The sequence below is a fragment of the Besnoitia besnoiti genome, chromosome VIII, assembly GCF_002563875.1.
Source record: "Besnoitia besnoiti strain Bb-Ger1 chromosome VIII, whole genome shotgun sequence".
NCBI lineage: Eukaryota > Apicomplexa > Conoidasida > Eucoccidiorida > Sarcocystidae > Besnoitia > Besnoitia besnoiti.
The window spans coordinates 1,360,583-1,579,700 of NC_042363.1; the positions used below are offsets into that span (position 1 = coordinate 1,360,583).

Here is a 219,118-nt window from a genome sequence, read left to right on the forward strand (position 1 = left end):
TTGAACAATTACCCGGCGCATTGCCGCACGAGGTGAGAGAGGCACCGAAAAGCCCACATGCATCATGCTTTGCCTCCCATTCACAGAGAGACACGCACAAGCATACATATCCATACATACGAATATCATATGGAAACACATATATGCTTCGGTAGGCCATCATTTAAGAAAAAGAATATCTGCAGCGTAGGCTCGCGGCAGTCCTTTTTTCTCACCTCGAGTTGCTCGTCGGTGTAGGCTCCCTGCATGAGAACCGGATGGTTACAGATGCGTCGGAGGCGGGCGAGGAGAGAGTTGACAAATTTCTTTCGCGACGCCAGCGTAGCTGCAGGCCCCTTCGCCCCTGCATCTGCGGTCTCCGCCGGGGCGCTCGCGCCCTCCTCCGTCGCCGCTGTCGTCGCATCGTCTCCACCTGCTACGGAAGGCTTTTCTGCCTCTTTCTTCTCATTTGAAGCCTTCTCTGCGTCCGTCTTCTCACTCGCAGACTTCTTATCCGTCGCGCTTGCCTCGCGCTCCAACTCGCTCGCTGTCTCAGTCGCTTGCGCGGCCTCAGCGGCGGGCGCCTGCGCTTCCTCCTTCGCGGGCGCAGCGAGAGCTGCCTCCGCGGAGCCCTTCTCCGCAAAGGCCGCGGCCTCCTCCGCGCTCACGGCGGCGTCGGCGCCCGGCGCCCGTTCGTTTTCAGGTTTGTCTTGGTCTGCGGAGGAAGCGCTCTCCTCGCGCGCGCCGCCGCATGCCGCAGCGGCTGCGCCCTCTGGCGGCTCCGAGGAGGCGCCCGCCGCAGCAGTCGCAAACGTCTCTCTGTCTCCGCCGCTCGCCACGCTGGCCTCGGCAGTCGCGGTGGGGTCCGCCGTGCAGGGCGTCGTGGAAGACGACGAGCCCGTTAACTCTGAAGTGAGTTTCTCGAGAGAACGGGTTAACTCGGATTGCCATGTCTGAATCTCCTGAATATACAACTCCCTCTGCCTGTCGAGCATCTCGCAGCGCAGCACGACGTTCTTCTTCTTCGGCAGGCAGCCGAGGACTTCGTTCTTGAGGCGACGCAGAATGAACGGCGACAAGAGCCGCTGAAGACACTCGACTTCAGCGGATTGCTGCGACGCAGCGGCCGCATCGCCATCTTCCTTCTCTCCTCTGCTCGAGGCCGCCTTGCCCGTAGAAGCCTTGTCTCCTCCGCTCGCCAGCGCACTCTGAACCGACGTGGGCTTGAATCCACCGGAAGTCAAAACTTCTAGCAGACTCGAACTCTTCTGAGACGCGGCCGCTGGCGACAAACTCGCCGCACAGGCGCTCGACTCCGAGATCGCGCCGGCGCCTTCGCCCGCTGCGCCTCCTCCCGCCTCAGCCTGCGCATGCGCCGCAGGCCTGTCTCCTTCTTTCTCTCTAGCGGAGGAGACCGACGCCGCCGAGGCTGTCTTGCAGACCGCCGCGGCGGACGTCCCCTCGCCCTCCGCCGCGCCGGTTTTCGCCTCCGCCCCCCCGCTAGCAGATCCGTCGAGCTCACTCTCCGCTTTCGCCGCAGCAAGCCGTCGCTGTCTCTTGTGCTCGGCAGCCTTCTCGCGCCGCGTCTGGCGGTAGAAGGCCTTCAGGGCGAGATCCAGGGAGTCGCCTTCGAAAACGGCAGGCATGAGGAAAAGGAGGAGATTCCGCAGCTCCGCAGTGCGATTTTGAATCGGCGAGCTGAAAAAGAAAACAAAAACGAAAACAAAAAACACACGTTGGAGTCATTGTGCTTCCTCAAGGCGCCAGGCCGCCTCGCGCGGGGACCGCGTCGGTAGTCATACCGCAGGGAGAAGGCAATTCCTCGCGACTGCGAACGGCAAGCGAGAACTATTGAGCCCATGCACATAAGGGTCATCGACGCTTTCCAGAGGCGAGGCTCGGACCGCGGCGCCCCTGAAGAGAGAGAGGGAGCAGGAGGCTACCAGTGGAGGTCTGGAGAGAGCGCAGAAGTGAGGAGGAAGCGCCTTCGCGGTTGCATGGCTCGGCGTCAGCTCTACAAGGAGACTTGTCTGTTTGCTTACCCGGTGAGGAGGAGCCTGCGGTCACATTTGAGGACTTTGTTGAGTTTTTTGTAGACGAGGCTTTCTTTGTTTTTCAGCGAGTGCGCTTCGTCGACCACGAGGTAGGAGAGCGGGCGGATTTGCTTGAGGTACTGCATGTCCCACTTGGAGGTCAGCGTGTTGAGCGAGGTGACCATGACGAGGATCTTTTCGTCGCTCTCCATCGCGTCGAGGAACTGGAACGCCATCTCGCGGCGCTCCGTCTGTTTGCCGTGATACTTCATCACGCGGTCCGGCGCGAGGAAGGGCGCCCAGACTTCCAGTTCCTTCATCCAGTTGTCAAGCAGCGAGGCCGGCGCGGCGATGATCGTCGGACTCGTCAGCCGCCCGCTCTGATACAGGTAGTTCAGAAAGACGCACGTCTGCGCAGTCTTCCCAAGCCCCATCTCGTCGGCGAGGATCCCATTCCGGTTCGCCTCATGCAGAGTAACCAGCCAGTGGACGCCGCAGCGTTGATACGCCTTGAGCCGCTCCACAGCCGACATCGTGTGTCGATCCAGGTCCGCAGGCAGCGCGAAGGACTGGTCCGCGTTGCAGCGCCCGCGACCAATCTTCGCCGAGATATCCGCGCGCCCGGCTGCGTCCCGACCTCCCAGCGCGTTCACCAGCCGCGCCGTCATCTCCGCGCTCTCCTGAAGACACTCGTGGAGCGCCTCCAGCGCGTCTTCCTCGTCGCTGCTTTCTTCGGACTCCGACGCCGCCGACTCCAAGGAGTCCTCCACCGATACACCCGAGCGCGTGGCCGCCTCCTGACACGACGCCTGCTCGGGAGAAGAGGCCTTCTCCGCTTCCCGCTTCGGCGCGGAGCCCGCCCCCGACGAGCGACTCGGCGCGTCGTCGTCGCTAGACTGCGGCGAATGCACGCGAATCAGCCGCCGTCGCTTGCCCCTAACCTTCTTCGCGCTAAGAGGCGACGACGCCTCGCCAAGCGATGGCACTCGACTCGCCTCGCTGCCCTCTGGCCGCAGCGTCCCTCGCCGCCCCTCCTTGAACGCCGGCGACGACTCCAGCGCCGGGTCTGTCTTCGCTTTCTTCCTCTCGCGCGCCTCCTTCGTGCCGTCTTCGCGCTCGCGCCGCCGGTCATCCCCGACTGCGCCGCTCGCAAGAGCGGGCACTGCAGCACTGCCCTCCTTCTCTCGGCGCACGGCAGGCGCATCTTCGCGCGAAGACGCGCCGTAGAGACGGGGGTGGCGGGAGGTCAGCCAAAGGCCTGGCTTCGCGTGCGCTTCGTCCTCAGGCGAGCTGTTTGCACTCCACTCCTTGGCCCCCCCCCCAGCTGAGAGTGCAGCGGCAACGCAAACGACGAGTGCAAACAGGTGAGACGACTGGACGTGTTGCTGCAGAGAAACCCCGAAGGTGAGGGCTGCGGGGAGCCCCCTGAAAGGAAGCCTTGCTTCTCCGCGTCCTCCTGTCTCGCCTCGCCGTCCTCTTCCCCCTGCGTCTCCTGCTTCATCTCCGCGTCCTCGTCCTTCCTCGCAGTCGCCTTCTCAGCTTCCTGCGCGCCTCGAGACTCGAACAACGGCGGCGCGCACACACAGCTCGCCGCGGCTTTGCTGGGGGAAGACGAGGAGAGCTCTGCGGGCCTGCAGGGCGTGTCGCCCGGTGAAGGAGCCGTGCACGGATCTCCTCTCTCCCCCTCTTCTCGCGATTTCGCATTCTCAGCCCCCTCGCGCGCCTCCTCCTCCGTGCCGCGCCCTTCGGAGCCCGAGCCGCGTTCAGGCTTCCCTGCAACTGCGCCGGACGCCTTCTCCGCTTCGGCCGACCCGCGCTTCGCAAAAAACGACGTGAGAGTCGAGCGAGACGACCCCGCCGGACGGCGGGCCTCGACGTCCCGCTGTCGGCCGTCGCCCTTCGCCTCTCGCGCCTCCGGAGGCGTGAATCCATGCCGAGAAGAAGCATTGCCCGCTGCCTCTCTTCTCTCTCTCTCTCTGCGGCAGGAAGACGCAGAAGTCGGGAGCCTCGGGGCCCCGCGCGGGGACTGCGGAGACTTCCGCGAGGAGGCGGAGGCAGCGGCGGAGTTCTCTCGCTCAACCGCGCCGCTGCAGGGGCCGCTGCGCGGCGAAGAGGACGACGCTACCCCAGAGCGCCTTCGCTCGGCGGAGGTCTCATACCTGGCGCCGCCCTCGCCTGCTCGATCAGCCTCGCTTTTTCCCGCCTCCGCAGAGTCCTTCGTCTCTTCTCCGAGGTCGAGGAGCTCGTCGGCGAGCTTGCGCGCGCGAGGAATGCGCGGCAGGCCGTTCACCTGTTGCCGCGGCGTGTCATTCTTGTTTCCCTGAAACATATAGCGCTTCCAGTCTACGCAGCGCGCCGACATGGTCACTACAAGACGTCGGGGAGTGGGAAAAGAGGAACAGACGCAAAAACAGGCGCGTACGCGCGTCGACGACCCGCGACTCAAGCCGAGGGACGCGAGGGAGCGAGACAGCGACTCGAGAACGCAGAGATACCACGACAGGAAAGGCCTCTCGAAGTAGGTTGGACGGACATCGGGCGAGGAGCCCGCGTGCGTGCGGAGGGGGACGCGGAGACAGCAGAGGCAAATCGACAGAGAAAGCGGTATCTGTTTTCTTTACAAAAAACGTGGGAATCGTGTACAATGTGACAAATGCAGCACAGAGCGCTGTGCTGTTGCGTGCGTGACACGGTCGGAAGGGAAGTTGGCGGGATGATGCCTCGGAAACGGGCGTTCTAAGCCGACATGAATAGGGCTCGAGTTGACCAGTACACGACATGCAGGCAATACAAATGTAAAGAGACGCGGACTGCATTACCTCACACGTGTCTCCCGAAACGCGCTTCTTCCCGCGCTCGCAGGCCGCTGCCTTCGTCCTCTCAGCCGGCGCGTTCGAGGAGTCTAGCGACCCCGTCTCCGTGAGTCTTTGGAGGAGGAACTCGCAGGGAAAAACCGAGGATTCGCTAGCCACAACCCACAAAGCAGGTAAAAAAAAACACGGAAGGGTGGGAGAGATGCAGACTGGTCCCCGCCTTGCCGGCGGACGACGGGGACACAGAGGCAAGAAACACCAGCTGGAGGCGCAATTTCTCCACAGCCACACGTCCGCGGAAAATGAGAGTGAAAAGGTGCCTTCCCGCCGCCCCCGTCTGCAGATGAATCGATTTCCTGCGGTTTCCCGGCGACGCAAGGAGCAGCCGAAAAAGGCGGGGGGTCTGGGCGACGAAGACATGCATGCACGCGAAGAGACACAGGCGGCGAAAGGCAACGATGGAACTGCGCATCTGTGTCTCCCACTAAAATGCATGTGCACCCATGCTCATAAACACATATTGAATATGTATTTATCAGTGTGGCGCAGGTCCGCGTGCGGAAACATGCACATGGACGCTTCGAAGCTTGCCTTCTTTCTGCGTTGCAAAGAGACGGGCAAGATTCTGCAGGAAGGACGATTTCTGCCGCGCAGCGGACGACGCTGGGAGAGAAGAGGCCCCGAGCTGGCGCACAGGAGAGCAAAAAGCGCAGAAACTCTCGAGCGAAGGGTAGCGGCTGTGGCGTGCGACAAACGGTGGCGGCGCATAGGCAGATGCGGGATGAAAAAGTTGAAGAAGAGAGGCGAGGGGGCGGTCAGTGACGCCTCTGTTGCGCTGGCGACCGCTCGCTTGTGGGATACTCAGCCGCTGAGCACAAACACTTTCTGCCTCGCACGAAATTCGCATCCAGGCTGACGCCGGCAACTTGTAGTCGCTTGGATCCATGCGTCCATAAACAGCGGGAGGGACGCGGGCGCTTCGCTGAGGAGCTTCTGCATGACGAATGCACCAAGCGTCTCTTTCGTGAGCTCTTCCCATCGGGCCTCCGTACCTGGAAGTGCGCGTTAGCTTCTGTTCAGCCGAGACATCTGTATTCTAAAAAAGAAGTAATGCATGTGGATATGCGCAAGTTGGGACACTTCTTTGCGGTAGAGGATACCATCGATGCGCACTTTTCTCAATGAGGTTGCCTTCGATGTCTCGCTGCAGAGGCACAGCCTATCGCAACTGGCGAGGCCAGGCCCCGCTTTCAGGAGTAAACGGCAGACTTTCAACTAACTTCTTGTCAGTTACAGTATGTGCTCTAAAGGCGCATGCCAGCGACGCGTGAGCGCATAGGACGACAGCCAAGGTCGCATGATTCGAACCAAGAAGGCGCCTTCAGTGAAAACAGCACTGCAGGAGACACACGGCATAAAGGCCTACGCAGAGACTGCCACCAGTGTATACATACATACATACATACATACATACATACATACATACATACATACATACATACATACATACATACATACATACATACAATACATACATACATACATACATACATAAACATACATACATACATACATACATACATACATACATACATACATACATACATACATACATACATACATACATACATACATACATACATACATACATAACATACATACATACATACATACATACATACATACATACATACATACATACATACATACATACATACATACATACATACATACATACATACATACATACATACATACATACATACATACATACATACATACATACATACATACATACATACATACATACATACACACATATGCATATTTGTAAGCAGCTCCCCTCCATGAGGTATCCAGGGAAAGAGTAGAAGGCATCTCTTTGAAAAGAGCACCACACTTACAACAGACGCGCCCGTGCTAAACCTGCGGCGGTGCCTCCCCTTCTCCTGAATCCCGTTCCTGCCTGTTTCTGCGTTCTGTGAAGCATGCACTCAGACCCGTTTCGAACGCCCATATGCGTCGGACGTCTCTTTTACTCCGCAGTTGCGCGCTCATGAGAAACAAGAGGGGGCGCCGGTCGGTGTGGCATCCGCGGCGCCAGGGGGGCGTTAGTCACAAAGTGAGTGAGGAATGTAAGTTGAGCTTTTAGGCTAAGACAGCGCCCGCCGCAAACCTCTGGTAGGCGCCTCATTCGTAGCTTTATCTGACCATAGTATATCTCGACGCCTGGCATGTTTCTACAATTTCATAGCTTTATCTGACCATAGTCTATCTCGACGCCTGGCATGTTTCTACAATTTAACCCAAGGTTTGCTTTCCATCCCCCACCCCCACCCCCACCCCCTCAATTTCCATCTGTGCATTGTCACGATGGAGCCAGCACTCGAACTGCAAAAACAACTGCGCTACGTGCGCAGCTACTAAGCTATGAAAGTGTGAGTCAGGTGTCCTTGGAGGAAGGGCAAGTTCTAGATTGTTTTCGCTGATGCCCAACAAGCAAGAGCGTTACATTGCCTTGCAGCTCATTTAGAGAAAAGAGTAGTTTTCACGGTGCAATCGTAGCAAAGGGCGCTACTACGCACGCCTCATGAGCACGACTTTACAGCTTCGTTATACGATGGAACACAGCCCTCATAATCGGCGGTGAGTGTTTACGTGAATGTCCACCGCATGCAAAACCGGATACGCTACTTCGCAGGCAGCCAGCGCCTCGACGGCAGCTTCACAGACATGCTGTTGATGATGAATACCGCAGGCTCTGCTGGTTGTGAAAACCGCGAAGCAGAGGCAGTGGATGTTCATCCTTTGTGCTTCACCTCTACCGTCGAACTCACATTTCTGTGGGAGCACTCCCGAGTCATGCGTGTTTATGCCCTCTAGTATGCAGCACCAGGGAAGGACGATGCCAGTCTGGTGTCTGTTTTCCTGACGCCTGGATTCATGATGGAACCCGACGCGATTGCCAGGCCGGTGACCTGCCCACGAACTGGCACAGACGTTTCAGCAGACAGCACTCAACGCGTCATACTCCATTTCGAAAAACGAGCGAAGAGCGTGTTGTGTCGAGCAAGATGCTGAAACTGCTGGGTAAATTGCTTGTCTACCCACCAGAGTGCTATGTGTGTTGCGAAGCATTTTCAACCAGACCTCCGAATCCTATGACTACTATGCATGCCTCAGCCGTGCTGGAGAGCCAGGCGTTGGGTTTTGAACAAAAAACATGAGACAATGACCTACACAGCGCGCACCGCGCGACGACGAGGACACCCAGTATCTCAGCCTCTCCCTCATATTCTAGGTTCGCGCGTCGATCGCGAATGGTGAAAACAGGACACCAGTAGACACGCATGCACATGGAGGCGGCAGCCAACCCCAGAAAAAGGACTATAATTGGCTGTTCGTTTTAGCGCACACACATGGAGACGCTCGAGAAGCATAGCCAAATCTCGTTTACAAGCTGCCATCTTATTTTCGTTTCTTTAGTTGACGCCACACCGATACACAGCCGTTTTGGTTAAGTTTCATTTGCCGTTCCTCTGAGCGAGTGTGATTCGCAGTGGCTGCAGCGCACACAGTCCGTCTTCAGCCTCGCATTCCGATTGTCTCATTTTTCGCATCAAGTTTCGCATTTAGCACTTTTTGTTGGCGTTCCTGACTGGAATTCACGCACCTGTGTTGTCACTCAGGTCATAGAGGCAACCCGTGTGCTGAGGCCGGCTAAGCTGCATTCCACGAAAACCCGCGAAGCCCATTCTTCCCCAGCAGCCAGACTTCCATGCAGCTTGTCACTCGGAAAGACCCCTGAAGGGTCACCCGGCTCCGCGCCCGACCTAAGTCGTTTCTGCGTCGCTCTTTCTATCCGCTTGTGCCTTCACCCTCTTCGTTGTTTCCTCGTCTCTCGCTCCGCTTCCGCTGCCTCCTGGCGCGTGGCTGTGCGCATCGCTGAAGGACATAAAAACCGAAACCACATGTTTCAGACGATATTGGAAGGACGCCCTACAGAAAGTGTCAGGCCTGCATCGACGAACAGCGAGAACGGCGAGGAGCTGCGTTTCGCGGGTGTTTTTCGTGAAGTCTCCGGGACGGAATGCACACGCGTGCAGGCGCCGACACGCGCAGTGGCGTGACGGCGATTTTTGTAGAGAAATACCGAGTTGCATGCGCGCGGAAAGGCCCGCGGAGCAACGTATTCGTCATTTGCGTGCGTTAAAATGTTGATATTCTCACGTAGAGAGTGCAACACAACGAAGGCCGCCGCGACGCCGACGACGGACCGCGCGTGCAACAGCGCCAGGCTTTGAAACGTAGAACGGTTGCCAAAGTGAAAAGCTACCGAATTTAGCACAACTAATCGTTCTTCGGATCTGCGGCCGCATGGCAGGGGCCAACTGACCCCCCACATGCGTATAGGAGGCTAGCGACTGGTAACCCCGCTCTCCAGGAGTCACACCACGAATCATACGCGTAATGACGCATATTCACTGTTACGCAACTAACATTTGCATGCGCATTCTCCAACACTCCTTAGCACTCTGTGAGAGCTCGCCGGCGCATCGCCACTCCCCAGTTGCCCGCTTCGATGCGAATCCAGCAAACCTGCTGTCGTCGGTACAAACGCGTATTTGCATGCATGTATATTCATGAATGTGTATACATATATTGGTTCAAAGCTCGCTGACAGTCTCCGTGCGGGCCCTGGGATGTGCTGACTACCCGCTGCTAGCCCTCCTTCCCGTCCGGGAGTAGATGTACGCCTGCGACCCCTACGCAGCTCGAATTCGCATCAATAAGCACATACCTCCTCCCCGCAGATACACATGGTTGCGGCGGTTTTCGCCGGTTCCTAAGGCTCGCTGCGGCACGATGCACGCGAACGCGCAGGCAGAACCCGACGCGCCGTCTGCGGTGGACGGCCAAACCGTGGCGTGGGTTTTATCGCAGCTCCGGCGCCGGCAGCGAGAGCTGGAGCGCGCAGGGGCCTACGAGGAAGCGGACGAAGTCTCTGCCTCGATCGAAAAACTCGAGACATACGAAGAAATCAACAAACGTGAGCAGCTCAGGACACTCCACCTGCTCCAGCGTCTGTGCGTCGCCGACTCGCACAAGGAAGAACGTACCAAGTTTCAAATCGCATGGGTAGGTGCGCGACGAAGCATCCAACCGAACGCACATCTGCTGGAGAGAAGGGGGGAGGGGGGGGGGGGGAGAGGAGGGGGGACGTCACCGGTTGGTAGCCCTAAACAAGCCTCTTCAAGAACGCACCACGCTTCCGCCAGGGCCGTAACGATATGCCGAGGCGCAGCGGCATCACCAGGCAGCCAAAAAAGCTGTTTGCCGTTCATCTGTGTATCGACTCACGCTGGCGATTGAGTGGAAAAAAGTTGTTGGAGCGCAGCTGGCTGGCTGCTGCACCGAGAGGCGCCAGACAAAGAAAGCTGCTTCACTCGCATTCCCTCCTGCTAGCCTCACCGACGCCTCTGCGGGAACCCGTGAAGCCGACGCTGACTGTGGCTGAAGTTCCACTGTGCGATGCAGGAGAGGAACGTGAAGACCTTCGAAGAGAACGCAGGTCTGGCATGCCCTCTGAGCGTTTTCCTGCAAATAAACTCTAACCGAAAACCGGGGTTTTGGGTGCATATACACGCATACGAGAACTTAGAGGCGACGCAGAGTCCCTGGAGTCGCACAACAGATCTACACGGGTGCTTGAAGCCACGATATAGGCACACGTGCAACACAGCGTCACGGAGAGCATTGCTACGGGCGCGCAGGAGCCCTCCCTGTGTCGCACATGACAGCCTCTTTGTAGACGGATAGGCATCCTCAGGCCGACTCGCTTGCACGACAGAAGCGCGTATGTGTATGACGACGTGACATGCGCAGAGTTCTTTGTCTCTGGGTTTTGGCCTCTCCCCAGCTGCGATGGAACGCGAGCTTCGAGCGCGCCATCACCGCGAGCTTGTTGTGTACGTCGAGAAAATCTCGTGCGATGCTCAGCCGCGGGCCCCGCGGTGGAGCGCCAAGCTGCTGGCGTTGCGGAAGCAGGAGAGTCTGCAGGCCAAAGCGAAGAATTACCGCCAGGCGAAGAAGACGAAGGAAGCTGCGGACGCACTCGAGATGCGCGAGCTGCACCAGTGGAAGCGAATTCGGGACGCGCAGATTCAAAGGAAAGAGGAGGCGTGGAGGAACAAGCAAAAACTCGAGATGCAGGGTCTCCTCGCCCGCATCGAAAGCGGACGACGAGAGCTCCTCCGCACGCGCGACGCCGCGCAAGAGATTCTCATCAGACGCTATGCGAACGTCGTGCATCAACTCGAAAAAGAAGTACGTGCGAGACACCGAAACGAGACCAGGCAGCCTTGACACCGCCCGTCACGCCACGGAAGTCGATTACTGTTTTTGAATTTTCGTTAGTTTGGGAATAACCCTCTGTAGCGGAGCCTAACTCGTGCCTGGGGAAACCATAAAACTCCGACGAGTTTCTACTTTCCTGGACTCCCGTGTAGAAGACAGGCACTGAGGACTGCAGCTTTTGCAAGCCGGAGCCGGAAAAAGTTCACATTCTAGATCAATTGCTGTAAAGGAGGCGTGTGCGACTTTTGTCATGCTCCATGCCCGGTGAATAAAAAGGCTGAACTGCGCTGGCTGAACCATATTAACAGTGAATCCATTTCGTAAGTTTTTCGTCTTTTGCTTATGTGCTTGCTCCCCGTGCGCTTTTTCTCCTCTTCTGCAGCAAAAGATCACCACACTCAAGACTTTTCCGCGCTCCCGGTCCCGCCTATCCGTGAACTGCGCCGCGGAGGTGTAACTACCTCTTTTCTCTCTGTATTTCGCATTTATCACGAAAGCAAATGATACATCTGGCACTGGATATAGTCCGAAATACAGATACAACGATATAGTGTTTGCATGCGTGTGTCTCTACGATCAGAAACAGAAACATATATATATATAATGACTTAACACACAACTCTGCGCTTCAAGATGCGCGCAGTGCCTACACGCTTGCTGCTGGCCTGTGGCTGCAGAGTGACTTTAGAAGCCGGAAGTGGAGGATTTGGCTTGACGGAAAACTGCCGCCGTGCTAGTGATACGCTAAAACCGGCGTATCGCAGCGCAGGTGACTCGAGAGCGGAACGCGCCCAGACACTCAAAAAGCATCCACAAATTGCCTACCATATGTACAGTTCTGCGCAGCGACACTGCAGGGAACTCTTCTGCGCAAAATGTGCACTGCCAAATTAAAAAGGAAAAAACACACTCGGCCACTTAGTGCGGCGGGAGGCATGCAGAATGGCATCTTTCAAGCATTCAGACACTCCCACCGCATGCGCTCCGCGTTTTTCGCGTACTTTTCGCGGGGGCCAGTAACGCCGCAAGCGAAAAGAGGACAATTCCTTCACTCAATTGAGGGCCGCCATCTGATTTTGACAGCAACTGTATCAGCATCCTCCAGCGTCGGCTTTTCTGGTGTACGCACACTCTGTTCTCCTTCCCTTTCTTGTGCGTTCCGGCGTGCAACTTCTTTTCTCCCGGTGTGTGGCGAGGACCAAGAAGACAACCTGGCGCGAGCTTAGATTCCCTTTCCTTCATTTGTCTTCCTCGAGAAAATCACTTCGCGTCGCTTGAGTGAAGCACATCGAAACTCTCGAGCTTCTCGCAGGACGAGGGAGGATCCTCTCTCAGCGTGAAAGCACGGCAATCGGCAGGACCCGATTCCACACCGAAAACACGTGCGTTACGTGAAAGTAGAGCAGGGGGATCGCCTGACACGTGAGGAATTGAAGAAGAGAGGAGAGAGAACGAGAAGAGGGGACTACAGCTGAGGATCGTGTCGCTGTCGACTTCGAACAGGCGCATCAGCCGTGAGCTTCGCGACAGCGCCAGCCGTTGTGTACCCCTTGCCGCCGATACCGCTGCCCCGAGGCTATCCGAAAAAGAGACTCGCTTCTTTCTTCTCGCAGAACGAAGCTGAGAGATACTCACGACGCTTTTTCTGTTTTTTTGCGACCGACGATGACGCCGCCTCGTCAAGACAAGCCCGCAGAGCGCGACCCTGCGGCAGCTGTCGCGGACGGAGATGAGGAAGAACCTGAAAAGCCTCTTCCCGACGAGGGAGGAAAGGAGCGACGTGCGGAGAAGGAGCTCGCCGCTCTCGGCGACGGAGATCGTCACGACGGCGAGAGCGGCGCGATGGAAATGAACGATTCGGTAAGACATCCGGCGCCTCGAAGTCTAAGGTGTATCCCTTAGACTCGCGAGCCTGACTCTGCCAGCCCCCCCGCGCGCCTGACTCTGACATCCACTGTATCACCTCCATCTCGTCCTCCTGTTCCTTTCTCTCGAGTCATCTTTATATCTCTACTTGTGTGTCTCTTTTTCGGTGCATCGGAACCTTTTCTTCGACTTGCAGAGCTATCTGCTGCGCTGTGTCTCGCCCGAACCGCCCGCCAACTTTCTATCTTTCTCTTTCATCTGTACCCAAGTGCAACGACAAATCTATATGACCTCTGTATCGCGACGCGGGCGCGCCGGTGTCCGCGTTCACGACTTTTACGCACGCATGTCTCGGTAGTCGCTGCTGGACTCTGTTTTTCCTCAGCAACGCGCGGCGCTGATGAACTCGCTGAATCGTAAGGACGTGCAGAGCGCGGCTCACGTCGACCCGAAGGCAGTTGCCGAAGTGAAAGATCTGCTTCTGCTCCCCGCGTCGGTTGCAGAGAAGGCCCTTCGCTCGCAGGGCGGGGACGTCAGCAAGGCCGTGCGACAGTTCTTCTGCGGCGAAGAGCAGGACGGCGAAGGCGTCCTCGGCTGAGGCCGTCGCCAGGGACAACGACGGACGCCTGCTCAGAAAACGAGCCGGAGTCGCGGTTGGTGGCGAAGGCTGCCGCGGCCTGAGCCGCCCGACAGGAAGACGCTCCGCGGGAAGACCGCTGGATTTCGGAATGGCTGACTGCGAGACGCCCGCGTTCGCTCTGCTTTCCGTCGCAGGCGAGTTATTCTCTTCGTGCGAGGGCACTCCAGCCAAGCCAGAAAATGAAGCGTGGAGCGTAGGATGCTGAAGGCTGCGCGGGCGACTCCGTTTCGACACAAGCGGAGGCGAACTGCCTTCCAATCCCGGCAAGCCTTTTCCGCGAGGGCGAGAGGCAGCTCTGGCGGTAGAGAGACGTCTCTCCAGCTGGTCGTTTGATGGTTTTTTTTTCAGTTTTTTCGAAACATGTCTGACACGCACGCTTGCGCAAGAAGCCAAGAGGCGAAGGCGGACGGCGAAAAAGTGCACAGTCCTTCAGACTTGTCGTTGATGAGGTTTTTCTGTCGTCTTCCGCTCGATAAAGGCTTGCCTCTACCTGGCGCATGCGTGTCGACCCGTTGCGCCCTGTCCTCGTTGTGCGTATACGTAAAGCCCTTCCTGTCTACATCTGTTTTTGTTCTTCTGGATAGGTAGTTCTATCCATATGCGGATGCTCCTTCTGTGCACGCTTGGGGAGGCGCTGCAGAGACGGCCTCAGAGGCTCGGGCGCGCGGACGTGCTGAGCATTCCTCGTTGCTGAGGTTTGACGTTTTGCTTTTCTGTTCAAAGTGTCGAGAGGCGCGTCCTTAAGGGAATCCTGACCCAGTTCCCAACGCGCCGAGGTTCTGAAGAGGCATCCATGCGAGGGCCTGTCCCCCATTTTTCTGCTTCTGTGCAACAACGTCTGTAATCCAGACATTTAGACCTGCCACTCTTGTGCTTCTTCGTCTTTTCACGTAGGAACATAACCATTTCTATATAAATGTCGGGGTCTCGAGAGCATCTTTAGGCCACAGACGCCCAGCAGCAGACGTGTTTGCTGTATCTGATTGAGTGAAGCATACAAGGCTAACTTTTGCATGCGTCTCCGCCCTTTTCGCAAGCCGAGGCAGTGCGTCTGAGGGCGCTGCTCTGAGAGGAGGGCGTCGCTCCCGCGGCGCCTCTCCACTTACGAATCCGCACAGTTCCAGCGAAACTTCCTTCTCGCACATTCGTGTCAGGCACGGAACAAACACTCGCAGACCGACTGAACGCCGCTATCATCACGCGTCAAGGGAACAGAGGCATCGCTGTCCCGCCTGTCCTTTTGTCTCTCTCGACTCGCCTTCTCTGTCTCGCCGCCAGGGCCTTTGCGGCGCAGAGACACATAAAACTACATCAAAAAGCGACTGAAAGCCTTCTCCGCAGCTGTGTGAGGGCGGAGGAAGCCTGGGGGGTTCGCTCCTGAAGGCCTGCGCCCAAACCCTTCATCGCTCAGGAGACACCTTTTACTCAGAAAGAGTTGCATGACTGGGGCCCTCAGCCGCCCTTGGCTCGTCGGCGCGGCCGCGGCAGCCTCAGCACTTCGAGGGTGAAACGGGGCCTTGCGTTGGCTGGTTGCGGAGTGAACTGCGAGACGTAAACGGAGACGCATTCAGTTCAAACACGTGTGGGTAGCAGCATGAGTAGGCGCGCCTCACCCGGGCCTCTTCAATACGCGTGAGGCTTCCGCGTTTTTCGCCTCGAAGGCCACAGATATCCGCGATAGGCAACTAAAACATCGAATACACGCACAGACGTCCCGAGGCCCGACTTTTTATCGGCTTTTCCAGGGGCCTGCAGTGTACGTACCCGCCACTGCCGCGTCAACCTCTTCGCCGCTTGCACTGCTGATGTGTATTTGCATTTTTGCAGTTTATTCTTTGTTCCTCCTGCCTCGAAACAGCTTTCGGCCCTCTCTCTCGTGGCTGGGGCGCCTCTTCTCTTCTTTTTGATTCGATACAGCCGCCTTCCACAGGCTTGCCGCGTCGGGGGGTCAGCTGCGGCGGCGCATGCGCTGAGACCGCCTCAGAGTTTCGTTTGGCGAAGTTCTGAGGCCTCAGGATCCTCACGCAAAGCAGGCGCCAGCCAAACGTGCAGCAAACGCGTTGCCATTTCCTTTTTGGTTCTCTGAAATGAGGCGCGAGGGATCTTTCACGTCATTTTTGGCGCTGTTCTGATCGCCCTTCGGAAGGAAAGGAGAGGCCAGTTGCTTGGTGTGTCTGCCGCTCTGTAGCGTTCCCTGTGAAGCTACACACTGTTGCTCAAACGGCTCGTTCACATGCCGCTGGCGGACGAACGCCTTCCAGTGGCGGTTTCTTTCCATTTCCTTTTGATTTCGCCGCGGTTTTCAACAGTGAGGAGCTACACCGAAGAGAGCCGTGAAGAGCCTTTCACGTCTGCCTCCGCCTCTTCTCTCAGGCCGTGCAGCCTGCGTGTTGCTTCGCAAAGTGTGTCGCGCCCGCATCGCGCTTTCCCCCTTCTCGCATTCGGAAAGGCCCTGATCTCAACCCGGTGCGGTCTCCGGTCTCTGAAACGCATTCCCAACTTTCTCCTCTTTAATTTGCAGCGAGGGTGAAGCCGGTGTCTTAGGGTACGGCTGTCTGTACGCTGAACATCGCTCGGAAGAGGACACCAGCTGCGCGCATTCTTTCTTTTCGCAAACTCCAAGATTGTGCATCGAAAACAAGTAGACCTCTGCTTCATCTTCGTCGGGCTCTGCTCCGCCCTCTCGTCTCCTTCTTGTCTGTGATCCATCTCGTCTCTCTCCCCAGCGGTTTTCGTCTCCTCCGTCGTCGCGCCTTTCGTTCTGTACTTCGCAGTCTATGTCTCGAGGTACGCAGAAGAAAGTGATTCTCTGCGGCTGTTTTTTTTTCGCTTCTCCGCGCCACATAACTCTTCATCAATGCTCCGGCAGCCACAGCAGTGTCTTCCTGTCGAGCGTGCCGCTGTCGGAGTCTTTCCTTCGCCTCCTCCGCTCATCCTCCGTCTCCACTTCTCTCGTTAGTCCTCGCACGCCTTCTCGAGTCTGGCGCGCCGGCTGCGCCGCTGCCCAGCCGCTGCGTATGCTCGCCTTCATCTTTTCTTCTCACCTTTGAACGAACTCAGGGCGTCTGGGGGAGGTGCTCCCTTCCCTTCTTTCTCGTTTTTCGTCACGTAGACTCTTGGGCCGCTGGGCTGCACTGCGCCTCTATACCCGTTTTTATGCGCATCTGCTCATGCCTGGCGCTCTGCCCAAGCCGCACGCGTAGAGGCTTTCTCATCTGTTTCTGCCGACAGGACTCCTCTGCGTGAGGTGCTTCAGTCTGCGGAGTCCTTCCGGTTTTCCCCTCCTTTCCTCTCCATTTCGCCGTTCAACTGGCGGCGGTTTTTGTCGAGACGCAGAGGAGCCGCAGGCTCCTGCTTCGCGTTCAGATGCTCCCACCAAACGCGCGGAAGTCGCGCTAGGGAGAATAGGACGCCTTCGAGAAGAGAAGAACGCCGCAGAGAGGGGCGAGGGGCGGGCGGCTGAAGGTCGACGCGCCTGAGAAGAAGAGAATTCGGGGGGTTAGAGAAAGGTCGAGCCAGAGGGCTTCTGAGACGTGCAAGTCTCGCGAGAGGGAAAAATGGAGCCGCCCGAGCGCGGAGGAGCGCAGAGCAGCAGCCATGGATTGGTGTTGTCGCTGCGCGCCGGCCTCCTGAGCTGGGCGGTCGCTGCAGCGGCGTGCGTGCACTCGCTCATGCGCACGCGATCTCTCCTCGAGTGGATACGCGGAATCGAGTGAGTCTCCGAACGTCTCTTTCCTCTCTCCTCGTGCCTTGCTCTGCTGTGCATAAGTCACTGCCCTTCAACAGGATCCGTCTCTCTATGCTTCGCGGCAGAAGCCCCTTCTCTCTGCTGTGTAAAGGGTCGTGGGCGGGACGCGACGAAACCCTAAACTCTAGACGGATGTTTCGGGCTTGGCAGCATCACGCAGGCTTGCGGGGGGCACGTCTGCGGCTTCCGCGGGAGATAAGCAACGGAGTCCGCCACCGTGACTGTATGCGTCGTATTTATGGATAGGTGCTGAAATATGTGTATATGACATGCAGTGCATCCACGCTTGAACATGCCTATGGGGGTTCACGACGCGAGTCACTAAGTACTAGCTTGATGGTGTCAAACACAGAGGCAGCTAATTGGATTATCGAAGGCCTTGCAGTACTAGGAATTAGTAGTACTTACATACATGCGTATGTATCTGCGCGCATGCATGGGTAGGTCTCTGCGTCTGTAGTTTCGAGACTTCAGGCGCGACGCGGATGCGACAGACGTGCGCGGGCGTTTGCAGTCCGCTCAGATTCCTCGTCTGTGCCGATGAAGAGCGTGCCTCGAATCCGCCTGGGCGCGCTCCCTTGAATGGCGTCTGTGCGACTGTAGAGAGTGCTTGCGAGGTCGAAAAGCGAGTGCGTTTTTGCTTGTTGCGAGTCAGGTCGCTTCTGCTCTGCTGGGTTCTCGTCGCGCTCACGAGCTACGTCGTCATGGAAATCTCCACGAGGCTGTTCATCGGCAAGCTCCGCGTCTTTGAGCGAAACCGCGCAAAGGAAAAGATCTTCGAAAAAGCGGTTAGACACACCGATATATATTTCTATCTCTATCTATATACGCATGGGTGTGTGTGCATGTACGTGGATGTTTGTAGATGTGTGCATGTACGCATGCATGTATATGTATGTATGTATGCATGTATGTATGTATGTACGTGTAGTGTATGTGCGTATGTCTGTCTGTCGGTCTGTCTGTCTGTATGAGTCCTCGTTTTTCCATGGTTTCTTTGTTTTTTACGTGTATGTCTCTTTTCGGTGTGCGACATGCGCGCCGTCTCCAGGTGAGCGAGAGACGGGATTAAGAGGCGAGGGCCTGCGACAAGAGAATTCTGTTTTTCTCTCGATGCATTTTCTTCCAGACGAAGAGGCAGAGATGCGTCATGTTTCGCGCGTTTGTGACGCTCAGGTACAAGCTGCGATGCTCGTGGTAGGAATCTCGTACGACCTCCGGGAGAGCCTTTACTGGGTGATTTGGGTAAGCAGCAGTTCGTTTTTTTTCGCGTTCACCGCGCCAGCTCTTCCTCTTTGTCGCAGGCGTCTAGAAAAACAGGGGTTAGGCCTTAGCCTCGCTTGAGCAGTGCTTGTGCGGGTGTGGGTATCACGTAGTCACCTTGCCTCGGTCGGGATGATCAAAGGCACTCACGAGGACTCGAGGACGCAGGGGGACAGCGCCTGCGCGTCGCTGAGTCTCCGCGGAAACTTAGCAACTGCGCAGGAGCAGGCTGGCTGTGGGTGCGGATCCGCACGTTTTTTTCAGCTCACTCCGCCGGTCTTCATGGAGGCGTCACTTCGCGTGGTCAAGGATCGCCTGGACAACCCCATCCCCGCGGAAGCCACGCGCAGCGACTCCAGCGGCCTTCCGTTTTTCCTCTACTCGCTTGTGATTCTCCTCGGCGCGCTCGCGTGGACCCTCGTCGGCTCAGGCGTCTTCTACGACGCGCACGCGAAAACCAAACTCATTCTTCTCTACGATGTGAGAGCCTGCTCTCTTAGGGACTTGCCGCTCCGCACACAGAGACGCGTGCAGCTGGGCCCCAGTCTGGCTGCGTCTGTTTCTGTGCGTGGACAGAGAAGAAAAGGACGGGAGAGGCCGGCGACGGCGCTGGCTCCCCCTCGCCAGCTGCGTTTTCAAAACAGAAAGCGGATTTCTCCAAACTTTGCGCGTTCTGACAGAAATACGCTCCGCGCTTTGCTGAGTTTTCGGTCTCTCTTCAGGTCACTGCGCTCACGCTCTCGTGCTTCGCCGTGCAGCTGTCTCTCCTCGTCGCGCCGCACCACGTAAGGCTCGGGGGCTTGACGGTCCCTGATGAATTCCGCAGCTCTCACTCTCGGGTCGGCTAGGCTCCTTTTGCAGCCCAGGCAGTTCTCTCACCGCACAACCTCTGTGTATCTACCAAGCGATCTATCTATATCGCTCTATCTGCATCCATCTATCTCTCTGTCTACCTGTACCTGTCTGTCTATAGATATTTAGGCATGTGTGTTGTTTTTGTTTTCTGCGCTGCCTGCAGACGTACTGGTCTGCAGTTTTGGTCTCGACGCAGTTGATGCGCATCTTCACGGGGCTGCTTCTCGTCGCGCAGCAATTTCTCGTCTGGCAACAGGGCGCAAGCGGCCTCCTTCACATCGCTGACCTCCTCCTCTTCATGCGCGTCAAAAACGCCTTCGGCGTCATACACCAAGCTGTAAGCTTTCGAACCACCTGCATACATATATATTCATATACACGTGTACATATATATATGCGTGTGGACGTGTGTGCATCGGGAATCTGCGCACTCTAGTTTCCGCTGTGTATGTATATATGCATATGCATCCTCTTGCTGCGCACGTTCTCTCCTGCGCTTTGAAAATTCATCTGTTTCACGGCCTCGCGTGCCGTGATCGGCGTCTGTTTCCGCGAGTGTGCGCCTGCATCACCCAAGCTCCTCGGACCGACGGCGGCGTGTTTTATCCGCATGCGCGTCGCTGTCGCCGCGTGCGTGGGAGGTCAGGTCGACAGGAACCCGCTCTTTGGGCACGCGTGCGATCTTTGCGTTCCTCTTCTTCTCTTCTCCCTGGCGACGGCTTCCGCAGTCGCAGGCTCTCCGGAACCACGTGCTGGTGTGCCGCACGCTGGGAAGCGTGCTGCCTGACGTCGAGGGCGAGGAGGACGAGCAGGGCGACACGCCAGCGGCCTCAGACCAGTTCTTCTGCGTGATTTGCCGGGAGACTCGGAGGCGCGGAGAGGGCTTCAAGCGTCTGCCGTGCAGCCACTCCTTCCACTTCTCCTGTCTGCAGCAGTGGCTGACAGCGAGCTCCAGCGTCATCTGTCCCATGTAAGAAGCCCTCTCCTGCGAGGCCTCGCCTTTCGCGCCGGCGAGCACGCGCGGGAGTCACCTGCTCACGCCTGAATGCGCGGACTTTTCTTCAGTGCGGAGATGGAGTTGCGTCTATATGTAGATGCACTTGCGTCCATCGGTGTCTATCTATCTACCTGTCTGTCCATAGGGTCAGAGGCGGTGGAAGACTCGCAACCTCGCGACACGTGTCCTCAGGCAGTTTTGGATCTTCCACTTTCCGCTCCGGGACGTGAATGGTTGCTTAGACGTCGCTGACCGCTGGGACAGACGGTGCACATCGGAATACTCACACGCGCGTGCAGACTTTGTGTGCGCAGAGAGAGAGCAACAGCCAAGGCGTGACGTGTTCTGAATTCATGTTCAGGGTTGTTTCCCTTTCGACTTGTAAGATTATCCCTAAAAGTCTCACGTGTTGTAATCCTAATATAAATGTATTGCGCAAAGGACGCCTCAATTGCAGGCGTGTGGTTGATGGTCCAGGCGCGCACTTGTATTTAGGGGGGGAGGGGGGGGGGGATCGCGTTAGTTCTTGGGAAAACAACTTCTGAATCACCAACATATATTGGTACAAAGAAGTTCTGGGGTGTTACCTTTCCCTCTTTTTTTCAGCTGCCGCGCCCCGGCGTTGCCGTCCTCGGCGCGCGGCGCTGAGTCGAGGCCTTCTTCCGCGCGACCGACGACAGAGGCAGAAAGAAGGCCTGCAGGCCGAGAAACGCATGCGCGGGATGCAAGAGGAGCAGATGGAAATCAAGAACTTTCTTCTGCTCTCTCCTCTTCGTCTTCGTCCTCTTCGTCTCTTTCCTCTTCGTCTTCGTCCTCTTCGTCTTCGTCCTCTCCGTCTTTTTCGTCTTCGTCTTCGCCCTCCGCTTCTTCCTCTTCCCCGTCTTCTTCCCTTCCTTCCTCTGCTTCTTCCTCATCTTCCGCTCCATCATCTTCTTCTCCGTCAGAGTCTTCCTCTTCGTCTGCAGTGTCTCCTTCCTCTGAAGGGACCGGGGCTGCGGCTTCCACTTCCGGCAGCCCCTCGTATGCACAGCGGTATGAATCGAGTTCCTCCTCTTCCGCCTCTTCTCCGCCTTCGTCGGACCCCGCACCTGCTGCAGGCCCTACTGGACTGGCGCCTTCTCTCAGTTTCTTACCTCCTTCGCCTGCTTCATCTTCGTCTGCCACTTCTTCGAATCGTGAGTCCGACGAACCCGCTGCGCCGCCTGTTCAGGTGCCTGCAAGCGTCTCTGTCGGCGCCTCAGAACCGTCTCCTGTCTCTTCCTGCTCCGCTGCCGTCTCGGGTCGCGCGGCTGCGTCCGCGCCCCCAACCGAGGCGGCTGCTGCAACGCCGGGCCTCGCCCTCGCTCACGCGACCTCGGCGGCGTCGTCTCCTTCCCGCGCATCCTCTCCTGCTGCGTCTCCGCCTTCCTCGTCGGCCGATCCCCATTCTCCAGCGTCTGCTGTTTCGGCGGTTTCTTCGTCCGCTGCAGCCTCGCACGCACCTAGCGCCTCGGGTTCGCTTCCTTCCTCTGGGGCCGCAGCGGCTGCGTCGCTCATCGCCGCAGCAGCTGCCGAGGCCGCGGCTGGGCGGCCTCAGCGCGACGACGGGGCGACGGAGCAAGTCGCGGAGTCTGAAGACGACGAATTCGACGGGGGTAGGGCCTCTTTGCTTGTTTGAGCGACGAAGTGCCCGTGAGCTGACCGTCGCCACCGTCTTTCCATTTCTGCGTGTTCCTAGAATACCTCGCGTGTGCGCGCCACCGCGATTTCTGCTGAACCAGCCGCTTCTCATGCATCGCCGCGTCGCTTGGGATCCGTGGAAGCGGACGACGCACAGCCCACAGTCAAGGCGGAGGCTCAAAAACACAACACATGCATTGATATATATATATATATACGTGTAGGGCTAGGTCTGCGTGTATAGGTGCATCTGCGCCTGCCGACTCGGGTGTTTAGCTTCTGTACTGCTCTCGCGATGCTTCGGTGGACGACAGGAGGGAGAGGCCTTCGCGCGGCGACGATGCGCACGCCTGTCGAAAACCTGCAACTTCTTTTGCTGTTCCTGTTGGTGTCTTTTCGTGTAGAGCCCTATACGCCGCTGGTCGTCGTCGTGGCCTTGCCCTCTTCGGACCCGCAGACGGTCGCTGCAGCCGCGGACCTCTTTGGCTCGTTCTCTCCGATTCCTCCCTCGGTCGTCGCGACCGCGGTCGCGGCGCAGGCAGGGACAGTCCCTGTGGGGTCGGGGACGGGAGGGGCGACGGCGACCGCGGGGGGCCCGACCGCGGGGACGGAAGAGTCAGTTCACCCAGCGGGGCCGAGCGTCCCCTCTTCTTTGGCCTCACGCTCCGGCCTCCCAGGAGGCGAAGAAGGAAGAGGCCAAGAAGCCGAGCAAGTAGAGAGGCAAGACGCGGAGGGCGTTTCTGGGCCTCCGTCTGGTCCTGCGCGCAGCGACGAGGAAACTGCAGCAGCTGTTGCTGTTGAAATGCTTGCAGAGGAGTCAGCGGCTCTCGCAGCGGAGCCCGCGATCGCAGCGGCGACCCTTTGGGGCATGAGGCACGTCACCGCCATGCGCCTCTCACCCGTTGCAGCCTTCCACGTCGAATGTAAGTCGACCTACAGGGCCAGGGATACGTTCCCTCCGTGCAGGCAGGACTGCAACGGCGAAGACCAAAGGCACACGTGCGGGTGCACGCAGCCACACGCATACTCACTCACAATGTATATATATATATATATATATATGCATATACATGTATATATATATACACATTTCCACGTGTGCATTGATACGAGCCCTGACGCGAGGCTACGGGCGTCCCTCGTGTCCGCGAGCCAAGGCCACGCGCGAGTAGCGCACCGTTGCGAGACTCACGCAGCACCTGCAGATCTCACAAGTTTCCGCAGCTTCCCACCACAGTTGCATATTCCTGTGTGTAGATACGTTTAGCACAGAAACGGGCAGGAAGTTACCGTGCACGCCAATGCGCCTGAGCCCTATATCGCTCTTGTCCCAAGGGGCGGACTCTGAATCCTTTTGCAATACGTTTCTTTTTCCTCGTGAGCAGGCGGAAACTCTCGCTCCGGGGTTCTCTCTGCCTGCCTGAAATAGTGGCCGCCTGTTCGCACTCTTTCCATCTGCTCAGTGCCGGAATTCTTCTTGACTCTCGCGGGCTACCAAGCCCCGGGTCTCCTAGGGCGCCTTTTTGATCGCATCGCTCGCTACCTCATCTACCTGGCAGTAAGTGGGAGTCCGCATTGCGTGGCGTCCTGCTCTACCGACGCTCGTAGCCGTCTGTCGCGAAGCTCGTCGCCTACTTCGGACTCTCGCTACCGGCTTGGCGCCATACATCTACGTACATGCTTAGATGCACAGTATATAAATATTTATATTTATACATGTTTTTTTTATATACGCATAGCCGTATGCGAGCTTGTTGCGGCCTCAGCGTGTGAGAGCGTGTCTGCTTGTCTGTGCCGCCGGGCGGCAGTGGGTATGCTGCATCCATAGGTCTCTGTTTATTGCGCGTCTGAAGGGATATTTGCCAACGGCTCGTGGAGTGAGGATGTATTTGCTGTGCTTGTGCGTATCAGGGCGTTCGCGCGATTCCCTTGCCGCCTCTTCCGCGGCTCGAGGCCGCTGAGCCCGCCCCCGCGCCGCCTTCGCCTGATCCCTTGCCCGTGGTCGCTCCATCGAGTGCATCGGAAGCGCCGAGTTCTGCCGCGTCTTCCTCCTCGTCTTTGTCTCCTCGTCTGTCTCCTGCTGCCTCCTCGGCCGCGTTGCACGGGGGCACTTCGTCACCGTCGTCCGCGTCTCTCGCTTCACCCGCCGCTTTTTCGTCTTCTCTCCCTCTGGGCTCTTCATCCCAGTCTGCATCTCACCGTCTGCCTGTCTCTGCATCTTCTCCTCTTTCGCCTCCTTCTCTCGCTGCGTCTGCTGCAGGCCCTTCCCGTGCACCGCAGTCGTCGACGTCTTCTGTCCTTCGTTCGTCGCCTCCGCAGGACGTGCGGCAGGACGCGCGACGTGACCTGCCCTCGGACCGAGAGGACGTCCCCCCGCCGACGTTGCTTCCAGCAGACAGCCATGCGAGGGAGTCGCAAACCGACGGGGGATTGCACGGAGAGAAGGGAGAACTTCAGGATTCCTCCTCTGGTCTGCGGGCAGCCCTCGCTTCCGAGCCACGCGCCCAAGAGGACAACGGAGACGATTCACTATGCGCGCAAAGGGCGAGGCACAGTCGCGAAGAAGCTGACGAAGGGAGAAAAGAGAGTTCGGAAAATCACGAGTGAAAGAACCGCGCAGACGATACGTCGCCTTCGATGTCCAAATTCACGTTGCATAGCACCAAGGCTGAACAAATTAGTGGAGGAAAGAAGAGTCGTCAAACATCTATACAAGGGGCGAGTGTTATGGTTTTTCGAAGGGACGTCAGCGCTGTGTGTGTGTTTCCGGAAGACAATCCTCTATGTGAAGCTCCCACTTAAGAGGTTTGCCACTTCTGCCCCAGCAGCCACCCGCCGCGTTGCTACTACGCTCAGCGTGTGACTCGAGTCGTGCTTCATTGTGTTCTGAATTGGGACTGGCTTCGATCATCTTTCGCTTTCGCGGAAGGAGACGTGTTGCAGAAAAAGAGATGTCGATCGTGGCAAGCTGACCGGAGACGGCGGTCTGCTCGCCAGATAGTGTACTCCCACATCTTAGGTTGAAAATGTGTAGCTTTAGGTTTGCGGAGTCGCAGAAGCGCCGCGAGCTCCAAGCAGAGAAAGGCACTAGCGGTTTGGAGTTTTTAGCAGAGTGTGATTTCGTGCCCAACACTGAATGATAGAGCGAATATGCACCAAGCGACGCCTCCTCCTGCGAGACTGTCTATTTCGGCAGTCCCATCCCGACGATGTTAATATAGGCCAACTCAGCCGACAGCCTCACACGAGCTCCTAAACTTCTGAGTCGCTCATGAGGGGAGATTCTCCCGCCGTCGGCGCGCAGGAGGGAAAGCCCGCTCTGATTAAAGGCCTGAAAAAAACCGGGCTTCGAAAAGTGCCTGCTTTCAAACGGCCCTTGCGTTCCTTCTTCACTTGCAAAGCTGTTAAAGCCCTCCTACATAGCGTTCCAGCGACGAACTCTCCGTCAGGGGGGTTTTTTGATTACTCTCGTGCTACACACCAGCTGCATCGTTGAGGTTCTGGAGGCGCAGACACTGCACTGCGACGACTTTTTCACTTCACGTGGACACTTCTTTGTTTCAACTGTGAGCCCGGGGCAGTGGACCAGTAGAAGGTGACTTACGGCCCCTAATGCGCGAAGGACAGGGACCCGCCGCTGGGCTGCCGACGTATGCCGCGTTTCTGCAGAGTAAGGCAAGCATTTTGACACAACCGGGTGTAAATCTTAGTATCAGTGGGAATTGCAATCTATGCCGGTGACTGCAGAGTAGGGCAAGCCTTTTGACACAACCGGGTGAAAATCTTGGTATCAGTGGGAATTGCAATCTATGCCGGTGACTGCAGAGTAGGGCAAGCCTTTTGACACAACCGGGTGAAAATCTTAGTGTCAGTGGGAATTGCAATCTATGCCGGTGACTGCAGAGTAGGGCAAGCCTTTTGACACAACCGAGTGAAAATCTTAGTATCAGTGGGTTTCGCGTTGCAACTGGTGATTGCCCGCCGTTCAGCAATTCTAACAAGCCACGTGCGCCGCTATCCAGAGCGGTCCTTGCGCTTCGACCGCCAAAACGCAGAGTGAATACCAACGGGTTCTATGGTGTGCCGCCAAGGCCGCTAGAGCTTCAAACGCTTGACGACGCTCCCAGCCGATTACCGTGAGATCGAAGCGGTGAGCGAATTTTGCGAGCTGTTACAGTCAGCGGCAGCAGCGCAGATTACACCTTTCACCTGTCTGCCGCCACCCCGTCTGCCGCCACTGGTGCGCGATCCTATTTGCCTTCTACTCCTACTTCTAAACAACTCCGGATTCTGTAAAATCGCGCCGGTTTACGGTACTGGAGCAGTGCGAGCTACCCGAAAGGCGCAGGGGAGGATGCACCGCGGGCGCAGCTGCAGCTGTCTCAGCTCGCCCGCAAAGTGTGCCGATTCGCATGCCGCTCGATTCAGCGATGCAGTGCCGGCCCGCCCTTCCTGCGAACTGACCTTCGCGTCTTGGAGCGCAACGGGTTCCGCAGAGGGCGAAGAATTCTGTCTGGAGGCCGCGCTTTTGTCGCCTACCGAGGTCCCACACATATGATTTGTGCAGGGCTTGCCGTACAATAGGCTCTAGTTTTATTTTACTGCCACTGCAGTGCCGGTTCAGTTCGAGTCTGTATCTTCTTCGGTCGCGTCCGAACGCGTATGTTGCCGAATCTCCAGGCACCATGTCACGTCCGCAGGGCCCCTCAAGAAATGGCGGGGAGAGAGTCGCGACCTCGCGGTTTGTGGAAGACGACGACGTGACAGACGACTTCGTCGCTCCGCCGGGAGACGCTGTCCGCGGTGCGAAGCTTTTCAAGAAGCACTGCGCGCAATGTCACTCGATCTTTCCCGACGGCCGACATCTGATTGCGGGCAACACCTCCTGGGGACCGACCCTCTGGAATGTGTACATGAGAACAGCAGGTGTTGAGAAGGACTCCGCCTGCTCGCCAATCAGCGCGCACATCACCGATTCGGGAGTCGTGTGGAACGACGCCAACCTCATGCGGTAGGCGCACCTGACGGCGACGCTATAACAAATTCATGTCTTCATGCCTCCAAAAAAATGACCCTGCGCGACAGGCGTTACACCTGACAAATGCGCCGTGGGACGCAGGTGCCTCGGATCTGTAAAGCGCTGTGTATGCCGCAGTTGTCTCATGAGAATCAACAGCGTGTTCGTATCTGCTACCTGCTCATTCTGCAGTGTTCCCTAGCCGTATCTTTCTTATCCTCTGCTCCCCCCTTCCTCCCCTGTAGCGATGAGTCGCATTTCTGCTGTTTTCTGAAGTATATGGAGCAAGACGAGTACGCGAGGATGCAGGGGGCATTCGTGCGTCCGTTCCTTGGCACGGAGTCCAGCCATCGACGTGTTGACGGGGTTTCGGCCCCCTCTGAGAAATATAGGGGTGTCCACGGAGGGCGTTGCGTGCGTTCAGGTACATGAAGAACCCGAAGATGTTCATCAACGGCGTCGTCGGCATGAACTTCTTCGGAATTAGCAACTTCCAAGACCGAGTGGACATCCTGCACTATCTTCGCACACTGACGTGGTCGCATCCGAACGGCAAGAAGATCCTCGATATCATGTCTTCAGAGAACGGACCGAAAGCATGAGGGAGTTGTGTAGAACAGTAATCCTTGAAACGGGAACACATTTGCGAGCTCGCGGGCGGATGCTCAGAGCTGCGAGATCTTTGGTTGAACCTTCAAGAAGGTCTCCGTTGTTTCGCCGCGTTTTTATGTAAGGGATGAAGAGCTAGTGTCTTTTTGTCATCCACGCAGCAGCATTTGTGCGTGTATAGGTTCAGCTTTCTCCTTGGTAACTTCTCGTGACACACCGCGTTGCAATGCACGCTTGTTTGGTCAAAGGCCAAGATCCCCAGTGTGACGAGTAAGGAGACGGCCGCGACCGGGACCGACTTTCCAGCCTTTTGAGAGGAAATCAGGTGGACACGACGCGTCATGGGGATTTTTCAGGCTGCGTGAGCGATTTACTGATATGTCATGTGAGCGTTAGAGCAGCGGCGGGGAAAGGGGGGAGGGCGGCGAGGCGGTTCACAGAAGTTGTTTATTAAACTTCCGCAAACACGAGCCTCCCTCCTATGAACCGAAGTTCTGGTGGGGATGGTGTTGTTTTTGTGGAACAGAACGCCCTCCGAAACGCACGCACTGCCACTTCATCACCATAGAGCGCGTGCGTTCGAGACAAACAGAATGGGAAGTCGGCAGTCCGCCTACATACAAAGCACCGTAGAGACACTTTCTGGAGCTTTCTTGCTAACACGCGACGAGCAAATCTCAAGGGCGGCGTGGAGGGCGAGAATACCGCTTTTCTGGCGCTGGGGAGAGGCTCTCACCGTACACGAAAAATATTTCCGTTGTCCGCGGTTCGCATGCCATTGTCATATCAGCCGACGGCAGTATCCGTGCCACGAAGTCAGAAGCGGGGCGCGCACTCGCTGTCACGGGCGCGCGTGGCGCTATAGAGGTAAACTGACAACGCAGGTTTCGCACTGATCTGAATGTCGTTTCAAAACGCATAGAAAGCGATGAAGCCCCATGCCATGATACAGTCGACGATGCTTCTTTAGTTGCTGCTTAGTTCACGTCAAGGTTATGCCATCTGCTGCAGATATTGAAGGAAGCATGCACAACACTTATTGTTTCCGCCACGTACGACCTTCAGATAGCAGAGTAATCCTGTACTATCAAGTCAGGGGCACTTCTGTAACTGGATGCTCGGAGAAGGGGTAAGAGTGTGCCGAAGCGCCCCGTTGTGCACTAGACTGTAGACATGCGCCGCACAACCTGCGTAACCTTGTACTCCATATTTGTCAATCCTCTCCTACAGTCGGAAATTTGAGATGCTCCAATGCACTGGTTTTATGAAACAGGTTAGCGGGGCAAGGGGTGTGCGTAGGTGCACGGCTGCAACACAAGGGTGGAGGGGGGACGACACCCTCTCAGAAAGCAATGTCTCGTCAAAATTTTCTCTGGAGGCCGACTCAGAGTCACTCGGGGTTCTGCTACGCACCCCTCGTCATCACCCTGGAGGTGCTCGCATATCTCCTAATTCCGCGGAGGCGAAGAGGCAAGTGAAGGGGGGCTACGTGCAGGTGATCCGGTGGCGCCCTGATTGACAACGTCCTCGGCAGAGTTGTCCTGCCCGAAATCATGAGGCCTGTGTACTGTATGAGAGCTATGCCTCATATGGGGACTCAGCATGTATTATGCGATCGGTAGGAAAACAACAGAACTCCATGGACTAGGAACAGTACAGAGGCGGGCTGTAAAACCGCTGCGGGTCTCGCTTGAACACGTCTCGGAAATAGCGGCTACGCGTTAAATCTAGATCATCCTTTGTTTTCTTGCATTGGTTTTCCGATTTCGAGTTAATGCTTTTCGCTGCCGGAGTGAAGCATCTTGTCCGTGTCTCCTGGAACGTCTCATACGGAAGGGGCAAAATGGCTGCCGGTTCTATTTTAGGTGCTTCATCGAGTGGCTTTGCATGCCTGGCGTAGTGCAGGCGAGCAACATTCGCGAAAGATCCGGCTGCGCACTTCGGCTTGGGTTTTAGAAAAGTCGAAATCTTTGCGAGTATGAGCTTCTCTCGCATGCCTTCACTTGGGCAACATGTTCCTCGTAGTGAACAGGCGCATGCGCCGAGAGGTGGAAGCGTTGCTTGTGTATCAGGTGCGGACGCGACGGTACTTGTCCGCACACAGCTACAACCCTCGGTTCCAGCCTCTGCGCTTTCCACCTTACATGGCCACCGCCCCAGACTTGCTCCCATTCCGTGAAATGAAGCTTGGCTGATCTATCGTGATAGTTGACCCGCACGGGACATGGACAACGCTGATCGCAACCTCCATGTAAACCCTGTTTCAGAGAAAACACACCTGGTACATTCGTTCTTCCGCAGACCACGCTTGCGGACGCCTGCTGAGACAGTGCTTGAGGGCTAAACATTTGGCAGCAGTTTCCCGAGCCGACACTGGCCCTGTGCAGGCGTCTTTACTCCCCCCCTGTGTTGCTGCTTTGAACACTGCATCGTCTCGAAATGGTCTAGAGTTTTCGCTCGGTACACTTGCTTTAGCTTGAATGAAGCAGCTCATTTGTGGTTTGTAGCCGAATTCGCGATGCAGACCGTATCAAGGAAGGCACGTGCAAAGCATGGTGATATGCTCAGAAGATCCCGATGAGAATTGCTCTCGAGGCTGCCTAGTGCTGTCCTTCCCAATATTTCCTCTCGAACGGGGTTCAGGACATCGTCTCACACATCTCCTTCGCCACTTGCGGCAAGCAGCGAGGGAAGGAGTATCACAGAAGGCGGAAACAGGCGGTCGCGACAACCATGCGCAACTGCGTGCGAGGCGGCACTCCAGAGATACGCGCCTTCGTCTTGGCTTTTGTTCGGATTTTCCTGTCTTTCCTGTCTTGTGTATTCTCGTCCCACAATGTGGTTTTACAGCTATCTACGTCATCCAAATGATGTGCCGTCGCTGCGCACTCACACACGATCGAGTAACATTTTTCTACGCCTGGGTCCGCAGTATTACTTGCCTGAAGAGGAGCGCAAAAGTCTACTAGTCCGAACATGTCACTTGATCTACTACCTCGCGAACCTGCTCTTTCTGACAACTCTGACAACGTACACAACCCCGAAAATTCCTTCCAATCCCTCCACCACCGTCGCGGTGAGTCCAATCTCGAGGGTCACCGCTCGTCGATTCTGTCTGCCAGCGTGCCCTCCTTGATCCAGACAGCGCAATATTAACTTTCCACACAGACGCAGCGCTTGCGGACGGCGTGCGAAGCATGCCATGACCCCGGAAAAGTCAGCGTTGAAACCTGTGTGGCTGCTCTCCTCACTTTATGTGCTGCGTCCTGCAGCTTCTTTCTCAGTTGTTTCCATTCAACTCGATCGACGAGTGCAGCAACCGACTCAGCTGCAAGGTCGACTGCGTCTTGTACACGTTTCCCGGCCTCGACTGTGCGACCGACGCGAAAGCGCGCCTGACGTTCGGCGGCAACCTCTACTCGAATCTGTATTTCTACAAGTACCCTGGGGACAATGTGCCTCAGCAGAAGGAAGCCCGAACCGCCTGGGAAACTTGCTACAAAGTGATGCGGGAGACGACGGGTCCCCTCCAGTACTTGAAAAATGACAGACAAACCGTCGAGCGGACGCACGTCTGCTTCGCAGGCTGCAAAGCCTCCAGCTCGGTGACCTTCTCTCAAAAGCTAACCGATGGCAAACCCGTAGTCTTCAGCCCCGGCACGAACTGGCCGCATATGCCGCCGCCGGGCGCGTCGGCGCAAGACACTCGGCCGCCGGTGAGCCGCGTTGGCAACTGCCTCTGCTGAGAAACAACATCTCTCCTATCGAGACGAAACCTAGGCTGGGCACTGCGAGGCGCTTGCAGGGGCGGATGCCCGTTCGCCGCAAACGACGCATCAAATCAGAGAGCTCGCCTGGACCACACCACGATCATTTCGTCACCGCTGTCCTCCCTGGTTTCCTGAAATTTCCTGTAACTCAGTGCAACCCCGACGAGCCTCCATTCCTTCTGTGCGTCGAGCCGACGGATGCATGCGAGCCTGTAACGCTCCCACATCAAGTCTGTATCGCAGGTAAGAGTTGCGCAGAAGACAAACTCAACTCGATTACCAACTCTACTGCCGTTCGACGCCGAACCTACGGTGATCTCTCTAGCCTAGGCGAGATTTGGTGCAACACCACCGAATTCTCCACGTGCCGCGTTCGAAAATCGCCTGTCTTCTTATGAAAGATGAGCTGCAGGGCTCTCCGCAAAGCGGATTCCGCAGACCTTTGGGCTGCGGCTGAGGAATCCGCTCCCTCACTGCGCAGCCGTGCGATCCGGTGAGCCCGCGAAGCATCGACGTCCTCACCCGCGTGACAACGGATGGCATTTCAGGCGCCTACTGCGGCCAGAGTCTCCGTGCTGGGAGTGACTCTCTTCTAAGAGAGCAATGCGTGTTAAGATATTGTGTCATTAGCAGGAAAACCGGTCGGACACTGCAGAGAAAGAGGCCGTTCGCCTGCGTCCCTGCTTCGCTGGCGCCTCGTATGTGCATGCAGACACCGGATTGTGTTTCGACATCGTCCGCGTCTTCATCGCGGTGGCGCTTGGGTACGATCGGGGTTTCGCGCGTGCCGCCGTTCCCTCACAAAGGACTGGAGTCCGAGGCCGAATGCAGTGGAAAGACACGCATACTCCGCATAGGGAGCGAAGAATACGTAGTGCAGACAACCGTCATCTGCCGGAATGTGACACCTAAATCGGCTTCGACTTTTGCATACGAGCGGACGCCCGACGAAACACCGAGTTGCTTAACGTTCTTCCGGCGGCTACAGTAGTGAAGCTTCAGTGGGGCCGGCTCTGCCGCACGAGAGCTGTGCGCGCACTGAGGCCGGCAGATCTGTTGCTTCTTTTTTTCTTCCACGCAGGCTGGTCTGGAATGTCGTCCTCGACGCCTTCATCGCCTGGTCAATGTCGATCGATGACACGGATCCCCAAGATCTGGGGCGAGCGGCCTCCAAGTGCACGCTCCAGATAATCGCCACGGCCATCATAACTTCCACGTTCTTCTTTCTGATCGCCTCCATGTCGAGGTAGGTTGGACGCGCCTTTAGAAAGCTTAGCCGCCCTGTGCTCAAGCCTGCGAGGGGTAGAAAATTCACAGGAGAGGCGGAGACGCCATCCGCGTCGAGCCTCGCACGTCTTCTCTGGTCGCAAGTGATACCAAATCTCGTTTTAAATCACGCAAGAAGGGACATAGTGAGAGACGTCTTTTCACTGCCGAAGATCACCGAAATGCGCAGAGGCCAGGCTCCTCTCGTCGCCTGGCTCTCCCCGCTCGCTGACGAAACACGCTTGCGCCTCCTTCTTCACTTTTTAGGGGTCGCATCCGCTGCGGTTTGCGATGGCGCTTGCGAATATCAAACTCATGTGAAATTCCCTTTCTGGTCGCTGTATCCGTGCAAGAAGAAAAGCCGCTTCGCCGCGCTGAGTGCACACCAGAAAAGGCGTTGAATGCCCTCTGGAAAGGGCCTGAACGGCGGAGAACGATGCGCGCGTTCACGAGACATACAGAATACCGTCAAGGCACCGAACGCGTGTAGGAGGGGAGCGCGGTTTTCCTCTCAGGATCCTTGAGATGGACGCCGACGTGGCTCGCCAAGGCACCCTCTGGACCTCCTTTGTCCTCGTCGTTCTTGTAGACCAAATTCTCAGCTTCCTTTTCAACATTCTCATCTGGTAACTCGCCGCAGCGCCCTTCAGACCTGACACCCCGCAAGGCCCCAGTCGCTGTCTTGTGCCTGCATGCATGAGTATACGGACATGCACACACAGATATATATATATATATATATATTTGTGAAGAAGCCGCCGGTGCGCTTAAAAGAAGTTGTGCGGAGGGCAGGGACACGGGCGAGTATTTGCGGAGACGCTGACTGAGGAAAAGGCTCTCTGTTACTCGCGCGTGACAGAAACAGATAAGGAACAGAGGGGGGCGGTGCGGTTGTGGAGGTTTCAGAGCAAACCAAGAACCATGTGAGAAAAGCATGCGCCTCCAACATGCAGACACCGCCTAATCTGAGAGAGCACCATGTCCGTTTGTAGAAATATATATATGTATGTATATATATCCACAAACGCGCGCCTGTGCCGGGAAAACATGTTTCTCTCCACAAACATGCTCCGGTGCATCTCTATACAGTCTTCTAAGAGTGAGGCAGCAGGCGCATCGAGCTGTGGCGATTTAGGAGGCAGCTTTAGGGCTGCCGCGTGCCTTTTCTCGATCACGATTCAGATGTCAGAGTCCAGCGAACAACTCCTTTGGCTGTTCATTATCATGCTCGGCTCGCCCTAAACCATAAACCCCCCCCATTTTCGTGTATGATATGCGGCCCTTTTATCAGGTACGCGATGCTTCGGCGCTGCGGTCGCCAGGTGCCCGACGAGAGCAAGTTTCAGTACAGGATTCATCCGTCGCCGGTGCTGGTGAAGATCAAGAAAGGAACGCGCAAGATTGTGAACTACAACGGCTTCGAGATGCTCTTCACAATCCTCCTCGGCTGGATGGTCGTTGATCTCACGTGCCGCATGATTCTTTGCCAGTTTTTCTACGATCAGCCGACCGTGATTGCGCGGGTAAGTGACTCAAAACGTGCTGCGTCAAAGTTTTTGCGGCCAGCAGGGCCAGGTATCGTTGTTTTCAACCCCTCACCTTAAAGCAGCTATCCTCTCTACAGCTGACTCGCGATTCTCTCGGAATGCCAGGCGCCCCCCCCCTTGCCTCGGCCTCTCGCGCAGACAGGCTCTCGCGTGCTGCTCAAACTTCAGCGGGATCTTTGATCTTTTCGGTGTGCCTTGCAAAGCTTATCATGATGAAAATACGCAGCAACTGCGTGAAGACACAAAGATTCAGTTTTTAACAGAACACATGCCCTCGCGCCTGCTCGCTGCTGCGGTGACCCCAGGCCGACCGTGTGCTGGAGGTCGTGGACTTCATCATCCTCATTCTTTTCATCATCGAGATTTGCCTGCGCATTGCGGCGGACGGCCTGAAGACGTACTTCTACGACCCCATTAACTGCATCGACTTCTTCCTCGTCTTCTTCGGGTTCATCATTCGCATCGTCGACTTTTTTGTGCACATCAACAAAGGCCTCGGAAACGTACGCGCGACATTCCCGTGACACAGAACGAACACATGCGCGACCCCCTTTGAGGAAAGGGCTGAGTGTAAACGTCAAAAAAGTTTCATATATATATAGTAAGTATAGCACTTTTTTACAGCAACCGTATAGTCACACTGTCTATGACAGAACTCACCCCTCTGGTATTGACTGGTCTGCCCTCTCCACCGTTAAAGCCTAGAAAGAAAAAGTCTGCTATATAGATCACTAAATGTCTATGTACACACATAAGTAAATGTAGACACCTAGGATATACAGCCACCCTTTCATGGATATTGGCGAGAATACAGAGGCTTTTTGCCTCACATCGCCTAGAAATGAGCGGATTTGTGAGGCCTCTTGCGCATTCCAGCGCGGTTGCGGCTGCCGGGGCGGTTGCAGCGATGCTGTTTGGCTCACTTGGCGTCGTGTGACACCACAGCAGGCTCCATTCGAATCAGCTGCCTCGTTTTCGTGTCGCACAGTCATCGTATTCGGATTGCATAGGCTTTACGAGAAACACCCGACGCCACTTCCGGCGGAGGGAACGACAAAGCCGTAGCGACGCAAAGCTAGGCGTGCTGCGAACGTAGAGTCAGTGCAGCATCTGCGCGGAAGACTTTCCTCACAGCGACGCGCAGTCCTGCTCTCACTCTCAGAATATACGCCCTTGGAGGAGAGTGGCGTTTGTTGTGAACTGCGTACCCCTTCATGAAACAGCAGTTACGCAATGACGCACACGCGAAGGCGGTGCGAGTCTCCGCTGGAGAAAAATCTCAAAAATGAACACCACAAGTGTGTGGCGCATTGCCGAAATCACTAACGGCCCCGTGAGCACGGCGCCGTGCTCTGCATTCTGAAGGAGCTACAGTTTTGTGCCCGCAGAAACGCTGAGTGCTGCGCGTCTGTGACCCTCAGGTCCTCTTCATTCTGAGGCTCGTTCGCCTATACCGCCTCCACCGTCCGCCGTCGGGCTCGCTGGCCATCGGAAAGAAGGAAGTCTTCACGAATCGCGTCGAGCGCATTGTCGCCGTGCTGAACAAGACGCTGGAAATCGAGGTAGGACCCGGTGAATGCGAGAAGGGGGCAGACTCCCCAGCACAGTAAAGAAAACGACGCACAGCGAGCAGAGAGAGCCGGCGTTGCGAACTCGCCGTTTCGCGCCTTTCTCTCGCTGACTCGCGCCGCCGCGCCGCATACTAGGGCTCTCTGAGCCGCATGCAACTATCGAGTGTGTATATGTATCTATTTATATCTCTATATATAGATATGCTGGAACTCGCGTGGGCTGTTCCTGTTGAAGTACCTACAATCCGAACACGATAGCTATGCGACACGGGAACAGGGCCTCCGTGTTTCTCCCCATACCAGGCCGCAGCTTCCGCCACAGAAACCTGCGACAGCACTGCCCAGTCACCCACTCACATGGGAATATCCCATATACAAATATACATATATATATACATATATATATAAGCACGCGTGACAGTTGCATTTTGCGTAGTGCATCTGACCTCTAGGAAGGTCGATACGCCTGGCTACCTCTGTGCACATGAATGTCTTTCTCACTGCAGAGAAACTGTGAGAATGCGTGAGGCCGTCCTGGTCCTCTGTATCTTCCAGCGGCCTGATGTACGCACGAAATTCAGAGACACATGCGTGCGTGTGTGTGTAGTCACTCGCATATGCATATATATATATATATATATATATATATATATATATATATATATATATATATATATATATATATATATATATATATATATATATATATATATGCGCGAAGAAGTACGCTATGTGGAGGGTGCGTCACATCTGGTGTTTTTTTCTCATCGACGCAGAGAAGCGCGAACTCGTTTGTGCGGCCTGGAGTGTGGTGTGACAGGAGCTGACTGCGCGCGAGCAGGACAGCGTTAAGTGGCTGGTGCAGACAGTGTCATCCGGGAAACTCTACGAGATGGGGTGAGAGCTGTGTCTTTGTTGCGGGTGCTTCTCGGGCTTGCGCCTCCGAAGCTTTAGAGCCTGCCCGACGGCGGCCTCAACGAATCAAGAAATATCGAAAAAGCACGTGACGCTGCAACCGGACAGTTCGCGAGCAGAGAGACAGAGGCAGGCCTCACAGATCACATCCGCGATGGCGGCGGCCGCGGCGGCTGCGGAAGCTTGCTTCAGGTCTGGGATTGCCTGCACGGTCAACGCGCCTGAGGACGAGTCTGAAGGATCATTTCGACGCACCGGCTGGTTCATGTGTGCCCGACAGGACGGAAGACAAGAAAAAAACCGACAGCCACGTGCAGGCTTGGATGTCCATCACATCGACGCAGGTAGGTTCGCCCCTCACTGCGCGTTGTTTGCACGGAGCTGTCTCTCGATTCGTGTGTCTGGCTGCACGGCACGCCTTTGGCGATAGGAGGCACAGAACTTAGATCTCCAAGGAGCGAGGCATACTCTGACCTCTAGGCACTCGACACTCACTGCACGCCCATGTAAACCTAAACATATACATATATATATATATATATATATATATATATATATATATATATATTTGTGAGCACGCAGACGTATATGCAGGCCAAGCTGGATACCTAAACAGGCGATGCGCTCTTCGCTGTAGGTCCGGCGCTACCATTCTTGTCCGCATGACGCGACAGTGCCAGTTCCAGCACGCTGCATACAGTTTTCTCAAACGCTTGTGTAGAAGAAGGCGAGCTGATCCAGCGAACAGATGCCTTCGCTGGCCTGGGACTGAGTAAAAGCCTCATGTAGGCTCGTCGGTTTTTCTATGCGCATCTTCAAAGTCTCAGAGCGCGAACCAGATGGCGGACGACATGGAGAATATTCTGTTGGAGCGCGTGAAACAGATGACAAAAGTGAGTGCAGAGGGAGGCAGAGCGAGCGCAGCTATCACGGAACAACCGGATATTTGGGAAACGACGAAAAACTTCGAACTTCTAGTTCGGCGCTGAGGCAGCTGCATTGCGCATCTCCCGCCTTTTAAGCGTTAGAAAAGGATATGTTTCGATTGCTCATTGTGCGCTTGTCGTTTTCCGGCGACACGCGCCCGCTGCAGATTCGCTTCTTCGGAGGTCGCTGCGACCCTTCCACCTCTTCTGACTTCGATTCTTGCCACTGCACCTTCGTGCAGTCGATTAACAAGGGGAAAAGAGGTCTTATCACAATCTTTCGTTTCGCTGCGCGCATGTTCGCCTTCAAGCCCTGTGGCCTTCTGGGAATGTAGGCGGTCGCCGACCTAGTCTGTCGTTTCCGCATAGAGGCATCTATCGACCGCAGTTTACGTGTTTGGGCTCCAGCGAGCGTTGAGAGCCTCAGGAGCTTCACCCAGGGTGTGTGGCGCCCCTACTCCAACTTGAACCTGAAAAATGTTTTGAGTTTTCCCGTAGTGTGCTTCCTCAGGGAGGCGACGCCGAGACAGACATGCCTGCTGTCCTGCTGGTCGAGTGTGGCATCGACGTCTCCCTGGACCACGTAAGCACCAACCCCGGGAAGCCGAGTTCGATAATTCACTTTTTTCTTGCGAGGCCCCCAAATAACTACGAGAATCTGCGCTCAGCTTTACCCTGAAGTGCGCGTCAAGTGCAGGCGGAGGCAAATACACGTATGTAGAGAAGTAGAGAAAATGCCCCTCTCTATGAGGGCATGGCAAACCTCAACGCTAGAGGCGTGGCGTTCTGCGAGCCAAGCTCCAGGATGCGAGGAAGGCTTTTCAAGCTGGGCTGCAGTGCGCACTTTGACACGCCTGAAGAAGAGAGATACTGTATTCGTTATCATCAGGGTAGCCCCGGCTGCTGAGACGGGGCGGGCGGCTTCTGTGTCTCTCCGCGACGTCTGTTGAGCGCCGTAGCTCTGCCGGCGTCTCGTGAGTTTTTTTCGGCTTGCGTGCGACCGACTCTACCAGCTGCGAAAGAACGCATTACAACGTGACCAACGCTTCTTTGAGAGGACGAAAAACCCTTAAATTTTCTCCGAATGCAGTTCGATGTGCATGTGCGCGACTCAGGCTATCGAAGGCTACCTGGCCAACAACCTAATCACGTGGAGTTTTGACGTCTTTCGATTTCATGCGGTATGGGCAATTCTTTCCATCCCTCCTCAGATTGTCTGTGCGTGGACATGCATTCAGCGTAGTTTGCTGCACCTACTGATGATGACTTGTACTGAGCCTCATGCGGGAACTAAGTATTTTGAGTATTGGCGACGCGCGGAAGCACTCCATTTCCTTCGAGAGGCAGCAGCTACTCACACACCGAGTTGGCACCTGCGTGTCTCGGAATTCGTTGGTTTCAGTGAAGCATGCGCAGATATGCGTCCCCAATGATTCCTCAGAAACAGAAAATAGAGAGCTTACTAGGTGCGACTGGCGACGGTCTGTAGAGGCAACGCGGGAAGGTGATGCGCGTTGAATCGGTTCTGCCTAGCCGTGGCAGAGGGAGCCAGAGCGAAACCTTACGACCCGTGATTCGTGCAAAGTTGACTAAGAATCTGAAACGCACCTAGCGTTTTTTCCTCCCCTCCATCTATCGGTGAACCTGTCGCTTCGCTGCAGAAGTTGCACGCGAAACGCGCGCAACGGAATTCCATTGCAGCGGATCGCCTCTCAAACACACACGGCTAGCCTTCCAATAAAAACGAAAAACGCAGCTGGACGCGCGAGACGAAACTAACTAGATCCGCCCGCCCTCAAGCGGCAAGTCTCTCTCTGCAGTCTCCGTGGCTCTTCACGTGAGGCATGAGGCTTTGGGGCTCGGCCTGTATGTTATCTGGGGGAACGAGGATTTCAAGGAGTGCGGCCTCAGGTTGTCTCTGTTCTCCACAGATCGCGGGACAGGCAGCTCTACCCAAGTTGTTCATTCGCTGCCTGCAGCACCAGGTATGCGACAGTCAACGCGCAGGCGGGTCGCCAGTGCGCAGGTGCTCGCAGACCTGCTGCTACACTGACGAGCCTGGGTCGTGCTGCATCCTTCTTCAATCTTTCTTGAAGACTTTTCGACGAAGTCGGATTTCTGCCTTCTCTCTGTCTCACACGAGCGCAGGAAGTGTGTTCGCTGTTCAACCTGAAGATTGAAAACATGCTGCGCTTCGCAATCGAACTCGAGAAGACGTCCTTCGCGACCACGCCGTTCCACAACTCGATTCGGTCTGCCGAAGTGCTGCAGGCGATGCACTTGTTTCTGGCGTTCTTTGACTCGCAAATAAAGGGCTTTTTCAACTCGCGGGAAATCCTCGCGGCCCTCCTCGCCTCCGTAGTCTGGGACTACCAACATCCAGGTTTCTCCTCCGCGTTTCTGATCAAAACGCAGCACGCGATCGCCATGAGGTGAGTGCTCAGGCTGGTCGCCCGTCCTGCCAACGCCCCTTTATTTTCATAGATCCTCTGGATGTATCCGCTTGCATCTGCAGACCTGCACACACGTGATGCAGAGCTTCTTTCGGCTCGAAGAGAGATGCAGGCCGCGCACGAAAGAGAGTCTACCCACACCTAGGATGCCTCTATGGGTGTGTAAAGAGCAATAACAGCATTGGAGTAGTCAGCGTCTCCCCTTAACGCTGAGCCGACTGCAACCCTACACATCGCGGCGAGGCGAAGGCGGCTTCGGGGGCGGCATGCTTCAGCGTAACTCTGCTCATCGTCGGCCGCCGCCACGGGCCCACCAAAAAATTTTGAGACTCTACATCAACACCGAGTGGCGGGCAGAACACTTTCACGGGAGCGGCGAGGGCCAGAGAGCGGACCTGCAGAGTTAAATTATTCTTTTCTGGCGCTGTGAATGCCCGCCTGGGGACGCGCCTTCGTTGCGCTGCCTCGGATGAAACGGAATGCGGAGAACCCGATGGAGACGCGTTGCATCTCATTTCCTCTCTGCATGCACTTAGTCAACACCTTGCACATACACAGGAGCACTAGAAACCCCGATTTGAGCAGGCGAACGCGAAACGATTATTTCAACGGTGTGGGATGCGAGCTCGAGAGACGCGGCTTCCAAACGCCTTGTGCATGCAAGAAAAAGGACGCCGCATTCGCGCAGCTTCCAGATCTTCCAACTGCAACTCTTTTCCTCTTGACGCGTCTCTCGGGATGCCTGTAGCCAAAGCTTCTCAGGCGTGCGGCATCCCGAGGGAGAGCCGGAGCAACAGACCTGTTCAATCAACACGCGAGTCTGAGGGGGGCACCTGTTTCTCCCCTGCATCGGCTCTCACCTCTCTACTATGTGTCTGCACTGTAAACTCTGCCTTTTTCTTGATAAATGAGGCAAAACGCGCCCGCAGCCTCCGCAGATCCGACGCTTGCTGCGTATGGCATGGTTCTTCAGATACAACGACAGAAACGTGTTGGAGCATCACCACGTGGCCGCGGCCTTCAGCCTCATGCAGCGGCTCGGCGACAACGACCCCTTGCTCGTAGGGAAAAAATTCACACAGCTCCTCAAAACACAGGGAAAAAACGTATCCCCAAGCGACAGGAACGATCCTGCCAGGCTCGTGACTAGCGGTCTTACGGGCTGCCTAGATCTGCTTTTTCGTTCGCCGCCGAGGCTTGCGGCAGCCACGCTTTTTGTTGCGAAGGGGGCACCTGCACGACGACTTGATAGAGCAGATCCTAGGAAGCAGGTGTGCGCCGATTCCTTCGTCGTGCCTTCACATAACAGAGGTGCATGCAGTCTGCTGGATTCTGGGCGCAGAGCCTCGAATACGACTCGCCGTTCCTTTTACCCGTGTTGATAACTCAGGCCCTTCCAGAGGATCAGTACATCGCTCTGCGGAAAGTCGTCATCCTGCTCGCGCAGGCTGGCAGCCGAACGGTGAGTCGCCAACGCAGAACTTGGAGTGGCTCTATCTGAGACTTGATTCTCCTCAGAGTTTGTGAGTTTTGCGATGCGAGTAGAGAGAGAAGAAGCGTGTTGGGCATTCCGCTGCGTATTCGAGATCCCTGGACGGGCTCTGTTCGGGGGCTGTCTCCTCCGCGCTGCTTGCTGCTTGTGGCTGAGAACAAACTGAGACTCGCCAGAGCTGTTTTTCGTTGCGATCCAAACTGGAAGGCAAATGCGTGACGGGGCGTGAAGCGCCTTCCTGAGCATGGCAGTAGCTTTCTCGCATAAACACCAGAACGCAGGGCGCGCGTTCCAGTGAATTGCCTCGCTCCTGCCATTGTCCCTTTATGATTTATTTTTCCCTCTATATGCCTCTAACACGTGTCGAATCGCAACGCAACTCACAAAGGTTATCTCTCTGTGTATGCATCGATGATTTCCATACTCATGACTCTCTCTTTACGCGTGCGCATATTTATATCTGTCAGGCTATGTAGAGGCGCTGCGTGCGCTGGAGCGCAGGCGGCTTTGTCGTCTAGCCCCTTTGGTTTTGCTGAACTTCCATTCTGTTGTGAGGCGAACCATTTCGGTGGCTCCAAGAGTTCTCCTTCGTAGTTTACTTAGTATTCCTGTCGCGGGTCACACAATATTGCCATCTGCATGGGAGGAAACAGACAGGTGCGGGCAAGGTGTTTCTCGCGTTTTTGTCAGAATCAGACCGCCTGCCTATCGCTGTTGAAGACGAAGATGCAGCAAGCGGAGTTTCCGCGGTCGATAACTGAAGACAAAAATATCATTCTCTGCAACTTGATGAACGCGGCGAACTACTCGTTCCTCGGCAGACCGCTGCAGCTCTACATGCAGTGGAGCCAGAAATACATGGAGGAACTCTTTCTTCAGGTGAAGATCACGGGCTTCCCTCTGCTCCTAACCAGTTGAAAATTTTAGTACCGGTAGGAATTGCAATCATAGTAGTCATAGCAGAGAAAAATAAGCTCGGGTATCTACCTCTAGACCGACTGTCATCATATGATGTGCCCATACTAAGGAACCTAGAATAGAAATGCAATCGATAGCTAAGATCATAGATTGTCCACCGAAGACAGATTTTGCCGCCTTTGGTTGCTCGCCTTGATGCTACCTTCCTATCACCGAAGCCTCGACGCCGCCGAAGCATGCGGCTTCTGCATAAGATCCAGAAGGATACCCTAAATACATTCACGCAGTGTTTCCACGTTGTGGGCACACTTGCGTATGTGGCGTGTTCCTTCGTTGTTGAGCCAAACCGCACTCGAAGTGCTAACCTTCAGGACTGGTGGCCTGTACCGAGGCACCCGATCATGCAACCAACGCATGCGCAGCTTCACGGGAGGCAGGGATGCATGGCGCCAGGCGGTACCAGTTGCTGCAGGAACGCAGCAAAACGCACCGCCAATCGCGGCGAAGCAAGCTGCGCGCTCAACTGCGGCGTTTCCATTTTGTGCGGTTTGAGCAGGGCGACAGGGAACTTGAGCTGGATCTACCAATCACAAAGAACTGCGATCGTCACACGGCCTCTGAGGCAGCCGTTCAGCTTGGCCTGATTGACGGCTGGGCGATCCCTATATACACCGTGAGCTTCCGCCCTGCGAAAACGCCTGCTGAGAGCTCTCTTGCCTGTAGTGACGGCTGTGTACCCACGCTTGGCTTCGAGGGATGCATTTAGGGCACACCCGTTGAGCATTACAGAAAAGCCTGCCCCGGAGTAGGACTCCAGGCCGAATACGTGAGGAAAGCAAAAAGGCGAAATGAGCGGATGCGACGACAAAGTGGAGTCTAAGTTGATCTGCTTGTCTTGCAGACGCTGTCGCAAACCCTGCCGAAGCTGAACACTATCGTAATCCCACACCTGAAACGAAACCGGTGAGACCCTAAAAGAAAACTGGCGCACCTGCAGGCCGTCTTGAACTGCGGAGCTACGCGTTCTCTCAGCGGCGCCCAGATGTCCACAAGATTTCTGCAGGCCCTTAGGAAGATGGATTACTGCAGGGCGAACTTCGTTTCGGGCTGTGGGGTGCGCGCTGGAAAAAGCCTGCAGCATGCTGCAGGCTCAGAAATTGCATGAGGCGACATCTACGCATCCTACTGCGCACGCGAGGAGGACCACACACATAGCTACGCAACCCCCGTCTCCTCTCTTTCCGTGTCCCTCTCGCCGGTCTGTTTCTGCATGTTCAGGGAGTAATCTCTGAGAGAGGTTCAGACTGCCGCCCTGCGGAGACTCTCTCTGCCTAACCTAGTCCGGTGCATGCGCTGCGCTGCTGTGTAGACGTATCCTCCTCGCGTCGTGAGAGGCGCCGCGGTGGCGCTTTCGGTTCGTGTTTGCAGGCTGCATTGGCTCGACGAGCAGGAGGACGACAAGCCGAAAGAAAAGCAAGGTAAAGCGATTTCCCTGAAGCGGTATTCCAAGTCGAAGCAAGGATCCACGGAGGGCCCCGGGAACGGAGAGGCTTCAAAGCCTGGCGCACCCATCGGCGAAGGCGCAGACGGAAGCATGGGCACAGCGGAGCTTCGGCCAAGAGCGATTCCGCTGTCAGAAGCTGACTAGGGTGCTCGGGTTGCTCACGAACTGACTCTCTGCTATCACTCGCGGTCGCCGGATAGGCCAGGAACGCACCACGCTGCATTTTCGAAAGACGCAAATCTTCAGACTCGTCTTCCCTGCTTCACGCAGCGTTTCGCCCGCGTCCACGAACCCCGGTGCCTTCTGCGGACCGCCACACGCCTCGGCTGCGTAGTCCACACCAGCCATGCAACATACGCAGAGCGCCACTGGCTCCCAGACGTCACGGAGGCCATGCCCACGCAGATCGCACACATGGCGTCATCACGTCGTTCTGTATGTATCCGGCTTCACAAGAGGAACGTCGACACACGTCAAACTGGAAAAACATGCCGGAGAAAGCCTTTCTCCAACCTACGAGTAAAACCTGCAAACACACAAACCCCGGGCTCGTACCGTGTCCGCGCGCTGCGCTGAAGCACTCGCAGCCCGACCCACACTCTGGGAACGCGGCGAATCGAATCCAGCAAGCCTCGACACACATGCGCACATCGAAGATGAGCCCACGAACGCGACGTTGTGACAGTCTCTTCCAAAATGCGTCCGTGTCGTGGAAAATGGAACCCCTAGTTCTTCAGCAACCAGCGGACGAACTCTCCAAAAGACCAGTCCCCAGAGCTGACGATGCGGAGACAGTGCCGGTAGCCTGCGCCGTACACTGGGTCTTTGCTCTCCTTCATCTTCCACAGTCGGTACCTCACAATGACAACTTCGTGCTGCATGCCTGCGGGGGCTGCGGCGTCTGCCGGGCCCTCTGAGTAGTCGCCGCTCGCCTTTGCGCTCTGCACGCGCCCACCCGCTGCGGCGAGCTCAGCGCCGAATCTCAGCAGCACCTCTGCTGCAGCCACGTTACACGCGCCTTCCTCGATAGTTGAGTCACCAACCCCTCGCTGCTTGCACGCCAGATAGGCATGCAGCCACTCGTGGCCAAGGTGCTGCATGACCATGACTCTCGGGATGGAGCCCACAACGCAGACTCTCTCGACCAGCCGCACGCTGAGTCCGCGCGTCCGCGTGCCGCTCATCGTCCGTATTAAACCCCCCGCAAACGAGCCCGCCCTGAGGAGCGCACCGGCGGCAACCGCCGCTTCGCGCCCAGGCCGCCGCGCGTCTTTTTCGTTCTTCGGCAGCGTTTCTGCACGCTTCGGGACGGACTTCTCCTGCGCCTGGGTCTCCCCTTCTAGCGCCGCTGCGTACGCCGCAGCCATGTCGAAAAGGCCCTGACGAACGAGCGTCGACTGGTGCTTCAGCCGGACGTGGTCCTGGTCGCCCCCGGAGGAGCTCGCCGCGCCCTTGCCGGTCGCTGCGCCCGCCGCCCCGCGCGCGCCGTAGGCGTCGCTTTCGCTGCGCGCAGCTCGGGCAGCTTTATCCAGCTTCACATGCGCCTTCACTTCGTCTTCGAAGCTTGCCGCAGCCTCAGGCGCGACCATCATGGTGACGACTTGCACGAAGCACCGACCAAACATAGCGCGGGCGTAGGGGGTCGCGGTCCCTGCCTCGAGGGAGCGCGGCATCCCCTGCTTGGGGCCAGCGACGCGTCGACCCGCAAGCGCCGAAGCACCTGAGCTCGCCCCTGGGGGTCTCCGAGACCCAGCGGCAGACCGCGGCCCTCCTGCCGCGCCCGCAGACGCCGTCAGAGAGGACGCCTTTGACGCAGCTTTGCCGCATGCAGGGCGGCCTTCGTCGGCGTTCATGTCGCTGAAATCGACGAGCTCCACAGGCACCCCGAGGCCCTCGATCTGGGTTGAGACAGCCGCGGATTTGACGCCTCGCTTCATTTTCTGCGGCGGCAGCGACCTGTTTGCATGCGTGGAGGTCGACTTCACAGTTGACGGGACCGCAGAGCCTTGGCCGCGGGCCCGGAGAGGGGCCGCGCCTTTCGCACCCTTGCCGCTACTCGTGTTGCGCAGCTCCTCTTCATTGACCGTTCGCATCAGCTGCTGCAGGCGCACCATGTCCGCAGTGAAGGTGAGGCCAGCCTGAGAATACATCTGCAAGACCCACTCGCACGCGGCGCGGAGTTCCGCCTCGTCCGTCACCTGGGGCAGACTCGCGCACTGTCCGCACACAACTCCCTTTTGCTCGCCGAGCAGTTCCGACGAGGCAGCCGCGCCGGCAGACTTCTTCGCGGGAGTCTTTTTATTCGAGGACGCCGCGAACCCGCCTTGGTCTGAGACGTGCGCAGGAGGCCTCTTGTTTCCCAGCGAAATGGCGGTCGCCAGATTCGCGGCCGGGATAGCCTCCTTGGTGACTGCGCGAGGCAGCACCTGCTCTCCGTCGGCTGTCTGGTACGCGACGCACCGCCGTTCGCAGCAGATACACCGTGGAACGCGTTCTGCGCACCACGTGCAGCAGAGGCCTCCGTGCTTGGCTGTTATGGTGCCTTGCTGCGACACCCCGTCCGCGCCGGCTGTGTGTGACGGCAGCTTCGCCACCCGCCTCTCTGCCCCGAGGGCGGCGGCGAGGCCGGCGGGGAGCGGCAGAAGCGCTGGCACGCCCGACAGGGCCGCCTCGTAAGTGTCGAGCTTGCCGAAGAACGCGTGGATCTCGTAGCGCCCCAGCAGGGGCTGACGGCAGCAGCAGCACGCGAGGCAGCTCGGATGGTGAGGCCTGCGCTGCTCATCAAAAAGCATAATCATCTTCGAGTCGCCGCGAGGAGAGAAGCCTCGACCACAGGACGCGCATGTCGTGCAGGCGACATGCTGGTACACCGTCGTCTCCTCCGCTTTGACGCCGCCTGGCTTTCATCCTGCTCTCAGACCTTCTCCTCCCGCCGCCTCGGCGCTTTTCTGCGTCCCGCGCTGTCCGCGGTTGCGATGTCCCACGGGCTCTGCCTTCTGCTTCTCTCCGGCTGGAGCGGCGTCTGGCAACGCAATCTTTGCATCGTGGAGGGCTATGGGCAGGTGACACACCGCGCAGGGGCGTTCTTTGCACTTTGCATGGGCGACAAAGTACTGGAGCAGAGCGGCTTGGGTCGCCGGCGCCTTTCTGCCGGCGGCGCCCTTGGTCGCCAGCCCTCTACCCTGCGAGGCCGCCGCTTGACTTCCCGTCAGCACCTCCACTGCGCTCTGGGTCGATATGACAATCGGACTGTCTTGCGCGGACGCGCCTCCTGGCGGCGGATCAGAGAGCGCTTGGCCGCACTCTGAGCAATGCAGACAAGTCAAGTGGAAAGGCGCCTTCACAACGGCGCCGTCCGACGCGAGGTCCGCGGACGCTTTGCCGCGGGCTTTGCGCTGCTGAGAAGTCGCCGACGAGGACTTGGGCAGCGTGACCGCCAGTTCCATGAAGCGCTGTCCGCCCTCGATGCTCTTCCCGCACGCTGCGCATTTCGAAGGACCTGTCGCTCGATTCGCAGCCCCGGGCTCTTCGCCGCTCAGTTTTTCGGGGCTGCGCGTAGAGGTTAGCGGACGAGCTCGGTCGCGGGGGCCGGCTCCCGTTCCTTTTTGGCCGCTTGGTGCTCTGGACGGCCCCCCGCGGGCGCCGGAGGTCGGCGCCCCGTTTTCGCCGCTGTGTCGGATAGTCCCGTGGGAGCTGCGCACGCCATGTCGACTTTGGGCTGATCCCCTTCTCGCGGGAACGCCTCCGCTGCTTGCTCCCGAGCGAGCCGCGGAAGCTGTCCGGCCTCCGCCGACAGAACTGGGAGGACTCCGCAGCGAGGAGCCCGCCCTGAACTGGTCGCTGGCGGAGGCGATGGGGACGACAGCGCGTCGAGCGGGGGGTGTGCTCGCCATGGCGCTTGGAAAAATGGAGGGCGCAGGAAAGTCGAGGCGGAAGCAAAACTCGTCAGCTACTTCTCATGGGTCCCCGTGGCACGTGGAAAATCGGTGGAACTATCCGCCCGTAGATATACTGCTGCCCGATGCTCCGAGCATCAGACCGCGACACGAAGCTCCCGGCGGGATCTACGCGTGGCAGCACGAATGCATCGAAAACAACGACACCCGAAAGTGAGGCCGCCAGAAAGAACTCCTCGGTCAAATGCAAATCTGAAGTCATCCAAATCTCTCGACCGAAAAATCCACCATCGCAGCCGCGCTGCTTCAGAAAGAGGCGACGTGTCAATCGACTGTCGACGATTGCGCGTCGATGAGCATGCGATTTGACGAATGGGCGGTGACACACAAATATCGGAAGAAAGCCAACCGTTTTTTCTCACACATTAACATTTCGCCACCGCAACAAACCTGGAATACGATGGTCGAGCGGTATGCCACGAAAAAGGCCACAGCAGAGTTTATTAATTCAATCAGGTGATATCGTGGGAGCTAGCTGTTACATGCGACGTTTTCGACAGACCAATGGTCCGGCGCGGGCGCGGTCCGAAGCCCTGGCGTGACGCCTTCGCATTTCTGGGCTCCTACTCTCATTTTCCAACGCTCCTTTCCGCTATCCGTTCCTCCCTCTACGGCCGCTTTCACTCGTGCTGCGCAGGCGAGACAGGATCCGCGGCTGAGGTTGCTGCACCAACCACCCGTGGGTTGTGTGAGGCATGACGCCCTGCCGCACCGAAGCTCGTCGACCGGCTTTGAAGAACTCCGTCAGATAAAACACTCGCTGCTCTACACAGAGACTTGCTCTCTAATGCCTATTTCCTCATAGTCCGAAATATTCCAAGCGTGGAGGACGGTCATGCTAGGTGAGGCATGCGACGTCTAGCCGTTCCCCAACGTGCGAGTCTCGTTTGAGGTTCCAACTCGAGGGGCCTCGTGCCACTGTCCCTTGATCTGAATCGGTCGCTGGAAGCACTATGACTCATTGGAATGTGTTACGCGCTCCACATGCAAACACGCTAGACTCTAATAATGATGCTGCGCCATCGTGGCTCGCCTGGTGCCTATCACCTCAAAAACTTGCGCGTAGACTGCTCTCTGTGCTTGCTGTCGGCCATCGAAGGCAGTACCCGTACTCCCGCAGGGCAGTTGTCTTCCACATCCTGTCAAACAGAGGAAAAAACTTGAACTATCCTTTCTGTGGCTCGCCTGCTGGAAAAATCCCTCTGTAACGAGACGCGCAGGGCCCAGCCGGCAAGTGATCCTACTTTCTGTGTGGACATGCGGACATCTTCCGCGGTGGCGCCACAATCCTCTGTGCAGCAGTACGAAGGAGGCTTCATGGCTCGTTTTCTGCGACAGCAAGGCTAACTCGAGCGAACCGACGGGAAACGCCGGGAAGCCAACCAGAACGCCTGGTCTCGCAACTGTGCACCACGTATCCAGCGTTGGGAGCTTTCCTCAAACAGAGCAACCCTTAAGTCCAGATTTGGGAAGCTCGACATTAGAAAGGGCCGAGGCTGACGCCGGTCGACAAACGCAAGCTCGAGACTGCGCCGTGCCCCATAGAAAACGGTCACTGCCTACTTTGACAAGTCTCCAAGGTCAAGGTTTCCCTGCATTGAATACTCAGGGACTCTCCAGAGGAGAATATGAACACAGTCCGCCAGAAAACAAAAACCCCTCTCTCCCACGCAAATACTCACAACATACATCTATATCTTCAGCCAAAATATCTATCTATCCATCTATGTGTCTACATGTATATATATATATATATATATATAAGGCCCCTCGTGTGCATCTTTTTTCATGACTCCAGAGATCCTCTTGGCTTGCGTGGAACTACATGTGGCCGCACTTACATGACCTCGGTCGCTTCACAGACGCATGTATGTATGTTTATATGTGTTTAGTCGTGTCATAAACATATACGTATATATGTTAAAATATATGTTTGCATGCAAACAGGATAGGTGCGGGCCCCCTAAAACAGCGGTGTGAGGATGCCTCGGCGCCTGCTAAACGACACTGCGAATGAGTATCCAAATCCTCGCCGCGTGAGGCCTCGCATGCTCGCGACTTCAGAGCCGGCGGAGCCTGCTTTCCAGAACCGCGGCTGCCAGCGCCGTGGCGCCTGCAGTGGCCCCCGCGCCCACCAAAACCGATGTGGTCGCCACGGCGGCGACTGCCGCCTTCTGAACCTGCGAACTTTTGCCTTTCCCCGTTTTGCAAAAGACCGCAAAGTGCTCACAGTTGTTGAAGAGCAAGTGATAGGAAGGGAACGACTGCTCCACAAACGCCTCCTCCGCGCGCTGCATCACCGTCTGCAGAAGCGCCGCCAAAAGACAGACAGAGGCCGAGACTCAACGGGCATGCGACACGGAGGTCTAGCCAGGGGCACAAAGCGAGGTCAATGCACCAAAGTAATATTCATTGATACTTGTTCATAAATGTATACTTATATATATACATATATATAAACATATTTATGCGTACGTAGATGCGGTTGTTGTGTCGGCAAGTTGAGCACAACGAATGAAAGAAATGGACTTCCTCCGCAGATCGCGCCTGCGCGCCCTGCTTATTCGCGTTCGCTGCGCCTTGAATCTAGACATCCCGGCCTGAATTTCTCATCATCCACTGTACGGATGCGCATGAACGCGCACTATGTAGGCGATACCGCATAGCCGTAGTCATACACAAAGTGTGTGAGTTGCTTTTTGCAGCCTGAAGGACGAATAACTCGCAGCAAAATTTCGCGTCCGCATTCCGCCGATAGTCGTCCATTTGTAGCGAAGGCACCATAAACTCCATGAGGAGATCGAAACGCGAGAGAGACGCCCTGAAAGAAGAGACTTACGAACGGATGATCACACTGATCTTCCTTGTAGCGTTTGACGCGAAGTGCTGAGCGGCCTCGCCCCATGAAGCGTCGGATGGAAGTCACGCGAACTTTCGCACTTCGCTGATTCGCGAGCAAAGCCCACACGCCTTGTCGCTCGTTGCCGCTTAAATGGAACACTCGCCCTGAAACAGTTGGCAAACACAGACAGAAATGATGAAATCAAGCTCCAGCGACGCAGACACCTCGACGCGCATGCAGCAATACGCGTAGACACGTCGGCTACCGATCTATCTCTGCAGTAATTAACGACGGATTGTATGTTAGTACACTCCTGCATCTGTGTGCGCTTCAGCGGGGGCCAGCAGATGCCTCGCAGCCCGCGTCACACACAGAAAACAAAACCGAGAGGAAATTGCCTCTCGGGGCTCACCGTGACCCGCGTAGATGCCGTGGTGAGTCGCCATCGACCTGAGCACCATCGGGACATGAAAAACCGATTTATCATGAGACAGATGCCTCGCTTAGACGCACGAGACACCTCGAGAGCAAGCTTTTGCACGCCTCCGGAGTACTCCTCACACGCATGCAACTATTCCCCCCACGCAGACGGGGGAGTCAGAGGGCTGTAAAACCGCAAAAAAGTCGCGCAGCTCCATAGGCGAAACGCGACCGATACAGATATGCAGTCAGACGGATTTGAGAACGTGGGTGTAATACACGCGTTAGGCGCATGTCTTGTGCCCCCGGTTCGTTCTCTCGCGGGCGCCAGGCCTCCCCGGCGTCGCCGTACAACTGATCCGCGATGCAGAACTGTATAACCCGAACCAAATTACAAAGACCATATAGTTCTTAGAACGCTGAAGGTCAGTACGTAGATAGTGTCTGAGCGACGACACCGAAAGCAGGTAGAATCAGAATGCACGCCTCTGGATGAAGGAAGACCCAGAGTTGGCGCGAGTCGTTCACGCGCAAAGGAAGAGCCATGAGTCTGTGATTATTGTCTTACAAGATGCCTCGAGGCTTGATCGCACGGTAGATGTGGTCGCCTAGCCTGAGTGGAATGGGGGTGACGCATGCGAAGCGAATGCCTTCGAGTTCCGCGAGCTGCGCGAGGTCGGTGCCGCGTCGCATGACAAGGAGCACCGGAGGGCTGCTTTGGTCGCTCCGCGTGTCGACCCAGTCGTCGCTGTTCTCTTCTTCTTCTTCGTCCTCAAAAAGGAAGTTCTGTCGCAGCAACGACGCGCGCACACTGCACTTCTGGGCAACTCTAGCCAGCCGCTCTTCTTCGCGCTCGAACTCGCCGTCCTGCCGCGCCGCGTCCTCTCGAGCGACCTCGCGTGCCGCGGCCAGCGCAGCTGCGGCGAGCGACAGACTCGCTTCGCCTTTGTTCTCGCTTCCTTCTCCCCGCTCCCCGCAGCGAAGTGCCCCGGCTGCCGAGCGAGAGGCAGCCGACGCGGAGGCCGCAGGAGGGTGCGCCTCAGACCGAGCGCTCGGGCTGGCCTTCACCTTCGCCCTGGACTTCCCCGCCGAGTACAGAGAGGCAGAAGAAGACGTCCACGCGAGAGAAGAAGACACGCCGAGCGGCGCGGCAATTTCCTCAAAGAACGACGCGGAAAACACCTCGCGTGTGAACGGGACGAGGGCGTTTTTTCGCGCCGACGCACCACGACCCCCCGCCGCGCCCGTCTCTCCGCCCGCGATCCTGTCTCCGCCGGCAGAGGCCTCTTCGCCCTCCTCGTCTCGCACAAGCGCCATACATGAGAGAGGCAAGTCGTTGAGAACGATGACGCCCTGCGGGCGGCGCCGGAAGATCGCGAGGACTTCCCGCTCGACTGCGGAAACGTCCACGGCGGCGCATGTCTCCTGGGTCTCCTCAGCCGCCCCACCTCCGGCCGCGGCGTCCTCGGGGGAGACGAGGTAGTCAGAGAGCCGAAGGACGACGACGGCGTCCGCAGCTTCGGAGGGATGCATCCTGAAGTAGAAGCGCGCCTTCGCGAGCGGCCCAAAGATGCACCGGGTGATCAACGGATGACACAGCAGGCGTGGCTCCCCGCGGGCGCCCTGCTGATACTCGCCGCGCGACCACGCCGCCGCCGCTGCAGCTGCGCCCGTCAGACTCTCACGCAACGTCGCGCGACCCTGACCGAGAGCCGAAGAGTACGAAGAGGAAAGAGAGGAAAAAGGGGACGAAGAAGAACACGAGGATCCGCTCGTACCCGCGCAGGGTGACGCGCATGAGGAAGGCGACACGGAGGCGCCGGCGGTCGTACAGCGGGGGGGGGGGAGCGCCGCGGTGGTCTCTTCGGCGAAAAGCGCGTCCCGGCTGTCGTAAAGCCGCAGTGTCCCCACCGCAGTATCTCCACGTCCCCGTTCCTTCTCTCCCTGAGCCACGTTCGCATCGGCGCTGCCCTTCGGCGCAAGCGACAACGGAGAGGACGGCACTGTCTCCTCTTGTGCAGGCGCTTCGCCAGGTCGCGTCCCCCGTGTCCCGCCGCTCTCGTCGGCTCCTTCCATCCGCAGTGCCCCCTCCTCGCGGCGACCGGCGTCTGCGGAGAAGGAGGAGGACGACGCCGAGACGCGTCCTCGGTCCGCGCTGCGCGCGCCGCGCGGAGGCGCAGCGCGGGGCGTGCAGACGACCTTGAGTGAGCAGGTGGTGGGAGGGTAGTTCAGCAAGTCGTAATCATCAAACACGAGCGCGCCATGCATGTCAAAATCGTCGAGTTTCGCGTCGTCGCAGAGCCGCGCTCCCCCCCCGAGGCCCGAGCCGCAGCTCCGATCTCGCCGCCGGCCGTGGCTTCTTCCCGCGCGGTGCGCGGAGAGTCGCTCTGCGCGCGCGCCGAGGAGGCAGCAGGCGAAGCAGCCGCAAGGAGCGTCTCTGTCTCCCGCGAGGAGGAAAACAGGCGATGGAGATTGTTCCTCGCGGTGTACGTCCGGAACTCGGCGGTGGCTGCGCGATGCAGCGACGATACCGCCGACGCGAGCGAGGCGAAGCTGAAGGAGGCCGCAGGCCCTGCGCCGCCCCGAGGTGGAGGAGGCGCCGAAGGCCCTGCAGCCCCCTCGGACGCGGTCGCGGCGGGAGACCCGCCCACGCCGAGTGCAGTCTCCGCGAGCGGTCGATTCGGCGAGTCCATGGGGCGGGGTGGAGCCCGAAGCGACCCAAAGGAGCCGGCGCACGCGGGCGAATGGGCACGAGGGTCAACAGAAGAGGAGGTTGAAGAGGGAGCGGACGAGGTCGGAGACGCACGCCCAAAACGAGCCCGGGAGACAGAGGACGACGCGGCGGGTCGGAAGAGTGAAGCGAGGAAAGTGGGGAATTTCGCGGAAACGCGGCGGAAGGGGAAGTTTCTCTCGAAGAAGAGGCGCGTAGGCGCCAGTTTACGAGTCGCGCGCATACAGGCGATCCCCCTCTCCCGCGGACGCGAAAGTAGCGAGGAGACTTCGTGCCTACACCGACTCCCACGCTCAGTCACCTGACCGGAAACGCTTTGCAAGGGGAAAAAGAAAAATCGACTCACAGCCCCTCTCGTTGCCAACGGAGCGAAGGAGGCATCGACCTCTCAGACAGAGCAAGGCTGAGCCCCCGGCTCGGCGTCGCGAATCCACGACTCCACGGAATATCTTCCTGTCGCACGCCTCTCTAGCCTGCAGGAAATGTCGAAAAAAGAAAAGGAGGCTCGAAAAAATTTCAGGCAATGCAGGGGATAGGGGTGACCCCGCCGCAAAAGGCACTCGCAACTGTGCTCATGGTCACACGCGGACGGCTTTGCATGCTGCTGCATTTCGTTTTGGAAACCGACGCGCTGCCAGTCTCGCACAGAGACCTGCGAAGATGCCGCCCTGACGCACAGATAGGCGACCACATCATATTGACTCATCGTTTCTGGACTGATGCAGTCATTCGTTGCTTTGTTTCTCTCTTCAACGTACACATGACTCAGGGCCAGCTCTTCCTCAAACTGACTCCCTTCGGCGTGAGCACACAGGCAGACAAGGAATTCACGCAGAGAGATGCTTGCTTGCTCTTTCTCACGGTTCGGTCCCGCCTCGTGTAACCTTTGGGCAACCTTAAATTCTCATGCATGTGTATTTACACATACACGCTCTGGGGTCTATGTTCCAGTCTGTATGAGTTTTAAGCGAACAAAACTACAGATCAATATCCAAGGGCCTAAGGCTCACAGCGCCACGGCTTCGCGGGAGTCCTATACAGAGGGAGATTCTCTGCCTCAGTGCAAGATGCGGAGCTTGTCTTTCAAAACGAGTTCTTGTCCGTGTCTCCGAGCACGCAGCAGCCTTGAGGGAGCTTGAAGCCATCTAGGCTCGTTGCTGCTAGAGCTTTGCCGCAAGGAGAGCGCCCGTAAAGTTTTCCAAAAACACAAGTCGTGCCGGGTTTTCCAACACGCGTCACGTCGCGCCCATCACACATGACCACGTTGACGTACGCGGCGCCGCACAGGGACAGACACGCGCCGGCGTTCGCGCAGTCTGTTGGGAGAACTGTTATATTTATAGATATATAGATATAAATATATAAATGTATATATATGGAGGAAGACGTCTAAGGTGAGCGCCAGGGGACTTTTGTTAGTCCTCCATGGCGAGACCCCAGAGTGGATGTGTAGCGGGCTGCACTCGCATGCCTTCTCAGTTGCTGTCAGCCGGACTCTTTACACCGCTGACTCTCCGGAAGGAGCCTGTTACATTCCGCCTCTCCGCTGTAGTTGTCGAGCGGAAGGGAACCGGGCGACGCGCGTGAGACGAGGCAAGCGCGCTGCCCCCGCGCCTGTTGAAGGGTCTTCGCAGCACCTGGCGAAATCCAGCGCCTCGTAGCCTGACGCCTGCATAAGCGAGTCACTTCTCTCGCGCACGCCTCTACACGACGAAAGGCATCGTTCAGCGTGATGGATGTCTACCCCGTTCGCATCGCACAGTTATGTTGCTGTATGTCGACTATACGCGCTGAGACCGAGGCACCAGCAAGTGGCGCACGCCTTCTTCAACACATACGTATATATATATATATGCGTATTTGTGTGTATATATATACATGTATATACGTATATATATATATATATATATATATATATATATATATATATATATATATATGTTCTTCAGCCTGAGACCGAGGCACCAGACTATGGGCGTTGCTCATTCCTGGAGTCCTTCCAACGAAACAACGCCCACTTCTCTGCACGAGGAATTAAGATAAAATTGCATGCGCGCGAGACCGTAGACCCAACCGGACTGGGGGCCGCTGCATCGAGTGGAAAAGCGCCGCCGCATACCTATTCATATATACTGATGAGTTGGAGAAGGCGTGCGCGACTTACTGATGCGTCGGTCTCAAGCTAGAGAGAGAACATATACATATATATATATATATATATATATACATACATACAAATACGTATACATATATATATATATACTTATGTGTTGGAGGCTGCAGGCACGGCGTGCTAGTGCCTCGGTTTCGGGCTGAGGGAAGGCATCTGCGCGTCGGCGCGGGCGGCAATGATCAAGACTTAGGTAGTCATTGGTACACACACACTGACAAAGAGGAAGGGGACGACGTAGCAAACGCTCACGACGTCGTGTGGCCTCGTCCCGCGCCTTTCATCGCTTCTTCCCCTTCAATGACATGAACCACGCAGCATCACGCAAACACACACACCTGCTCTCGAGCTGAACCGACTCGGGTCACTCTGGCCTCCTCCACACCTAGAAGCCGCTGACACATAATTATACATATACGCACGGCGCCTCACCAGGAATTGAGAGGAGGAATCAGCTTCGCCGAAGCCGCTTCCTTTCCATGGCGTACGACATATCTGCGTTCCTTTGCAGACTTGCATCACCTCTCCACAAGCAGGACGCATGCGCAGCTCGCCCGCCGCGCCCACTCCCCCCTCCCTCCTTCTCCAGCCCCTGCGACATCGGCTGGTTCTCTGCATTTTCTCTGTCCTCACGTCTGTATGTGGAGAGCCTGCGCGCGTGAGCTTCTTCTCAGCGCCTTTCCAGCATGAAGCACACGTTCGAAACCTTGAACCGTCTTGTAGACGTCGCCTGCCTCTGTGTACGTCTGCCTCCCGGCCTCGATTGCCTTCCCTAAGGCCGAACGCTCCTCCGTCCATTTCCAGACGCTGCGGCCTCTCTATGCATCTGCGCGCCTCGACGTGTCGCGGTTCTCCCCGTACGCACGCGCCTTTGGCTTTCTGTCTCCCCGAAAGGTCCTCCTCCATCCTGTCGTCGCTGCGCCCTCCCCCTCGCTGGACTCACATGCCGCCGCCCTGCGGCTCGCTCGGCTGCACATAGCTCCAGCGTCTCTCCTCCGCGTTGCCAGGTCGCTCGCTGAGTGCCACGCTCCCGGCGTGGTAGCAGGGCGCAGCCGCGGCGGCGGGCATCGCAGCCCCGAGCGGAGAGCTGTAGGGCACGTACGGCGCCGGCAACCTGACCAACTGCGGCGAGAGGACGGCCGGGAACGCGTTCGCAGGCGCCGCATACGACGAAGCCGAGCCCAGCGCCGGCGAGGCGTAGGGCGCCGGCACGAAGGACCCCGGCGGCGGAGACACGGTGCGGTAGGGCGCCGGCGTCACCACGGGCTCTAAGGCAGGCGAAGGCGCTTGATACTCGATGGACACGCAGCGCTCGCGGGCCTGTGCAGCCGCAGGCGCGGAGGCGCCTGCGCCGCCCGGCGAGGCGAAGAAGAGCTGCGGCGAGCCTGGCACGACCGCGGCGGGCGCGGGGCCCGCTGCAGGCGACGGGTACGGCCCCACGGGCGCCTGCGCGGGCGCGAAGGCACCTTCGGAGGTGAACGGGAAGGGGGAGCCGCTGCCTGCGACGGTCTGGCCGTCGCGGGCCTCTGCGGCGAATACCACCTGCGGCTGCGCGTGCGGATAGGCCTGCGCCGTGAGCGTCGGCGACGGCGCACAGGGCGGGAAGCAGCAGGGCACGCCCGCAGCGCCGTTGGCGCGCGCGAGCGCCGCGGTCGGGCTCTCGTGCTCGGAGCCGTCGTCGCCCACACTCTGCGCCGTCGGGGGAGCCGCGAAGGCCGAAGAGGGCAGCACGAAGGCCTCCTCCGTCGACATCTGCCGCGGCACGGATTGCATGGTAGCCGAGAAGGCCGGCGACGGCGAGTAGGCCCCCGGGGCAGCCAGTGGCGATGGCCGCGGGACGGGCGCGCCGCCGGGAGACCCGAAGGGTGCCGCGAACCCCGCGCCCGACGCATGCGTGGCGGTCGCCGCCGGCGCCCCAGAGGCATACGAGAGGGAGGGCGACATGTGCGCGGCCGAGGGGGGCAGCGACGGAGGCGGCGCGGGCGAGGAGGCGAGCGGCGTGGAGGCGCAAGCCGCGAGCGCCGGCGGACACGCGGAAGGCTCGCGGAAGAACGAAGTTGGAAGCGTGTTGGACGTATGGACGACAACCACCGGCTGCATAGGCCCGCCGTCGGCCGGCCCCGCCTCCGCCCGCGCCCCGGAGTTCGTTGGGTAGTAGACGCCCTGCAGCTCCGCGGACGGCGCCGGGCTCGCAGACGAGGTCGGAGACGCGAAGGCCACCGGCTGCCCGTACGCGCGCCCTGGCACGCTGCCGCTGTGTGCGGGCGCGGTCGCCGCGTAAGTGAAAGACGGCGAGAAAAGCGGATTTCCAGAGGTCGCGCCGTAGACGAGTGAAGAGGAACACGGGGGAGGGGACGCGGCTCCCATGTCCCCGCCCCCTCCATGGACTGCGCCTTGCTCGCCGGCTCGCTTCTTCTTGCAGCTGCTCGCCTTCTTCTCCCAATCTTCGCACGACGCCCCGGAGCGGCCGCTCGCAGTCTGCCCTGCCTCGCAGCCCTCGCCGGCGGCGTCCCCGGGCGCAGTCAACCCAAGGACGCTCGCGCTCTCGTCCGGCGCCGCGTCGGGGCCCTCCACCGCAGGCAGCGTCGCAAGGATTTCCTGTTCAGCTGAACGCAGAGCCAACAGCAAACGCCAAAGAAAGCTCTCGTGGCTCGCCCCAACGCGATGCGCACACGCTGCCAGACACTGCCGCGGTTAAGCCACTCCTTCGCCCCCCCCACCCCCCCCTTCTTCCACGTCGACGCAAGCATCCCAGCGTGTTTTCAGCTAGACTCCACCGAGCACGAATATGAGGTTGCTTGGGGCACGTGCGCAATTTGGCCGATGCGGTTGGATCCCATGCCCGATCCAAAAATACACCTGTCTCACGCGGACAGATACACACAATAAATGTTCACGCAAATACGGTTACATAGGTACACACGTACCCTACGCGTCCGGATGAGTGCTCCCCTCCGTAGCCGCTTGGGCATCGCCTTTCTGTGGTGTGTGTCGCTCACCTTGCAGCTCGCGGGCGAGCGCGTCGGGGGGCAGTTTGCGCCTCCACAGTTCGATTTTTTCAATCGCATAGAGGCGTGACTTCTGAAAGCCGTGCTTCTTCACGAGGAAGCGCCGAGACTGGACGCCGATCCGCGCTGTCCATGCGAAGGTCTCCGCCTCGAAGCGGACGCCGTGTACGTACGGCAGCTCCATCGCCTTGTTACTCAAGCGCACGACGCGACTCACAGAAAAGTCCTGCGCACCCGCCACACAAAACGCCTTCGTCATACAGACACAGAGCTCTCGACTCGCGACTCACGCAACTGCCCACCGAACTACATATATCTATATATACACACATGTGTGTATGTCTACATGCAGGAATGGTCTTCATCACAACAGATGTGCGTCCTTGGATGTCTGGTGTCTGTTTTTCTCCCACGTGTGTGGTAAGGCGGCCCTCTTGTTGCGGTCGCTGACTCTCGGCGCGCGTCGCTGCCTGCGTTTCGCTGACTCCGAGTGGTTTTTGCGCGCATTGGCGGCTTCCTTGCTCGCGTCCCCTGCTCCTGGTGCTTACGTTCTTGGCGCCCTCCCATCGGCCTACGACGCGCGTGACGAGGTTGTAGGCACCTCCTGGCCTGCCTACGAGACCAATCGTCACGGCGGGCGGCGGCTTCGAGGCGCTGTTTTTTGAGCCTTTGCCGTCGGCTTTCCCTTCGCCGTCGTCCGGCTGGGGGCTGTCCGCCCGCGCGGACGCGTCGTCGTTTCGCCTTCGCTTCTTGGGTTTCTTCACGCCCTTTCCGTCGTCTCTGCGCTCCTCCCCCATGGTTTCCGCAGTGGACGGTGTACGTACACCCGACGGCCCGACGTCGGGCTCGGGTGTAGTTACACCTGCGAAGGCCGCCGGCTTCACCCACGCGGCGGCCGCTTCGCCCTCGGCTGGCTCTGTCGCGGGGACAGGTGTGCGCATAGGAGCCGAAGCCGCGTAGCCCTGCGACGCAGCTGCAGAAGAATCGGCGTCCAACGTGGAAGAGGGGGCGTTGGAACAGTGCGACAGCGCGCCGACAGTGTCGTCCGTCTTTGTGCGCATGAGGGCCTGCGTCTCTTTGTCTGGGCACACGACCTCCTGCTGACTCACGCGGCAGTCGGGCGAATACGCAAACATCGCGCACGCAGACGCGGGCGGCGCAACGTTCTCCGACGACGTCGCCACAGCCGCACCTGTAGCCTGAGTGGAGTACGTCGCGCCACGCCGGACTCCTCCCTCCGTCAGCGAATCAACAAATCGCCGGCCTGCATAGAAAGAAGAGCACGAAAGATAGTGAAGCCACGCGTACACCGAGTTGCCCCCCATTGGCAACGATGCCGCCGACTCCCAACACGAGTACATCCTTAGCCATACGTATATATATATATATATATATACTTATCTACTGCGCCTTACGCGTCGCGGCAGATCAGATCTAGAGTCATTTTCACTCGGGAGAAATGCTCCCTGCCGGAGTTTTGCGTGCTCTTCGTTCGGGCGGCAAACAAGCAACTATATGTAGCTTCCTTGCAGTAGTGCCCTCCAGAGATATATATATGTCTATTCTTTCTATTCTTTCGTCTGGAGCCGGGACTGGATAGAGAGGGGCCTTACAGTTCGCTGCAAACAGCCGCGCCTCTTTTTCTGCATCGTCGCTGCCCATGGTTTCGACGGAGAAGATGGTTCGCACTCGCGCACCGCTGCTAGTGGCGCATGCCGCGTCGCCAGCGAATCGGCCGCGGCATCCGTCGTCTGCCTTGCCGAAGGCCGGGTTTCCATTCACTCTCTCGAGCTGCGCCGGGAAGGAGTCGGCCCCCTGGTCTGCGGCGCCGCAAAACGCCGCGTGCTCCACCTCCTTCTTCACGTTCTCTTGCCCGCACGACACGCCCGCGGCCTCCGAGACGAAGGCCGCAGGCGCGAACGAGGGCACGCAGTCGGGGCTCTCGAGGACGGGCTTCGCCATCGGATCGGTCTCCGCGTCGCCTGGCGCCGCGAGAGGAGATGCTCCTTCTCCTCGCGCGTCCTCTGTTTCCAAGTCTCGTCTTCGCGTCTCCTCGCTGCCGCCAGCCACACCTGGTACGCGCGCCTCGATCTCTTCACACCCACGCTTCGTCCCGTCCTGCGGCTGCGCAGCCGTGACTCCGACCTCCGCATGAACGCCCGGCGCGGAGACAGGGCCAAAAGCGGACGCGGGGGGGGGCGTCGCCCGGGAGAGAAGGAGCGACGACGCCCCAGACAGCGTGTAGACGGCCGCGCCGCTGCCTCGCTCGCCTTCTGCGTCTGCGGAGGCTGTTCCCGAGCTCCGTCGCCGCAGAAAGGGTTTGAGAAGCATCTCCGGGGCGCCGCACGCCGATGTCCCAAACGTGGCCGGGACGTGCTCTGGAGCGGGTCCAGACTCGCACCCGAGAAGACACCCCACAGCAGGTTCCCTCTGCGGGCCTCCGCGCGACTCGCAGGCTGGAGAGACGCCGGCGCCCCCCTCCGCTGATGCATCGGTGGGCGACTTGGGCTGTAGCAGACAAGGCGAAGACGCCGAAGAGGCCAGCCCCGGCGGAGGCTCCGAGAAGGGTCTGGGCAGATACGTGAAGGACTGACTTTGCGCCAAGGCGCCTTCTCCCGAGACCCCGAGCTCGTCGCCGCCGGCGCTCTCTTCGCTGCGCGAGCTGCGCCTCCTCCGGTCGCCCTCCCCCCAGCGCGGCTCGCCGCAAGCAGGCGGGAAAACCGAATCCGAGAAAGCCCTCTCTCCGCCGCTGCTCGTCGTCGCGGGCGCGGGCTTGTCCACCGGGTCGAGGCAGACGGCGAACTGCGAATCCAGCGCCGAGACAGACGCCGAGGAAGCAGCAGGGAAGACTTGCTCGCGCAGCGCGAAGGGGGCCGCTGAGAGAGGGCCCCCGCGGAAAGGCGACGAGGCGCCTGAGCGCTGCAGATCCCCCCCCTCGCCCAGAAACAGAGACGAGAGCGACAGACGCGGCGACGGACAAAGAAAGAAGCGACCCTGCTCGCCTTCCCCGGAGTCATCGAAGCTCCCTGCATCTCGCAGCGGCACTCGCGCCGGCATGTCGAGGTCAGTCACGACAAACTTCTGTTCACCATCCGGCTGCTTCGCCTTGGCGCGGATGGCGTCCTCCTCCGCGCTCACGCGCCGCCCTGCCGTCGTCGCCCCTCCAGCGGCTCCTGCGTCCGCGGCGGCTGTCTCCGCCGTCTGCGCGGCACTCGGGTCCGTGGGAGGCCTTCCGCCCCGCGCGCTCTCTCCGCCGCACTTGGGCAGAAATGAAAGCGAGTAGGCGCGGACGGAGGTGCGCGGCGAGCTGGTCCGCGAGGTCGCCGGCGTCCCCTCCGGCGAGATGTGCTGCAGGGAGAAGACTCTCGCGACTCTTGGCGTCGGACTTACGGCATCGCCTCTCTGCAGCCTCGCGACCGCACCCGCGGGTGGCTCGGCCTGGGGGCCTTGAGCGTCCTTCAGCCGCCGCATCGCTTGCAGCTGGAGCGCCACAGAGCGGAGTAAGGAGATGTCGCAGTGCGAGGCGAGATCGAGGGGCTGCACTCCGAAGAACGGCAGGAACACGGTTGCGTAGTCCGCCAAGTCTTGCCGCGAGCACGTGTGAAGCAGCGTCTCGACGTGGAAAGCCATTTCCTCTTCTTCGCTCAGGCGCGGATCGAGGCGCAGCGACGGCGGGCACGCGGACGAAGAGACACACGTACTTGGCGAAGCGACGGAAGTCTGAGGCGACGCGTCGTCGCCCCGTTTCGAGACGGCCTCTTCACTAGCCGCCATGTCCTCGTCCTCCGCGTGCTGCAGTCTCTCCACGGCATCGCCCTGGCCGTCGCGCTTCTGGCCTCCCGGGCCTCCCAGGCCTCCTGTCTCCGCCTCGCCAGCCTGCAGCAGGCCTCCTGCCCCCGGCCTGCTACGCGGCAGCGCCGACGCCGGCAGCCCCTCGCGAAGCACCTTCGCATGCAGAGCTGCCGGCGACGCGAGCTCTCTAGCGCCCTTAGCGTTCCCCGAACACAAGTCTCTCCACAGCTCCATCACCGCGCGCCCCGTGGGCGGGGTCGCGGCGTCGCCGTCGCCTTCGGTCGCTCGGGCTCGCCGCTCCTTCTCGCCGCAGTCGACGGCGGCGCCCTGATGCACTTTGCAGAGCTCGCTGTCGGGGAGCCTGGCGGCGGCATTGTCGTGGGCGCGAAACAGGGCGCTGCGAGGCGTCTCCTCGCGCCCGACCGCGTTCGCGGCGTGCGGCGAGCCCGCGGTCGCCAGCACCGTGAAGACGGTCCGCGCGAGATGCGCAAAGATCGCACGCAGCCCGCCCAGGGCTTGGGTCGCAGAGGGGCTCTTCTCCAGGCCCCATGCGGCGGCGGGCGGGGCGGCCTTCGCCTCGTCGCCAGGGAGAAGAAAGGGGAGAGCGGGGGCGGTGCGAGGCTGGACAAGGGGGGGCGCGCCTGCCGGCAGCGCGAGTGACGCGGCGACCGGCGTGGCGGCTCTATGCACCGCGGCGTATGGCGGCGGCGCGCAGGCTCGCAGGGAATCTGGAGGCGCCAGCGAGCGGACGGACAGCGAAGCGGAGGGCAGCGGAGAAAACGAAGGAAGCGAGGAGGCGGGGACGCGGAGAGGCGGGGAGGACGAGCAAGGCGTGTTGATGTGCGACGCCGCGACGGGCTTGTAGCCGACGTGGAGACTCAGCCCCACGGGCGCAGCCGGCGAACGGGGCAGCAAGCCCGCGGCAGGCGCCCCGAAGACAGGCGACGCCTCACACGACGCGCCGATCGGGCGACGAGGCACGCACAAGGGCGAGGAGGGCGTGGACGCCGGGTACCCAGGAAGCGACTGCGTAGGCGAGCCCAGGTTAACGGGAAAAGAAGGCGTTTGCCCGTGATCTTGATCGGGGAGCACATGCGAGCCGCCCTCAGGGAGAGGCGGCGGAGGAGCTGCAGAGACAGCGCGGAGAAACGACGGACTCGTCGCCGAGGCTTGGTCTGCAGCGGCTGCTTGCCGCCACTGTGTGGATTCCGCAGCCGCCATCGCGCGCGGTACGACGCGGAGAAGGAGGAAAAACACACAAGCACCTCCGCGTCGAGATACACTTAAACGCTACAGGAAACCCGCAACAGCCAGAGCCCACGCGACGCACCCCGGGGATGCAACTGCCGACGTCGTTCTCCCCCGAAGCACAACGTGGACGACTCCCGTCAGCTCCGCGCTGACGCAACTCGAAAGCGACGCCAAGCTGACTCTGCGAGGGGGACACGACTCTCCCTGCAGCCGCGGGTGTAGATACACCAGTTATCCGCAGGACCGAAGCGGCCTCGAGCCGCGGAAACCAGAGTTTCTGCGCACGCGGGCAATCGCTCCTGGATACACACGTTTGCTGGCGATTCGTTGCCGCATCAGCCCGCAGTGTGCACTCCGCAGTTGCAAGCGCGCGCCGCCTGATGATGCCGGTGTGTGCCTGGGGCCTTCTGCAGCCGCGAGGGCACTTCGTTAGCAACAGTGCGCTTCGAAGTCGTTTTTTAAAGACGCGATACGCTTTCACAAAACGCAGCTACGCACACACTGCGCGGCGTCCGCCAGCGAACCCCAACTTGCGCATTTAAATTCGAATCCGCTAGGCGTTCCGTTGCCAAGGATCGTTGACAGTTTAACGCAGCGCATGCATGCGCGTTCAAATATGTAAGACAATTCACATGCACAGATGTGTCTCACACAGAAGCGAGTCCCCGCTACGAATGAACGAATAAAACGCAAGCAAGTAGCCTCGTTCAAAAATACAAAGAAGCCACGCGCGGGCGAATGGACAACCCAAGAGAATGCGCGAAGGCTCTTGGGCGATAAAGGACCAAGAGGTCAAGGAAAGAATATAACGATTGACTTCTTTTCCCTCTGCCGTCCAAGAAAAAGGGCGTGTGGTCGCCTCGTCATGAGAGGCCTCAGCGCCGCATTTTCACACGTTTTCTGTAAATGCGAAGGAACAGTCGATTCGCGAAACGAGGTCTTCCCGCCTCGCGACCGGAGTGTGGGGTTTAGGCAGCTGACAACTGGTCCCAAAGAACTTCAGGTTCTGCTGCCGGTGCTACGAAAAAGCAGACAAACAGACAACACACGCAGGCACGCCGAAGCCGTGCGGCAACGGTAAACGACGCTCCACACCCGCAGCGCCGGAAAAGCAGCTCCGCCGCACAGAAAACGCCGCCACCAAAAATGGAAGCTCTCCAGTCATGGAGAGGGAAACGAACTTGTAAAGTCGCTCAGCGCTTTCGTTGTGTAAAACCGCTTATGCACACGGGAAACCCGTGAAGATACATGTCGGTCAAGCCACGCATTGAATCAGTTTCGCCTCTTGCGAAAATGGGGGAGGGGGGGGGGCGGGGAGGCTGGGGCAGCAACAGCTGAAACCTGCTCTTCAAGGCATTCAGGACGGCGCTGCTCGCAGCGAAAAAAATGGAGTGACCGACAGGAATCGACAACGGACGGCTCAGAGGCGTGGCACATACGGCCGGGCGGCACGGGAGCGCAGAGGCGGTTGAAAAGGACTGAGAACCTGAAAAAAAAACGCGCCTTCGCCGCTGTGGAGAAGCTCCGAGGTCGCAGGGCTCTCGGAACATGAAAACGTCACTCGGGCTGGAATAAGGGACACAAGTCATGCACACTCGCGCGCCGGCATTTGCCGGGCGACCGTAGTTCGGGGCCTGGAGAAGAGCGGCATCTTCACGGGGGTTGTCTGCGCGTATCCTCGACCAATAAAATTCCTCCGGAGCAAGTCCTTGCCACGCGGGACGGAAAAGCCGGAAAGGAGCTACGGAAAAGCGCACGGCCTCCGTGAAAAAGCCGGAAACACGGAGAGCGCGACCTGACGACGCGCGGGGGCCGCCTACGGAGAAGGGCTAAAAAACCACGAAACACGAGGAAAGCTGCAAGAGAGAACGCACGCGCGCTAGAAAACGTGCGGAAACGAGACGCACAAGGCTCTTTTTCGAGCGAGGGAACCGGGAGGACGAGCGGAGACAAGAACGAAGCCAGTTGCTTCCGTGTCGTGCATGTTCATTAGAGAAGAGACCGACCCACAAGCTTGACCCCGAAAGTCAATGTACGCGAGAAGCAGGAGCGGCCGATATTCTTCCTTGCCGTTCCCTTTCCCCTGGGAACTATGCAGAAAGCCTCCACGCGATTTCTGTTGGGGCCTTCAAGCGATTTCACAGGACGAGAAAAAGCATTCGCGATGAAAACTTGAGAGAAGGACGGCCGACCCTGAAGGACAATCGAGTTCCCCTTGCCCCGCTGTGTTCTCCCGTTGGGATCGGCAGCTGGGCTGAAACGCCGCACACAGTGATGTATGCGCGAAGTCTCCCGAGGCCTTCGGCAAGGAGACGAGAAAACGTGCTCACTCCCAGCTGCCGCTCCGTGAAAACACGCCTGCTCTGCACGGAAGGCCGGGTTTCTGGAGTACTTTCCGTCAAACAACTCCAGCGACGCCGGCGACGTTTTACCATTTGGGTGGGGTCGCGCGGTAACAGAGGCTCCTATCATAAAAAAAGACATGCGCCTGTCCGCTTGAGCGGGTCTCGCCACAAAACACCAAGTAATCCACACAGGACTCGCGTACATGCCAACCCAAACTCCTTTGGAGCGGACTGCACGTCTATCGAGTGCAAAGAAACCCCGAGCATGTTGCATCCGCCCGCCTACCTACCGGCAACATTGCTGGCGCCACGTGATTTAGCTCTCACCCGGAATTCACGCAGAGAAACCCACACGCGAAGTTCTACACGCAACTACATCATTTCGGCAGACAAATGCTCTTTCCCCTGCGTCGGGAGCGGAGTGAAGGCCTTGTCAGTGCGCGTTCAGAGTCTGCAGCGCCCGCCGCGCGCGCGGTATGCACTCTGCAAACGGTCTGCTGTTTGGAGACTGCTTTCTGTGATTGGCGGCACCACAGCGTATCGAATACCTGATCAGGCTCTAGTGAGGGCGGAACTGCCCAAGAAGAGGGTGTAAAGTCGTCCTTTGTTCACCAAGATTGGTGCGCAGGGGATGGGGTCGCGGGACTTCTGCAAGAGCTGCGTTTTCAACATGATGTGCACGGCCTCAACGGTGCTGCAGAGTCTCTCAGCGCACGGCCGTTCGGGTCACAACAGAATACGATACACACAGTGTCTTGCACGGCAACAAGCGTCCTTCTATTGTGAAAGGCTGCCTTGTTCGTTCAGCCAGATAGTCGCCTCCAAAGTGGATGCAGCTCCTTGGGAAACGCGACGGGGTACTGAATGCAAACTCCTGCCCATTTCTCCAGCTCCCTGCAACAAACGTCTCTACGAAGAAAACCAGAGTGCTTGCGCCACGTGTGTCGCATGGCATTTTGTCCGCAAGTCGCCCTACAGAGAGTGACTGCGATGTACGTAAATTTGCACACGGCTGCAGCCCCTTTTTTGCGGTGCGGCAAAGAGGACCAAACACGTCGTCGTGTTTCCCATTTTCGTGAAAGATATTCGAATGCGCTAGACGCAGTACAGATCGACACTACGTGGTTGGAAACTTTCAAACCCTCCGCACATCCGTGTGTGTCATATCGATAGGTACTTCCCAATATGCGTATAGAGATCTCCCTCTATGAATGATGTACACATGGGTCTGCCCACGGCCGTTCACTTCTGCCTACCCACTCTGCGCCTGCTCATACACAAGCACGCACTGATAACCTGGCCTCTCTTACTTTTTTCTACTTGTTCGCGCGCTACGCAGAGGGCTCTGTTTCGCGGCCGCCCCCGAAGCCGCTTTGAATCTGCTAGAGACTCTGCGGCCGCAGCCCGCTGCTGCTCACGTGCGTCTGAGCTGGATACCCCGAGTTAAATGGACAGTGCAGGCAGTCGGTCCTTAACGTATAACCGTGGGCGAACCTCGGAAATAGCTGCCTTCACATGTGGCGGCACACAAGGTGTCTATCTGTACAAAACCTGCAGAACCGCCGAAGCTGGGACGTAGACGCTCGGCGCGGGGACCTAAACGTTTCATTTTCCGGGAGCGGCTGTAAGAAAAACCCGACAAATCACACTTTACCCCGCACACGACTTCTGGCGTACGCTTCTGGTGAATGGCGGAGCAGTACAACGTCCTCCTCTTGCCTTCACACCAGCTGCGGATCTGTCGCCCCTTCTTTAACGGGGAGTCCGAGGGTGACGCAAACTTGGACATCCTAGCCGTTCCGCTTGCCTCTGGTTGCCCGCGTTTACGCGCGTAAAACCAAAGGCCTGGCTCTCTGGGCGACACGCGTACTTGTGTGGTGCGGCGTGCGTTGTAAAACTGGCATGCGCTTGCTTAAAAGCAGACTTTTCCGCACGCGCTGGCGTTGGCGAGGTGTCAACGCCGACACACGGGTGCTCAACCTCTGGCACCTTGTCTTCCAGTCTCTTCGATCCCTGCGGTGGCTTCCAGCGTTCAAGCGTTTTTCTATGATGTGGCCAAGCCCAGAAAAACGATCTTGCGTGCCTTTCACTGCGTGCGTGCAGAGCAAAACTCCCTGAGAAGCGTCCGGTTTTCTTCACGCCTACGTGGGTGTGTCTGCGTACTGCCAGCCGCGCGCCACCCGTGACCACTCCGCGCCTCCCCAGCGCGTTTTTCGTCCATTTTTTCGTGTTTCTTCGTGTGAAGACGAGTATAAAAGCTCTCATAAATCCCGCCCGTCCACTTAGGTACTGCCTTAACCGATTTCGTTCAATTTTGTCGCCCGTCTCTCAAGATGTCTAACACAAAGAAGCGCGCCGGCGCGTCGGATCAGGGCGCTCCCTCTCCTGCTGCAAAGCTGCGAAAAACCGAGGAAAACAACGTGCACGTAAGAGAAGAAACGCATGGGAGTTCACCGCGAGAGGGATTATGGACACCATAGCCATCGACATCGATAAAAACACAAAGGCAGCTGCTGGTTACTGTCCGGTGAACGAAGGAATTCCGAAGCGGCCGCCTAGTGCAGCACACTAGATTTTTTTTTCTCGCGGTTCGCTTCTGTACGCATTTTGCATCTGTATGTGCATCACGTATGTCGGTGAAACTATGCTAATCTGTGCAGCCGTGTAGATATATACGCGCCTGCCTCTCTATGAATTTACATTCCTCTCTGCGCAATCGACATTCGTGGCGTGCCAGAGGTTGACTTCATCTCGGCACCCGAGGCGCTGCTAGGCCATTCGTCGCCTCCTTTCACGTCTCTTGTCGTGGCGCACCTCTCTAAAACAGCCTGGTTCCCCGCGCAGGCACTCTCGGTGAGGCGCTGAGCGACTCGAGCCTTTCTGCATGTAGCATCTTCCGCTTCCAATTCTGGCTTCGCTCCTCCCCGCCGCCCATGATGTTGTTTGTTTCATGCCTGCGTCCTTCTCGGTAGGAGAACTCTCTGGAGGCGCTGCGCAAACTCTCCGTCGTCGTCGCCGACACGGGAGACTTTGAGAGTCTGAAAAAGTACCTGCCGCAGGACGCGACGACCAATCCTTCGCTGCTTCTCAAGGCGGCATCGATGCCGCAGTACGCGCATCTGATGGACAAGGCGATCGAGGACGCGAAGAAAGTCCACGCGAAATCCGAGGTAAACTCTGCCCGACTTGGTGTGTGTTGTGCTTTGATCTGCTCTGTGGCTTCTCTTGTTTCCGTTCTCTTCTTCCTTGCCTCATCTTCCCCGCCAGCCTGGACGTCGCTGCCTGCGCTTCGTGTTGTCCGTGTGCTCACTGCGCTCCTCCTCCGTCGCCCCTTTTGTCTCTCTCGCGTTCTTCTAGGCTCTTCTCGCACGTGCCTGTCTTGCACGCCCCGTGCTTGCCTTTCCTCCTGTCTTCTTCCTCCTTGATTCCCTTCTTCTCTCTCGCGACGCGCATCGCCTCAAAACGTGCTGCGTCGCCTGCCGCGGTGCCCGCTGCGAGCTGAGAGTCGTTTATTTCGGCTGCTCTCGGGCCTCTTTGCGCTGCTTCTGCTCGGGCTGCAGTCTGCGGACGATGAAGCCTTGGTAGAGGAGGTCATTGATCAGCTGTTTGTCGCCTTCGGCGTCGAAATTCTGAAAATCGTCCCTGGCGTCGTCAGCACCGAAGTCTCCGCTGCGCTGTCCTTCGACGTTGACGGTGAGAGAATCTGGGCGACAAGAATCACGCCATGCGTCCGCGTACGCTGTGCCGTGTTCATCTGCTTTACGGACTGTGGGAGCACACGTCTGCCTATCTACCTGCCTATTCATATATCTATTTGTCTATCCTTTTCATTATCTATTTTGTGTTTGTCCAACTATATCTGGCTACATATACACGCCTGTATACAGGTGTACATGTGTGTGTCCGCGGGCACGTTGGAAACCAGTACGTATAAGGCAGGAGGGGCGTTGGCTTCACACCATTCCCCCTTCCCCCCCCCCCCCCCCCACCCCCCCCTTCCCGTGAGATGTAAGAACGGCTCGGTAGAGTTCTGCGTATTCGGAGCTGCTTCCTCTGGAGTATGTGGAGGGCTGCCTTTTTGTGTTGACATATGCGTGGAAGCGCCGCGACAGAGACTGGGCGATCGCATTTGCTTGAGTGCATTTCGTCGCGGCATCTGTGTAGTGGACGAAGATGTGTTGTACGTCGCGAATTCCTTTTGATTCGTTGAGAAGTGTGTGCGGATGGCGGTCTCTCAGCGTCGGTGGCGAAGGCGCGGAAGTTGATTCAGATGTACGCAGAGCGCGGCATCGAGAAGGAGCGCGTTCTGATCAAACTGGCGACGACTTGGGAAGGCTGCGAAGCCGCAAAGATCCTCGAAAAAGAAGGCATCCACTGCAACATGACGCTTCTCTTCAGCTTCGCACAGGTAAACCGCTCACGCATCGCACGACTCATACCTAAACATATATATATCTATATATATGTATATGAGTAGCTTGGTTTTCGCCATGCATGTAAACGCGCGTTCAAATAGAGAGCGAGAGAGCGAGACGCGCACACGGCGGTGCCGTGTGGGTGTGGGTGTGGGTGCGTGTGTGTGACGGCGGTGCCGTGTGCGCGTCTCGCCCTCTCGCCCGCGGTGTGTGACGCGGATTGCCTCGTTGAAAAAGTTGAGTGTGGATTTCGTTTTGCTGTTTCTGTCTCTCTCTGGCAGGCTGTGGCGGCCGCGGAGGCGCGCGCGACGCTGATTTCTCCCTTCGCGGGTCGCATCTTGGACTGGTACAAGAAGAATTATCCCGAGCGCCAGGCAGAGTTCGTCGGCGACAAAGACCCTGGCGTGCAGACCGTCAAGCGCATCTACAACTACTACAAGAAGCACAACTACCCCACGACCGTCATGGCTGCCTCCTTTCGAAACATCGGTGAGCGGTCGACGCCGCCCTGCGCGCCGCAGGCAGAGGCGCACGAGATAGAGAGACCTGGGAGGCGGGGGACGCGTTCTCGCCTCCCCGCCCCGCGTGTTTTCTCTTTCCTTTCACGTTTCTTCTGCGGAATTAGACTGATGCTGCACCTTCGTGTGTCTCCTTTCTCCAGGCGAGATCATCGCCCTCGCAGGCTGCGACAAAGTCACGGTCGCGCCGGCGCTGCTGGAGGAGCTCAAGTCGCAGACGGCGCCGGTGCCGCGAGCGCTGAGCCCAGAGGCCGCAGGCCATTCCGCCTTGGCTGACTCGCAGAAGAACTCTTTAAAGGTTGAGCGGGAAGCTGCGAAGGCGCACAGCAAGAGCGAAGATGTGAACGGCGCGCAGAGTGCCTCCGGGGACGAAGAAAAACTGCATCTCGATGAAAAGGCTTTTAGGTGGCTGCTCAACGAAGACGCCATGGCGACTGAGAAGCTCGCCGAAGGCATCCGCAGCTTCAGTAAAGACCTCATCACGCTCAAGAACATGGTTCGCGAGAAGCTCGTAATGAAGGGCACTCGCGCGTAGACGCCGCACAGAGCGCGACACACTCGCACGCATACGCATTATGGAGAGGACGCCCTTCATGCGTGGCTCTCCACGCCTCAAAAAACTTTCGTATATACATGCATATATATATGGATGTATTATATCTCGATACGGCGCACAGGCACGAGCATCGAATGGCAGCTCTGTCTAGGCATGTATCTGTATTCGTATGCACGTAGAAGGTTCCCGTAGTCTCACTTTACACGGGTTGGGTGCGCTGAAGAAGGCGCTCTGCGAATGGCGCGCGATCCGACGAGGGGAGGGAGGGAGGAATCGACAGGCGCCCAGGCGCACGCGTCCAGAGGTTCATGGGCCTCTCTTCTCGCGACCAGCTGAGGGGCTTCCAGCCCCCGCAGATGCAGATCGATCTCCGAGGGAAATATTCGCTGGTTTTTCTTCTACACTGAACTACCATCTATGTGTGTGCTTTTAGGCGCCAGTCTTGGCGCGCCGCGATGCTATATGTAGAGATATATACATGCACAGCATATGCCTCTCTACGCGGAAGGAGTTTTTTGTGGGGGGTGTGCCGAGGGGTTTGCCGCGCGCGCGTTTCTCGAGAGGAGACCGCGCGGCTTTCTCTCTCCTTCGCTGCAGAGCATCGGCGTGTTCCTTCGTGTGCACCTCCCACGTGAGGAGAGCGTCTTCGGCTCCCAGAGTCTGCGAAGGTCTCTGTTCTGGTTTTCTTTTCTTCGCGCCCGAGAAGCAACGGGGGGGGGGGGGGGGGGAGGCGAGAGGCGTCTCTGCGAAGGTAGTCTCTGCATAGTTTTGCCAGTTTCTGTTCTCGTATTTTTCCCGCGTACTCATATGCGAATGGCTACCAGCAAGGCCTCGCGAAAAAGCTGCCGGCATTCTGTCGTGCGATCGTGAGAACCAGCGACCCCCTCGAGCAGGAGAAAGCGAGGCTGAGCTGCAGAAGCAGACTAGTCGCCTCGGGGTTCAGGTTCGCAAACTTGAGATCTATGAATCAATGTCCTCTCTAGCACATCATAAAATACTTTATTTATACATATAGGGTGTCTCCGTCTAGTGCACGGGACAGGCGCCCCGACGCAGCCATACGGGCCCATTATTGGATATATCCTCACATGTAAGTAAATATGTAGTCATTTATATATATATATATATATGGAGTACGCGACTTCTCGCATCGCAGCCGCCAGAGTTTGCTGTCAGATTCAGAATGATAGGTATTTTTTTGAAGTCGGTCTCTAGACGCGGCCTTCTCGTGGTTCCTTCGCGTACAGGTGAAGGAGACCTGCGCAGCCGCGCCGCCGCCAAGCGCCTACCGTCGTGTATATTACGCGGAAGGGGAGCTTCCTCGTCTCATCACAGCGTTTCACTTCGCTACCCTGCGCAACCTGCATGCGCAGGCATCCCTTTCCCCCGCTCTTCCGCGCGTAGGCGTTTCTGCTTGCACCAAATTTCAAAAAAAAAAGTTTCTTCGCCGGGTGCGTCGGCGCGGCCGACGCTCAACGCTGCAAGTCTATCGTGATGCGAGAGTCACACGCCGGAGGCGCGGTCTAGTTCTAGCGAATTATGGTTATAATGAGACGAAGACAGCTCTTCCGTCGCCAACGAGGTCTGAACAAGTGTTGTAGCGAATATGGGAATTTGAGTTATTGCCGTAGAGTGAGGATTGAGGCGAACCCGAGACTGCGAAAGGCGTGTCTAGAGTAGAACAACCAGCGAGGCGTGTTTCCAGTCTGAATCGTTAGTGTGGAGATACAGACAATACACCGAGGAGAGCAGCGGAGGAAGACAAGAGCTGTGACGAGGCAAGACGGAGAGCAGAAGATAGAGACGCCGTTTGGAAGAGTGACAAAGGGAAGAGAAGACCGCGGAAGAAAGGCACAGCCCGAAAACAGATCGTGCAGCAAACGCAGAAAAGAGGAGAGGACAAAGCAGGCGAAGAATGAAGCGAAGAAAGAGCAGGACAAGCGCAACTCCACGCGCAGAGAAAAGTCTCTCCAAACCATATCTATAGTGTCTTGCTGGTGCATGCACGCGTGACAACACCGTATGTACGCTAGGACAGTTTTTTCTAAAGATTGTTTCGCATTTTTTCCGAAACAACGGGTTGGAAAACGCACCTTTCCTGTTGTCTTCCACGCATGCACTTTGCTTTCGCTTTCCCTGGGGCTTTCCAGGTTTGGTGATTGTCTGCTGTTCTTGTCTCGGCTCTTCACCCGCGTCGGTCGCTTTTTTCAAGTATGTCACAGGTCCTTGGAGGCACAGCCGTTCTCCCCCCTTCTTTGCCTGGATCGTGCGTCGATGCGGGCACTGTCTGTTACATTTCTTGTCCCCGCCTCCATTTTGCAAATATGAAGGAGGTCGGCTTTATCGCTGCTTTGTGAGAGCGCCGCTGTTCCAGGAACCGGCAAGACACGAAGAAGAGCATTTTCTTCGCGAGCATTGCGTTTCCAACAGTAACTAAACCTGTGTACGCACACGAGTCCACGAGTTTTCCCTTGTCCCTTATGCTTCTGCTTGGTTCGTCCCGTCTTTCTAGGCATTCCCTTGTGTTTTTTTATTTTTGACTTTTTTCGCGTCTGTCTCCTCTGCCCGTTCAATCTATCCACTCGCTCCCACGCTCCTGACCCAAGATGATTCCACGGCGTCAGCGCGAGATGCGGAGCCGCTCCTGAAGGCCTTCTGTCGCTCGAAACCTTTCGCTTCTCCCGCACTCGTCCTTCCGTGACTCTCTCGCCTGGTGCTCCCTCTCTCTCCCCTACTCGCGGCGTTTCTCCGCTCTAGCGGTTTTCCTCGCGTTTCTCTGGCCTTTTTCAGGCCGCTGCACCCATGGCGGTGTCTAACTCGGCTCCGCTGCCCCTGCTTCCCGCTCTAGCGACGCCGGCGCTCGACGAGAAGTGGTTTGGCGAATGCTCCTTTTTGCTTTTTTCTCGCGCGCCATACAACCCGACGGCGTCGACTGAGCAGGTCTTCTCCATCTCCCCTGCCAGCCTACAGCAGTCTACTTCATCTCGTCTCTCAGCGGCGCCTTCCTCTCAAGACGGCGCGCGCGGCCCTCCCGACCGTCTCTCGCTTGCGTCTCCCTCTCCGTCCGCTGCTTCTGCTGTCAGCGCGCGGCTGAGTCCGCAGCTCGCCGAAGACGAAAAACGCTTCGGCGCGCTGCCGCCGCCCTCCTCGGACCGGATCCTCGGCGCAGCCAAGAAGGCGGCGATCCTCTGGGGCGAGAGGGAGGAAGAAGCCCTGGAGGCCGACGCGAAACCCGAGAAAGGAACGGACCGCGCGAAGAAGATCTTCAACAAATTCTTCTCCGAGGATCATGAGGTGGGGCGCGGCTCGAGAGACACTCTGCCGGTGATGCCAAGCCTCGATCCCGCTGCAGCCTTCATTTCTCGGGTGCCCTCTAGACGTGCTTAGCCGGTACATGCATCCACATCTACCTGTTTTACCGGTGAATATACATATATTCATATATATTTTATATATATCTATATATGTATATTGCTCTCGAGGTGGTAGAGCTTGCCAGTTGGCCGTGCCGCCGTTGGAGGTATGCGGCGTGCGCGTCTTTTGAGTTTCCGCGGCGATTCGTCGAGCGATTCTGCGCGTTTTCCGCACGCCAATCCTTGTCTTCTTGTTTTTCTTGTCATCTTTCCTCAGGAGCGTTTGATCGCGGCAGCGAGTATTGGCTTTCTCTGCTCGGCCCTGGGCGACGGCCGGCGGGACTTTATCTCTTTTCTTCTCTGTACGTCTCGTCTGTCGAAACGCCGCGCTCGCGTAGGCCTGCGTACACGTCTGTCTCCTGGCCTCTGTCGAGGCCGCGCCACAGCTCAGCTTTTCGTCTTTCCTCTCGAGCCGGCGTGACAGCGACGGTCTCGCGGCTCAACGCGCACCTCGTCCGCTCACTGCTCTAGTCGCTCAGGCGCGCCGTGTCTTCCGTCCCACATGGGTGCGTTTTCGAGTTCTGGTGCTTCCCATGTGGTGCGCGCAGCCTTTATCGAGACTGAGGACGACTCCTTAGTGCTGGAAACAGTCGCGCGGGAGCTGCATGCGCTGCTCGCGGAGGCCTTGCCGAATCCGGAGGCCATCGTGGCCTCTGCGCGCGCCGACCCCGAGAGCTGCGAAGTCTCGCTCTTCTTCTCGCTTCTCCACGCGCTTCTTCTCACTGCCGACGACGCCGTTAAGGAGGCGGCCGTGGCGGCGTCCTTCCACCTCTTCAGCGCCGCGCGACTGCTCGCGCCCGCCTCCGCCGAGCTGCCGGCGGTGGAGTCGCTTGCGGAGGACGCCGCGGTTCTCTTCCGCGCCATTTTCCTCCCGAGGCTGCTGCAGATGCTTCAGGGCGGCCTCAGTGCGCAGCGCGTGGCGGCGCTTCTTCTCCCTGCCGCGCTGTATCACCTGCGGCTGGTCGCGGAGTTGCTGCCGCGCAGCGACCCGCGCGACGCGGGCAGCTCCGAGGCGGGACCTGACCTGCGGCCGTTTGAGCGCGAGCTTGACCGGCTGGTGAGCGAGTACGTGATGCTCTGCGGCGAGGGAGCCGACGCGGCCGCGGCGCCCACTCTGCAGCGCGAAGCAGGCTCTCAGCTGCCCCTGTTTGTGACCTTTTGCGCGCGAGTGGTCGGGGGGGAGCGGAGGAAGGCGCGCGCCTGCGCAAGCGCCGAGCGCGCGGCCTCGCTAGGCAAGACGCGTCTCGTCGAGAAGAAGACCCGCGGCGCCGAGGAGCCGGAGAAGAAGGGATGCGAACAGGACGGGGGCAAAGAGGAGAGAGCGACGACATCCGAAGACGAAGCAGAGCCGCAAATCGTCCAGGCACTGTACGAGGCGACCTACTTCTTCCTCCGCGCGTCTGCGGTGAGGTTGAGGGGGAAAACCGCGAAAATTTCGACAGAAAAAAACGAGGCCTTGTAAAAGACGAACGACTGTATACGTGCTGACAGGGGTTTCGAGGGCTTTTTACAGGCTTCATTTCCGCTCCCGCAACGCCATTTCCACTCGCGAACGCCGACGCATTACGTGTTTCGCGTGTTCAGTTGCATGTGAATGGATGCGCGGCAGCTTTCCAGAGCGCATGGACTCCTGTTTAAGGAGCGTGTGTTTCCAGGACGCACCGAAGCTGCAAGGCATCAAGGCGCTGGCGACGATGGCTGAAATGGACGCTGCGGCCTTCAGAAGCATCGGAGACAGTCTCCTTCCTGTTCTCTGTGGTGAGGCTCGCTTCCGTCCTGCACTTGGTCTCTTCTTCTGCCTGTGGGCGCTCTGCCGTGCCTTCGCCTCCGTGCTGCTGCGCCAAGCGGCGTTCCGGCTTTGCCTTGCGGGCTCCACGTCCCGCCCTGCCGCCTCTGCGTGTGCGTGCGACTGCAGCGGATCCGAGCTGGCGAGTTCGCGCGGCAGTCTGCGAGGCGCTGGACAAGCTCGGTCGCTTCCTCGTGGCGACCGCCGCGGAAGACGGGAAATCGACTGACGCGGAGGCTGTCTTCATTCCGCCGGCGGCGCTTGGACAAGGCACCTGCCTCGTCTCCGTGCTCGCTCAGTTCCTCAAGGACCGCGACGTGAGTCGACCCAGAAAGAATTCCTCGCGACGCACGGCCGCAACGCCTAGACGCGCGCAAGAGAAGCAACAGACGCGCGCCCGGCGGCTTGGCGGCTGCTGCGGAGGCCGCCGCGATGCTCTGCTTTTTCTGGCAAGCTGCCGCTAGGCTCTCACGCGTCCTGTGAGGGGGGGTGGGGGATGAGATGCATCAGCGCTCAGAGCATTCTGCAGCACTCCCGGACATAGAGCTAGAGACGAGTCTAGCTCTTGCGTCTCGTCTATTTTCTCTGGGACCTCCCGTCCTTATGGTGTGTCCTTCTGCGTCTGTGTGTCTCCCAGCTGAACGTGAAGGCTGCGGCGCTGCGGACGACGCGGAAGCTGGTCAAGGTACGAATGCAAAGGGGGAAGAAGATGAGAGAGAGGAGAGGGCGCGCAGCGAAAGGCAGACAGGCGAATGCGAGGGTCACAGGGGAGGCGGAGTTCCTGGAAGATGTGGGGAGTGAGCACAAGGAGAAAATAATTCTTGCTAGAAAACGAGACGATCTGCATGCGCCGCAAGAACAGAGCAACGGAGAGGGTGCAGAAGGACAAAAGATGAGAGCGGAGGAAGGATGGAGGCAGACATGGAGAGAAGAGAACGCATGAGAAACATATGGGGTCATGCTTTTCCTGCAGATGACAAATAATTGCACAGGCATCATGCAAACATTTCTTGAGGAAGGCGAGAGTCTCTTCAACGCGGCGGGTGTCACGCAGAGCGCTCCGATCCTCGGTGAGCGAGCTTTCCATTTTTCTTTTCTGGCTTTTTGGCTTCGTTCCTTTTTATAGCAGCTGGAGGTAACTGCATGCAGCTTTACACCTACACAAATAATATATGCACAGGCATACACGCATATATATATATATATATGAATATGCATACACATGGACATATTAGCGTATATTTAAATAAATATATTATGTATGTGTGTACGCATGTCGTCGCCGCTTCACGTGTGACAGACGTTTGTCAGTTTCGTCTAGTTTTTTCTTGTTATTTCTTGCATGCGTGGGCGGCGTGTTGGGCGTGATGTCTTTCCAAGGTCCCTCGCATGCGCACTTTTGCTTCACATCTTTCGTATCTTTTTTGTCTGCCGTTCAGTGGAGTGTATGGACACCCTGTGCGCTATGGCGGGAGCTGCCACTAGCGAGGAGGCCTCGTGGCAGCTCACGGTTTTCGCCTTTCCGCTTCTCAGGCAAGTTTTCTTTTTGTAAAAAGCCGCAGTTCATCGATCCGGTGGCGAGCCTGTGGCACACCTGCGTGGAAAGCGCGGAGGCACCTGGTTGCTCTTTTGCAGTTTCACATATGTTTGTATTATATACGAATATATGTGTTCTTGAGTACAGACCCTGGAGCTGCGTACGTCGGCCTGTTTGTTTTTCTCCACACACGCAGGTGGACAGGGCAATCCGTGAAGTAGACAGGTGCTTGCATATATTTCTATGCATGCGTGTCTATTTAATTTTTTTTATTCATTTTTTTAACTGAGGCGACGTGCTTGCTTGTGTGCGGGTGTCTGGGGGCGGGCAGAGCCCTTCTGGATCGCTTCAGCTTCAGAATTTCCTAATTCTTGTTTTCTTCAGAGTCGATGACTGGCACGTCGCGATGTCTTTCCTCGATAATCTCGCGGTCTTCGTGTCTGCTCCGCCCCCGTCGTTTCTCTCGGTACGCAACCGCCGCGCTGGACGCTTTGCTCTGTCTTCTTGAGAGACAAAAGAATCGCGTCTGAGATGACCTGCTGTCGCCGAGATAGAGCACTTCGGGCAGGGCGTTCGCAAGTCTGCTGCTGCCTCTGCTTGAAAAATTCTCTCTCGCCTCCGTCGCCTCATCCTGCTCGCGGGCACCCTGGCCTTTGTTTGCACAGAAACATTCGCACTGTTTTGCTCTCCACAATATACCTAATTATAATCGTACTTGTAATATAAATCCGTTCTCTTTGTTGAGACTGGGAGCTTAGGTGTGCGGCGCTTCTGTGCGGAGTTCGCGGGGCGCTGAGTCGGGTCTGCGATATTCGTGAGCGAACGTTTTTTATGTGCAGGTTCTCCTTACGCGGCTCGACATGCTTGTCAACTTGCCTTCTTCCCGCTGGCGCATCCGCGCACGCATTCTCCAAAAAATTCCACTTCTTCTCCTTGCGCCTGTGAGTCCCTTTCTTGAAGCGCCTTCAACTTTTCAGGCCCGAAGCTCCGCGCAAGCGGCCCGCGGGAGTTTTCTATCAGCTTCCTCTGTGTAGCGGACGCGCATGTGTCGCCTCGAGGGAAGCCATGCATAAGTCCTGCGAACGGGATGAATCACACGCCCATCTCTACATGCGCGGCTCCAGAAGGGGACTCGGATCTTTTTTTCTTTTGCGCTCTCCTCTCGCGCAGCTCGATTCTGGGCTGTTTTGTTGCTGCAACCGCCGGGTGCGTGCCTTGCCCGCCTGAACGCGTTGCATCTCGATATCGAGTCGCCACCTGTAGAAAAATATCCTCTCGCCTCACTCGGAGGAGTGACGTATTCCGCGCCTGCGAGCGGTCTCCTGAGAATTGATGTGGGCTTTCTCTGGCGTGCGCAGCTTGCGGTGGCGGAGTCCTTTTTGGCGAGCTGACCTCGGAAAAGCTGTTTTTTTTTGTTTGCAGAAAATTGAAGAGGAGACGGCGACGCAGTTCTGGTTGCTTCTCGTTCAGCTTCTCCAAGATGACGGTAAGGGAAAATTCCTTAACCCATCCATATGTCTGAGGAGTTTTACACCCTAAACATGCGCAACTTCAACTGAACGCAGGCGCGAGTCTCAGCCGGAATAGTCACCCTTCCCCGATGCGGGCGTCCTTGCTGACTCAGATCGCAGAGGCCTTCGCAGCGGAGCGTATAAAGGCAGTGTTTGAGAAGCATGCAAGTCTTCAAAACGCGCCGGAGAGGCCTCTTCAACATCAGAGAGATATCGGGGCTATATGAAGTCGACTCTTGCCTCTAAGAGGAGACTTATCTGAGGCGTCGCTCTACAGGACTTGCGCGTGTTTATCCCTTGAGCTAGCCTTCCATCACTGGCCTAGACGCATGTTTGTGGGCTGATCCGCTCTCGCAGTTTTGCAGGTGTTTTTTCTCGCACGCTCGCCCGACGTAAGGAGGAATTCTGTTGATGCTTGGCAGCGTAGCGCGGCTCTCAGAAGGACTTTTGCATGTTGTGTTTGCTTTTTTTCAGTCTGGGCTGTTCGCCAAGAAGGGCCTGCCGCCATCGAGCAACTGGTTCTCAACGTGAGCGCTTCTTTCGCTTGCCGGTTTTTCCAAAGTCGCGATTCTCGTATTCTCTCTTTCGAGAGAAAACGTGTCGGTCGTGCATGCATTCGACCTCTCCCTGGCCTCACTTCTCGGCGCTTCCTCTGCAGCTGACGTTCTCTTTCTCCGCTTTGTCTTCGTGGTGCTGGAGGCTGCTTGCCCCTCCGTTCCTCGTCTTCACTCTCGATGTTTCGCCGCGATGTTTCTTCTTCCTTCGCTGTGTTTGCTCTGCAGGCGCGGGCAGAGGAAGAACATCACGAGGCGGCTGCGGAGCGGCAGCGCGCGAAGAAGTCCGCAAAGCGCCAAGAGGCTCTGGGGGACGACTCAACGATGGGCTCCGGCGAAAACGCCGAAAAGATCGCGGCGGAGGAGGCTCGTCTCGCGATCCGCTTCGCTCGTGAAGGACTCCTGGGGCACCTTCTGCCGATCTTTGAACAGCTGCGAGATGACAAGCGCTACTTCGTCAGGGGCGAACTCTGCCGATACATCCTCGTGAGTCCGCGCCTGGCCGCAGCCGCAGCCGCCTTTCTTCATCTCCGCACGGGGGCTGAGGGTATGGGCAGCCCTAAAGCCTCCTGCGCCACCGGCTCACCTCCGGTGTGAGTCTTCTGTGCTGGCGGGCGCATTCGCGCTTTGTCGGCTGCGTCTGCTTTCCCATACTTCTTTAAATGCCTGTGTTTGAATTCGATTTGTCTTGCTTCTTCTCGCCCGTGTGTGTATGTGTATGGCGGTCTTTCCCTTTGGAAGCGAGTCTCTTCCCTGCCTTCATATCCTTTCCGTCTTTGGCTCTTTCTGCGCCTTTCAAAAAAAATCTAAATTTAAATTAAGTGAAAAAGTGATTAATTCATCCGATAACTGTTTATAATTTATCATGGCAATGTAGTCGTTTAATAGAACAGCGAAAATTCAAAAATGGTCAAGAATTAAATATTAGAAGTAGGAAAACTCTCTTCATTCCGTCCTGCGGCCTTCGTTCTTCGTGGACTTTTGAAAAAAACAACTGGGCGACGGCGAGGCGGCGTTATCTGCGCCGAATGATGCATCGCGCGTCTGTTTCTTCCGGTCTGTGGATAATCCCCGCCTGCTCGTTTTCTGCAGGCCATCAAGGATCTCTACTCGCGGGAGATATGGATCTCCCAGTTCGCGCCGCTCCTCGAACAAGTCGTTGGTGACCGCGTGGCTCAGACGCGGTAGGTCTCCCTCGTGAAATGCATTTATTTCGAAAAAATCTCCAAAAAACCGAGAAGAACGCAGCTTCTCTGGCGCTCGTTTCTCCGCAGAGGATGCGATGGAGCGATGGGTATGTGGAGAGGCAGAAATTTCGGGTTTCATTGAACGCTGCGGGTTGTGAGCGCTGCCTCCGCTAACGCGTGTGTGTTTCGCCTCTGCGCAGATACGCCGCTGCCCAGGCCGTCAAGATTCTCCTCGAAGAGGCAGCGAACGAGACGTCGGTCGTGGTGAGTGTTTACGGTGTAGGGCTTAGCGCACGCAAAGAGCGGAGGCGCGAGCGAGCGAAACACCTTCCCAAAGTGACGATATAGAGCAGAGTCCTCGAGCGCGATGTTGGGCACCGCGTGTGTTTTTGGGTGTCTTTCTGCAGCCATCTGACTGGCTCCAGAAGATGAAGGCGAAGCTGATCCGCGACTCCGATCCCGATGTCGCAGAAGTCCTTTTCGAAGACGACTGAAACGACGACGCGACAAACTTTTTTTTTCTCCCGCACGAGACGAGTGCGGAGTATCAGCTTGTGCGCTCTCGCTGGCCTGCGTCTCTCATCGCGACGCAGAAGTTTGCAGACAATGAGAAAACCATGAATGAGAGTGGGGGGGGCGGGGGGTGCCGCAGGAGAGCGTGAGGAGTCACGGCTCGGCAGGAAGGCCGCAACCTGCACCGAAGCGGAGTTTCGAAAACGCATCGGCTGCATTTCATTCGGTCTCGGTGAGGCGAAGCGAAGAGTCTCGGCGGTGGGGAGAGCTGTGAGAGCGTTTCATGCGTTTCGTCCGCCGCACGCGCGCAGCGGCGCAGACAACTCTTTCTTTTCAACAACGTCGCGTCTCTTTTGCGTGCGGGCTCGAAAGCCTCGCGCTAGGGAGGCTGAGAGAGGATCAACTCAAAGGCGTCACAGAAAACTCGTGGCTAGCCTGAAGTGAAACAGACGCACGTTCCGCTCTCCGTCTCTCTCTGGCGTGTCGAACTCAGCCGGGAAGCTTCACCGGTAGTGTGGCGCATAGGTCAGCTGCCCGCATGCAGCTACACAGAAGGCGATGTCAGCGTGTGCGGGTAAGGGGAAGCAGTTGCTAGGAGCTCGAGCGTCTGCGGATTGGCGTGAGACGCAGAAAGGCGACGCACGGCGCGCGGCTGTCTGCACAGTCTTTCTGAAAACCGAGAGGCACGGGCGCCGCGGAAGCACCTCGCGTGTGCGGAGGACGCGGAAATTCTCACGGGAGACGGCAGCATTCGTTTCTAATCGATGCGGATTTTCTAGCCTTTCTGCTGAGAACGACAGTCTCCACAGGTGCAGATAAAAAGGCATCACGGTGGAGCCTGGTGTTGCGCTGACAGTTGAAGGCCTCTGTAGACGCGGGCACCCACTGCGAAACGAGGCTTAGAGAGAGGGACTTTTTGCATCTGAATGTCTGAGGTCAAACCAGCAGAAACGGGGTCGCGAGGTTGGCGAGCGGCTCTTGCCGGCGTTGCTGCTTGCACAAAACGCCTGTGGAATATTTGAGAGGAAAAACAACGCACACGCAGTGCCTAGGTCACACAGATGTTCTCGTCGTTCGAGAATTTTCGCGACCAAAGCAGTATTTCTGTGCCGCAGTAGTTTTGTTCAAAACAGAGGACGGGTTATTTGACAGAGCGTTTCATTGGATATAATCACGCATCAACAATAAACGAATATAGTTGGGGTCCAACAAATGTTTATGCACTTAGGTGAAATTTATCTTTCAGAAGGTATTAAGACCCTCTTCAGTGCGCCAATGGTCAGGTCGAGACTAGGTGAGCGTCCAGACGAGAATGCAGAGAAAACTCGGCTGCTGTGCCGGTGGAAGCCGAGGGTTGAGAACTCGAAAATCGCAGCGGCCGTCTTTCCTGAGCGTTGGTGTCACCAGAGAAATCCCTCTGAACACGAGACGCATAATAGAGGGGTGGCCGCATGCGTCGTTTGTCACGAAAGATCCCCGGGTTCTGTCATTTTTCAGGACCGGCGCTGAAGGACGAGCAAGTCAGTTTCTCCCTGAGCGCCTCGACGTGTGGCGTGATTACGCTTCGAAGCAGCAAAAGAAATACGCTGGTCTGTGTTTTGAAGCTCTCTTTTGGCTGTCTGAGGCAGCAAGGTCTAACGAAGAGACATCTCTATTCAGTCTATACTCTGCTGTCTGGAAGCCGGGGTAGCAAACAACCTCGCTCCCATTCGTGCCGCGGAGCGTTCGCTGCAGAGAATAACTCGCCTTCCGCATTTATTTCGCTTTCGTGTGTCCTCTGTCAAGTCAAGCTCGCTTCCAAGCTGCTTCGAGGCTGACGAATCCGGTCGCCGCTAGTCAACGCGCAGTTTCGTGTTTTTGGCGACATCTCACCGCTCATCTAAAGGCGCTAGACCCTATCGCTCAAAGCTTCGCGATCTCGTATTTCCTGTTGCGCATGAAACCACTACCAGTTTTTTCCGCCTGTTAAATACGTGTGCAAGCCAATTTCACCTTTTTTCTCGGTTTCCTTCTCGTTTTTCATCCTTCCAAGCCCCGGCGGTGGTCCTGTCGCATGCGCATGCGGTTGGCGAAAATGCAGCGTGCGTCAAGCGAAATGCGAAGACAACCGATCCAGGAGTTTGCAGAGCTCGTCTCCGTTCTGTTTCCTGAGACTGAGAAGGTGAACGTCGCAGGAAATAGCGAGGCGAGCACTGAACTCTCGAGGAGGAGACCTTTCCCGGCTTTGAGAGCTCCCAGTCTCCCTGGTGAGACTTGACTCTGCGTCAACTTTTCTCTTTCTCGTCCTGATCTTGTGGGGCCCGTGGCTGTCGCCTTCTTCAGTCCTTTTGTCTTCGTCCCCTGTCCTCCTTTCTTTTCTTCTCGCCGTCGCCGCGAGCTCGTCTTTCTCTCTCCGCCGCGAGTGTGTCGTCGCCCTCTCTCCTCTCCGAGCCCCGCTCGCCCGGCGGCAGTGTGCTCCTTACAGCGTTTCATCTCTGCATGCTCGCGTTCGTTCTCTCTTTCGCTTCTCATTTAGTTCCTCGCCTTGGTTTGAGTCTCGCGTCGCTTCTCGCTGTGGCTGCTAAAGGGAGAGAGGCGTATCGTCGGGTCGTTCAAAGCCCCTTCCGCGTCCTTCGTCGTCGTGCCGCTCCGACCTGCGCAAAACGGGAACGAGTGTGACCATGCGACTTCTCTCTCTTCGACGCAAAGATGGAGGCCGGTTGGTACTGCATGCGGAGGCCCGCCTGGGGCACTGGCGCGCGGACGGGCGCCAGGCAGTTTTCGCTTCCTCGGCCGAGCTGTAGGGGTCGCGTCTCCAGTGGGCATCCTGCAGCGTCACCGCACGCGACGTCGCTCACGCCTTGCTCTCCCTCTCGTTCTCCTGTCCGCGCCTGCGCCGCCGCTCTGGCGGCTTCTACGGCGCTCTGCGCCTCGCGCTTGACTTGCGGCGCACGTTCGCTTGCGTCTTCTGCCTGCGCCTCGTCGTCGTTCTCGTCTGCGTCGACGTCGTGTGCGCCGCTCAACGCGAACGGTGTCGCTTCGCAGGCGTCTCTTCGTTCGCCATCTGGTTTGTCTTCTGCGTCGTCCGCTTCTTCGCCGTTTGGCGCCGCAGCAGCCATTGCTTCGAGCGTCGCCTCGGCCGCGTCTCGCTATCGCCAGGGCGAGGAGTCGTCTCGCTCTTCTGCTTTCTCGCCTGAGAGCTCCGCGTTGCCGGCGTCTCTGTCTGACTCCGCTTCACCGTCTGCCTCCGCCTCTGTCTGGCGGCCTGAACATTCCTCCGCGCCCGCGGGTGCATCCGCATCTCCTTCTGAGTCTCCGCTCGCTCGCGAGGCTGGTCGAGGCGCGACCGACGCCGCGTCCTCCTCGTTTTCCGCGTCTGGGGTCTCCCCGCGGCCTTCGTCCTCCTTCGGCGCTGCGTCCGCAGCTGCCGGCGTGGTTGCCGCCTTCTCTCCGCGGTCGCCCGCTGCGGAGGAGCTTCGCGAACAGTCGGCGTCTGCGCTGCCGGCCTGGCAGCGCCGCGTTGAGAAGCGGAAGAAAAAGGAGGAAATCAAGCAGGCGCTGCGGAGGCGAGTTCTTGCCGACCTGCTCGTGCAACCCGATGTGGCGCTTGCGCTCGCCAACGACCCGCGGCCGCTCGAGGCTACGACGGCGCACGCGGCTGAGGGCAGAGAGCGCGGCGGCGAGGGCACGCTGCGGGAGAGCGAGAGCGACGAAGCCCGACACGCCGCTCAACTCGCTGAGCGACGGACTGAGGACGTAGGGGGCCTTCAGGCCTCGGTGTGCCACATGGGGGGAGATGAGGCAGCGTGTCTGCAGGCGGAGAGCGCTCGCGGCCCCGCGGCTGAGGCGACGGGCGCGGCGACGCGCCGGGGAAGCTGGGAAGACCTCGAGAGAGTGGAAGCTGAGGCTCGGACGCTCCAGGATCGCGAGGCGCGCCTGTTCAAACAGCTGGACGGCATGATTCAGGATGCGCCGCTCGAGCGGCTTCTTGGGCGAGTCACACAGGAGCTTGCGAAGCAGCAGCGCGAGACCGGAGGAACGAACCGAAACCACGGCGAGCTCTCGGCGCTCTGGAAGCTGCAGATCGCTGAGGAGCTGCTGCAACTCGACGGCCTCGGCGTCCACGGGTCGCCGAGGCCTTCGCAGGCGAGCGCAGGGGCCGCGCTGGGCGCTGATGGCGCGGAGGCCTCCTCGGCGGCGAGCACCGCAGGCAGCCCCACTCCCAGTGAGTCGAGCCGCATATCTCTTGCTGCACCTGATTCGTCGGCGCCTCCTTCCTCCACCAGTTTCTCTGCAGCGGCGTCTGCAGCGGCGCCGCGTGTGCTGTCGTCTCGCGAAGATCCTGCTGCTTTGTCTGCTTCGACGTCTCCTTCGTGGAGCGCGTCGGCGGTATGCGTGGCGGCGCGGCCGGACGAGGCGCTGGCGAGCGTCTTCCTGTCGGATTTGCGCCTCCAGCGACGTCTCCTCGCGGTAGTCGCGCGCCGGTGGCGACGGCTCCTGGATGACTGGCTGGGGGGCCTGCACGACCTGCGGCGCGGCGAGGGTCACCCCCCAGAGATGACCGACTTCGAGCGGTACCTGACGTTTGTCCTCCTGCCGCATCTGCGCCGCGTCTCCTCGCAGGCGCTGCATGTCTTGGAGCGCTTCCGCCGCCGCGACGCGGACGAGCCCGACGCGAGACGGAGGCGGAAGGGGGAAGGAGACAACGAGAGCCGCGCAGAGGCCGGCGGCGGCGCCTCGGCCGCCTCGCCTGCGGCTGCTGCTTCGCCTTCTGTCGGCGACTCATCTTCTTCGCTGTCGGGACCTGACTCGTCAGCGGTGGCGTTGCCGGGAGCGCCATGTCGCGAGCGGCGCGTCTGGATTCTTGCGGTTTCGCTGCTGGAGGAGCTGAAGGACGTGGTGCAGCTCTTTCGCGACCTCGCGCAGCGGCGCGTGCTTCTTCACTTTGCGCCTGTCGTTATGAGGTAGGTCTCTCCCCCCGCGCGCCCACCAGCCGGCCTCCCCTGGGAAGCACGCAGAACTCGAGCGCAAACCAGGCGAATCCTCTGTGCAAATACTCGGAGCCTTGCTTGAGAGCTGCGACAGGAAACTGCGCTTGCGAAACCCAGGTCAAAACAGCGAGGGCTGCGCGAGACGGTCAGAAACAGAGGCGCCTGGCGCTGCGGACCGCCTCGCGTCTCCGCGGTCTCCTGCGGCCTGTGTCGCCGCGGTGGGAGGTTGCGCTGTGCATTCATTCGCGAGGCCGCGCCTGTGTCCGATTCGCGTCTCACGCGCTTCTGCGTGGTGTTGTCGCTTTCTGCTTTTCTGCAGCGCGATCCACCTCGAGATGCAGGCGCGTCGCTCGCTCTTCGCGTCTTCGCCGCCCGACGCCGAGGCCGTCTCCGCCGCGGCGTCGACCTCGCCCATGCCCCCTCCTCTGGAGCCCCCGCTGCACCTTTCGGCTCCGCGCAGTGCAGGTGTCGCCGCGGCAGTCGCGGAGGCGCGTGCGGTCTTCCTCGCGTCGCCTGCGGGTCGCCGTCCGCGCAAGGAGTCTGCGGCGCTGAGTGCGTCGCCCTCGCAGGCCGTGGGCGGCGAGGAGACGGTCTGCGGCATCCGGGAGGCGGAGGCGAACGACCGTGGAGCCGCAGGCGCAGCGGAGAGAGATCGTCTCTCCACCGAGTTGCTTTCAAGTCGCGACCCGTGGCCTGCGGCGACGCGCTGGGCAGGTCACCTGCATGTGGAGGTCCTCCGCGGCTTCGGGCGCATGGGGCTCTACAGCGAAAAGCTGCTGCACGTCGTCAGCGAGGAGAGCAAGGCCCTCTGGCCCCACGACCTCGTGTTTTTCCTCTTCGAGTGCGGGAGATACGGCCTCGCGGTCCAACACCTCATCGGTGAGGCATGTGTAGTTATTAAACGAAGTTCTAGTGTGCTAGCATGGTTCGAGAACATTCTATGTTTTTGGTTTAGCCAAATAATAATATACCACCATCGTTGTTGATATTCTCTGACGTATCAAATCAGCCTGGGATCCTAAAAGTACTGCTAAAGACAGCTGAAAGTGTTGGATTTCGGAGTCGCAGGTCGTCCAGCGGCGTGTAGAGGTCCTGAAAAAAAGTCAGTCCCCCGGCGCGTCTGAGAGGCTCCGCTGGGCATGCGGAGGACGCAGTCCGGCCTGGTCTTGGCGAGGTTTTGAAGCGGCTGTCCAGTGGCTGCCCTAAACTGTAAATCCTATTGCTGAAAAGATCACACTGTATTCCCAAATAGTGGTTCCTCCGCGAGGACTGCCTTCCGCGTCCTAAACTGTTGTACCAACCTTCCTGTATTCAAAGCTCGAATTTCATATAAGCGCGCTAGGTTAACGAGAGAGGACATAAATACTAACAAACCCCCCGTCTATGATGGATTTCCTTCGTCGCAGAGCAGCTGCGAGGTAGAGCCTCTGTGTGTGTGCCGCGTTTCTGAAGCGCTCGCCAGCAGGACTGGGCTGTGTGCGGCCTCGAGCTGCCGGCGCCTGTGTGGAGTTTGGTCCTATGCGTCACCGGATTCCGCGTCGTCTGTCCGCCTCCGCGCCTCCTCTTTGCGCAGATCCTTTGTTTTCGTTCTGAATGCGTCTCGAAAAGCTGTCCTGTTTTTCAGACAAGCACGCGGCGGAGGCCTCGGCATGTGTGGACTACATCAGCGACCCGCTGCTGTACCTGGCGACCGCGGCGCTTCACCGCTCGAGTATTTCGCACCGCGTCTTCTTTGACGCGGCTCTTCCTCGCCTCAGCGCAGCTGTGAGACCCTACGCGCCCGCGACCGCCTGTGGACGGAGGGGGGACGTGGCGGAGCTCGGCGGAGCGTGCCCAGCTGAGAAACTCGAAAAATGAAAGACGAGAGAGAGTCGGGCGGACGCCGGCCTGCAGGTGGCGTGGAGGCGTCGCATCGAGAGCGCGCAGGCGACGGGAGAGAAAGAGCCGCAGGCGCAGAGCTGCGAACGCGAACTAAATCGGGGGTTGCAAACTGCAAAGCGAGGCATTCCCAAAATCAACCGACGAATGAATAATATATTTTCGGGCACAGAGCGTAGCGAGCTGTCGGTGGTCACATGAGAGTGTCTTTAGTTCGCTGAGACGCGTCCTCACAGGGGCAGTGTGTGTAGGTGTGCGGTCGCGCGCTGTGCGTCTGTTTTCCTGCGCACGGAAGCTAGTCTTCGCATACGGAGATACGGCGTAAACGTGGATGCGAAGGCGCATCGCCGCTGCGTGACTGTAGCGCTCTGTTGGGCGATCTTTCTTGCGGGATACCTATACGCAGGCATATGCGTCCTCCGCAGGCACGCGCAGATGTGGGTGCGTGAGCCTGCGGCGCAGTTGCACGTGCGACCCTGCTGGATTTGTCGCTGTTCTTTTCAGGTTGAGACCTACCACGACCCAGCCTTTCTTCGCACGCTGATCAGTCTCTGTCGCGCACTCGACCCTCACCTCGAACTCGCTCCATATCGTGCTCTTGTCAGCGAAGCGGCGGTCGCCATGCGCCGCTTCGTACCGCAGCTTGACGTGAATGCCTCGGGGCTGTAAGTTCCCGCAGCTCCTAGATTTAGCCTCGCGACCCTAGTCAGGAAGCGCGAGGCGCAGTTTCGGCTCTGCACACAGAGATGCGCATGCATCGAAGCAGGACGAGCGGAAAGCGGCGGATGGGTGGCTTGGGTCGTATGCGACCCTCTGAAAGTGTGTGCGCAAGCGGCAGCTCCATAATCCCCCTAAGGGGTGCTGTGGTGCGTCTGGTTCGCTCCTGCTTCTCTGTTTTCTTGTCTTTCTTTGCTGTCTCGCCTGTCTGGTTTTGGCTTCCCGCCTTGCCAGTTCTCTCCCCTCCGAGGTTCCTGTTTCCTTTTCCTGCAGAGAAGTCCCCTCCGTATTTCGTTTTTTGTCGCATTTCGAGCGTCTTCTCCCGTGTCGCTTTCACCTGTCGCGTCTTGTCCGCTGGTCTCGTGGGTTTCCGCGCAGCATCCTCGGCCTCATTGGCAACAGGACTGCGCGCACGCCTCAGACATTCCGCAGCCTTGCGCGGGCGCTCTGCGGGCGACTGGAGACACTGCAGCACGCGTACGCGATTCGGCAGCGAGCTCGCGAGTGCGAAGAAGACGCGCTGGCTGGTCAGGCCTGTGCAGGGGGCAGTAAAGCGACCAAAGAGACTCCAAACATCTTCTCAACCGTCGCCTCAGCCTTGACGCTGGGCGACATCATCACCTCGCTCGCCTCCTTCAACTTGCGCACCCACCTCTATCCTCTGCTTGAGGACGTTGTCTGCAAGACGCTGGAAGGTACGCGCGGCCACGAGTTAGAAGCTCGAAGAAGCGAGGGAGCTCGGCGCAGGACATGAGGGCGTGCCACGCTCAAGGCAGCCTAGTGCGCATGTGCATGCAACCGTCCTGAAGCAGGCTTCATCTGCCTCTGCACCTCGCACATGTGCATATATATATATATATATATATATATATATATATATATATATATATAAACCCTAAACCCTATATATATATATATATATATATATATATATATATATATATATATATATATATATATATATATATATGGTTAGGTGCACACGCTTCGTGCAGTCTGATGCAATCGCGTTTGTAGGTGCGAGTATAGATGTAGATGTATGGTCGTCAGACACCTACATCTACACATATGGCGCCTCGTTTTCGCTCGAGACTTCCTTTTCCGTGTTTGCGTCTGTCGAGTACTTTAGGTATTTTGTTTGCGAGGAAGGAGGCGCTGTGGTTTCTTATTTGGATCGGCCTCGCGTCGACTCCGAACTTCACGCCGAAGAAGCTGACGCTGGCGCTTCGCGAGAAGATGTTGGAGGACGGTGATTCCGAAGTGCAGAACGGGTTAACGGAAATCAATCATACCGTGCAGAAGCTGGGCGCGTTCCACGCCCAGAGGCTTCTGCTTCCTCTGCAGCTCATGCGCGTCTACGACGCCGAAATCGCCCGCGTAAGAAAAGTTACCCCATCCAGCACCGTTTGTTGGTATTCATGGGATCAACACGTCAAGAAAATATCAACAACTTCTCTTCGGCTGAGCCAGACCAGGCGAATGCAGCGGTGCGCCTCTCGTGAGAAATAGAGTGGCAATCGCCATCACGCATGGAGCCCGAAACAGAAGAGAGAGAGGAGCGCTAGTGACAAGGAGGACAGAGAGGGTCGGAGTTTCGCTCCACAGGGAACGAGTCGAAAGCCGAGAGACACACTGCAGAACGCTGCAAAGCCACATATGTATATGTATATATGCGTCTATATGAATGTGGGTATCATGTATGATTGAAGCAGTGTACGCTGTGGCAGTGAGCGCGGATACAGGGCCGAGTTCTCAGCACGCGTCTAGATGGGCAGGCCGCCGCCGGTTCCAGGAGAAAGATGCGACAGATTTGCAAGGGAGAGGAAGGAATCGCATGCAAAACGGGATGCAGAAACCGCGCAGAGAGTAGTCGAGGGTCTATCCGGTTCTTCTCTCAAGCGTCTTGCTGTCGCGTTTCCGTCGCGCCTTTAGCAGTATCGCGAATCGCGCGCGTGCGGGGCCGAACCGTGTCGGCGGGGTCCGGCGGTCAGGTGAAGCGGCTTTCGAATGCGATCGGCGTATCCGCCAGCCGTCCCTCGGAGCTGCGGCTTGTTGTCTTGTCGCTGCGCCTCCAGGTTTGCATCGACACATCTCTCGCGAGAGATCGCGCCTCGTTCAAGCGCCTGGACTCCTCTCTCAGCCTCGTCTTTCCCCTGGCCTACGCGAACGCCCTTCGCTCGGATCACGCGGCCGAAGCTCTCGCCGTGTGGGACGTCAACAGCGCAAAAGTCTTTCTGCATGGAAAGTGAGGCATTGACGTCGCACGTCGCAGGCGTCCATTGCCTGAGGCGCAGGACGAAAAATAGGGGCCAAACGTTCGAGCGAACTACCCCAATTTCCGCGGCGCACACAGATACTTATCTACACATATATATGTGTGTGTATGTTTCCGTCGAATACGGTAGATCCGTCTGTGTCTGTAAGTCTCCAGCAGGTCCGTTTGCACCGTCGTGGCCTGGTGAGAGACTGTCTGTACCGGCTGGACGACGGTCACTCGCTAGGCATTTCCTCAACATGTATCCACTCGTTGTTACCTTGTGTAGAGTGTCCAAAGACCCTTCTTTAGGGTTTAGGGTTTAGGACCGTCCACTTGGCTCTTTGATACGCGTCCTAGGCAGGCCCGTTTCAGCGGAGCCGCTTCAACAGCTTCCGCGCGATTCGGCCTTGGGTAGCTACCACTCGCGCGCGCGCATGCACCTCTGTGTGTCAAAATGCGTGCGCGGGTGGATAGACTGTGTGGCTCGGGATTGTCTTTTTTTCAGCGCCTTCCGCGGCGAGTACGGTCGAGCGACGATGCTGGCGATGCTATGGTCAGCAGCGGTGACAAATCTGCATGTCCAGCAGGTGCATGTGACGGGCTACCTTGACAAGTTGTTTTGGTGTATCGACGTGCCGCCGCCTGCGCTCGACGCCTGGGACGCCTTCCGGTTTTCCGCGCTGCCTGCGCCAGGCTACCTCGCCTCCCTCCACGCGCTCTTCAGTCCCCAGTCCAGCCAGATACGGGCCGGCGCGAAGCGCGGCGCGCGCCCTGGCGCCGCCGCCGCCTCGACCCCGCCCCAGGAGACTCCTTGCGCGCGGGACGAAGAAGAGAGCGAGGCGACGCTGACCTCCTTCTCACCTTCGTCCTTCAACGACTGGCATGCACTCGACGATATTCGGCAGCACGACCGCCTCGCGATCTTCCAGATACGCGAGCCGCTCTTGCTGTTGCACCAGGTTGCGGCGACGTATATCGCGGACGCCCCGCATGCAGTCCGCCGGTCCTCCAAGTTCCCCCTCATCCGTGCCTGGGCGAACGCAGCAGTCGATCCGCGCGTGGACGAAGATCGAGCGATTTCCGGCATCGTCCAAGAATTGCAAGGTGCGGTCGAGTGTCTGCAGTTTCTTCGAGGGGGTCTGCATCGAACTCAGGCCACACTAGAGAGGCGCCTGGGGGGCAGGAGGGGAAGGTTGCTTGGATGAGGTGCATAAGTGCATCGGGCTGCACAGTGCTAGCGTGTAGGCGATGTCCTTGTGTGTTTGGGTTCTCGTCAGATCTACTCGCGACAGCCGGGATTCGAAGTCGGGCCTTCGTCCCGTGCAGTCCGGACGAAGACGCTCTGTCTCGGCCCCCCAGCAGCTCAGCAGAGAAGGCGCGCGACACTGTCACGTCTTGGATCGGATCTTCCGCTGGGTTCTCTGCGTCGTCTTCTAGCGAACGAGATGAAGTGCTGCTCGCCTGTTCCGCCAAAACGAAGACGCCGCAGTGTATCCACCTCGAATTCCTTGACGCCCGACGCGAAGATGAATCTAACTGGGCTCGGCGGCGCTTCGTTGACGAAAAAAAAACGATTTGGCGTCATCGTCCTCGGCGAGGGCGACGGCTTGAGAACGCTCCCGAGCTGGCAAGCCACGCACTTTGACACCGGCGTAAACGTCTTGCGGCTCCGGGCTCTCCGGCGGCGCGGCTGGCAAGTAAGGAGGAGGAGGAGGGAACCGGCATCAAGGGGTAGGAAGAATAACACGGAGGAGCAGGGTAAACAGACGGCTAAGAAACGGCCTAGGAGGCTGCGGAGCCAGTGTCTGTGGGCACGCAGCCAGCGAAGCCAGCCGCACCCGTGCTGCGCGTCTGGGTCGGCGCATCAGAGGAGCTAGGGGCCGGAAGCATGCAAAGGGGGACCGGCTCGCCCGGCGTTCATTTCCGAGATGTCAACACACCTCTGTCTCTCGCTGCAGATTGTGACAATCAACGTCCACGAGTGGAGCGAGGCCCAGAGCGCGGACGCTCGACTGTCTCTGCTGCTGGAGAAGTGTGAGGCGGCGGGCATTTCCATTCCTTTCTGCGTTGAATAACGAGTACACCTCTCTCTGTGGACGGCAAGGCCAGTTGAAGGAGGCGGCCAATCCAGGCAGTGTCTGCAGTGCGCAAGAGGGTAGTTGACGCTTTCAGCGGGCTAGGGCAGGCGACGAGCAATACACGCCTCGGTGAGCATACCGTGATCCTATAGGCCTTGCACCGTCCTATGTGCCAGCTTCCACCTTCAGTGAACGCGGATTCTCTGGTTGAATTCGAATCACACTTGCGTATTTTCACACGGCTGCGTTAGGTTGCCCGTGAGCAGGAGGACGAGGTGGATCTACTGAATATTTCTTGGCGGAGAATCCGTAGAAATGTGACGAAACGAAAACCGCCACGAGTGCCTTACGACCGGGGGGCGACGCGGCTTGGCTCTACTGCACCTAGCGCGTGGCTTTCCTAGTGTGCGCGGGGCAGCACTACCCCTTTACAGATGTTGGTAGCATGCCCTCTAACGTCGCGTTGACGTGTGTGACGTCCAGCTCCTGAGGCATGCAGGCGCCGCAGTCGGAGGAATTCCGTTTACGCAAATTCGTCAAAGGGAGTAGTCTAAACAGGTTTCCTGAGCTTCACACTAACAGCTGTCACACACACATCGCGGCTAGTGTCACATAGCCGTGTATAGGTATGTATGTACATCTGGCAGCATGATGTCCACCTTCTTGTTCCTGTAGCACACCAGTTTCGGTGGCCGCGTTCTCAGGTAGTCAGTGTGGCCATCCGCAGATAGATCGACGGATACTCGGTGTCTCGCGAGGACACACAGAAAGTCAAGGTATATGCGGCAGGGGGCTCATTTGTGGAGAGATGGGCTTCTTGGGGAAGGCCCGATGGTAGGCAGTGGAGATAATGGTTAGACCCTCTATGAAACACCGCCGTCGACTATCGGCTTTGGTTTGTCCCCCTCAAAATATGACCGTGGGACTGCAGGTGTTTATGAGGTGGCCTTAGCAGTGAGTCGTTTCAGTGTCAACGCGTCGCCTGCCATCGTCTACTCGCTCTGCGGGATAGATCAGATGCGTTGTCTGATATCAGTCGCGTGTGCATTGGTTGGGTGAACTCGCAGCGCTGCCCAAACGCAGAGCTGCAGCGCTACAGCTGCAAAACTGAGTCTTTCAACACGGAGCTGCCACACATGGGCACCGACCCAGGTCGCTGTCTGCATAAATGTGCAGTCGTGATGTGGCTTCACTAGTCTAGCGCAGCTACCTAATTCTTTTTAGAGCGTCGTTATGAGGTAGGTACTCGAATACTTCCAACCACGCTATCAAGGAAATCAGGGTGGCCTCGGAAACTTCGCCGTTGTTTCAACCGCAGGCCGTGACGAAGGAAGTTCTCCACAAGAGGGGTGGCTTCCGACGATCAGCCACTTTTCTCTCGCGGCTCTATTTGTGAATGTGACGTCGCTCCCTTGTTGCCATATTGAATGTGTCTACTTTCCCTTATTATGGAAGGCGTTTCCCAATTTACTGTGCACTAAGACCCCAGCGCCTCATACAGTGATTCGTATATCACCCGACATCAGCGAACCTGTCTCGCAATTTCGGTTGCAGCATAGACGCGCTTCGCGCTGGTCGTTTCTGGTCCTGGCTCTCCCCCCTGTCAGGTTCTGTAGCTGTCCCAGTCCACGTGGTGGACTGCCCCGTTCAGCTTAATGCAGCATGGCAGCCGCTCATACGGCTGTCTCAGCCGCGTGAGGGCGGCAGGCTGGGCGGTCGTCAGCTAAGGCTGACCAGGACCCAATGACAGACGACGCGGTCGAGCTAAGACACGCGGACCATCGAGTGTGACTGCACCAGCGAGCGTAAAAGACCTCTAGCCAAGTGCAAGTCGCTCTCCTCGCGGCCGAGCACCTTGGTCGCTAGCTCAGGCAGGCGGCGCGGTCAAGAAGACATGGTCGCAGACAATCAGATATATTTGTTCTGCGTTTCTCTTTTGTTACAAAGCCGACATCTACGACGTAGCCTGCACCTGGGTTCTCAGCAAAGGCGACCAAAGCATTCTGCGGCTTGCAAAGTGTCACTGGCTTCAGAAGGCAATCTTTCGTGGATCACGACAACAAGTTGTCTGCGGTGGCCGGGATGCTAAAGTCCAACCACAACGAGGTGGCCAGGATGGAGAAGGCACAATCACCAAAGATAGCCAAGGGCATCCGCGCCGGGAAGACAGGCACCGTCATTCTGCCGAAAAGCGGCCCTAAACGGTTCACGAGAGCTGACCTTCAGAAGCATCAGCCGGTGAAGATGATCATGACGGATATGGACGGCACATTCCTGAACTCTTATCATAGCGCGTCGAAGCCCAACGTGGAAGCTTTCGCGAGTCTCAAGAACCACGGCATTATCGGCGTCATTGCAACTGGCCGGCCTCGACAGAGCGTCATCAGCGGAATTGGTCTAGAGACTTTCCAGCGTATGATGAACAACCAAGCCGGTCCAGGCATCTTCATGAACGGCAGTGTTGTCTACGGTCCTGAAGGCGAGATTCTCTTTGAGAAGCACATCGAAGCCGATGCACTGCGACGTGTCCTGGCCACTTTGGAGAGGCTTGGTTGGAGAAATAGAGTGTGCGGTTATAACTCGCAAGGCATCTACTGTGAAGAAAAGAACACGGTCAACTGGCGGCTGCACCTCGAGTATGGAGAGCCTGAACCATTACTCATTCCACGAGGAACCCTCGACGATATGAAGTTCAGCAAACTGATCGTCAATGGAACAGACACCGAAATCGACATCCTTAGGCCAGCATTGGAATGTGAGCTACCAGCAGACGCTACGAGCGTACGGCCGCTAACATGGAATCTGGAAGTCATTCCGAAGGGCATATCGAAGGCTACAGGAATGAACGTGCTGCTCAGTCATTTTGGCCTCTCCAAAGAGAATGTCCTCACAATGGGAGATAGCGAGAACGACATCGAGATGTTCCGCGCAGCAGGAGTTTCCGTCGCGGTAACCAACGCCAGTAGTATTGCGAAAGAAGCCGCGCAGTACGCTACTGTCTCAAATGACGAGCACGCCTTCGCGGTCGTCACAAGAGCTATTTGTAATACCCTGCAAGAGGCGCAGTCCCCTTTCAACCTGTAGCTGTTTGTATCACGAATGTGTTTTAGTTTCATTTTGCTCGTCATGCTTTAGCGCCCAGCTGGTTTGTGTTCGTGCGGACGGTGACGAATAGAGCCACCTCCATGATAGAGCTTTTTCTCCCGTATTTTTTAGGTACAGTATCCAGCGTGGAGCTGTTGGAGAGTTTGTGCTGCCACAGTTTTTTGGAAGTTGGGCTCTCCTAGTTTTTTGGTAACTAAACTTGCGATGCAGACGGTAAAGTTCCGTTTCATTGTGCTCAACACCGGTCGGACTACCGGGAGTGCTCGTCTGTCGGTGCTCAACTGCACCGTGCCATGGGCAGTTTAAGACGCCGGGTCACATATTGCTAGGTATGTCGAAGCCAGCGCAGGCAACTGAAGAATAGCGATTTGATGAGAAGCCGCAAGGTCGTCTATGTGGCCGGCAGTACTCACAGTGTGGAGAGAAACGCAGAATCAGGGGGTTGAATGCAGTGCCGAGAAGCTCCATCTTGCGGCCTCCACTTGTGTGCCAACAAGGGGAGCGCCGTCGTCCACCGAGCTACTCCTCGGTCAGTCAGATGCAATAATCACGACTGCCATCAGAAATGTCCGTTCTAGGGACCCTTCCGGGTGTTCATGTTCCCAGTTAACCTGTTCTGCCATCTCCTGTGTCAAGGTTGTGTGAGTTTTCCTGACGGCTGCGGCTTGGTAGACAGTGGGGGCTCCGGCGACACCTTTTTGACTTGTAGTCCCACTTGTCAGTGAACAACGCGTTACTTCCCCGGTAGTGACTGTGACATCGCCGTTGCGCACGAATCGCTTCCGCTAGCAGGGCACCATCAGCAGCCCCTCAGCGATTTAGTTCTACTCATGAAAGGCTCATACCTGGACATGTCAATATTTTGTGTCAACTACACGATCACGAAAACGAATTGGGGAACACCACCTGCAACCGAGTTCCTGTGGTGGACCGAGCTAGCAACAGAAAGGCAGACAGACTTTTTAAAGGGTGGAGCGTGGCAACAACGGGACAAGCTACCTTGTTACTGCTTTTCGTATGCTTTTCGGGTGTGCTGGTCTCGAGTATTCCTCACGGCGGCCTTCTGATGGGCACAGGCGAACGTGCTGCTCTTGCATAAATCTGTCAGTCAACACCGTCTCCACCATGAAGGCGCTACTCAAGTGGTGCATTCAGGACTGTCTGGTGGGGTATGAAGAGGAAGCCTACCCTGTGCCCTTTTCGTGGGAAAGGTTACGGCGGCATGCTCCAGTTCGGTTGCTGCTAACGGACATGGATGGGACGTTCCTAGACTCGTCCCACAAAGCCTCTGCCTCGAATGTTGCTGCGTTTGCGAGCCTAAGAAGCCATGGAATTATTCCCGTCGTGGCCACGGGACGCCCAAGGCATAGTGTCATAGCTGGCGTGGGGCGTGCCGTCTATGAGCGCATGGTTCCCAACGGCAAGGGGCCAGGCATTTTCATGAACGGAAGCGTTGTCTATGGTCTTAGTGGAGAGCTGCTGTTTGAAAGGCACATCGAGCTGAATGACCTAGAGCAAGTCTTCAAGGTGCTGGACCAGATTGGCTGGAGAGACCGCGTGTGTGGATACAACGAGCAGGGTGTCTACTGCGAAGATGAGAATGATTTCAACTTTAGGCTCCACACTGAATACGGGGAGCCTAGACCCCTAGTTGTCGACAAAGGTCAACTAAGAACCATGAACTTCAGCAAGTTAATCATAAATGGAACGGACGAGACGATCGATAAACTCCGGACGGCGCTGGAACCTCAACTGGGCAGGGGGGTGAGGTGTGTTCGTCCCCTGACTTGGAACCTCGAAGTCATCCCGGCCGATATATCAAAAGCTACTGGCATGCAGGTTCTCCTTGACCATCTGGGATTGACAAAAGCCAACGTCGCCGCTATGGGAGACAGTGAAAACGACGTCGAGATGCTCAGGAAAGCTGCGGTCCCCATCGTCGTTGAGAACGGTACGGATGCTGCAAAGAGGGCAGCCCTGTATCAGACAGTGTCAAATGATCAGAATGCCTTCGCGCATGTTGCTACCGAACTCCTAATACATCAAGCTCATTCCACGACTAAGTGAATGTTTTTTCATGGCTCGACGCGCTCACGCGCCGAATGCTTTAAGATGTGGCTACGTAAACAATTTGAGTCTCATATTATTCCCTTGTCGAGAATAAATGTCTCTCTGTGCTGTGGCCGTTTATACGCGTTGCGACGTTTTTGTAGATCATTCGTCAACGAATACGTCTATGAAATGTGCTCTTGTCATCGAACAATGAATTGAAACAACGAATCACAATGCTTCAAGAAAGCCGCGGCTCCGGATTTCCGAAGTCATCACGTAGTCTCTAACTGCACTGACGGACAAGCCGGCGTCTCCCTTTTCGCCGTTGCTGCTTTCGCGGTAGATCTGCGGTCGCCGTTCCACAAGGCAAACACGAAAGGTGGTCGTTTCGCATCATCTTTCTCAGAGCGTAAACTGACACGAAGGTTATCAGCGGAGCGAGGACCAAAAGTAGGGGGGGGGGGGGGGGGGGGGGGGGGGGGGGGGGGGGGCGCCTCGAGGGAGGCATGGCGATAACGCAAGAGAACGGGATGGCACACAACTAGCAACTGCATCACGTGAGACTGGAGCTAGAATCCGTGGTTACAGCTCGATTCCGGCTAGAGTGGAGCTTGCGCTTGTGGCCGTCCAACGTACGATTAATTTGCCTAGCACCGTGTTGTCTAGATCTGTTCGAGCGCCCCGCGGCACAGTAAAGAAGCCGCGAAACCCAGACGGCCCTCCTCGGCACGGAGGAAGCAGCACGGGAGGCAAACTGTACGAAACTTCCAAACGTTTCAGCGCCTTAAGGCACCTCCAGTGTCAGGTTTTGCCATCCGGTTTTCTTGCAGAGAAAGCAGAACAACAGTATGTGCCATATTGCCGCTCGTGCCGATACTGGCAGTTATCGGCGTTACTGCGGCAACTGCCCCTCTTCCCCTTCCCCCTTCCTCTCCCCCCCCCCGCCGGCACTTCCTTGCTCAAACGTCTGTACGCCTTCGGAGTTCAATGCCAGCCTTGTCCGCCTCCTTGCCCATAGGCTGGATGAGGCTGCTGGTGGGGACCATGGTGCGCATGCGCTGGCTGACTGCTGCTTTGGTGGGGCACCTGAAGCATGACGTGACGCTGCTGCTGCATTTGGTACGCGTAGTTCACGGTCCCTGTCTCGCGGTTGCCAGGCGGATACATATCGCGTTGCGCATGGAACGCGTGCTGCGCGTTCGCAGTCTGTGCGGTCGGGTGCATCGCCACGGCTGCTTGGGGCAAGTGCGTGCGGGGCACGCCGCCGAATCCCCCGGGCCCGCTGGCCGCCACGCGATCATGCGTGGCCTGCCGACAGCCGGGTTGCTCAACCTGTTGCGAATGCTGCATGTGAGGGTGTCCCTGTACATGCATGCCAGCGGGTGGGGCCTGCTGGCTGTGCGCCGTCACCGGCATCCCGGCTGCAGGGGGCGTTTGGTGGGGAAAGCGTCCCGTCGCAGCCCCGTTACAGCTGCCCGGCTGTGGATACCCTTGTCCCACGTTTCCGTACGCGCCATAGGCAGAGGCCTCAGGCCCTTTGGCACGCAGGGGGGGCATCTGGGCATCAACATCGGAAGTGGCTCCAGGCGCAGGCCGCACCTGGCTAGCCACACCCTGGAGCGGGTGCGTCCCTTGCAGGTGCTCGTCTCCCGTTCTTGGCCGGCACGCCGTCGCCGCATGCTGCGGATGGGTGCTTCCTGCGCCACGCGAGGCGGCAGCTGCTGACGACCCCTGTCCAGCGGCCGGCAGGCCGCCTCCAGGCGCCCCGCCTTGCGTGTGCACCGCGTAGCCTTGTTGCTGCAGGTGCAATGCGTGTTGGTGCGCGGCCTGCTGTTGCTGCAGGCGTCGCTGTCTTTCCTGCAGCATCAGCGCTTCTCGAGTGTCGCCTGAGGAGTGGTGACCAGGGCGCATGGCGTGCTGAGAGTGAGCGACCGGCACAGCGTCTTGCCGTCCCCCGCCTCGCACCTGCGGCTGAGCGAAGTGCGGCGGGCTGGGCCCAGCGAGGCTCCTGCCCGGCTGCTGGCTGCTGTGCTGGTGCTGCAGCGGATGGTAGTGCGGCGCCGCCGCGCCCTGGTGCGGATGGCTGCCCGCCGAAACTTCGTGCGCTCCGTGAAACGCCTCCGAAGGTTGCATGCGAGCCGCCCCCGTCGCGTCGTCGCGCACCCCTCCACCACTGCCGGCAGTGTAGGCGGGCAGTCGCCCAAGGTCTTGACGCTCCCCAGGCAGTCTGTAGCCTTCCTTGCCGAGGGGCGCGGCCTGTGGCTGACTCTGTGCGACCCCCGGCACCGCCTGGCGCACATGCAGAGGGGGCGAGTGCCCTTGAGCAAACTGTGTGCCGCTGCTTGATTTCAACGCGAGATGCATCTGCTGCGACGCAGGCGCAGAGCCGGGATGCAGTCCTGCGTGCGCCATCGCCGGCAAGCCGCCCTCGCCTTGAGCTGGCTGCTGAGAAGCGAGCACGCCATGGGGGTATGCCACCTGCGAGGAGTCCTTGGCGTACGCAGGATGCCGAGCTTGGTGCACCTGCTGCTGTGCCGCTGGCTGCATCGCGTGCAGTGCGTGGGGGTGCGCCGGCGCCTGTTCCTGATCCGGGTTTGTCGCGACAGCGCACGCCGCCTCCACCATTTGCGCCGCGCTCATCCGCCTCAGAGCGCCGGTCCCCGCGGCTGCCGGCCCCGGCTGCATTTGCGCTTTGACTCCTTCGTACGCCATCTGTCTCGCGGCTGCCAGCGGCGGGTGATGTAAGTGGTGGGGGTGTCTCTGCACAGAGAGCGCTTGGGGCGAGGCGCCGACCGCGCCCGCCCGAGGCGCGCCGACGATTCCTGGCTGCTGCAGCCCTGGCACTGCGCCGTGACCTCCTCGCCCCGCCGCGGACGCCATCGGATGGGCGCCCGAGTGCCCGAGCACTGCCGAGAGGCCCCTATCCACCGTCTGCGGAGACGGCAGACCACGGCCGAACTCCTGCGGGCTCTCCTCCGCGCGCGACGCCGGAGGCAGGCCCTCGCGACCCACACGCTGGGCGCCACTGAGCTCATCTCTGGCGCCCGGAACGAACGGCTGCGCAGGGCCAGCGTTCGTCTGCGCCCCTCGCCCTCCGTGCGCGTGCTCCAAGCCGACTGACCTCGCGGCGTGCGGCGCCTGCTGGGAGGGCGGGGCCTGCCCCGAAAACGCCGCCTCTGTGGCTGGGCGTCCTGGCACAGAGTCCGCGTGCTGGGTGAGGTCGCGTGGCGCATGCATGCCGGGGGGAAAACGCGCAGCGGCTCCCGCCGGCGCCACATCGTTGCGCCCTGCCGCCGGGGCCCAGCTCGCGGCCACATGAGGCTGTAGCTCCCGGCTCGGCGCCGCGGCGCCGTGGCGCTCGTACGCTCCGGGGCGCCCCCCCCCCCCGTGGCTGGAGTCTGGCCGCCGACGATCTGTTTCGGCACGTTCCCCCTGGGCTCGCTCGGTCGCGCGACGTGCTGCTGGGCGCCGCCCCCCGGGGCTGCGTCACGAGAAGACTCCGCAACTCCCCCAGGCGAAGCGCCTCGAGTTGAGTCCTGAGGTTGCTGCATGTGCCGTGGGGCGGCGTGCACGGCCGACGCGGCTTTCTGCAGCAGAACCCTTCCCGCATGCGGCCCTGTGCCCCCAGGGGCTGGAGAACCCGACGACGAAGGCGCTGAGGCTCCCTGCGCCCCTATACGCAGCGACGCAGACGCCGCAGGCGCGTGCGCAGGCGCAGCCTGGGAAAGACCTTGCGAGGACGCCAAGACGGGCGCAGGCGTCGACAGCGGAGACGCGAGGGCGGCGACCGAGCCGGCCGGCGAAGAGACAAGGGCGTGTGGCTCGCGCTTCACGAGTTTCCCGAGTGCAGCCTCGCGGCCTTCCAGAGATCTGCGCAAAAACCAAATAACTTGCAGGATTCTGTGAAGTGGCCGCAGCCGTTGTCTTCTTCCGCGGGCCGAATGGATGCGCGCACCCGCCCCTGTTGTTCTAAGATGGCGCGATCGACTGTAGAAGTTACGCGTCTGAGTTCTGAGTCTGACGGTTCGCATGCGCCGCACCCACCAGCCAAGCGGCGACCCGGAGTGCACGAGCGCCGCGGGGAGGAACGAGAGAGGCACTTACTGGAGTTGAGCGGCGAGCTTCTGGAGAGCGCGCGCGAGGAAATCGAAGTCGACGGCCCCGAAGAACAAGGCAGCACACGCCTGAGAGGAGAAGAAGGGGCAAGGAAAGAGCCGCGTGCAAAAATCAGGAGTCCACACGGCTATACACTGGAGAAATACCTCGAGGCAGGCCTAGAGAGACTGAGATATTTTCTAGTGGAAGGCTGAGCGCGGACGCTTCCAAAAGAGCGACAAAGAGCCGAGTAGATAAACCGAAATATGCCCGGATACCGCATGAGCAAGAGACATGCCAGCTGCGAGGAGAGGCACGGCCTGATAGAAGACACAGAAGTTGTATAGAGAAGGGAAGCAACCGGCGGAGGTAGATCTCATGCACTGCTTCCAATCGACGGGAACAGGACGCATGCAACGTGAGTTTTGCTTGCTTCGCCTGACGTCCACCTTTTCCTCCTGTCTCACCGCAAGAGAATACGAAATCGCAAGGTGAAATTCCCGGGAGGCGCGCTCCATTTGCGGCTTCAAAACGGTCGTGGAAACCAGACGTTCATGGCGCTGCAATTCCTGGAAAAACGACACGCCGAAAGCGGAGAAAACAGGAAGGGATCAGCGAAAAACAAAAGTTGAGTTGTCACTCAAATCAAAACGCCACAAGGTGAACCTGCAGACGGACGAGATGCGGAGGAGGAATCCTGTCTGCGCATCCGCATGTCTAGATATATAATAGGACAACAGAATATACTACACTACCACATATAAGTTCCATACCTACGCCCATACATATATATATATATATATATATATATGTACGGCTTGCACCGATACGCATACGTTTAGCGCCATATATATATATATAGGTGTCTTGCATGGAAGTATGAGAGCGTGCGCGTATCAGGACACGGATGGCTTCCCAGGGCGTGAGCTTGGTCTGCCTGATGCAGATTCAGCGCGCCTGCCTTGCACGCGGGAGAGGTCAGCGATCCCGCGTCTTCGTTGCCTTTTGAGCCCTGGCCGAGACTCCTTCGTCCGCCGGGAAGCTCGCGATTCAGCTCTTCCCCGCGAGCGCTGCAATTCGGATGTCCACGCCGCCTGCCTCGTTGAAAGGGGCCTCTGTCTCTCGTCTCGCCTCTTACCTGGAGCAGCGCAGGGAGCTTGATGCCGCGAATGTGGATGTGGGAGACGTGCGGCGGCGGGAATGGCTGGACGTGAAGCGTCGCCGTGAAGCAGCGGTAGACGGTGAACGGGGCGAAAGCCCGCGCCAGCGCGAGACCGGGCTGGTGCGCGTGGCTGGCGCCCTGGAGAGCAGGCGGGCCGTCGGGGGGGCGCGTCGGCGTCTCCTCTTTCGGCGGCGCTTCGGCCTGCGCGGGATCTTGGCTCGCTTTCGCAGGCTTCGCAGCACGAGGCCCGCCACCGGCGGAGCAGCAGGCGTCTGCGGCGAACTTCACGCGGGGCTGCAGCAGCAGAACGGGCTGCGTCGCAGGCGGCGAAGACGCCGGCGGCAGGAAGGCCGGCAGCTCCGCGCGCGGCGGAAGAAGGTGAAGGAAGTGCAGGACCGAGTAGAAGGGGCAGTGGTGCAGCGGAAGCAGACGATGCAACGCGAACTCCATGTGGAGCCTGAAGGAAAGACAGAAGGGCAGCGAGCAGACACGGCGGTGAAAGCCGGCAAACGACACAGATGAAACACGCCCCCTCCTAGTTCCGATAGGACGAGCATCCGCAAACCCGAAAAGCACAGCACCCGGTAAAACCCCTAGATAGATAGATAGATAGATAGATAGATAGATAGATAGATAGATAGATAGATAGATAGATAGATAGATAGATAGATAGATAGATAGATAGATAGATAGATAGATAGATAGATAGATAGATAGATAGATAGATAGATAGATAGATAGATAGATAGATAGATAGATAGATAGATAGATAGATAGATAGATAGATAGATAGACAGATAGACAGATAGACAGATAGACAGATAGACAGATAGACAGATAGACAGATAGATAGATAGATAGATAGATAGATAGATAGTGTCCATATGTGCGGCAGGTCCTGATGCACGTATACACGCGTTCCCGTTTCGCCTGAAGCACTCACCCATCCGGCGCGTGTTGCGGGAGGAATCGGCACTCAATGAACGGGAGTTTAGGCAGCGGAACGAGAAGCGGCAGGCCGTGGGGCGTCTCGACGTCCCCGCCATGCGCAGTGGGGTCGCGGGGCCCTGCAGGCTTCCGCGCCCCGTCGCCCTGTGTCTCCTCGCCTACAGAGCGCTGCGTGGCCGCCGCCGGCGCAGCCTGGGCGCCAACGCCGTCGCCGACCAGTGCACGCACTTCGGGGTCTCCTCGGGGGTCGACTCGCCAGTCGCGCGCATCGAGGTAAGCGAAGAATTGGCTCAGAACCGCGCGCATGCGGCAGTATTCGTTCAAGTAGAGCGGCGCGACCTGCGCGAGGCCGTCGTAGAGCTCCGCGACGAGAGCCGCGAAGCGCGCGAAGGCGAAGTCCGCGTTCAGCGAGTCCGCCAGAGAGGGATACAGGCACCGGTACAGCCACTCCTCCCTCACGCGCGATGCGCCTGCGTCTTCTGCAGAGGCGCGGCCGTGAGCACGCAGAGGCGGCGGCCGCGCCGCAGCACTCGCAGCCGCTTCGCCGGGGCTCGCCTCCACTTGTGGCGCTGCTTCCACTTCCTTTCGGCGGTCGCTCTCCTCCGCCCGCTCGGGGTACCCTGTCACGTAAACGATGCGGTAGATGACGCAGGCGTCTTCGCCGGGCGCGGCGGAGGGCAGCGAAGCCCCGCGGGGGTCTTCTCGGTCTTTCCTGCTGCCTCGCGCGGCCTCCTCGTCGCCCGCTGAAGCGGCGTTGCCTGCGCAGTCGCCTCTCTTTGCGGCCCTTTCCTTCCGGAGCGAGATGAGCGCCGCGTGGAACGCGAGGTGCACAGCAAGCGACCGCAGCGGCTGCAAAAACCAAGCGCCAGTCTCCTGCAGCGCGTCACGTGAAGAGCCGGAGGCCGCGGCGGCCGCTGACGACGGCGAGGGCGGGTCCGCCTGGCGATCGCGGCGGGAGAGCGAGTAGAGCAGGTGCGCGACGAACGTCGGGATGTTGTTCAGCGGCAGGCAAGGCGCGACGTAGCTGCAGAGAAACGAAAACACAGGCCAACACACAGGCGGAGTGGACGCCCACACGGGGACCTCACCGCAGGTACGTGCGTTTCCGCTGTGTTTGGAAACGTACACTTGCAGATGGCAGTCTCGAGAGGGCAAAGGCGAGGCGCGAGACAGCAAGTGTGGGAGCGGCGGGTTGCAAACAAGCGAGAGCAAGCAACGAACGGGACGACACCGAGAAGAAAAGCGGAGGGGCCAGACTATCTCGCCGGGAATCGACATCCCTTTTTTCACTGCAGGACCCGTATGCATATATATATATATATATAAATGTGTATATATGTGTATATATACATACACATGTGGACGAAAATGTATTCATGGCTATATATATATATATATATATATATTTACATGTATACAGATGCTCACTCCTCGCAGGAGTCCACATGAAGAATCCAAACTCACCTGACGAAGCCCTGGAGCACGGACAGACTTCGCTGCTTGCCGCTCGCTTCCGCCTGCGGCGCTGAACCGGGGCAGAGGCGGAGCTGAAAGAACGGCAACACGATGCGTGTGCTGAAAAAAAAAACACCGACGCATGCACCGCGGAAGATTGATCAATCCTCCGGTGCACATCCTCCGTAGAAAAAAACAGCATCGCACAGCGGTCATGCACGCTAAATTTAAGCATGAATACACCGACCGAGAGACAAAAGGACTTGCACTTCTTGCAGCCTCGGCAGGTTTTAGTGCATTCCGCGAAGCTGGTGATAGAATCCCCGCGCATCAAGTTTGTTGTTTAATTGTTCGTGTCTGCTCTCTCTAAACTGCGCGACGCATGCGTGCCGCTCGGCGTGGAGGAGCTGCGTCAGACTGCCTTCATGTCGCTCGCTCTGCCCAAGCGTATGGAGAAAAGCGCGCGGGCGGCTTCGTACCGTCCTTCTTCATCGACGGCGAGCCGCGGGAGCAGAGGCGGAATTTCCTCTTCTGCTCGCGTTCGCGCGTCGCGCTGCACCTCGGCGAAGCGCGTCGTCGCTCCCCAAGGCGTGAGGAGCGCTTCAGAGGTTGCCGGCGTCCAGCGCAGCTGCACGCGCGAGTCGCTTTCTCCCTTGTGACCCTCGGCAGCTGCATCCTGCAGGCCTCCGCGCGGCTCTCGCAGGCCGCAGGTCTCTCGCGGCCAGGGCAGCGCGAAGAGCTGGAGCCGAGCGAAGCTCCACACCTCGCCCGCGGCGTGCGGCGCGACGACCTCGCGCTTCGCCGCAGACAGCCCCCTGCCAGAAGGCGAGGCGCACGGCGCCTCTTGCTGCGCGGCCTCCGCGCTCGGCTCGCGCGAGAAGGAAAGCGTGAAAGACGAGAAGGGGGAGAGAGAAGGCGCACAGGCCGCGTGAGGCGGCGCGGCGGCGGAGGCAGCGAAGGCGGCGGTCGCGGTGGACGCGACGACGGCGGCGTTTGGAAGGACTTGGCATCGAGAGTGCCTGGACGCGAAATCTGTGTAGCTTATCCACAGCGCGAGAGAGGCGCTTGCGGCGCCGTCGCCCGTCTCTCCGCCCCCAGGCTTCGGAGGCTGGGCGGCGGCGGAGGCCGACGGTGAGGCTGGAAGCGAGCCCTCCCTCTCGACTCCCGGCAGGTGGTGCCGTTCCTCCTTTTTTGCCTCCGCGGGCAAAGCCGGCGGCGCCTTGGACGCGGCGGCCGACAGCGCGACGGAAGCCACCTCCACAGCGTTCGCGGAAGATGCACGCGACGGCGACGACGCGGGCGCAGAGCGCGGAGCCGCAGCGGGCAGCGGCGACAGCAGAAGCGCCGCGGGGGAGTTGAACGCCACCTCCGCAGTACAGTAGACGGCGAAGACGCGGCAGAGCTGGAGCAGCGGGAGCAGAACTTGGGGCAGCAAGAGCCCGGGAAAAAAAAACAAAGAGGCGACGGGCTTCGTTGCGTACAGCGAGTGTGCGCCGCCGAGAAGCAGCGGCGAAGAACAGGAGAGCTTGAAGCACGTCCCTAGCCAAGAGAAGAGAGGCGGCAACTCCGCCGCGAGACACGGCGAGCGAGACGCCGCGTCTGAGGCGCGCGGCGACGTGGATCCCAGGAGGAAGGAGGACGACACAGAGGGCGCGAGCGGCGGGCCGCGCCGCGCCGCCGCCCCCTCCGTCGCAGGGGCCGCGTCGTCGTCGCCCTCCCGCGGTCGCTTCACGCGACTCCCGTCTCCCCGTGCGACGCCTAGGCCTTCTCGTTCGACGCCCTCGGCGAGCGCGTCGGCGCTCGGCTCCGCGCGAACCGAGGCGCATGCAGCTGAGGCGAAGTGTTTGAGCGCCGCGGCGAAGGACGCGAGCAGGAGGACGTCGAAAGACGCGTGGCGAACGATCTTGGCGCGGAGCTCCTCCGCAGCAGCTGCCATCCTTTGCCCTTGCTTAGCCGCCTCAAAATACATGCTCACGAGCTGCGCAACCGACGCCGCGGCATGCATGTCTACGAACTTCACGGTCTTCGCCGGCGCGTGGGTGCCGCCGGGCTCCGGCTTCGCAGCCTTCCCGCTCTGCGCGCTCGCGCGCTGCGGCGAGCCCGACGCGCCGAGAGCTTCGCGCGCGCCCGCCGGAGTCCCGGGAGGGGTGCTCGGAAGGCTGCCCTGGGCGGACGCGTGTTTTGAAGCCGCGCCGGCCTCGGGGCGGCGCTCGCGCGTCTCCTGCAGCACGATATACAGCCGCAGGCAGCAGCGGCAGCCATCGTCCAGGCGCAGGAGGACTGGCGGCAGCCCGGGGACGCGCAGAATCAGCGCAGGCAGCGACGCAGATGCGAAGCTCAAGTCTTCCGCGAGCGACACGCCTCGGCCCTCCGCAGCGCCTAAAGCGAGTGCGCCGCCGCGTGCAGCGCCCGTGCCGCAACTGGTAGCCGAAAACGAAGCCGAAGAGCCAGACGAAGACGCAGACCCCGCCGCCGCGGCCGGGGCAACAGCCCCCTGCGGGGAGGTCCGCGCCGGCGTCATCGACTGTATGTAAACCGGCGTGAGCTCCAGGCCGGCGGCAGCCGCCGCGTCCGCGAGGGCGCGTATGCTTGCGTCTGGCGACGCAAAGAAGTCTGAGAACGCCATTTGCGACTTGAGTTGCGACTTGCCCGCGTCTTCGCGCGTCTCCGCCTTAGCGGCCGCTTTTTCCGCACCCGAGGCGCCGACATCTCCGGGCGTCTCCGCCTCCACTGCCTCCGCTTTCGTCTTGCCTTGCGCCCCGCCGCCATCAGGGCTCGCGCCTTCGCCAGGTTCGCTCGCTTCAGGCCTGGCGCCCGCCGGCGGCGTACCCGCGCTCTCCGTCGCCAGAGCCGCGCCTCTTTCCGCTTCCGCCGCGCACGGCTCGAGTGGGAGGAGGGCGCCGTAGAGCGCGTTCCGCCTGAAGGCTTTTAGGCGCGCTTGTTGGTCTCGCTGCAGGTGGAGATGCAGGGTGGAGCCGCGCTTCACGGGGCGACTGAGCAGCAGCGCGAAGTGAAGCGAGAGGTAGGAAGTAAGCATTTCGCTGCTGCTCGCGAGGAGTTGAAGCAGTGCGCCCAGCTGCGCTGGCAGCAGGCGCGCGGCGGCCTCCGCTTGCCGCGCAAAGAGCCAAGAGAGCTCCGGCGAGCTCGCCTCGACTCCAAAGGACAGCAGCGACGACGACGACTCCGAGGCCAAAGCCGAGAGCGCGGCCAAGCGGACGCCGAGCGCAGGCGCCCTCGACGACGCCGAGAGGACCGGAGGAGGATAAGAAGACTGGAGGCGCGCCCGCCCCGCGAGGGGGGAAGGCGCGTGACTCTGAAGCTCGAGAGCGGGACTTGAACCCGTGCGCGACGGCTCGTGAGGGAGAGACGCAAGGCGGATGGCGCATCGCAGCGTTTCGCATGCGTCCGCGTCCGCACAGCTCTCCGCCTTCAGCGCGCCCGTCGCGGAAGGCGAGGAGGGGTCGGAGCGGAGGAGCCCTTGGACAAAGTGCCGCCCGTCGGGCCTGCGCCGCGCGGGCGTGTGAAGGCGGAAAACCAGAGCTCCGGGAAAGCAAACGCGAATCTCCAGGGCCTTCCCGTATGCCTGGCGCTGCAGAAAAACGAGCTCGCGCTGCAGGTGTGTGTACACCTGAAGCCGGAGGAAGGCCGCCAGGCACCGCCCCACCGTCGCCGCGAAGCAGCAGGCCTCGCCACAAGAGGACTCTGAGGGCGCGACCGCGTCGGAACGCGTCGGCTGCGACGTGAGAAGGCCGTCGCATCCCGGCGGCAGCGTGCATTCAGCTCGACAGTCGACGCACTGGGCCCACACGAGGACGGACGAATCGCCGCAGGTCTGCAACTCCAGGCCCCTACTTTCCGCGTCGCGGTCATTCTCTTGTCGGTGGGTTCCGTCTTCGCCGGGCAGTGTCCTTTGCGCGCTGTTGCACACGCCTGCGTTCTCTCCCTCACGTTCGGTGGCAGTCACTCGGCAGGCGCACGCGATACGAACTTCCGCCCTCTTCGGCAGGTGCGACGCCACCGGTGCTTCGTCCCCTGACTCCGCGCTGACGCCCTCTTCCGCCAGCTCTTCTCCGCCTCGTCGGCCCTCTTCTTCGACGCCGATTCGCCATTGGAGCCTGTACAGGGGCCGGTGCCTCGCCTTGGCTTCGTCGCCAGGTGTCTCCTCCACGCTCTGCTGCACGCCTGCGACGCTAGAGACACTTGCATGCGGCGAAAGGGCGGAGGCGTCGAGAGCGGGCCTCGCCGTCGCGTCGCCCTGGAGACTTTGAAGGAATTCCGAGGCCGGCAGCACAACCTGGCTCCGCTGCGCCACGCTCTGCGGACAGATGAAGGCCAGCGCCTCGGCAGACACGAGCAGCGAAAACGAGGGAAGGCTGGCGGAGGCAGATGAAGACGCTGACGCATCGGAGTCAGGCCCCGCGGCCGCAGCCAGATCGGCTTGTCTCGGGGGGCATGCGGTCTCAGTTGAAAACAGGAGGGCGAGAAGTGACGGCTTTCCGCTTGCCGGGGTCGCCAAGTCCGTGGAGAGCCCCTTGTGAACAGTACATTCTAGCAGCAGACTTCGCGCGGCTTCGCCGTCGCCGTCTGTTTCCTCAGCCGCTTCCTGCCCCGTCTCCCCACGGTCGGCCTGTGCGCTGCGCCCTGGCGCATCTGAATGGGCTGGCAGCGACGAGGCCCCAGACGGGCGAGGCGGCGACGAGGCAAACAAAAGCGAGTTGAGATCCAAACAGCGACGCGGGGGTGGCCCCTGGAGGTGGCTTTCTCCGCTGCCGCGACACTCTCCTGCGAAAGCCAGCGCTCCGCTCCGACCGCTCTCGCGGTCGCCAGCTAGTGAGGCGGGCGCGCCTGAGGCTCCGCCTGCGGGGAGAGGCTCGCGGCCGTCCCACGCGGGTTCAGACGGCGAGTATGGCACCCCGGGAGTCGCGTGCGCGCTGGACTGTGCGATCTCCGCCTCTGCTGTGACTGGGAGCGCCAGAGGCAGGAGCATTGAAAGGCGGCCAAGCTGCCGCAGCGTCTCGGCGTTTCGCCTCAGCAACGCGTGCACAGCGTGGAGGTACTGCACCAAGGAGACCTGAGGGAGCCACGCCCCGCGGAGCTCGTCGCCCGCGCGCGCTTCTCGGGGGTCATCTCTGGCTTCTCCCTCAGCTGCGACTCGCGGTGGCGCAAGTCGCAGCCGCAGCCTGAAGGGCGTGTGCAGAAGGCGGACTGAGGCGAAGAGTCCGCGCTGCTTCGGCGCCACAGGCGCGCAGCGAGCCGCCGAAGTGGCGAGAGACGCGGAAGAGGAGGGCGCCGCGGTCGCCGCAGTCTCTGGCGCCAGCAGAAAGTCCAGCGAGTCTGCGAACGCGGCGGCCGCGGAGGCGCGCGCGGGCGCCGGCGAGGAGGGAAACAAGAGGTAGGAACACCCAACGACATCGTCATCAAACAGCACCGAGGCCACAAGGAATGAGGACGCCGCAGCCGAGACGTAGGAGCTCGTGGAGGGCGATGCAGCCTCTGCGTCGTCCACAGCAACGCGAAAAAAGGCCGTCGACGTGTAAATGGAGGTGCCGCAGCCAGCCGACGCGCTCTCGTCTTCTTCGCGCGACGCCGACCCGGCGTCCGCCCCGCCTTCTCTCGCATCGTCTCGTCCTGGCGCTGAAGCGTGTTGCTCGGCTTGTCGCTCGCGGTCTTCTTCGTCTCCCCCTTCGCGGCGCCTCTTGGCTCCGCCCGCGCCCGCGCGCGCCGCCTGCGTCAGCCTCGTGCCCTGCGGCGCGAGCTCGTACACGCGAAGGTGCAGCAGCTTCTCGAGCGCTTCGGCCGCCTCTGAGGCGAGCACGCCAACGAGCGAGTCGAACCTCGGCACGAAGTTCCGCGTGCGTCGCTGCTGCTGCTGCGCCTCGCGGGCGCCCCCCTCCGCGTCTCCGCCGCCTGCAGCAGACGACGCGCCCTCGGCGCCGCCGCCCTCCGCGCATTCTGAGGGGGCACGCCTGGCGCATGCGTCGCGCCGCAGAAGGCGCTCGACGGCGGCCACCGCGTGGGAGGGAGGCGCCCAGCTGCCGAGATCAGCCGGGGCCGCTCGGCAGTCGAAGCGGCGGTCGCGCGCCAACCCCCCGGTCTGCTCGCTCAGCTGCAGCAGGAAGGCCGCGCGGCGCACCAGCGGAAGCAGAAGCAACATGTCGCGCAGCGAGCGCTGCGGTGCCGCCGAAATCAGCTGCCGGAGCCGCCTGGGCATCCACGGGCAGCGCAGCCGCGCGGCGCCCGTCGTCGCGTCGACAGAAATCTCACAGGCCTGTCCGTAGTAGAACGCGCGCAGAAGACAGGAGGAAGGCGCTGCTGAGGAGAACGCGAGAGGAGAAGACGGCAGCGGCGAAGATTGCAGCGGTGAGCCGTCGTCGCGAAGGAGTTCGAGGCGATCGGGGGTCGCGGCCCTGCAGCAGCGGAGCACAACGGCGTCGTCGCCCCGTGCCGCATCCGCGAGGCCCCCCGCAGCGTCTGGGGCGGGCTCGGCGCTCCCCTCGCCCTCGCCCTGTGTGGCACGGAGGCGCACGGCTGGCCGCGAGGCCTCGCCAGGATGCAGCAAGTGAAAGGCGAGCGTGAGGAGCTGCAGCAGCGACAGACTCTCCGCCGCGGCGGCAATCCAGTCCTCGAGGCGCAGCGCGTCCGGTCTCCACGTCTCGATGGCCTTCCAGCAGGGCTGCGCCGAGAGCGCGGACAGCGCGAACGCATCGGCTTCGCTCAAAAACCCTACAGGAGGCGAAGACGAAGAGGCACTTCCGCACGCCCGCGCCAGCGTCTGCTCGTACAGCTGCATCATCGGGTGCAGCGGCCAGAGGCGCGCGGAGATTTTCCACGACGCGGACGAAAGGAGAAAGTCGAGCGAGACGGGCGAGGCCGCCTCGTCGCTCTCCTGTGGCGAGCCTTCTTGGCGCAGCGAAGACGGCGCCGGCGCGCGTCGCTCGGGATCTTCGCGCGCCTCGTCTGTTTCGCTTCGCTCGCCCTGCCCTGTGGGGGCGGCTGCGCTGTCGCTGGGTTCTTCAGCGGGCGCCACGGGTCCGAGCGCACTCTTTCCAGCAAGCGCGGAAGCGTTTTTCTGCAGCAGCGAACGCAGACACCTCGTGCGCAGGCCGCCGCACGCGGTGTCGAACCCGCAGAGGATCTTCAGGTGGAGGAGCACTGAAGTTTTCTTCTTGTCGTCGGCCTTCTTCTCGGCGTCCTCCTCGCCCTCCGTGACCCCGTCCTGTGCTCCGCGCGCGTCGTCTTCCGCGTCCGCGACGATCGCCGCCGCGGTCGCGAGCGGGGCGAACACCCGGCTCTCGTCTGCGTCGCCCTCTCCGCTGTCGCGGTCTCGCTCTCGCCACGCTCTGAGGTCCTCGTCGTCCTCTGGCGCCTCGCTCTCGAGGACTTGCGCCGTCCGCGGCTTCTCGAGAGCCGCCGCGGCCTCTCCAGGCGCCACGCGGTCGGCCTGTGCGCCGGACTCGCGCGTGTTGCCCCCCCCGCCGGTCTCGTCGCCGGCGGCCGGCGCGGAGCCTGCGCCCGCTGTCGAGTCGAGGGCAAGCGAATGCGGAGTGGCTGTGCCGTGCTGCGCAAGCTGCTTGACCGACAGCGACCGGTAGGTCACGTGGGCGATGAGGAGTCGGCGCGGCGGCGTGCTGGCGCACGAGAGACGAGCTGCGGAGGCGGACGCGGCGTGCGAGACGCGGAGGAGCCGCAGGGCTTGGTCGCGAAGCAAATCCATCTCGAGGCAGGCCGCTACGCGCCGCGACGTTCGCCAGAGGGAGTAAAAAGCGTCCACGGACGCGCGGCTTGAGGCTGAGGCGGGAAACAGCGAAAGTGACGGAGACGCAGACGACGAAGGCGCGAATCTCTGAAGAAGCGCAGAGATATCCTCTTGCTCTTCAGATGGCGCTTCCCCGGGCACGGCGGCGCCAGAAGAGGCCTTCGAGCTCGAGGCAGCAGCCGCGGAAAAGGATGCGGGTTCGACATCGTCTTGAACAAGCTCCGAAAGAATCGCCTTCTCGTCCTCGAGGTCCTCTATCTGCCGCACGCAGGTCTCCCGCACTTGCGCGCGCCAGCGCTCAAACTCAGCCTCGCTCTCGAGCAACTGAACAGCAGACGCAACTCACACAGGAAACGAAAAAAGTGAAAAAAACGCGCGTACGCAAGGCGAAACCACATAGGGTCCCGTCGAAACACGCACGCCTTCATCTCTAAGTGAATGTATATGTGCATGCATGCTTCATGTCGAAAACGATGACGTAGGGGCACCCAGAAGTAACCGGCGCCCAACACAGCACCGACAGTGAGGTGGACAGTCCCAAACGTACACGTGTACGTCCATATATATACATAGATATTTAAACATATAGAAATATACTTACATACTTATTTGTATGCTTACGCATATGGAAATATCCATTGTTCGCTGTGTGAGGAGAAGCGGCCGCGGCGCGAAAGCTCAACTCCACGGGACGGCGAACACACACACATTCGAGGCGCCGCAGAGCGGAACGCCCCACGGCGAGCCCTGCGAGATGCAGAATCTCTTCTTCGGATGCGTACCTGCAGCCTCTCAGAGGCACTCGCCAGGCGCGTGCGAAGCAGGAAAAGGAGCGTCGCGTTGACCCCCAGCGGCGGCGCGGCTCCGCTGCCCGTGAGCCCGAGCGACGCGGAGGCCGCCGCGTCTACGCCGTAGCCGTTTTCCTCCAAAACCGAGATGCGCGCGACGAGGGCCTGCAGCCTGAAGAATCGAGAGCAAGAAAGTCCCGCAACAGAGCGAAAGTGACGCATGAGAAGAGGGAGGAAGTGAAAGACGGACCCCAGGCTCCGCGCCGCCCTCCCTCTACACCGAGCTGTGGCAGCTCAAAGGCAGACCTCATCGAGAGCTCCCGAGACAGAGTCCTCTCGAATCGCGATCCTCCACTGAGTCTGCAGCAAATCGAAGATACGTTTAAAATGTCAAATAACTCTGGGCAGTCGACCAGGCGCAGGGAACTGCTGGGAAGCTGGCTCTCACGCTTCGACTGCAGCTGCCGGCCTAGTCAACGCAGGCGCCCAGCCGTGCGTCAGGGCCTTGCCTGCGAGGCCATGCATGCGCGGCCGTTCTCAGCGTTCTCGCCGCGAACGGCGCCGACGCAGGGGGTGAGATCCTCAAAAACTTACGTAGTCAAATCTGAGACAGCGGTGATGAACGCCTCGTGAGGCAGCGACACATCCACGTGCGTGTTCCGCTTCATGTGTACGTACACCTCGTCCTTCGGAATCTGCGAAAAGTGGAGGCGGAGAAGAAGCGCGTCAGCGACCCGCCGGCGCACTTCCCGCATCGCGTCTGAAAAGAGAAAGGAAACACAACGACCGTAGCGACTCCGGATTTCGTTATGAGGTGGTGAGATGCGCATACAATCGTCCAGACAGCAGGTTCGCCAGCGCGAACGCGAAGGCAGCAAGGCCGCAGTGTCGCTTCTGTCTTCACTCGTTACACGCCGCAGAGAGGATTAAAAGTCTCGCTCGAAAGCTTGCTGAGAAGCGGTGTGCTCCTCCACCGCGGCACACTGGCGGCGATCTGCCTCCCCGTCCACGCCACTTGATTTGCCGCCGACTCCGCGCGTATGAATCGGCCTATAAAGCAGTTTGCGCGTCCACAGGCGAACTCGCGCAGGCCGCAAACACACGTCGAGGCACGGCCGCTGACTCCGTGCCCTCGCCAAACGCACCACACAAAAGGCTGCGCATCCGTACAAATACATACATATATCTATCAGTTTACGTATATATAGGCGTATACACACATACACAGACATAAATATACATACAAATATATAGATGTTTATATATTATATATAAACCCAGTGTATATATCATATATGTATATATAAAATCCCTCGGAGGTAGAAAGCTCGCGTTTGGCGGCAGCGGCGGCTCACCTTCAGCCTCTCGGCCGGTCGTTTCGACAGATTTGCCGAGGAGCTGGAGCGGAAGGAGCAGAGGCAGGCGGAGGTACTTGCCCGTGCTGAGAACGTCCACGGCGGCGTCAATCAGCGGCGGGGGCGGAAGCAGCGAGGGCGCCTGCTGCTGGAGTTGCCACTGCGACTGTCCACGGAGGCAGGAAGAAAAAGAGCAAGAAACAATAAAAAGTGTGCGCAAATATTTTGTAACCTTGCCGCGGACATGAATTCCGCGTTCGCAGTGTTCGCGGTTCCAAGGCGAGAGAGCAGAAAAATGGAGCGACAGCGACGATCGCCGCCTGCGAGACATCCCCAGCCAGCGACGCTTTCCACGCAGAAACGGTCAATCAGCTGTTCGTAAACTGCGCGCGAGGAAATCTCCCGAATCTCCCGCACGAGAGAGAGAAGCGGGACCCCCAAACAGCACTCGCCACCACCTACGTGCGCGCTACCTACATATATATAGATATAGCGGGTCTACAACTTTACGAATAAAAATAAGGGAGGCGCGTGAAGGTGCAGCAGATCGAGCAGACGAGCCGCAGCGAGGCACCGGCGAGAGGCGGTCGCGGGAGGCGCGACGCCTTCCTCCCCCTCCCAGTCTTGCTCACCATGAGAGCGTCCTGTCGGAGTTTTTGTTTCTGTTGCTCCATGGCCGCGATTTCCTGCAGAAGCTGCTCGACGACGCCGTGCCGCGGCTGGAGCATCCACCCGACGTCGAGGAGGAAGAGTTTGAGCAAAATTTCGCGACTGTGGCGGCTGTACTGAATCAGCGCTGTGCGGATCAGCGAGCTCGCAGTTCGGCGACTCTCCGCGTCCGCGGCAGCCGCGGCCCCGTAGGCGTCGTCTGCGGCCTGCCCCAGGGGCTCGCGGGCGCGGTCACCGCCCGCCAGGAGCTTCATCTGGGCGCAGGCGACTTGGGAGCAGCTGCGGAAGTCCCGCGCGCACCGCTGGACCGCCAACAGGAGCAGCGGCTGCAGCGGCTGCGGACGCGTCTCGCGAAACGCCGGCAGCATCGTCGACTCCGGGAAGAGCGGCGCAAGCGGAGCCTGAGCTCCGCCCGCCAGCGCAGCGTCGCTCGATGCCGACGCACCGGGGGCGCCGGGGGGACCCGCGAGCGCCTCTGCGCGGCTGCATGCGGCGGAAGCCTCCGGAGACACGGAGGAAAAGCCAGCGGCCTCCGCCGCTGGCTTTTCCTCCGCGTCGCCGCCCGCGCCCCCGCGGAGTTGGAAAGGCTGCATAGCAACGCGAGGGGCGGGCAGCGAGTCTGACGACGGGGACGATGAACCCCAGCGAGCGGAAAGACGAGAGAGAGAAAGAGAGAGAACGAAGGCGGGGCGGAAAGAAAGAGGGAGGAAGAGAGGAGAGGACCACAATGCCAAGGAGGGATGGGGCTCGGGGGGGGCTGGTGTGCAGCGGGTTTTCCGCGTCAGCGGCGCGGAGCGAGGAATCGCGCGGCTGGACGAGAGGAGAGAGGGAAGTTCGAAACCGCAGCGGTGCCGTATGTCGGCGCAATTCGCGACTTCAGCATCTTCTTAGCGTTCTTTTTCCCGACGGCGCCGCTTTCTTGCGCACATATACTCACCCGAAATCCAGAAAAAAGCGAGCACGGCCCGCCTGCATCGTCGAGGCAGCGTACGGACACTCCAGCGGGAAGCTCCTGGGGGCCTCCCCGACTTCCTGTCTCGTCTGTTTCGCGCGATGTGTTCTGGCTTTGGCGCTTTTCTGCGTGAAATCTTCCCTCCGTTGCACGGCCTTCCGGAGTCACTCAGCTGCGACAAGCTCGCAAGCCGAAAGCTGCCGCTTTTCTCTCCCAAGGCCACGCTCTCGCATGCGCATGCAGTTCTCGTCAGACATCGAAAAATCACACCACGGAAACCGCGAAAGCGGAAACTCGTGCAGAGAAAAAAAACAGATTGCCCCAGAGTCTCTGTTCCACACCAGAAAGAGGAGCGAGTCCGAAAGACAAGAGAGACAAGCGTGTTCGTTCCTCTCCTTTGCCGCGCCCTCCTCCCTCGCCTCCATTTCTCTCGCAGGGTCACATTTGTGGGCGACGCCTCGCGCGGTTTTCCTTCGATTGTTCCTCGTTATTGCTCTTTTTTTCAGATATGTGCACAGTCTCTTCTTAATTATCTTGAGTATCCGGCGGGAGGCGGACAGTCTCTTCTCGCGGACGTTTTCGACTCAAGTCTGGCGACTTTTGAGTCAACGGTGCGCGCTGAGGCGGGTTTTTCGGATTTGACCCTGCATTTTTCGGATTTGACCCTGCACATCTACTCAACTTCGCGTCATCTCGCATGAGTCAACCGTCCACCCAGTTTCACGTCTGTATCTGTACATGCAGCTCCTGGAAACCCCGCTGTGTGCAAGACATTCGTGTTTAGTGTGTGCGTATTTGCTTGCACCGAATTCCCCTTCTTTTCATTCCCCTTTCCTGGGGAGTATCTCGCCTCTTCGGTTCTTTCGTTCTTTCTCGCTCACGCTAGTTTCTCCACCTCCCTCGGTGGCAGCGACTTTCCGTTCGGCCTTCCTGCCCGGGGACTCGCCCCGCGACCTCTCTTCGGATGCTTTGCCGACGCGACGTGCTCAAAGGCGTAGACAGGCGGCGGCGAAGGCAGCATGGCGAAGAAGAAAACCGCCAAGAAGGACGGCGGCGAAGGGCCGCAGGACGCGAAGAATCGCAAGGCTCTGGCGAAGGAGCAGAAGCGACAGAGGCAGGAGCAAAAAGCGAATCAGAAGCGGCTTAAAGTAGAGAAAAAGAAAAAGCAAAAAGAAGGCGGAGATCTTATGCACGTAAGCGCCACAGAGGGCTGCGAAGTGGATATGTCTACATCAAGAATACAGACATATGTGCGGCCATTACCACTCGTGTTAACCCCGAGTGCGCATGTGAACGCTTTTTGAGAGCTCCGCTTCGTGAATTGCTGTTAAAAAGCAGTTTCTATACGCTAAAGTGTGTATATATATGCTGTGATTGCCGGCGCAACCCTAATATCCCTGAAAAGGTCCTGCTTTCGCGTTTGTTTTGCAGTCGCGCTTTCGCGCGCTCTCGTCTGTGGGCTCCTCCTCTGCCTTGCGTGCACTCCCTCGCCACGCGTGTGCGTCCACGTGCGCAAATATCTGCATGTATGTCTGTATGGTTGCGGTTTTTTCTCCGTCGCGTGATTCCGGCTTGCCTTTCTGTGGGCATCGGCAGACAGAGGCCCGTAACGGTACATCAGGCCGCCCTTCGGAGATCCGTGTTGTCTCGGCCTCTCTTCTGCGATTTCCTTTCACCTTTGCCGGCGGAAACCCTGCCTACAAATACCTGCGCCGTCGCCTTCTCACACCCCCAGTTTGTGCGCGTTCGTTTTCTCTCAGGATGAAGAAGACATCGAGGAGTTGGTGAAGCGCCTTGATCAGGAACGCGAGGCCCTCAACGCGGTCGTGGTGCAAGTCGCCTCGCAGCCAGCCCCCCGCGCACACGGCTCCTTCACCGTGCTGCCCAAGTGCGTTTCAGATCGACTGCGTGTTTTGTCGCGTGTTTCCTCTCGGTTGTCTCGTCTTACACCGCCCATGCCGCCCATATATGGAGGCGATCCGGGAAGCGCATATCTGTCTCGCCGTCTAGGCGTATGCGTGCGCGGCTTACGCGCATGTGTGAGACTCTCCTGCGGATGCAATTCATGCGCCTGTGCGTGATCGCGCACGCGTGAGCCTGTGTCTCGGAGACAAGTGGCGGGCGCCTTGAACTGCGCGGATGTCCCTCCGCGCTGCGTTGGCAGCCGCAGTGCGCAGTTTCCTGCGTCTCCTCTGCACGCGCCGCTTTGCGCGGCCTTCGCGAGCGCGCGCGCCGTCTCGCGGCACTTCGCGTCTTCCGCTATCTCCTTGCCCGGTCTGCGACGATGCCGCGGCATGTCTCCACGCGTGTAGACTGGGCGAGGATGTCGCCATCCAGTCTCGCTGCCAGCAGACTATTTTTCTGCGCCTTCAATCATTTTCCCGTTTATTTACAATTTCCTCATACTCTTTTTCAGCATTTCTCTGCGGATTTTCCCGTACTTCTTTTGTGCATTTTTCTACGGTTTTTCCCATAGTATTATCTCGTGTGTGTGCACGATGTCTCGATGTGTGCATCTGCTTTTTTCTGTGCGCAGCCAAGACGTTCTCATGTTTGGAGGCGAGCGCTACGATGGTCAGCGTGTGCAGGTTTTCGGCGACCTGCATCGCTGGAGCGTGGAGAAAAACGAGTGGAAGCGAATTCTCTGCCCGCTGATGCCGAAGGCGCGATGCAGCCACCAGGCCGTGCTCTACAAGTGCGTCGCTCGGCAGAAGAGCTACGGACAAACAGCTCAAAAGTGTCTCGCCGGCGGGCAACGTGGTTTCGTGTACTTTTCGAGGCGTAGCGAAGGGACTGTGCCCATGCAGCTAAACAGATGACCGTGTCCACGCTTGTGAGCGGCGGAAAGATGTTCTACGTAACAGAAAGGGCAACATTCTCAGGTTGACCGGTCTTTGCGCAGCGTGCCGTCCTTTCGCCGTGAATAAGTGAGGGGGCCGTTAACCGGCACTCCGACAGGTGCACGGAGGCGAAAAGTCGGACATATATATATTCTGATTTATATTTATATTTTATGGTTTCGTTTATTTATGCTTACTATTCTTTTGTGGAGCGAAGTGGCGGCAGGGCGAGGTGAGCGAGAGGCAGAGGCTACGGTTTATGGGGATCGCGTATGTGGTTCGAGAGGATCGTCTTGAGCTGTTTTGTTGTGAACGCTCTGCAGCGACCACGTCTATCTCTTTGGCGGAGAGTTCAGCACATTTTACCAGTTTTTTCACTTCAAAGATCTCTGGAAATTCTCTCTTAAGACCAGCGTCTGGACAAAGCTCGAAGTCGCGAATGTCACGGAACTCCCTCAAGCCCGCAGTGGGCATCGGCTGGTAGGGTCTAGGGTTTAGGGTTGCGGAGATTCATCTTCATGCTTTCCCCTGGTTGCAGTTTTTCTTCTTGTCCTCCTCCCCTTCGCTTTGTGTCTGGGGTCTGAGTGCACTGCATAATCTCCGCTCTGTGCTCTGTCCTCGCTTTCTGGCCTCTGCGTCTTTCTGTGGTCTTCTTTTCTTCTTGCTGCGGGGGGTTGTGTCGTCTCGGGGTGTTTTTGTTAAACTTTGCCTGCCTTTTTTGTCCAGCCTGTTGTTTTTTTGCTGGCGTCGCCATCCCGTTTTTCTTCTCACAGTTTCTTGCAGGTATTTCTCCTTGCCTGCCGCAGCGTCTCTCTCTGCGAGGCTCGCTTTTCGAGATGACACACATGCCAACGTCCGCGATTCGTTCGGAGAAGAAGTTGTGCACAAATGGATGCGCAACAGCTGCACGGTCTCCGATACGCAGGATTGGCGCCCCGTCGCTCAGTGCTTCCCTTTTTTCTGCGTAGGCGATCTGGCGAAACGTCCTTGTGCTCTTTGGCGGTTTCCACGACACCACGAGGGAGACGCGGTACTTCAACGACCTCTATCTCTACTTCTTCAACGAAAACAAGTGGGTCTGGGTTTTGCGTGTCTGGGTTTCGGTTCCGCTCCCTGTTCTTTCCACTCCTTCATTTCCTCTTGACTCTCCCTGCGACGGCCTCCGAATTCCGTATTCGTTTTCGTTCTCTGGGAGGCCATGGGGCGTCGCTCGCTCGTTCGCGGCGCCGTCTTCCTTCAGGGGGCCTGCCCGTCCTGCCTCTCCTTTAATTTCCAGCGGCAGTTATTTTTCGGGATTTTCCCTCAACTTCCAGCCCCGAGAGTTTCCAGCCTGGTGCGCGCATGCATGTACATATCCCCTTTTTTTCCAATTTTGCGAATTTTTTTCTCTCAGGTGGCGGCGCGTCGAGTTCCCTCCGCATGCGTCAGTCCCGACGCCGCGCTCGGGCTGTCTGTTCCTCACCTACCCGCAGGGCGACTGCATCTTCATGCACGGCGGATTCGCGAAAATCAAAGATACCGCGAAGAAAGTCCAGGGCAAAACGTACACTGTGAGCAAAAGGCGCGGAGGCGCAGACGCAGGATCACGCAAAGCTCCTGGCTGTGTGTCTCGCTGAGGCTGCATGGCGCTCGCGCGGGCAGCAGCTGCACAGGCCCCGGGGTCGCGCGTAGGTGGCGTCCCTGGGCGGCGTTTACCGCGGTGCGAAGAAGGCTCCATATTCACTTATACAAATACCCTTATATATATGTCTACGTCTGTATGTGTCTGTATACGTTTCTCTACTTGTGGGTATATGTGGCGCGGCATATCTGGCTGTGTATGTGGCAGAATGTGTGGGCGTCCTTATATACGTATATGTGCAGATGTGTGGTTCGTGGTTCATATGGATGCTGGTACGGATGTGTATTGGCTTCTGGGCCGTTGTCTACTAGTCGTACATGTGTGCACAGTTTTGTGTGGGGAGCGCGGCATTTTTCTGTTTTTTTTTCAGGACACGTGGATTTTGAACCTGAAGCCGCTTATCAAAGACCCGCGGAAGGAAGTCCCGGTCTGGGAGAAGATTCGCAACGTGGGCGCGGTGCCGTCTCCGAGGACAGGTTAGCGAGAGACGCGCAGCAGCATGCGGTTCCAAGTTCACGGTTTGCGTGTGTCTCTGCTTTCGTTTTTGGGTCCTTCGAGACCTGAGAGGTGTTCGGCTTAGCCAGGCGTGCACTCAATGTGTGCTGTCTCATGGCGGCGGTGCGTTGGTTACTACGGTCGGCGCCCGAGGCTCGAGCTAGGAGGTTTCCTCAGTTAGGAACGAAGGAACGCGAGTGTGCTGAAGTTGTTTGTTCTGTCTGTCTCTCAGCGTCCAGGCGTTTTGCGTTTCCTTTCTGCACTCGCAGGCATGTCGGGTGCAGTCTTCAAACACTCCGCGATCGTCTTCGGAGGCGTCGCGGACGACGATGACGGCCGAGTGAAACTGAAGAGTACCTTCTACAACGATTTGTACTCCTTTGACATGGAAAGGAAGTGAGGTCTTTGCCACGGAGTTCTGCGCATTAACTCGTTCTTTCTCCGGTGCGCGGGAAAGTTTCGGGTGTGAAAGGGGCGAAGGTCAAATTCGTTGTGCCTCAGCGCGGGAGGTGCGCCTCACGGGGATACATTTCGGTTTACGTCTATCCGCGGAAAACTCTGTTGCAGTGTTCTGCGTGCGAACAGCTGCAAGAGAAGCCGCTACGTCTGTCGTACTGTAGGAGGAGCGTTTTTGCAGTCCGTCACGCCTTTTTCATCACACGTGTGACCGTGTATGCATCTATGGGCGCTTCTCACTGAGCGCGTCCACGCGGATGCAAAAATGCTGTAAAGCAGGCGTGTTCGAGTGTGAAGGGACAGCGCAGACGAGATAGACTATCTCAGTGCGTTCCAGCACGAAGGCGCAAGCGAGTGCGGGCCTTCCGTGTCCTTCGGATTCGCGTACTCGAGGCGCGAATGCCTCTCGCACGGTGTGAGAACACGTTTGCGCGTGAGTTGCGCCTCTTCTAGAAAGGAAGGACCCGAGGAGTATGAAAGGCTGGAGGGGCTTGCACAAGAGTGAGCAGCGTCTGGCGCTGGCCGCTGATGACGCGGAGTAAGCGAAGGGGCGCTGGCATGCAGAGGTGACGTGTGTGTGTGTGCGACTGTTTTCTTTTGCAGGCGGTGGTTTGAGCTGACACTGAAGGGCGAGAAGGAGAAGAAGAGTAAAGGAGCCGCTCGACAGAAGCGCAAGGCAGCTGCGGAGAAAGGTGGGGCCTTCGCTCTCACGCATTGACGCGTACACGAGCCGCGGACGACAGACCAGAGATTCCAAACAACAATCAACGAAAAAGGCATCTAGCTGGCGGTTTTCTCTTGCATCTGGATGCAGGGACAAATCGAGGAAGGGGATAGAGATACAGAGAGGCAGTTGCGCAGAGTATCGTTGCCTAGAGATATGTCGCGAGACGTGAGTGGCGGAATACGGGGAGCAATTCTGTGCAGAGAATCTCAGGCCGTAGCGCAGTGAGCGATGACTTTTTATCGACTCTTCTGTGCCGTGATGGGAGTGCGACAAGATACCGCGAGAGATTTGACTTTCTCACAAATCCCTAGTCGCGACGACTGCGAAAAGAGACGCACACCTGAAGAAGATAAGTGGATAGGGCTGCAGTCGCGCGTGGAATCCCTAGAGCAACAGGCCACCAGACTGGCGTCTTGCACGACGTGAAAGTTCGTGTGCATAATGTGCATAACTACATATATATATGCAATCGCATGTGACTCAATAATGTCTGCATCACAATATATGTGTATATATGTATGCATTCGATGTGACTCAGCGATGTGTCCCGCCTATACGCCCACTGCTTCGTCTCGTCCGCAGTTTTTCTCACAAGAATTTTCTTAGCATCCGTGGTTTTGGGCTGTCTCTGCGCGTGCTGCAGGCGAGGAAGATAGCGCGTCGAGCAGTGACAAAGAGACGCGCGGAAAAGACGATGACAACGATGTCCAAGAAGACGAAGACGATGAATGGCAGGTGCGCAGTGGAAGCGGCGAAGCGTGGAAAGAGGGAAAGTGCCTTGCAAATAAATCGAGCAATTTATATTTTTGCGCGTTTGCGTATCTCTAAAAGCGCGTGTAGAAGGCGCAGGTGTCGTGTTCAGGCAGCGCTTCAAGGCTGGCGTGAGACGTGGACACACAGAAGCACTACAAAGCCGTTCTCAGCGAAATGCAGACTTTCACGAGACTCGTGTAGGTGAATCAACGTTCGTCCTTGGCGCGTTGCAAAATGCACAGATGGCGGTTTGCATGCGCGTTGCTGGGCACAGAAAGAATCAACAGTGCGACGATACCGTCCTTCGGGCTTTATCATAGGACCGTAACAAAAACCCTTTCTTGCGCGTGCTTCAGAATTCGTTCGCGTACTTTGACGAGAAGGGACGCCTCGTGCGCATGCGTCTCGACGAGGGGAACCCGCCAGAGGCGCTCGGCTCGCACGCGCGTGCTTCTGTCGCTTCATCCTCCTCCGCTGCCTCTGCCTCCGACGTGGCTTCCTCTTGCTCCTCTTCGTCTTCGGCCTTCACGTTCTCGTCGTCCACGGCGTCCCCCGCCGCCGCGACTGCGCGCGGCGGCAAGCAATTCGGCGGAGACGGCTCTGTGAACTTTGCTAAGGCTCTCGCGTCTTCAGAGGCCGCTCTTCGCGGCGCCTGCCTGCAGGCCAGCGGCAGCGCGTCTGACGCGTTCAGCTGCGGGTCTTCGGTCTATCGAGCGGAGGTCTCTGGGGACGCGCCGCCAGCCCCCGCGAAGACGCGCTCTTCCTCCTCCTCTGCCTCGTCCTGCTCGTCGTCCTCTGCGTCTGCCTCCGGCACGTCGACTTCAGCTGCGCTTCCCTCCTCCGTCCCGCGGTCTCAGCTCTTCTTTCGAGGCGACGCGCCGTTGCCGCGCCTGCACGGACACCTCGCCATTCGCGGCAACTCCCTGCTGCTTTATGGTGGCCTCATGGAGCTCGACGACAAGGAGGTCACGCTCGATGACTGCTGGATGCTCAACCTCAGCAAACGGTGCGTGGGCGCAGCGGAAGAGACGACGCGAAGAGCGCCCTGCGAGCCGCGCGCTGGCAGGTCGCCCGCCGCCGCGGCTCGGAGGTCGCCGCGCGCGTGTGTGGCGTGTAAGATCGAATTAGGCGGAGGGGGAAAGCGTAGAGAAGAAAACCGTTGGCGTTCGGCTCGTATGTGTTTGTGCGTTGAGAAAGGTGTGCGGTGGCGATGGTAGGCCTGCAAGAATGTGTGGCTGACGGCGTGCGGATTCTACCTTTTTCAGCGAGCGATGGCAGCGTATCCTCGCCGGCACGATGCACGAACAGGAGTGGCTGGGCGACGACGAAGACGAAGAAGATGAAGATGAACAAGTAGACGAAGAAGAAGGCAGCGACGCAAGCAGCGATGAAGACTCGACTGAAGAGAGCTCCGACGAGAGCAGCTCGAGCGAGTCCGAAAGCAGCGACGAAGAAAATGAGGGGGATGTGGAGGAGAGCGGGGCGTCGTCTGGGGTCTGGCTGCCGCATGCGACTCGAAAAAAGTGCGTTTCTCACCTCGCTGAGGACGGCGAGAGCCTGTCGAGCTCCTTGAGTCCCGCCTCCCCGAGCGCTGCCGTCGGTGCGGAAAGCCGACACGCGAAGCGCGAAGACGATGCAGCGCCCGGCGCGGTCGCGCGAGAAGACGCCTCCTCCGACGAGGAGGAGGACGACGAGACGCCGCAGCTGCTGCGGCAGGGCGAAGAGCCCGTGACGGAGGCTTCGCCGGTCGATGCGCAAAGCACGACCAGCACTGCAGATCCCGCCTCGCCTGTTGGTCGCCCGAGCGGCGAACGCGAGAAGAAGAAAACAAAGTCCGCAGCAGCCAAGAAGAAGCGGAAGGCGGCGCGAGAGAAATCGTACCGGGAAGAAGTTGAAGAACTCAAGGTAGGCCGCGCCAGACGTCGGGCGGGGGGGGGCGGGGCGGCCGCAGGCAGGCGTCCCGCGCGTGCGACCTCGACGGCGGAACGGCCGGGAGCGAGGGAGAGGCGGCGGAGACAGACACGGAGACCCTGCATGCGTCGCCCTGTTGCTTTTCTGTACAGGAGAAGTACAGACTGCATGACATGGACGAGACTCCGCAAGAAGGCGAGACTCTGCGGCTCTTCTTCGACCGAACAAAGCAGCACTGGATAGAGTCCGTTGTACTCGAGGCGCGAAAAGAAGGTGAGGCTCCTCTCGCAACCCAGGGGCTCTGCGGTGACCTGGACATCTTCTAGCGCATTCTGCATGCCGCATTCCATTTGCGCGTCGGAGCTCTGGAAAGCTGCGCGGCAGGGCGTGAGCCATACGCGCGCGCACGTCCATCTTCAGCCACAAGGCGGATAGACATCACCGCAGCGAGCGCATGTTTAGTGATGTCTTCCGCCTTGTTGAAACCCTAAACCCTCAAAGACGATTTTCTCCCTCTGGTTGGCTTGCTTCCACAGGCGCTGAGAGCAGCAGCCGCGATTTGTTGCGAGACGACAAAGAGCTCAAGAGGGCGGCGTTCGCCGCGGCTTCTCAGCGATACGAAGAACTCTTGCCTTGTCTGAAGCGGCTTGAAGAGCTCCAGCTGCAGCAGGAGGAACAGAGTGAAGAAGAGTCCGCAGGCAGAAAAAAGAAGGGCGGCAAGCCCAGCATCACGGCGTCGGGCGGCCTACGGCGCGTGCGATGAACCTCTGCGCCTCCAAGTCGAAGCGAAGAGGCTGCGTTGTGCTGCGGCCTAAACCCTAAACCTGAACGCCTGTCTGCGGCAAACTTTCCGCTCTCTATCGATGGACGGCGCACGCACAATCCAAGTTGAATCGTGCCTGCAGGGGCGCCGTGCCAGGCGGGTGCCTGTCCGCGGCAGTGAGGCTTGCAGTCGCAGGCCGGATCAACCTCGATGGCTGCGTGTGGGCGACCGAGTGCGCTGTATTGAAATGGAGCGAGAGTCAGACCCCACCGCTGCCTCGAATCTCTTGTCGCCAGCTGCATAGTTTTTAGATACGATGGCATTTTCCCGGCGGCACCCGCGCCGTCTCCAGGAGGAAGCGAGAGATTTGAAGGGTATGAGTCGAAATTTGAGATGCGGGGGGGCAGTGGCGCCGACTCACTGTGCAACGCTACAGAAGCCTAGGGTCTGGCAACGCGTTTTTTCCGTGGTTGTTTGTCGTTTGCTGAGACGCAACATTTTGAGTTTTCTGGCAAAGCCAGAAGACGTCTCCAATGGAAGAGCTCCACCTGGGGGCGATCGCTGCCGGGCAGATCCAAACCTGCCAGTGCATAGAGGCTAGGGTGCGGAGCAGGACCACACGCCAGCGCCGACCGGCCTTTACCGAGTCGCAGGCGTGAGTGGCATTCCTGTGCTGCACTGAGAAGTGCATAGATCCACGACAGGCAGTGCTTCTCGTGAGCGAAGTGGCGGCGACAGCGGGCAATCAGGTCACTGCGAACTCAGCAGGCAGGTCAGATAGTGTGTCATCAGATGGGAAAGACGTAGTAAGTCGTGGATTTTGGGTGGGGGCAGCAGGTGTCTACAACGGTGAAGACAATTCAGGGTTGCAAGCAACTCGGAGTCATGACTAATTATCTGTGCCCTACGCCAAGCGAGTCAAGCTACGCAGCCCTAACGGTGATGGTTTTCTCGCGCATTCTAGTCGCCCACGAGCGGGCGTCTACACGCTTGCACCTGAGATTTGGTACAGCGGTCCAGTCGTGTGCGGGAAGCGCGGGCCGAGTGCAGAGCATCCGCTGAAGCATTCAACAGTTTGAAGTCATCAACGCGTACAGGACTGGTGCCCAGCCAAGAGTGGGTGGGGGTTTAACGGGTACGCGGATCGCAACTGCCAACGGGCAAAGATTCAGCGTGTTGGCGCTTCAGTTTACAGCGAGTATCAGCTGGGAGATTCTTTGAAACCTCCACAACACCCGCACTGCAGACCCCCCAGAAATCAAGCCAGGCACCCCATCCGCCAATGTCAGGCGCTTATTCGGCGGCCCTCGCCACCCCTGTTGAGCTCTCAGGACACCAAAACTCTGCCGACATCCTCCACACTCGAGTTTGAGCACCCCGACATGACCCACCCGCAGAAGGAAGAGTCCTCCGACAGATCCCGGTCGCTGCTCGTTGCCTCCGAAGGCTGCCCGAAACCGCCTCGCCTCGCAGCAAACGTCTGTCGCGTGCGCCTCGCAGGCACCGGCCTGCTGCTGTTTCGCCGTTCCAAGAGAGCTGCGGACGGCGCCACGTCGCTCGTGTGGAAGCGCAGCCGGGTCACGCAAGCCTGCCTCTGTCCGCCGCTATCCCCGTCGGTCTCTCTGGCTAGGCTTCCCGTGGCGAGCGCTTGCTCAGGCCCCCGCCTGCACTCGAGCCAGGGTCCGGGGGTCTCTTGAGCGCTCTCAGTCGGAAATTGCCCAGCCCCCGGTGAGCGAAGGGTCCTAGGACTTGGGCGGTGCATCGCGAGGCCGTCCGGAGGCCTCTGCGCCTGCTGGAGCTGCTTGCTCGCGTGGTGCGCCCGTCTCGAGCTGGACGAGGCTCTGCCCTCTCGGCGTCGCCTCGCCGAGGCGTCGCGATGTCTGTCGTGCAATCCTCTGTGGATCTTGGAGTGGGCCGGTCGGTACGGGCGTTTCTGCGGCCCTGGGCTGTCGGGAAGGTCCTTCAAGGTGTAGGGCAGCACTTTCTTCGACGGCGTGCAGGGCACGGTCGGCGCGAAGGGGTGCTCCGGCAGGCGGGCGAAGGAGGGAAGCGAAACCTGGTGAGGGTGGTGCGACAGGGGGTAGGGCCGCCCCCGGTGTTCGAGCTGCTGGTAGTTGGAGGGAAAGCCACCGGCGCCAGCTCTGTCGTCGAACTCACCCCCCGCGTCGCTCGCGGACGCGAAAGACAGTCGCCGCGAACTGGCTTCCAAGCTGGGGTGCGGCGGCGGCGGCACCGGCATGTCTCCACAAGGCGACACGCCTCCGCGCGCTTCGACAGCCGTCCGCGGCCCGAAGGGCGGAGTTCTCTCCAGATGCGCGGGATCCAGCGACAGGTCAACTCGCTTCTTCGCTCGAGATTCCCAGCCGTGACCGCCGCCCCTCGGAAGCGGCGACAAAGGCGCTGTGTCTCCGGACAGGGCAGACGTTTCGCTCTCCGAGCGCCTAAGACGAGTTCCGCCGTCCGCTAGCTGAGAGCGCAGCGAAGTGTTGGGTCGCGATAGACGTCGCAGGGACTCCTCTGCCGGCCCCCAGCCGTGTGCTTCCGCTTCTTCTGTCGATGCCTCGAAGCTTTTGAGACGCCGAGCTGGCAGGATGAGTCTTGCGCAGTCTTCATCACCTTGAATCCAGGCAGACGCCACTCGGTTCGCGGACGACCTGGGGTGGCTCTCGTCCGAGTCATTGCTCACAAACCGGTGCCGCCCTCTGCTGGACTGCCAGTCTTCTTTAGAGGAGGAACTCCGCCTGCCGCCCGTCGTCGACCCTCTGCTCACTGTCCGCCGCGACCTCGAGCTGCTCAACGTGGATCCCTGGCTACCGGTGCCCACTGGGAAACTGTCGTGATCGCTCTCTGAAGAATTCTGTCGCGTTCCGAGCCGGAAGACGCACACCTCGTCGTCAGACAAGTGCTCAAACCTGTAGTCCTCCAGACCAGTGTACTCCAATGCCTCTTGGGGGTGAGCCGGGGGGGGGGCATCGGCGTGTGTGTCGAACGGCGACCCGTTGGAGCTTGTGCGTGAGCGCCGCATGGGCCGTAGCCGAGCCTCTCGGAGGAAGTCGCCGTTGCTTCGCAGAAACGCAGCAAGAGACAGATGTCCAACCTCCGGCCTTCGCCCTTCTCGCGGCGACTCGTCTGCCCGCCTTGTGAACGCCTTGTGGTCAGAGGCCCGCCCATCCTGGCTCGGAAAGTTCTGCTGGGCTTGGCGTTCGAGTTCCCGGTAGCGTTCTCGGAGCTGACGCCTCAGCTCCCGCTGATGCTCCCTCCGAAGCCTCGAGAAGTCGTCTGGCAAGCCGTCTGAGTTCCCTCGGTCGCTCTCCCTCACCGCCGCGGGAACCACGGAGAGGACGCGACCCCAAATTCGCCGCGGCTGCGGCTCCGGGCAGCGCCGGAGGTTGTTTCTGGCGTCCAGAAGCCACTCGAGGACGCCGTGGGACTCGGCCTGCCGCTTCAAGGGGTCGAGAATGTCTCGTTCCTTGCCTGGAGGGGGCCCAGGCAGCGACCGCGGCGGGCAAATAAAGGGGTACGGGAACTGAACATGTTCCTCCTCCGCGCTCGCAGGATACATCATTGTTGTGGAAATCGTGAGGCAAACGAGACGGGAACACGCTGCATGCCCTATCGGAAAATAGGGTGGAAGAATAAAACTGCTTTAGGGGAAACTTCGTTGAAGAGCTTGGAAAACTCGCGCGCGCGCAGCTGGGACTGAAGCGATTGCTCGGAAAGGGAAAAATTCCAAGTGAGACACACGCCGGAGACACACGCCTTCTTCTTGTTATGAAAATGGACTGTCGAACCATCGGTAGCGGCAGACTTTCGGGGTCTCTGTGTGCAGCGATGTCGCTGCGATAGTTTGCCACGACGTCGCGCGGATTCGCTGAGGATTCTTGTGCCGCCCGACCCACTGGCTTCGCCACGTGGGTCTCTGTGCGGGTCATTCACACGAAAAACAACTCGCGATCGGCGTCGAGGTCAGGTGACACAGCCAGGCGCCGGTGTGCAGTGTGGATAAGGGCTTCCGCGCGGATCCTTGGGTCATCATCTGCGCAGCCCTCTCTGAGCGAACTACAGATGCGGATTGACGGTGAACTGCTGGGTGGAGAAACCTACAGCTGGATAGCAAATTTAGAGTTAAACAGGAGGGGATAAATCGGGAAGATGAAGCTTGGGGTTTTTTGGTGCGCTGGCCTGGTGACCCGAGGCGTCGTCAATCGTTGGGCGCCTCATAATGAAACAAGCGAGAGTGCGCGCGCGGCGCGCAGGGGGACAGTGACATCTGCCAGCGCCAACTCTCGCATGTCATCGAACCTTGTCCACACCTGCGAATTTTTCGAGAACGAGCCAGGGCCGTCCACGTTTCCGAAGCACAGACACGTTGGAAACCCTTTCTGAGGATCACTGCTGGAGAGGAACCCAGAGATGCACTCGCAGCTTCTACCCTTGATGCGAGAACAACAGCCTGGCAGTGGCACGAAGTGCTAGGGAGATGTGGCCGCAGCGCGTCTGCGGCACCGCTTGTCGCTCGAGACGTTCTTGAACTTGGCGGGGACCAACGAGCCGAGGAAACCACACTCGGAAAAATGCAAGCATGAAAATTAGAAAAGGAAGGAAACCCGCTTTGGGGAACATGTAGGAAAAACGTCAACGACAAAGATTGAAATTCCGCGCAGTGGCAACGGACGCGGCTCTCGAGCCGCTGACAAAGGCACACAACCGGCTCGCGGACGAGTCCACCCGTCGTAGCTCTACAGGGTCGACATGCGAAAGGCAGAGGCTCCCTGCTGGTTCGCCAATCGCGCAAAGGCCTCTCTGCCGCATGCCGAGTCCTTTCCGAGGTGCTGAGTCACATCACGGCGCCAGTCTCTCACGCAAAAAAAAATCACTTGGATACAATACGATGGGGTTGAATGTGTGACAGATTCGATGCAGCGTCTTTTACTCAGTAGCCCGCCGGAATGACGTGGCTGGCCAAACTGCCAAAATGTGCAGCCGTGACGAGCGCTGTAAGGCCGCCACCGCGTCCCGAAAAGGCGGCCTGGGAGGCTCGTAACTGCAAACATTTCCAATCATCTTCGCTGGTACACGCACGTGCAGCTTGTCGGCTAGTCCATGCCGTGGTTGCGGGTTAGAATCATGTGGTACACAAGTAGAGCTATGACGGCACCACACGGCCTGCTCTTGCACAGTCGGGTCTTTCTGCAGCGCGCAGGGATCAGGAGCGGCCAACCCGCGCGTCTACTGTGAATCAGGCCGTAGGTCTGGATATGTTGGAGCAGGGAATGGGTGAGCGCACATCTGCGTGAGAGTAGAAAAGAAGGGAGGCGATGGGCAAGCTTACAGAATGCTATGTCCACCGGTGCTGTTTGTTGCAGAACGTAGAGGTGTCAACTTGCAGCAGAAACACTCAAGGGGGAGCTGTGTGTGTCACAGCCTGATATGATAAGCGATGCCCACGGATCATGATCCAGCGCCCCGTGCATGCAGAGGTCGCAGTTTGTCCTACAGACACTGTGGAGGCCGTTGGTGGCATCAGTCCGTTCAGTCTCCCGCCACTTTGCTGGGGGCCACTGCTTGAGAGTTTCACTGCTAGTGAGCGCCCCTACTGTTCGTGGAAGGTTGTCGGGGTATCGTGTCCTCCAAACATGAACGCATTCTAGACTGGCTGGCGACGCTCGCTCCTAACCTCAACTCGGCCAGAGTCACGTCACTCCGAGAAACGTTCTTGCAGCGCCGCGATCCGCGAGCGCGAGCCCCCTACACTGTGAAGTGCATCAACAAAAGTGTCTCAGTGTGGAACGCCGAGCTATCTTAAGTGTGTTCGTATGCACGGAATACGACGTGCTGGACTTCCAGGCGTCACCGACGTATCTCCGCAAGGTGCTCTCGCACATGAGTACCAAGACAACCGCGTTACAACCCACCAGACATTCCACCATGCCTAACCCTGTGCCTCTGTGAGTGATAGTGAAAGGGCACATCCGAGTAGATGACAATGAGGGCACATCCGAGTAGATGACAATGAAGAGGCGATGTTTGCCAAGGGTCGAAGAAGTGATTGACTATAGCGAATCCTACACCCAACACAGAAGCGGGGCTCGCAAGTGCCTCTACATCGTGTTCCCAGAAAACCCAAAGGCGGCATTCACTTATGCTTAGGGATTAAATGCACGGGCGCCAAGTAAGAGATTGATTACGAAGTGTCCGCTGAAAAACGAAACACGTAGTCTAGGTTATGGTAAACCCTGGATTCCACAGTAGCGCACCATTAATACACAGCGTTGCAGACAGCTTATTCGTAGGTCAGAAAAGACATGTTATGAAGAAAGAATAGCGCGGCAATCCGTAACACTGGTGGTTGGGCCAGTAGTGAAATTCTTGTAGACGCAGACCTGCCGAAAAGAACTGTGTGCGACCGTCCCCAAACCCTCGTCAGCGGAATAAACTATCAATTCTCGCATTTGGCCGCCAATCTGCAGTGTGGCGTATATCTGTAACGGCCAGCGCCACCGCCTTTTGTTCAGCGTTGCGTCAAACGTAGACTGCGCCACTCACCCACTCGATAGCAAGGAGAGAGCGACGGCTACGAAAGCGGCGGCTAGAGTCCCGGTCAGTCTGTTGCGCGCACCTGCGTGAATGACGACTGTCAGAGTATGTTCACTGACAGCAAAAAACTCTTGCTCTTGAAGCCGGCGTCTAAACACGATATTTGGGTCATCTCCTGCTTTGTGGGTGGCGGGCCCCGTGACTACCAGGCAGAACTCAACAAGGCCGTCATCCAAGCCATCTGCTGGCGGGGTGGTGAAGGTGTATTTTCTGCCATCCAACTCGTCTCTATCAACATCTCTCCGCCAAAATATATGGCCTGGGTGCGCGAATGCGAATTCTTGCTTGTAACTGATCTTACGCCCTAGGTCACAGTTGGGATTATCATAAGCGTAAGCTTCCGTGGAAAACGTCGGTGGCTCAACCATGGCACTAAAATCAGCTGTGCGATCAATTATCTGGAATGTTTCGCTGGCCTGGAGCCAGAAGTCGTAGCGTGCGTCTTCAGTAAGGCCATCAGCAGGAATAACAACGGCATAGTCTGGCTGGCCTTGGGGAGCCCCCTGAGAACACATGGGGCACTGAATCAACGTCAAAGACGTAACTGCCAGGAAGGTAATGAAGACGTTTTCTGAGCTTGCCATCTTCTGAACTCAGTGGACACTTCCTGTCTGTTCCAATTCATGAGCCGGATGCTTTCGGACTCCACATGCACAGGTACATCCAACTGTTGTGCTCCGTCGATCTGCTAAGGGGCGGCAGCATTTCGAACAAGGTAATCACGGGGGTATGCCTCATGTGCACCTCGCGCCATACAACCGTCTTTCGCAGGTTCGGTTCACTATGTTCTATTGCTGCGAATAGTGGCATGCGAGATCTGATCATGGCACACCTCCAGTGAAGCGACTCCCAAAACTCGACAGTTATTGCTGTTCGGCACCTTCCCATCCGAACACCGGTGCACCTTTTCGAGTTATGAAGGCCCCACCTCGTTCGGCAGCCACTTCGGCAACACTCTAAACTTCTCTTTCTGAAGAAGATACAAACAGGCCGCACCATTGCTGGTGGCATGGCACGTCTCACGAGTATATAACTGGATTTTCGCGTGCGTCCGGATGTTCCTAGATTTCACGGAAGGTGAATGGAACAGAGATTGGGAAGCGGGATGGCGGACAAAATTAACTGTCGAGTCTTCGGAGTCGCTTCGCTGGAAGTGTGCCCGGATCGGATCCCGTATGGGAGCTGGCAACTTCGTTTTGGGCTGTGTATTCGGAGTTTGTCCACCACTGGACTCAAGAAAAATGGTATTGAAACAGACGATGAACAAATTGTGTATACTATGGGACAGGTTGCTCTCACTAGAGGCGGCACGTTTCCTCTGTCATGGTCCACTGACAACGCCGACACTTCACAATTCCGAGGCCTAAAACTGGGGAACATTGCAACTTGCCAATCTGCTTTTGTGGACAAGCGATTACAAGCATGGCAACGGAAGCGGTGCCCTCTAAAGAGTAGAAGTGCCGAGCGGTTACTGTAGCACCGGAAGCGAAGTCCTCCAAGAGCGCAATCTCTTAATATAGCAAGCCAAGCAGAATGAAATGAATTACGGATTCCACGCGCACTCCAAAAGAGAGTGTAACAGCGAACCTAATCCGAAGTGTCGAAAGAAGATGTCCCTCACTGGTGGTGTGGGCCGGTTCCGATAGACCAGGTGCGCTGGCCTCTGTGGAAATAGAAAACACGTCTATGGCCACCCAGTTGAGTTTTGTAGTTGCCACGAGAGAGATTCTGACTGCCCCCCCTGCATTCATCGTCCCACACGCAAGGCCCCTAGGCCATCGGCTCTATACAATTGACACGCAAGCTCCATAGAGATGATGTAAGGCGCTTAGAGAAATCGAGGAGGCAATACCTTCCCATGCCTCTTCTTCGGCAGCCCCCCCTCCGTGCAATCTACCTTACAGAAAACTAAAGCCAGGTGCTGTGACACAATACAATGTCTTGCCTTTGTGAAACTGAGGGGCGTGCTGCACATTACAACCAGAGAGGTCTTGTTCCCGTTGGGGGTCTGTCTGCCGTGGCGTCGGCGTCTGACCACTCCAGAGCTTACGAAGGCAAAGGTAAAGCTGATTGACAATGACCAGATGGATGTGTCTATCAAAGCCGCTGAACGGGTCTTTCCTAACTTGTCAGAAAAACGGCGACTCTACGGCGGGCCGCCGCAAAGAGCCGCCTAGAGCTGCAAGTGACGGAAGACCTCGCTGGTCTGGCCTGGGACCCATTTTCTACAGCCACACACCTGCCGAAAGCTCCCAGAAGCTATGTAAAACACAGTATTATTGGATCTATCCGGATCTATTCCTCCAGCTTCAACGGCGATAATCTGGTCTCCGCGTCGGCGTGAAAGCACGAAAGGTTACTTTCGCGAGTTCTGCAGCTACACAAAGGATCATTTGGCATTCTTGAGCAGGGAGGATGAACTGTCCGTGTAGTACATGACTAAGAGAGTGCTTTCTACTCACAGCTACACCAGAGATCCATTCTCTGTTTGAGACCATGCGGTATTCCAGATCGAGACCATACTCTTCTTTCGTTGAACACTCTCAATGATCCGTACTGTGTGAAGGCTTCGAATGGCATTGACTCAGGCGTACGTACTTTCTCTTCTGCCGGCTGCGCTTGCAACTTCGCCCAAAGATGCCGCGTTTTTTCATAAAAGGGCGCTCGGAGCTGTCTTCCGGTAATAGCTCACCGATAACGAACGAGCCCCGCCGTTCCACATGCGCCGTTCTCTCCGGTGAGTCTATGGCTACGAGGCTTTTGTACTGAATGCTGCCTCCTCTGTATTGATAACATTTGGAGAACAAACTGCATTTGCTAGGGGTGTTCCTGCGCTATATCGCTGTTCCTCCCCGCAGGGCGGAGATGTCCTGCGGCGAGCTCCCTTTGCCGTCTTTTCTGGAGGTCTGTGAGAGCAAAACTGGGGAGGGGGGGTAGGCACTTGCCGAAAAAAAACTGCGAGCAGGCACCCATTCAGGTGGCTTCTACAACGGAATAAGGTGATCTCGTCTTTACTGGAAATGTAACCAGCCCCAGACACGTCAGACCGCCTTAGAGCACAAAGGATTTGAGCAGTGTGTCCGCCCCCCTCCTTGTGTCTTGTCTTGTCGCGCGTCTTGATGCCCACTCGGACCTTGGAGCGCGGGTGGAGGGTAGGTGCCATACAAAGGATGGAGAGCCGCCCATGCGCAGAGTAAATACACGACAGTTTCCTGCCCGCCTGCGTGTGACACTGCGACATGTTTCATAAAAGTGAACTGACTCTGCAATTTCCTTTCCTGGCTGAGCAAAGGCTCTTGCTTTCCACGAATCTTTACTGTCCTTCCTCTCAGCCTCTCGTATTCCGCGCCCTGCCCTGGTGGGTGGCTACCTGTCCCGTAAATTGTCTGGTCAAAAAACACGCGTGCGAGTCTGTGCGCGTACTGTCTTCGGCAGCGAATACAGGGGGATATTTCTCGTGCCTCTCTTTTTGAGTTTTTTGGAAACTCCTGAAGTTACAAGTTGTATTCTGGTTCTCGACATTGGCTCCTTTTCTAACGCGTCCTTTTCAGCCCTCAATTCATCCTCGTTCGCTGTGCCTCTCCAGTTCTTCCCACCTCTCGCCTCCCTCTTTCAGGTCGTTGCTGGTGGCCCAGGGAAGAAGCAACACAGGGAGGGTGAAAGGAACGACACCGCGACCTTTTGATACTGATTATGCGCAGTTCTCCAGACTGGTGGTGAGTGCTCCTCTCTTCCTGTATCCTCACCGCTTCCCTGGCCGTACACGCTCCTAGGATCAAGGCTTGATCGCGGGAAGACACACAAGCGCAGAAGTCCGCGAGGACCGTTCTTCAAGGTTGACGACCCTCGAACTGAGAAGAGGGAGGCAGTTGTCGTCTTGTTGTTTTCCCACTGGTGCAACCGTGTTCTACATTTTTGCTGCAATCACCAGTGAGGCAAGCCCGCTCTGCGAAGATGAACGAAAGCTCTCTGCCGAGCCCCTCGCTCGACAGTTCAACTGTCGAAGTGGACTCCGCGCCGACAGACTCTCGGGAGAATCCATCGGCGCCAGCCACGCAGTCTTGCAATTTAGGCGACGCCGACTGCGTTGCAGAAAACACCGTCGACGAACTAGAAGGCGACATGTCTTCAGCCAACGGCGTGGCTTTGCAAGCCTCTTGGGGGGAAGCTCCGGACGGGCCCCCGGTAGCTAGGGTACAACCTGCAGATGATTTTTCTAGTCCTGACTCTTCTTTCTTATCTTCATCGCACTTTTCTTTGAGCTCTTCAGTAGCACAGCAGCTTGACGCGTCGGTGCCGAACAACGCCTCGCCTGCAGAGTCCCAGGCCGCGGCGCAGGCATCGCCGCGTGTGTCTGCTTCTTCCCCAGAGATTGTTGAAAACCCCAACCAACCATCTCCGTATCCCCGTTCTCCTACTCCTGTCAATACGCATTCTCCGCCTGCTTCGCCGGTCTGCCCATCGGTCGCCCCGGATGTTTCATCGAGTGCGGCACCTTCCGCAGGGGCGACGCCCAAGGCACCGGAACAGTTTTCCTTCTCTTCTTTTGGCGACGTTCAGCAGTCAAGTGGGGAGCCCCTCCGCTCGTCCGTGGGTTCCCCGCCTCAGGGCTCTTTGGACCCGCTTGCGTCTTCTGTGTCTTCTGTCGGCGCGCTGTTTCAGCCGCAAGCGGAATGCGCGAGAGAATCGGGCGCTGAAGCGCTGCGAATGTCGCCTGCGGGATCGCCTGCAGTGGATGGGGCGGTACCCGCGTCCGCGCCGATGAAAGCGCCCGTCGTGTGCCCAGAGTACTTCGAAATCTACACTCCCGTCTCCTTTCCGTCAATGGTGGAGGACGCCGAGAATCTGCTCTCTCAACTCCCCGGCTCCGCAGCTGGTTCGCTGCGCAGTTCCCTGGTTTCTTCTTTCTCTGCTGCATGGGGGGGCAGTCTGCTCCAAAGTCGGCGACAAACGACCAGTTCAGGACCGGCGCTGAGTCTCGGGGGCAACCGAGGCTCCCTCTCGTCTCTCATGGCTGGAAGGTCCTCGGCTTTCTTCCCGTCTCTCAACACCTCGAACCGCCAGTCTCTCGACTCCGCGCTCTCTTCCGGCACCGACACCTCGGATACCGCTGCAGTCTTCCTCAGCCGCCTGCAGAGTGCGGGCGGCGACCCGACACCGGGACCCAGTGCTGCCGGTCTTAACGAAAGTGCTCAAGGTTCCTCCGCGCCTCTCGCGTTCTGTAGAGCGTCGGGAGAAATGGAGAAGCTCGTCCGCGCATGCCGCCAGGCGTCTTTCGAGGGGAGCTTGCTCCAGGCGCCTCTGGCCGCGCTGAAGACGGCAGACACGAAGGTGACAGAGAGGCTTCCGCGCACTGTGAAGACTGCACACCTTGCCTCTCCCGTCGAGGGAGCGAAGGAAACGGTTTCGGAAGTTTTCCACCACGAAGAAAGAAGGCACAGCAGATCGCTGGATCAGGAGGCAGCGGAAGACGCAGTCGGCGAGGGGGAGTTCTCGCATCTTTTGGCTGATGCTGCTGCAGAGATGCGAGAGGGCGAAAGAAGGCGGGAGCGAGGAGAAGGAAATCGAGGAGCGTCTCCTCGCGCGAGGCAAGAAGACGATGAGCATCTCCAGAGTTTTCTTCACCAAGTGTCCTCGCTTCTCAATCGAAGCGAAGGCGCCCTGTCTCGTGACACCACCGAGAAACAGCGCGGGGAGTCCACAGGCAGAAGGCGGTTGTCTATGCCAGGATTTCTCGGCTCTCAAGCCCCAGAACATTTTTCGGATTCGCGAAACCGCGAGGCCTCCATGCCCCACCTCAGCCGAAAAGAGGGCGACGAGGAGTGGCGCTTCTCGGGTTTGAGCGCACTGCGTGAGAGCGAGAACGCCAAGCCGTCGCCAAGCCGTTTCGACCGCGGGACGGGGCACCATGGAGCCCAGCGGCAGTCGCCGGAAGGGTCTCTTGCGTGGCATGCTGGCGAAGCGCCCGACGCCAATGATTCGCATCTGTCTTCACATCAAGTTCGCAAATACCTGGGAACGGGCATGCACGCGGTGGAGGGCTCTGAGGCAGCTTCCGGAGCGACCCGACAGGAGAGCGGAGAAGTACTCTATCCTTTGGTGTTTGAGTACGAAAGAGATCTCGACAGCATTCTTGAGGGTCTCTCTGGTTCGCAGCACGTCCGCCTGGAGGACGCGCGCCGGTTTCCCCAGAGCGAGGAGACGGAGGCGAAGCGGGCCGCTTCTTCTTGCTCTTCCCGCGAGGTCAATGCCGAATCCTTGATGCCCAGCAAGGTTGCAATCTTCGACTCACAGCGCCTCACAGGCCGAGGCGTGTCTCCGCGGATACACGAGGAGACCCGCCTGGTGCTGGGCGTCCAGAGCTTGGGCGACAGGTACCGCCAGCGCGGACTGCGCCTCGCTGCAAACTTCGCCGCTCCGGAGGTCTCGGCGAACGCTGCGCTAAAACCTGTTTCAGAACTGCGAAGGACGCCGCGAAACCCTGAGCTGCGCGCCGCGAACGTCGCGCAGCGACCCGAAAGTCGCTCTCCTAGTCGCCCTGCAGTCACGAGGTGTCCAGTGAGCCACGGTCGCCCCTCTGCTTCCTTGTGGAGCCCCGGCGCACCGCAGCCAGCTCTCGCCCCGACTGAGGGCGTCACGGGGCCGCAAGGCTCCCCCGTCTGCGCCCTGCCTGGTCCCGGTGGGCTCGTCCCCTCCCCGTCTCCTTCTTCGCTCATGCCGCCTTCTTGCCTTCCGCCCTACGACCCGACCCGAGGCGCGCCGCCGCAGCCTGTTTGGTCCCCGCCGTTGGCAATTTACTCGTCGCCGCCTCCTCTTCCCGGGTGGGTCGTCGCCCACCCTCCTCCGTCTCCGCCTCCGCCTTGTTCTCCCTCGTCATCGGCGTCAGTGAACGGAGAAAGCGACGAGGTGCGGTCGCCGGCGGCCGCGTCTCCGTCGTCAGCCTCGAGCCAGGGCGAGATGCCGGTGTGGGGCTCCTGCGCAGATCAGACAGGCGCGCTGTTTGTGAGCGGCGAGGAGCTTTCGCAGCTTTGGAAGGAAGCGAGATACAGCACCGCTCTCCTCGACTACGTCTCCGCGATCTTCCGGCGCATGACGGAGTTCCGCAGCCTGTTGTCTACCGAGCGAAGCGGGACGGAGCCCTACCGCCCCGCGCCACCGGCCCCCGGCGCCGGTGGCGGGGCAGGCGAGAACCAGAAAGACGCCGAGGAGCTCGTCGGCGAGAGGGAGATTGCAGACTTTTGGATGGCCTACGCGTCTCTTCAAAGCGACCCTTACGTGCACGGGGTCCAGCCGAGTGCTTCGCGGGGGTCGGCGAACTCGTCCACGGTCCCGCCTGTCGAACTGCACCTCGACGCGGGCCGCTTGGCTCGCGTTGTCGGCGGGCCGAGCGGGCTCCTGGATCTCGTCCGCTTCACACGCCTTGTCGCGTTGATGGATGGGGACATTCCTCACAGCTTGCAGAGCGCCGCCGGCCTCCTGCGGCTTCGCCTCATCTTTCTCTACTTCTCCGACCTGCCGATCGCCTCCGCGCGGCTGCGGACGCGCGAGCAAGGCCCCGGCGGCCACATTCTCGAGCCGGAGCTCGCTGACCATAGGCGAGTCGGAGCAGAGAAGAAGTCGAAACTTGTGGAGTGGAGGGAGTGGAACTGGCAAGGCTTCAGGCACGCGCTTCTGCACACCCCGGCTGTCACACGTAAGTCATACGCGCAGACAATTCGTTTGCAGAAATCCGTCGCGAGGTGTTTGCCTGAGCAGGGCAAACAAAGATTTCTGAAAAGTGACGCTGCCTCCTCAGTGTACTGCCAAGTCGCAGTAGCTATCCCCCCCGTCGCCGCGGCCTAGAACCATGAGGAACTCCCCCTTTGTCGCAAAGTGCCCTTGCTTTCTGTGTTTTGTCTTCGTCGACAGAAGGTGGAGTGGCGTCGTGCCCGTCGTCGCTCCAGGCCGCACTGACAGCTCTCGGGAAGTCGGGGCGTTGCGTCGCGACTTTTGCGGACTTTCACGCTCTCGTGGCCAGGCTGATTGTGAGGTAAGCCTTTTTTTAAAAACCATTGTCGCGCCGAAGCAACGCGTGGCGGAGGGCATCCGAGGGCCCCGGAGGCTCTATCGTGAGGAAGGCCGGGGGATGCTGTGTCTGGCTTCCTTCTCCATGTGTGAGGTTTGAAAAACGACTTCGACAACGAGCCCAGCGGGCGCGAGTGGATCTCGAAGGCAAACAACGCCGAGATATACAGGGTGTCTCTGCTGTCTGCTGGTTGACCTGCGGTTTATGCACTTCCCTTCGTCGCTTCTCCGCTAATCTGCCTTCTTGTTTGTACCCCTTGTCTCCGCGCTTGTTGTTGCACTTTTACATGCACTTTGCTCCCGATGCCGTGCCTGGCTTGGTCGTCTCTTTCGCGTTTGCTGTAGACTGAACCTGCGCGTCCATCCTCTGTTCTTTCCTTTCCGCAGGGGCACGTCGCGCCTGTTTCGCATCAACCTGTTTCGAATGGATAACGGCGCAGAAGGGCCTCAGCGCGTTCCTCGCTTCCCTCTCGAGAGTCTGCCGTATCCCCCCGCGATCATTCGTCGCCGCATCGTCTGCTGCACCGTCCCCGAGTGTCCCTGTCAACAGGGCGGCGCGTGTGCGACCGCCGCGGCCGCCGAGGCGAGGGCCGCTGGCGCCCAGGGCCCGCTGGGGCGCCAACCGCGGGCCTCCGCCTCGTGGATCGGTCAGCACGACCTTGAAGCGAGCCCAGTTGACACGGACCCGAATGCCTTGCGCGTCCAGTCGCTTACTCTCCCTGGCCCCAGCGTCCCTTCTGTGTCTCCTCCAGCCCTCCTTCCTCAGGCGTCTCAGGCTGCGGTCTTGCCGCCGCTTCCCGCCGCGCCCGTCGCCTCCATGCAGCTCGCACTTCCCAGTCGCGTTCTTCCAGCGACGCTACCTCTGCATGCAGTGCAGGCGTCCCCGCTGCCCCGTCCCGTCCTCCTGCAAGCAGCGAGTGTCCTTCGTCCGCCGCCTGTGGTTCCGCCGCTTGGGGCGCCGGTTATCCTCCAGGGCCCGAAGGAGATGATCCCCGCTCTGCTTCAGCGAGCGAGCTTTGTCTCCAACGTCTCCGTCGCTCCAAGCCTGGACGGCGCCGCGGCTCCTCCTCTGCAGCACGTGTATCCCCCCTCTGGAGTAGTCGCCGCGGGGCCTCGGCGAGAAGGGCCGGCAGGCGTGTTGTTGCATGCGCAGAATTTTCTGGTGCCTGCGCCTCTCCGCCTTCCGGCACCCTCGTCTTGCTCTGCGTCCTCCGCTCTGCCGGCCTCTGGGCCCCCTCTGGGCGCAGCGTTCCGCGGCGAGGAGACAGGCGCGGCCGTGCCATTTCCGTCGGCGCCGGAGGAGAACTGCAGCTCTGTGCACGTCTATTCCGACGAGGTGTCCTCTCTTCTTCTGCCTTTCCCAGAGCCTCTCCTGGGGGCAGGCTCGCCCGCTGAGGCGGGAGCGCTGAGAGGCGGACTCGCCGCAGCGAACGCAGGCGGGCCTCCAGGCTCAGCGGAGGCGGGGCGTGGAGAGACCTTCGGGGACAGATTTGGAGAGCCCCACATGGTCGGCAACCACTGCGGCGCGGCGGCTCACGACCGCACGCTCCCCGAGAGCCTCGGCAAGCACGCGGAGGGAAGCGGCCAGCTGCATTTCTTTTCCCCTTCTCTCGCGCTGTCTGGGCAGACGCTTGATTCTCCAAAGTTCTCTGCGGCGCCTGCGCTCGACCGACGGGCGCTGTGCGCCCCACAGCGTGTCTCTGCGGCGAGCGCCGCGGCCGCAGAGGGGTCCGCGCCCCGCGGGCTCGAGGGCCTTCCGCCGGGGGCCCGCCTGGTGGCCGAGGTCTGCTACGAAGCGCGGCACAAGCAGTTCTTCGACTCGGTTCACTTGGTCGGGTCTGACCTCAAGAGTCTCCCTGTCCTCGGAGTGAGAGAGTTTGACGAGGAGACTGGCCGCCTGAAGCCAGACGCGGAGCACCTCGAAGACAGGGACGGCGCTAGGGGGACAGCAGTGCGCTGCCCCAGCACGCGGAAAACTCTCCTCGACCCCGGAGCTCAGCGGGAGGACTCGATCTCGCCGCGGTCCGCGTTCCTGCCTCCCGCAGCCCCGTCCCTGCCCTCCAGCACTGCACTCCAGCCCGGCGGCGCCGAGAGGCAACTTTTGAAGCTTGCGGGGAGCGGCGCTGCTGACGAATCCTCTCTTCCGGGGCCTGTGGGGGGCCTTGTGATCGCCGCGACGCCCCTGGCCGCGCCTGCCTCTTCGCGCTTATCTGGCTACGTGTTTCCGCCTCGCGTGCCGTCTCTGGCGCAGAGTCTCGCCTGCGAAAAAGAGCCCAGGACTCTGAGTCCCCAGCTCCGCCGCGGCGCGTTCGCGCCAGCAGACAAACCGCTGCTTCCTCGGCCTCTCAGATCTGCCTGTCCAGGCAGCTCGACGGCGGCGCTGCACACACAGTCCGCCGCGTCGCTGAGCTCCCTTCGAGATCCGCGTGCGGCAGGCAGCGCGGACGCCCGCTTTTCCTCGACCTCGAACGTCCCTTCCGCGTCTCCCGAGACTGGAGAACCCGCTGTTCTAGCGCGGCCGCGCCTGGCTTCGCCGGCAGCCCACTCGCCTCTGCACGTTCATCGCCCTTCGCGGCCGGAGAAGACAGTCGGGGACCTGAGGCGCTTGACCCCCGGCGAACGCCAGCCCGAGAGTCCGCGGGCGACGAGGCGGGAAGAGAGCAAAGAGCAGAGTGTCGGGCGTTTGGGGCCGGCTGGGACAGCGATCGACATGCCGCACAGAGAAGCGCCTGCCGCGGACAAGGCGTCTGCAGAGCGACGTCAGTTTTGCTCGGCGCCCGGAGCGGGCGGCGAGGGAAGGAGAGAGGCGCTGGAGAAGACCTTGCGTGTGCATGCATCCTCCCATGGGCCTTCGGTCTCGACTACCACGAAGGAGACCGCGGGCACCCGTAGAGAAGCGAATGGCGAGGGTGAGGGAATCCTCGCGCCTGCGGAGCGTGACGGCCTGGAAAGAGGTCTTCGTCTTGCTGGATTCGAGAGGTACTGCATCCTGCAGCGCCTGCGAGGTGCCGCTCCTCGCGCGCCGCAGGAGAGCGCGTCAGGAAGCGAGGACGTGCGCGGACTCTTTCTCCGCTACGAGCTCGGCCGCACCGAGAGCGACTTAGCTGAAACTCTCTTTGCCCCGTTCCTGTATACCTTCTGCTTCCTCCTTGAGCGCCAGACGAGTCAGCAAAGGACGCTTGCGTCGCATGGCCTCCCTCTTTCCTCTCAGTCGCCTAGCCAGCCGCAGTCGCCTTCTCTTTATGCGCTGGGCGTCCTGCGCGTACTCCAGGACGCCTACGCGCTTCTCACGCAAGCAGCCACAGTGCACTCCCCTGCTTCGTCTCCACCCGCTTCGCTCGCGGACTCTCGCGCCTGCGAAGTCGCGCTGGAATTTGCCTCGCGCGTCGCTCAGCAGCTCAGTCCTGCGCCTTTCCGCCCAGGTCGCCTCGTCGCGTTCCTCTGCTGTCTCCATTGGTTGCGGGAACGCGGACGCACGGCGAAAAGCCACCTGGGCGCGGGGGCCCGAGAGAGAGACATTGAAGAAGAGGATCGCGAGACGGGCTACTCGCTGCTGCCTTATCTGCCATTCTCTCTCGGCGGCGTGACGCCCGAAGCCAGGGAAGTCGCCCTCGTCGTCGGCTCGAGTGTCCGCGTCGTCATGCGACACCTTGAGCTTCTCGGCTTCGACTTCTCGTCTCCCGCGCTGGCAGGCCCCAGCACAGGCGACAAAGAGCGTTCGAGAGAGACTAGCGGCGCGCATCCCATATGCGAGGAAGCTTCCGATTCGGAGAAGGAAGCAAACGTCAGCTGCCACGAGACTGTCCCTGTGAAGAACTTCGTTAAGCCTTCGTGCATCCCGACAGACGACCAGTTCGAGCGGCGCATGGCGACGAGGACGACGGCGGGAGACGCCCGGGGGTGGAGTGCGCTGAGTGCGGCGACCTCGCACTTTGGGGAGCCCGGGAGGTTGAACAGCCGAGACGAAAGTCATCTTACACGCTTCTTTTCTACCTCGCGCCAAGGATCACGCGTGTCGACGGAAGCCGCGGAGGACAGCAACGTCCGCGAAACTCTGCAGGGCGCGGCTCCAGCTCTCTCTTCATGTCTCGCATCTGCACCGGCCGCGGCCTCGCGGCCGGCGGCGCCTGCCTCCTCCTTCCCTCCTCTGCCGCCTGTCTCTTCGTCTTTCTTGCGGCACGCGCTGCCCAAGCGTGGCCCGAGCGTGGGGGAGAACGAACGGGAGAGGTCTCTCGGGTTCGCGTCCTTCGCCAGCGTCGAGAGCCTGCAGGAGCCGCGCCCGCGATCCCGCGGAGGCGAACCTACCTTCACCAATGCCACGGCGCAAGCGGCGCTTGGCGCGGCGGAGCGCGAGACTTGCAGGCGGACTCGCCGAGAAGCCGGCAGACTCGAGGGCGACGTCGAGGGGGAAGACGCGAAGACAGGAGAGGACATAGAAGGTGCAGACGAAGCGGGGCGACACATCTCAGCCTCCGCACGACGGGAGAAAACGAGCTTCCTTCCCACACTGCATCCCCTCCTGCCAGAGTTGGGGTTGCGTGCTGTTGCGCAGGGCGCTGGCGCGTCCTCCTCGCGCCTCTCCTCCAGAGCGAGCCGGAGCGGATCTGCGATGGACGACGGGCGTCTCGTCTCCGCGTCCTTCTTCGCAGGGTGTCAAGAAAACGCGGGGGCGTGTGCCTCAACAGAAAGTCTTCAGGAGCGCAGCTCGCGCAGTGCGTCGGCCGCAACCGCAGGCGCTTGCGAGAGTCTTCCAGATATACAGCCCTCGGACGGACTTCCGCGCCGTCGCCTGACGCCAAACTCGCCTCAAGAACCCGCTCACATCGCCTCCGTCGCATTCTCGTCCTCGCAGGGGCGTCACGTGTCTCAGTCTACCGATAGAATTTCGGGGGGTTTCGCGGCGCGCTTCGAGGAGAACCCAGGCCTTCTCGCCGCGCCCGCGCCCACCCGCGAGGCAGGCGACATCGTGGCGCTTCGTTCTCTCTCGTCCGTAGCGAGCGCGAATTCGTCGCGATTGGCTGGCGACCTGGAGGCTGCACGCGCAGCCCTGCCTCCGTCTTCCGAACGCGGCGCGGAACGAGAGAGAATCGGCAAGCGACACGACGAGCTTCGCCACCACGGCGCGGCGCGAACACACTCGTCCCAATCGCTTCTCTCAGCCTCTGTGGGATCGCGTGTACACGACATCCCTGAGACGCCGCCCCTGCGCGACTGCGGTCTCACGTCGCGCAGCGGCAGGCTCGAACGCGGGTGTCCGACCCTAGTGGAACTTCTCAACGGTGCGGCGAGCGCCGAAAGCCTTCTCAGCGCCTCTCGCTTCTCGGACTGCGGGAGACAGGGCAGTTTTGGCTCGCAGGAGAGAGACGCCCGCGCAGGGCTTGGTGAAGAGGCCGCAAAGCCGCACAGTGACACGAGAGCAGGTAACTCCAAGAGAGCCGAGGAGGACCTGGCCTCCTCGCAGCCTTCAGAGGAGAGAGCTTCTTCCGCCGCCCGCGACGGGAAAATATCGCTCAGCGAGCCTCATCGCAGCTCACTCCCCCTGCGCCGGTCGCCCAGCGTCGTGGTCCGGACCCCGCCGGCCGCGGGGCTGGGGGAGAGGCTCGAGGCGGGAGACAGGGGACAGGTGGGGGTGCGAGGCGGAGAACGAGGAGGTGCAGGCAGTCAGAGGAGGAGACAGGGCAGTGGCGAGAGCGACGTAGACGCGTCTTTTTCGGGCGCGTCGCCTCTGGAAGCAATTCTGGACGCCGAGAGGGAACTGTCTCTCGGCGTCCCGCTGTCGCTGGCCTACGCGTCTGCACATAGCCACACCCCGCGCCGGGACGAGGATTCCAGATCGAGGGGGCCGCACGTTGAGCTGCGAGGACAGGAGACAGGAAATGGACAGGTTGACAGCGCGACTCCTCCGTACTCGCCTTCTGCGCTGTCTGGCAGCTTGGCGGAGTTCTTCCTGGGCGTGCGGCAGTCCTCGTCGGCTTCCCTGCCCTGCTTTGACTGCGCCGCCTTGCCGCCGCAACTCTACTCGCCTCTCTCGCTGAACGTGAGTCAAGAGACGCACGCGAGAGAAGAGAAGCACGGTGAGGCTGCGTCCCTGCCGGGGCAGATGCTTTTCCACTCGATTCCCGAGCGACCACCGCCTCACGTAGAGATCCTGGCTCATGACGAAGAGAGCGAGCGACGGGCGAACAGCTTTGAAGACACGACTGCGCAAGAGGGAAGGGAGGAAGCCACCATGCCTCTGTCCCCCGTTATCAGTGCCGTCTCTGCGGAAGATTCGCGCGCGGGGACTGCTGCTGAGCTGTGTGTGTCTCTACCGGATGTGACTCCGAGAGCGCACCCTCGGACTCCATCGCTGGCGGCCTCGGTTCCTTCGCTCTCCCTCTCCTCCGCCTCCGGGACTGGAGCGCCCGCGCGAGGCGCCGCTGAAGCCCACTCTGTCTCGCCGCTGGAGGCGTCGCTTTCTTCCCTTGTAGAAATTTACTCCGACCGAAAGACACCCCACAGCGAGTTGCCGACGCCCATGAGGCAAGAAGAAGCGAGCGCCGAGGCGGCAAAGAACGAGGACAACGCTTGCCATCTCGTAGGGATTTGTGGGGAAGTTGCGGCGCCGCCCTCCAGTCTCCAGCGTCTTGTGGGAAGCCGGAACAATCTCGAGGCGCCGAGAGACGGAGACATTCAAGGAGCGACAGCGGCGATCGCGCACGCAGCAGCCGCACAGGCCTTCAAAGCAGCCCTCGAAAATGAAACGTCCCGGTGCCTACAGGCAGGGCGTCTCGCAGTCGCCGCTGCAGCGGCTGCGGCGGCCGCAGGCATGTGGGACAGACAAAAAAGAGAGGGAGGTGAAGAGCGCGAAACCGAGCAGAGTGAAGAGGAGGAGGAAGACCGGGAGAGGCACCAGGCGCGGAGTACTGCTCCATCCTTCTGGGCAAAAAGAAGCGCCGCTGCGGCTGCGCAAAGCGAAGGCGACGGCGCGCCAGAGGAGGTAGCGAGCACGAAGAGAGACCGAGACGAGTTCGTAACGCCACAGGCGAGCGAGAACTGTGACATTGGCAGCTTTTCAGACGGGGCTCCGGACGCCCTTTCAGAGGGTACGACGGTGGAGGCGCACGCTGCCCCCCGCAGCCGCCAGGCGGCCGAAGATCACGAAAACGAGAGAGAAGTGTCTGCGTTGACGGTTTTGGAGGCCTCAGCACGCGCGCAGGGGCGCCCCGCGGAAGCTGACGCTTTGGAGGAGGGAGGCAGTGGAGCCGGTGACTCCCTCGGTCTGAGCCGGTTGAGTCAGCTGACAACGACGCCAAAACTCGAGACGCCCAGCAGCGATGCGACTGGAGACGTCGCTCAGGACGGAAAAGCGGGAAAACCTGACACCACGCGAGAAGTCTACAGAGGCGGCAAGTTGGGCGAGGGCGCAGAGCGAGGCGATATCTTTGGCAGGCACTCGTGGAACCTGACTGTGTCGACAGACGATGCCCATGACGGCGAAGAGACCGGACGCCGCGAAAGAGTGAAGGGCCCGTTTTCGGCTTCGCTCCACACGCACGAAGAAGTCGATAACGAGGACGTGAGCCCCTCTCCCGACCTCCTCATCGCAGCAGAGCAAAACTGAGCGAGGAGAGACGACACCGGAGTGAAAACACTCCTTTATGTACCACGCACTAGATGCATGCTGGGAACACGAGGGTGCGTCACTGTGTATTCTTCATGTTGAGCGGAGAGGATCTCCGCTTACTTTTTGTGTGCTTGCCCCCACTTTTGAACACGTGATGGCCTACTGGTGAGTTCGAGAACGAGCACGCATGTGTCGAGTCTTGTCCTCGAACCGTGATTGCGTGCTGCCAAACGCTCTGAGGCTCCCGACCCTGCAAAGTTTCGTTAACTCAGCAGCAAGTAGAGACGACACAGCCTGCGGGCTGACTGGTGTGCGGCCGGCGTGAAGGCACCGAGCCAAGATGCGGCACAGAGGCCATGGTCATCGCGGCAGAGTGGTCTCCACATTGAGGGCAAGACAGAAATATAGCTATCCAGCGTAGGGCACTGCCGGAAAAGGCATCACGATCCACAAGATCGCGCACCGCAAAAAGAGCTCACGGCGCAGCATTTCGGTAGAATTCCAGGGTGTATGTGTGACTGGCGCTTGCTTGAATGTCGCTGACATCTTTCAGAAGGTGTACACACTGCGTGGCTCTTGGTAAGGGCGCAGAGAGTTTCCACTGCAGCCACGACTCACACAGAAAATACAGAAGAGGGAGTGAACCTTGCGATATACGTTCAAAAAAAGCCCGCGGTGTTGTCCACTGCCAAGTGCCCGTGTAGACCCCTGCCGCGGTTGCTCATCCGGCAAGGAAAGAATTTCGTGTGGAATAAAGGGGAAACATAGCTGAGTGGCAGGGGGAGGAGAGTGTATGAGTTACCCGCGGCCTCATGCGGAAGAGTTACACGCTCGTGCCTTTCAACTACCCGTCTCCAGCGTTGTTGCTTGATTCGCTTCCTTCGCTGATTGCCAATTCAAGGCGAGGCACCTAGTCGCCAGCAAAGGTGAACTTCCACACTCCAGGTCGGATGCGTATGCTCGTAGTGCATCTGCCGTCTAATGTGCAGTAGGCAGTCCTCGCACGCAGTTCGTGAGAAACAGTATATCAGAAAGCAGCAGGCTCGTTCCTGGCGTTGGGGTCGCAAGCCTACTTCGTCACTTCCTAGCTCCGAAGGGAAAGCTGAAGACAGCCTGCCTGGCGTATCGCCGGCGCATGTCCACACAAGAAGAGCATCCTCTGTTGCAGCTATTTGCAGGGCTTGACGTGCGCAGATGACACCATCTGACGGCGGACAGAACAAAGGCGCGACAATATAGCCGGTGACTCGTTGCACTGGACTCAGCTGCCGTGTTAAGTGTGAGCTGTCAATCCATCCCGGCTGCCTTGAAGGGCACGAATCGTGGAAGTCTGAACTCAGTCACAATTCACTACGACAGTGATGCGTAAAAAACTGTGTCGCCTACTAAGCATGATGTGGCGACTCAGTGAAAAATGCAAGCCGAAAAGGTTCGGTCGTGCGTGGTGCCCTCAGTGTGAGATGGCTTACGAGATCTGTGCGGCGGTCACTACCGGAGAGATCGTGCCCTTGGACGCTGTCCAGCGGGAGAAATAAACTGCGGTTCAAAAGACCATTGCCTTCTGAGTTGTGCTTGATAAATTTGACCGGCTAATACTGCACTTCGTTCAGCTCGCCATGAAGCGTAATAAGCTTTCCGGCAGGCGTGTCTTCTCCATCTGGCTCGTTTTGAAGCCGCACTGGAGACTGGTTAGGGACGAGAAACGTCCCGACGTGGCATGCACTCTCCTTCCCCCTCGCTGTGGGGGCGAAGAATCGCATGGAAAAGGTCGCGCATGCAGAGGGCCTGCGCGCGTGACCACCTGCGAATATCGAAGCTGTTGTCTCTCCCGTCCCATATCTGCTGCATCCGCTGGAGGGTTTGAGGTTTCTGACTGCGTGAACTCCTCTTTTGCTGTTTCACTGTGTCCCCACTCTCTGTTTCACCATTCTGGTGTTGTCGTAAATCTCCCCCTCCTCCCGGAAGAGCGGAAACCCCAACCCAGACCAGCAAAATGGTGTCCTCCGAGCTCGTGTGGCAGTGCGTTCGTCGCAACCACTGCTTTATCCGTAAGTTCAATGGAATCACGTTGTCAGCGGAGCCGATGAACTTGACCAACAAGAACACACTCAAGTTCTCTGGCATTGCCCACAAGCAGCCTCTGGGGCTGAACCGCCATGGAGAGAACGGCAGCGGCATCGCCCTCGTCACGGTGCAGAAGCGCTCCCGCGCCATGAGGTAAGCACGGTAATCTTGCGCCAACAAAATATGAAAGAAAACGTTTTTCTCTGGAGCGCATGCGGACTCACCTTTCCGTGCGTTGGGAAGAAGAAGGCCATGAACCCCAAAGTTTTTTCTTCCGTCCGTGCGGTGCTCCCCTCGAAGTAGCACATGCGTGACGGCCGCCGCCCGTCAAAGCGTGCGCGACAGAGATCTGCTGCAGAATAGGGGAAGTGTTTTCAACGACGCCTTGTCCCCTAACCGGGGCTTTCTTGGGGGATGGAAGCGAGAATGTCCGGACGAACCGCTGGAGCGGGTATCGCAAGGGGCGCATGCATCTTTGTTCTTGTCCAGAACATGACGTTGGCCTGTGTACGTGTGGACTCGCCTACCATTGCATAGATGTCCTAGATATGTAGGTTCTCTGTATTTGCTCTTTTGTGCATGCGCTATCCTCCACGCCGCGTGTGCGTTCCTCGCTCTATGTCCAGATTTCTGGCGCATATGTGCGCGATAGACAAAGTTGCGGAGGCGAGGTGGTTTTCGGTTTCTTTGCTCCAGAATTGCGCTGACATGTGTCCGGTCTTATAAGCGTGCCTTGTTGGATACGAGCGCGCTTCGGACTGAGGGAGATAATAGCCCGTGCATCATCTAACTACCTTCGTCATATCTGGTTGATGACGCATGGAAAGCGTGCGATGTCCTCATTACCAGCGTTGCCAGCAGTTGCGACAAGGTGTGGACATTTTCATTGGCGCTTGCCGTGGTCTATCAGGTCTATCATTAGTGTGGTGGTCGTTCTTGTTATTGCGGTGCAGGAAGCCTCGCAAGGCTGTCCAGGTTCGCAAGTTCGTGAAGTGCAAGAAGGAGATCTCCAAGGTCACTCAGGCAGTCGCGGCATACCGCCCGGACCTGCTCAAGACTGTGACCAAGAAGATGAAGAAGTTGATCCGGACAGGCAACGCATCTAACAAGAAGGAGTAAACATCAGTGAAAAGGTCCTGCTAAATTGTGTGCAAGTCGTGCGGCTGCTGAATTTCGCTGTGGATGCCGGCACCCCGTGCGGCAGCAAAGAAGAGTCCGCTTTTTCTATCTCTCTCTGCTCTTCCGCTTGTGTTCACCTGCTCAGACAACTCGGAAAACTTTCACGACTGTGTTGTAATCGTGAGAGAAAAGACCGGTGCAGGCACGCGACGACGATCCGATCCTTCCGGCTAGTAGGGATGCAGAGTAGGAGCGAGCGAGATCAGAGCGGTCGCGGGACGCTGATCACTGCCGTGAAGTGACTAGGGTCTTTATTGAATTGCATTGGTCACGCAGGTCCAGTGGTTGAGAGAAGAGCATTCGAATTCCAGTGGTTCGTCCGCGCCTACGATTCAGCTATTTTCAGTGGCGACACGAACCAGTTGAATAGTGTATCGCTTTTCTGTCATAGTTAAGTCGTGGCAGAGAGCAAAACAAGCCGAAGTTACGAAATAGCGAACAAGAGCCTACGCAGGTCTTTTCAAATGGCAGATTCGGTGTGCGGCAATCGCGCCGTCGAAAGCGCCTGCAGTGCCGTTATACTGCGTCAGGATAACTGCAGCCCCGGGTTACAGGATAGAACATGGGGATGTATGAAACGTGCACGCACATAGAAATGTTTGGTTCTGCGGCTAATACGTTCGCGTTAATCCGCTCTCGCCTCTGCTTCACTGGTGGAGACTTCGCTTTTTTTTTGCCATTAATGCGTGAACGAAGCTCTTTGTTAGCGCATCAGCTCATGGTTTCTCGTGGCCATTGAGTCGGTTGCTAACATGGCGGGTCAGCATCGTCGAGCCCGTGGTGCATCCCTCGCTTCTCTACACTTCGTCGCAAGTTTCTAGAACATCCACATCAGTCCCACGAGCGCCATAAGCGATCCACGTACAACGAACTTGCCAGTCGCCGCGGAGTGCACGATGACGGTGATGGTTTTGTGCTTCTCCTCGGGCTCGACAGATATGAGCTTTTTAGCCTGGCCTTCGCGCTGAACTTCTTTTCGACCATCAACACCATCAGGTCCTTTCCTCAGGCGTGATGAAACATTCGTACCCAACGGCTGATCACCAGCTACAGTGCTCATCTTGTGGCTTCGCATTTTTTGCTGGAAGGATGCAAGGCCAGTTGGATTTTTTACACTCGTGCCGTTTCCCTCGGGGACCTTCAGGATGATACAGAATGACGCAGCTGATTCCAGCTGGTCCGCGGGCGGGTGTGTATACGTATACTTCGAGTCCAAGACGTCGCGCGGTAACACGTTTTTGGCAGTCCAAAAATTGTACTCGGCTGGGACCTTTGGGAACAGAGAACGGTAAGATACCTGTTTTGTCACATCACACTTTCCGTCCCCAGCCTTGTAAGCATACGCATGTGTCTTGAACTCCTGCGGATCGATGACAGCTTTCTTAGTCTTATCAGTGATTTGCAGGACCTTGCTCCCATCAAGGGACACCTCGTGCTGCTCATCTTCGGCGATGCCATCTGCTGGAATCTGAATCGCGAAGTGCGGATTCACAGATTCTTCGCTATCGGTGGCCACGCGGCTGGGCCGGCTTGCGCAACACGGCAAAATCCCAAGTAGCGCAATGAACAAAACGCGGAGGAGAGGAATACCCCTCGCTGAGGGCGTTGACCGAGGGTATGCCATTTTCGCGCTCGTGCACTACGTTCTACCCCGTGAGGTTTCCACCACTTGTGGAGCTCCTATTCTTTGAACCGTTCGTGAGTGGGCGCTGGCAGGTGGAATTAACAGAAAACGTCTGCGGCTAAAACACCGCGCAACGGCACGATTTCGCCAGAGCCGAGGCACATCGCTTGGGAGAAGAATCTGCGTGCATTTGCGGGGCCGCGCCACAGATGCGTGCCACAGATGTTCATCATTATCGCACGAAAGCATGGGGTTGTGGGGGGAGCACGAGCTGCATTGCTCATGTATCAACCTTTCGAGGGTATGGTAGAGAATGGCTGCTTCGAGAGTCGAATTCTGCATGAAAAACAGATAAGTAGCCTTTCCTGAGTGAAAGTGGTTTCCACGTGATTCCACACAAAACCGACCTCCTCTGCAGATTATGCGTAGTGTGTGGGCGCCCTGATACGCTGGCTGCATCACGCTACTGCCAGCGATGCCTTGGGCAACAACGCTTTTGTTCTCTTAGAACCCCTGCCGTTAAATCACCACGCATTGCTACCCGATGACTGGGAGGGTTGCGGTCACTCCAAGGGATGATCTGCACGTGGCGATGACCTGCTGCTCAATGTGGCATTTCACGTAGGTACTCGCGGGTCGTGAAGACGTGAAGACACCGTGCGCCTGCTGCACCACTTGCCCTGCGAGCTTAACTACGACGCCGCCCCTACGTAACTTCACCGTACCAGCACTTAGCGACGCGCTGCATCACGCTAGCGTTCGTGCCCTGACCTTCTAAAAGAGACATATGCCTGTGTATTAGGCAGCGCCGATCCGGAAAAGCAACTAGTCGGTGTGGCACGACTGAAAGACACGTTAAGCGTCGTCGTGTGGCGGCTGCGTCAAGTCTTTAGCACTTTGCTTACCCAAATAGCCCCAAAGACATAACGCATTCGGGTACGCTCAGAAGTAAATCAGAAAATGTTTGCATAGATACTGCAATAGTGCCCCAGCGGCCATATTAAGCCTGTGAAATATCACGCCAGGACCAGCAAGATATACGCGTGTCCCAGGGCAGACAGACACCCGGGCCGCTTGTCTGCAAATCGTACATAGTACATCACAATTACGCTTGAGTCGACAGCCCCTCCTGCTGTCAAGGCATCCATGTATACGTTTGCAAGGACAGGAGTCTCGGATTACGGTTCAGTCCGTCTGTGCCAAGCCTGACGCCCCCGAGGCCATATCTATCCCTGCGCTGTAGGTCAATTACCACAGCTCAACGGACACAGATATTGCAGGTGTTGTATCCTGCGGTGCTGATCCCAGCCTCGTACTCGGTTCCGAAGCTGGCTCCAAGTCGTTGCTACACCAACCACACAGATTCGGAAGGGCTGCGGATAATAACTCATCGTTCCTCCATAGTCGTCGAGAATCCCAGCATGCCCAGAGATGTAGCGTATCCTCATCCGCCAGTGCATCTTTCTGTACGCACTGAGTAGCGAAATGTCTTGTCCCTCCAGTTATCTGCGCTCTTCTTGTGATACTGATTCCACGGGGGGGGGGGGGGGGGGGGGGGGGGGGGGGGGGGGGGGGGGGGGGGGGGGGGGGGGGCCAACCTGCAGCTACGTTAGGGAAGTGTTTCGTCGAGGAGCGTGAGACGGTTACGTGAGGCAGTTACGAGTAGCGTTGCCGCGGTAAAGAGAACTCAGAACACACCTCCATTACCGACACACGATTTGTCTCATCGCACTATGACGCCCTCGAAAAGCAGCAGGAACAGGAGCATGGATGTGCTCCAGTTAGTTTAGCTTTTTTTTTGACTCCTGTGGTGCTTAGGAATTTCGCAGTGGCTTGTTTAGTGCAGAGCGTGCCCATGGGGCTCCATACTAGGAGACCTTAAACGAAGTTCTCTACACCGTGGGTAACGAAACACGGTAGAGCACTGTGTCAGAAATAGAAAAGGGAGCCGCATCTGTTTTTCTATGAGACGGCTCCGTGTTCCCGAGTTCATTCGGGAGGCCCACCCACATCTTGTACTGGTAAACGGAAGACAACTGTCACCACGTAGGACCGATCCACGATGTCTGCGTCCTCTGTGTCAACAGCTCCGAGACGACGAAGCAAGTATTCCCGTTCTTCATCGTTAATAATAGCAAAGACCGTGTCCTCACTCTCATTTTCGTCTGGATCTTCGTCAACGCCAAAGTCCGGATGAAGCCTCCTTGGTGGCGCTTCCTTTTCAGTTCCTGAGGCATGCCTCCTGCCCTTGGTTTCGCCATCCTGCTCTGTAGTTGCGTTCCTGGGTGTCCCATAACTGAACGATGCCGTCTCGTTATTAATGTCTCCTGACTGCGCATTGTGGCTATCCACTAGAACTTGGTCATGTGTGTTGTTCGCGAGACCTATTTGCGAGGCTGCGATGCCCCGAGAAGAGGCTGCTGGGACAACAACTAGGAAACAGAATTCTGAAACTGCCTCTCCCGATGGCGGCTTAGTAAACCTATAGGTGGTCGGTACCATAGCGGCCTCGTTATCGCGTTCGCTGCTGCCCTTGCCGAGCCTTAATCGGGATGCGCCGCGGATCTTTTTCCAGAAAGAATAGTTTCTACCGACTCCTCGAAAGACATCGCCGTAACTGACAATCTGAGAGGAATCACATTTTCCGTCACTGAACACGAATGCTTCAGAGGCATATGCCTCTGGGAGTATGGTCGCGTCGCCAGTCCTATCAATCAAGTCAAATACATCCCCTCTTCGCAGCAGCACATCTTTCTGAAAGTCGTGTGACATCTTGTGCAGATCCAGCTCTATAGTCACCGCAACTGGAGCTCTGGCCGCACCTGGTGAGACTCTCCGGGCCAACATTGGCACGGCCACAAGGGCCCAAAAAGCCCGGAAAGAAAACATTGAGCTTGATAAGTTCCACCCAGTCATTCTGCTTGTCTTTTTCGTGACAGAACCGAGAATAGCGTGCCCAATAACGAGGGCTTACAGTTATGATAGATTCAGGTTTGCCTACGGCCTTCAGGGGCATGCCCACCGCAACTCCCTTAGGTGGAAGCCATCCGGGCAGCCCCCCAAGCGCCGCCTCCTTCTATAAGGCCGGCAGGTGGTGACGAGTAACGTTACAGGCGACAGCGAGGAACCCGATATGGTCTAACGGAGACGAAACCACCATTTGTTACGAGTGAGACTGCGAATGTGTCAACTGAAGCCTTTGCCCCCCGGGAAATCGAGAGCGAGACCTTGCCAAGAACCTGGTCAGGCACAAACGCACACACACACGCACATACGGGGATCCAGTGTCCTGGACTACGTGCGAGCGCCGCCCTGTTTCGCTTCCAGGAATGTTCTAGCAAAAGTTACGCCTAAACAGACCTGATGATAAATCGCCGTTGCACTCATTACGTCGGTCCGATGTACTCTGAAGAACAGTCCCCATTTGTAGCGGGCACGCTCAGCAAAAGCGAAGAGTGATCAAAACCCCACTGGGACTATGCAGCTGCCACCCGTGGCGGGAAAAAAAGGATTTCAGGATCCACACGCACGTCCCGAAATTTCGTGCAATGAACTCACAGAGAGGTGACGCACCTCGTCCCGAAACCACGGCGATCGCATGTCTGACTCTCCGCGCAGGCGTCCAATGACAGGTGCAGGCCCGGGAGCAAGGCTAGCTGTACAGGTGGAATGAATCAGTTTGAAACCAGTACCAGATCTCGCTGGCGCTATACATACTACAGGACCCTGCAGATAGTAAGGTTGAACCCAGGTATAAAAGCCATGTTGAGCATGCGTGGTGGCGCACACTTCGAATCCTCACGGTTTCCACAGATAAGGCCCACCGGACTCGCCTGCACCAACAGAGGCAAGTGAACCAGGTGGTGAACACCGGCTTAAGGAAGACGCATCTCAATTATTCGCGGTACGGTTTCCAAATAGCCTGCTCGCGTGGCAGCAGGAAATGCGACATGAGCAAGGCACCGCCTCCTGTGCGGGTTCACGCTACCCCCGTTCCCCAAGCGAAAGCGCGTCGCTCCACGCGGACGGCGGGGTTCAAGATGTATCCTTCGCTGGAGCTATAGGTCGTGACACCGCGCCGCATCGTGCGACGGGCGACGGCATTATAAGGCGTTACACAGTGACACAATGCATTCGACTTATTCGAATGCAGCAGCTGATGGAATACTAGAACGGACTTGTCTAGAAGGTCCACGCCATGCGGCAGCACTGGCCACGCACGCGACTTCGTCATCAAGCCGCCGCTTAGGCAGTAACACTACTGCAGGAAGCTACCCCTTACAGCGCCTGGGTGCACGGCTGTCAGCTCACATCGTGTCCATCTGCCGAGAAGCCTGTCCTTAACCTCCCGGTTTATTACGGATGCTGCTCCGTAAGCTGTCTCGCTTGTGCGACTTGTGACAGCTCTTTTTTCCCAGAGAGCGACCTTTATGCATTCGTACGCTCTGGAGACGCGATCATTCAGACACTGGGGCGGTACCAGGATCGTCTCTGCTCCAATTGAAAGCGAATGAAAGTGTTGCTCTCTGCCTTCTCGACCACCGGCCTGGCGCCCGACGCTACTATGATGAGATTTTAGACGTACCGCCCGTTCACCAAACTGTGTAGCAGCTCAGAGCTCTCTACAAATTGCGCCGCTTGTCGCGCCTGTGGTACCTCTGCAGCGAGTCACGGTCCACTTTTGTCACCCACAGCGAAGTGACGTGAATGGAATCATGGCGGACTTTTCAAGCCTTTCGGTCAACTGATGGCCCGGCTACAGCAGGACACGTCCGGAGGGGGTGTCCAAACTTCCGCAGCGGAACCTCAACAGGAAGCGGCAGGGAGATTCCGTTTGTTCGTGAACGACGATGGCTGGGAAGAGTGCAAGAAGGGTGGATTTCGTTTTATTGCGGAACGCTCTGGCCCTGCTAGCTTTCCCTGGTATTCTTTGCTTTCCGTGCGTGCTGCCTACCACGTCCGAGCGCGCCAACACGGGGTCCCGCTTTTACCGTGAACGTTTTCCAGTCTCTTCTGCGCCCAGACCACGACCACATCCGTGGCAGCACACTGCTGATCTGGTGGGAGATGACACGCATGCCTATGGTGTGGATGACAACAACCATGAGCACGTGCCATCACACGATGCAGAGGTAATTCTCCCGGACGTAATAGTCAGGAATCAGCTCTACAACATCACCATGGCCCCTGACAGCATTCTCGTGATAAAGACCATGAAGAACATGCGCCACATGTTGCACCCCAAGACGTTATTTCACGATGTCTATTTGCCTAACAATAACATGTCAGACTGTGATACTAGCCGAGTTGTGTCGTGGGAGGAGATTTTCCCCCTCGTACCCGTTCGATTTGGCTTCTGGAATACTGTCAAGCATGCTTATGTCTTCCGTTTTCCTGGCAAAGCGTATCTGCCACGGAGGTTCAATTACCATTTCTGTTTCAAGGTGGAGGATAAACTGACCTACAAGACAACAACTATCTTGTTGAATGTCAGCAATGCATGGCGTGCCATTCACGCCTTCACCGCTGCTGGAACTGTTTTCATTTCAGTCTTATCATTAACCGGTATCTTGTGAATAAGTGTTTTTCTTCATCAGTGCAGCGGGGAAGCCCATGCTGTCGTGGCCCACTTCTTGTTTGATCGGCGTTGCCCAAACAGGCCCTCCAAGCGATCTCTAAACTTCAATCCCTGTACGGTTGCGATGGCTACGCCGGTAATGAATTGCAGATTAGACAGTCACCTGGCGTGGAAAGTCTGCCATGCTCTTGTTGACCTGTTTCCTGATTGCGAGGCAGATCCAGTGGCGACCTCGATAGATTTTCGCGCGAAGAGGTGTTTCCTTTGGAGGCAGATGTTGCCGCCACCGGGAATTCCCTCTTTTCGCAAAGACCCTAGGCGCCTCAGTTTTTCCGTAACAGACCTCAGGAGCTGCATTTTTTCCACGCCTGCGCATATAGCGTTGCCATAGTGTTCCAGTGTTTGTGGGTTGACATCATTGCACTAATTTCGCTGCGTTAGGACGTTGCATAGTGAGCTGAAGCTTTCGGCAGATAAACGGTAGAAGTAGACGGAAGCAAACTAAGTGTAAGCGCTCCGGGGTGTGTTGAAAGGAAGGCGGAGATCCCCAAGGACGACCAGTGAGAGATGCCGGACTAAAGGCTATTCGCGAAGGTGTTGACGTAGGAGTCCGAGACAATGGCGCACTAATTCCCCCCATCACGCAGAATGCCTGAACGATCTGACATTGCCGCTTGTTTTGTCGCTTGCCAGAGGCACGCGACTCACCCCTCGAACGCTGTTTCGCATTATTACCTTTCAAACAATTTCTCTTCCCAGGATTAATCGCACACCGGAAAAGCCAAGAGCATAGCGCTACTGCGTGACACTACCTCGAAGCTTGACGCTAGGGGCGAAGGGACGCTTCGTGCCTTTGGCACGCCGTGTGAAAAAGAAGCTTGCCAGGCTGGTGCTCGTTTACATTGAGCACTATGCGAGGAGGGACAGACGACAGAACGCCTGAGAAATATGATGACGACTGCTGATATGCGTTGTCGCGCAAATGTGGCTTTCAGTGAGTAGCGTACGCGGTACCCTGCGCCTCCCAGCGGAATTAAGGGTTGCGTCTGGGGAACTACGGTAAAGAGGAGAGGAGTCGTTGCCAGATCTCTCCCACAGGTTCAGATAATAGACATATACTTCGGCATCGTAGTTCCCACTGGCGCCCGTTTCTCGTAGTGACACTCGCCCGGCTTGCTTTCCATGCATGCGAAAATCCCTAGTGAAAAAGATAGAGGAACTCCGCTCCAGAGCGGAGAAAAGACGCCGGCCGGACCCGACAGCGTTCGTTTCGCCTACGTTCACTTGTGTTTAGCACTCCTCAGATCTCTTTTGCCTCTGCGGTCACTATTCCTTCTGAGTGGATCGCCCGCAGGACTGACTCGTATGGCTCTCGTCTTGGTCGCTGTTTCCCGTGGCATCTATCGCAAGGGACACAACTGCGCCTCTCTCCTGCAAATCTGTTTAATTTTGCATTCTGCTGCATGCGCCATGTTTTGCGTACTTGCCCTGAATACTTACCGTCTACCCTCCAGCGCGTGAACTCCCTCTCGTCTTTTTCCTGACTACCCTCGCTTACGCCCCCCGTCCGCCCGCATACCTTTCGAAGGCCGGCTTCCAGTTGTCTCTTGAAATCAGACGTCTGCTGACCACACCGCCTTTTCTTCTTTTCCAGGAGGTCTAACACACTTTCGAATGCACAGAGAGAAAAAACTGAGTGAGGCTGGCGCCGGAGTCGAGGGACACAGGAGAGTTTTCTAAAGACGTCTCTCGCTTCGCCCTCAACTTTCGAGCTCTCACTGTGTCTCGCTTGAGCAACGAGCTCTGTGCGGCTCCATTCTCAACTTCCTGTTTCGATTCCGTCCTCTACTCCCTCTCCTCTTTCAGTTCAAGTTATATTCCGTAGGCCTCCCTCTCCCGTTCTTGCTCTTCTCTTCTTCCTCTTCTCTGCTCGTTCTTGGCGTGTCTGCCCGTTGAAAGCCTTGCATCGTCCGCTCTCGTACAACTGACCTGGTTTAATTCGCTGCTTCGTACTTCCCTGTTGTCGTGTTTTTGCGTTAAACCATGCTCTCAGTCCGGTCTCTCTAGCCCTTCCCGTGAGAGTCGTTGCTCGCTGTCTCTGTCTCTATCGTCCGTCACCCCACGTGGAGCCCACGCCGCGCTTCTTCGGGCGCTTTTGCTGCGTGGCTCTGCTCTTCGCCGGTGTGAACTTCCGCCCCGAATCCTCCTCCTTTTCTACTCTGGCTCTGGGTTTTTTAGTTGCGTGCCGCCTCGCCTTCGGTCGGCGCGTCGCTTCGTTCTCGTGTGTTCGTCTCCTGCGCACTCGGCAAGATGCGGCTCACTGTCGACCTCATTCTCCAGTCCCACCAATATATCAACCCCGCGCGCGACTGGACTCTCTGTCTGCGAGGTAAACTCCCAACACCCACGCGCTTCGTATTTTCGTTCCATTCAGCGTCCCCCGCTTGATGCCGGCCTTGGCGAGGATTCCGCTGTATACCCGAGTTTGTATGTTCTCTATGCCGGACGAATGTCAGGCGCTCATCGCCGGCCTGCCGCGCGCGCGCGACGTGGACCCTTTCTTCTTTCTTTCAAAAAGCTGCTGCGCACTGAACGAAAGGAAGCAACGCTGCGGTTTGTTTTCACGTCGCGTCCCCCTCGGCTTTTGGGAGACACAAGATAGAACCGCATCCTCAGAGGATGACAATGAACCGCAGCATAGCTATGCCTCCCCTCCTCCACCCCGCCCCCCCCCACCCCCGTCCCTTAGAGGGACGGGGAGCCAGACTGAGGGGAGGCGACGCGGTCTCGCGGATTCCTGTGTCTGCGGAGAGTTCCCTCTGTGGGCTTCGATTCTAAAACGCACCAGATCCCAGGCGCTGCGTGTTCATCTGATGATCGGACATGCGTGAACCCGCTATCGTCCAGGGTAGTCCTCTTTCTTTCGTGTCGTCGCTCCGTGTTTCCAGTCAGCAGCAGCTGCGGCCTCGTGGCTTCTCGGCTCTTCCTGTTTCGCATCGCCCCCCCATCAACTTCTGTTGGCTGGCTCCTTTTCCCACCGCCTGTGCACAACAGAGACGGTCGACGCACCGGTTCAGTTAAAGACACACTTCTGCTCTCGGGGTTCTGTAGAGGTGGGCAGACGGGCGGCGATTGTGCCTCTCTCCCCGCGTACTGCCTTCGCTCAAGGCGCACCCCCATATCGCTTGAATAGATTTGACTAAGAGGGAGAAGAACGAGGCGGTTTCGGCGCCTTGCGTCGGGACTGAATCCTGCTGTCCGCGGGTCTTCTTCTTTTCTTTCAGGAAACAAGATTCCGATGATCGAGAACCTGGGTGCGACACAAGACCATTTCGAGTGCATCGACCTGACGGACAACGAGCTCCTGAAGCTCGAAAACTTCCCCCCTCTCCCACGACTGAGAAGCCTGGTAGGGCGCGCCCGACGACGGCGAGACACACGTTCTGTGTGCGTGGCGCAGGTACCATCCTTTTGATCTGCGGCCGTCTCTGACATGGGGATCGCTTTGTGACCGCCGCCCTGCTGTGTGACGTCTCTGCGCACATGCGCTGCCTGTCGCGTTTTCCTTCGCTTTTTCGCACAGCTCTCGCACCGACTGGCATGGCATGTCCCCTCTGTCTTGAGTCGCTCCATCCAGTGCTGCACATGAGTTTTTTTTTTTGTCAGAAAGAGCCGCTTTTCCCTCTCCGCGCGGCCTCATTTTGTTGCGTGCGGGTGCTGTTTTCGCTCGCAGATCGTTTGCAACAACAGAATCTCGCGCATCGACCCTGAGGCGATCGCGAGCCTTCCAGGTCTCACTTCCCTCATTCTCACAAACAACAAGGTAGGCGAGCGACGGGAACGCCCGCAAAGCCTAACGTACTTCAAACATGTGCTTTCTGTGTGCATGCGTCTCCCCACGTTAACGCAGTCCTTCCGTCTCTACGTTGGCCCAGTCAGGCTCGTATGCGTGTGCATCTTACTTACGCTCCTTAGACCTGTTAGGGATGGCAGGACTCTGCCTGTGGAGTTCATCCGAGCTCTGCTGTCGAACAGCGCTATCGGGAGTGAAAGCAGACGAACTCCAGCGACCGCGGGACAAGCCTCACATATCTGAGTGCGCATACATGTATCTTTGTATGTGTATAAGGGCCTTCATTCACCGCGAGCTCGCGCGCCGACTGTGTGTCTCTCATGCGTTTCCATGCCGTGCATGTCTTCCCTTGTTGCGCATGCGTCTAAACAGATCGATGTCCTCTCGGATCTCCTTCCTCTCTTTCAAGGTGAGCAGGCCTCACGGCGGTGGCAGATTCGTCTGCACTCAGATGTACCTCTCCGCCGCGTCTCGTCCTTGCCTCTTCTGGAGGTTTGGTGGATGTGTCGGCGCCGTGGAACATCATTTTCTAGGGCTGCTTGGTTTCTTCTCTCCAAGAGGTGGCCTTCTAGAGTCGTTGTAGCGCCACGTGACGGATTCTTTCCCATGCCTTCTCTGTCGATGTGCACGTGCCGGTAGGACCGGGGCGGCCAGGTGGGCGCTCCCGTGGCAAAAAAGGCCTCGCTTTGAGGGACATCCATTTTTCCATTTTGTTCCCCTCAATTTCTCCGAACCGCGTGGCTCTGCCTTTCAACCCTGGGCACCGCATGGGTCTAGTAGAATTTTTTCCGGTTTTTTTGTCTTTTTTCAGCCAAGCAGCTCGAGCGGCTTTCGCTCGTGGATAATGGCGTCCGCGAGCGCGCGTACTACCGCCTGTTTGTAATTTTCAACCTTCCCAAGCTGAGGTTCCTCGACTACAAGCGCGTGACGCAGCTCGAGCGGGAGCAGGCACACAACACCTTCAAGGGAGAGAAGGGAGCGAAGCTCGCCCAACAAATCGGTGAGAAAACAGAGGACAGAGGAACGCTAGGAGGCGGGGGGGGGGGGGTGAGAAGGGGAGAAAGCAAGCACAGGGGAAGAGGGGGAGACGATGAAGACCAAGTGAAGCTGACCGTTCAAGGAGAGGAACGCATTTTTTTCTTTTTATCGTTTTTTCAGCACCGTCTCGCAAGGGCCACGCCGCCTTGGGTGCGCGGCCGCTGAGCGCCTCAGCAGATGAGAGCAAATCGGCGAAGGACACTTCGACAGAGCATATTGAGAGGATCAAGGTGCGTTTTAGCTCTCAGTTCCGCCGTTGACGGCTACCTCTGCGCATTTCTTGAACTTCTGCTTCGTCCGCTTTCTTCTTCGTGGCGTTCAACCCATTATCGAGGACAGACGCAAGATAATTTTGCGCGCCTTCCTCTGCGTGGTTCTTGTGCCCTGCGGCTTTCGGTGGCCTTTTCATTCCTTTCTATTCCTTCTTTCTGCGAACGCGGCGACGTATACAGTGCATGCGCCTACCCACGCTGCGCCAATTTCTGTCTCGCCTTCTTTTCCGCTTCCTTCTTATCTTGGCTCCTCTTTTTTTTCATCTTCAGCCGGCCTGCTTGCTTCGTCTTTTTCTTGTCCCTCTGCAGCTCGCGATTGCGAAGGCGACCACGATGGAGGAAATCCTTCGCTTGGAGACTGCTCTCAGGGCGGGCTACATCCCAGATGATCTTCTGACCGAAGAGGAGAGAAGTGAGAACTTTTTTGACTCAGTTTCTGTCTCAGCAGCATGCACCACGCGACACCACCTTCGCACTTTCTTCTCACAGGGACGCCCCCGTCCGTCCGCTTGCTCTCTGTCTCCGCGGTCTTCGTTCGCAAGCTTTGCATCTGCGCCCGCCGCTCTATCCGCCTTCGTAATCGCGAACACGTAGCAAGCGAGGCATCTTTTTCTTCTATGCGTGTTTGCGTTAGCGTACTCGTGTGTGTGTCTCAACCTGAATGCCGCGAGACGGATTTAGCAGTGTCTATTCATCTCTCCTCGTTGGGAGTTTTTGCTCGCTCGACTTGCGTTATATTTGGCGCCTATTTTGTCTTGTCTGCTTCCTCTGCAGAGCAAAACAACAAACGCGCAAACGAGACAGGAGAGGAGGAAGCGCGGAAGAAATGAAGGGTCGGAGTCGCTGCGAATGGAAAACGGCGAGAGCGAGGCGGAGGCGCGAGGGATGCGTAGAAGAGGAAACTGCGCGGCTAAAAGGAGCCGTGAAAACAGACAGTGCAGAGCACGGAGAAAGAGACGAGGAAGCGGAAAATGAAAAAAAATCGTGGGCTTCAGCCATGCGATGCGATTTCGCGCGGTCACTTTGTTCGTTCAGCTTTTCGCTCTTTCTGCTCGCCGTTCTGCTCTTTGCTTTACCTCTGCTCTCTGCGCCTCCGCCTCTCTGCTGGCCTCTGCTGCTTGCACTGCTTCTGCTCTCTCACGCCTCTGTGCACTGTCTCGTTCCGTGCGCTTCTGCGTGTGTTTATCTTCGCTTTTCTCTTTTTTTGGCCGCCGCGGCCGTTCCAGAAGGAACCGAAAGCCCCGCGTAGACTGTATCTCACGTGTCTTCCTCCAGTGACAGAACTTTGCTCACACTGAACAGGCCTATAACCGTGTCACACTAGATGCCTGTATGGATGGGCACAAGCCAGGCGGCTGAAAAGAAATACGCGTACACGTAAGAGCTGCCGAAGCAGAAATTCCAGTTGAGAGCGCTGAGGCAGCCGAGGAATCACGTAAAGCAGCATCGAGCTCTGCGGCAGTGACACATACGGCACACCCTCCAAGCAGAATCACGATGTCGCACCTGCATGCGACGCGCATTTCCGCGTTTCAATTCAGAGCCCCGTTCAGGCAGCGAAACGCCTCTAGACCGAGATTTGAGGCGAATCACTTGCAAAATCCCGCTGTCGCGACGCTGAGCCGTGCGGGGTTCTGTAGCTAGAATGGATGCACACGTACGCATGCATAGGGACGCACGCTCTACTTCAGAGTCTAGGCATATATCTAATAGTGATCCTTGCAGCTTTCAACGCGCTGCACGAAAAGCCTGGATCTCTCGCAGGAGGATCGCGGTGGCACAGCGGCGTCCGTGGCGCTGGCCTGCGTGGGCGTGGGAAGCGTTAGAAAAGATATTTAGGCAGCCGCGTCGATGAGGGAGGGCAAGCGTTTTTGGCTGGTCTCGAAGCCGGGCGTGAAACAGGTCGAGCACAGCGAGGAGGACAGGACGCACAGAACAACGCCCAGCTGGGCAAGACGAGAGTTACGAAGCGAATAAAACACTAGACACAAGACCTGCCTACGCAGAGGCGAAGAAAGCGGCACGCGGCGAGCTAAAATCTCTTCTTGAAGAACACAGCGGCTAGCAACCACACACTTTCCCTCTTCCACGCCGAGATGAAGGAAGCTCCTCACACAGCTGCGTGAAAAAAGTTCTCTCGTGGAGAGGAAACTCACGAGCTGACCTTGTCTCGCTGTATCTACGCAAAGGCGAAAAGACAGAGAAAGCGCGCAAGCGGTTCCTTTCCCTCTCATTCTTTTTTTCATCCTTCTCTTTGAACTTCTGTGTGAGGTCTCTCTCTTCTCCTCGTCCTCGGCTCGCGAGCAAAACTTTTGCTGCTCTCGCTTTTCTTTCGCCTTCATCCTCAAATTTCGGCTCACGCGGCGCTTCTGACTCCTATTCTGCACAAGTCGCTTCTCGCTACATCCTGTCTCGCGCTTTCCTTTCTTTTCCCTGCTTCAGAGCGCGCCAGATTCGAAACATGCACAGATGCGAGATTACCCCCCCCGTTCCTGCCTCTGGAGCCCTCACTCTCAGTCTGATTCGCCTCGACACCGCTGCGCGCCTCTGACATGGGGGAGAGTTTCTTAGCTTTCGCTCTGCGTTCGTTCTCTCTGTGCTCACGCAGCGCTCGGAGAGCCTTGCACGCAAACTCTTCTCTCCCCCTTCTTTCAGCGCCTGACCCTGAACTGACCGGATTCGCCTTCTGCGCATGCACTCGCCTCTCTCGCGCGTTTCGCTGCCTTCAATTCGCTACCGACTCATGCAACTCTCTCAGCGAGAGATGAAAACTGTCGCGCGTTCCCCCTTTCTGCCGCGATTTCTGTCCGCGGCGCTTGATAGTCGCCTAGAACAGCGTCCATTTCTCTTCGCCGCCTTCACCGCAGAGCTTCTTCCGCACCAAGAAAAGAGCTTTTACCTTCTCCCTCCGAGGTCATTCTTCAAAACATTCAGGTATCTCGCACGATCTTCTTTCTGCGCCTCCTCAGCACGCCGGTTTGCAGGTGTATCTTCAGTTCGCTGCTCACTAGATCCAGGCATCTCCGCTGCATATGCGTCGATTCTCTCTCCCGCAAAATGTGGGCAGACCATGGACTAACCCCTGCTCCCGGCTCTTTCTCTTGTTTCTCTCTTCTCTGCTGTTCCCTCTCGCGGGAAACCCTTCTTCAACAGGCCCTTCGTTTTTTGTCTCGCTCTCAATGGCGCACGGCCTCGTTTCTTTTGGGTCTCCGCTCTTCTTTTTCGAGTCTCGCTTTGATTTTCCCAGGATGTTCCCACTCGACTGCTGCCCAGCCTTTTGTGTGAAGCTTGTGAAGGCCCGGGAATCGGCCACGCTTCGTCATGAGGAAGGCGTTCATGGTTTTGAGAACTTTCTTCACCTGGAGCGAGTCGAAGCCAGTGATGTTTTTCATCTCCGTCGTCCACATGGGCTCCTCCCTCTCGGTTTTCTTTTCCTTCTTCCGCTTTTTGTTTTCGCAAATTCGCTTCGCGAGCAAAACAGCTGCCGCGCCAGCCAGCGCGCTCGGTGTGCACACCGCCTGTGGCGTCAGCGAGAAACAGTCCAGCAGGAAGGCCACCAGCTGCACCGACGACGAGTTGGCCTTCTTCCGCATATAAGCCGAGTCGAACTTGTAGAGGAAGTAGTTGGCAAAGTCGATGGGCACGGGCACGGAGACGACGCACGCGACGCGGTCGAGAAAGGCTCTCTGAATGACGGGGAAGGGCAGGTTGAAGGTGTAGCTGCAGAGATGGGACAGGGTCAAAAGGCGCTTGGCTTTTCGCTCGAAAGCCATCGAATTCGGCGTCTCGAACTGCAGCGCTGTGCACAGACAGAGCGCGGCAATCGTCTTGAGCGCCTCCGGGTCGTTGCCCGAGACGCGCGGCCGCGGAAACTCAGGCGGCGGAGCGGCGGCGCGCGGCGACAAGAGGAGGAAATCGAGACTCGTGTCCGCGTGCGGCGGCGTCTGCAGAGTCTTCGCAGACTCTGGGTCCTCGGTCGGCGCTCTCAGCCCGTTCTCGTCGCGGGTTGGGGAGACGACGTCCCCCGCCTCCAGGGCGTCGCCGTCGGGGCATCGCCCTCCGTTTTCTCTCGCGTCCTGCGTGCGCTGGGTTCCTTCTGGCTCACGCCGCCCCGCGAACAGAGCTTGCTCGGCTCTGCAGGCCTGCACGCGGCAGGACGCGTCGCTTTGCTTCTCTTCCTCGAAGATGGAGACAATGTTCGACCTGTCGAGGAGGGATACGGCGAGCTGAATGGCGGAGCGCGGCAGGTCGTCTGGCGTGAGCACCAGGCCCGAGGTCTGCAGCTCGGCTGCGCAGTTCATGAGGATGTCGATAATTTTCGCTCTTCGCGCGGCGAGCGCGGGCGCCAGGACAGTCTTGGGCGTCAGCAGCGCGTCGCGCTTCTTCTCGGCGAGAAACGTGATGTCGTCTGAGTCAAGGATGCGCACATGCGCGCCCAGCGCGGGGGACGCCGCGCGCGGACAGGTCGCAGCCGCGTTCGCAGGGAGCGAGTAGGACGAAGAGCAAGTTGTGCTTGCGTCGGAGGTGCGCGCCACAGGGCTGCTGGGGTCTCTCTTGCCCGAGAAAGCCGCCGAAAGCCGCTGCAGGGGGGCCCCGAGGCGGCCTCGCACGCTGTCCTCAGGCGTCCTCTCCAGGCTGCGGAGGAAGGCGCCGAGAGCTTTTTGCTGACGCCGCGTGATCTCGCGCGCGGACATCCCGGCAGAGAACGTGAGAGACGGATACGGGTCAGGGAGTCCGCGCATCCTCGACAGCAGCGAGGGAAACGCACACGCGCCTCCCCCTGTCTCAGCCGAGAGCTTCCCGCGCCGCACGCTCTCAGTCGCCTTGCACGGAGACGTTGTCTCCCGCGAAATGTCCGCTGCGCGGGGTGCTGCTGAGGACGCACCATACGCCCTCAACTCGACGGGAGTCAGACCCCGGTTTTCTTTCTCTCGCGCGCCTCCGTCCCCCCACGGAGAAACGGACGCGCGCCCAGCCGGTTCCTTCTCGTTAGAAGTAACATCCTTCTCTCCCGACTTCGCCGCGGCTCCGGACTCGCCCGCGCCCCTCTCGTCCCTCTCCCCAGTCTCTCCGGCCTCCTCTCGCCTGAATCGCTTCGCCGCTCGCAGCCGGACTTCCTCCTCCTCCTCTGGGTGCGGCCGTTCATCGCGCTTCCTCTGCGCACGAAAGACGACTTGCTCTTCAATGCGCGTGACCTTAACGGCGAAAGACGCACGCGCAGTCTCCCCGTGGCGACCGGCGCGCGCCAGCAGCGCGCCCGAGGCGTTCCTTGAGGTCTCCGAGAAGACGAGCGAAGATGACGGCAGGAATGCGGCGCGACCCAGAGAAGACGAAGCGAATGAAGTCCCAGCGGAGGAAACGGCAGCAGGGAGGGCGTGCGACTCCTTGCTGCCGGGAGACGCAGCGAGCGAACCGCTGGGAGGCGCCTGTGAGAGGGACGAAGAGAGAGAAGCCGACAGAGCAGGCAGAGGGGGGAGACGCGACGAAGGAGGCTTGGCAGACAGTTTACTCAAACTTGCAGGCTGCGAAAAGGAAAGAGGCGAGAACAAAGAAAACAGCGGCGGGTGGCGAGCAGGCGGCAGCATCGAGGAGGAGGCCGCCGAGGATCCCCCCCCCGGGGCGGCGTGCGGTAGCGCGTAGGACGCAGAGTGCGACGGAGGCGACGCATGCTGACTCATCAAATACGCTGCGAACACTCGCTGCTGGACTAAAGCAGACGACGCGGCATGGCGCCTTTGGTGACCTGCGTTTCGCTTGTCCGTCGCCATCTCAGTCGCAGCCACCTGACTCGCTTCCTCTCTCGCATGCCCTCCCGCGAGGAGCTCTTCCCTCGCGCCCGACTCTCGGCGGCTTTCCTTCGTCTGCTCATTTCGCTCTGCCTCCGTCGTCTCCCCCTGCAGCGCACGTCCCACCCCGAGGGACGGCGAAGGCATGCTGCCGCCAGCCAGGAGCGACGAACCCGAAGCAGACTGCGAACTCAAAGGCGAAGCGAGAGGCGCTTTCTTCTCCCGCGCGCGCGGAAAGGGCACAGGAAAGGCGGAGGAAGCGGCAGACGAGGGAGACGATGCAGACGGAGAGAGCGAAGCCGTAGACGACGCAGCCGCAGCCAGTCTCTGCCTGGGGGGGGCGGCGATGCGCGTCACGGAGAGAAAGAGTGAAGAGGAGGCCGCGGAAGACGCTGCAGACGAAGGAGCTGCCGCCGCATGCGAAGAAGCGAGCCACGGGCGCGGCGGAAGCGAAGAGGAGGAGAGAGACACTTCCCTCGTGTCTGCCGTCGGGGGAAGAGCAGCCGGACTCGAGACTCCATCTGCGGCTACTTCCATGACGGAATACAAGAGCGAGGAAAATCCGAGCAGGATCGGTCGAGAGGCGCGACGAAACTACCAATGGAACCACATTCCGTCGGAAGAAAGAGAAAAGACGAGACGGAGACAGGCAGAGACTCCGGACGCGAGCGCCGTCGGCCCTTCTCTTAGGCGAGAATGAAGAGCGAACAACACGCCTTCGCCGCGCCCTGTCTACTGCCCATCATGTTTCGAAAAAACACACGTTTCCGCGAAGTCCGTCCGCCTCTGCAGCATGCCTTTCCTTCCTGCTTCGCCGTAGCTTGTTCGCCCGTCTGCGGTGCCTCCGCCGCCGAGCTTCCAGGGCAGCAACTAGAGAGACAAGCGAAACAACGGACGCCAGAGAAAAGACCACGGATTTCTTCAGACCCACAGAAGCGATACAGACAGAGACAGACGGCAAGAGGACCACGAGACGCAGGTAGTCAACCACGTGGAAAAAAGGAAGAAAACAGACCGTCAACTGACAAGACAGAGAAGCGCAGAGCCCACAGACGTGAGAGGAAGCAGAGACACAGGAAAACTCTGTATACGCTGATCCTCGCAAAAATGCAGGCTAACAACGCGTGTGAGCGAAAATGGAGACTGCCAACAGGGGAAGGGGGGGGAGGGGGGGGGGACAGGTGAGGACAGAGAAAGAGCCCTCTTGCAGAGCTGTATCTACGCTCGTCTACGACACTGTGAAGTCATCCGGCACCGCCGGGACATGCGCTCAAAATTCCGAGATTTCAAACGAAACACAGAGGCTAAGTGCCGGTTTCTCAGCCGCTGAAGTCCGGAAAACTCGAAAACGGCAAATAACGAAACGAACGAGAAGCTTTGACAGACAGGACACCTCAGCACAGACATGACTCATACGATGCAGGCTGGAACGCGGCGGAAGCCCTCGCCACACACATGCGCACGACGAACGGAAAGAGCGAGACGAAACACACCGACCGCTGAGAAATGGGAAGACAAAGCTCGCACTCAGAGGAGACTCGCGCGATACTCGGAATAGGGCGGCTGATGAAAACGTTTGAGCGTGCGGCGATCGCCGAGAGCAGGGCGCGTCGCACGCTCTTGCGCAGCAGAATGGCTGGCAGCTGGAGTAAAAAAATTCCTAGCGGATCCGCCCCTCGTGATACACATGCGACCCAAATCCTAGCAGATACCCAAGAGCCAGAGAGAACGAACCCTATGAGAAAAAAAGCGGCAGCCTGGAAGGAGGACGCCTCGCAGCCGCCAGAACGAGACGTTCAGGAGAAGCGGACTCAGTAGTGCTTACACGGTCGGAAAAAAGCGAAAAACGGCGGACAAAGACTCCTTCCGAGTCCGTAGAAGAAGAAAAAAACTCGCACGAGGTGCAAGATGTCCAGGCTGCCGGCGATGACGCGGGATGTGTCTTGTGGTCGATTGCTGAGGGGACGGCAAATGGAGACCCAGAACGAGACAGAGGGGGCGGGCAACGAAGCCTTCAAATACGCGGCACAAACAGGAGCCATCAGATGAAACAATGCATCAAACAGCTCTTTTCGCCACCCCACGCGGCTGGCAATGCTCGCGCCCCTAGCGGTCTACTCCGTCCGCCCGAGAGGCACTCGCTTGTGGCGAGCTCGGTCGTCTCTCCTCGCGCTTCCCTGGCAGGCCCATACACATGAAAAAAACCTATGGATTCCAAAAACAAAGAAGACCGTAAAAGCTGCTGTGTATGCTGCTGCGACGGGGGCTGTGGTCGTTTCCATCCAGCGAAGACGCGTCTGCTCCGGTGGCCTTCCGTAGACGACGTGTGGCTACCGCCAAGAACGCGGAAGGGAGAGAGCCGAAGACAGAGGCGAGGAATGCCGGTGGCACAGCCAAGAGAAGCCTGAAAACGAGAAACTACTGGAAAACTCGTGGACAAAACCACGCGAAACACCGATGAAAGGGGAGACAAAAAACGAGATCAGGAACCAGCTCCCCTGTCCATCTTTTCTCTTTGAGCCCTCGCTGAGAGTTCTCGTCGGGCAAAGACACGCGCGGATACACGTAAAACGACACACGCAAGGACTGCAGGGAACGTGGACGAGATTCAGAGTATGGGGGACAAGGAGACACAAAAAAAGACAGAGACAAAACGAGATAAGAAAACGAAGAAAGCCAATAATCAGGTTGGATGGTGGTGAAGACAGACGAAGCGGTGGAACAGTGAGAGCGAAGCCAGGCTGGAGAGAAAAGAAGACCAGTGAAGTCATAAACACCTCCGGTACTCGTCCCCCTCCTCGCCTCCGTCCCCACTCACGCTTACAACCAGCAGAATCGAGAGGCAAGATGAACTCTAAAAAAAACTCGTGACTCCCACGTGAAAACCAACGACGCGAACAGACGTTCGCGACGTTGTAACTTGTACGCCTCTGCGGAGGCAGACTCGTACAGGAGCCGATGAGAATTAGATCGATAGAGCCATGAGCTCCGCTCTGCATGTACGTGTCCGGCTTGATCCTTTTACGCCTTCTCTTTTGTAAATATATCTGATTTGGCCAGAGGAGTGCATACGTTTGATTTTTTGAGCCACACATGCATATATACGCATAGTGGACGAATACGCCGACCACGACCCTGAAGGCAAGCCAGACGAATGCGCTACACGGGGTTTCCACGGGAACCCCAATGCGCCGAAAGGAAAAAGACTCTGCGCCCGCTACGACAGCTACTAAAAGGTTTGTCATAAAACCATAGCGCAATGACCTTTACAATGTTCAATCTTGTAGTATAAATTCCAGTAGACGCAGGTGCTTGTGGATTATATAGAGCTGTTGACGTTTGTCAAGCTCCTTGTACCTAGTTAGCTCCCTGTGTATTTATGCCCAGACCGAAGGCGTTCCCCAATAACACTAGGAAATAGGAGGTCGCGTTTGGGATTGGGAGAACGACTTTCAAGCCATCAGTTTCTATGGGTACAAAGAAAATACCATATCCCCCGTAGAAGCACGTACTAACATAAAGATCACGGCCAGGCTATGCCTCGCTATTATCACAGTATAGCAGCCATCGTTCCCGTATATACCATCCGAGATCGAGATCATTTCTAGGCTTATCGGAACTACCTTTCTCTGGGTCGGATATACTACGGGGTTGGACTCCCCGCATTACCTGACCTGTTATCCCTGGCGTACCTTACAACCGTTATATAACGTAGAGATAGAATGCCATGTGGACTAATACCCGTAGGGGTTGCATTTGGCTACTTGGCGCTCCTTGCGGGCGTTGCTGCTAACGACGTCGTTTCCGCCGTTTGAGGAGTTTGAGATATCCACATCAGTCTGATGCAAGACACCAGCAATGACACCGTAAAGCCTCCCCCCTCCCACCCGCTAGACGTCGAAGCGTACGCAGGAGCCATTCTCAACATTTTCTGCACCGTCCCGTCTCAATCTGACAAACTGCGTGCGAGACCCTAGTCCGGCTCGTACAGACAGGAAAGCGAATCCCCCTTCAATGTACGGATGCCTTTCGATGCACTTCGCTCCGGTATGAGATAATGGAAAACGACATCACCTTGACTGCTGCTGGTAGAGATACGCTCGGCAACAGACAACGTGAAGTGTCAGTGCTGTCTACTGCTCTTCGTTTCCGCGAAAGCGATAGTGTGATCTGAATCTTCATGAGCCCCCGTTTACGCCAACGGCATGTTCCGCCCCTACGACGTTCGCCTCAAAAAGTAATCGGTGGAGTGCTCATGCACAAGCCTCCAAGCGACCCGCTTCGCCACCCCTGCACACGCTGGCTCTCCACGGCTGCTACGGTCATGCTCGTGTCTTTCCACACAACTTCAGGAAGAAGGGAGAAAAGTCACCACCCCCCTTCCCCTCCTCAGCCTTCAGTGGTGTACAGAGGGGGAGTATGCAAAACGCATCTTGCCGCCTGGAAGCGGTTCACGTGGATGGCGCTTTCTCGAGTGTTGCTATCTGACACTAGTACTACCGAGCCCCTCGCTGCAGTGAGATCTGCTTGCGCAACAGCATCTCTTACCAGTTCAGTTCTAAGTATTCCGAACAGAATAACATTAATAGAGCGCCTACCCAAGTGCATGTTGTGATATTCGTACAGCTTGTATGCAAGTGCTGGTTCGTCAAACGACCTCTACCAAATTCAGAACAGAAACTTTGAGTCAATAATAAATAGCTGTAGTAGCAAATAAGAGATCGCGCAACCTTTTGGGGAAACGACTCAATGTCGCCCTGAATGATCGCTGCCCCCCCCCCCTCTACCCCCCGTGGAACATGGCTCCATCTATCGTATCTCTAGACATGCCCACGGCCCGACACCTACGTACGTGTGTTGTACCCGCACTAAAGCCTCCAAGGTACCCAGTTCTTGCTATGAGATCGCCACGCATTCGTAAGAATGACGCCGAGGGGAAGACGGAGCCTCTTGACAGGCCCCCGCCAGCTGCATTGCGCTCGAGGCAGGACGTTCACAGTTCGGGGTAGATGAGGCTGCCGGCTTGCCTCTCACGCCCCGCGAGCTGCTCCACGCGGTAGCCCATGAGTTGCAGGCGGGAACAAGGAGCGAAGCCGAGAATGTGTGAGAAACCAGCGATGGAGAAGTTAGTTGCGGAGGGAGCCGGCAGCAGTATCTCGAGAGGGTCTTGGTAGCAGGTGTGTGTCCTCTTCACCCTGCCCGCGCGCCTTGAAGAATTGGAGAGCACAGGGAAGTAAAGGAAAACGCTATTTGAGGGGAAAGCAGAACCTGAACTGCGATGAGAGAGAATAGACGAAATTTTGCGCTTTTGTCCGAGTTTGCAGAAGGTTCAAGCCAGCCGTTTTAAACTCGAGTTGTTAGTCGATGTTTTAATCGCGAGCGGGTCTCGTCCCACCCCACGCCCTATCGAGGGTTTTCGCGTTTGCGTTCGCTCGTCTGTCGTTTGATTTTCGAGGGACTCTTGGGTCCGCTGTGACGTTTTTCAGCTGTTTTGCTTCGTCCCCCGCCTGGCACGCTTTCCGCTTTTTCTCTCCTTTTTCGCGTTCCTTTTCATCCGCCAAAGTCCCTCGCCTTCTGTCTCCCTCTCCTCTCTTCTCTCCGAGCCTCGCGGCCACGTGGGATGCCATCATCACACAGCTGGCGAGGGTCTTTTCTCACGCTCTCTCTTCCGTCTTCCAACTTCTCGCCTTCGCGTATTTTTCTTCGTGTCGCTGTTTCGCTGCCCCCACGTCCCTGCGTGAGGCTTCTCGTTATTTCCTCGTACTTATCTCCTTCTTTTCGTTGGCTGAGCGTGCCGCGATGTCGCTGTTCGTTCCGGCGCCGGTGTTTGTTTTTCTCTCTGTTCTTTCGTTTAGGTTCGTCCACCTTTTTCTCCGATAGAAGACTTCCTTTTCTTTCTCCTACCGTGTACGTCCGACCCACGCACTGTCTGGCTGCCCATCGGCTTTTCTTCCGTGCCGCCTGTTCGCATCAGCATCTTTTTCTTCGGTCACGGCCGCTTTCTCTGCCTCGCCTTCTTCTCCCGTTCTCATCCTGCCTCGCCTCCTCCTCATTGCTCCTCGTTCTCCAATCCTTTCAGCTTGTCGTCTGTCTGCCAGGTTAAATCTCCTTCGGTTGCCCTCTTTTCTGTCGTCGCGCCTCGCTGCTTGCGCTTTCCCCCCTCGTCGTCCCGTGTGTTGTCTTCTCTCTCTGTCAAGATGGATCTGGAGGCCTTCGTTTCGCTTTTGCGGGCGGTGATTTCGCCAGACCAGGCGCTGCGCAAGGAGGCTGAGCGTCAGATCAAGGAGGGCAAGGAGAAGCAGCCTGCGGCGCTGATTTCGCTGATTCTGCAGACTCTCCAGTCGCACGGAGAAGATGAAGTCCGCCTTCAGGCCGCAGTCCTCCTGCGCAGCTTCTTCCGGGGCGTCATCGACAGTGACTCGCACATCTGGAATCGCCTCGGCGAGGCGGAGCGTGGACAGGTGAAGCAGATGCTGCTCCACTGCCTTGATGCCGAGCAAGACAAGCTCGTCCGCAACAACATCTGCGACACGATCAGCGACCTCGCCTCAGATCTCATTCCCATCGACCAGTGGGACAACCTCGGTCAAGTCCTTCTCTCCATGATTCAAAGCGGGCATCTCATCAAGCAACAGAGCGGCCTGCGCATCCTCGCTGAAATCGCCCCGGTCATGACTGAACAACTCGCAGCCGCCGCCCCTCTCGTGTGCAAAATCATCTGCGCATGCATGGCTGCAGGACAGCACGTCAACACCAGGTACGCCGCCCACACCACAGACATCCCGACCCCGATGCATTCATATTTATACGTATATGTATACATGTTGCGTGCAGTGATGGAGATGCTGCGGGCGCGGAAATACATCCACTCCGCGTTTCGGCAGAGATTTGCCACGCGGGTTTTCGTGCGCCTCTCTCCTCCGCAGCACCCGAATCTTGTGGAGCTGCCGCACACGGATAACTGCTCACTGAGCGTGTGCTTTTGTGGGTACCTGCTTACGTTTATACGTGTGTGCTCCTACAAGTGCATGCGGTCTGGGCAGTGTATTTAGCTGCAACATGCGCCCGTCGCTTGCACACCCGAGCGTCGCCTCTGCGGTGTCCTACACAACAGCGAGGGCTTCGCCGGCTTGTGAGGCGCTGGAGGAGAGCGAGCTGCTGAGTGAGAAGCCGCGAATGCAGGGTAGGGGAGGCAGGGAGGCGACGGGGAGAGGGGGACGAAAACGACAAGCGATTTCGTCTGTGTGGAGGCCGCGACCGCGCCGTGGGTCCGCGGTACAGGCTCTCACATCGCTGTCCATGCATCATGAGTGTGTGGAGAGGACGGCAGGCGCGAGAGAGAGGTGCGAGCGTTTGCGCGGTCTGGGCGCTCTGTCTCCGCGAGTCCTCCGCGACGACACTCGCTGCTCGCCGTCTCACTCTCACTCGCGCGTTCTTCTTTTTTCTGCCCCTTTTGTCTGCGTCTACCAGAGTCGAGGCCTTCGCGCTGTTGGTCTCGCTTGTCGATGACATGAACAAGCGCGTGTACAAGAAATTCGTACCCGACGCAAAGAACCGCGGCGCAGCACCCGAAGTCCCGCCTGTGCAGCTTCTCGTGATCGACACGCTCGAGGCGGCCTTGAGAGCGGGCAACGACGATGACTACGCACTCGCAGAGAGGTAGGGAAAGAAGAGAGGAAATCGGGCTACCGTAAAAGGAGCGCAAACTTTGGAGGGACACTTTGTGCACGCGTCAACGTTGAGAGTTCTGCTTTCTCTGGAGAGCAAACAGCAGCTCGCAATATGCCTACGCGTGCGAGTGCGTTCAGCCTCGGGAGAGAGTCAGTCTGACGCCCTGAAATATCTCTTTTCACTGGATTCACGTCCGGCAGCGTGTACACCCGTCCCTAATTTTGTATGTGAATTGGAGATCCTTGCTGCTGTCGCGTTTCTGCTTCTCGCAGGATGATGGTTTTGATCATTCAGCTCTGCGAAGCCGAGCAAGGCGGCGGCGTCTCACTCCTTCGGCCGCACTTGTCGCAGGTCTGTGACTACCTCCTGGCAGTCTCTCTGGTTGGGCAGGGACACCAGCAGGCGGCGGAGGCCGCGGCTGCTGCGGCGGCTGCGGCGGCGGCTGCTGCAGAGGCCGCTGCGACCGCGTTGGGCTCTGTCGGGATCGCCCCTGCGACGGGAGCGGTGGACACCAAGGGGCCGTCCGTCGCGGCGACGGCAGCGGCGGCGAAGAAGACCGACGACGAGACGCCAGAGGGGCTGCAGAGCTGCCGGAAGTACGCAGTCGAGGCGCTGATTTGCTGCGTAGAGCAGAAAAACCAAGTCATGCTGAAGGTCCCCGATTTCCTCAACCGCCTCGTGGAGGCACTGCTCATGTGCATGCTCGACATCCGCGATAGCTCCTACAGCAAATGGCTTGAGGAGGGCGAGGAGGAAGACGTAAGTCGACGAGATTTCTGCAGCCGGTGTAGGGTTCAGGGTTTCGAGCGAGGCGGAGACAGCTAGAGCACTAGCCCGTCGCTGCGCAGGGACCCGTGTGCTGACCACGGAGAAGCAGGCAAGTCCGTTCTTTTGACGGTCTGGCTGCGGGATATTTTTTTTGTCTTTCCGTCTCTCTTTCACTCTGTTTATCTCTTCCTCTCGCGGGTTGGTCACAGACACTTGTGCATCCGTGTGGGAGTGTAAGCCGAAAATCCTCTTTTCTACCTTTTGTTCGCTCCCTGCCAGATGCGCTCGTCCTGTCTGTCTCTCGGTGCGGCTGAACTGAGACGCCGCGCGCCCATCTGAATCATTTCTCGCTGTCGCCACCACGCGCGATCTCGGAGTTTTGCGCGTTGAAGTGTCTGCTGGTGTCTCTTTCGCGGGGTGGTTCAGGAGCAGCGCTTCTTTGACGTCGGCGAGGAGGGCCTCGACCGCCTTTGCCGCGCGTACAGCTCCGATGAGGAAATCGCCGTGGGAGGTCGCACGCAGGCGGCCTCCACGCTGCTGCCGGCGCTGTTCAACTACATCACGAACTTCCTGCAGCGCGCTGAGTGGGAATACCGCTTCGTCGCGTTGATGGCGATTTCGCAGACAGTCGAATACGTGCAAGAAGACCAGGACGAGGAGCTCGACTACATCGCCAAGACCCTCATGCGCTACTTGAGCGACCCGGACTTCCGCGTGCGCTTCGCCGCTGCGCAGGCCATAGGCCAAATGAGTCTCGATCAGACGCCGTACATCCAGGAGCAGTTCGCCGCTGAAATGCTCCCGCTCCTCATCGCGCGCATGGACGACGAGGTGGGCTCGCACCCGGGCAAACTCGCCCCCGGAGAGAGGGGTTGGAGTCAGCGACGGAAACGACCCGGGCGAAAACGCACTCGCCCCCTCTCCTCGATCGCCCCAGGGCGGTCAGCGTCCAGTGCGCGGTCAAGTTGACGCTTCGCACCGGATATACAGTGTACTGACTACCTATCTACTATGTGTACACATCTGTATTTCTGTTAACTTGCAAGCTTCCCGGCGGAAGAAGCCGCGGATCGACACACGCGAAAAGACGAGAGAGATACGCGCGGCCTGCGTCGAACTTGACAGACTGACGCAGAGGAACAGACGTCGAACGAGAGCGAGGAGGCAGACAAGCCGCCGAGTCAAAGGCAGGGCGCCTAGGGAGACGAGGGAACGAACCGAGCGAGCGCTGTGGCGCGTGACCGTCAGACGAGAATGGGAGATGAACCAGTTGCGGCTCAAGCGAGGCGTCTAATGTGTCTCTCTGCACTTTCTACTCAGGTCCCCCGTGTGCAGGGTCACGCCTGCGCGGCCTTCGTGAACTTTTCGGAGGAAGTCGAGAAGGCCGAAATGCTCAAGGTGGCCGCGCAGGTCATGGAGAAGCTCCTCACCAAGATTCGTGTGGGCACGCGTAAGCAGAGATTATACATGACATGCGCTGCTCGGTGAACAGGCAGGCGTCCTTCGCGCGGGGGGTGCCTCTGGGCGTTCTCTTTTGCCGGTGTTGTCTCGTTTCGCCTTCATTCCTTCCTGTCCCGTGCTCGTGCTTGGTAGCCGACCGTCCGGGAGGGCGCAGCGGCGCCAGACTCCGCTGCGCCCAGCCACGCGGCGCATCTTCCTACTCGTGCACTCCTTCTGTCTTCTTCTTTCGCGCGTGGCTGCACACTGGGGCGCCCTAGATAAACAGATCCTGGTCAACTTGCGAGCACAGACTTTCCCCGTGTGTGTGCCTCGCGCGTCCGCCTGTGGAGCGGGGCCGGCGGATGCGCCTCTCTGCAGGCCCCGCGCGGCCTCTCCCCGTGCATACGTCTTTTCTACACGCATGGGACAACACAGGCGGTTCGAAGTCGAGCCAAGGCAGTTGATGGTGAACGTGTCGCTGAACAAACCTCTCGATCGATTATGCTGACTTGAGTCCCGAGAAACAACTGGTGTAGATCTGCAGCGCTTCCTACGCGGCCTGACCCCTTCCTGCGATGTGCCGCCGGCGAAACTGGCGTTTTCGTTTTGGCTGGATGCCTCTTGCACGATCGCATCTCCGTATGCATGCTTCGCGCGGACACGCTTCACTTTTCGTGGTGTGTTCTGTTCGCTGCAGCCAAGACTGTGCGTGAGCACGCAGTGACTTGCATTGCGGTCGTTGCGGGCGTTCTGGAAGAGAGCTTCATCCCGTACTACTCCGCAGTTGTGCCGTCGCTTCTTGACGTGATTGCAAACAGCAATGCCCTCGAGCTGCGTTCTCTTCGCGGGAAAGCGATCGAGTGCATCTCCATCGTCGGCCTAAGCGTCGGTAAGCCCGGGACCAGGAACGGAAGAGTTCAGCGCCGAGAATACCACGCGAAAACGCTAGAAACGCGAATCGGGGGCGAGGCTAGCGGAGTTCTGGCGCGGGCAGGGACGTACCCGACGAGCTGAGGCTGGACTCTTTTTTGAGTGGAATCAAGAGAAGAGCGGAGAGAAAGGGAAAGGTTACGAGCAGAGACTGAAGAAGTCGGGCATAAGTAACTCGTGTCTCAGTACGCCGGCTGTAAATGCATTACTCTTGCCCACACATACGCATATACATGTATACGTAGATGCGTAGCGGGAGTTCAGCCGAGAGCCCTTTCTTGTTTACCGTCTCGCTGTCTCCACCGGTTCATGTAGAGAACTCGAGCGGGACCGGCTGGGGCGCGCTGGTCCGTCGCGCGTTTGAGCGTTTGTCCCCCCCCCCCCTTCTCCCCGCCTGACTGTTGCCTTCTCTCCCCAAATTTCTCGTGTCGCCCCTCGCGGTTACGTGTCCCTCTTTCCTCCTCTTTTTCAGCTTTCTCTGGATGCGTTGCCGTCCCTCCGCGTCGTTCTGCTCTTTTCGAGTCGTCTGGTGGGTTCTGTCTGCGCACGGCGGCTGCAGTGCAGTTGCTCGCTGAGGGAGCGTTTCGCGCGGCCCTGTGCTTTCCTTTTCGACGCAGGCCACGACCGCTTCGCGGAGGATGGCAAAGTCGCGATGGAGGCGATGCTTCAGATCGCGGAGAGCACTGCGACGTGCGAGGAATCCAAGTCCAGCAGCTGCTGTGGTCATACCAATCATCACCGATGCATGGACGAAGAGGGTGATGCTGTCAGAGAGTACCTCTGCGAGGCTCTCGGCCGCATGTGCAGAGCGATGGGCTCTGACTTCCTCGTCTACTTGCCGCGTATCCTTCCGCCTCTCCTCTCCGTCCTTACTGTGAAACCCAAGGAAATGAAGGCTGAGGAAGCCGAAGACGACGAGGTACGCGCAGCACGCCCCTCAGAAGGCTTTGACCCACTCTGCATGCATACACATACACACGTATGCCCGCGTATTTGCGCAACTGTCTGCTCGCGTGCAGGAATTGTTTTGGGGCTTCACATGCGTGCCTCTCGTTCCGTGAGCGTGACTCTCCGCCGCATACTTAAATACAAGCATATATATATATTTATATATTGCTGTTGCTTGGGCTGGGGGGAGGGGGGGGCGCGTGGCTCTCTGTCTACATTTCCCTCCATAATTAGCACCGATGTTCTGCAAAAATTCCTGTGGAATGCACGTGCGTGGTTTCCAGGACATGACATATGTGATTTTGGACTCCAACACGTCGCTCGGTCTGAAGACCTCGCTGCTGGAGGAGCAGAGCCGCGCCCTGGACCTGCTGTGCACGATAACGACAGTCCTCCAAGATCCGCTGACGTCCCTCGCCTCAGCTTCTGTCTCGTCGACCTCGTTCCTCCAGCCCGCGGCGGAGGCAGTTTTCCCGCTGCTCACGCACATGCTCTCTGAAGACATCAAGCAGAAGGCCCTCGAGACGATGGCCTCGCTGATTGGCGCCTGCAAGCAGATCGTCTTCCAGCACGCGCAAGTAGTCGCACTCGCCCAGGCGCAAGGCGACCGAGAGAAGGAAGAAGAAGGCCGCCGCAACGGCGAGACGATGAAGAAGCTGCTGCGGGCGATGGCGCTGCGCACGTGCGACGAGGTCTTCAAGTCCCTGCAGGACGAAGACGGGGACGTCGACTCGATGATCGCCGAAGCGTCAGGCCTCAACGAGTGCCTCTCCAAGGCTGGTGGCGACATTTTCGCAGATGAAGAGGTGTGCACTCTGCGACCGCCGGGCGAAGACGCGCGACCGTGATTTCTGTCGACATATCTGCCCCCGGCTCTGTGCTCTACAGAGACCAGAGCTCTCTACATATGGCGAACACAGAGAAAATGGGACTGACCTCATATATATATATATATATAGCGAGCAGTTAATTCGTAGGCATAATCTGCATACATATGTATTCAAATTATATGCATTACTTATTTTTTGTAATTTTAGACAACCGAGTTGGTATTTTATGAACGATCTGAATCTGCTTTTGGCTGGTGTTGGCTGGCATCGACGTATGTTGCTTCTCACGGCAGATTTGGCGTGCTGAGAGCCTGCAAGCCGCGTGAGAGACATTTTTTTTCTGCGCACGTATCGCGGCCGTCTCAGTCGCTGCACCTGCGTAGGGGAGAGGAGTCTACTTTTTGCCTCGCCCGGTTCGTGTTTTCTCCGCAGGTATCTCAGCAAGCGTTGCATGTGTTCAGCGCGCTGGAGAAGTCGTTCGAGCGCCGCATAGACATCTCCGCGAGGAAGAACCGCCAAGATGAAGACGTCGACGAGGATGACATGCTGCGACTGGAAGAGGAAGACCAGCAGGTAGGCAAGTATGGCCTTAGCCACAGCATCAGCTCCCCCGTGTCTGTGCGTGTGCGTGTGTCTCTGTCTGGGCGTGGCGCTGCGCCTGTTGGTTGTGTGTAGGGGACGAGGCTGAAGGCCTACTCCCTAGTGAGGCTGACCGCAGGCGCTCTTCGCCTTTTCCCGCATCTCGCTGGCCGCGTGATTGCGTTTCCATGTTGCGACATCGCGTGTTTTCGCTTTTGGTGGCAGGAACAGACGCTGCGGTCGTCTTTGTTGGAGATTGTGGGCACGCTCATGGCGACCCACCCGAAGGAATTCCTCCGAAGCAAGGCGAGCGAAGCCGCTGCCGCATTCGTTCAGCAGTTCCTCAGAGACGACGCTCCAGATGAGGATAAGAGCGTCGCGCTTTACGTTTGCGACGACATCCTTCAGCACCTCAAGGTTCGTCCAAGAGAAAGCACGCAGGCGCGCTCATCAGAGCCATTCGACAATGACGTCACGCAGCGAAAGAGCCTGACGTCTGTCGTCTCCTTGACAAGCAGCCTGTCTCGCTCTTCGGCTTGTCCCACTGTCTCACGCCAGCTGCTTCCACGATGGGCGCCCACGTGTCCTCTCGGGCGTAGTTGTTCCTCCTCAGTGCCACGATCTGCGTGCGTCCCGGGCTTCGTTCCTGTGAAGCGTGAGGCCGTTTGACTCTGACCAGTGTGCTGGTGTAGCGCCCCGAGTGCCTCCATCTTGTCGCACGGCGGCCGGCACAGAAACCCTCCAAGTTGTTGTGAGGGCGTCGTAGAGACGCCGTCAGCAGGGGTTGACGAGGGGCTGACCTAACTCGAAAGCGTCAACGCCTGTTTTCGCGTCTGGTTGCGATCAACCGCCGCTGTTTCTCGTGCGTGCGTCTTTCATCTTCAGGGCGACGGCCTTTCGCTGTGGCCGTTGTTCATGCCGCGTCTGCTGCAATGCATCCTTTGCTCGGACTCACGCGTTCTCCAAGCTGCAGCCTACGGCATTCAGCAGGGAGCCCTCCTCCAGCAGGCCTTCCAGCCTTTCGTGCAGGAAGCCGCGAAAAATCTCCTGGTGGCAGTCAACCGCAGCCAAAAAACAAAGAACAAGATGGAGCAGGTACATCAAAAGTTAACAGACACACAAATCGCGAGAGGAGGCGTATCCGGATATTTCGGCATGTATATATAGAGATATGTGTGGTGCGTGCTGCTTGCTGATACCAATATGTACACCTCAGCTGTGCTGCGATTGCGAATTTTTACGCTGCGCCAGCGGATATTAATGCAGGTCTCTGCACCATTCACTGTTTTTACCTACCTTTTTTGCTTGTTTTCTCACCAGTACTCGTACTTATGTGCAGAATCTTCGTACGTGAATGCGTGAACATTCAGTCGTGTCTGTGAGTGGGTACCAATTCCTTTGAGGGTAGCAGCCGCTAGCCGCTAGCGACTACGACTCTAGCGCCTTCAAATATGCGCACCTGTTCGCATCTTCATGTACATATACATGAATGACTATATATGTGTATCTGTATTCATGCAAATGCGTATCGTTCACAGTCGGTTGACGCGGCGTGCGTCTGTACGCGTCATGCTTGTTGTGCGGCCTTTCCCAGGCGGCGACAGACAATGCAGCAGCCGCACTAGGAGATCTGCTACGGTACTACGGCGGCTCGATGAGCACAGAGGAGCAGCATGTGCTTCTCGCCGCGTGGCTCGAAAACCTGCCTCTCAAGCAGGACGAAACTGAGGGTTTGCGCATGCACAAGTTCCTCATGGAAGCCATTCTGCAGGTAAAGCGGGGAGACGGCACCGTGATCATATAGATAGCGACGCCGATCTACGGGCATCACGTACGCTAAATGCCTATGTCGTGCCACTACTTTTTAAAAATCCATACACGTATATGGTTTTACGGTTATTTTCACGCAGTCCTATGCACATGAGCATATCCATGCATTTATGAAGTATATTTTGCACATTTGTCACTTGAACTGTGCTGTGCGCAGAACAACGCCGTGGTTCTGGGGCCGAATGCGGGCAACCTGCCTCGCCTGCTTCAGATTCTGTGCAGCGTGTACCGGACGGATTTCTCTGACGCGGACCTGAACGAAGAAATCAAAAAGCTGTTCGCGCAGATCAACCACTCTAACCAGCCGGCTCCCCTTGCTGCTCTCTGCCAGAACTTCTCGACGAAGGAACAGAAGAAGCTGCAGAAGCTGCTGAAGTAAGTGCGTTCGCGTGACAGCGCACCCGGATGACAATGTCTGGAGCTACGGGTGCCCGTCGACGCTAAGGGCGACAGGAGGGGCGGCGGGATTTGTTGGTGACGATTAACACACAGATTCATTGGTTGTATGGGGAAGCAGAGACGCACGGGCGAAAGTGCAGGAGCGCGCCGGAGACCAAGTGAGGAAAACGCAGCGGAGCTCGACAGTGGCAAAGGAGTAGGGCAGCAGACTCAAAGAGAGCGAGAATTTGGATCGGGACGGACTCGAGGGGCCAAGGTGAAAGAGGCACTGGCAGGACAAGGACGTAGGCGGAGAGAGCGAGGGCACGAACAGCGAAACAGAGGTTCCTAGACACAGAGTAGTCATCGCGGGAGAGGACGAGAAGAGATGAAGCGTGTATGAGAGGCGGCGCGGGGAGGCATTGTTGCCACATCCAAAGTATCGATGTGTGTAGGCTCACACGTATGACAAAAGTCGTCCGCGGCCGCCTGGAGGGCGAGAGCGGAAGATGAGTTCGGGGATTTAACGCAGTGGCTGACGAGGTAAGGTTGAGGGTGGCCTGATGGGCTCCCGCTGGCTTTTGTCTTTCTCCCCTGCCCTTTCCTCTTCTGCCGACTTTTACTTCTTGGTCTTCCCTCCTGAATGTGGCAAAACACTAGTGGTGATTGCCAGAGACGCAGAAACCCAAGCGATTGACTCCCGTAATTCGGGGGGGGGTGGTGGATGCCAACCTGATTATTCATCAGTGAGTCTTCGTCTTGTTGCCATGCGCATGAGAATAGACTGAACGGGAAGGGAGTGCGATCTGTAGAGGCCAGGTGGCGAGTGCCCACGTATTGCGGGTAAATCGCTCTGCAACACCCAGTGGCTCTATCGCCGATCTAAGAAGGACGAAGCGCAAGCCGAGAGATACCACGCCAGAACCTCAGCTGCGTGCTTCTCCGCTCAAGACGCACTACGGGGAGGTGCAGATAAACAACTGAAAACATGTGTCTCTGCGTGAAGGAGTCGTGCGATGCCACCTGGTTCCGGCTGTACTGGTTGGTGCCATTCTGCAAGTCATGCTTAGTTGCAAGTGTCCCCCGCACAGCAGGTGATTGGTCACTAGTTGCTCCCAACATATCAGAGGGATAGCGATAGCACTGAAACGTAATTGGATGCCAAACTGGAGTGCCTTCAGACCATCTGTACAGCCACCGATTCAACCTCAGCCACCTCATTCCATCGGAGCACCAACCATGCTACTACAGCACAACAATAGGTTCGATAGGGAGGTCATTCCAGAACAGCCGTGCTGGCGAAGAAATACACCGATGCAGTTCCACACCTACAACGACGGTCTGATTTCCATAACCACGTAATAGACTACCCTTGGTGCGCTGTCGTCGCACAGCTCTCAAGCGGCACTATATTCAGCGAGACTCTACTGAACACGAAGCAGGCCACAGCACACCATGCGTGCGTGACCTTGTTTAGGGGCGGGCTGCGACCCTAAACAAAGTCACTGAGATATGTTGATCCGCGACGGAGCGTGAGCCGTTTTTCAGCTTCGATCCGATTCCCACCTGTAAGAACTCTGTTCAAATACAGCCATGGTTCAGCCACTTCAAAAATTTATCAGCGGCAGTCCGACGCTTTGCCGTCTACCCAATCGCCGCGAGCGGTCCCAACATGTATGACGCCGCTGCGCTACCGGGGGACCCGCTACATAAAACACACTAGAGTGTCCGCATTCACTAAGCACCAGATCGGTCTACAAAGGATTTGGCGGAGTCCAAGCCCGGATTCAAACGACTCTCAGACACCACACAAGGCTGTCTGCACCTGCTTGCGCCGCCAGCGTCCGACAGCGAACACACGAGCACAGACGAACGGGATAAAAACGTAGGGCGTGCCCACAAAAACCGCCTTGCAACGTGCAGGAAATCACATATTGTACTACATGATTGGGCAAGAGAACCACTTATGCCCTAAAAGAATCGAAAAATACGAAACGCACCGAGTTGTGCATCAAACAGGTCGCAGCTGGAATGTGGGATATCTCAAAAGCTCGATAGAATTGCATGACGTGCGATCGTGAGGTGAGAGTAGCGCCGCCATTAGATACCAATAGCGGACACTATATGCGGCAACAGTCCATTTGGATCTCTACCGCCTCTCTAGAGACTCAGCAAGAAAGCTTCGTCCCCTAGCCGCACACTGCCCTTCATACCATCCAGGGCGGTCTAGGTTCTGTGCGTGATCTGTGTCTCACCCGGTTCCGACCCATCACCTGATCCTGCCACGTCCCCGTCACCCCCAAAAGCCAGCTCCAGAGCGTGCAGAAGTGTCTCCGGCAAATCGAAAGGGCTGGTCGGGCTGCCATCCATGTTTTGGTATGGCGACTCTTCTGCGTTGGCTGTCAGTCCTCGATGTGGCGCCTCGGGGTTCGGCAGGCTTGCGGCCTCTGTACTGACTTCCTGTTCTACATCGCCGGCAGCACCATGGGCGCTCACTGTAGATGCCAACGTGGCCGAGTCAGCTGCCGGCGGGCTAGGCACGAATGGCGACAACAGCAAGAGCTGCAGTGATGGATCTGAACGCAGACAACGAGTATCGAGAAACTCGACCTCGCACAGTCAACCACCAGACGGCCCGTTCATTCTAGCAGGCATTTTGCCGCTTAGGCGCCAACTCGCCTGCGCCTCTCGCGGGCGCTTCTAGGAGACCAGCAATGACATCTCGGACGGCGCTCGTTTGCATGCCGTTCGACTCCTTGCTGTCGCGTCTGCTGAGCTTCCCACACTCGCGACAATATGGTGCTTTGCGCCGCTATCTCCGGTGGGAGGCGCCATCCGTCTACACGGCGACGGACACACCGCCAACGACCCGCCCACACGCGACACTGCACACGGCACCACCGAGAGCACCTACACAGCCTTCGCGCTGCCACATCCGAAGATCCACATGTGAGGGGAGAGTAGAGTGACGGCCAGCATATGGCCTCCCTAATGCCCACCCACGACTTGCGTCTGCTCTCAGCCTGTGCCGTGCCCCTATTCGCAACAACGGGCGGTCCGTTCACGCTTGTCGCTCACCCAATTCGGCGCCATCACCTGATCCTGCCACGTGCCCGTCACCCCCAAACGCCAGGTCCAGATCTTCCGGGCTGATCTGCGGGAAGTCGAAAGGACTGTTCGGGCTGCCGTCTACGGTTTGGGGTGGTGGCAGTTCTGCGTTGTCTGCCAGCACCCCACGCGGCGCCGCTAGCGTCTGCGCGGCTGCGGCCTCTGAATGGACCTCCAGCTCGACGTCTTTTGTGGGCTCGAAGTCGCTCAGTGTAGACGCGGAACCGTACGAGTCGTAAGCCGACGGGCCAGGCACCCACAGCGACACTACGCTGTGCTGCAAGGATGGGTCTGAACACAAACAACGGGTAACGAGAAACGCGACCACACATATGCTTACTACGGGGACAACCTGTCAACAGTAGGGGACGGTTTGCTGCTTCCGCGCCAACTCGGTTGCACCTCTCGCGGACTCCGGCACAACACCACCACTGTCGAATGGGATGATGCTTCGCTTTCCCTGTAATGCTGCTCCAGGCGCTAGCGACGCTGTGTCGCGTTGGGCAGCTGTCTCCGTTGGCACGTGCGTTCCTTCCACACAAAGACCGACCTGGCACAAAACACCGTTAGGGCCTACGCGTAATAATGCGCTTCCACAGAAAACCTTGACCCGCTACATGGAGGGCCAGGGCCTTCCATGTGTACAGTGCGACACAGTGTCGGCTACTATAACAGAAACTGTATACAGTGGGTTTCCACCACCTGAACTCCTTCGCATTCTCTCCGCATTGTCCTCCTTTCAAATTAGCCGTGATTGACACCCGAAACCTGTACGGAAGCCCACCACTGAAGCGCTGACGTGCTCCAGATTCCCGCTGCCTGTGTTTACTTTACCGGGCTTTCAAAACCTTATAGGGGTGCGCCTCGTGCTTGCCACTAAGCATATCTATTGATAAAAAAGCTATGGATGCTAGACGTGTACTGCGGTGTTTCTCCAAACGAATATAAATGTGGGTGCGGCGGGTCCCACCTGGGGACTGTCTCTTGATCATGTCTGTCGTAAATGCCTCATGCTCCCTTCCACAGCGACCTATGTGTTCTTTGCAAATGCAGCTTTTTCTCAAGCATCGCATGCATTTCGTGATTTGGAAAGAAATACTGTTTACGCACGTCCTCCACTGGGAGGGTGCTAGATGCCTGCGGTATCTCTAGAGGCGGTCTGTTCATTGCCTTGCGCGCACTCCGCGGATCACCGCCTATGAATGAGAACGGGAGATGGCCTGATTAAGGGCACATGCACAACACAGTGGAAGCAAAGGCACGTCACATTAAAAACCCGGCACGTGTCGAGACTGGTGCAATGGCGTGTGGAGTGGCGACGCCGACACCGCCGATAGCTTCGTAGAAGCACGGAGACAACATATTTGCGCGCATGGCGCAGCAGCGGAGCGTTCGTGGCCAAAAGGTATGAGGTCATCCGTGGACTGGCAAAAACAAACGTCTAACAGGTCCGAAACCACCCGGAGAGATCCACACACCTGTCGCTGTGAGGAAAATATCGTTTTAGCGTACATGCATACATATATACGTATATGCTCCGTTGGGTACGTTGTGCTTGTCTGCAGCTTAAAACGCCGCCTCATGAGCGCATATGCATGACAGAGAGCTTGAGCTGTGTTAGCCGAAATAGAGATAGGCCAGGAGCGTTTGGACCCCAGTGTTTACTTGGAAGGCGGTGAGAGCCGGGCGACCTTGATATAACGCGCTGCACAGTGGTGCGGCATTCGAGACACTGTAGAGAAAAAGGCTGGAAAAACCTGACGACTGCAGCCGCACACAAGGAAGGCTTCACCTTTCCTTAAATATTTTAAAATTAAAAAAATATTAAAAACCGTGCTACAATAGATGGTACAATAGTTTTTAGAAAGTGCGTCAAAGCTTACTGGAAAAGTAATTCTGCACCTACAATGAATAACAAAATACTTTTTTATTGATATAAATAACGGGAATATGTTAAAAAAATTTCAGTTAAAATTCTAGGTATTAGTCGCTTCCTTTTCTTGCACCATAACATGAAATAAACTATTCATAAGCTTTTTGTCCTTTATTAAAACTTTATACACATTTAACAACCTATTGTAGATCTCATTCCGAAAATTTTGCTCAGACTGAAAGGAGGAATTTTTCGAGTAGTGAAATGCGAAGATACAAAAAAGAAGTTCAACAGCGATTTCGTGGAGAACCAGATAGCTCCAAACTTGAATGGCATTTCACAACTAACATCATTTCTTTTGATAATTTTGTTCTAAAATGTCTATAAATCAAAATTTAGGTTTAAATGCTTGAATATTCATCCTATGTAAAGCAGGAGCTCTATTTAATAAAACACTTTTGAGAAGCAAAGAAGACAGGTACATAGCAAGAGAGCAGGTCGTGGCAGAAAACCACGTGCACCGGCGCTCGGCTTGCTGGAACACACAGAAATCGGAGAGCGTGAAATTCAGCCCTGGAATCCTGGATGGGCAGACCACAGTCAGATATCTCACCGGGACACATGCACATGAGGGCGACATGAGATGAATAATATTTGGGCGTCCCTCTTGCGATTCCGTCTCCAATCATCCTCTAATACAGCGATTAGAAACCATTATGGAATCCGCATTCGTGCAGACACACGACCAGACTGGCTGGCGAATGGGGTCCCTGTCCTCCGGTGTGCAGGTGTTCGGTTTACAAGTATTCTCGGCAGATGCACCTTTTTCTACTGCGTAATCCGTGAAATCACATTTTTATCGCATGGGTGTCACCCCCTTCAAAATAGGTGTGCACACGCTTGTCCAGCGTCGGCCCACAGGTCCTTTTTCTCGCCAGAAGGTGTGTGAAGTGGACGATACAATTCGCGAGTTGTCTGGCCTTCGCAGCGGCGTTGCGAAACAGTGTCTGAGCTCCACCTGCGTGATGCCTGCTCTTGTGGAGAGGACGCGCAGTGGAGGCGGATTTCCGGCAGCAACCGGAATTAAGATATGTATGTGCGGCCTGCCGGCGTCTGAAGCAGCCAGCTCAACTTCCAAACGAGCCTGTCAGTGTACCTCATAGTCGCGGCACGAATCACTCATCAGAAGAGAGAGATTGTCCTTACTACGTGTGATGACCCTCGCAAGTGCGGCAGGGTTTGAAAGCGTGATCAAACATTACTAATCTGTGTTCATATGAGTGTGCCTCTATTGCGTGCCATTGCCTTTCAAGACGAGCCTGTTCCCGTTGGAAGAGCCGCAAGAGCCGAGATCTCCCAACCCCCCCTCCCCTCAGTGCGAGCGCGTCCAGATGGGGAGCGGCGGGGGGGGACCCAAAGCGACCCGGCAGCAGCGGGGTGCGACATAATAAAAGGAAAATCTGCACACCCGCGCAGGGTTATCATTATTTTTCCGTGAATATCCAAGTGGTGCAATGTGAAATACAAAACCGCGAAACACACATGTCTTCAGGCACTGTGGAGCTGAGAAAAAGGAAAGGTGCTCCCTGCCAATCTTTCCCGACTGGGGACTGCGAACCCACCCCCATCCGTGACGGCCAGCGCGAGCGCCCCCCACAGAGCGTTGCTCTGCTCGGAAAGCACTTTGCACCCTCCGCAGGCAGAGGCGGCAAGTTATACGGAGCAACTCGAACAAAATGCTTTCAGAGCCGGTAAGTCTTCCCTGTAAAGATCACTGCGCGAGAGGAGCTAGAAGAAGAGACAGGTTTCTTGCAATGGGAAACCCAGACACGTTTGCCCGCATTGCAGTCAGCGGACATTTAGCGGTCACTTTCAGCAAATGCCGTTGCACGGATGCACGCCAGGACCGGATCTGTCTGCACCGTCGGCGCCGTCCTCATCGTTAAGAGTTCGGGCCTTTTTATGGAGTGTGACGGGCCACAAAGCAATGAGATCGGAGAGCTATCAGATCGGAAACTGAAGAGCAGACAAAACAACTGCACAGGATTCCGCTTGTTGTGCTCATCCACAGTGCTCCTGGTGGCTGCCACGCTACACCCACGCCCGCCACATTAGATTACCAAAGTGGAATTCAGGGAAATTTAAACGAGACAGAACAAGCTCAAAATGAACTGGAGCCATCGGGATGTGGTGCGCAGCCTCCTTAAGGGTCGCACTCAGGGCAAGTTGCTTCTTGAGTACGGACTTCAACTGGAGGACACGGTGGAGATAGCGTTGCTCAGAAACGCGATTCTTGCGATGCGTGAGTTATGGCGGTCGGATGGCAGCGGCGTGTGAGTTGGAATAGCGCAGCTATAGGAGGGCCTCGTCTTGACTCTTCTCACGCGTAAGCGAGGGAGAAGAAGTCTGCACATAATCAAGGAGATCTGCAAAGATATGCACAATGACACGACAGCGAAAGCAAAGCTAACATCAAAGGAAACGGGGTCCGCGGCGGCACCTGCACAGTCACATTGGGACTGTTGCAAACGTGCGTATAAGCATATATATATATATATATAGCGGTGTTTTCGCTTCCCCCTGTCACAGATTCAAGGTCTCTCGCATGGATGGTGGGGGTCGGTTTAGGCGGATAGGTATGTAGAGACATATGTTCTCACAGTAGTCTTGCCCCTGCTCAGCCGTACACGCGCATACGTTACGTGGTGCCTGATGATCCAGTGCCCGTTGAAGTGTTTGCTTGTCTTTCGTACCCTCACTTGCGGTTGATAGTGGATTCGCGTTGTCGACCATTCCCCCGCTGCTCTCCTCCTTCGACGCCTCCAGCTGCTACGTCTCCCATTGCCTGTTCTTCGTCCTCACTTAGCCAGTATACTGTCTCGCAGCGTTGTTTCAGCTAGCTCCACGGTGCCCACCCTCGTTCTCCCGTGGCTTGTCCTTCGTTCGCATCAGAGCGGTCTCCGGTGCGTTGCCGGCCTGCTTCTTCTCTATAAAAATCCGTTGTTCGTTTGGCTGTGACCAGCAAGCTGAAGCGGCCCAGTCGGTGCGGGACGTCGCTCCATGTCCGTCACGAATTTTCTGATCTTAGTTTGAATGCCTCACGGAGCCGTCTTCATATGTCGACGAATGGCTGACGTCTGTATAAAGCGTAATCACCCTTCCTGCGTCTGGTTACCGTCAAACGTCGACGTTTTCTCGGCGTGAGTCTACCCTGTGTATGTCCCACCATAGATTCCGCAGCGAAAGGCAGAGGGCTCTCGGTATGTACCGCGTTCATGCCACGTCTACAGCAAAACATTCTCTGCACGGACTCACGCGTTCCCAAGTTGCGGGCTACGACAATACGCAAGGAGGCCACCTCCAGCATCCCGTACGGCCTTTTGTGCGGGAGGCCGCAAAACAACCTCATGCTGGCAATGACCCGCTACCACAAAGCGAATACGAGATGGAACAGACACGTTGCAAGTAAACAGACAGACAGAGCCGAACCCGCGGCGTATCTACAATATTTGTACATGTCTATGACACTATATCTAGTCCGCGCCGCGTGTTAACACCTGTACGCGCACGTCAGCTCTGCTGGGATTGCAAATATTTAAACTGCGCCAGAGGAGACTGTTCACATAGGTCTTTGCATCCTTCGTTGCACGCGTTTTCGTTTACTACCTGTTTCCTCATCAGCTGTCTTATTTATGGACGGCTGGCTGTGCAGGAATGTACGTGTATTCAGGCGTGCCTGTGGCTGAGTTCCAGTTCCTGTCCGGTCTCGTAACAGCCGGTAATCGCTAGCAACTACGAGTCCGGAGGAATTCAAATATGTCAGTATTGTGGCATTTTGCCCGTGCATATCAATGAACAAACATACGTATATATATATATATCCGTGTGTATATATAACTACGCCTATCGTTTACAGCATCTCGATGCGGGACGGACTTGTATGCGTCATTCGTGTTTCTGTGTGACCTTTCCCAGGCGGTGCCAGACACTGCGATAGCCGTGGTAGAACACTGCTGCGGGCCTGCGACGGCTCGATGAGCGCAGAGGAGCAACATGTACTTCTCGCAGCGTGGCCGGGAGCCTGGCTCTCAAGCAGGACGAAACTGAGGGTTTGCGCATGCACAAGTTCCTAGCGGAAGCCATTCTGCGGGTTATGCGGCAGCAATGCACCATGAACATATACACCGCGGCACCGATCTATAGGCCTGTGCGCCAACGTTCTTGGCAAAGGCACTATATACGGGCATGCAGTTATATGGCGATGTGCTCAGTCATGTGCTCCTGAGCGTATACATGTAGATATATACAAACAGGTAAACGTGCGGGAAGCATTTCAGTTGGATTCGGCATACTCGTCGCGTTCACTTGCGGATTTGCCGGCCATAGCCACGGTTATGGGACCGACTGCCAACGACTGTCTTGCCTTCTCCAACTGTTGTTTGGGATGGACCACCAGGATCTCTGCGACGTGACTCTTAACGCAGACCTTCGTGCAGTTCAATTACGCTAGTCAGGCTGCGTCTCTGGATCTGCGCTTCTAGAACGTCTCGCCCACGGAGCAGAAGAGGCTACAGAAGCTGCTCAAGTAACTGCGTTCCTGTGACTGTGCACCCGGATGGCAGCGGGAGTTGTCGGTGACGAGCACCACACAGTTTCCCTGTTTTTATGGGGAAGCATAGGAGTGCGGGCGAAAAAGCCTCGCTCGCGACGGAGGCCGAGTGAAGAAGAAGGAGATGAACCCAACGATGGCAAAGGTTGGGGAAAGTGGTCCGAGACCGAACGAGACTCTGGGCGGGGACAGACTCGAGACGTCAAGACGCAAGAGACTCTAGCAGGACAAGGCCGTGACAGGGGAGACAGATAGCAACACACGCAGTGGGCGGTGGGCGGTGCGCGGACACAGGGGCTTCATCGCGGGAGAGGACGAGAAGAAACGATAACTCTCCCGCGATGAAGCCCCTGCTCTTGGAAGACACACTCTTGACGTGTGTGGGCTGACACGTATGAGAGAAAAGAACCGTGGCCTGCAGGATGAGTCCGCCAGATGAGCGTCGCGGAAAAAACCCGGAGGCTACCGACATACGCGAAAAACCTGATGGGCATCCGCTGGCGCAGTCGCTTTCTTTGTTTCGTAGCCGTCGCCTGCCGAATTTGACTTTAGGCTCTCCCACCTTGCACGCGACAAAGCACTAGTAGTAATTGACAGAGAAGCAGAAACACTCCACAGGCATCACCCACTCACGACTTGCCAGCCAGACAGCGCTGCGATAGGTTGGCCAGACTCCGTCGCAGGCCCCGCATGCATGACAACAACGCTCCGTCGGCAGGAACTCTAGTGTGTAGATTTGCTTGTCTGGCAAATCGTGAACCTTGCTCCGTCTTCAGATCATGTGAGTTCCAGAATACACGTGCGAGATAGGCGCCGAGGCCGAAGAAAAAGTGGAAGGCGTCCACGGATTGCAAGTAAACTGCTCTCTGCAGCTCCCGGTGGCTCTGCCGCCGATCCAAGAAAAACGACACGCGAGCCAAGAGATACCACACTAGAACCTCAGTCACGAGGAGATGTTTGCTGAAACATGTGACCGCATACAAGTTCGAGCAGAGAAAACGCAGCAAACAGGTGTCAGAGCCGGAAGCGTTCACGAGGTGCCAGCTGATCTCTGTACGTGACTAGTACCATTCTTTCCAAAGTTGAAGTGCCGCGCCCACAGCAGGGGGTCCGACAGTATTTGTTCCCGACAAATCATTTGTGTGCCAACACGGCTGACGAACGCTTTGAATAATAGCATCCATGCTAGTACAGCACGCCAATACCTTTACGGAGGACATTCCAGTTCCCCGGTGTCGGCTATGTATGCTAATCCAGTTTCATGCCTTCATAGGTAGTCCTGATTTCCATGGACCGAGCCACGCAGAGCCACGCAGTAGAGTATCCATCTGCTCGTTTGTACGGTGACGTCGCTCAGCTTCCAAGCTAGCCTCTGTTCGGCGAAGCTCATCTGAACAGGTACTAATGGCGCAGGTAGTAGCTGTATATGCTTGACTTTGTTTCGCAGGCATCGCCGCTACACTCGGCCCCTGAACATATTTATCCATCGGGGATGGGATGCGTTTTCTGGCTTTCATACAGTTATCATAAGACCGGACCCTGTTTTAACACGACCGGAGCTTTGTGAGCTTAACACACGTTCGCCGCGGCACGCCGCGGCTCTATAGCGTTCTCCACCGGTAGCTGCAAGCCGACTAACATGCACGGAGGCCGCTGCGCTACCCCCGCTGCCACATAACACACGCCGGAGTGTCCCCACTCACAAAGCCCCTGATGGATTTACAAAACACTTGGTTGAGTCCAAGCCAGGGTCTCAAAAGACTCTCAAGCACCATACAAGGATGGCCGCACCCGCGCGCACCGCCGTCATTCGGCAGCAACGCCCCAAGCAGTGAGGAAAGGAAATGTAAAGCGACGCGTCCCGAGAAAACCCGCCTTGCTACCTGGACGAAAAACGGAGGTGGTTCTACCGATACAGTCCAAGTGCCATGATGACCCAGGATTCGAAATCCGGCGGCCCGGTGCGACACGCACACAAAGCGATAGGACGCGGGTCTTGGAGTTTCTATAGTACATGTGGAGGCATTCACAGCTACCTGGGCGCACTTTTTTCCATCTCAACTAACTGAAAAGGGCCGCCAACGACGAGAAAGGCATAATGTCCTTGTTTCGTGCATGGCTGCGGAACAACCAAACGCAAGCAGGATCCTAGCGCCGGCTGTAATGAACTGCAGCGTTCAAGATGTACATAGAAAACATGGGCCTCCTCGCGGTCTACGATATATAGTGGAAATTGCAACGTCTGCTGCCTTCGCGGTTGGCGCGTTCGGGTCGCCTGGAACCGGAGGGCAAAAAACAAGGCCAGGCGAGACCCTGGTCCCGCGGCGGCTGTGTTTCACTTGCGCGTTTGTGGCATCGTGGCTCTCCGTCTGTCTCAATTGGACTCTTGGCCTCGTTCCTCGCGCTCTGCTGCCTCGTCTGAAAGAACTGGACATTGCATATAACAGGATTCAGCAAACGGTCCAAAGCGTACCACACTGGTACAATAACCGTGGAAAGCTCAAGCGAAGACTTTTATGGTTCACAGGCGCCGGAAAGCTGGGCGAAAGGAGCAACCGACACGTAGAAGAGGAAAACTAGGAAATACAGCGGCCGAAGACAGCATACACTTGACTGCGGCAGCACTGGGAGATGAATTCTAAAACTGGGCTGACGTTGGTGCCCTGAATGACACACTCGCCGTAGTCACGCATCGCTCCCTTACCGCGTGGCGCTGGGTCATCGAGTGCCGCAACGATTGCGTCAAGGAGTTGTAGTGAATCCGACTCAGGGTTGCCGGAAGGTGATGCTAAAAGTCCCTCATCCACTGCACACATACAACAGGTGAAGCACGAAAACACATGCCGAGGCAGATGAGGTAAACCGATGTAGCGCCGGTGCATGGGGCCCTGGATGGAGCCAAACCCCAAACGTGGCTGCGTCCATCAACATACATATGTCTCCGTACAAATCTACTACTCCGATTGGACTTGCACGACACACGCTCACACATACATCTGTCAAACGAAAGGAAACAAATACCACAGCGCAGTTTGATGCCTGACTTCGCCGCTACATAGAGCGCGATGCTGATAATTGAAAAGCAGCAACACACGACGAGCGCATATGCCTGCACCAGAAACACACGGATGGCGGTTTGCCAACCCAGCACATGTTGAACAGAGGAGAAAAACATGAACGGTCTGAAACACGATGACATCATCTGCTTTGTCGTTGGGGGTCGTGCCCCACCAGCAACGTAAGCCTTCTGTGGCAGACGAAGTACTATCGTTTATCGTATTACCGGCATGGGCTCGAAAACCAGTTATGTTCTAAGAAGCGATGATGCGAACAGCATCAAATCTTGCGTAACACAGAGATCGCAGCTGTAACGTTGCATACACGAACATCTCAGTAGACCGGGCTGACGTGCAGCGCTACAACGAGAAAATATCCGCCCCTCCGCGACAATAGATAACATCATAGGTGGCCACGCAGCACTTGAAAGCCTGCCGCCAGCCTAGACACTCAACACCTAAGCAGTGCCCCCCAGCCGCGTAGTCCACTCCCCCCATACCGTCCACTACGTTCGATGATCTCAGCGTGATATGTGGCTCACTCAGGTCGGCTTCGTCACCTAACCATGCCACGTCACCAGCCTCCCCAAACAGCGCGAGCTCCAGACCTTCCATCAGTGTGTCCGGGAAATAGAGTGGCATGTCTGTGTTGTCATCCATGCTTTGGTGTGGCGGCGCTTCTGCGTGGTCAGCTACGACTCCATGGGGTGCTGGTGGCGTAGAAACGTCTGCGGCTTCTGTATGGAGTCCCTTCTCTGCATCTCCCGCGGGATCGGCGGCGCTCACTGCAGACACGGAACTCTCCCAGTCAACATCTGACGAGCCAGGCAATGAAGGCAACAACCGCACCTCTTGCAGAGGTGGATCTGACCGCAGACAACAATTAGCACGAAACTCGAACATGCGTGTGCGTTCGTCAGGCGACGCCATAAGGCCTGCAGACATTTAGCAGCGTAGAAGCCTACTCGTGTACGTCTCTGCCGGACGCCTACAGGAGGCGGCGGCGATAACTCGGACGGAGCGTCGCTTTCTCCTTATGTGACCGCTCTCGTTTTTGCGCACGCTCGCGACAATATGCCACTTTGAGCTGCTGTGCCCGATATACGGGTCCTGGCTATTACGCGTCAGCTGACTTCAGCGCCACACATCACTAGAATCTCCGCTAAATTTGTGCACCAACACACTTTCCACTAAATACATCTTCAAAGTCTCACCTTTGGGTAACCGTACCCTGACAGCGTGCATGCAGCCTAGTTAGGATCCCGTATCGTGGCTTCCACAGTGACTCATGCCGCGCCATTCCCTTCCGCATCGGAATGTGCTCTGCGAACTTCTTTTTCTTACCCTTTTCGACGCCGTCGGCGAGCCCTGACCGGTCGAACCCTGCCCGATACAGAATCGTCTCAAGCTGACTCATCTCCGCCGCCGAAAAGTAGAAGGGAATGCTTGAACTGCTCTCCGTGTTGTGTTCTGGTGGCTCTCCGAGGTTGTCGACTGGTCTACCGTTGGGCGCCGCTGGCATAGGTAAGTCTGCAACCTCTGTATCGACATCCTCTTCGGCGCCGCTTACGGACTCGAGGGCACTCAATATAGACGTGAGACTCTCCGAGCCGACAAGTGACGGGCTAGGAGAGAACAACGAGAACTGCTCGTGCTGCAGAGACGGATCTGGACGCCGACAGAAACGGACACGAAACCGGCACATGTATATGCCTTGATCAGCCGACCCGCCCAGAATAACACACATTTTGTCGCATGGGTGCTAACCCCTGCGCACCATGCAGACGCCTGAAGCATCCAGCACCGGCAGGGGCGAAAGGAGCTTCACATGCCGTTCCTTTCACTGCGGAGCTTTCGGTGTGTGCGTGGCACACTCGCGAAAATGTGCCGCGTGGCGCCGCTGTCTCTGGTGGACAGCGCCTCTTGTCTACGCTTCGCCGGACGCACGGACAAGGCTCCCGATATCGATGCTCTCTATGCATCACCAGATAGCCTAGATTAATCCTCCGCCAACGCGTAGTGCGCTAGTCACCTCTTGCTGCGCGCCGAGTTTCTGCGGGAACGTGCGGAAGGGCCTAGCTGGACTCTCACGAGAGGAATGCGCCAGTCGGGTGAAAGATCGTGGGAAGCTCGCGAACGGCAAGCCCCTACACTCATCAACGTCACATGTTAGCGCCGGGGGTAGTATTAATGCAGTGTGCATGCCACGCGGCCCGGGCCCGTGTCCCCCCGCTCTTGGGTGACCCTACACCGCCACTCACCTCCAACAATTCCCGCTCTTGGACCTGACTGCTGGGAATCGAACCCGTACCCGAGAGAGTCCTCCTCCTCCGACTCCGTAGTATCAGACCCGCCTGCAGCGTCCATTCGGCTTTCTCCGCCGTGCTCGTATTGACTCTTTTCCACGGTTCCGTCTTCTTCCTCTCCATCCTCGCTCTCGCTTTCTGAAGGTTCTGCCATGCGGATCCCACTCGCCGCGGACACAACCGCAGACTTCCGGGAGGCATGTCCGCGCGGGTCTGGGAGGACGTACCACAAGTGAGCAAGCCCGCACACAAACACGTCTGCCGGAGAGAGAGGAGCATCAAGTTTCGCCCTGTTCTTTACAAAACCTCCTGCTCAGGCTGACGCACCTGCGGGAGAAGGAAATGCGGTGTCTCTGTGCCTGTCTACGGCCTAAACCGGCTTCTGGTCATTCTTTCCTGAACGTAGGGCTGCGACAAGGGGACTCTCTCCTCATCTTCGTTCACCTCAATACGACACTTAAGATGCGTTTCTCAGAGCAGCAGAACCAATAGAGTGAGAAGTATACCTGATTGCCCGAGCAGAACATACAGGTGAGCGACTGCGCCTGTCTTATTATAAGCATACACCGCGGATTCAAGGAGAACGATATACCATCTAGCTGCGTCCGCAGGCCCACGCGTTTATGTTTAAGGAACGACGTTGCATTTACCAAAGGGACATCGAGCAGGTATTACCTCGGATGTAACGGAGACACCAGTGTGCGCCGGATGTCCAGGAGCCCACTGAGCCTCAACATGGCAAATACGGACCAGGGCGACAGAACGAAACAGAGACCACTAACGCACCCACCCACGGACAGCGGCAGCAATTGCAGAAGCGCACATTTCAAAACGACCGCGAGGCCACAGAGAGAATGATAGGTACATGGCATATCATACCGTTTTCGTAGCGCTCCATCAACTCGTGAAAACTGTCGGTCGTGTCGCTGACATGAAGTTCTGAAAAATGACTCACAGGGAGAAACTAGCACAAGCTTTGGACTACTCAGAGAGTAGTCCAAACGCACCGATTGGAAACCTCTCGGAGCCAACGAAGCAGCCGACTCGTGAAGTCTGGAAAGAAATAAGAATAACACGTTGCGGCATTACCTCATACTACGGAAACATGCGGGACGGTGAAGCGAACCGGCGAAAAACGACAAGAGCTACCTGTTGTGCATCAGACCAGACTGCCGTGCAGGCGGCACGGTGAGGTAAACCGGCGAACAACGACTTGAGCTCTTTGTTGTCGGCGTTCGGCAGCGCCTCGCGCGTCGGCATATTCAAACTCTATATGAATGATTCGCTTGTGAGGCCTTCCCCCCTGCCGCTCAGCTGCCGAGGCCATGACGCTTGTCGCCCCTCCATGGCTCTCCTCTCCCCCCTCTCGGCTGTCAGCGTGTTCCCGAGTGACGTTGTTGGGCACATGCGTCAGCTCCGAGCCTGTAAACTCACGCTGGGCGAATGTGGAGTCCGTACGGAGCTTGCTGGACACCAGCTTCACGAAATCGACACGCCGTAACGCGTACCAGGCAGCTGCAGAACAACGTTTCGACATACCAAAAATCAAACAACAGGGCTGCGCTATATGCGAGGCGACGAAAGAAATGCAGTCGCGTGCAATAGGCTCACACGTCTCAGCTCCGGAAGAATTTCACAGGCGTGGACGCGTGAAAGGGAGATGGTCCCATCTCCCTTTCACGCGTCCACGCCGCTACAGTAGGCATGAGAAAGCGTACACCACACAGTGGGCGTTCCGCACGTTAGGCGGCCACCTCGAACACCACACTAAGACCGTGACTGAGGCAATATCTCTGCCCAGAACTGCGATGTCTTCGTGGTGTCCGAACTAGGGTCCGAAGTGCGATATCGACCGAAAGACGGTTCGCGTCGTTCGTGCACTTACATGCGGACACGTGGGAGACGCGCTCTTGCAGAGGCACGCCATGCTGATTCGCAGCTTCTTGCCTTGCTGTACGCGTTTCAGCCAGGGCAACGCCGAGGAGGAACTCCAACAGCGTCATTGCAGCCTCTTCGCTCGTGAAGCCAAAAAACCGACCGATAGCATACATTTCTGTACGCATAGAATGCACGTTGCGAGTGAATATGCTGTCTCGTGCCACAGTCGGACGCGTGTCCACGAGGGCAGCCGTTTGCGCGAGGAGAAGAGTCATGTGTGAGAGCGTCTGAAGGGTCCGGTTCACAGTAGCCTTTGACAGTCTTGATTCAAGCCGAGTCCGCAGGCCACGGGCCTTGCCTGCTTTTAGGCGTGCCAACCTTGACATGACAGCCGCCCAGTCAGCTGGGGAGCCCTCTGAGAAGAGCCACACACGAGACGGAAGAGAGAGCGAAGCGCCCGACAAATGGAACAGCTGGTCGCCAGTACTACCTCTGACCGCAGAGGCACGCCTGCGCAGCTCCTTACAGGGGAAAAGGATGACCGCTGCTAAAGATGGTATAGATCTATATACACGCTGGGTTGATGCTTGCCCTGGCTTTTTAGAGACGTCGCGGTACGGGGCGACAAGCGGAGGGGGCTACGGCAAGCGCGGGCTTGCGCAAGAATGACTTTATAAAACCGTTCCTCGCACGAGCAGGCCTGGGCACACGTACTCCGGGCTGGCGTAAATCCACTCAGAACTCACCTGAGAAGGGAATATCTTCGTTGTACATCTCCGCCCCTGGCACAAGGTTCTGAAAGGGGACCTTGAGAAGGTGAGGAACACCCAAGTCGGAGGGGATCTGAGCCAGCGGATGCGCTGGACCGTGCACGATCGCTGCGTAGGGACAAGCAACACAGAATCCGGGGATCAGTCATCAATTCGCCTTGCCTCATTTCTGTACTCGTCTCACGCACCAGTGGCCCCGTTGCGTACAACATGACGCGACACGGTCATATGTTTATCGTATACCCACAGGTGCGTGTGCGCTGCGCAGGTCTGTTGATCGACGTAAGGAAGCCTGCGCCGAGGTGACCGTACATGCATGCAGCTGGGAGTGAGACCGCTCGCGTGCGCCCGCGGCGCGGCTGTCACCGACCTTAGTCACCGGAAGAAGTACACACAAACGAGAAGACTCCGGCACTTGCCAGTGCACCATGAACGATACGTACGCACGGGAGCAAAACCCGGCGCGGGCGCGAGGAATCGCACTCGCATTCGCTTATCTCCCTACATATGCAATACGCGCGTATGCATATATATATATATTCAACATACATATGCTCCTCAGTCTCTCAACCGAAGGGTTCGGTGGCTGTCACTGTATACTAGCGTACTCACCAGCACGTTCGGCTGCGGTAGCGACGCGCAGCAATGACGAATCCGGGATCTCTACACAGATAGGCAACACCAGTAACGAGAAAGAAGCAACAGAGAAACTTTGGGAACGGTTCGATGGCTTAACGCCGCAGTTCGGGCGCGCGGAACCAGTAACCCACGGAAAACCCAGTCCCTCAAGGGACAGCAAAAACAACTTGCACAGCAGGAGCCTTGCTGCGTACGCCTGAAAGGGGAGGGGGACCGTGGGGGCGGAGTGATGGCAACCACAGAGAGTCCCTCAGGTTCCGGCAGGCTGTCCACTCCAGACCCGGGCCGCGAAGAAGCAGAGCCCTCAACACCACGCGAGACGTGCTACGAACATGAGACAACTAAGAGATAAGAGTAGCACGAGACTGTGATCAGCAGGTAGCCATCGCGCGGAAGAGGCGCGAGACAGCAGGGAAACGCACGTCACTCGCGAACGAAGGGCGTCTGCAAGAACTGTGCCACACGCACACAGGAGTGACAGAGAGTGGAATCGAATCGAGGAGGATCGATTCCACTACGTCCCTGAACTCAACTGGTTGGCTCACTGGCAGCGACGTCCGGGCGGCGGTCCAGCCACTGCGAAAGGTCAGACAGGATGTTTCGGCCACGAAGAGCTGAGGCCAGGGCTGAAAAGCACAGCACCCGAGCGACACGCATCCACTAATCCGTTTCCTCTCGAGGGGGGCAACCAACTGCATATATATGTATATTTGTGCAGTGGCGGTTTCTGCGAAAAGAGCACGGCAGAATAAACCTCGAACATCCTGATGCACACACGTATTTCGGATCGCACGTCACGTTGCATCCAGACACGCATAGCAGCCGGCGCGGTGAACAAGACGCGTCTGCACTAGGCCACACACATAATGGACGCCTTAACCAGGCCGGAATGGTGTAAATGCACCGGACCGCGCCGACGGGCGATACACCTAAGCAGACAACTATACACGGACGCAGCACCACTACCGACTCGACGTCTCGACTACGCGCCGGAGTACGTTCGAAAGTTCCGCATTTACCCTCCTGATTTGAGAATAGTCTCTCGTGCCGCGGAGTCCGAGCCCCCGGCATACAATTTTGCCGAGGCATGGCAAAGGAGGTTCACACTATTCCTGCCCTTCTTGGTGCCTCAGCTCGGCTATACAGCCGTACAACTCGGCCGCCCCACAGCACGGATGGCCAAACAAGCATGTGCGCGCAGCCATGACACGGGGGTACGCTGCGATAGATCCAAGATGCCTTGCACTGGCTTTCAAACAATTTAGAGGCTACGTGAGCAGCACAACGACACAGATGCTAGGCCATTCGCACAGCTGCGCCCGCCGCTCTTCAGCACGACGTAGATACGAACCCAGTTATTTGGGGATGTTGACGGCGTGGCACGCACGAGACGGCCAAGTTTTGGCGCATGTTCCGCTGGGGGGGCCCGGGAGCGTGTACGAACGCGCTGCCGGACAAACGTGTAGAACCATGCGAAACGAAGCATAAGAATACAGAACTACCGGCACCGTTCGGAACGCACAGTGCATCTCGACGGGCAGCTGCCAGACCGCCACAGGGTCAGTTTCTGCTGCCTGACGCACTGTCCAAAGCGAGAATTAGGGACGGCCACCAGACAACAGAGATCGAACCAACCGTGCTACCGCATCAGACGGCTGTATGCAGCGACACCAAGAAAGCAGGCGGCGATCTCAATGTTCTGCAGAGTGACCCCGTGGGGACCACCACGTCCCGACCCCTTTTTCTTCTGTCACATACCCGACCTTCGTTGTTCCAGCTCGCCAAAGAAGGGAACTTTTTTGCCGAGTGGAGTGAGCGAAACACTCCTGGTGCCGAGGCTCGGCTTGCCGCGTGCCTCACGGAAGGCGCTGACAGCCACGCGAAGCAGCTCAGCTTCCAGTTCACTCATGACCGGGTGCAGTCGCGTTCCGAAGAGGAGTACAGCAGTCTCACGCACACCCTTCTCTAAAGCACCGTGTGCCCATAGGGCTGCGTTCTTCTCTGCGCTCTCATTTGCACCTAGATGGTGTTCCTGGATTCTGCTGAATTGCCGAGACAGAAAGACGCATCTGCTCAAAGCCGCCAATGCATCTTTCAAGGTGCGCGTGGTTCGATTTTCCCGGATGGCTGTCATCTTGACGTCATACAGAAGGCTTTGCAAACTTCTGAACGTTACGAAGGTGTGCCCGTACCATGCTCCTTGAAAGGGCGCTGACAAGAACGAAGCAAATAAAAAAAGCGGAACTCCATACACAAACATGGTCTCGAGGACGTGTGGAACTGCCGCTGCGGTGGGTGACTGAAAGCAAACACACATACCATCCGCAACGCACTGCAAGTCCGCCGGGGCGAGTGGATCGAAGTCGTCCCACACCGCTTCAGGCAAGAGATAGCAGAAACGATAGAACCCTCAACGCAACGACAGCTTTGCCTTTAATGACGGCGAGTATGCGAAGCGCTGGACGACGCGAACCACACCCTAAGCTGCACGGCGCGCGCCTACCCCAGGACACTGAACATCCGAATGACCACCCATGGGTCTTCGTGCCTCTCTATGGATCTGCATCTGTCACCCGGGCTGGTGTGCTGATATGCTAGCATGGCGTATTCTTGTATGCATATCTCCAATGGTCTGTTGCGGTGAAGCACGCGCGCAACGGACTAATTATCCTACGCATACCCCAAGGCCTGCACAACATTCCCCTCGTGCACTGCCCAGAGACGTGCTTCCTCGCCATCGCTCCTCCGTTATAGTCGAGTGCACAGAGGATTGCGTACGTGTAGGCTTGCATGCCAGACGGCTGCGCGTTACCACATGCTGTTGTAAGCGCAGGAAAGCGGTCCCTGAGAGAGACACGCTCTGGCATCTCCGGAGCTACCTCACGGCATCAGCGCTGACATGCGACACGCCTCCAGAGGACCTGTTGCCAGCTCGCGTCTTACGACCCGTCCCCCGCCTCTTTGCTCCACACTCCAGAAAGACCCAGTACTCCGCTAAGGGAACACCATACCCAGTGTACAACCTTGCTCTTTCAGTATGAAACAAGCAAGCGCATGTTCTGTTCCTGTTGAGGCTACCGAGGACGCGTCACATCGCTGAGCTCCAGCGGCTTACGAGGTGGGATGTCTTCCGGTTGAACTGTGAGGGCAACAAGTTGTTCTTCCGTCAAGTCCGTTAATTCGCTGTCAACGAAGAGAGCCGTCTCGGACACTAGTTGCGGGTTCGCTTCCCCACGTGCCTCGCCGCCCCTCGGCGTCATTCTGCCTTCATCGGCTGCGTTGTCCATCCGTTTCGCCTTTTTTGCACTTCGCGGCGACTGATATTTTCTGGCGTCTGACGCTCAGGAGGACAGGAAACTCCGGCAAAAGGCGGTAACGGATCGGAAACTCAGAAAAAACTCCGAACTCGGCCGCAGGCCAGGCGAACTGGCAATTCCTAGCGGTGTCCGCTCTTGCGCGCCTCATCACATTAGTGCCACCCCACCACCCGCCACAATGGACTGTGAGACAGAATGGAGACAGGATCGTGACGACGGGAAGAACCTGTCAGATGGCGAAGGCAACTCGGTTGAGGGGGAGAACCGGTGCAAATAACATGCAAGTCCCCGCTAACCGTGCGTTGTGGGGTTTCCTTCCAGCGCTTAACCACCACAGGTGATCGCCTCCAAGACATTAAACGTAATGCAGAAACCGGCTGCCTGAAACACGGGACCCCCCCCAAGCAGTGAATGGGAATCACGCAGGACGGCGCCAATTCATGGGCTGGGGAGGTTATAGCGAAGGCATCAAACGGAGACGACAAACAAGCCAAGCGCTGCCATTTACACTGCGAAAGTGCGACGAAACAATGGAGGTTCAGTGCAGGTAGATCTGTGCGCGGATCGTCACAGAGGGAGGCGCACAGTCGGGTGTGTTTTAAGTTGTCACAGCACTGAAGTTGAAGAACTCAAAATCAATGGCACCCTACATGCATGAGCACAGGCCAGGGTCGTGCTTCTTCACTTGTGGATTCTCTCACAACTACTTTGGTGAGCGCTGGCCATTAGTGACAAACGCAAAAAAACTAGACCGACATCGAACTAGCAGCGCAGATGCTAGGGGTGCGTATCTTCCAAGTTTTGCTTCCTCGATACAGGGACGGAAAACGCCTCCTGTTCTCCTCCACTCGAAAAGACTCACCTGGAACGCTGCTCTCCGCGTACGCGTCCTCTTCCTCCTCTTCTCCAACGTCTGGTACTGCTCTCCCTCTCGGACGTTTTCTGGTGGCGGCGGATGCGTCTTGCTTGGCACCTTCCTGTCCTGAATTAGGTCTTGAGGCAGCATAGCTTTGCACGCCGCTTCCACCCATTGCCGACTCGCAAAACTCGTCGTCACTGACCGCCGCCCCCAGTCCAGAATTCTCTGGGGAAGAATCGCCGAGCCTCCGCGGCCCTGGTCCAGCCTTGCGGAGTGGATGGGGGGAGACCAAGGAAAACAGCGACAAGCGGGCAGCAGAGAGAGACTGCGTGCCACCAGAGAAGTCGGGAGCCGGATGAAAGGGCCTGCTAGCGCGAAGCACGCATAGCAAGAAGACTGTTGATATGGAGACGATGCAGGCCGCTAGTGCAAAAGAAAGCACTGCAAGCAGCGCGGGGGGAGACCGGAAACGGTTCTTGGTGCGTTTTCGAGCGAGCTTCGTCTCAAGCTGCCTCCGCCTTCGTCGACTCTCCTGGACCGACGGCAAAGGAGAAGCAGCAAGAGTCGGAGCGCCAGCCACTGAAATAGTGAAGTGATAGCCCGAAGCATCCATCCCGATTTGTGGGCCTGCTCCAATAGCACTCACGGCGCCTGCACCGAGGCCCTCCAGCAGGCGAGCGTCGTCGGCAGGGCCTGAAGGGGGGGTCGCAGTTAGCCCCGTGTGAGACTCAAACGGCAGCGCTGAAGAGACGTCCATGGTCCCGCATGGCTGTGTGAGCCGAAATAGAGACAGGCCACGAGCGTCTGTTCCTCGGTGTCCAGCTGGAAGGCGGTGAGAGGCGTGCGATCACGATGGGCTCTGCACAATGCGGCGCAGCGTTCCACGCGGTGCAGAGAATAACGCTGGAAAGCCCGAACGACTGCACTAGAGTACAAAGAAAGACTTCACCTGAGAAATAGAGAGGCGAGGAACATCGCAGAAGAGCTGGCCCTAGGCGCCAACGGGCGCTCGGGCTGCGCGAACACAAGGAAGTCGGAGAGCGTCCATATCTGCCCTGGAATCCTGGATGGTGAGACCAAAGTCAGATACCTCAATAAAACACAGGCGCCTAGGAGCGACACGAGTCGAAAGGATACAGGGGTGCGCTTGCTGTAGATTCGGCCTCCCGTCGCTTGAGAAGACAGCGATGAAAAACAACTAGATCCCGTACCTGTGCGGGACCACTCCAAGACTGGCTGGCCTATAGAATTCTTGTGCTTCAAGTTGTTTGTGTTCAGTCACCAAGTTTTTCTGCGGGCACATCTTTTGCACTGCCTAATTTTTGTATTGCCGTGCTTTATGGCGTTAGTATCTTCCTCCAACACCGGCATGCACACACAGACCTTCGCTGGACAGCGCTGAGCCACTGATCTTCTTCGACACCGGCAGGTGAGTAAACTGAATGATAATTGGTCGGGAGTGCTGCCTTCTTTCAGCACCCGCCTAGTACCGATACTCTTTGTCCCTCTTCTGCAGACAAGCGTCGATCGGCTGCAAGTGTCCCTCGCCACCGTACCTTGTAGAATGCCTGGGATTCGCAGCGGCGTTGCAAAAAAGTACCTGATCTCCTCCTGTGTGATCCCCAGTCTTGCGGTGAGCTAGCGCAGAAGACGCAATGTCGGCAGAAAAAAATGAGCTGGGACGCAAAGCGTGTTTCCTGCCGTAGTGGCGATCTTGCAGCTTTTTCCCCCGGCGGTTGGCCTTCGAACAAGAGATGGCGAATCGCGTCTGTGCCGCTTCCAGCCGTTGAGGGTTATCACCTTTGTTGTCGTTCGGAGTCGCTGAACCGGTTTCACTCAAAGTACGTATAGCTCTGTAACCTCCTTTCGTTGAAAGCCTTTCGCTCCCTTCACGACCAAGGGATTGCGTACATTACAGAGTCCGGGCGCGAACCACCAGCTGAAGGACACGACAGCTGTGCTTAATGCGTCCCGAAGCTAAAATAGAGTTAGCAAATGTGGTCAAATATGAACTCCAGTGCGTAGTTTTTTCAAACTGAAGGTACTTCTGTTGGGTGCAGTTGCTTTCGGAGGGGAGACAGTTCCTGTCAGGAGAAGCCCAAGAACGATGTGCCCGCCACCCCTTGCACGTCTAAATGGAGACGCGAGGGGGGGACCGAAGGCGCGGGGTACCTTGCACCTGCGGAGCTCGACAGCAGCGTGTTGCAGCTTGCACGTGTCTGCCTCGTTATCATTGAGCTTCTCCAGTTTACACGTCGTCCTATTGCTTAGATTCCAGTATACGCGCTATAGGGATGCAATGGAACACACGACACGGCGAAACACACATGCATTCAGGCGTCAGATTTCTAAAAGGGGGCTCTTCCTGTCCATGGTTCCACACTGGGGGTGCAAACCCGTCCCGACGGCTGGAGGCCAAAGGGAGCGCAACCCCACAGAGTATATCCCTGCTCGGAAGACACTCTGCACCCTCCCCAGGCGCGGAGAGGTGGCAAGCCAAACTAGAGCACCGTGGACCCAAGTCGTTCAGGGTGGTTGGTCCTTCACTGTGAGGACTACTTCGAGAGAGGAGCAACGGGAAGCGGTGGCGTTCCTGCAACGGGAAATGGAAATACCCAGTGCCTCCGTTTGTGCCAGTGGCCGTCAATGGTCACTGTTCAGCCAGAGCCGTTGCATGAACGAATGCCCGAACAGGATCCATCCTCACCGCCGCGCCGTCCTCATCGTTAAGAGTTCGGGCCTTTTTATGGAGTGTGACGGGCCACAAATCAATAAGATCGGAGAGCTATCAGATCGGAAACTGAAGAGCAGACAAAACAACTGCACAGGATTCCGCTTGTTGTGCTCATGCACAGTGCTCTTGGAGGCTGCCACGCTACACCCACGACCACCGCATTAGATTACCAAATTGGAATTCAAGGAAAGCTGAACGAGAGAGAACAAGCTCAGTTGAACTGGAGCCATCGGGTGACTTCCTGAGCCTACTTGCCCCTCCGACTTTTTGTGTCCTAGCAATCCGCGGGCCTGTTTGCTAGAACACACCAAAGTGCGCCTGTCGCAGAGGTGCTCGTCCCTCTGCTACTCACGTGCAGCTTTCATTTGTGCCCTAGTTAATTCAAGTTTTTGCTGCCGTCTTCTCGAAAGCCCCTCCAACGCCGCACGACTGTGAAATCCTCTATATCTTGAGCCCCACGGCTCAGTCTCACAAGCGAAAAATGAGGGTTAGAACGCTCCGGTTCCCTCTCTGGTGCGGCTGACGCAGCCAGTGGGCCCTGGTCGTCTCTGCAGGGCGGCCTTTTCTTTGGAGTCCCTTACGGAGCGAATCTCGACATCGCCTTCACCGTTTTCCCAGGATTCCCTGCCTTTTGCGCATGTGCCTGGGAGCATGCTGGAAAAAGGCGGTGCGGGGCGCAACTGGAGATGTGCTCGCGTATGCATCGCGTCACTATTCCGTCCGGCGCCGCTCTGTCTCTCTCTGCCCGTCTGTTGCCGACGGCTAGGGTAGTCGACGCGAGCGGCAGCGGCGGCTCGACTGGAACATTGCTGGGATACGCAGCACGCCCCCCGGCTGGTTTTTCGCTCTTCTCTCGCCCTGGTCGCGGCGCTTTTATCTGGCCCCGCGGCTTACGTGTCTACCATGAGTGCAGGATTCTTTGTATGCTTTCCTCATCATGGCAAGTCACAATAAGGGACCGTTCTCCTCTGAGTACAGAGTGTCGGAGGCGAACAGGAGAGGCTGTGTTGCGCAGAAACGCGATTCCTGCGAATCGCGCGTCCTGGTCGTGGTCGGCCGCGGCGTCTGAGCGGATCTATACTTGCGCTGGCTGCTAGGTAGCTAGAATAGAAGCATTTTGCCTGTTTTTCCCTGCATTTCAATCATCATGACACTCCTCTTCACCACTGCCCAGTTCTGCCACTCCTACCAATCAGAAGTCATTTGCAACTTAGATGGTATGCGGGCCTACTCGCGAGGCAACCGCTGGCCAAAGCAGTTAGTTCCTCTCTCTCAAAAGGGCAACCGCAGCTGGAGCAGAGTCATTTCTTGGCTCTCTGCAGGGGCTAGCGAAGGAGGAGGTTTCGCCTAGTCAAGAAGAGCTACAACGAAATGCTGATGCAAGTTTCATTCGCATGTCAACTCATAGTGCACAGAACAGGAAGGAGACCAGACAGCTAGCATCGGAGCAAGCTGAGTTCGCGGTCACTTCTTGAGACAGGCGACAGCAGCCAGAACAATGAAAAGCCGTGCGTTGTTGGACAGCAGTCCAGCAACGAAGAAAACGGATGTCGCAGAGGGGACGTAGAACCGCCCGGCACACATCTTTGATAATCGCCTTCCCTTTGTGTTGGCGGCGACCAACGGTCACCTCGCTCACACCTTTGCTGTGCGCAACTGTGGCTGCCAGTTCCCCATTCGTTCGCTCTTTGTCGCCCTCGTTCTTCCGTTAGCGTGTCTCATTCGCTGTGGGGTTCACCCAGCACTCGGACTCTGCGTGTCTCCGCTGGCCAGTTCCGCACTAGGTGGTGAGTTTGCTCCCTGGGCTCCAGCGCCTTCGGGGACGTGGGGGTGGTAATTGTGACACGGGATAGACAGCTGAATGCAGCGGCCGGCAAGAGACGAATGAAGACCCCACATGACGCGTGCTGCGCGTGTAGAAATGATTGCGTGTGGCGCGTTCCCTCTTCCTCAGTGCCCGCAGAGCAAGCCGCGGCAGCATGTGGATAGTCACATGTCAACTGTCGTGCACATGCATCTATGTATCTATCTATATATATATTTATTTCGCCGGTCGCACCATGTGGTGTCGTGTCGTCCGGTCAGAGCCTGACGCTCTCTCATGTTGCATATTCGTGTAGGTCCAGGATGGTGGACATATAAACATATGCGCTCGCGCGGAATTACTGTCTCTGATAAATTATATGCACTTGCGTACTTCACTTGGCGTCTGACGATCTCTTACCCGTTAATCCCGTTGCTCGTCATTTCGTTGCTTTCCTTACCGTTATTGTTGGGTTCGCGTCGTCGAGCAGACCTCTGCTTTCCTCTCTTTCTCGGACGCCACCTGCTGTTGCTTCTTGCAGCGACTGTTCATCGTCCCCCGTGGCGTCTTTCTCACTCTCCCCCGCAGTCAGGCCTAGGCCACTGGGTGATTTCGAGGAAGCGACCAGCTCGACAGCAGTGACTTCATTTTGCAGGGAGCTGTCACGGAGCAACGACGCAGACGGCTGATCTAGTAGGCTTGGGCTTGGCAGCCGACACATGACTGCGCCCCCGGAGCCAACTGCACTTTTTTGTGGTCTCGACGACCCCGGGATCCCCAGTCTCGGAGGCGAGTGGTATTCGCCTCCAAACGAGGCGCGGGGAACAAACAGGCAGTCATCCGTCGTAGGGATGGACAGACTCGGCTCAACTAGATTCGCCGCCGCCCCGCCGCTCGTTACAGCCGTCCAAGCTCCGCCAGAACTCGAACTGGCCGCCGGAGCGGCTCCCGATGTAACCGCTGCATTCGGGGTATTTGCCGAAGGCAGGAACAAGGAATTTGGGTTGTGGGCTCCGGATGCGTCCCCAGATAGAGCTGGCTGGCCGCCAGGAGCCCCACCAAAAGTCGTGACGGGGCCAGTGGTGGAGGCTGCACCGGCAGTCGAATTCACGCCTGCGTTGGCAGGAGTCGCTAGCGGCGAGCCGCCAGGTACAGACCCTTCGCGCCCTGCGCGGTTAAAGAGATCTGCGACAACTTGTTTCGCAGCCGATGTTGACGTAGGGTTCTCAGGCAGAGGTACATTCTGTCCCGTCTCTTGGACAACGCACATGGTCGGATAGAAATTGTACCAATACACTGCGCCTACCAAGCCACAGCCGCCGACCTGATGAAACCACAGGAGAGCGCAACGCGCGGGCACGTGTACCCTACCTCCCCCATTTTAGGAGTCATCACACATGCACTGCGTCAAGTTCCGGTGGTGTTTAGCCACAATCAACGAGGACAGTTCGTCGTGCAGAGGGAGGGCGCGGAAAGTATTTGACGAATAGGGAGGGAGAGAATATTGGCAGCGAAGAGGGGGCAGGCGCGAATACGAATAGAGACTAGGTGAGGTTGACGGACTCGAGAAATAGGGAGCTCAATATCCGCGGTCAGCTGTATCGCTCCGGCGTGACCCCAGTAGATACATATATATATACACTTAAATGTGCATCTGCGCGTTGATTGGCAGGCGTCAACCTAAACGTATGCCTATGCACCTCAAAAAAAGAGGGAATTCCCTCCTTTTTTCAAATACCGCTTGACTCACGATGTTCCCCAAGAGAGTCGGGATGAAGTTCTTCAGAATGACGAGGCCAACCCCCGGAGCAACTCCGTGCATGAGCGCGCACTGAAGCGTGTAGAAATTCGCGATAATGTGCTCGTATCCAGCGACGCAGAACGCAACGATTGGAAACCTGCGAGGGAGGGTGACACATGAGTGTGCCGCAGCAAACACCGCATAGTCCTCCAATAGATGCAGACCGGTGTCGCTGCGTCGTGAGAGCAGTGCGGGGAAGCTGCGCTTCTCAGTTTGCAGTTTCCTCGCAACCGTTCTGCAAGACAGGAACGAGAGGGCCTTGTTCAGTGTTTCTCGCATGTGTTGAGACATTTCGCCAGTGTTCGCTGGCTACCCATGCTGAGTGCCCCAGCTCAGCGTGAAGCTCGTTTGAGATAGAGGTTCAAAGATCAGGCTCTATTTGCTGTAAGGCTTGCAAGGCACAGTAAAGGTGTTCGGCTAGGCATTTTCTGTTGTGGCGAAGGCTGCGCCATCAGCTGGAGACACGAGACTCTGTAGACGGGGCACGACTGCCGGCGACCGGCTATTTGAAAGTAAGGGTGCGACGGCTACTTCGAGACGCCCGTGGGCTACAAAATATCTGTCTCACATGTAAACCGTGCGAGGCGCCATCTGTAAAACTAAAGCGCACGGCGCACTCAGATGCATGTAGCTGCGTCAGGACAGAGATGGAGCGCCGTTGTGCGTCAGGCTTTTCTCTTACCACATGGACATAATCTTGCCGGCGGCGTCGTCTGACGCGATGACGAACCAGACCGCGAGGCAGACGTAGGTGTTGCACCCTACGGCGAGGAGGAAGCACTCGCCAAAATTATGGCCTGTTTTGTGAGCGGCGACCTCCTTCAAATAGTTGAGATGGTCAGGGCCTTGCAACACCCCTGGAAGATAGGAGAGAAAGTAGGCGGCGAAGAGAGCCCCCAGCCAGTTGCCAACCAAGCTACAGGCCCAGTTGACGAGGAGCTGGAGGTAAGTCACTCGCCGCTCCAGCAGACACAGGAGCATCGTCATTGTGTTCCCCGTAAACAACTCAGCTCCAGTGAAGATGATGGCGATGAACGCCACCGGAAACAGAGAAGCGTAGAGGAACTTCTGCGTCGACTTGGAGACCGCTAGCGGGTTCGAGGGATCGGTCGAGTAGCCCCCCGCTGGGACGAAGCGAACAGCAAAACACACAAAACAAAGGCAGGCGTAAGAACGACATATGAAAGGCGAAGTCGCCGACTGAGTGGGGGGCTGATCAGACGTGCGCACGGGCTTCGGGGCACGTGTGTGGGGTGTCTCCCCGCGGGCACACATCATGTCGGAGACCGACAGGATCCACTTCTATCTTGAGATTTTCGCTTCGCGCTGCAGGTATCACCTTCCCCCCTCCCCCCCCTTCCTCGCGGCGAGAGCGCGACGTTCCCGGAAGTTCACTCCAGCGGCAGGTGAAGGCTGTTGAGACTACTCCAGAGTAGACGTGGAGACGGCCGCTGTCAGATCGACCACCAGCAGGTCGATGACTCAGAGCAAACAACAAAGACAAAGTATACTCCTGAAGGAGAACTACAACGCACAGCAAGTGTGCTGGCGCGCCTGACTTTGGCGATGGAGACAGCCACATGCTTGTTCGCTCTTCTGGCAGCTTTCCTCTGTGTTTTTTTCGTCTGTCGGCGCACCGATCGCTGTGCATGCGTGACCAGCCATGCCGACGTAAATCCCAGCCATGATGGCCTGGAGGAAAAGGCGGTCGATCCGCAGTTTGGTTTTTTTGATCCCATATTCAATAACCTTTCGGTACGCTTCGGGGCTCGCTGCGAGGACCATCTTCCGCAAAGAGCAGACTCCGGGAGGGACTCAGCTCTTCCACCCTTGAGCCTTCGCGGAGATTCAACCTGGGACTTGAGGGGAATATACCAATGCAGTGAATCAAGGAGACAGGCCTGCTACATAGACGTTCGTGGAGAGCTGCAACCACTCGCGAGAATAAGTAGCGACTCAGTTAGCTTCCGTGCAGCGCGGGATGCTTCGATGTGGCCCTTGAGGTGGTGATGAGCTAAACGCGGAGGCTAGGTAGGATGCAGTGTTTATGCTCTGCGTCGTGAACGGGCGGAAAAAACGGAGTCGCAGGGAAGATACCTCGGAGAGATGAAACATGATAGACTTGGGATGACGACCGGCAAATGGAGGGGAAGTGGTGAATTTGAGCTTTGCGGGAGCTAAAGACGGGCGACTCAGCAGGGGTTTACACTGGGCGCAATTAGGGAAGAGAGCCATTCTACTTCAGCGAACGGTTCGCAGGGGTACTAAGAGGAGCAGCAGTTTCACGCGCAAATCCGTTCTTGGATTTTGGTTACAGCACCCCTTCAGCCTTGATTTTTTGTACACGCAGAAAGGGTGTGAGGAGGGCAGAAAATGCTCGGGAAAACCGAGAGGAGGTGAACAGCTGGAAGTACCGCAGGAAAGAATGGCTATGACACGGGCAGATAGAAAACCACGAAGACATGCTCAGCCTATTGTTCTCAGTTGCGGTCGACGGAGGTAGCACGAAGCGCAGGAACAGGTATACCCAATGCAGAAAAAGACTCGACCGAGTCGGGGAATTCTACGGGACACTTGCTGTCTCAAGCTTGCTGCACGACACCGTAGAGCCGAGGACGAAAGACAGACTACAGCGGTGAAGCAGGAAGGTATTCGAGAGCACCGTCCACTCCGCCGACCTCTTCACACAACCTAGACTAGGCCCGAGAACCAAGATCTAAAACGCACCGAGCGACATATGAAGCACAGCGGCGGTCTGTGGGCCGACGCAGGGGAACGTCTCGGGACCGTAACAAGGAAAACGAATTACGGGGCACCCTCTCT

At 57.9% G+C, this 219,118-nt stretch overlaps 31 protein-coding genes across 31 annotated transcripts in view; 16 read left to right on the forward strand and 15 right to left on the reverse strand.

The window, feature by feature from the left end:
• BESB_083200 (SWI2/SNF2-containing protein) overlaps nucleotides 1-4,374 on the reverse strand; it is a gene marked incomplete at both ends in the record, with an annotated part of 6,974 nt that extends 2,600 nt beyond the window's left edge. Inside the window, 4 exons of the mRNA XM_029366670.1 lie at nucleotides 216-1,343; nucleotides 1,395-1,677; nucleotides 2,022-3,336; nucleotides 3,597-4,374. Of these exons, the coding sequence (XP_029217130.1) occupies nucleotides 216-1,343; nucleotides 1,395-1,677; nucleotides 2,022-3,336; nucleotides 3,597-4,374 (3,504 nt within the window). The remainder of the gene's footprint in view (nucleotides 1-215; nucleotides 1,344-1,394; nucleotides 1,678-2,021; nucleotides 3,337-3,596) is intronic.
• A 986-nt stretch (nucleotides 4,375-5,360) lies between these two features.
• Nucleotides 5,361-6,605, reverse strand: BESB_083210 (uncharacterized protein; the record flags this gene model as incomplete). Its single annotated transcript, XM_029366671.1, has 2 exons — nucleotides 5,361-5,510; nucleotides 6,252-6,605. The coding sequence occupies 2 exons, from the start codon at nucleotides 6,603-6,605 to the stop codon at nucleotides 5,361-5,363; spliced, it is 504 nt and encodes a 167-aa protein (XP_029217131.1).
• A 3,086-nt stretch (nucleotides 6,606-9,691) lies between these two features.
• Nucleotides 9,692-11,639, forward strand: BESB_083220 (uncharacterized protein; the record flags this gene model as incomplete). Its single annotated transcript, XM_029366672.1, has 3 exons — nucleotides 9,692-9,968; nucleotides 10,746-11,152; nucleotides 11,565-11,639. 3 exons carry the CDS (start codon nucleotides 9,692-9,694, stop codon nucleotides 11,637-11,639), a joined length of 759 nt encoding a protein of 252 aa, XP_029217132.1.
• Nucleotides 11,640-12,847: 1,208 nt separating this feature from the next.
• Nucleotides 12,848-13,646, forward strand: BESB_083230 (uncharacterized protein; the record flags this gene model as incomplete). The annotated part of the gene is made up of 2 exons (XM_029366673.1): nucleotides 12,848-13,042; nucleotides 13,434-13,646. The coding sequence occupies 2 exons, from the start codon at nucleotides 12,848-12,850 to the stop codon at nucleotides 13,644-13,646; spliced, it is 408 nt and encodes a 135-aa protein (XP_029217133.1).
• A 3,599-nt stretch (nucleotides 13,647-17,245) lies between these two features.
• Nucleotides 17,246-24,817, forward strand: BESB_083240 (zinc finger, C3HC4 type (RING finger) domain-containing protein; the record flags this gene model as incomplete). The annotated part of the gene is made up of 11 exons (XM_029366674.1): nucleotides 17,246-17,400; nucleotides 18,092-18,224; nucleotides 18,613-18,681; nucleotides 18,964-19,179; nucleotides 19,422-19,484; nucleotides 19,718-19,891; nucleotides 20,283-20,524; nucleotides 21,158-22,185; nucleotides 22,615-23,133; nucleotides 23,674-23,768; nucleotides 24,122-24,817. 11 exons carry the CDS (start codon nucleotides 17,246-17,248, stop codon nucleotides 24,815-24,817), a joined length of 3,390 nt encoding a protein of 1,129 aa, XP_029217134.1.
• Nucleotides 24,818-26,895: 2,078 nt separating this feature from the next.
• On the forward strand, nucleotides 26,896-27,829 carry BESB_083250 (putative cytochrome c; the record flags this gene model as incomplete). Its single annotated transcript, XM_029366675.1, has 2 exons — nucleotides 26,896-27,221; nucleotides 27,652-27,829. 2 exons carry the CDS (start codon nucleotides 26,896-26,898, stop codon nucleotides 27,827-27,829), a joined length of 504 nt encoding a protein of 167 aa, XP_029217135.1.
• A 2,843-nt stretch (nucleotides 27,830-30,672) lies between these two features.
• Nucleotides 30,673-44,342, forward strand: BESB_083260 (3'5'-cyclic nucleotide phosphodiesterase domain-containing protein; the record flags this gene model as incomplete). The annotated part of the gene is made up of 22 exons (XM_029366676.1): nucleotides 30,673-30,912; nucleotides 31,109-31,552; nucleotides 31,759-31,849; nucleotides 32,319-32,370; nucleotides 32,688-32,852; nucleotides 33,388-33,498; nucleotides 34,164-34,395; nucleotides 34,725-34,922; nucleotides 35,841-35,981; nucleotides 36,811-36,887; nucleotides 37,186-37,249; nucleotides 37,727-37,798; nucleotides 38,343-38,414; nucleotides 38,947-39,012; nucleotides 39,763-39,816; nucleotides 39,980-40,263; nucleotides 41,258-41,345; nucleotides 41,675-41,746; nucleotides 42,467-42,655; nucleotides 43,251-43,367; nucleotides 43,596-43,657; nucleotides 44,123-44,342. 22 exons carry the CDS (start codon nucleotides 30,673-30,675, stop codon nucleotides 44,340-44,342), a joined length of 3,111 nt encoding a protein of 1,036 aa, XP_029217136.1.
• A 581-nt stretch (nucleotides 44,343-44,923) lies between these two features.
• BESB_083270 (uncharacterized protein) lies at nucleotides 44,924-46,996 on the reverse strand (the record flags this gene model as incomplete). Its single annotated transcript, XM_029366677.1, has 1 exon — nucleotides 44,924-46,996. One exon carries the CDS (start codon nucleotides 46,994-46,996, stop codon nucleotides 44,924-44,926), a length of 2,073 nt encoding a protein of 690 aa, XP_029217137.1.
• Nucleotides 46,997-47,101: 105 nt separating this feature from the next.
• BESB_083280 (uncharacterized protein) lies at nucleotides 47,102-48,091 on the reverse strand (the record flags this gene model as incomplete). Its single annotated transcript, XM_029366678.1, has 1 exon — nucleotides 47,102-48,091. The coding sequence occupies one exon, from the start codon at nucleotides 48,089-48,091 to the stop codon at nucleotides 47,102-47,104; it is 990 nt and encodes a 329-aa protein (XP_029217138.1).
• A 2,123-nt stretch (nucleotides 48,092-50,214) lies between these two features.
• BESB_083290 (uncharacterized protein) lies at nucleotides 50,215-53,492 on the reverse strand (the record flags this gene model as incomplete). The annotated part of the gene is made up of 4 exons (XM_029366679.1): nucleotides 50,215-50,457; nucleotides 50,994-51,160; nucleotides 51,409-51,446; nucleotides 51,985-53,492. 4 exons carry the CDS (start codon nucleotides 53,490-53,492, stop codon nucleotides 50,215-50,217), a joined length of 1,956 nt encoding a protein of 651 aa, XP_029217139.1.
• Nucleotides 53,493-53,678: 186 nt separating this feature from the next.
• BESB_083300 (uncharacterized protein) lies at nucleotides 53,679-54,452 on the forward strand (the record flags this gene model as incomplete). Its single annotated transcript, XM_029366680.1, has 1 exon — nucleotides 53,679-54,452. The coding sequence occupies one exon, from the start codon at nucleotides 53,679-53,681 to the stop codon at nucleotides 54,450-54,452; it is 774 nt and encodes a 257-aa protein (XP_029217140.1).
• A 2,804-nt stretch (nucleotides 54,453-57,256) lies between these two features.
• Nucleotides 57,257-64,338, reverse strand: BESB_083310 (uncharacterized protein; the record flags this gene model as incomplete). Its single annotated transcript, XM_029366681.1, has 4 exons — nucleotides 57,257-58,923; nucleotides 59,317-59,551; nucleotides 59,874-60,589; nucleotides 60,939-64,338. 4 exons carry the CDS (start codon nucleotides 64,336-64,338, stop codon nucleotides 57,257-57,259), a joined length of 6,018 nt encoding a protein of 2,005 aa, XP_029217141.1.
• Nucleotides 64,339-69,046: 4,708 nt separating this feature from the next.
• On the forward strand, nucleotides 69,047-72,181 carry BESB_083320 (transaldolase; the record flags this gene model as incomplete). Its single annotated transcript, XM_029366682.1, has 6 exons — nucleotides 69,047-69,139; nucleotides 69,686-69,902; nucleotides 70,299-70,406; nucleotides 70,952-71,121; nucleotides 71,410-71,617; nucleotides 71,790-72,181. 6 exons carry the CDS (start codon nucleotides 69,047-69,049, stop codon nucleotides 72,179-72,181), a joined length of 1,188 nt encoding a protein of 395 aa, XP_029217142.1.
• A 2,823-nt stretch (nucleotides 72,182-75,004) lies between these two features.
• BESB_083330 (HEAT repeat-containing protein) lies at nucleotides 75,005-82,684 on the forward strand (the record flags this gene model as incomplete). The annotated part of the gene is made up of 16 exons (XM_029366683.1): nucleotides 75,005-75,496; nucleotides 75,833-75,917; nucleotides 76,164-77,020; nucleotides 77,271-77,373; nucleotides 77,531-77,718; nucleotides 78,039-78,086; nucleotides 78,375-78,471; nucleotides 78,841-78,934; nucleotides 79,323-79,404; nucleotides 79,778-79,879; nucleotides 80,361-80,424; nucleotides 80,924-80,976; nucleotides 81,232-81,594; nucleotides 82,096-82,187; nucleotides 82,391-82,454; nucleotides 82,598-82,684. 16 exons carry the CDS (start codon nucleotides 75,005-75,007, stop codon nucleotides 82,682-82,684), a joined length of 2,871 nt encoding a protein of 956 aa, XP_029217143.1.
• A 2,707-nt stretch (nucleotides 82,685-85,391) lies between these two features.
• On the forward strand, nucleotides 85,392-94,600 carry BESB_083340 (uncharacterized protein; the record flags this gene model as incomplete). Its single annotated transcript, XM_029366684.1, has 10 exons — nucleotides 85,392-87,646; nucleotides 87,993-88,552; nucleotides 89,298-89,437; nucleotides 90,056-90,216; nucleotides 90,647-90,963; nucleotides 91,398-91,645; nucleotides 92,344-92,513; nucleotides 93,031-93,629; nucleotides 93,803-93,975; nucleotides 94,484-94,600. The coding sequence occupies 10 exons, from the start codon at nucleotides 85,392-85,394 to the stop codon at nucleotides 94,598-94,600; spliced, it is 4,740 nt and encodes a 1,579-aa protein (XP_029217144.1).
• Nucleotides 94,601-96,685: 2,085 nt separating this feature from the next.
• BESB_083350 (Cof family hydrolase subfamily protein) lies at nucleotides 96,686-97,687 on the forward strand (the record flags this gene model as incomplete). Its single annotated transcript, XM_029366685.1, has 1 exon — nucleotides 96,686-97,687. The coding sequence occupies one exon, from the start codon at nucleotides 96,686-96,688 to the stop codon at nucleotides 97,685-97,687; it is 1,002 nt and encodes a 333-aa protein (XP_029217145.1).
• Nucleotides 97,688-98,833: 1,146 nt separating this feature from the next.
• BESB_083360 (Cof family hydrolase subfamily protein) lies at nucleotides 98,834-99,775 on the forward strand (the record flags this gene model as incomplete). Its single annotated transcript, XM_029366686.1, has 1 exon — nucleotides 98,834-99,775. One exon carries the CDS (start codon nucleotides 98,834-98,836, stop codon nucleotides 99,773-99,775), a length of 942 nt encoding a protein of 313 aa, XP_029217146.1.
• A 969-nt stretch (nucleotides 99,776-100,744) lies between these two features.
• BESB_083370 (uncharacterized protein) lies at nucleotides 100,745-118,581 on the reverse strand (the record flags this gene model as incomplete). Its single annotated transcript, XM_029366687.1, has 12 exons — nucleotides 100,745-102,951; nucleotides 103,125-103,630; nucleotides 103,865-103,944; nucleotides 104,323-104,424; nucleotides 104,994-105,474; nucleotides 105,961-106,989; nucleotides 107,430-107,540; nucleotides 107,900-115,500; nucleotides 115,959-116,136; nucleotides 116,559-116,724; nucleotides 117,320-117,485; nucleotides 117,952-118,581. The coding sequence occupies 12 exons, from the start codon at nucleotides 118,579-118,581 to the stop codon at nucleotides 100,745-100,747; spliced, it is 13,257 nt and encodes a 4,418-aa protein (XP_029217147.1).
• A 1,378-nt stretch (nucleotides 118,582-119,959) lies between these two features.
• Nucleotides 119,960-128,506, forward strand: BESB_083380 (kelch repeat-containing protein; the record flags this gene model as incomplete). Its single annotated transcript, XM_029366688.1, has 15 exons — nucleotides 119,960-120,133; nucleotides 120,701-120,828; nucleotides 121,477-121,635; nucleotides 122,104-122,260; nucleotides 122,749-122,852; nucleotides 123,174-123,330; nucleotides 123,772-123,877; nucleotides 124,166-124,292; nucleotides 124,956-125,044; nucleotides 125,732-125,814; nucleotides 126,189-126,838; nucleotides 127,098-127,326; nucleotides 127,378-127,737; nucleotides 127,896-128,016; nucleotides 128,280-128,506. 15 exons carry the CDS (start codon nucleotides 119,960-119,962, stop codon nucleotides 128,504-128,506), a joined length of 2,871 nt encoding a protein of 956 aa, XP_029217148.1.
• Nucleotides 128,507-129,833: 1,327 nt separating this feature from the next.
• Nucleotides 129,834-132,071, reverse strand: BESB_083390 (uncharacterized protein; the record flags this gene model as incomplete). Its single annotated transcript, XM_029366689.1, has 1 exon — nucleotides 129,834-132,071. The coding sequence occupies one exon, from the start codon at nucleotides 132,069-132,071 to the stop codon at nucleotides 129,834-129,836; it is 2,238 nt and encodes a 745-aa protein (XP_029217149.1).
• Nucleotides 132,072-135,048: 2,977 nt separating this feature from the next.
• Nucleotides 135,049-135,687, reverse strand: BESB_083400 (uncharacterized protein; the record flags this gene model as incomplete). Its single annotated transcript, XM_029366690.1, has 1 exon — nucleotides 135,049-135,687. One exon carries the CDS (start codon nucleotides 135,685-135,687, stop codon nucleotides 135,049-135,051), a length of 639 nt encoding a protein of 212 aa, XP_029217150.1.
• Nucleotides 135,688-139,057: 3,370 nt separating this feature from the next.
• Nucleotides 139,058-150,770, forward strand: BESB_083410 (uncharacterized protein; the record flags this gene model as incomplete). Its single annotated transcript, XM_029366691.1, has 3 exons — nucleotides 139,058-142,796; nucleotides 143,012-143,132; nucleotides 143,555-150,770. The coding sequence occupies 3 exons, from the start codon at nucleotides 139,058-139,060 to the stop codon at nucleotides 150,768-150,770; spliced, it is 11,076 nt and encodes a 3,691-aa protein (XP_029217151.1).
• Nucleotides 150,771-152,766: 1,996 nt separating this feature from the next.
• On the forward strand, nucleotides 152,767-153,956 carry BESB_083420 (ribosomal protein RPL28; the record flags this gene model as incomplete). Its single annotated transcript, XM_029366692.1, has 2 exons — nucleotides 152,767-152,990; nucleotides 153,791-153,956. The coding sequence occupies 2 exons, from the start codon at nucleotides 152,767-152,769 to the stop codon at nucleotides 153,954-153,956; spliced, it is 390 nt and encodes a 129-aa protein (XP_029217152.1).
• Nucleotides 153,957-154,833: 877 nt separating this feature from the next.
• On the reverse strand, nucleotides 154,834-155,640 carry BESB_083430 (uncharacterized protein; the record flags this gene model as incomplete). The annotated part of the gene is made up of 1 exon (XM_029366693.1): nucleotides 154,834-155,640. The coding sequence occupies one exon, from the start codon at nucleotides 155,638-155,640 to the stop codon at nucleotides 154,834-154,836; it is 807 nt and encodes a 268-aa protein (XP_029217153.1).
• A 1,989-nt stretch (nucleotides 155,641-157,629) lies between these two features.
• BESB_083440 (uncharacterized protein) lies at nucleotides 157,630-158,487 on the reverse strand (the record flags this gene model as incomplete). Its single annotated transcript, XM_029366694.1, has 1 exon — nucleotides 157,630-158,487. One exon carries the CDS (start codon nucleotides 158,485-158,487, stop codon nucleotides 157,630-157,632), a length of 858 nt encoding a protein of 285 aa, XP_029217154.1.
• Nucleotides 158,488-163,528: 5,041 nt separating this feature from the next.
• On the forward strand, nucleotides 163,529-167,211 carry BESB_083450 (putative small nuclear ribonucleoprotein polypeptide A'; the record flags this gene model as incomplete). Its single annotated transcript, XM_029366695.1, has 8 exons — nucleotides 163,529-163,607; nucleotides 164,503-164,627; nucleotides 164,952-165,041; nucleotides 165,444-165,480; nucleotides 165,883-166,071; nucleotides 166,230-166,339; nucleotides 166,691-166,793; nucleotides 167,156-167,211. The coding sequence occupies 8 exons, from the start codon at nucleotides 163,529-163,531 to the stop codon at nucleotides 167,209-167,211; spliced, it is 789 nt and encodes a 262-aa protein (XP_029217155.1).
• A 2,346-nt stretch (nucleotides 167,212-169,557) lies between these two features.
• BESB_083460 (uncharacterized protein) lies at nucleotides 169,558-172,704 on the reverse strand (the record flags this gene model as incomplete). Its single annotated transcript, XM_029366696.1, has 1 exon — nucleotides 169,558-172,704. One exon carries the CDS (start codon nucleotides 172,702-172,704, stop codon nucleotides 169,558-169,560), a length of 3,147 nt encoding a protein of 1,048 aa, XP_029217156.1.
• A 5,660-nt stretch (nucleotides 172,705-178,364) lies between these two features.
• On the forward strand, nucleotides 178,365-187,542 carry BESB_083470 (HEAT repeat-containing protein; the record flags this gene model as incomplete). Its single annotated transcript, XM_029366697.1, has 13 exons — nucleotides 178,365-178,924; nucleotides 179,638-179,826; nucleotides 180,111-180,597; nucleotides 181,033-181,437; nucleotides 181,927-182,056; nucleotides 182,744-182,935; nucleotides 183,594-183,895; nucleotides 184,209-184,730; nucleotides 185,187-185,327; nucleotides 185,559-185,750; nucleotides 186,219-186,428; nucleotides 186,928-187,104; nucleotides 187,321-187,542. 13 exons carry the CDS (start codon nucleotides 178,365-178,367, stop codon nucleotides 187,540-187,542), a joined length of 3,729 nt encoding a protein of 1,242 aa, XP_029217157.1.
• A 1,938-nt stretch (nucleotides 187,543-189,480) lies between these two features.
• Nucleotides 189,481-191,641, reverse strand: BESB_083480 (uncharacterized protein; the record flags this gene model as incomplete). Its single annotated transcript, XM_029366698.1, has 4 exons — nucleotides 189,481-189,512; nucleotides 189,797-190,117; nucleotides 190,620-190,940; nucleotides 191,620-191,641. 4 exons carry the CDS (start codon nucleotides 191,639-191,641, stop codon nucleotides 189,481-189,483), a joined length of 696 nt encoding a protein of 231 aa, XP_029217158.1.
• An 8,906-nt stretch (nucleotides 191,642-200,547) lies between these two features.
• Nucleotides 200,548-210,713, reverse strand: BESB_083490 (uncharacterized protein; the record flags this gene model as incomplete). The annotated part of the gene is made up of 12 exons (XM_029366699.1): nucleotides 200,548-201,053; nucleotides 201,532-201,855; nucleotides 202,449-202,751; nucleotides 203,373-203,432; nucleotides 203,928-204,008; nucleotides 204,379-204,786; nucleotides 205,118-205,249; nucleotides 205,754-205,804; nucleotides 206,326-206,406; nucleotides 207,539-207,991; nucleotides 208,896-209,114; nucleotides 209,960-210,713. The coding sequence occupies 12 exons, from the start codon at nucleotides 210,711-210,713 to the stop codon at nucleotides 200,548-200,550; spliced, it is 3,372 nt and encodes a 1,123-aa protein (XP_029217159.1).
• A 3,711-nt stretch (nucleotides 210,714-214,424) lies between these two features.
• Nucleotides 214,425-218,080, reverse strand: BESB_083500 (formate/nitrite transporter protein; the record flags this gene model as incomplete). Its single annotated transcript, XM_029366700.1, has 5 exons — nucleotides 214,425-214,547; nucleotides 214,955-215,818; nucleotides 216,245-216,392; nucleotides 216,978-217,419; nucleotides 217,933-218,080. 5 exons carry the CDS (start codon nucleotides 218,078-218,080, stop codon nucleotides 214,425-214,427), a joined length of 1,725 nt encoding a protein of 574 aa, XP_029217160.1.
• Between the last annotated feature and the right edge of the window lie 1,038 nt (nucleotides 218,081-219,118).